Source organism: Amblyraja radiata, chromosome 23 (genome assembly GCF_010909765.2).
Source record: "Amblyraja radiata isolate CabotCenter1 chromosome 23, sAmbRad1.1.pri, whole genome shotgun sequence".
Lineage (NCBI taxonomy): Eukaryota > Metazoa > Chordata > Chondrichthyes > Rajiformes > Rajidae > Amblyraja > Amblyraja radiata.
In genome coordinates this window covers 31,104,097-31,375,864 of record NC_045978.1, presented here as the reverse complement: position 1 = coordinate 31,375,864, position 271,768 = coordinate 31,104,097, and the positions used below count along the sequence as shown (strand labels likewise).

General features: G+C 43.0%; 1 protein-coding gene and 1 long non-coding RNA gene across 4 annotated transcripts; one reads left to right on the top strand and one right to left on the bottom strand.

The window, feature by feature from the left end:
• Positions 1-44,129: 44,129 nt before the first annotated feature.
• Positions 44,130-202,798, bottom strand: slco4a1 (solute carrier organic anion transporter family member 4A1). Of its 3 annotated transcripts, none has more exons than XM_033041956.1 (14): positions 202,733-202,798; positions 110,589-110,748; positions 95,775-95,844; positions 91,207-92,077; positions 78,476-78,566; positions 74,109-74,230; positions 59,331-59,442; positions 54,950-55,104; positions 52,300-52,495; positions 51,508-51,673; positions 48,038-48,210; positions 46,369-46,433; positions 45,846-45,994; positions 44,130-44,927 (listed from the first exon to the last, which is right to left on the bottom strand). In XM_033041956.1, exons 4-14 carry the CDS (start codon positions 91,943-91,945, stop codon positions 44,781-44,783), a joined length of 2,115 nt encoding a protein of 704 aa, XP_032897847.1. In that variant the 5' UTR covers positions 91,946-92,077; positions 95,775-95,844; positions 110,589-110,748; positions 202,733-202,798; the 3' UTR covers positions 44,130-44,780. The 3 variants fall into 3 exon arrangements, with proteins under 3 accessions (XP_032897847.1, XP_032897848.1, XP_032897846.1); XM_033041957.1 differs by lacking the exon at positions 202,733-202,798 and adding an exon at positions 117,991-118,037; XM_033041955.1 differs by lacking the exons at positions 110,589-110,748; positions 202,733-202,798 and having other exon boundaries at positions 95,775-96,061.
• Positions 202,799-229,749: 26,951 nt separating this feature from the next.
• On the top strand, positions 229,750-242,801 carry LOC116986107. The gene is made up of 3 exons (XR_004415416.1): positions 229,750-229,805; positions 239,949-239,951; positions 242,790-242,801. It is a non-coding gene; the product is annotated as an uncharacterized LOC116986107 (long non-coding RNA).
• The last annotated feature ends 28,967 nt before the right edge of the window (positions 242,802-271,768 follow it).

The window sequence follows — 271,768 nt, the reverse complement described above, 5'->3', positions numbered from 1 at the left end:
GGGTGTGTGTCCAGCAGCTTTGGTGGACTCAGCGTATTTATCTATTTATTTATCTATCTATTTATTTACATATTCATTTATTTATTTGTTTGTTTGTTTGTTTGTTTGTTTGATTTAGTTTTATTAGAAGCAATTGTACAAAGATAAAACATTCGGCATCTAAGATTATACAATTATTGTACAGCTTCATTTTTAACCATGTAACTTGAAATTGAAAAAAGAGAAGAAAAAGAGAACAAGAGAGGGAAAAAGTGAGAAGTGAAAGGATAGCTTGAAAAAGCACACAGGAAAGACCTCTAAACTACCAAAATAGTGTGGCCGAAAAAAATAAAGATAAGAAAAGAGAAGTGGAGATATACCTGCCCTTCATCTCCCCCCCCCCCCCCCCCGCCCACCTCACGCAGCCCGGGATCAGATTTAAATTTAGATTTGTGTTGCGCCATGCTATTCTTGTAAGAATTCGGTGAAAGGTGTCCATGTCTTGAGAAATTGATCTGGTTTTTCTGCCAAGACAAGCCTAATGTTTTCCAAATGTAGTGTCTCGGACATGTTTGTAATCCACATCTTCACTGTAGGGACTGTTGTCTGTTTCCAAAATTTAAGTATTTGTTTTTTTGCCGTTATAGTTAAGAAAACGTCTTTGAAATGGTGTTGGCTCAGAACAGGCTTCTGACATACCTAGTGTGATCAATTTTATGTCGGGGTCCAATTTTATTTTAAGTATTTTAGAAAATAAATCAAAAATTCCCCTCCAGAAGTTTTGTAATTTTGTACAGGAAGCAAAGGAATGGGTTATGGTTGCTTCTTGGAGACTCAGCTTATTTATAATTGGAAACTATACCAGTGAACATTTTGCCTCATGTGGGGCGGCACAGTGGCGCAGCGGTAGAGTTGTTGCCTTACAGTGCTTGCTGCGTCAGAGACGCGGGTCGATCCCGACTACGGGTGTCTGTACTGAGTTTGTCCGTTCTCCCCGTGACCGCGTGGGTTTTCTCTGAGATCTTCGGTTTCCTCCCACAAACCAAAGACGTACAGATATGTAGGTAAATTGGCTTGGGGTAAAGTGTAAAATTGTCCCTAGTGTGTTGGATAGTGTTAATGTGCTGGGATCTTTGGTCAGTGCGGGCTCGGTGGGCGAAGGGCCTGTTTCCGGGCTGTATCTCTAAACTAAACTAAACTAAAAGCTAAACTATAAGAGATCAATTAATTCTAAAAAAAATGGGATTCCAATGAACTGCTCGGGGAATATATATGAGCAAATTGAATAAAAATGCAATGGTACGGCATAGGCAGTGACGTAAAGATGATGTATATTAACCTTGTTCTGAGAAAGAATGAAAGAGAATTAGAAAGGTAGAGAGAAAGAAAATCAAGGATATGGTATTGTCTTCACTCTTAATTAAGAAACTCCTTATGCTGCAAAATCTCTTCTGGCTTTGTTCCCTGTTAAATTAGCCAGAGAGCCGTGTGAAACCAACTCCTTTGCTGGCTGTGCTTTCTGGGGAAGGACTCTCATCTGCAATGTCACTGCAGGAAATGGTGGCACCCATTCCTGCCTCTTTCCTTTCTCACCCTCTTACCCCAACCGTGTAACCTTCCTTACCCATTGCTCAACACCCTGCCCCCACTCCGTCTATCTGGGTTACAATTCTTACTTTTCCATTGTCTCAATCTTACAACCTCATCCAGATGAGTACAAAAGACATGTGAAGATTAATTCTTATTAGAAATCAAAATGAATGAGCATTTAACTAAAGAAGATAAAAGTAATAGCACCAAAAAATCCAATTAATGTATATGGAACCGCTGACTAACTTTATATTAAAAGAACACTCATTTGATTAACTTACCAATGGGAGTGTAATTTTTTCTTGTGGTTGAGGTTACAAATAGATAAATTTGGTTACCAGATTAGAGTTATAGAGTCATAGAGTGATACAGCGTGGAAACAGGCCCTTCGGCCCAACTTGCTCACTCCAATCTACATGTCCCAGCTACACTAGTCTCACCTGCCTGAGTTTGGTCCATATTCCTCCAAACCATTCCTATCCCAGTACCTGTCTAACTGTTTCCTAAATGTTGGGATAGTCACTGCCTCAACTACCTCCTCTGGCTGCTTGTTCCACACACCGACTACCTTTTGTTTGAAAAGTTTATCACTCAGATTCCTATTAAATCTTTTCCCCTTCACCTTAAACCTACTGTATGTTCTCTGGTCCTTGATTCGCCTACTCTGGTGACTTTGGGCATCTACCTAATATTTTCCCCTCATCATATTTATAAAATCACCCCCTCCATCCACACCTCCTGCGCTCCATAGAATAGAGTCCCAGCCGACTCAACCTCTCCCTATAGCTCAGACCTTCTAGTCCTGGCAGCATCCTCATATATATTCTCTGTACCCTTTCCAGCTTGACAACATCTTTCCTATAACATGGTGCCCAGAACTCATTGCCCAGAACAGAATTGTTGGCAAAAACATCCATGAATGATTAATATATTCAAATCCTTTGTGAGTAAAATGTCATTGAACTTTATCCCATTTCCAGTGATAACACTTGATAGTTGAAATTAGGTAAAGTTAGGTAACAGTTGAATCTTACGGAGTTCTGTTCTAGACAGAGCATCCTGATGCAAAAGCCAAAGGCATCAATTGTAGAGGGATTGTGATATCGGATTTAGTGAAAAAAGTTCAGCACAGTTTATAGAGACGTATTAGAGTCATTCAGATTGAGTCCAGTTTGGCAATTCAATTCAATTCAACTTTAATGTCATTGCACAAATACTGAGTATTGGTACAACGAAATGCAGTTTTGCGTCAGTCCGTAGTAGTGCAATATAGAAATTAAAAAAAAAAGAGGATACAGAACAATAGAAAATGCAGAATAATTAAACAATGGGGACGGAGGGACCGGAGGAATCTATCGGCGGGACTCTGAGTTCAGCAATGCGACGGTATGATTGTAGAAGCTGTTCCTCATCCTACTGGTACGAGTCATTGGCGTGATTATATCAACTCAAAACTACATTTAACATTCAATAGAATTTTGCTTTGAAAGAACAATCAATGATCCTTGAAGCAGGCTGGTGCACTGGAGTGTTTATGCATCGTATCTTCATTTCTATTTATGAGAGAACTCTTGAAGCTGTCAGTCATGATAAATACAGCATTGAAAATGTGGACCACGCAATGAAATATTTAAAAAGAGACATATTTATCACAAACTTTCTATTTAGCATTTGCAACATGCATCATCGCTGAACAGCCAAACTAGCTTCTGAATTTAAAGTACATTTACAAAGAAAAAAATACCACAGAGAGAAAACCAAACGCTAGAAAGGTTTCTTTATTTTGTGCTTATTGTTTTATAAAGCACACCATCTTAATGCTCATAATATTTTCCAAGTTCACCAATGAACATTGATTCTGGATTTTACTTCGGAGTCATGTGAGTGACTACGTGAAGAACCCCGCCAGGACGCATGCGTGTCATATCGCTACACGCATTGCGAAACGTCAGACGCGGTGGAAGGACGTTCCCCCGCGGCGGCAGTTTAAAAAGCCGCTATTTGCTGGTAAGGTTTTACTCTGCGGTCTTTTTTGTTCTTTTTCCCATCTACAGAAGGGAAATGGAGAAAGCAAAGAAGACGAGGGCTGCGACAAATCTGGTGAGGGAGGACCGCGGAGCAGCGGGCAGCCAGCAAGAGCAGCCGACGGCACTTAGATCACCCGTAGTGGGATCAGCTGTGCCCTGTGTAGCCGCCGCACCGGCCAAATCCACGCGGCCGGGCGGCAAGGTAAAACACAAAACTAACAAGGTCGTGGACTCGGAGGAGTCCGACTTTGAAACAGCGCGGGCGGCCAGCGACCGAGAGCGCTGGACCCGAATGGAACGGTGTATGGAGCATTTGCTCCAACGTGACCGGCTCCGGGAGATAGAGTCAGGTCACTGTGGGCCCTATGACAAACCCACAGCAGTACCTTTTCAAGGGCTGCACAGTGTCTCCACCTCATCGGAGGGGAGCACTGCGGGTCAGTTCTGGGCTGACCTGGAAGAGGGGTCCGCGGAAGAACAGACAAGTGTGCATGGGGTGCGAGAAAATAAGAACTTGCTGGATATGGTGGCAAACTTCATACAGCCAGAACAGACTGGGGAAAATCTGGAGCCAAAGCTTGCTGCCAGTATTGACTATATGTCATTAAACCAGTTACAAGAGCAGGCTGTACTGGACACCACAGGAAGACATATGGCACCGGGCAACTGCATTTCCCTAAATGTCCCAATTATCAACAACTGTATCTGGAAACACATCGGACCAGGGGTCAGAAGTATGGATGTGAAATTACAAAAAGTACAAAAATTGCTGACCGCAGGAATAACGGCATTTGCCCGTACAGTGGACGACAGGAATATGTCCCAGGATCAACAAGATGTGCTGGCACTGTTCTGTAACACCCAGCACGAAATAAACAGCATCAGGAAAAGTGCCATACTGCCGACACTCAACCCAAAATTTGCGGGACTGTGCAAACCTGGGGCCACAAAACCACCCATCCTCCTGTTCGGAGGAAACCTATCGAAGCAGGTAAAAGAGCTTGATGAGGAAGCCAAAACCTTGGGGTTAATAAAAGGAACACCTGCAAAAACCCACTACAGCCAAAGACAGCATCCCTACGCACCCACCAGCAGAACTGGTGAAAGCTCGAAGGCACGGCATTTTAAACATGAGTCTTTTTTAGGCCATGGCCCAGGACGGCCTTCTTGGAAGATGCGGGGAACCCCAACAACAGCACCAACCAACCCGAAAAACCAAGCACCAGCGCAACAACAACGGAAGAACTTCAGGAAGAAGTAATCCTGCCACTGGTAACAATGGAGGTAGGTGGGTCTGGTTCCCTAAATAATATGGAGAGCATGAAGGTTGGTGGGAGACTACACTGGTTTTTGAATGCATGGAGCATGCTAATAACCGATACTTACTTCTTAAGCAGTATCCAGGGATATACAATAGAGTTTATACACGAGTACAGCCCTCCAGTTCAACATAGACCGAACCGAGAGTTCGTGCTCTCTGATAAAGAAAAATCAGAAGCACAAGCTGAACTGGAGCGGCTTTACATAAAAGGTGTAATTGAAATAACTCAACACGAACAATTAGAATTCGTGTCCAATATTTTTACCAAAACCAAAAAAGATGGTGGTTGTCGCATCATCATAGATCTGACAAAATTGAACACATTTGTTCAATACATTCACTTTAAAATGGAAACCTTTGTTACTGCTAAACAATTAATTTCCAAAGGTTACTTCATGGCCAGCATCGATTTAAAAGATGCTTACTATTCAGTACCCATACGAGGTGACCACAGATGTTACTTAAAATTCAACTGGATGAGACAACTGGCAATATAAAGCATTGCCAAATGGTCTATCATCAGCCCCCAGGCTGTTCACAAAAATCTTAAAACCAGCCCTAGCATTTCTACGTAAACGTAAACATATGGTTATGGCATATTTAGATGACATACTCATTGTGGGCATAACTTTGGAATTGGCCATACAAACTGTAACAGCCACAAAACAGTTATTTGAAAAACTGGGATTTATCATCCATCCAGTTAAATCTAAACTAACACCGTCCACTACTATGGACTATTTGGGATTCACCATTGACTCAGTTCACATGACGGTGACACTGCCAAAGGGAAAGGCAAGAGATTTAATAGAGGTTTGCAATAACCTCATTGACATCAGAAACCCATCCATCAGATTGGTAGCAAAAGTAATTGGTAAAATCGTGGCTGCTTTCCCAGCCACACAATTTGGACCTCTACATTACCAAAACTTACAGAGAGCAAAAGTACAAGCTCTAAAAATCAATGCAGGTCACTTTGACAGACCTATGAGACTACCATTCCAAGCCAAAACGGAACTAAAATGGTGGATAGATAACATCTGGCTTTGTTCCAACCCAATCATTGTCAGTAACCCTTCTATGGTACTACAAACCGATGCCAGTGCACTTGGGTGGGGAGCCACCAATACCATCACCAGCTGTGTAGGTAGATGGACAGCACAGGAGGCATCCTTCTTACTCACACTGGGTATAAACTACTTGAAAATGTTGGGTACATTCCATGGCCTAAAGTCATATTGTACTGGATCACAACACCAGCATGTTAGATTACAAATAGACAATACCACTGTGGTAGCATACATCAACCACATAGGTGGCAACAAAACGATATCATGTGACAATCTGGCTAATTCAATTTGGCAATGGTGCATCCAGAGAGATATTTGGATATCAGCCACTTACCTACCAGGGAGACTAAATTTAGTGGCAGACACCAGGTCACGCAAATTTAATGAAAACACCGAATTGATGTTAAACAAAATGGTATTTGCTGACATTACAGCAAAATATGGAACACCGGATATCGATCTATTCGCATCCAGACTAAACAACCAGATACCTAATTATGTTTCATGGGAATCAGATCCTGGGGCAGCAGCAACAGATGCATTTTCGCTGCATTGGGGGAAATTGTTTATTTACGCATTCCCTCCTTTCTGCCTCATCAGTCGGGTATTAAGGAAAATACAACAAGACTGCGTCTGGTATTTTGGTAGTACCCGATTGGCCTACACAACCATGGTTCCCAGTGGTGCAAAACATGGTATTAGAACCATGTATTACCATCCCACATAGACCAGATTTACTACTACATCCCGTGACAGGGGATAGCCATCCATGCCATAAATGCTTGAACCTGTTAATTTGTAGAGTTTAAAAACACCACTTCTACAACTGGGACTAACGGACCGAACACCGAACATCATCTCGGCGGCCCAAAGAGAATCAAGTAAAAAACAATATCTGGTCTACATCAGGAAATGGGAAATGTACTGTCATAAGAACAAAATCACCAACAGAAATATGAACATCCCATCTGTTCTGGAATATCTGGCAGGCCTCCACTATGATGAGGGGCTCAGCTACAGTGCCATCAACAGCGCCAGATGTGCCCTGTCGACTTACCTATGGCAAGGGACAGAGCGTTACATGGTAGGGACTCACCCTCTGGTAACTAAGCTCATGAGGGGAATATTTAATACGAATCCCCCAAAAACCAGGTACTCCCAAATTTGGGATGTAAGCATTGTCCTGAAAGCACTCAGGAACTGGTCTCCAGCATCTACTCTGTCCCTACACAGACTAACTTTAAAAACAGTCATGTTAATGGCATTGGTCACGGCACAGATGGTTCAGTCACTGCACAAACTCAGACTGGGCAACATGACCTCCTCACCTGACGATATTACGTTCCACATATACGAACTAGTAAAACAGAACAGACAGGGATCAGCAGGCCTCAATATCCAATTTAGGTCATACCCTGCAGATGACCGTCTCTGTATAGTTAGACACCTGTCACTATACATGGAGAAAACAAAAATCCTAAGAGGCAATGAGAAGGGACTGCTGATCAGCCATAAACAACCTCACAAAAGAGTGACGGTCCAGACCATCTCGAGATGGCTGAAACAAGTACTGACACAGGCTGGGGTGGATACTAACGTTTTTAAATCTCATTCCACCAGGGATGCAGCTACATCGGCACCAGTACAACTGGATGTGCCCATGGACCAAGTCCTCGAAGCAGCAGGATGGTCAGGGGAAAGAACTTTCCAGTCATTTTACAATAAACGAATGATGAAAACTGGAACATTTGCAGAAATTTTTTTAAATTCTGTAAATTAATTAAACCCATAAAAGGGGTTATAATTCGTGTTAATAAATGTTATGATTTCAATAACGAATCATGTGCAATTATGTTAACACTATTCCTCCCACAGTCAAGGCAGACGTGATGCATGGACTCGTTTCCACGGCATGAAATCAGAGAGCTTTAAAATCTTCACGTAGTCACTCACGTGACTCCGAAGTAAAATAGTAAGATTAAGCGAGAACTTACCAGTTTGAAGTTTGATCTGTATTTTATGAGGAGTTACGATGAGGGATTACGTGCCCTCCGCTCCCACCCTGATCATATACTTAACTGGTACCTCTTCTCTAATCTTACTATGTTTAGTCATTACAGTTATCTGTGATTTCACACCGCTGCTTTGAAGAATAACACGCATGCGTCCTGGCGGGGTTCTTCACGTAATCCCTCATCGTAACTCCTCATAAAATACAGATCAAACTTCAAACTGGTAAGTTCTCGTTTAATCTTACTATTAAATCAAACATTTTCAATAAAGGCTGCATGTTTTTTTTTCATGATTATTTGAATGGGTGTATAAGCAACTGTCTTGTAGTGTTATTTTAGTTGTTCTAAACCTCATTGTCCCTCCAGTGTCCTTTGGTTGTGGATGGGCCAAGGGCTCCTCTAGACCAAGGGTTCCCAACCTGGGGGTAAATTTACCCACAGGGGGTAAAGTTCGCCTACCCAGGGGGTAAATTTGTTGATTCTGGATTTGTACATTTTTTTTCTCATTGACTGACTGTGTTTGGTTCTGGTATACTGGTATCTGTTCATCATTAGTTGTTCATAAATATGTGAAATTACGTTGTTATGTGCTATTAAAGTTGCCAGGGGTAAATGGGATGAAAAAGGTTGGGAACCCCTGCTCTAGACCCTCCTTGGCCGAAGAGGGCACCTAAAGAAGGAGATCATTCTGGATCATACCATTCCTTATACTTACTCCTGTTTGATAATAACAACAACTAAAAGCTTTGGCAATATAATATGACTTTTGTTTCAGCTTCCCAATGATGAGGATCATCTGTTTAAAAGTAAGCAATTTAATTTTTGAGCTGAATTATTGCAGCAGTTGAAATATTGGAGTAGGAATCTGTCTTGGTGCAAAATGTATATATAGTAGTAACTACAAGTTATAATCCACTTTGAAATTCATCGAATCACGGAGTGGTTACAGGATGGAAGGAAGGAAGGCATTCATCCAATATCCATCCCAGGTCTATGTGAGAACAATCCAAGTCATTCCACCTCCACCATCATCTCTCTTTCTTTTAAGTACTTTAAGGTGAGTGGGGAAAGATTTAATAGGATCCTGAGGAGCAACATTTTCACACATAGGGTGGTGGATAAATGGAACGAGCTGCCAGAGGAGGTAGTTGAGGAAAGTACTATACAACATTTAAATAACATTTAGACAGGTGCATGGTAGGAACGATTTAGAGGGATATGGGGCAAACATGGGTAGGTGGGACCAGTATAGATGGGGCATCTTGGTCGGCTGGGCCAAGTTGGGCTGAAGGTCCTATTTCCATGCTGTATGACTCTATGACTACTCATTCACCTCTCGTGTGAATGCTGTGACTTTGAATGCTGTCTCTTTCCCCCCGACAGTGCATTCCAGATGTTAACCACTCAGCTAAAACTCAGCTACTCCAGCACTCTTTGTCTTCTTGAGCTTTACTTTCTTTTATTTTGTTCTAGCTTCAGTTTCTCTATTCTGTCTGAAGTATGCAGTTATAAAAGTTTGTATTTGGTTCACCTGCACCTCTTCCAACCTCATCTATTGCATCCGCTGTTCCAGGTGTCAGTTGCTCTACATCGGTGAGACCAAACACAGGCTTGGCGATCGCTTCGCCCAACACCTCAGCTCAGTTCACAATAACCAACCTGATCTACCAGTGGCTCAGCACTTCAACTCCCCCTCCCATTCTGAATCCGACCTTTCTGTCCTGGGCCTCCTCCATGGCCAGAGTGAGTCCCACCGCAAGTTGGAGGAGCAGCACCTCATATTTTGCTTGGGTAGTTTATACCCCAGCGGTATGAATATTGACTTCTGCAATTCCAGATAGTCCTTGCTTTCTCTCTCCTTCTCCCCCTTCCCAGCTCTCCCACAGTTTACTCTATCTCCGTTTCTTCTTTTTCCCGCCTCCCCCCCACATCAGTCTGAAGAAGAGTCTTGACCCGAAATGTCGCCTATTCCTTTGTTTCTCACCTGCTTAGTTTCTCCAGCATTTTTGTCTACCTTCTATTTATTAACAGGATATGTTTTCATTCTTTGTCTCAGTGAATAATTAAATCTTAAAATGTTGGCACTTTCACTCAACTTCCAAGACGGCTGTTCTGATCTTCACTCTGATATAAACTGAATATATCTTGGAAATTGCATTTCTTTTTAAACACTATTTCTTTTGGTAAATATATGTTAAATGCAACAGTGGTTGATTTTATAATCCATACTTATCTACACTGCATATAAGTTGTGGTTTGCTTATATTCATGAAGGAAATTCAGCTTGGGTATACTTTCTTCAACATGACCTACACATCCAAAGTTTAATAAAGATACCAAATGAAATGAAGCAAAGCTATCCTGACCAATGAGCTGGTAAATTGTATTATCGATGCTGAAACAAGGGAAGAAAACAGATGGTTCAACTTCTTTCATCTCTGCAAATGACATTTTTCAAATAGTGACAAATGTCAGTCGTGACATCTGCCTTTGGCTCTGAGGCAAAGGCTCATTTGTGCCACTGCCGACACTCACACACAAAAGCGTTTCATTGGCTCTTGAGTATCATACGGAAGATAGCAAATTTGCACAAATATTAGTGTTGTTGCATTGCAGTGTTAGAGAAACTGTTAGAGTTTAGTTTGAGAAACAGGCTCTTTGGCCCACTGACTCCATGCCGACCAGCGATCCCCGCACATTAATACTATCCTACACATTAGGGACAATTTTACATTCATACCACGCCAATTAACCTACAATCCTGCACATCTTTGGAGTGTGGTTGGAAACCGGAGATCCTGGAGGAAACCCACGCAGGTCACAGGGAGAATATACAAACTCTGTACAAACAGCACCCATAGTCAGGATCGAACCCAGGTCCCTGGCGCTGGAAGGCAGCAACTCTACCCCTGCGCCACCGTGCCGCCCTGTGTTGCCTGTAGTTTGCACGTTGACTATTTTTTTCTGCTGTGTACTCCAGTTTCCTCCCAAATTCCAATGATGTGGTGGTAGTTAACAAATGACTATAATTTATCCCTCCACGAATGACCAAAGAACATGAGAAGTTCATGGGTGTGTTTGAGAGAGAATAAATTGCAGGGGAGGAAATAAAAGGAGGGAGAAGTGGGACTGAGGATAAAAAAGCAAATCACTGGAAGAGCAGTGGGTCAAACAGCATCTGAGGAAGCAAAAAGGTGTAAGATGGTGTATCATGACTGAGAGAGAAGAGGAAAGAATGTCAGTGTATGGTACAAAAGAGGGGCAGGACACAGGCTGGTAGGTGTTAGGTAGATCAACATGCAGAGGTGATGATTAGTAAAAGGATCTAGATGGGGGTGGGTTAGGAGGGATGGGGAAGGTCAACAAGGGAAGAAGAGAACGAGATAGACTGGCAAGTGTGTGAGGGGAAGAACACATTAAATTTGAAAATTCAATGTTCATGCCATTGCTATCCAAATTACAAATGATATGTCATCCTTCCAATTTGCGTTTGGCTTCATCATAGAAATGGGAAAGGCCGAGGACAGACGGGTCGGGGTGAGGGTGGGAGAGAGGGGTAAAATTACATGTTACCTGAACTTTGAGATGGCCCTTCCACAGAGCACAGGATTGTTCCTGCATGGTCTCAAATACCCTCCTTTTATGCTGCATGCAATATAGATGCCAGCTTTTGGATTTGATGTTAAGGTGGGACTCTGGCAGTTCACGCAGGTGGGTCCCATGCTACGACCATCTTTATTTTTGGACACAATGGCCCAAGTAACTTCCTGGGCGTGCACATCTCTGAAGATCTTTCTTGGTCCGCGAACGCTAATGCAATTATCAAGAAAGCACATCAGCACCTCTACTTCCTGAGAAGATTACGGAGAGTCGGTTTGTCAAGGAGGACTCTCTCTATCTTCTACAGGTGCACAGTAGAGAGCATGCTGACCGGTTGCATCGTGGCTTGGTTTGGCAACTTGAGCGCCCTGGAGAGGAAAAGACTACAAAAAGTAGTAAACACTGCCCAGTCCATCATCGGTTCTGACCTTCCTTCCATCGAGGGGATTTATCGCAGTCGCTGCCTCAAAAAGGCTGGCAGTATCATCAAAGACCCACACCATCCTGGCCACACACTCATCTCCCTGCTACCTTCAGGTAGAAAGTACAGGAGCCTGAAGACTGCAACAACCAGGTTCAGGAATAGCTACTTCCCCACAGCCATCAGGCTATTAAACCTGGCTCGGACAAAACTCTGATCATTAATAACGCATTATCTGTTATTTGCACTATATCAGTCTATTTATTCATGTGTTTATATTTAAATAATAGTATATGGACACACTGATCTGTTTGGTAGTAAATTACACTATGTTCTGTGTGCTGAACCAAAGCAAGAATTTCATTGTCCTATCTGGGACACATGACAATAAACTCACTTGAACTTGAACACTTTATTCATATATTTCAATAAATCCACAATATACTGCCAGTTGGAATATTTTCTATAGTCAGGTTTTCTATTAACTGTGCAGTGACTTTCTATTTTGCCCTGGCACTTCTCTAGGTTTGCACACTGCAGAAAGAAGAATGAACCTGTAATTATATCGAGTGTTCCTGGTCTTGGTATGTCCCTCAGTGTCTGTCAACAGCTGTTGTAACTTGGAAATGTAATTGCTATTGTTACATTGAATGTGACAAGGACAGTGTTCTCGGACATTTTTTAAAATTACAAAATCAATTATCATTTTAATCTGAAATCAGCTATAACTTTATGCACCGCAAGTTTTTGTTTCATCATCTACCATTTTGTTCTCATTTATATCGCCCAGCTGTAAAAACAAGCAAATTATGCATTGAAACATTTTACATTTTATCAAATTGTGCTAACAAAATGCATTTTAGGCCAAAATAAGCCTGTTCGTCTTTCATAGAGCAATCTTTCTACCTACATCTGGAAATTAATTATCTCATTTTCCTTGCAGTGAATAAACCAAGTGTTGGAAATTCCTCCACCCTCTCCGGATGTAAAGAAACAATCAAAACTCCAGATGAATTACACTTGAAGGCGATAAAAAATATCCAGTGAATCTTTCTCTGTTTCAAGAATCATATTGATTGAATAGCCGGATATAAATAAATTCATGCAAATACATATTAATTTCCCTACACTTACTGGAAAGTGAAACATACCTTGACTTTATGTGTGCGCTTGGCATATATCCAATGCATCTTTCTGATAAATGTTTCCAGATTACAAAGGGCATTCTTCTGATTTGTATAACCTACAGTATGTGGCCCACAACTTTTTTATCATTGTCATTTTTATTATTACTGACATTTTGTTCTAATGCATTTTAGAAAGAAAATGTTCAAGATACTCACACAGGAGCCATTTTTTAAAAGATTTCGAGTGGCCGTCAACACTGTTAATGGTTCTCTGGATCTGGGCTGTCAGCCACAATCCACCAGGCTGTTCTGTTCCTCCCCACTGTTTTCATGCATTAACTTAATCATTAATAGCATGATATATACAGGAATTGACATATTTCCTTATGGTTGACCGTGCAGCTTAAATAGACTGCCAACTATTTTAAGATAAAATGCTGCTATGAACTCCATTTAGCTCATCGCTATTAGATAAAAGAGCTTCTTGGAATACAATACAGAATTTAAATAAAATGCCTTTCCAGAATAGTATTACTTACATGCAACATCAGTTTGAGATAATGGATGTTCACTCAATGTATTATTTTTTAAATTTGCACAATATTGAGAAAATTTCATGAATACAAACTCAGTGGAGTTGGTGCCTGGAGCGCAGTCCTTAGAAGAATGGTAGTAAATTTAATTGGACACACAAGAGACTGCAGATGCTATAATTTTGAGCAAAAAACAAACTGCTGCAGGAACTCATCTGATCTTTTCTTCTTCTTCTTCTTCTTCTTCCTCCTCGTGTCCGGCCATCCTCTAAATCACGTCTTTCCGGTCGGTCAGTGACGGTTGACGGTTGACGGTTGCAGAATTGGCTACTTCAGTGTCACTGTGGTACAGTTCCTATCGTCAGCATTGCTCGGGATGCGCCACGTGGAGGCTTCTGCTTGCATCCCACTCAGCTGATCAGGTGGCATCTGAGGACTGAAAAAGGGTTCCAACCAAAAACATTGTCCATTTCCCTCTATAGATACTGCTGATCTGCTGACTTCCTCCAGCAGTTTGATTTTTGTTAGGAGATTAAGCTGATGACTCAAATATCCATTAATTGGGCAGGCAAGACATAGAGTGGCTACTCAAGGTTTTGTCTTTCTGAGAAGGTCACTAGAGTTTAGATAGATCTCATGAGGAATCCTTGTAGATCTATGGTGATCGTTATGGGGCTTTTTCACGGGGCGAGTTGACGCAAGATGTCACCAGAGTGAAGTGGTCGTGGTCCAGCACGAGTCTCGCACGATATAACGGGGGGTAGATAAAGAGTTCCCACGGTACTCGGCATTTCTGTTATTTGTGCGAGTGACTTGTCCGTCTCCCGAGCTTTCGCGTTAAATCTTGAATGAACATCGTGAACTACACGTGACACAAATGATGTAACTTTTTTTTTCACACACTATAAATATCCTCCCTTGGTTGAATTGGCTCATTTGGAGACATGCCTATACTAAATAATTTCGAGTACAGGATGGTGGTTTTTTTCATTGACGCGCTGTCTGCGACTTTTTTACTTTGCAGCTGCAGGGCACAGACAGACTTATAAGAAAAGTTTAAGTTAACTGCAAACACAGCACTTTTACATCAATAGCAATGTATGTTTTTAAATCTTGGATAACATTAAATGGTTCTCCTCTTGATGAACTTATATATCGTTATATAAACTCACATGAGCACTCGGGAAACTCGGCAGCCTTCGTCTCCAGCAGGTTCCTTTTTCTCTCCCTGTTTCTATAATCCTCTCTGGATTTATCGTAGAGAATCTCGTTAAATTGGTACCATTCTACAAGTTCCCCCTCTTGTTCCCTGGTGAAGTTATATGGCCTTACCTTCTGCCATCTTCCCTTTACATAAGCGTCTGTTGAGGCTATTCCTACAACGGCTACTGGGGAGGCAGTCTGAAATCCACCTTGCTCACCCTCTCCCTGCTCCAAGGAGCCCACAGGCAGTGTTATCTGTGGCATCTCCTGTTGCCTCTCCACCTGTCTCTCTTGCTGCGTCTCCTCCTCATTCTCCTGCATGGCAAAAACATCTCTGACACGCTTTACCCCCTTTCTTTGAGATTTTCTGGGAGCCATCTCTGCAAGTGTTCCTGTTAAAAAGATTATCCAACAATGACAATTAGGTGGGACGTCCTCGAAGGACACATGTTCCCTTGTCGATATTGAGACCACCTTTTTTACTCACCTTCTGTCCCCTCTGTCCAGCTTCCGGGTTTACCGTTCGCAGGAGTTCCCACGCGCTATATCTCTAAAATCTGAAGTTAGGTAATGTCTAAAGGAACTGCAGACGCTGGTTAATGCTGGTTAATACGCACAGAAGGACACAAAATGTTGGTGTAACTCAGCAGGTAAGTCAGATCTGGGAAGAAAACCATAAAAAGCTGGAGTAAGTCAGCGGGTCAGGCAGCATCTCTGGAGAAAAAGAATAGGTGGCGATTCGAATCGGAACCCTTCTTCAGACAGCCTAATCGGAATTGAGTCTGAAGATGTGTCTCGTCCCGAAACATCAGCTATTTTTCTCCAGAGATGCTGCTTGATTCGCTGAGTTACTCCAGCTTTTTGTGTCTGTCTTCGGTTTAAACCAGCATGTGCAGTTCACTCCTTACACGGGTCTCTGTACAACATTGATTGGTAGCGTTCCGGACCCTGCTTCGGAAAGGCATCGATCGCTAGTCGGCGAGGACTCCGACCTGTATCTCTCAAAGAAGTACATGTGAAAAATTTCTCACGGACCATAAAAATGCGTAACCTTTCAGTAAAGTCCCTTTTAAAGATTATAGTTATTTTCTTGAATCTCATTAACATAACTCATGAATAAGTTGATGTCCATATGCGGATGCAAATCTTTATTTTTCTTTATTTTTTAAATTCAATCCCACAAAAGACAATTTTTACTCGCCTTCTGTCCCCTCTGTCCAGCTTCCGGGTTCACCGTTCGCAGGAGTTCCCACGGTACCCGCAAGAGTTATTACGGATATCGCACTGGCCACTATGTTCATATAATGTTGCAATGCTCAACCACAAGTGTACAAGTCACTCTTGGAGAAATTCAAACTTTCTTGAATTTTCTCCCGAGTGACCAAGTTACACGATTACCTGCCATTAGCGCTACGGTGGTCCACGGTGGTCCACGAATGCCGTACTGTTATCGCACGAGGTTCCCATGATGTTAAACTCTGGTTAACTCTTGCGTCAAGTCGCCCCGTGAAAAGGCCGCTTTAGTCAAAAGACACACACTTAATTCATTGTTAATGTTAATAACTGAACCATCTTATCACCAACTAGAGAGTGGTCCTAGGTTACCACCTACTTCATTGGAAAACTTCGGACTATCTTTAATCAGACTTTATCTTGCACTACAAGTTACAGTATTCCCTTATTGTGTATCTGTACACTGTGGGTGGCTCAATTGTAATCTTGTATAGTCTTTCCACTGACTGTATAGCATGCACCAAAAAGCTTTTCACTGTACCTCGGTACACGTGACAATAAACTAAACTAAACTAAATGTAAAACAAAATGACTAAGCAATAGATTTTATGGTAATATAGATGAGAGAAAGGGGCATATGGTGACCAATCAAAATTAATGAATTGAAGTGATTCGAGATTTTCTTACCCATCCAGTCTATGCCATTTTGCAAAATGATCTAATTCTCCCAATAATTTTCACAGTAATCTATTCTCCCTACACGCCCAGCAACTTTCCCTGCATTCTATCACTCATCTTCACATTTGTGGTAATTTACAATGGCCAATTAACCTTTCAACCTGCATGCGTTTGAGAAATGGGAGTATCCTGGAGTCCACACAGTCACAGGAAAAACATAGAAATTCCACACAGTTAGTCCAGTGATCAGTAAGGGGTAATTTTTTTACACAAACGATGGTGGGTACATGGAACGTGCTGCTTGACGAGGCAGTTAAGGCAGGTATTATGGTAACATTTAAAACACATCTAGACAGGTACATGGATTGGATAGGTTTGGAGAATATGGGCCTAATGCATGCAGGTGGCACTAGTGTAGATTGGACATGTTGGTCGGCATGAGCAAGTTGGGCCAAAGGGCCAGTTTCCACGCTGGAGACGTGATGCAACAAATCTACTAGTTGTGCTCCCGGGAGGAAACATTCTGAGAAGCAATATCAATGGCGTAGCACAATCTTACAATCTAAGAGGGGATTGGGGAATAGAAACGTTTGGGGCAAACAAAAACAAATTTTTGATGACCTGCTGAGGAGCTTGGTATGTGATCATTGGTTTTATGGCAGCCTTGGTCCAAACATGGATAAGAGAGCTGAGCTCCAGAGGTGAAGTGAGAGCAACTGCCAACAACAAGACAGTATTGAATGGAGTATGGCATCAAGGAGCCAAGGCTAAACTGGAGTCAATGTGAAAACCCTCTGCTGCCTTGAATCATACCTACCGCAAAGGAAGATGGTTGTGGTGGTTGGTGGTCAACCATATCAGCCACAGCTAACTCTGCAGCAGTTCCTCAGGGTATTGTCCAAATAAGCCAAACCATCTTCAAGTCCTTCATCAATTACCTTCCTTCAATCCCATGGTCAGAAATAGCAATGTTCGCTGATGATTGTAAAACGTAGATCTCCATTCACGACTCCTCAGAAAAAGAAGCAGTCTATAACCAAATGCAGCAAGATCAGGCTACACAATTACCAAGCTATGAAGATATCCAACAAGAGAAAATCCATATTCACCCCTGCCATTCAATGACATCACCATCACAAGAATACCACATTATCAATATCCTTGGAGTTATCATTGACCAAAAACTGAAGTGGAGTAGCTATATACAGAATGTGGCTGCAAGAGGAGGTCAGAGGCTAGGAATCTTATGGCAACTAGTTCACTTGCTAATTCATAGATTCATAGGCCATTAAACTACACAGCATGGAAATATGCCCTCAGTCCATGCTGACAAATGTGCCCGACGAAGCTGATCCCATTTGCCTTCCCCTGGCCCATATTACTCTAAACCTTTCCTAATCATGTACCTGTTGAAGTATCTTTTAAATGTCATAACCTTATGACATTTACTCTCCTTTCCCACTTCCTTTGGCTGCTTGTTTCATATATGCACCACCCCACTGTGTGAGAAAGTTGCCCCTCAGGCACCTTTTAAATATTTCCCTTCTCACCTTAAACCTGTGCCCTCTAATTTTTGACTCCTCCACCCTGTGGATGAGATTGCTTCATAATGTTATAAACGTTTTAAGGTCACTCTTCAGTCTCCTATGCTCCAGGAACAAAAGACCCAGCCTATTCATCTACCTCCAGGCCCGGAAATATTCTTGTAAATCTTTGTTTGCACGTGCACTAGCAAGGTGACCAGAACTGTACACAGTGCTCCAAATGTAGTCTTACCAATATAGCTGTTATACTCCTGTACTCACTACCCCAATGAAGGCTAGTGTTCAAACACCTTTTTCACCATTCTACCTACCTGTGTGGCCACCTTCTTTGAACTATGTATCTGCACCGCTAGATCTCTGTTCTACAACACTCCCCAGGGCCCTACCATTTACTGTGTAAGTCCTGCCATGCCATGTCTTACAAAAATGCAACCCTTCACATTTATTTGAATTAAACTCTATCTGCCATTCCTCAGCTTGTTGGCCCAGTTGATCAAGATCCTGTTGTAATCATAGATAATCTTCTTCACTGCCCACTAACTCCCCAAAGCCTGTCCACCATCTACAAGTCTGAGGTCAGGGGTGTGATGGAATACTTTCCACGCCTAGATGAGTGCCGCTTTAACAACACTCCATACGTTCAACACTATACAGGACATACAGTAATAGCCCACTTGCTTGAAACCCATCCACAATTATTCACTCCCTTCACCACCAGTGCACAGTAGCTTGTAACATCTACAAGATGCACTGTAGCAACTCACCAAGATTCCTCAGAGAGCAACTTCCAAACCCATGACCTTTGGTTCTAGGTTCCTGTTAAATTTACATTAGAATGGTATTGTTAATTCTCGATTATTCAACCTGGTCTGGTCTATAGTTAAATCTCCTATATTTTGATATTTGAAAACCAAACACATTCCTTATTAACATTTTACCAATTGTATGTAATTATGTTGATCCACAAAGTATGCCGCAGAGCTTAGTATAACTAGTATAACTCTAAGTTATACTAAGTGTTAACTTAGAGTTGACACATTAAGTTAAAATTTATAAATATTGCTAGTTTATTATATGCATTAAAATACACATTATTAATTATAAATAATATATTTTGCAAATGCAATGTGTTAGTACTTTGAAAATATTGACAACAATCAGGTGCAAGTAATGAGAATTTTAATAACAAAATGGATTTGTTCTGAAAGAAAATCTAATACAAATATCAATATTCAGATATGCTAAATGAACTCAAATTTGCTTTTTAATTTTATTTTTCAGGCATTCCCTGTTCCCACATAAGCAAATGTCAATTGATATGAAATCACAAAAGGAGGTATATGGCAATTTCAGAGTTTTAATTTTGTTCAGCACCTGGTTGGTGTTCCACTGACATTTGATCTCTCGCACAATTTATAGATTTGTAAAATTAGAATTAGAATTAGAATTTCCTTTATTGTCATTCAGACCTTACGGTCTGAACGAAATTTCGTGCCTGCAGTCATACATACAATCATACAATAATAAACAACACTAAACACAAATTAACATCCACCACAGTGAGTCCTCCAAGCACCTCCTCACTGTGGTGGAGGCAAAAATCTTAGGGCTGCAGTCTCTTCCCTCCTCTTCTCCCTCTGCGCTGAGGCGATTCCCCACCGGCGATGGTACAAACAGTCCCGCGGCTCACCGAACCCCGCAAACGGGCCGGCTCAAACACCGCGGCCCGGGGTGGTCGAAGCTGCCGCCCTCCAGTCCAGCGGACGCAGCCGCCGGCCCGCGGCTGAACCCCGGACTCAGGTCACTGCCGCTAGAACGCCGTCCCAGCCACCCGAGCACCGTTCCAGCCCCGAGCCGGATCGCCCTCACGTGAGTGCCGTTCCTCCCTCGAGCTGGGCCGCTCCGACGGGAGCGCCGTACCTCCGTTAAGCTGGGCCGCTCCGACGGGAGCGCCGTTCCACCCTTGGGCTGGGCCACTCCGACGGGAGTGCCGTTCCTCCCTTGGGCTGGGCCACTCTGACGGGAGCGCCATTCCACCCTCGAGCTGGGCCGCTCCGACGGGAGTGCCACAGCCCCTCACGGGACAGTCTCAACCCCTCGCCAGGCCGCCCTCACAGGAGCGTCACAGCCCCTCACGGGAGCGCCGTTCCAGCCCCGAGCCGGTCCGCCCTCACGGGAGCGAGCCCAGGGCGAGTCCTGACTGGCTCTGCCTCCGGAGTCTCGAGGTCGCCAGCTCCGCCATTAGGCATCAGCGCAGATGGAGGCAGAGAAGGGGGATACGACAAAAAAGTCGCATTCCCCCGAAGGGAGAGACAGCAAGCTCTGTTTCAACCCCCCCCCCCCCCCCCCACATAAACACAACCTAAAAACCAAAAACTTAACTAGACAAAACGAAAAAAAACAACACAAAAAAGTAAAAACAAACGGACTGCAGGCGAGCCGCTGCTGCCAGGGCAGCGCCGCCACTTCCGGAGCAACTACAATGGAAAATATTTAGCCCTTAAAGTTGCTTCTCTTGTGAGGGTGAGCTAATAGTCTGGAGCATGTGTTACTGCCTGATGCTATTCAAATCTTAATGCTATGCTAATCCAGTGAATAATTAATATTTTAATATTGATTTGGTATGAAAAAATGGTCAAGTGTTTGGAGATAAATGTAACTTAGCACACCATTAACAATTTGTCATATAGTCACACAGCATAGAAACCGGCCCTTCGGCCCACCATGTTCATGCTGGCATTTCTACCAATCTACATTAATCACATTTGGCCATATTTTCATGCCTTGCCTATGCCTAAATGCGGCAAAGTGGCGCAGCGGTAGAGTTGCTTCCTTATGCCCCTGTCCCACTTAGGAAACCTGAACGGAAACCTCTGGAGACTTTGCGCCCCACCCAAGGTTTCCGTGTGGTTTCCGGAGGTTGCAGGTGGTTGCCGGAGGTTGCAGGTAGTGGAAGCAGGTAGGGAGACTGACAAAAACCTCCGGGAACTGCATGGAAACCTTGGGTGGGGCACAAAGTCTCCAGAGGTTTCCGTTCAGGTTTCCTAAGTGGGACAGGGGCATAACAGCGCTTGCCGCGCCGGAGACCCAGGTTCGATCCCGAATAGGGGTGCCGTCTGTCCGGAGTTTGTATGTTCTCCACTGACCTGCGTGGGTTTTCTCCGAGATCTTCGGTTTCCTTCCACACTCCAAAGATGTACAGGTTTGTAGGTTAATTGGCTTGGTAAATGAAAAAATTGTCCCTAGTGTGTGTAGGATAGTGTTAATGTGCAGGGATCGCTGGTTGATGCAGACCAGCTGTGCCGAAGGGCCTGTTTTCACGCTGTATCTCTGAACTAAACTAAACTAAACTAAAAAATGCATCATAAATGTAGTTATATAATAATCATACAGTTTAGTTTAGTTTATTGTTTATTGTCACATGAACTGAGGTACAGTGAAAAGCTTTTTGTTGCATGCTGACCAGTCAGTGTAAAGACAACACGTGTAGGAGGGAACTGCAGATGCTGGTTTACATCAAAGATAGACAGAAAATGCTGGAGTAACTCAGTGGGACAGGCAGCATCTCTGGATAGAAGGAATGGATAACGTTTCGGGTCTGAAGAAAGGTCTCGACCCGAAACATTACCCATTTCTTCTACCAGAGTTGCTGCCTGTCTTGCTGAGTTATTCCAACAATTTAGTGTAAAGACAATACATGATTACAATCGAGCCATCCACAGAGCACAGATACACGATAAAGGGAATAATGTGAATAATGTTTAGTGCAAGATAAAGTACAGTAAAGTCCGATCAAGATAGTGCGAGGGTCTCCAATTATCGTAACGATTCTACTGCCTCATCTGACTGCATGTTGTGGATATCAACTATTCTCTGTGTAAAAATCGTTCCCCTCAAATCCTCTTTAAAATTCCTTCCTCTCGCCTTATACAAATGTCTTCATGTTTTTGATGCTCCCTCGAGAAAAATAATTTGTAAATCAACCATATCTCTGCCTCTCATGGTTTTATATACTTACATCAGGACATCTCTCAGCCTCCTTTGCTCTGGTGAAAACAAGCCTAGCTTAGCCAATCTCTTCCCATAATTTCCCCACATCAGTGACTTTGTTATTTCAGTGTGCAATGGAAGGTTGTCAATGACTGACATGCAGGGATTCTAGCAAACCATGATGTCTTCCTGAATTTACAGTCGACTTCAGTAATCTAAAGATGTTATCTCCCTCATCTTTGGTTTATGACTGCAATTATACTGTATACATTCTGAGACTGGAACGATAACATCCACCTTTTGCATCTTGAAAATGCATCTTTCATTGGATGAGTTTATACATTTTAAACATTATAATTTATAGCATTCAGAATTATAAATTCAGAAATTTATAACATTCATACATGGTTTCTAACTGGAAGAATAAGCTTTGATGTTTGAGGAACTGTAACCCACTGTCACTATGGCATGAATAATACATGGTGAGAGGAATAGCAGTAACAAATATCTGTTGCAGCCACACAACTCTATTGAGTTGCTTACTAATCAACTTTATTTTTATTGGAAAATTGCTTGCAAGTAGGGGATAATGCAATATGTTTATGCATTAAGAGGCAATAGACTGACAGCTCACAATCATCTCATGATTGCTGATGGACCAAAACGAACTTGGATAAATTAGAAGATAGACACAAAAAGCTGGAATAACTCAGCAGGACAGGCAGCATCTCTGGAGAGAAGGAATGGGTGAAGTTTCGGGTCAAGACCTTCTTCAGGCTACTTATTAGATTCCTTTGATAAGTTAGATAGATGTGCAATGAGGAAAGACAAGATTTCTAGTTTCTGTGGACAAGTGTTGGCAATTAGCACTGACCACAAAGAGAGCTTCTCTCACTCATCCATGATCCCACTGCTTCCGTTTGCATCTTTCTTGGTGCTCATTTCACTACTCATGCGCTACCAGGAACCAATGGTGCCCTTACATAGGCTGAGGACGCAATCATTTAGAAGAATTCTTGTTGCAAATCATGAGGCTTGGGGCCTCCAACCAATGATTATGTTGAATGGTGGAGCAGGTCTGAGGAGCTGTGTGGCCTACTCCTGCTCATGTTTACTTATGTTCATTTAGATCAGTAAATGTACAACAGTTAAATACATTAAACTACTGACAAAATATTAAAATAAAGTGAAATAACTCAGGTACTTTCATAATGTGAAAGGTCCTTCCTTGTGTAATGGTGAGGAGTTGGGTAGTATGTGCAACAAGACCCTCCCCATGATGTGTCAGTGCTCCACTGCAGGAGTCAGTGCTCCACTGTAGGGGGTCAATGTGCCACTGGGTTAGGAGGGAGAGATAGATCAGCCATGGTTGAATGGTGGAGTAGACGATGAGCTGAATGGCCTAATTCTGCTCCAATCACATATGATCTTATGACAGGGGATGTGATCTACCTGGCTCTCCACTCTGCATGACCACTAGGATAATAAGAACAGATACATCAGGCTGTACACAACACCGTCATGCCCTCCAATATCATCATCATACTTATCATCATATGCAGAGAACTGGGTCTCTGCTCATCTCTATGGAATTGGATCCTCAACTTCCTCTTAGACAGACCACAATCAGTATTAAGTGGCAACAGCACTTCCTCCTCGATAACCATCCACACAAGAGTACTTCAAGGCTGTGTGCGTAGACCCTTGCTTTACTCTTTCTATACTCATGACTGTGTAGCCATGCACAGCATATATTTAATATTATGGTTGCCTAGTATTATGGTTATTAATTTACTGTAGTTTTGATTCTTATATATTATCTGTGTGTTATTGCGTTTACAGGCATATTAAGATGCAGTAAATAAGAATGTTGTTGTTGGTACATGACAATTAAACATTCTTGACTATAATTATGGTATTGGCTTACCAGAGTGCATTAGTTTAGTTCAGTTTAGTTTAGAGAAACAAACCCTTCGGCCCACCGAGTCTGTACCAACAAGCGATCCCCGCACATTAACACCATCCTACACACTATGGACAATTTACAATTTATACCAAGCCAATTAACCTACAAACCTGTACGTCTTTGGAGTGTGGGAGGAAACCGAAGATCTCGCAGAAAACCCACTTGATCACATGGAGAATGTACAAACTCTGTACAGATAGGACCTGTAGTCGGGATCGAACCTGGGTCTCCGGTGCTCTAAGCGCTGTAAGGCAGCAACTCTACCGCTGTGCCACCGTGCTGCCCCTCAGATTACTCAGACATTCAGTCTTGCTAAGATAATAAGACCATGACGAATTGATTTCAGATTTTTACTTCTTACCTATTTATTTCTACACTAACCCTGTGCTTCTGCTTTGTGAGCTTAAAGTTCCTTGCACCCACCCCCCAACCCCCACCCCCAACCCCCTCCCCCCAACCCCCTCCCCCCCCCCCCCCCCCCCCAACCCCCTCCCCCCTTTACTGTTATGAGATTTGCCAAGGTTGTCAGGGGAATTGAAGTGTACAACAGGAAGATGGATGAGTGCATGAGGCAGTATCTAAATGAAATCTCTTTCATTCTTTTCATCCTACAGTGAAGCATATTAGATAGATAACATAGTGAAATACATCCTCTTAAATAAGAAGCATTTTCAATCTTATAATTAAATGTGCAGTTTAATTACCTTCTAAAAGGTTAATAAAAAGTACAGAATTTAATGTTATTCTTTTGTACAGGTTTAAAAAAACACCCAATGAAAATGAAAGAACCTTTTTGGTGTCCATGAGACAGTTTACCTTTAAATGTAACTGGTGTTTTAATAATCTTTATGCTTGTTACCTTATTGCCATAGAAACGTGCAGCATTATATTTTGGAGAAATAAAAGTTCATGGTTAAAAAGTACATTGGAAGTCTTAGATTGTTTTTTTTAAGTTTCATGCTTTTGACTTGATTCTTGAAAAATGGAAGAGATTTTCTCGAGGGCACTCGGCAAGTACCTGGAGAAGATTGGGTTTTTTTTGTGGAATTGCATTTACTTTGATCAATGGTCTGACTCACATTGAAGTAATTACAAGACGGGGCATCATAGCTAGTTAACAGCACACACCACATGAAGGGACATGAATGTCTTGTTTGATGGTCTGAGCAATAAACATTGGGTTTAGGTATATTGTTTTTATTTGGTGGTTTATACAAAAGAATTGCAAAATAAATGTGTATAAATTTGAGGCACTAGAGGATTGATTTGGACATCCAGGAAACAGGGAATAAATTTTCATTACTCATTAGATTACATTCAGAAATGACAGCAAATTTCTTGGTGCCTTTAAATTGCTACTCAGCATTGAAATTGCACTGTGCAAGTCAATGCACTTGAGTTTGTATTTGTTAAGCCTTATGAAAATAATGGAAATTGGAGAAGGTAACTGACCTTGTTTCAGTGTCAGTCCCGGTCTCTTAAAGGGGGTTCTTGCTGTCTGAATTATTAGTATTGTTTGAATACCAATGATAACTTCTTTTTGACACAGACTGCTTTAAAGCTTATTAAAGACACAACTATTTTGCAAGACCTCATTTCCCATTGGTATTTTAATTTGAGTTCGATAAAATTAAATTAATTATCAAACATAGAAGTAACAGTGCAGCACAGGAACAGGCCCTCTGGCCGATAATGTCTGTATCGGACATGATGCCAAAACCAAATCTTATCTGCCTGCATATTTATGTTTGTAGGTACACAAAAATGCTGGAGAAACTCAGCGGGTGCAGCAGCATCTATGGAGCGAAGGAGATAGGTGACGTTTCGGGCTGAAACCCTTCTTCAGACTGATGGGGGGTGGGAGGGAGAAGGAAGGAAAAAGGGAGGAGGAGGAGCCCGAGGGCGGGGGGATGGGAGGAGACAGCTCGAGGGTTAAGGAAGGGGAGGAGACAGCAAGGGCTAGCAAAATTGGGAGAATTCAATGTTCATGCCATCCGGACGCAAGCAACCCAGGCGGAATATGAGGTGCTGTTCCGCCAATTTCCGGTGTTGCTCACTCTGGCAATGGAGGAGACCCAGGACTGAGAGGTCGGATTGGGAATGGGAGGGGGAGTTGAAGTGCTGAGCCACCGGGAGTTCAGGTAGGTTATTGCGGACTGAGCGGAGGTGTTCGGCGAAACGATCGCCCAACCTCGGCTTAGTCTCACCGATGTAAATCAGCTGACATCTAGAGCAGCGGATGAGGTTGGAGGAGATACAGGTGAACCTTTGTCGCACCTGGAACGACTGCTTGGGTCCTTGAATGGAGTCGAGGGGGGAGGTGAAGGGACAGGTGTTGCATTTCTTGCGGTTGCAATGGAAAGTGCCCGGGGAGGGGGTGGTACGGGAGGGAAGGGAAGAATTGACAAGGGAGTTGCGGAGGGAGCTTTCTTTGCGGAAGGCAGACATGGGGGGAGATGGGAAGATGTGGCGAGTGGTGGGGTCATGTTGGAGGTGGCGGAAATGGCGGAGGATTATTTGTTGTATTTGCCGGCTGGTGGGGTGAAAGGTGAGGACTAGGGGGACTTTGCCCTTGTTGTGAGTGCGGGGATGGGGAGAGAGAGCAGTGTTGCGGGGTATGAAAGAGACCCTGGTGCGAGCCTCATCTATGGTGGAGGAGGGGAATCCCCGTTCCCTGAAGAGCGAGGACATTTCCGATGCCCTGGTGTGGAATGTCTCATCCTGGGAACAGATGCGGCGTAGGCGGAGGAATTGGGAGTAGGGGATGGAGTCTTTACAGGGGGCAGGGTGGGAAGACGTGTAGTCCAGATAGCCATGTGAGTCAGTGGGTTTGTAGTGTATGTCGGTCAGAAGTCTGTCCCCTGCGATGACAAGGCTGCAGAATTATGTTTTGAGGAGGGACTGGGGTGGCACAGTGGTACAGACAGCAGAGGTGCAGAGGGCCAGAACCTAAGGTTCAATCCTGGCCTTTGATAATGTTTGTGTGGAGTATGCACGCTCTCCCTGTGAGCATGTTGATTTCCTCCCACATCTCAAGATGAAGGAGTTGGTAAGTAAACTGCCCCTCGTGTGTTGGTAACTGGTAGAATTTAGGGGAAGTTGTTGAGAAAGTGGAGAGAATATAAAATGGGATTAATGGAGGATTTGTGTAAAACGAGTGCTTGATGGTTGACATGGACTCTATGGGCTGGAGATCTTATTTCTGTGCAGTGTCTACACCATTTTATTTAGCTTAGTAAGCAATAAATTAATTTAATAGTTGAAATAATTTTCACATTGAAGTAATTTTTCCTCAACCTGGCCCCACTTAAAAAATGTTATAGATTATTGGTTTAAACCAAAGTTGTTTTGATTGGAGCACAAAGAAAATGAGGGAAGATTCAACTGAGGGGACATAAACTATGAAAAAGCTACACAGGGTTGATAGACAGTGCCCTCCATAATGTTTGGGACAAAGACCCATCATTTATTTATTTGCCTCTGTACTCCACAATTTGAGATTTGTAATAGAAAAAAATCACATGTGGTTAAAATGCACATTGTCAGATTTTATTTAAGACCATTTTTTATACATTTTGGTTTCACCATGTAGAAATTACAGCTGTGTTTATACATAGTCCCCTTATTTCATCTCATTTCTATACCCTGACTCGCCCCCATCAGTGATTCGTCCCACAACAGTGGTGTCGTTGGTGAACTTGATGATGGAGGCACGTTTGGGACACGTGGCTTCACAGATGTTTGTAATTGTTCAGGTGTGTTTAATTGCCTCTCCAATGCAGGTGTAAGAGAGCTCTCAGCACCTAGTCTTTCCTCCAATCTTTCCATCACCTATGGAAATTTTTATTGCTGTTTATCAACATGAGGACCAAAGTTGTGCTAATGAAAGTCAAAGGAGCCATTATGAGACTGAGAAACAAGAATAAAACTGTTAGAGACATCAGCCAAACCTAAGGCTTACCAAGATCAATGTTCGGAACATCATTAAGAAGAAAGAGAGCACTGGTGAGCTTACTAATCACAAAGGGACTGGCAGGCCAAGGAAGACCCCCACAGCTGATGACAGCAGAATTTTCTCTATAATAAAGAAAAATCCCCAAACATCTGCCCGACAGATCAGAAACACTCTTCAGGAGTTAGGTGTGGGTTTGTCAATGACCACTGTCTGCAGAAGACTTTGAGAGGTTGATTATGGCGCATATCAACTCCTACCTCGACCCACTGCAGTTTGCTTATCGCTATAACAGATCAACGGTGGATGCGGTCTCACTGGCTCTCCACTCCGCTCTAGACCACTAGGACAACAAAGACTCATATGCCAGGCTGTTATTCATTGACTACAGCTCGGCATTTAACACCATCATCCCCTCCAAGCTGGTTACCAAGCTCTCAGATCTTGGTCTCTGCGCATCCCTCTTCAATTGGATCCTCGACTTCCTCATCCACAGACCACAGTCTGTGCGTATTGGTGGAAATGTGTCATCCTTGATAACAATCAGCACGGGAACACCTCAAGGCTGCGTGCTCAGCCCTCTGCTTTACTCACTCTATACTCATGACTGCGTAGCCGAAATAGTGCGAACTCCATCATCAAGTTCGCCGACGACACCACTGTTGTGGGACGAATCACTGATGGGGACGAGTCAGAGTATAGAAGTGAGATCGACCGTTTGACCAAATGTGCCAGCACAATAACCTGGCTCTCAACACCAGCAAAACCAAGGAACTGATTGGAAGGGGTAGGATAGGGACCCACAATCCTGTTTATATCAACAGGTGGTGGAAAGGGTCAAGAACTTCAAATTCCTGGGCGTGCACATTTCCGAAGATCTGTCCTGGTCCCAGCACACTGATGTAATTATAAAGAAAGCACATCAGCACCTCTACTTCATGAGAAGACTACGGAGAGTCAGTATGTCGAAGAGGACTCTCTCGAACTTCTACAGGTGCACAGTAGAGAGCATGGTGACTGGTTGCATCGTGGCTTGGTTTGGCAACTTGAGCGTCCAGGAGCGGAAAAGGATGCAGAAAGTTGTAACCACTGCCCAGTCCATCACCGGCTCTGACCTCCCCACCATCGAAGGGATCTATTGCAGTCGCTGCCTCAAAGAAGGCAGCCAACATCATCAAGGACCCACACCATCCTGGCCACGCACTCATCTCTCCGCTACCATTGGGCAGAAGGTCCAGGAGCATGAGATCTGTTACATCCAGGTTCAGGAACAGCTGCTTCCCCACAGCCATCAGGCTATTAAACTCACCAACAAACAGACTCTGAACTGTAACAGCCTATTGCACTTTATCTGCTTATTTATGCGTATATTGAACTGAACTGTTCTGTATTTATGCCTACAATATTCTGTTGCCCTGCAGCAAGCAAGAATTTAATTGTCCTATCTGGGACACATGACAATACACTCTCTTGACTTGACTTGAACAGAAATACAGAGGTTACACTGCATGATGCAAACCACTGGTTAGCTGTAAAAATAGGATGGCTAGGTTACAGTTTGCCAAGAAGTACTTAAAAGAGCAACTACAGTCTGGAAAAAGGTCTTATAGACTGATGAAATGAAGATTAAGATATCAGAGTGATGGCAAGAGCAATGTATGGAGGAGAGAAGAAACTTCCCAAGATCCAAAGCATACAACCTCATTTGTGAAACACGGTGGCGGGGGTGTTATGGCCCGTTTTAAATACTAGACATAATTTAAATATTAGAAATACAAAAGTAAATTACAAAATAAAATTAAATAGTAATAAATAGTAATACACATTAATTTGGAAATTAAACCGATATTGAATTAAATTAAAACAAACACAAGCCACTTTGCAATGACTTTTAAATTAAAGTTGGCATCCAATTCAAATGGACCCTCTCTAGATGCAATAGTCATGGGTGGGATGAAGCTGAGGGGCTATGAGGATTGGGGACCTTTCTTGAACTCAGTGTTAAATAACTCCAGTGTTAAACTGTCCGGCAATACATTCCACACTTCCACTCCTCATTGTCCAGGCATGGAAATCTGGAACATCGGTTCTCTGTGGAATCTCTGCCTGGATGCGATCATGATCAAATCCAACATCAATGACCCTCTGGGTACCTGACCACAAAAGTGACACCATATACTGATGTTATGGCAAATAGTACAACATTCCTCCAGTGTGCTCAGCCTGAACAATAAATTGTTATTTCCTAATGTTGGACTCGGATGATTTTTGCATGAAATCTCAAATCAACTTAAGGCCACAGAAAAAAAGATTGTTATTAAGAGTTATCCTCCAACTGCTAGGTTATTTTATTTACATTCAAATTATTTCATTAATTTGTGCAGAAAGTAAACTAGTAAACCTATCCATAATGGGCCTGTCCCACTTAGGCGATTTTTCAGCGGACTGCAACACATCGCAACGCGGGGGCCAGGGGAAGCGGGGGAGCCCTGTCTAAAAACTTCCCATGGTGCAAAGCCAGGGTGATACAGACACACACCGCGATGAACAGGAAGGTTGACGCTATAATTAAGACAGCTAAAGCACAGTGTATGGTAAGTCCTTTAAAAGAGGGGGGGGGGGAGGGGGGAGAGGGAGGGAGAAGGAGAGAGAAGGAGAGAGAAGGAGTAGTGACAACTTTTAAGAAGCCAGAGATACACGGCTGTGAAGTTCGGTGGACATTTAACATTACCGGTCGGTTCCTTGGTTCTGAAAACTACCGGTTGCCTTATTTCCCCCCAATGAGCCAATGAAATTCTCCAGTCAGCACTGGCTCCAACTTACGAGGACCTCCGAGAACCTTCGACTTTCTGGCAACCCACTAGGACGGCCTTGCGACCCACCTATGGCTCGAGAATTCTCCCTAATCTCCATGGCGACTTCATTCTAGTCACGGCTAATTTTTCAACATGATGAAAAATTCTCAGTGACCATAATGAGACCGCGACTAGTTCCCAAAATGTGGGAACTCCTCACGACCATGAAGGCGACTCCCCGGCAACCACCCGCGAACATGAGGCGACCATGTGGCGACTGCAAAGTCTCCTGCAGTCGCCTAAAAAGTCGCCTAAGTGGGACTGGCCCATAAATATATTTTAAAAGCAGAGAGATAATATCCAGCTGTATTTACTAGAGCTTAAGACAATGAGAGGAGATCTCATTCAGAAATGCACAAATTCTTAAAGAGGTTGACAGGCTGGATGTAGGGAGGATGCTTTCTCTGGCTAAGGAGTGTGAGAACAGGGTGCACAGTTTCAGATGAGGAGCAAGTGGTGAATCTCTGGAAACCTTCAGCTCCGAGAACTGTGGGCTCAATTGTAGCGTTTCTTCAAAATACAAATGGATCAATTTCTGGAAATTAAGGGATTCCAAAAAAAATGGTCAGATGTGAAAATATGGCTGTGATGTAGAAGTTCCTCCATGATGTTGATGAATTGTGGATTATTCTTGAGGGGGCCAAATAGCTCACTGCTGCCTCTGTTTCTTATATCATTGCACTGTACAGCACATGCAAACATGAGCTATTTGGCAATAACCAGTGCCACCTGCTGGGCTCTAAGTTGCTCACTTCAAGGTACAGGAACATTCAATGAATAGGTTACTACTGTGTAGGAAATGAAATAAATGTCTTTACAAGATTTAGTTAACCATTGCATTTCTTTGCACCATTAGAACGTTATGCCCTTTTGTAAATGTTACAGTCTTAAATTTTCTGCTTCTAAAATATGCTAATTTTATTCCCCTTCTTATTCTCTGTTCTGCAGGAAACTCTCTTGGGTGCCATGCTCAGTATCGTGCATAATGTTATATGAGCTATTGGCAGCTTACACTGACTTCAAGCCTTCATACCTTTACTACTGTATCTAACCAGGCAGTGCATCTACCAAGGAATCTTGGGGTACATTCAATTAATCACTTTATATACCAAGTTGCTTTACAAAAAATGTGTTCTCAGGGCAGTTTGAGATCAAGAAGGATGTGGTGACGGAGCACTTCAAGAACATTAAGGTGTATAAATCCCCAGGTTATTGAGAGAGGCAAGGGCGGAGATTGCAGGAAACTTGACGAAAATCTTTGTGTCTTCTCTAGCCATAGCCTAGGTCACGGTGGATTGGCGTGTAGCCAAACTTGTTCCTTTGTTTAAGAAGGAAAGGAGGTAAAATCCAGGAACCTATAGGCTGGTGAGCCTCCCTTCAGTGGTTGGGAAAGGATTCTTTGGGGTAGCATTTAATCGCATTTGGAAGAGAATGGGCTAATTATGGACAGTCAGCATGGATTTGCTGCAGAAGTTATGCTTTACAAATGATCAATTTTTTTTGAAGAGGTAATGAAGGTGATCTATGAAGGTAGGGCAGTGGATTAGGACAGTGATTATTAAGGCATAGCTTTTATTAAGGCATTTGTTAAAGCCCCTCATGGTAGGCTGACCCTGAATATGAAAAAGCATTGGATGCATGTTGACTAGGTCGTTTCAATTCAGAACTGGTTTACTTATAGAAGACAAAGGATCGTATGGGTGTTATTCTGGCAGGAGGTCTGTGATCAGTGGAGTTTGGCAGGGATCTGTGCTGGGAACTCTGTTTTTTTGTGATGTAGTGACAGGTGTAAATGTGGAAGAGTTGGTTAATAATGGTGCAATTGTGGACAGTGAGGAAAGTTGTCAAACAGCAGGATATAGTTCAGTTACAGAAATGGATGGAGAAGTGGAAGATGAAGTTTAATCTGAGCAAGTTTAAGCTGTTGCACTTTTGGGAAATTGAATGTAAGGGGAAAGTATACAGTTTATTCCAAGGCCCTTAACAGCATTAATGTACTTGGAATGTAGGTCCATAGCTTCCTGAGAGTGGCTACATGGATAGATAAAGGGCCTGTCCCACTTAGGCATCTTTTTAGGCGAGTGCGGGAGACTCTGAACTTGCCACATGGTCGCCACATGTTCGCTGGTGGTCTCTGGTGAATTTCCTTCATGGTCGCGAGGAGTTCCCGCATTCTGGGAACTAGTCGCGGCCTCAGTATGGTCGCCACAAACTTTTCAAAATATTGAAAGATTTTCTGCGACGAAAAATTGGTTGCCATTGTGAAAAACGATACTTTTGTAGTCGTAGGTGCAGTTGTAGTGGGGTCGCCATGTAGTTATAGGTAGTCGAGCTGGTCGTAGGTAGTTTTAGTTAATTGCCTTTGCTGACCGGGCATTTTCATTGGCTCATTGGGGGGAAAAAAAATTAAGCACCATTTTTCAGAATCAAGGAGAACCGACCGGTAATGTTAAATGCCCGCTAAACTTCACAGCTGTGTATCTCTGGCTTATTAAAAGTTGTCTGGCTTCTTAAAGGTGTCTCCACTCCTTCTCCCCCCCTTCTCCCCACCCTTCTCCCCTCCCCCTCTCCTCTTTTAAAGGACTTACCGTACACTGTGCTAGCCGTCTTAACCTTCCTGTTCATCGCGGTGTGTGTCTGTATCTCCTTGGTTTTGCACTGTGAATTTCAGACAACGCTCCCCTCCCGCTTGCCCTGCCCCCCACCTTTGCAATGTGTTTGTGTGTGTGTGTTCCACTCTGACACTCGCCATTCCAGTTCCCAGTTTTTCAGCGAGTGCCGCAAACTTGACAGTCGCCGGCAGTCCGTTGAAAAATCGCCTAAGTGGGACAGGCCCTTAAGAGTGGTAAATAAAATGCATAGTATGCTTAATTTCATTAGTCAAGGCATTGAGTATAAGAGATGGGAAGTCATGATACAACTTTATACTACTTAGAGTGGCACAGTGGTGCAACAGTAGAGTAGCTGCCTTACAGCACCAGAGATCCGGGTTTGATCCTGACTACGGGTGCTGTATGAATGGAGTTTGTATGTTCTCCCCGTGACTGTGTGGGACTACTCCGAGTGCTCCTGTTACCTTCCACATTCCAAAGATGCACATGTTTGTAGGTTAATTGGCTTCTGTAAAATGTCCCTAGTGTGAAGCATAGAACTAGTGTACAGGTGATCACTAGTTGGCGTGTACTCGGTGGGCCAAACGGTTAGGGTTAGGGTTGGTAATGTCAAAAGACAAAAGGGGTTTAAGATGAAAGAGGCAGAGTTTAATGGGTAAGTGTGAGGTAGGTTTATTTACACAGTGAGTGGTGGGTGCCTGGATTACGCTGCCAGGGGTGGTGGAAGCAGATGTGAAAGTAGCATTTAAGAGGCTTTTGGATTGGCACATGGGTAGCAGGGAATGGCGGGATATGCATCGCAAATTACTCAGAGATTAGTTTAATTTTAGTTTAGAAATACAGCGCGGAAACAGGTCCTTCGGCCCAACGGATCCGCACTGACCAGCGATCCCCACACATTAACACCACCCTACCACACACTAAGGACAATTTTACATTTATAACAAGCCAATTAACCTATAAACCTGTACGTCTTTGGAGTGTGGGAGGAAACCGAAGATCTCGGAGAAAACCCACGCGTTCATGGGGAGAATGTACAAACCCCATACAGACAAGCACCTGCAGTCAGGATTGAACCCGGGTCTCTGGCACTGAAAGGCAGTAGCTCTACAACTAAGCCACTATGCCACCCTCTGTTAATATAATGTTAATGTTTATTGTCCATGCCCAACATGGCATCCTATTCGGCATGGAGATTGCGGGCTGAATGACCCATTCCTGTGCCATGTTCTATAAATTACTGATGTGGGTAAGCGCACAATTTTGCTTGCTTTCTACTTCTTCTTCTTCAATTTATATCCAACTGCATTCACCAGAGTTTAGAAGAATGAATAGTGTTCTCACTGAAATGTAGAGATCTTAGGTTGGGAATTCTCTCCACACCAGGTTGATTGCATTCGTCGAAACAGGGTGGACCACGTGAAGGTTGCAATCTCCAACCCCGGAATTCTCTCTAATGAACTGCTACAAGTTTCTTCTGAATGAGTTAAAACAGATACTTTATTAAATCCCTTCTCACAAATATCCCAAACCAAATAATAATAATAATAATAATAGATGGGATTTATATAGCGCCTTTCTAATACTCAAGGCGCTTTACATCGCATTATTCATCCACTCCTCAGTCACACTCGGTGGTGGTAAGCTACTTCTGTAGCCACAGCTGCCCTGGGGCAGACTGACGGAAGCGTGGCTGCCAATCTGCGCCTACGGCCCCTCCGACCACCACCAATCACTCACACACATTCACACACAGGCAAAGGTGGGTGAAGTGTCTTGCCCAAGGACACAACGACAGTATGCACTCCAAGCGGGATTCGAACTGGCTACCTTCCGGTTGCCAGCCGAACACTTAGCCCATTGTGCCATCTGTCGTCCCTGACTAAGGTCTCCAGTGAAATTCCTTCGGATTCACTTTATTAAAGGTGGGGAAAGGAAGTTTTTATTTCAGTAAGATATTGGACAGTTTTCAATAAGAGGGAGACCTGAACTGTTTAGTGCTAGTCTGGATGTGTTGCCACAGTAACATCATTTCTAAAGTAGTTTGATTCTAACGTACTTGGTGAATACAGAGGTTAATGTAAATGCAAACATTGCACCTATTTTTTAATCAAGATCAAAGTCCATGGAATAAAATCGCATGTGTAGAAAAATGGCCTACTAACAGGAAATTGTAAATCTCCTCTGGATGCTGATACTAGGACAGTTAGGGATTATTCAGGGTTTATCAAACTATGTGGAAGTAGCAGCCATTAATCCAAAACAAGAATTTTCCTGAAAATGTTGAAGGGCTGTGGTGGTCGACCCACTGAGAGGTTTAGACTTGGGAATAACTGTGGGCTCCACCTACCCTGCTCTACTATCATGGGCCAGGGAGGCGGGCCAGAGGAGAGGGAAGAGGGGCCCAAGGGGGCTCTAATGAATAGAGGACACAGAGAACTTGCTTTAATCGCAACCAGGAAACTTAGCAATGCCGCACCAGACATTGAAGGGTAAAGGAGATGAAATGTTCCAGCTGTGGCCTCCAAAGCCATGGTTGGAAGCAGTGGGAGTGAGCCCTGAGATGGATCTACCAAAACAAGTAGAGGCCACAACAAATTCTTAAACTTCCACCCTACTAGCACCCTCCCTGAAAATTTGACTGCTGACCAGAGCTTGAAAAGACAGCATCCAGGTCGGACAAATAGACGGCAGCAGCCCCCATTGCCAGAGGTGGTGACCCGCGGATGTACACAACAACATTGTTAGGAGGCTGGCACTGTGATATGTTGATCGATACAGGATCATTATAGTATTGATAACTGACCTACCCTTACCTACAACAGGGAAGGTTATTTATATAACGCGTGTTGGGGGAAAACCAGTAAAGTCAGAGGGAGGTGAGTCCCAGATACATGAAACAGGAGGAATGCACCTCCCTGTGTATTTCTGTGACTGTCCAAATAGTGAGGTACTATTATAGAGATATACTAAGGGAGTCAGGAGACTAATGACTCAGGAAAGGGAAAACTAACATGGACAGGTCACGAGCAGCAAACATGCACAACCAATAGAGTGCCCATCATAGTCACGGCAGACCTGGTCAGCAGGGACTGGAACCTGGACAGAGTGTATGGGTTACTTTGCCTGCAGTTGCCAGTGGTTTGTGATGGACACAAACTAGACTTGGGGCAGGTAAAGATAGAACCATGTTAAATAGAAGGGGAGCTGCACAAACCCTCAGCAGTGCCCCATGAAAGCTGATGCACCGGCAGCCACCCAGAGTAACTGCAACCAGAAAGTAATCCTGAACTACTATTGGACTATCTTTGGTCAAACCTTGCTGGCTTTACCTTGCACTAAACATTATTCCCTCATCATGTATCTGTACACTGTGAATGGCTCGATTGTAATCGTGTATTGTCTTTCTGCTGGCTGGTTAGCACACAACAAAAACTTTTCACTGTACCTCGGTACATGTGACAGTAAACTAAACTAATCTGGAGAGGAGTTAAAATACTAGGGAATATTAAGAGAGACCTTGTCTACCACCACTCTGCTCTCAGACCTCAGTCTGAAGGCAGCTCTCGACCCGAAACGTCATGCATTCCTTCTCTCCAGAGACACTGCCTGTCCCGCTGAGTTACTCCAGCATTTTGTGTCTATCTTCGGTTTAAACAAGCATCTGCAGGTCCTTCCTACACATTTTCCCCACCTTTGGTGAGCTTACATTATCTCCTGGTTGCTAACCATTTTAATTCCCCTTCCCGTTCCCATGCTGACCTTTCAGGCCTGGTCCCCCTCGTTAGCCAGAGTGAGGCCACGTGCAAACTGTGGGAAAAGCACCTCATATTACGTTTGGGTAACTTACTACTCAACATTATGAACATTAAATTTTCCAGTTTTAAGTATCAGTCCCCTCTCTCTCTTTCCACCCCCCACCTCAGTATGCGTGCATTTCTCCCACAATCCTGCCCCTCTTTCCCCATTCTCCTTCCCTTCCACCTATATCCCATCCTCGAGCTTTACATTTTACTCATCTTCTGTTTATCTGACACTCTTTTGTTTCCTTTTCATCTCTAGCCTTTGTCCACCCATCTGCAATCAATATCCCCCTTCACCTGTATTCACTTTTCAATTGACAGGCTTTGTCATGCCCCCACCTCTTTTCCAGCTTTCTCTCCACTACTACAATCAGTCTGACCAATCCAAAACATGACCTTTTTATTCCTTCCACAGATGGTGCCTGAGTGGCCAAGTTACTCCAGCACCATGCGTTTTACTTAAGGTGCCAGCATCTGCAGTTTCTTTGGTCTTAAGTGTTTTGTTTGCCTTTCCACCAAACTTACTGCAATTGGATTTCAATGTTCTTCTCAGGCACACCTGAGATAAGCAAACAAATGCATGATTCAAATTGAACCAACATGTTGCATCTGTCTTCAGTTCTGGTTCTCAGCCCCTTTCTTTACTCCTTGTACACCCACGACTGTGCATCCATGTACAAATCTAAATTCCATTTTCAAATTAGCATACGACATCAACGTTGTGGACCTGATATCAAATAATGATGAGATGGAGTACAGGAAGTGGATCGAGAACCGCGTGTCCTGCTCTTGAGACAACCTTTCTCTTAATGTCAGCAAGACAAAGGAGATAGTGATCGACTTCAGGAAGCGAAGCGGTACACATACCCCAGTTTGTATTGACCACGCCGAAGTAGGAATTCCTAGGAATTCTGATCTCCCCTCCCATTGGGCAAAGGTATAGAAGTGTGAAAACGCACACCTCCAAATTCAGAGACAGTTTCTTCCCAGCTGTTAGCAGGTAACAGAACAATCCTACCACAACTAGAGAGTAGTGCTGAACTACTATCTACCTCTTTGGTGACCCACTTACTATCGGACTTTACTGGCTTTACCTTGCACTAAACGTAATTCCCTTATCATGAATCTATATACTGTAAATGGCTTGATTGTAATCATGTATTGTCTTTCGGCTGACTGGATAACACGCAACAAAAGCTTTTCACTGTAACTCGGTACACGTGACAATAAACTAAACTAAATCTTGCAAGCCTATCATCAGTCCAGTCACACAATATTGCGAAATATCTACAGTGCCAATCATTCCCCTTGCGTTTTCCCAACTCAATTATATTACACAAGAAATGAAAACACAAAAAATTGAGTGCAACTCAATGAAAGTAACAAATTGCAAATTCAAGTCAACCATTTTCAAACTATTGAATAAGAGACGACTAAAATTTGAAATCATTTTTATTTAAACACGTGCAGAAAGTTTTACATTGACACTTACAAAAAGATTTACAAGTCTCTCCATTTCACTTTAAACATTTCCAATTAAGAAAGGGATGTAAAAATACCCAACTTTATCAGGCAGGTTAAACAGCTTTCCAACAGATGACCACATAATCAATGCACAGCAAATTGTCCACATTTCTGGTTTCAACATGAGATCCAAACTTTACCGGCAAAAATACATAGACAGTGCTTAACAAATTTACAAAATACTTCTCTGGCATGAAGGACCATCCAGATGCTCACATACATCAGTGTGTACAAATACTTCTTTATTTTGCTTGAAATAGCATTAATTGTGCTGTATCTATTTTGTAAAAGCACTTTACTGTCACCTGCTCATATTACTGTAAAGTTATAAATGATGCTATATTGCTATTATAGCTTTTGCAGCTCATAGTAAACAGTTACAGCGAGATGGGTGGGGCTGCAGGCAAAAAGTGACTGTAAAATTCACTAGTGTGCCATGCCCCCATCATTTTGTGCTGTTGAAAAAAGGTCTTGTTTGCTTTGTCAATTGAAGGAAAGCAGCTAAGCCCAGGTCAAGTCTTACGCTTGAGGGGGTTGGTATGGAGGATCATGCATGGATACTTGAGATCAGGGGTCCACTCTAACCCCACAGCATCGATGATGTGGTGAGGTTGAAGTTAACTGGAGTTGGTGGTAAGATCACAATGCAGGATAGAGGGTGGGGCGGAAAAGCTGTCAGGTATTAGATTGCGGGACTCAATGGGTGAGATGGATGAGTTTTGATAGCTTGGGGAGAGGGGAGAGGGGAGGCCAGATAAGTAAATAATAAAATAAGTGTTATATTTAATTCTTCCACGATGTTTCGGGTCTCGACCCGAAACGTCACCTATTCCTTCTCTCCATAGATGCTGAGTTTCTCCACCATTTTTTGTCTACCCAAGATTATTGTACAAGTCATAAAGATATCTGGCAAAAATTCACCAACATTTTATTCAGCAATAAATTCAGTTTAATGGTTGGAGAGGTTATACCAATTCTAGTGTGAATATTCATTCAACAGGATAACACAAATATTTCATTCCGTACTAATTCTGAATATAATATATGCCATGAAATAAATAGTGATACGTTAAACATATTCAGCAATTTCAAATTGTATTGCAATAATTGTCAATATACCAATATCTGTTTTCACAGACCATTTTATTTCCATGCTCTGCATTAAGAATAAAATATCAACCCATAACAAATAACCTTATTTTAAAAAAATAAACCAAAAATGCTTGCAGCAAATATATATATTTTTAAATTGTCTTAATAATCATTTTAATTATATACAGCATACGTGGGTAGTCTCCCAAACACCCTCTTTAGTGTGCCTTTCTGAGGAAAAACTCTTTTTGATAAGCTTCACTAATATGAAACAGAAAGGTTGCAACCTTGTAGCAGCAATGCATATTACAATGGACAAATTTGCTGCTCTGTAAATTCAGCAAAATAGCACAGTGTTGTATGCAAGTTGTATGCAGTTAGAGTAATCAGAGGAATAATATCACTTCACTTGTTCCGACCATATATTACCATAGACCACACTGAGATCAACTGCAATTGTAATCACTATAAGTAATTACAGTTCAATCTCAGATCATAGACTTTATTTCCTACTGCCTATTCCAGGTTCATTCTGACTGGCTATGAATTTAATTATAGCCACCAGAAGAACTCCACATATAACTACTTTCCGATCCTTAAATCTTAAATAATTCACACGAATGTTAAGGATTCTATCTTATGTCAAAACATCTCACTTCATGGAAGTTTATGAAGTAGTCAAGAGGTCAAACACATCCAAGCACTTTTAAACTTTGAGACCACATTGTGCAATTTATATCCCATCATTTAAAATTACAATTGAATTGCTGAGTAATCCAAATGAAGTGCAAGAAATTAATCCACTAGAATTTTTTTGATTAACGGAAGAAGCCACATGTATTGTTATTAAAATCAAGGACTGAAATCTGGCCACCCCAAAGAAGTTTAAATGCTTTAATTACAGATTCAGGCAGTGAACTGTTGTCCCTGGTATTTTGTTCATGTTTCTATGTAAACTGCAATGCTCCATCCTTCCAGAGACATTTGCCTCCTACCTATTCTCAGATTCTGTTCCAAAATGGCATCTTAACAATTTGTTCCTCTGCTCAACCAACTTCACAATATACTCTATACGTTTGTGGTTTATGGATAGTTTTGTGGTTTCAGTGGATTGTTAGACTGATCGTCTGATCTTCTGTTAAACCAATTTGTCCATGGTTGAACTGGGCCAGTTTTGTGCTAAATGTCAAATAAGGAGGGTTTGTCGATTGAAGGTCACATTTTCTTTCAACTAGATGACTGCTGCACGAGAGATTCTTAGAGACCCATCAGATTTGTCTAAATAATTTGAGTAAGATACATAAGATTTACCAAATTGAATACTTCACACAGCAACTTAAGAATCAGAAGCAGAAGCAAATGTGCAGGATTCTGTTCTGGGCCTCCTCCACTGTCAGAGTGAGGCCAAACACAAAATGGAGGAACAACACCTCATATTTCCCTTGGGCAGCTTACAACCCAGCGGTATGAATATTGATTTCTCTAACTTCAAGTAGCTCTTGCTTTTCCTCTCTCTCCATCCCTCCCCCACCCTAGTTCTCCTACTAGTTTCACTGTCCTCCTGATTAATTTTACTGTTTGTATACCTCGTTGTCAACTTCCCCTCAACCAACAATGAACCATTGTACATTTCCTTGATCATCGTCTGGTTTGATGTTCTTTTCACACCTAACATGTTCTTTGTATATTCCTTCCATATCTCGTTCTGAAGAAGGGTCTCGACCGGAAACGTCTTTCTCTCCAGAGATGCTGCCTGCCCCCTGAATTTCTTCAGCATTTTCTGTCTATCTACAGGATTTTTGAGTTTGCTTGTCATTTTATAAAGTAAAAGTTGGTCTTCCACTTCAACTCCACTTTGTTTTTTCTGGGCTGAGAATGACAAAGGCCAGTAACTCCTTGAGTGAGGACATTTCCCATCCGTTCTGTTATAAACAATTAAGGCCATTTTCTGACACTATGACTGAAGCTAGATTCCACAATTGGAGGAAATGCTTAGAAGCTGCTACCCTGTCAATCTGATTAAGAACTTTGGGATACGATTTCTCATTCTTCCAAACTCTAGGGAATAGGATAAGTGTGGCAAGAGATAAAACAACCGTCCTCAGAGGATCCCCCTATTTCATGGAAACATAGATTATATCAAAAACAGCGAAAACGCCTATAAATCTCAACAATTATTGTATTTCAAAAATTCACTCATGTAGAATATGAATATGAATAATCCTGACATTAAACTACTATACATAATTGCAAATGATAAATTCTAACCCTTGCATTGGTAAATAGTGCTTTTAAAAGTTAAATAACAAAATAGAATATAGAAACTATCCTGAAATACCGAATTTTAGTAACTCTAGTAACTCATGGATTTTTTGGTTAGTCTGGGGCAGTTTGATTAAGAGATAAATTCCATCTTAGAGATTGATGACACCTTTAATAAACTAATAATCAATTCCTTATTATATTGCAATATTTAAAAAATTACATCATGGCACAAACCACGTCAGTTGCAAAACTTGTTTCTTTTATTTTGGCAGTCTATTGTCTAGAAATTGGAATTCATTCTTTGTGTTTAGTACTAACGCCCACCCAAACTCTGTGAAAAACTAAACCGAGGGATTTTATTTTTGAAATAAATTTTGTGGCACTTTCCACACTGATTGATGTGCTGAGATGGGGACTGTGCAGTTCCTGTCAAGAATTGCTTGCCAAATTAAGTTACCGCATCTTTCCCATGCTCATCGCTGGAAGGCAGTCAGACTTCAAAGCACTGCTCCTCATGTCCACCCCGTAGCAGCGCAGAAAAGGGCGTGTCTTTCCAAATACAGTGGGGGTGGTGGGGTGAATGCAAAGCTCAATAAATGGCTCCATACCTAATGTGTTCTAATGTCCCGATCAAGTCCCTTGTCCCAAGCTTTTGGGGGACACAGGCTGATTAGTCTGGCAGATCAACGAAGACGCATAGCATAGAATTTCTGCCATTACCGAGGGAACAACATCCGCATGTAATCTGCGATGACAAACAAGGCTGGCACAGAGGGGTGAAACATTGGTTATTTTACACATCTTTACTGAACTGTTGCACATTTGCTCCTTGATATCTTTTGACTGATAGACAAAGGTGGTAGATTGCATCCTTATGCTGAAAATCATGGGAGTGGCAGCCGTGCATATGTTAATTACCTAGTTAATTAGATTCATGTCTTTATGAAATCTGAGGAAGGATTCCGACCCAATAAGTTACTTGTTCCTTTTCTCCAGAGATGCTGCCTGACCTGCTGAGTTGCTCCAGCACTTTGTGTCTATCTTCGATATAAACCAGCATCTGCAGTTCCTTCCTACACTAATATATTTAAGTGCCTGTATCTCAGCATCATTTCAAGGGCAAGGTTTATAAAAAATGTTATCCGTTTTTTATGTCTTTTGATAAAAGAAGAGCAATTAATAATAAATAATGCACAAGGATGTTATTAATCACCTGATAATCAGTGTCAGCTCCCACAGCCACAACTAACATCCTGAATAATTAACCTCCAATTCAACAGTTTCTAAAACAAACACTCAGTGTCCAACATATAGCTGCAGGTTTTCTTTCAAGTATTAATGTGAGCCAAGGGTGTTAATCTGGTACATCACTCTCATAATTATTACTATGGAAGCTAAATATTCCTTCCATGCCCATTGCACCATGCAACAACCATCTCCACCACTAACACCAATTCTGGTCACTTTCAGCTTACAGTCCCACAAATGGTTAGGATGATAAAAAGAAAATAATTGTGCCTTATAAACATGGGCTTCCCATATCATTTTGCTATACTCTTATTTTATTTAAATTGCATTCGAAGTTTGGAATGGATTTTGAATGGATTTAGGATATTTGTGATTTTTTTTCTGGGATGTAGTATTATCAATTGCCAAGTTACAATTGACATTTAGCAAGATTTACTTTCTTTTAGCAACTATATTATTTAGTTCCTCATAGAGAAATTTTCTAAATCTACGCAAACTATTCCACCTGTCCTTTTTGGTCAAGCATGGCCTGTTGTTGGAGTCTCCATGGTTGCACTGCCCCAGGATTGGAGCTAAAGACTTAAGTAATTGGGAATTTATAAAGAAAAGTAAGAAAATCCTAGTCTTATATCAAAAGTGTAAAATGTACCTGTGAATTGCATAATTAAGAATTTGTCAATATTTAAAAGAGCTTTGTAAATAGCTGAAATAAATGACATTACAGCTGCATAGACATCCATCAAAGGCTTAAGCACTGTTGCATAGTTTATGGGTGTGAAAACCATGCCAATCCTCAGTCTCCTGACCCATCCAGTGCAATGGCTAACACTTGCAATGAAGAATCCTTATACGTATATAGGTGTAGTGCTTGCAGGTAAACATCACCACTTATTCACTTTCAATCGTTTCTAATATCATTGTACACTCTGCACAGATTTAATTTATACAATTTTCAATGTTAAAAATTTGTAAATAGTCCCGATGTTCAACAACGTTAAAACTGAAAACGTTGATCATGAAAATAACAAGGTTGATGTTAAAATGTGGCTGGTTAGATGAGTACGGTGAATGACATCCAATAATGTGGAGTGGTAAGAATACAATTTTCATTAAATGCAATGTAAGTGCGAGTTAATTAGAGAGTAATTACTTTTTTAACCGTATTTTGTGAAACACCTTTGTCTAAATTAGAGTCTCCATTGTCCATGGTTGAACTACTGAGTGTTGATCCTGGTGGTTTGTACAGAAAAAAAGCCAGGAGAAAGAATACTAACCCCGCTATCTGTAAAGGAAAAAGCAAAATAACTCTGGTTAATTCAAGCACAAAGGAGCAGCTCTGGTGATACTTTCATAGGTTCTTAAATTATAGGAACGGAATTAGGCCATTCGACACATCAAGTCTATCCCGCCATTCAATCGTGGCTGATCTATCGTTCCCTCTCAACCCTTGTCCTGCTTTCTCCCGCTAACCCTGGACACCCATACAAATCAACAATCTGTCAACCTCTGCCTTAAAAGTACCCAATAACGGCCTCCACAGCCGTCTGTGGGCAATAAATTCCACAGATTCACCACCCTCTGACTAAATAAATTCTCCATCAACTTTCATCCTTTTATTCTGAGGCTATGGTCTCTGGTCCTCGACTCTATAATGGAAACATCCTCTCCACTCTATGTAGGTCTTTCACTATTCGATAAGATTCAATGAGATCCCCCCCTCATCTTTCCAAACTCCATCGAGTACAGGCCCACTACTGTCAAATGCTCATCATATGTTAACCCTATCATTCCTAGAATCATTCTCGTAAACCTTCTCTGGATCCTCTCCAATGCCAGAACATCCTTCCTCAGATATGGGGCCAAAAACTGCTCACAATACTCCAAATGCGGTCTGACCAGTGCCTTATAAAGCCTCAGCCTTGTATCCCTGTTTTTATATTGTAGAAATAAATGCTAGAATTGCATTTGCCTTCCTTACTACTGATTCGATTTGCAAATTAACATTTTAGGACTTCTTCATTTCCACGTCCCACTTGACTAGAGTTTTGACTTAAGTCTTCACATTAGTTGTTTAATCCTCAGCCCGTGTACTCCTGAGCCGTTATATTTTCATTTCCAAAATGACAAAATTAATAAAGTAGCAATGTGTATTATTTCCCCCCCATATTAACCAACAACGCTAATTGTTCTCATATGTTACCTTGTATGTTATTCCTGCAATCAGGAGATATTTGCTCATGGCTGAATTTTGGTAGATATAACAAGAGCCTCTCTCTGTGCATTGATGCTGCCACAACAAGCAGGACATGTCAATAACGGATCCAAACGCAATTGGGCCTGGGATTCCACCTGTGGAAATGCATACAGAGGAAGATTAAAGAGAAATCTGGCAGAGATCACATATAACTTTGGCACTTGATATTGTAGCTCAATATTACATTATCAACATTTGCATTTTATCATTAGTGTTCAAATTAACTACAAATTACAGGTTTATTTTTTACCTGATTAATGTAGAAAGTACTATTCTAGGTACTTTTAATTAATTATTAATTAAGCAATATTTAAGGCCTTTACCAAATATTCAACTAGATAAATACCACCAACGTTGTATTTAGACAGTCTCCAGCTTACATCTTAGTTTTAAGCCACTGGCATGATATCATGTGTGCTGGAGCAACAAATACACAAAAAATAATTTCAAAGCAGATAAGCTACCTTACCTAAAGTACGGACTAAGATCCATTGAATACCGAGTGCAAATGATCGCTGACTATCAGGGACACACCTGAATCAAATGAAAAAAGCATTCCAATTTAGACAGAAATATTGTGGAACTTTTTTAGCCCACAATTAATTTCAATAGCAAATATCAATAAGCTCACTGACCCATTTAGGAATAAATCTACAACTACGAGGTAGTAAATTTTATTTTACTTAAAAAAAATTTGACTGTAAACACACTTTACAATATTCATTTTGAGGTTGTTATAGAGTCACACAGAATGGAAACAGGCCCTTCGATCCAACTTGCTCACTCCAACCAAGATGCCCCATCTACACTGGTCCCAACTGCCTCCATTTGTCCCATATTCCTCTAAACCTTTCCTATCAACATACCTGTACAAATATCTTTTAAATGTTGTGATCGTACCTGCCTCAACTATTTCCTGACAGCTCATTCCATATACCCATCACCCTCTGTGTGAAAAAGTTGCCCCTCAGGTTCCTATTAAATCTTTCCCTTCTCAACTTAAACCTATATCTGCTGGTTCTTGATTCTCCTACTCTTACTAAATGACTATACATTTCCCCTATCTATTCCCCTTATGGTCTTATACAACTGTATAAGATCATCCCTCATCCTCCCAGCCTGAACATGATAATCCAAATGTGGCCTCACCAATGTCGTGTACACTGTAACATAACATCCCAACTTCTATGTTCAATGCTCTGACTGAGAATGCCAATGTGCTGAAAGCCTTCTTGGCCATCCTATCTACAAGTGATACCACTTTCAAGGAACTATGTTCCTCTGTTCCTAAATCCCTCGGCTCTATAATATTCCCCAGAGCCTTGTCATTTGCTGTGAAGGTCCTGCTCTGGTTTGACTTCCCAAAATATACAACACCTCGCACTTATAAGTATTAAACTCCATTAACTATTCCTCAGCCCACCTGGCCAATTGATCAAAATCCTGCTGCAATTTTTGATCAGCCTGGTTTTCACTGTGTTAATGACATGGCCTCTGTCAGATGCTTTTCTTTCCAGTCTTGTCTTTACTTTTTTGTTACCCAGGGAGTTCTGTCTTAAATAACCCTTCCCTTTCCTGGGAATTGCACTGAGACTGTAACTGAAAACTTTCCACTTTAAAGGCCACCAAAGTGTTCAACTACAGATTTGGCTGACAATTTGATTCTAATGCAACATTTCTCTCTACTGACTTCAATGGCACTCAGAGGTAGGATACAATACACTGCTGTTTTTGTACTTCATGATCAGTGTTTCAGACAGGAGATGAATTTCTAGGAAGCCATATCAAGCCATCATTGTTGCTTGCTTATTCCTCATTGCATCTTATTTAAACAGTGAACTAAAGTAAACCTCTGAAAGGTTAGCAACCAACCTCCGTTTAAAAGTAATTCTATCCTATTTACACTGAGCTTGTTATGGCAAGTGCTATGGGGTTTTCCCCTGCCTTAACCACAACAACTAACAAATGGAAATTTACACTTTGATAAAACAGCTTATTTGGCAGAGTTGCCAACCAAACCTCTGGCTTGACAATAATCTTTAAAAATGTTGGTGATTCCCATTTGAGATCAAGAAATTACTTGCATGATCACAATTTGTTTGAAGAGGATGTCAGAATGTGCTGCCACTCTTTCCTACCTGAGAGTTGCTGTTAATGCAGGAATGCTGCTCAAGAACGTGAATAAAATTACAAAAAAGAAGATTGATATGAATAGTGGCAATTGTGTACAGGGCGAATTGCATTTCCCAGATTCTGCATAACTCCGCCTCATCGAATCGTGCTCCATTACACAGAGACAGTTGTGGAAAATCTGGGAATGAAGAAAAATAAATTTAAGATGTTGACAATAACAAATAATGGTGCAATTCAACTATGTGACTGCCTGATTTGAAAGGGAATTTAAATGGAACGTGCATGTCTTCAACTATACTGCACGTCTTAATCCAGTTCTTTATCACACCCCTTTTCAGGTGACCCAATAATTAGTTAGCTAACTCTAAATTTAATTGCAGATACCACATTGTCTAATTCATTAAAACATACTACCATAAGAAAATGTTATTTCATGCATATTTCACTATTAATACCATTATAGTAAGTGTGTGTTAGGGTAACCAAGGCAGAGAAATAAGATGCCGCTGTCCTGTCCATGTGCCTGTACATTCCACCAGCCACCGAGACCACTCTCTCCTACACTCCATGGGCCTCTCTCTCCTAGTAATCTCCCAGTCTCGGGATCACTCGCCTACATGATATCTCCATTCCTCGAGTTCCAAGCCACTTGCCGGATCTGTTTTGGCAACCCGTTCTTTGAATATCCCACGACCCAAAGGAAGGTTGCAAACTCCATGCGCCTCTTGCATGTGGGATCAGTGGACTATTTCTACACAATTTGCTAATCGGGATGTGCTTAGGTATGGCAATACTCTACTAGGCTGTTTATAAGAAAATAATTTCATGCTGTGTTTTCAGGTGACAATAAAGATAAGACCTGTGTTTGCTGGTGACAATAAAAGCACCATTGAAACATCCATGACAAAAACTATCGTTACAACCCAGCTTACAACTCAGCAGTATGAATATTGATTTCTCTAATTTCAAGTAACTCTTGCTTTCCCTCTCTGTGTGTCTAGTTTAGTTTAGAGTTACAGTGCAGAAACTGGCCCTTTAGCCCAGCGAATCCACACCGTCCAGCGATACCCCGCACACTAACATTGTCCTATACACACTAAGGACAATTTATACAATACCAAGCCAATTTACCTACAAACCTGTACGTCTTTGGAGGATGGGAGGAAACTGAGGATCTTGGAGAAAGCCCGTGTGGTCACGGGGAGAACGTACAAACTCCGTATAGACAGCACCTGTAGTTGGTATCCAACCCGGGTCTCCGGTGCTGCAAATGCTGTAAGGCAGCAACTCTACCGCTGTGCCACCATGCCACCACAACGTCTCCCTACCTCCCTAGTTCTCCGACTAGTTCCACACTCTCCTCCTGATTAATTTTACTGTTTTTCTGCTTCATTGCGACCTTCCCCTCATCCAACAATGAAACATTCTACATTTCCTTGATCATCGTCTGCTTTGATCTGTTGTTTTCACACCTTACATTCTCTTTGTGCCCATCCATATCTCCAGTTTCCCTCTCCCCTGACTCAGACTGAAGAAGGGTCTCGACCCGGTAGGTTGCCCATTCCTTCTCTCCAGAGATGCTGCTGGTCCCGCTGAGTTACTCCAGCATTTTGTGTCTACCGTTTTAATCTACTCTGCCTGGAACTGGAGGTACTTCCCATTAATGCTCTCTGCGATGATCTTGGCAGCTCACAATGTATTCACAATGTGATCATTCCTCATGGCTGAATAATCCCAGCAGCAAATTGCACATTTTGATAAAAATGTAGTAACACAAACATTTCCATTGGAACAACTTTATACATTCACGGGGTTTAGTGTGTGAATTTAGATAACCTTCATCAAAATTTGCAGCTGACTTCTAGTGCTGGATGATTTTTTGATGAAAATTAGAGAGACTGATATTCTAGCCTTAAAGAGAAACCAGATGTACACACGCAATTAAGTTATTAAACTTTATAGGTAAGCTAACTTAGAAGGCATAACTTCAAATCAAATAAATCAAGGATGGCACGGTGACATAGTGGTAGAGCTACTACCTACAGCTCCAGAGACTCGGGTTCAATCCTGACTATGGATGCTTGTCTATATTGAGTTTGTACATTCTTCCCGTGAACTGCTTGGGTTTTCTCTGTGATCTTTTGTTTCCTCCCACACTCTAAAGACGTACCGGTTTGTAGGCTTGGTATAAATGTAATTGTCCCTGCTGTACCTTACCTGCACCCCCCCCCCCCCCACCCCGCTTCATACAAGATATGTTGAGAATAGAAAATAGTATTCTGGTGCCAAATGCCCTTTGCTTGGAATTAACAAAAAACAGATGAGCAAAGTTCTTAAATTTTTTCTGGCTTTTTGTCTTCTCCACCGACTCAGACCAGCAATTGTTGGTGCAATATCACCATGGCTATCAGGAGACACTGAAGATAAATGACTCGTGCTACGTCTTGAAAGTAGGGTAGATGTTTCAGCCAAATAAGCCTGCCAACAAATTGATTTGATTACTGGTGAACATCATCCCATCTCACCCTTTCCTCTGTCATCTGCAACTTCATTTATAAGCTTTCCCAGTTATGCCCTCAAATACCAATTGTTTCACTCTCTATGAATATTACCTGACTTGCTGATTATTTCCAACATGTTTCGCTTATATTTCAAGTGTTTTGCCATCCGGGTGTAGCAATTGTTTTGGGATTATGTAAACTCCATTCATCTGATCTGACTATTTTACCAAACAAAATCCTATCAATCTTTCAAAATTTTCAATTGATTCATTCTCAATGATAATGGATGGATGGGATTTTTATATAGCGCCTTTCTAATACTCAAGGCGCTTTACATCGCATTATTCATTCACTCCTCAGTCACACTCGGTGGTGGTAAGCTACTTCTGTAGCCACAGCTGCCCTGGGGCAGACTGACGGAAGCGTGGCTGCCATTCTGCGCCTACGGCCCCTCCGACCACCACCAATCACTCACACACATTCACACACAGGCAAAGGTGGGTGAAGTGTCTTGCCCAAGGACACAACGACAGTATGCACTCCAAGCGGGATTCGAACCGGACACCTTCCGGTCGCCAGCCGAACACTTAGCCCATTGTGCCATCTGTCGTCCCGATGTGAAAATCCCAGTCTTAATATATATTTTTCACAAAAGAATAAGTCCTTCTTCATTTCTCAAACTGCGATAATAGCCATTCGTAGATACTCGGGGCTATTTTTTTTACTCGTGGACATTTTTCAACATGTTGAAAAAACGTCCCTACTTACCTGATGTCCCGAGTTCCTACGCTGGCATTATGAGCCGCTACGAAACATTTATGGACTTCAACGGCCTCGCTACGGACATTCCCTGACATTCCCCGAGTTCGAATCAAGGGGAAATCTCGGGAGAGTTCGTGAGTAACTCGGGAAAGTGGGACAAGGCCTTAAGTTTACCTGCTGATAACGATGAAAATTATGATTGAATAAGTTACCTTTCTGCCATTTGGTGACAGTGTTGAATTAAATTCTGTGCATCCAGCATGACAAGGTGAGTAATACATTAAACCATCTGCTCCACAAACTGGGTTGTACAATTCCATTAAACAGTTACAATCAGCGTTGCAAGTTGCAGTCACATTGATAGCCCCATCATAAACACTGTTAAATAAAAATGCTGCCACATTAATTACGGGTAGTCACATTTTTTTAGTTTACCACATCACTAAAGTATTAAAGGCTGGAAATCAAACAAGTAACTAATTTATACTTTTCCATATTCAATCTTTTAAAATAGTTTCATTGCACTACTTTAATTTTGTATGGGGAACAAAATTGTGATGACATTGCACCCATTCCACAAATGTTATCCCGTGAATGTTAAATCAACAAAATAGCTACAAGAGCGTCTTCTGCTCAGCCACAGAAAATTGCCAGTTGCTATTTGTTCAGTTAAATGATTAGGAAGTTTATTTCTATGAAACCAAACATAGAGTGAAAAATAGGCAGTGTGTGTATAAACAAAATAAAGCAAATGGTGAATAAAGCAGGGAACAAATGACAATTGTTCCGATGGACATGCAACTAATGCTATTTTATCAAGATAAAGCAATTGTGCATCTGCAGGGCTCCTACATATTGGAATCTTAACTTCCGATCTCTGGTTGTTACTTACATGAACCTTGTTAATCATTGGTTATAATAGTTATTCTATTAATCGCAATTAAGATAGGTTTATTACAATTGTAGCGTAAAACTAAATTTGAAAAGTGACTCGTTGCTCATACCTGCCATTGAATGTTGAAGTGATCCCAGCCACAGCCATGTTGGGGCAGTTAATGCTGACAATGAAAATAGCTAACAGGCTCATGAATGCACAAATAATACAAATCTTGATGATTCCCGCACAACGAAGTTTTAATTTATTCACAATGAATCCGCCAAGGAATGTGCCACCTCCTCCCGCTGGAACTACAATGTACCCTAGAATCGAGGAAAGAATAAAGTTGCAAATTCAATAAGTGATAAGGAAATTAATTTGAGGAACACCTTTTACACTGCAACAAATTAAATGTGTTTTGTATGTGCAACCACTTTTGAAATGTATACAGTACCACTGTCTCGCAAACACAGAGGTGATATATCAACCAGATAATCAGTACTTTTAGTGATGGTAGCTAGTGAATAAATCTTGGCCAGAACACGAGAACACCTTTAAAATTTTTATTCATTAGAGATACAGTGTGGAAACAGGGCCTTCGGCCCACCGAGCCCGCGCCGACCCGCGATCACTCTGCACACTAACACTATGCTACACTATTCTACACATTAGGGACAATTTTACCAAAGCCTGTTTACCTACAAACCTGTACATCTTTGGAGTATGGGAGTAAACCAGAGCACCCAGAGAAAACCCACATGGTCACAGAGAGAACATACAAGCTCCGTACAGACAGCACCCGTAGTCAGGATCGAACCTAAGTCTCTGGTGCTGTAAGGCAGCCACTCTACCGCTGTAATGTTTAAGAAAGAACTGCAGATGCTGGAAATTTTTTTGTCTACCGCTGCATAATTTATAAATTGAAGAAATTATAAAACCTTTATGAATTTCAGGATTCATACTAATTTACAGAACTGCACTTAAGTACAAACTAAGATGCAATTACTATTAGTAATCTGTAATGTTACCCAACATGGTAATAAAACTGCTTTATTGGAGATTGGGGAACAACTTTTAATGAGTTGTGTAAACTACAATTTTTTATCAAACCTCTCTAATAGCAGGATGGGAACTTTCACAAGCATCCCACAAACGAAAAAGGCAACTTTGCTGAATATCCCAATGGAAGGAGCAACACTATTTCAGGAGCACCAGCCTAGTGTTTTTGTATTCAACTCTTTGGAGTTTGTTAGGAACCCATAACTCTTCTGAAGAAGAGGAGACAGTGTATTTTTCATTAAGTCAGAATTGATAATCTACTCTCCTGGCATTTGACCATTGAGTCATTGGCATGAAGAATAAAACTCATAATTGCTAAAGAAAAAATATTACCATAAATATTCGTTCTAATCTCAGTTGGGTTACCAACATTTTAGTCAAACAGACCTGAGCATCTCATAGCAAAGAGATTTAGTATTCAAGTATGCCACTAGACTTTGTTCTTTGAATTAACTTCTAAGGCTATCAATTACAAGATGATAGACGGGAAAAGCTGGAGTGACTCAGCGAGCCAGACAGCATCTCTGGAGACAAGGAATATGTGACGTTTTGGGTCGAGGCCTTTCTTCAGACTTATGATTATGAATTCTTCATAATTCTTCAGAGTTATGATAGAGGGGATTTCACTTTCAAACCCAAGTCATTATTAAAACTATAAATCGGTTTGGGATTTGTAGGAGAACTCTGCCAAGCCAGTTTAGAAAATTTAGAACGTTTTAAAACTGCTCATCTTAGACCCAATGCACAACATTGAGAAGGAACCGTACAAGAGCTTGGATGTTTATGATGAGTTCTAGTTCATGAGCAGTGGAAGTTTTAGTTTTAGTTTTAGTTTTACAGATACAGTGCGGAAACAGGCCCTTCGGCCCACCGAGTCCACGCCGACCAGCGATCCCCGCACATTAACACTATCCTACACACACTAGGGACAATTTACACATACACCAAGCCAATTAACCTACATACCTGTGTGTCTTTGGAGTGTGGGAGGAATTTCTACAAAGTAGGCATAGGAGATTTTACAGCACAGCAGTCAAATGGACACACAATGACCTGAAGATGTGGAGTCTTGCATAGAAGACAAAGTGTTGGAGTAACTCAGTGGGCCAGACAGCATCTATGGAGGACATGGATAGGTGACGTTTCAGGTGGGAACTGTGCTTGCTACTGGTCTCTGATGCTGGTGTGTGGTTAACCCGCCCCACCATTATGTTTTGCTATTCATGAAGCAGTTCAAACTCCACTCAGAAAAACTATTTGTCAACATGTTTAAGAAGCAATTTGACAGGTACTGTTCGTGGATAGGATAGATTTAGAAGGATATGGGCAAAACACAGGCAAGTGGGACTAGTGTAGATGGGACATGCTGGTCAGTGTGGGCAAGTTGGGCTGAAGGGCCTGTTAACCACACTGTATGACTCTATAACACTCACTATAAATTGACTAACAAATCTTCAGATCTTCAAAAGGGTCTCGTCCCAAAACATTACCTATTCCTTTTCTCCAGAGATGCTGTCTGACCCACTGGGTTACTCCAGCAATTTGTGTCTATCTTCAGTTTAAACCAGCATCTGCAGTTCCTTCCTATACAATTGACTGACCAGGCTTGTTCAAGGGAATGAAACAAAAACTTCACAACTCTTTGCCTCCTTGGAATTAACAAATACGTTTTATGCAAAGTGAGACCAACAGTTTGGCTTGCGGGATTCGTTTCTTACCAAATAGGGTTGCACCTTGAGAGGCACTCAGACCAAACTGGGCTTCAAGGAACTTGGGTCCAAACGTGGACATGCCGGCTATGAGAGTGGCTTCAGTTGCTCCCGACAGGCAGAGAAAGATGAATGTTGGATTCCTCAGCAACAACATTGCAGACCTGCGATTAAAAACATGCTTGGTCATTCACATGGGTTTTAATGTGTTTGACAGTCAAATTTCCTTATTAATTATTTTCATGCTCTTTTTTCATTCCGTGGAAGGTGTGATGGTGTAATAATTATATTACTAAACTACGAACCGTTCAGAGACCAGAGTTCAATTCACTCCATGGCCGCTGTGGGATTCCCTCAAATTCCCATCTTAAATCTCTCTATCTCCTATTCTCTCCTCCCTCAAGAACTTCCTTAAACTCTACATTTGAGCAGGTTGTTACTTTCCCCCCTCTGGCCTGGTATCAATTGGCTGAATGCTTTCCAATAAACTCATCTGTGATCCTTCTATGCCAAACAGACTAAGAGATTCCTGCTTTGTACATCATGTTCAGCCTCTGGCATTCTTTGTTCTCTTACATATCACTGAAAATAACTCTCATTCTCATAAAATGTCGTTTAAAATTTTGTTTCAGTCGTTGACATTACAGATGCGTGCTTTTGCCACAAGGAATAATATGTGTTCACTTAGAAAAGCAGCTGAAGTGGAATAAACTGTGACTGCTGGTGGGAAGCTCATGTGCTACACGCCCAGATATTACACATCATCCGATGCCTTGAGCTTTTTGAATTATAGAAGAAACTCATTCAAGATGTGAGATTGTGATAACTTGCACCAGGGAATGCATATGGAGTTGTCACTGCCATGTTTTGCAGCACACGAGGCCCAACGTGTGTGATAAAGATCAGGACTTGCATATAGTGTGTGTGGTGAGACATTGGGGGAGGTGATGTTATCATCTATTGGAGGGGGGGGGGGGGGGGGGCTAGGGGGGCTCAGATAAGTAATAAATTGAGGGACATGGGTCAAACTTGGAATCAGAGTGGAGGCAGGGGGGAGACAGGTGTTGGTCATGGTCTATTTGCAACTTAGATGCAGAGTGGCATGGTTGATAGAGTTGCTCTCTCAAAGTGCCCGAGACCTGGGTTCGACCCTGACCTCTGTGTGGAATTTGTAATTTCTCCCTGTGAGTTTGTGGGTTTCCTCTGGGTGCACTAGTTTCCTCCCACATTCCAAACACATGCGGGTTTGTAGGTTACTTGGCCTTTGTAAAATGCCCCTAGTATGTTGGGAGTGGATACAAAAGAGGGATAACAGAACTATTGTGAACGGTTGATCGATGGCGTGAACTCAATGGGCCAAAGGACCTGTTTCCATGCTGTATCTTTCAATTCAACTTAATTCCATTTAATGACTCAGTGTCTTTGGACCTAGAATCATAGTCATGCAGCACAGAAACCGTTGGCCCCCAATGTCCATTCTAACCATTAAATATCGATCTATACTAATCCCATTTAACAGAACTTGATTAGTTTAGAGATACAACGCGGAAACAGGCCCTTCGGCCCACCAGGTCCATGCCGACCAGCGATCCCCTGCACATTAACACCATCCTACACCCACTAGGGGCAAGTTTTTTTTACATTTACCAAGCCAATTACCATACAAACCTGTACGTCTTTGGATTGTGGGAGGAAACAGAGATCTAGGAGAAAACCCATGCAGGTCACAGGGAGAACGTACAAACTCCATACAGACAGCACCCGTAGTCGGGATTGAACCCGGGTCTCCGGCGCTACATCCGCTGTAAGGCAGCAGCTCTACCGCTGCGCCACCATGTGACCACCCTGTAGCCTACAATGCCTTGGTGAATCAAGTGCCCATCCAGATACATTAGAATTGTTGTGAGAATATCTACTTCACTCACCTTCTCAGGCAGTGAGTACCAGATTGAAATCACCCTCTGGGTGAAAACAATTCTTCCTCAGATTTCCCCATTAAACATCTTACACCTCATCTTAAACATATCCCCTCTGGCCTTAGACATCTCTGCCATAGGGGAAATATTTTACTGTCCACCCTCTCTATGAATCTTGTAATTTACCATACTCTTTATCAGGTCTTCCATCAGCCTATTCTACTCCAAGGAAAACAAGCCAAGCCTATCCATTCTGCCCTCATAACTGGAATCTTCCATCCCAGGCAAAACCTTGGTAAATCACCTCAGCACCCTCTCCATTGTAATCAAATTCCTTCCTTTGGTGTAGTTACCAAAACTGCACACAATATTCTAGCTGTGGCCCAACCAAGTTTGACTTGACCTCCCTGCTATGCCCCAGCTAATGAATGCAAGCATCTCAAATGCTTTTTCCACCTGTGCTGCCACCTTCAGGGTTTTAGAAACAAAGCAAATAGGTGCAGGAGTAGGCCATTCGGCCCTTCGGGCTAGCACCGCCATTCAATATGATCATGGCTGATTATCCAGAATCAATACCCTGTTCCTGCTTTATCCCCATATCCCTTGATTCCGTTAGCCCCAAGAGCCATATCTAACTCTCTCTTGAATACATCTAGTGAATTGGCCTCCACTGCCTTCGATGGCAGAGAATTCCACAGATTTGCAACTCTCTGGCTGAAAAAGTTTTTCCTCATCTCAGTCCTAAATGGCCTACCCCTTATTCTTAAACTGTGACCCCTGGTTCTGGACTCCCTCAACATCGGTAATATTTTTCCTGCATCTAGCCTGTCCAATCGCTTAAGAATTTTATATGTTTCTGTAAGATCCTCTCCTGTCCTTCTAAATTCCAGTTAAAATAAGCCCAGTCAATCCATTCTTTCTTCATATGTCAGTCCCGCCATCCCAGGAATTAACCTGGTGAACCTACGCTGCACTCCCTCAATAGCAAGAATGTCCTTCCTCAAATTAGAAGACCAAAACTGGGATTTGGGATTTGTACATCGGGATCCCTTTGTTCTTCAATACTCCCTAGGCCCTTCAATTCATGATAAATGTCCTACCTTATTAGATTCCCAAAAATGCATCAGCTCACACTTAGCAGAATTAAATTCCATCTTCCATTGGTGGCCCTATTTACCAACCAATCAATATTGGGGGACCTCATTGAAACTTACCAAATTGTGAAAGGCCTGGACAGAGTGAATATGGAGAAGATGTTTCCACTCATGGAAGAGTCTAGATCCAGAGGGCATGGCCTCAGAATAAAAGGACGTATATTTAGAAAGGAGATGAGGAATTTCTTTAGTCAGAGGATGGTGAGTCGGTGGAATTCATTGCTACAGACGGCTGTGGAGGCCAAGTTGTTGGTTATTTTTAAGGCGGAGATTAACAGATACTTGATTGGTACGGGTGTCAATGGTTATGGGGAAAAGGCAGGAGAATGGGGTGGAGAGTGAAATATAAATCAGCCATGATAAATGGCGAAGTAGACTAGACGGGCCGAATGGCCTACTTCTGCTCCCATAACTTATGAATGTGAATATTATTCTGCAGCCCAAGATTACCCAAGTAATTACCAACAACACCACTAGTTTTATGTAATTTGCAAATATACAAAGCACACCTCGTACATCCATACCATTAATGTATGCAAAGGACATGAAGCCTCACAGCATAGCACTACTTCAATAGAGATTGTCCATACAAAATGTATGATGAAAAAATGTGGATATATTGTCCAGGCATGTGGTGCAGCTGAAGAGAACCTAGAAGAAAATTTGTAAACTGCAGAACACAAATGATACATCGTGTGCAGGAAGGAACTGCAGGTGCTAGTTTACACCAAAGATAGACACAAAATGCTGGAGTAACTCAATGGGACTAGCAGCATCTCTGGAGAGAAGGGATTGGTGACGTTTGGCCAAGGTCTTCGGTCTGAAGAAGGGTCTTGACCCGAAACATCACCCATTTCTTCTTTCCGGAGACACTGCCTGTCCTGCTGAGTTACTCCACCATTTTGTGTCCATCTTCTATACATGATGCACCTCCAGTTTTCTATTGGGAAATCTTGACAGTAGAAATTAAATTGAGTAAAGCTTCTCACATGGATCGTTCACTCACTTTCACCCACCAACTCCGAAGCTGTGTCTAAGGAAGTATATTTAGGACATAAGGCTCCTGGGCTTTCAGACAATTAAGGGAGAAAAATAAGAGGGATATTGCCATCAAAGATCCCCATCTCAGTTATATAGTGTCACCATCCATTTTGTGAATTGATTGTTAATGATGGCCACGTCTAAAGTGGAATTATCTCCTGATGTACAATTTAGTATGCGGCACATGAGCAGGATCTTTGCTACAAGGAGCTAGACTTAAGTAAGCAGGATAGAGGAAGATGCAAGAAACAGATACTTCATTTCCACGCTGCACATTACCTGGGCAAGTCCCTTAACGTCTTCCCAAAATCTGGCTCCAGTGCAGTCTGCTGGCTCCCATCCTTCAGTTGGTGAGCTTCTGAGACCCTCATGGCCATATACTGTTGGGTGTCTAATTTACAAAAACATTGTTTAGCTGTGGACTTAGCAAGACAAAGTACTACCATTTATCAATCAGAGACGTCATGAACAAACAGTAAGAACACATGTTCATAATCTTTTCTCTTTTGTGCATCTCAAAGTTGTTGCTTTCAATTACGTAATAACCGTGTATTTCATTACAGAATAGCAATGTTTAGAAAGGAAAAAGTCATCTTAGAATTTACACCACAAACACAAGTGATTATTTTGTAATGACCTATTCACTGGTTTCTTTAACCTACATTAAGTTGAGTTTGTTTTGCCGGGGCAATAACTGTTTAAAATGAAGATTAAAAGTTATTATGCAACAGAGAAACACACACAAGGTAATTGGTCTGAAATATTTACTTAGATTTTCTCATCTGATCTGAGTATTTCTGGAATTTTTGTCCATATTGAATCAGAATTCAATCCATCAGAATTTAAGATTGGAGATACCGTACAACTGATATTCTGATACAACTGATATTCGCATTTTGAAACAAGACAATAGATAGGGTTATTGGCTTAAGCCCTACTCCCAACAGCACTGGCAAATGGCGATGCAACTTCCTGTCTCTGACTGCAGGGTTAAATTGTGCTTTTGTAGGAAGGAACTGCAGTTTAAACTGAAGATAGACACAAAAAGCTGGAGTAACTCAGCGGGTCAGAAAGCATCTCTGGAGAAAAGGAATAGGTAATGTTTCAGGTTTAGAACTTCCTCTCGACCTGAAAGGTCACCTATTCCTTATCTTCAGAGATGCTGCCTGACTCGTTAAAGGGCCTGTCCCACTTTGGTGTCATTTGCGCATAATTTATGTGACATCATTTACGCGTCACGACGCACACGTGATGCGCGCATGGTGCGAGGTGACATAGGCAGTGACGCGTGGTTGCGCGCGGCGCCCCGGAATTTTGGGATGTACAAAATCTTCGCGCGCCATCTGCGTGACGTGCAAATGACGCCTAAGTGGGACAGGCCCTTAAGTTGTGCTTGATGGCTTTGCTTCACTTTGTAGTCCTAGTATTATGCTCTGAACAGGTTTGACTTCCACGAGATGGCAGTAGAGTGCACACCATGCATTCAGATCCTCTGGCAAACATGGGCTGTGACTGATCCATATTAAAAGGGGTTTTGTGTGGAAAAATTCAGGACATAATTTACTCGCTGTGAAGCAGTAATGCAAAGAGATCATTGCTACAGGACATGAAAAAGGAAGAATGAAGACTTAAAGTAGGATGTTCAAATCTAACAGTATCGAGTATATCTCAAGCGTTGCTAAGCAAGAATTTAATGCAGGATATTTGTTCCACAAAGCTAAATATTTTATCTTCCTAATAGCTATGGGTATTGTATACTATTGCTTGGTATACTTGGTATCTTTGCATTTCCTCAAAACAATGTAAATTGGACACCAAGGCTCAAAATGACTCCAAAACAAAGCACAATGTAGATTCCTTCCTTAAGAAGTCTCTCTGAAGTATAGTTCATGCTTAATGCTACAAATAATTTCAACATAGGATGCAGGCTTAAGGTGAAGGGGAAAAGATTTAATAGGAATCTGAGGGGTAACCTTTTCACACAAAGGGTGGTGGGTGTATGAAACAAGTTGCCAGAGGAGGTAGTTGAGGCAGGGACTATCCCAATGTTTAAGAAACAGTTAGACAGGTACATGGGTATGACAGGTTCGGATGGATATTGGCCAAACATGGGCAGGTGGGACTAGCGTAGCAGGGACATGTTGGCCGGTGTGGGCAAGTTGAGCTGAAGGGTCTGCTTCCACGCTGTACTACTCTATGACTAACTGTTCTGTCAGCGCAAAGGAAGGGTACAAAAGGCTTCCACGGTGCATTTTTATTGCTTAATGGTCAATCCTCATCCATACCTATCATCGGTCAATGAGCCAATAGCTCAGGGTCCAAGCAATCACCAAATGCTGATAGTAAAATCAAAAATGAGCTGTGAGATACACTGATTAACTGATAAAAAGGAACGGATAAAATGCTGATTCTCAACTTTATCCCAAGAGTCAGGATGCGATAAGCGTGTGTAATGGTCATATGCACTGGGTTCTCTGATAACTTTTATTTCATACGCTGTGGTGGTCCTGTCTTGAGTTAATCGCAAACGTTATAAAAGAGAACCCAGCTTCTGGATTGTAGGTCAGTTTGCGTAAAATAGAAACTATGGGTTAACCAAAATATAGTAGGCCTTTTGGTTCTGTTTTTGCATCAAGAAAATGTAGCATACATAGACAAAGAAGGTGGAAGGATAACAACTTGGTAGGCCAAGTATTACAAGAGAAAGGCTCATAAACATTGTTTCTCACAAACTAAGTTCACTGATTAAAAGAAGTAACATCCATATTTCTGAAGGCAGTGAAAGAACTGAAAAGAGCTGCATTGCTGCTGCCCTCTGCTGGACATATTTAGCAACCACAATCAAGAGTATGTAGAAACACGGAACTGCAGATGGCGGTTTACAAATGAAGGCACTGAGTGCTGGAGTCGCTCAGCAGGTCAGGCAGCATCTCAGGAGAACATGGATAGGCACATTTTCGGGTTGGGACCCTTCTTCAAACTGAGTGAAGTGCCCCGACCTGAAACGTTGTCAATCCGTGTTGTCCTGAGATGCTGCCTAACCTGCTGAGCTACTTCAGCACTCTGTGTCTTCTAAATTCAAAAGTATTCTCAGGGAGAGATCTCAATGCAGGCTTCCTGCTCATTTCACAGTGGTGCAAGATAAATTGTGGCCAAAACAAAATTGAACAAATAAGTATAGAGGAAAAGAATATCCCATTGTGAATGACTTGCAGTTTTCTTTTAGTGTTCAATTGTATTAAGGTCATAAGTGAGTCACCTCTCGTTCCTCAAAAGCTAGGGGATAAAACTATTGGCTGAACCTCATTTGTTTGCAAAATCCAATCTTGCATCTCAGGAATCAGCTTAGTGAACTTTTGCTGCATATCATGCAATGCAGGCATATCTTTCCTTAACTAAGGGATTGTAGAAAACACCCAAGTTTCACCCTCACCAAAGCCCCATAGTAATTCCAGTACCATTGCTTTACTATTAACTCCATACCTTCTGTAATAAAGTAAAAAAATGTACATCAGATACAAAAACTGGGATAAACTTAAAAAGCACATTTGAATTTTCAGCACAGAATTTGGGACCAGTGACCACATTTCGATTAGGTTTAAGATAGTTATGGATAGGGACGGAGAGGGTCCACATGTTAAAATGCTCAACTAGGATAAGGCCAACATTGAGGGGATGAGAGAAGGTCTCGCTCAGGTTGACTGGAGCAGGTTATTAGAGGGGAAAGTAGGATGTTTTTAAAAGTGTACTGATGAAAGCTCAGAATGCGTACGTCCCCGTTAGAGTGAAGGGCAAAGCAAGCAAATGTAAGGAAGCTTGGCTGACGACGGAAATTGAGTCATTTGTCAAAAACAAGAAGGATGCATGGGACAGGTATAGGCAGCTGGGATCAAGTGCATCACTGGAGGAGTTTGGGGAACTAAGGAGTAAACTAAAAAAGGAAATCAGAAGGGCAAAAAGGGGCCAGGAGATACTCTGGCAGGTAACATTAACGACAATCCCAAATGATTTATAAATACATAAGGGGGAAAAGGGTAACTAGAGAGAGAGAGTGGGACAACTCAGGAATAAAAGCGGTCACATCTATGTGGAGCCACAGGAGATGGGCAAGGTGCTAACTTAGTATTTCTCCTCTGTATTTACCGAGGAGAAAGACAGTAGGACGGAGGAAATTGGAGAAGTCACTGGAAGTGGCTTGAGAGCAGTCAGGGTTACTGTTGAAGAAGTACTGAATGTACTGTCGTGTTTGAAGGTAGACAAATCTCCAGGGCCTGATCCGATATATCCGAGGACATTGTGGGAAATTAGAGAGGAAATTGCGGGAGCCCTGGTTGAAATTTACGAATCGTCCTTAAATGCAGGAGAGGTGCCGAAAGACTGGAGGATGACAAATGTTGTACCTCTTTTCAAGAAGGGCTGCAGGGGAAATGCTGGGAACTATAGGCCGGTGAGCTTAACATCTGTAGTTGGTAAGTTACTGGAGAGTAATCTGAGGGATAGGATATACAGGCATTTGGACGAGTAAGGGCTAGTCAGTCTGAAGAAGGGTTTCGGCCCGAAACGTCGCCTATTTCCTTCGCTCCATAGATGCTGCTGCACCCGCTGAGTTTCTCCAGCAATTTTGTGTACCTTCGATCTTCCAGCATCTGCAGTTCCTTCTTGAACACAAGGGCTAGTCAGCATGGTTTTGTATGTGGGAGGTCGTGTCTCACAAATCTGATGAATTTTTTGAAGACATGACCAAAAAGATTGAGGAAGGCAGAGTTGTAGATGTGGTGTACATGGACTTCAGAAAAGTGTTCAACAAGGTTCTGCCTGGTAGGCTGGTCTGGAAGGTTAGATTGCATGGGACCCAATGTGAGATAGCTGAATGGATAGCAAATTGGCTCCATGGAAGGGAGCAGAGGGTAATGGTGGGAGGTTGCTTCTCAGACTGGAGGCCTGTGACTAGTGGTGTGCCTCAGGGTTTGGTGCTGGGCCCGTTACTGTTTGTCATCTCCATCAATGATTTGGATGAGAACATACAGGGCAAGATTAGCAAGTTTGCTGATGATACAAAAGTTAGTGGATTTGCAGATAGTGAAGATGGTTGTGAACGATTGCAGTAGGATCTGGATCGATTGGCCAGGTGGGTGGAGGAATGGTTGATGGAATTTAATAGATATGTGAGGTGTTGCATTTTGGAACATCGGACAAGGGCAGGACCTACACAGTAAATGGTAGGCCTCTGGGTAGTGTTGTCGAGCAGAGGGATCTTGGAGTGCAGGTGCATGGTTCCTTGAAGGTCGAGTCGCAGGTAGATAAGGTGGTCAAAAAGGCTTTTGGCACTTTGGTCAGTCAGAGTATTGAGTAGATAACTTGGGAGGTCATGTTGCAGATTTATAAGACGTTGGTGATACCGCATTTAGAATATTGTGTTCAGTTCTGGGCACCATGTTATAGGAAAGATATTGTCGAGCTTGAAAGGGTTCAGAAAAGATTTACGAGGATGTTGCCAGGATTAGAGGGTGTGAGCTATAGGGAGAGGTTGAATAGGCTGGGTATCTATTCCATGGAGCGCAGGAGGATGAAGGGAGATCTTATAGAGGTAGACAAAAATCATGAGAGGAATAGATCAGGTAGATGCACAGAGTCTTTTGCCCAGAGTAGGGGAATCGAGAACCAGAGGTAAAGGGGAAAATATTTAATAGGAATCCGAGGGGTAACTTTTTCACACAAAGGGTGGTGGGTGTATGGAACAAGCTGCCAGAGGAGGTAGTTGAAGCTGGGACTATTCCATCGTTTAAGAAACAGTTAGACAGGTAAATGGATAGGACTGGTTTGGAGGGATATGGACCAAGCGCAGGCAAGTGGGACTAGTGTGACTCAGACATTGTTGGCCTGTGTGGTCGGGTTGGGCTGAAGGGAATGTTTCCACACTGTGTCACTCTATGACTATGAGATATGATGACACCCTGTGGTCAAAATATTTTACTGCACAGAAGTTTTAAACTATTTTACTTAAAACAGTACAAATACTGTAGATTACAAGAGACTACAGATGCTGGAATCTGGAGCAAAAAAACAAACTGCTGCTTGAACTCAGCAGCATCTGTTTTGGCAAAGAGGTGGTTTACAATAGACAATAGGTGGAGGAATTGGCCATTCGGCCCTTCGAGTCAGCACCGCCATTCAATATGATTATGGCTGATCATGATCATCCCCATCTGTACCCCATTCCTGCCTTCTCCCCATATCCCCTGACTCGGCTATCTTTAAGAGCCCTATCTAGCTCTTGAACGTATCCAGAGAACCGGCCTCCACTGCCCTATGAGGCAGAGAATTCCACACTCACAACTCTGTGTGAAAAAGTGTTTCCTCATCTCCGTTCTAAAAGGCTTACCCCTTATTCTTAAACTGTGGCCCCTGGTTCTGGACTCGCCCAGCATCTGGAACATGTTTCCTGCCTCTGGCATGTCCAAACCCTTTGTAATCTTATGTTTCAATAAGATACCCTCTCATCCTTCAAAATTCCAGAGTATACAAGCCCAGTCGCTCCATTCTCTCAGCATTCGACAGTTCCGCCATCCTGGGAATTAACCTTGTAAACCTACGCTGCAATCCCTCAATAGCAAGAATGTCCTTCCTCAAATTAGGGGTTCAAAACTGCACACAATACTCCAGGTGTGGTCTCACTAGGGCCCTGTACAACTGCAGAAGGACCTCTTTGCTCCTATACTCACGTTTCACATTGAGACCCTGCACCAGATTTATTTTCGACACAAAATATTATTGAGTGCATTTCATTCGGATAAGTTGTCATAACAGAAGGCTATACTGACACCCAGAAACGTTTCAGTTTATTTTATTTGTAAAAGGCAGCTGCTGAAGATCTGCCACATATTTCAGTTTGTGATTGATGAACCTTTTTGTCCGCCACATTTAAACTCAACATCCAAATAATTTCCCAATACAATTCAAATAAAAAATTTAGGATCGTCAAACCAGAATTGACATTTGGTTAAAAATGTCTGATAAAATAAAAATAAAATATCTGGTATTTAATTCAGATAATATATGTTTTAAAATCTAGAGATTAAAACTTGATTCTTGTATATTCTCTTGACTGCTCTCACTCCTCCCCTTCTGCTTCTTGAGTGTTTTATCACTTTTCTCAATTCCTAAAGCCAAGGATTGCTAATGATACATTTTAAGTGCACCAGTAAACCCAGTAGCTTATCCATCAAACAACATCTCAGGGATTTTAAAGCAGGTAACTGCCTTCCATCTCCAGCTCAGGCAGTACCTGTAATTTCCTTATACTTTTGATCATGGATAAAAACTTACAAGATAGCAGCAGAAGTAGGTACTTGGCTCTTGGAGATCACTTTATCCATGCAACACATGATCAGTATAGCTCAATAAGGTCACCCTTAAGCCTCCTACTCTCTAAAGAAAAAAAGTCCCAGTCCATCCAACCTTTCCCTATACCTTAAACCTGCACGACCAGGTAACATATCATAAGGTCATAAGGAATAGGAGTAAGGTCATAAGGAATTAGGCCATTCGGCCCATCAAGTCTACACCGCCATTCAATCATGACTGATCTCTCCCTCCTAACCCCATTCTCCTGCCCTCCCCATAACCTCTGACCCCTGAGATATTGGTGAATCTCTTCTACATCCTTTCCAATTTAATGGCATCCTTCCTATATCTAGGTGACCAGGGCTGCACACAGTACTCCAATTGTGGTCTCTCCAACAACTTGAACAGCTGCATCATGATGTGCCAACTTTTATGCTCAATACCCTTCCCAATGGAGGCAAGCGTTTCTTTACCATACGTCCACCTGACTAACATTTTGAGAGCGAGAAACTTGTATCAGAAACGATTATGTTTAACTTAAAAGGTAAATACAATTGAATGAGAATCAAATTGGCTAACATGGACTGGGCAGATAGATTAGCAGAAAAACCACCAGGCAAGCAGTGGCAGACATTAACGAGGCAATTCATGATCCTCAGAGAACATATCCTAATAAAAAAGAACTGTTCTAAGCGAGGAACCAACACAATTCTCAGGGAGGAACCAACAAAGTTAAAGAAAGTTAAATTAAGCTTAACATAAGTTAAGTATCTGAAGTTAAATCTGAAGAAGGGTCCTGATCTCAAATTTCACCTACATCCTCCAGAGATGCTCCCTGACCTGTTGAGTTACTTCAGCGTCCCCAGTTTCCTGCTGAGTTTCCCCAGCAATTGTGTGCGTCGCCTATTTCCTTCGCTCCATAGATGCTGCTGCACCGGCTGAGTTTCCCCAGCAATTGTGTGTACCTTCGATATTCCAGCATCTGCAGTTCCCTTTTGAACACTTTGTCTACTCCACTGCGATATCTCCTCAAGGTATGCCTACTTTGAAGAAGTTCTCCTCCTCTCTCCGGAGACAGTTTCACAACCTCCTCTCTAACTGCACACCTTCTGTGATCCCCCCTGCCCTCCAACTGTACGACCATACCCTTACCCAGACTCGATACCACAGCCACATCGTGCTGTCTCCTCCCCTTCCTTAACCCTCTAGCTGTCTCCTCCCACCCTCCCATCCGCCCGCCCTCGGGCTCCTCCTCCTCCTCCCCTTTTCCTTCTTTCTTTCCCCACCCCCCATCAGTCTGAAGAAGGGTTTCGGCCCGAAACGTCGCCTATTTCCTTCGCTCCATAGATGCTGCTGCACCCGCTGAGTTTCCCCAGCAATTGTGTGTACCTTCGATATTCCAGCATCTGCAGTTCCCTTTTGAACGAGTTACTTCAGCAATTTGCTTCTCAAAATTAAGTATCAATCTGCCTCTCTCTCTCTCCTTTCCTCTTTCTCTATCTCTTCATTCTTTAAAACACATGTTACCCTCCAATCCATTGGAACAATTTTGATGTTTATGCTATCAGACCATTCACCATCTCCAAAGCCATCACTTTCCAAACTTTGGATTGAACATAATCGGGTGCATGGGTTTTAATAGCTTTCAAACCCACTCATTTCTGGAGTAATTTTCTTTTAGTGAGTACTTATCCCTTTCAATTTGTTGTTCTCACGTGACCCACAGCTCTCTGGTAAATCAGGCAGATATTTGGTATCTTCTTCCAAAAAGAGAGCCTCAAAGTAGTTATTTAAATCCTCTGCCTCTGTCTTATTTCCTATTATAAATTCTCTTGTTTTCATCGGAACTCACATTTTCCTTCAAGCAAAATACAAACTGCTGGATTGACTCAGTTGGCTAGGCAGCATCCAATGCTGGCCAGCTAGCTTTCGATGCTGCTTGACCCAAACAGTTCTTCCAGCAGTTATACTGTTCAAATTCCCCGCATCTGCAGTCTCTCGTGTCTCTACATTTGCCCTTCCTACTTTTCTTCTCTTTATAAACATAGATCGGCACTGACAGTCTGTTTTTTTTAATGTTTCTTCCCACTCTGCACTCATGTACTATTTTGCCTTTCTTTTCAAATCAATTTTGTGGTCCTCCCCCGCTGAGTTATAAAATATGCCTAATCCTCCGTCTCACGGCAGTATCCGGCAGATCTACATGCCTCTTTCTTTAATCTAATATTATCTTTAACCTCTTGTCAGCTATGGATGAATCATTCTTTCTTTTGGGATATTGTGTGTGAAAGGACATTTTGGCTCCTCAGGGCTAATAGATTTCTGGCATTGGAAGTAATCCAGTTGACGTTCACAAACAAGCACTGGCAACAAGGCAGGTCGGACTAGAAATCCTGCCTGGTTTTCATTCCCCTTGCACAGGAGTGATAAAGATAACTGTAATGCTTGAACTGTCCCGGGTCAAATAAGCTGGTAAAAACAAGCAATCCTTTTGTTGTTCAAGAAGGAACTGCAGATGCTGGAAAATCGAAGGTACACAAAAATGCTGGAGAAACTCAGCGGGTGCAGCAGCTTCTATGGAGCGAAGGAAATAGGTGACGTTTCGGGCCAAAACCCTTTTGTTGTTATAGTTTGTCTATTTGTCTATTTAATATTCTACTTAATATGTGAACATTGGGATGGAGAGAGCAAATGTGTCTTTGACATTTCGGGAGAATGAAGGAGGCTGCAGGAAATGGTGGATGTTTCCGAGTCCATCATGGGTATTGACCTCACCACCATCGAATGGATCTACAGGAAGTGTTGGACCATGAACGCAATATCATCAAGGACCTACACACTCTGGGCAAGTTCTCATCTCACTGCTACCATCAGGAAGAAAGTGTGGTAGTCCACTGTTACCTCTAGAACAGCTCCCTCTCATTAACCATGAGTTTCCCGAACCACCCTGCGCAATTCTAACCATACCCCCTACCTCAGCACCAACCGCTACGGAACTTGCGCCACTGTTATTGCTCTTCATACTTTGATTTTGCACAATCCTAGTCTATTTTATTTAGAATAACTGGGCGGCACGGTGGCATAGCGGTAACGCTATTGCCTTACAGTGCCAGAGACCCAGGTTCGATCCTGACTATGGGTGCTGTCTGTACGGAGTTTGTATGTTCTCCCTGTGACCTGCGTAGATTTTCTCCGAGATCTTCGGTTTCCTCCCACACTCTAAAGATGTACAGGTTTGTAGGTTAATTGGCTTTGTACAAAAAGTAAAACCTGTCCCTAGTGTGTGCAGGGTAGTGTTAGTCGTCGGGGATTGCTGGCTTGCACGGACCTGGAGGGCCGAAGGGCATGTTTCCATGCCGTATCTACAAAAAAACTAAACTACTAATTTATTGTATATTTAGTTTTGTTGTTGTTGCATCTAATGTCTGCAAAGCTGCAGCAAGTAAGAATTTGATTGTTATGGTTGCCATCTGGTCCTTATGACAAATAAACACTCTTGAATATTGAGTTAATACAGTGACCTCTATAGTTTGTAGCCCTATCTTCAATTAAATGGTTTTCAGCACCACAATACCACATACTTATTCAAGGACCTTTACCAATGTGAAATGGCAATCTGTTCCCATTGCCCTTTGAGGTGCACAGTTCCAGATCCCTATCATAATTTGGCTGAAAATGTTTTCCCTTAACTCTTGTCAAAATAGCTTACATTATGGATGGACCGTGATTATGGAGATCTCCTCAAAGTTAATTAGATCCTAATCATTCATTCTTCCCAGGCTGCATATAATGTTAAGCACCGATTGAAATTCCCTTTACCTTCCACTGCTCCAAAATCACAGTTTGGTCAATTGTCCTCTCATCCTGACAACAAGCTCATTCATTAGTCTCTCAACTGCTACTGCATACTTCCTGCATGCAGTAACATGAAGGATGTACGGATCGGTGATTGCCTTTTCACATTGGTAAAGGTCCTTGAATAAGTATGTGGTATTGTGGTGCTGAAAACCATTTAATAGATTAGTTCTATGTACCACTAATGTTATGATCTAATTTGCTCAGTGAGTTCTCTCGCTGACATTCCATGTCCAAAAACATGTAGGATGTTTCTGTGCTGTACTGTTCTACATTCCATATTCCATCACCAGGCAGATTATTAATAATGTTGCAATTAATATTTTCCTTCAAAGGTTCAGGGTTCATTGGCTGTTTTAACACTTAGCGATATAGCTTCAAAGTGCATTAAAATTACATCCCAATTGAATCAAGCCAAATGGTGCAAAATGAATTTCAGGGAGTGGCTCTAATTACTTAACCACGGGAGCCCAAGTCCCATTTATCAGCATCCTGATATGGCCTCAGGAGACAATGCAGTTGTGTTTCTATAGATGTTAACCAAGGTGTGGCTTGATAATAGATCCTGTGCTTCTGGTCTCCGCCTTAGGGAATGGTGATATAAGCTCATCTCGCGTGACATTGCAGTGCACATCACATTGTGTTTTGTTTGTGCGTTTCTGAGATGCATGTGCGAGAAGTTCAGACTTGTAAGATTTCATTATCATTAACAATGATACCAAGCCCTTCTGCATTTCCAGTCTTGCTGTTTAGTTTGGTATTTTAGTTTAGGTTAGAGATACAGCGTGGAAAAAGGCCCACCGTGTCTGCGCTGACCAACGATCCCCGTACACTTACGCAATCCTGCACACTAGGGACAATTTACAATTTACAGAAGCCAAATTAACCTACAAATCTGTATGCCTTTGGAGTGTGGGAGGAAACTGGAGCACCCGGGGAAAACCTGCGTGGTCAGGGGGAGAATGCACAAACTCCGTACAAACAGCAGCTGTAGTCATGATCGAACCTGGGGCTCTGGTTCTGCAAGGCAGCAACTCTACTGCAGCACCACCATGCCACCCTCAATTATATTTAGGCCACCTGGAATGATATAAATTTCCTGGACATGTCACAATCTTAGCAAAGTGAACAAGGCCTTAATTCTCTCAGAGTATTTCTTTGCTCTTTAGAACCATTCTACATTGAAACAAAAAAATCAATTGCATGTTGATCATAAAAATCTTAATTATTAATATCTCTGTAACACATTAAAGAACAAATTTGTATTACTCTATATGCAGCAGCATAATTGCACAATGCTTGAGATAACATTAAAAAGGTTCAGTGCAATCTAAGTAAAACACTGAGAAAACATATTGTCAGTTTATTTCTTTTCTTTCAGTTATTGAGGTCTTTAAACTTGCATCTTATATTTTATTATTCCTGAAAACAAATTTTTAAAATATTTATTTTGCCTATCACCTGATTGTCAATTCAAGTTTAGTTTAGTTTGGTTTAGAGGTATAGCATGGAAACAGGCCCTTCAGCCCACCGAATCCATGCTGACCATCGATCACCCATTCAGATTAGTTCTATGTTATCCCATGTTTGCATCGTACACACAAGGGGCACTTTACAGAGGCCAATTAACCTGCAAACCCGCACATCTTTAGGATGTGGGGAGAAACCGGTGCACCCATAGAAAACCCATGTGGACACAGAGAGAACATGCAAACTCCAAACAGGCAGCACCCAAGGTCAGGATTGAATCTGGGTCTGTGACACTGTGAGGCAGCAGCTGTACCATTGCGCCACTGTGTTGCCTTAATCATCTGGAGAAAGGCGATAATAATTGCAGATGTGTCTGTAGGGAGAATATTATAATGTAATAAAATGAAGTTTATTCTCATTACCACAATGTCTCTGCACTGGTGTGGCCTGTAAACCCACGCTGGTGCGCAGTGCTCACCGGTGGATGCGGTGTGGACCATCTACTCCAGAGAAATGAGAAGGCATGTTTTCTTGCAGGGTATATCTTACTGTATTTGTTTACGAAAATACTTCAATCAGTCTGGGGTGAGAATATAATATAAATTATTGATGTGACAAAAATCAATAAAGAGCCTGTCCCACAGACGATTTTTTAGGTGACTGCCGGCGACTCTCATAGTCATAGCAGGTTGCCGAAAAACTGGCGACTGGACCCCCCCCCCCTACGACAATGTCTACGACAAGCTACAACAACCTACCACCTAGTCGACGTCAAGCTGCGGCAAGCTACCGACAACCGGCGACCCATTAGGACGTCCACCTACGACAACCTACGATCACACAGGCGTCAACCGAAGTCAACCTATGTCCACCCGCGACAAGCTACAAACAATGTTCCCTCTAATTTTTAGTAGTTCATGTGCGCAGAAATCTTGCATTGTGCATTTTTTATGTTGTTACAAATGTGTGTGCGCACTGAATTCTTGTGCAAATACGTGACCTCATGGGCTTTTGGTTTAGCAGTTTTTACTATTTCGTTAAGCCATTCAACTTTAAACCAACTTGCAGTTCTTTTGCGCTTCACACCTTTTGCATCCTTTGAATTGGACATGGTGAATCAAAATGTATTTAAATAAAAACTCAATAAGCCAGCTACAGAATTTGAAATGGATCTCCGTAAACTGTACAATAAAGTCAATATGATTATGAGATTTTTACAAATAAGTTTAAATTATATAGTGTATAATACTATAATTATTGATTACTACATTTTAGGTGACATTGTAGTGTCTATGACATACAGACTCTTGAATACTTTTATTTCTACCCCTCCCCCTCTCTCCTCCCCCCTCTCTCCTCCACCTCTCCCCCCTCTCCCTCCGCATCCGGCCCGCAAACGGGTCCAATTAATGATTTCCCTGTCGATGCCAGAGCGGTCTGCAGATGTTCTCGGTTCCAGATCGGGCTGCGGATTTTGAAATTCGGAAAAAAGTCATAGTCGTAGCTGGTCGCCTAAAAAATGGCCACAATCTACGACAGCACCTACGTCTGGAGAAGTCAAGCTATGCTCATTGGTGTCAAACCCACTGTTGCCAAAAATGTTTCAACATGTTGAAAATTTAGTGGTGACCGCAAAGATGCTACGGCTTTTTGCGCGACTGAGGAGATTACTCCCGGTGACCACCGGCGAACATGTGGCGACAAACTTGTCACCTGTAGTTGCCTAAAAAATCGCCTGTGGGACAGGCCCATAACTCATGAGGGAGTTGTATCAAATCCCTTTTAGATGTCCATACAAATAACATGCTTAAACATTATTATCCATCATCTTTCAGCCTTCGTTATATTCACATTTGCTTAGTATTTATCAATAAAGTTAATGAAAAACAAAATTCTGACCTAGATTCTTGACTTTCAAAGTGAATTAATTATGATAAACATTTATAATTATTCTATGTAAACCTCCTTTTGTACTTTAACTGAGGCACTGACCACACAAATAATTACATGGGGGAGTTGTATCAAATACAATTGCCACAAATTATGTGGGAAGGAAATGCAGATGCTGGTTTACACTGAAGATAGACACAAATGGAGTAACTCAGTGGGTCTGGCAGCATCTTTGGGAAAAGGAATAGGTGACATTTCGGGTTGAGCTCCTTCTTCAGGCTGAGAATCAGGTGAGAGGAACACTAGAGGTATGAAAAGGTTCAGAACAAATCAGAACTGGCACGGATTGACCAAAGAAAGGTGGAGCTCACAATGACCCATTTGTTGCTGTGGAAAAAATGATAACAAAGGGATATATGGATGGACAAATTACTTGTGTGGAATTGCACTTAGCTTCTTTATACTAATATCATGGGCAAATGATAATGTGTCCTGTACCTGGAAGTTGTCGAGGGTAACTGAAGATTGGGATAGAGACGAGGAAAGCTGCTGCTCCGGCTCCAAGGAATCCGACCCACCATGCCCCCACCCACAGGGGATTCTCCGGAGTAAGATTAACCCTGTAGTAACCAAAGTCAGCTGTTAGTTTTATTCCATTCACAACATTCTTCAAATGCAAAGTAACCTTTCTATAACAAAATAAATAATGTATGAAAAATTGTAATTTCTCTAAAACCCATAACCGTCAAAATATATGAAGAGATTTCAAATATCTCAGGCAGGCAAAAAAAAAAAAAAGAAGAAATAATGACTTTCATCTACAAAGCACCTTTAATTCCCTGTCTCGATTGCCCCATTGGCTTTACAGACAAGTAAGAATAGTTTTCAGACATTGAAATTGAACACAAGTTTCCACAGCAGCAACATAGCAATGAGCAGTTTATTTAAAGATGTGGTTTTGGGTGAAGAACAAATAGTGGCCAGGATACTGCGAATTACATCCTTGCGGTTCCTCAGTTCAGAGTCACAGCATTGCATGTATTCAGCTGGAGATCAGGAAGCTCTTGGTGTAAAGTCTCAACTGACTATCCTCATCTCTAGGCCTTGCAGCGCCCAACAGTCCTGCAGTGAAGTGTAAACATGTTTTTGTGGGGAAATCCTGAGAACTGGACTTGACCACACAACCTCTGATTTGAGAGGTGAGGATGTGACCATAGTTCACATAGATTAATGTATAAATGCATTTTCACTAACAACTAGATGATAAGCAACATGTAAATGAATATGCAGAGATAAGACACATTGTTGCCAATGAAGAAGATGTCATAATACAGCTGGTTTAAGTGAATTGAAATATAAACGCAATTATAAAATTAGATTTAGCAATGGCAAGAAACAATGTTGTCCACAAATCACTCAAATTCACCATTCTTTCCATGTTTTCACCACATAATTTATAACCATAGGATTTACGAGCAGGAGTAGGCTGTTCAGGCTTGCTTTGGCATTTATTAAGAATATGTCTGATCTAATTATAAGCCCCATCCTTTCCACCCATCCCTGTAACATTTCAATCACTTGCTTATCGAGCGCCTATCTACATCCGGCCTAAAATTATTCACAGACTCTCCTTCCACCGTCCCTTAAGGAAGTGAGTTCCAAATTCTCATGAGCCTACATCTCCGACTTAAATGGTGGCCCCTTATTTTTGAAAAGCGGCTCCTAGATCTAGATAAGAGGAAACATCGTCTCCACATCCACCCCATCACAAATTCTCAGGATTTTGTATCTTTCAATCAAGTCCGTTCTTACTTTTATAAACTGTGAAGAATACAAGCCTTGCGTGTTTGGCGCACCCATTTCTGGTATTAATTGTGTAAGTCTTCTGTGAACTGCTTCCAGTACCTTTACATCCTTCCTTAAATAAGGAGACTAACATATACACCAGATGTGGTTTACCAATACCTTATTTGTTTTAAGTTTAATTTTCTACTATTGTACTCAATTTCCTTGGCATTAAATGACAACATTCTATTAACTTTCCCTACTAGCTGTACCATCTACCTGCCTTTTAGGCATTTAGACACTTAGTTAGATACCCCCTGCATCTCAGATCTCTACATTCCTTCACCATTTGGTAATATGCTTCTTTATCTCAGTCATAATGCACAACTTCACATATTCCACATAAAGCACAATTTCACATTTTCCACAGTATACACCATTTGCATGCTCACTTCATCTGTCTGTATCCATTTGTCGCCTCTTTCTATTCTTTACACACGTTACTTTCCCAACCTTCTTTGTGTCACCCGAAAATTTAGCAACCGTACCTTTGATGCCAAAACATACACGCGGAGATTTGAATTATCTTTTTGTTGTGAACACAAAAACAAAAGCACAGATTATGACCAAATAGTCCTTTGTGTAATTATTGGCTTTACATTCTTACTTCGGGCCAACTGAAGGTCAAATACTGCTCTTTTCCTAAATTATTTTCATATCAATTTCAAGTAATTCTTTTTTAACATCTAATAATCTGTGTTCCAAAAACCACTATTTAGTACGTGGCAAGAATTAATTCATTTTTGAACAAAGAATAGTTCAATACACGAACAGGCCCTTTGACTCATGATATCTGCGCCGAGCTAAATTCCAATTTAAACTGCACATCTGCCTGAACACAGTCTATACTGCTCTATTCCCTGGCTGTTCATGTGTTTGTCTAAATGCCTCACAAACATTGCTTCTGTTGGCAATGTGTATCACGCACGTATCGTTATCGGTATGAAAAATGTACCTGGTAAATGTTTACAAATTTTCCCCCTCTTAAAGCTAAGGCCTCCAGTATTTGACATTGTCATCCTGGGAAAAGGAGTCTGACTATTTTCCCTCGCTATGCCTCTCATAAATATATATATTTCTATCAGCCCCTCACACTATGGAGAAAACAATCCAAGTTTGTCCAACCTCTTCTCATTGCTAATGCTCTCTAATTCAGGCAATAGTCACGATGAAGGCCTAAAATATCGATAGTCCATTCCCCGCCCCCCCCCCCCCCCCCAAATCACAAAATAACTGGTTCCAACCCAGATCGTTGCAGAATGCTACTACTCACAGATTTCCACTCAGAATAACATAACTCCACTGTTTCACTCTGTTTCCTATGGACAAGCCACCTTTTCATCCAACGAACTGTGTGCGCTAATCTTCCAGATTATCCCACCAAGAGGGATGTTGTCTAAAGCTTTACTAAAGTCCACATTACATCATCCACTATCATCCCCTCATTAATGATTTTTGCCACCTACTCCAAAAACTCAATTAAGTTGGAAAGATATGATATCCCCTACATATAACCATGCCGACAGTCCCTAATAAGTCAATGCTTCTCCAGATGTGAGAAGATCCTATCCCAGAGGATCTTCTCCAATAGTTCTCCTACCAATGATGTAGGATTCACTAAAATGCCTTGGGATTCTCTTTAATTCTGCTCACCTAGAACTTTTCACGACCCTTTTAGCTTTCTTGATTCCCTGCTTTCCTGTTGCTTCAGTATGCTTTTTTAAAAGCACTTTTTCTTCAAATGCAATATTTTCTAATTGAGGTATGCTAAACACTTTAGAATTTTTTTTAAACACAGTAGAATCACACAATGTCTTCATGGACTTCCATTTACTCATATTCTTCAAAAGAGATCACTTGCAAAAAATTCAATCAACTTTGCAGACATTGATTGGTTATTGGATAGGTCATATGAGATAGAAAGTGAGAGGGGATAGGAAGGCCATTCAACTTGATGAAGTGTAACAATAGGAATTCCCTTGGGAACTATGTTGGAGCTCCAGCTTTGATCTGTGTAGATCAGTAACTTATCTGAGGAAATTCATGACGTCATGCCAAAATTTACACGTGAGATTAAGTTAATATTTATGATAAAGTTCATAGATGAGAGCAGAATGTAGTAAAGGGTGGATTAAATTTTTGAACGAAAATGGTAGCAGGTGGAGCTCATAACACAGATGTGTTAGTTCAACCACTTTGATCTCAAGAATAAGAATTCAGAACGTAGGAATTTACTCCTGTACTTCACCCTCCCGTGCTTTCAAGTAGAAAGTGGTGTTTATTTTTGACTTATTATGTACTGCACCTTATTATAAGTGAAAGGAAATGGTTTAACAGCTCCAATCTTATCTAAATAAAACTGTGCATGTTGCAAAAGAGTACTGGATTAAGTCAGCAGGTCAGGCAGGCAGAATCTCTGGAGAACATTGACAGGTGACATTTCGAGTCAGGACCTTTCTTCAGGTTGGTCTGTAGAAGGGCCCTGACCTGGAACGTCACCTATCCATGTTTTCCAGAGATGTTGCCTAACCTGCTGAGTTACTCCAGCACTTTGCGTCTTTTTGTGTAAACCAGCATCGGCAATTCCTTGTTTCTACGCATATTTGAAACAGGATATAAAGTGCTGGCGAGCTATGGAACGGAATCATAAGTAATGTTTCAATGAAGTCTAGCAACAACATGAAAAACATCACAGTGAATGAGTCACGGAAAGGAGACTTATGGAACAGAGATCCAATAGAAAAATTAAAAAAAGAACAGGATCAAAACCGCAAAAGTTAGGGACAAAAAATAAAGCTCTGGGTAAATACCTCAGATACTGTTCGGACTGCATGTGTAAGCTAGGCTCCAAGTATTATAAAGATCGTGAGAAATGTGGCTTGTCCTTGGGCTTTTGTGAAACAGATTTATAGCAGTAAAGCAGTTGAACCATGGCTATAGTTATAAAATCAAATTCTCGGGGAAGCTGGATTGCAAGAAAACTCAGGATTACTAGGTAAATCACAAAGGTTGTTACTCACGTGGTGTTTATCTCAGTGTACATTTGGAGGAAATAGCCTCCAAGTAAGTAGCCAGCTGCTGGTCCAACAATAGCTGCTGTGTAGAAAATACCTTGAAATAGAAGCAAAAATGAATTACTTCATAAATTGCACATTACTCGCATAATGCATTAACATATACACTAACATCTGTCAGAGCAGGAGTAATCCACTCAGCTCCGCCATTTAATAGGATCATGGTTGATCCCATTGTAACCTTAACTCTGCTACCCTTGGTAATCTTGCACACCTTTACTTGTCAAGTATTTACGTATCTCTGCTTTAAAAATAGTTGAAGACCCGACTGAGAAAGACATTCGAAGACCCTATGGAAAATACAAATTACCCTTATTAATCTTATATGGCCTTTATTCTCAAACCATGCCTCCATTTCTAGATTCTCCGACATCAAGAAACATCTCCTCCATATTTACCTTGTCAAGACTCCTTAGAATTTGATTTGTTTTAATCAAGTCAGTTCTCACTCTTCTAAATTCCTGGCCTCTCTAAACATTTGTAATATGACAACTTGCAAGTAATTTTAGTGAGTAATCAAATCTACTTCCAAAGTGTTAACGTCTTTCCTTCAAACAAAGAAAAGAGACCAATGCCATACCTAATAATGCTGATGTTGTTTCACCAATGCCATACATTAAAAAAAAGCATAACCTCCCTGTTTTAGCAGCAGCACAGTGGCGCAGCGGTAGAGTTGCTGCCTCGCAGCGCGGGAGACCTGGCTTTGATCCTGACTATGGGTGCTGTCTGTATGCATTTAACACATCCTCTCTGTGACCGTTTGGGTTTTCTCTGGCTATTCTGTTTTCCTCCCTCATTCCAAAGACATGCATATTGTAGGTTAATTGGCTGCTGTAGATTGTCTCTTGTGTGTGTAGGATGGAACTAGAGTACAGGTGATTGCTGGTCGTCATGGGCTAGCCTAAACTAAACGTAACTTCTCAATTTTCCTTACAATTAACGATAACATTAGTGTCACAGAGAATGGAAGGAGTCCGGCTGTGTTCATGCTAATCCTCATGCACCCATCTACACTAATCCCATACCAATACTAATTCTCCCAATTTCAATCAAACCTCTGGCTCTATCACTCTCCCACATACCGGCAGCAAGTTAAGGTTGCCAATTAATCTACAACCCTACAAATGAATTTGGGATGTGTGCTCTTAGATGAATTCCCGCACTCTGGCAACTAGTCGTATGTTGAAAATGTTTCTGCAACCAAAAATTGATCGCCATGGAGAAGATTGATAATCCTGCAGTCGTAGGTGCAGTTGTAGTGGGGTCGCCATGTAGTTACTGGTAGTCGAGGTAGTTGTAGGCAGCTTTAGTTAAGCGCCTTTGCTGACCGATCATTTTTATTGGCTTATTGGGGAATAGGATAACCGATCGGTAATGTTAAATGTCCGCCGAACTTCACAGCTGTGTATCTCTGGCTTATTAAAAGTTGTCTGGCTTCTTAAAAGTTGTCTCCACTCCTTCTCCCCCCTTCTAAAGGACTTACCAAACACTGTGCTAGCCGTCTTAATTACAGCGCCAACCTTCCTGTTCATCACGGTGTGTGTCTGTATCACCTCGGCTTTGTACCGTGTGAATTTCAGACATCGCTCCCCCGCTTGCCCTGGCCCCCCTCGTCTTTGCGATGTGTTTGTGTGTGTGTTCCATTCTGACAATCGCCGTTCTGGCTCCCGGTTTTTCAAGCGACTGCTGGCAACTTGGCAGTCGCCGGCAGTCCGCTGAAAAATCGCCTAAGTGGGACAGGCCCTTAGTGTGGTTTTGCATCAGGCCAGAAGGGTGCTCAGATCAAAAGGTGACAGAAAAGAAACACAATGTTGCAACTGACATGGATGCCAATTTCACTTCCATTGGCAGGTTCCGTGCTGAGCGAATTGAAATAGGAGATGAGGACTTGCTGAGCGAAAGGTAACATAAAGCCTGCTGGATATTTCGGTTGATATATGCGCAGTAGATTCTCGACTATGAATTTCTTTAAAGTAATAGCATCTCTTTTGTTCAAAAGTCTATTTTAAAAATCTGTGATTATTTATTCTTCTTGTCAATATTGTCCCCCATAAACTATTTAAATCTTCTATTGGATGCTGAATACATTTAGCATTGTAATTTATGCATTTTCAGAAGACTATGCTATTTCAAGTTCATTTTACGCATGCATAAATGTATGGTTATGAGAATCACAAATTACACTTATCTTAGGCTCTTATAAATATCATATGTCTTTACTTATGATACAAATGGAGACCATTCGGCCAATTGAGTCTATGAACACTCTCAGAGCAGGACCATCAGTCCATGCTCTGATTCCTACACTTATCGCCTTTGTTTTATCTCTTCCAATAATCCCCATTTAGCTATATTCCATCTACACCACTTTACAATGCCCAACCAACCCACTGGAATTCAGAGGAACCGAAGCACCCAAGCCTAACCTACACAGCCATGAGAAGAACATGCAAACTCCATGCAGACAGCACCCAGTGTCGTGATGAAACCCAAGTCTCTCTATCTAAGCAACAGCAGCACTAACTGCTGCATCACTGCACAGTCTTTACTTTAATCAGGCTTTTATCTACCTGAAATTCTTAGGTTTTTTTCCTTTCTTATACAGTAGGGCATACAACCAATTGTTCAATCGCTTGGTAATCTGAATTCATAGTCCATTATAGGCAAGTGGTCTACAAGTTGCCAGGAGCAGGTATAGGAATTTATGATCCTGCACTCAGAAATGGGAACACCTTAGAATAACATTTTACATTGAAAAAGCTGATTGCATTATAAATTGACTTAAGATTACTTGTTCAACTGTCTTTGAGATCTATGTGAAGTTTCCAAAATTGTGTTGCCTTAATTGCATTACAGGTCAAAAAATCTGAAGGGTCCCGACCGGAAACATTGACTGTCAATATCCCTCCACCGAAGCAGCCTGACCTGCTGGTTTCCTCCAGCAGTTTGTTTTTTTGCGCAGGTTAAAACTTCATTGCTTTATACGGCTTGATATCTATGACGAAAACCAGGAACATGTAGACGGTTTACTGGTTTTATTTCTGTGCCTGTGCTAACTGTAAGGGCATTGCACTTGGCAGGTGGGACACTGGTAATATGTTCTGACCAATGGAGTGCACAGGGGAAGCTAGCCTTCAGTCTCGACCTGAAACGTCACCCACTCCTTCTCTCCAGCAATGGTGCCTGTCCCGCTGAGTTACTCCCACATTTTGTGCCTATTTACAGGGGGAGCTAAGCCAGGATAGTTAAACATCATCTCATTTATTTAGATTGTCTGAAAGCCAAAGAATGATGGATCAAAGCAGCACATCTAGTAAGGCTCCATGGAGAAGAATGTTTCACTCCACATTGCTCGGGAACTTGCTCACACTTAATCCATACTCCTAATTTAGCATGACTGCAAAATGAGATTGGTTCATGTGAATTCTAAACGTCTGGTGCCCTGAGAGTACCTCAGGACGAGAGTATTCAACAAGTACATTTTTGGGGGAGGAATTCAATATTATACGTAACTGAAAATCTCACTGCTCATTAGTTTCTTCCTGAAAGGAAGTTATAAATGTTTTATATGTCACCTATATGCTAGGCACTCCTTTGGCATTAGTTTATCTGCTATACTTAGGTGTCCTAGTCATCCTGATCAAATTACTGTCATCAAGTAGACCATTGGCTCACTTTCACCACAGCTCTGAGAATATCAGCTGACGACATTCTTGAATTTCCTTGAATCTGAAGTGAAATTTATAATGGAACCAAGAGCATCTTCAGGCAATTAAATCTCTTCGTAATTGTGAGATATTTTGTCCCAAAACATATGCAGGCTGCATGTGATATCAAATGTACCATCAGTGGTGCACTGATTGATTACCTGAGCTCCTGCCACGACTCATACTCTGTCCTAATCCTCAGTGATTAGGTTTGAAACAGGTGAGTCTATGAGGCTGGGAGACCATTGGTTGCACTCAAGCGGTGCCTGATGCCTCCCATTCTGAATCCATATAGTTCTGCCAAGGAAAGGTATAAGGAGCATCGGTCTTCCAGGGACTCAGTTCAAAAGAGTTGTTATAATTTAAATACACAATTGCTCAACTCATATTGAAATGTGCTGTAGCATAGTCTGCAGCAGAGTAACGTGGAAGCTTTCAGATTTACGAATTATAATCTTAGACTTTTAGAAAATTACACTATATTCACACGGGCTCCATTGCAGAGGAAGGATGCAAACTTGTCGGTAAGAATTTTCTTAGAATTCTTTTCACTGAATTCACTTCCTTTCAAACAGCAATGGGGAATTTAATCTGCCCATTGTCCTTAATTCGTAGGATGTCATTCTCACCTCTGCCAACTGAAAGTCCATTGACCTTTGGCAACATTTCTCAATTTTTAAGGGGTATATCAACACATCATCAATTGCCTGTGATTAGGCAAGGCATCTCAAAACTGCACTAGGAAATTTTGTCATTTCTGGAGAGAGCCAATGGATTTTTTAATGCTACCATTTGCATCACTATATCTATCTGATTTAATAATACATGACACTAGTATCAGAAGAACTGAAAGTTGCTACATTATCTAGGGCTGATACTATAACCATTATCCTAAAGTTCCTTCTTCTACATTTCTAGATTCGTAAACAAAAATCTTAACACATCATTTTAGAAATGTCAACTGAATTATAAATATAATCTATCTTTAATGATCGCAGCGATGTTGCAAAGTATTGCCAAATGCTTTTCTTGGATTTGACTTGCAAACTGTATGGAGGAGCCAAATTGAAAAGTGGTTTGCGTAGCTGTCAGAGAGATTCTGCGGGAATGGATTTATTTTCAGGAAACTTTAGGAATGTGCTCAGAGTTTTGAAGGTTGTGGCCACAGAAATTGGATGGCTGGAACTAAAGTCAGAGGGACCATAATGAGGGAACCGATAAATTGCCAACTAAAACCAAAGTGCCCCGTGATCCAGTACAGAACTCAACCCTGCAGGTTAGTGCAGATATGAAATTATCCCAAAGCAATCTGAGTACTTCCATGCAATCTGACAGTGCTCACTGACAACCTAGCACATATGACAAAAGGAAATGAATGGATACAAGTCGGCTGTTGTTGGAATTCTGTGCTCCGTGTCCTAGACACATTCTCAATGAGAATAGAACATACTGGCCCTGACCAGTTGTTTCATACTGGCCCTGACCAGTTGGCTATAACCAGTTGTTTCAGCCGAAACCATATAATCATAAAAATGCCCAACACTGAAATACCATCTGCCTCTTATCACCAAGCTAATTTTGGATCCAGGTTGTTAATCTGTCCATAGATCTTCTTAACCGTCCTACATGCGAGACCTTGTCAAAAGCCTTAAGGGCCTGTCCCACTTGGGTGTCATTTGCGCATCACGCAGATGGCGCGCGAAGATTTAGTACATTCCAAAACCCTGGGGCGCTGCGCGCGACTGCGCGTCACTGCCTACGTCACCATGCATGCATCACGTGCACGGTACGACGCGTTCGTCGTGCTTCGTGACGCATAAATGATGTCGTGCATATTACGCGCAAATGACGCCCAAGTGGGACGGGCCTTTTAGTAATGTCCATGTCTACTGCTCTGCCTTTATCAATTTTCTTAGTTAACTCTTTACATCATATTTGTGAGACATGATCTCCTCTGCAGAAGTCATGTGACCTCTCATAATCATTGACTGCTTTCCAAGTGAACACAAATCCTATCCCTCAAAATGTTCCTTCCTGCAACTTACCTGCCACTGACATAAGGTGCACCAAGCTATAGTTTCCAGGCTCAGCCCTACTGCTCACTTTGAACAATGGAACAACATTACCTATCTTCTATTAGCTAACTATCTCTTAATAAAAATGTAATGTTAATTGAAGGTTTCAAAATATGGGTGGAGTAGGCATCTTGATGAGAGGGGAGGGGAGGGGAGGGGAAGAATGGATACACAGGTTGAATACAATGTTCTCAAATAGAGAATAGAGAAATACAGGATGGAAACAGGTCCTTCAGCTCACCAAGTCTGTGTCGACCATCAACCACCTATTTACACGAATCCTACATTAATCCCTAATCACACATTTTTTAATTCTCCTCACATTCCCATCATCTTTCACTGGATTCTACCACTTTCCTATGTAATAGGGACAATTTACAATGACTAATTAGCCCAATAACCCTTACATCTTTAGGATGTGGGCGGATACCACAACAACCAGGAAACCCCATGTGGTCACAGGGAGAACATTCAAAGTCCATATAGATAGGACCCGAAGTCAGATTGAACTGGGGTCTCTGGTGCTATGAGGCCACAGCTCTACTAACTTCACTGCAGGCCACCCCCTTAAGACAGATTTAATATAGATTTATCTATTTATATAGATGTAGAGAAACTGCTTATTATAGATTTGTTTTGTTTTCCTTTTATCACATGCTTTGTTGATTATTTGCATGGCTCTCCCTTAAAGCATATCTAATTTAATGAGGAGAATTAGAAGGTGGTAGTGCATTTTGCTGACGGCAACCAGTGATAACCACCAACCAACCAACCTCCTTCAAATGCCACAACACACATGGCAAAGATTCTCCAGGAGTGCTGCGGAGGAACTCCAGAGTTTGACACAGTGGCAAAGGAGAGTGACTTATTTCCTAGTGCAGAGGTTTGTGACTTGGATGGGTTGGTGGGGCTGTGTGCCTGTTCTCCTTGCCCTTCCAAGTGGTGGATGGATGCGAGCAATGGTGCCAAATCGGCCACCGAGAGTTTCTACAGGCTTGGTAGCTTTATGAAAATCAAACAAAAAAATCTGCAGATCTGAGAATTCTGAAACAGAAAATGTTGGAAATACTCAGCGGCCTCTGTGGAATGAGAAACAAAGTCAATGTAATGACCCATCAAGATCTCCAAGGAGGTCCACAGATGTGTGGAGAGCATGAGTAAGTGCTGGTGAGGCTAAGACTGGAACAGTCATAATCTTACTGAATAGCTCAAGGGGATAATTGTTGCTGTTTCTTATCAGATGGCCCCTCCAACTTTTGGCTTATCAATAGGTTAGGATGTCTGTGATCAACTCCCATGGGAAGGGAGCAATCTATGTTAAAACATTGATTGCTCCTTTAGAGCAATATTAACATTTGCTTGTAGATTTAACAGTATGTCGTCAATGAAAGTTGACCATAATAATCCATTCAGGGGAGATATTAATGTATGTGGGGCATTCTGCGAAAATACAAAAGGACATGTGAGCTTGTTAAACAGGCATATACTGAGAATGGAGCTGAATATGAATCATGCCCCATAGTTCACTGTCTTTACGTTTAGAACAGAAAAATAATGCACATATTTTTGGCCTCAATTTGCAAGATGATGACTGGATATAAACTCATATCCAAACATAGGATAAACTCGCTTGAAATAGGAAAGCTTAGAAAACAAATAGAAACAATATTTAGTGACTGAAATAGTGAATAAACAAATTGCACATGGTTAGAAATAACTAAACAAGTGCAGATGTTATTAGTTGAGAATTCAGATTAAGATGGTGATTATTTAGAAGATTGCCACTTTTAAAGATTATCGTGATGTCTGGTATGGGAAGTAGCTGAACATTGAACAGTAAGCTGTTCACAAGTAGTGCATCCACAGAGGGGATTCTCCAATGTTGCTGTAAAATGGTTTATTCAAACAACGCAGCAAGAGGCATCTGTGTGGACTTGAGGTTATCATGTGATTCCCAATGGGCACATCAGCCTTGAACAGACTTACTTCGGAAGTTGGATGCAAAGAGTGGCAGGTTCAGCAGAATCAGTAGTCACTCATAGGACATAGAATAGTGCAGCACAGAAACGGGCCCTTCAACCCACGATGGTCAGTGCCAAACATGATGTCAGGTTAATCTAATCTCCTCTGCCTGCACCTGACCCATATCTCTATATTCCTGTATATCTATGCACCTATCCAAAAGCCTCTTAAATACCACTATCGCATGTACCTCCACCTGCCTCACTGGTAGCACATTCCAGGCTCCCACTGCTCTTTGTGCGATAAACTGGTCCCTCACACCCGCATTAATCTTTGTTCCACTCACCTTAAAGTGATCCCCTCTCGTCTTTGACATTTCCACTCTGGGTTAAAGGTTCTGACCATCTATACCATCTATGCAGTGGCGGACTGGCCAGGGTGTCAGCTTGCCCGATGGTAAGTGGGCCCCTGATGAAGTGGGCCCCCTATATCAAGTGGGCCCCTGATGAAGTGGGTCCCCGTTGTCTCCTGGCAACCAATATTTTTAGACCCAGTCCGCCACTGCATCTATACCATCTATGCTTCCAGCAGCTTTACATGAAAGATAGCAGACATGCCTTGAAAGAGTCCATAAAGTACATAGAGAGAGGATAATCAAACATCGGAAATGTTGGAAAAGTGAAATTAGAACAGAAACTGCTGGAAACACTCAGCAGGCCAGGCAGAACATTTGAAAAGTGAAACAGAGTGAAACAAAGCACATTTAGTCAGGACTAGAAATGCTGGCTGACCTGCTGACAGCCTCAGTGTTTCTATTTAAGGCCAAAGATAAGGTTGGACATTGACAAGCACCAGAGTCTCAGCATCTACATTTGCTGTTGGCTATATTTGAAACCTATTATAACAGGTTTATATCCGCTGGATACTAAGGAATCAAGCTTTTGTACCAGTTGATAAACTCCCCATCAACTTTGAGTAAATAGAGAAAGGCCTGGATAGCGAATAGAATAGTGAAAGGGCTGGATAGTGTAGATGCAGAGAGGATGTTTCCACCAGAGCAGGAGTCTAGGACCAGAGTGCACAGCCTCAGAATAAAGGAGTTGAGGAGCAATTTCTTTAGTCTGTGGTGAATCTGTGGAATTCATTGCCATGGACAGATGCGATGGTCAAGTCGTTGGGTACTTTAAGTCGGAGATTGACATATTCTTGATTAGTAAGGGTATCAAGGGTTGTGGGGAGAAGACAGGTGAATGGGGTTGAGAGGGAAATATATATCAGCCATGATTGAATGGCAGAGTAAACTCAATGGTTGAAATCCACAGGGATTGTCCCTGATGGCCTGGTTGTCAAGGCGAATGATTACATCAATGCTTGTGGCAATAAGGGCCTTTAGATGGAGTGGGTGGTTCGGTTTGTTGTTACGTGATAATCCACATGAGTAGTTCATCAGATTGCAAACATGGCCATCAAGGGACCCATGGGACCTACAAAAGGGGCACCACTTCAATGCCATGCGTCTTTCACAGCCCACATGAGGGTTCATTCCTCTCATAAAGCGCTGTTGTGCACTTTACATCCGCCAGATGATGGTGAAAAAATGGTGGATATTTCCTGCCAGGTTTCATGCCCCGCACTGCTGGCAACGCAGACATTGTTCCTCCACTGTACTATGTAACCCTTTGTTCTCACGAACATCATCGGAACCATCAGAAACATGAGACTACAGAATAGTAAAGGTCTTCCCCGACCTCTGCATGTGTCCACGTTATGGATGGGATGCATGTGAGCACATTGTTCATTCTTTACCACTGCTAGAGAATGTCTCAGTGGATGACAGATGGAGACGCAGCATTGTTGCCCAACCAAGGAGTGCGACCCTGCATCATATACCTGCTGTTTCTGACTCCACCATCTACTCTTGTTCCATTATTTGGTGCCTGTCAGAAGGAGAAAACCCTCTTCCGTGTAAAAGCCAATTAATCATTAAATGCATAAAGTGACAACATACTCGATTATCCTCACTTTTTCAGTGGCCGAATGGATTGGAGTCTGAGGAAGAGTAGGGCAAGTCTACTATAAGGTGATCTGATGGGATGAGTGTGAGAATGCAGAATGAAGGGATTGGAATAATGTGCATGCCAGAATGAAAGGGAATGAGCCTCTGCATTAATCTTTCCTTACTAGAGGAAGTCATTATACCAGGAGCAGGGAACCGCTGACTAATGTTTGTGGTCACCCCGAACATGCCCGCTCAATCCAACAAGTCAGGAAATATGGCTGTAACATGTTCATGCAGCGATTGGGTTAAAAACATAGACCTAGAAACATAGAAAATAGGTGCAGGAGTAGGCCATTCGGCCCTTCGAGTCAGCACCGCCACTCAATGTGATCATAGTTGATCATCCAGAATCAGTACCCCGTTCCCGCTTTCTCCTCATATCCCTTGATTCCATTAGCCCTAAGAGCCACATCCAACTCTATCTTGAATCGAGGGTTCAAATGCCTCTAAGACAAACTGCATTAACTTCAGTGTTTCCCATGTGTTATCAGACCCTTGCCAAAGCTCCCACCCATAACGTGTTGACATTAAAATTACATGCATACTTCTTCTTCTTGGTTTCTTGGTCCTCCAAAATATTCCAAATGGAATTTAAACTGGAGGTGGTGGAGGGAGGACTTAAGCCAGAAAGGGTTATTGGGAAGAAAGAGCTACTTTAAATTTAGTTGCATCTGCTTGGGTAACTATAGTAGGGTGGAGATTATTCCATGCTTTAATTGTGCGGGGGAAGAACGAATTGCTGTACACATCTGTCTTTGTAGCTGGGATCACAAATTGGATTGAATGCCCTCGTCTGTTCCTAATTGGTTTGGGTTAGGTGTAGGAAATTTCAGCACTTTCCTTATGCCCATTGTTTTATAATGCTTACACCTGAGTGTGCGTTTAAAACGTCAGTGCATGAGATTTGTAGGAAGTATGAGCATGAATTGGCGAAGGCAGATCTGTCATCCACTGAGACATTTCAGGTCCATTTATGGGGTTGTGCCCATGATTAATTTCCGTGCCCATGATTAATTTCCAGGCCCTTGTCTATTTCCAGGTCTACACTTGGACATCTCTAATGTCAAAGTACTGGCCCCAATACATGTCAGCTGTTCATGATGCCTCATGTCAGATTAGAAAATAAAATTGCATAATACACACTAAGTGTTCCGAGCAAATCTTTGTCCTAAAACGATAACCAAAGAATGCTCGAGATAACAGCAAGAACTTTAGTGTTTACTTAAGAGAATTAAACTTTTATGTAATGTGGCACAGCTACAATGTATTTTGCTCCACATGTGACTCCTTACAGGAAGATATAAATTGTTACTACAATCTTGCTTAAGTCTCTATTAAATTACAGATCTAAAAATGGAGAAATAAGATTATTTTTAAATTGACATTTAGGCACCTTTTGGACGGAGTCAAGGATTTAGTTTGTGCAAACAGGTATGTTGGATGATAAATACGTGAACTATTGCTGTAATCTGTACAGTATTATTCACTTTCATTAGTCAAATAATGCAATCACACAAATGAACAATGGAAAAAGGGCATGACTGATTTAAAAAAAACTTAGTATTGGTAATCATTACTAGTCAAATCTCACGTGGCGACATTTCAAGTTGGAAACTTCTTTGGCACTGATGTGTTGGGCCAAAGGGCCTGTTTCCCTGCTATATAACTTTATGACTATGAAATATTGAGAGGCATTGTGAGATGGGAGTGCGATGGAGTTACATATTTAGCTCAAATTATTTCTAATTTTGCTGCAAACAAGGGGAAATAAAAGTACAGGTGTTAATAACTATTGGACAAGAAGATGTATCCAGTGGTGATGAAAGCATTTGGCATTCGTTATTGCAAATGATCCAGAAGAAACTATACAACACAGAATTTCTGAGCCTTGAAATTATATTGGGTTTTATTACTTATTTAAAGTAAGAAACTACATTACTTTTGACTCATTATGGTTGAGTATCTCAATTTGGGTAATAATTTATTTTTAGGAATCTAGTTTAGTTTATAACAAGCACGGAGCAAGGCAGATCTGTGTTTATCCAGTACCACCCAGGTATGCCACAACTACATTGAAGATGATCTAAAATAGATCTTCATTCCCCACGTCAAATGTTTGTTTCCACTGGTACTGCCAAAAATCTACAGCAGTGATATGCCATCGATAAAAGTGCATCCAATTCTAAGGAGATACCCTTTACAATGCCATCAAAAACAGCAATCTGTTTTGACTACAGATTGCTGAATTGTTGAAAGGAACGTGTTCTGACGGGGATTGGCTTGGTACAGCAGATGTGCACTTTGATTTTTACGATACAACTAACAGTACTAACTGCTTTAGAATCTTCCAAACCAAGGTCAGTGTGTTTTTAATATGGTTGTGATGGACTGTTTTCTAGTTAAGTCTAATGGTTCAAATGTGTGCACATCACTTGGAAATCTTCGCAAATATTTGCAACATTAATCTCAAGTTGCATTAGCAACCAAGTGTTCACTGAATCTAAACTTTGGATCTTTATGTGGGTTCTGGTATTTAAAGTTGGAGGTTGATTGTTAAGGTTTCTCTGATTCATAGGAGATAGCCTTCATCTAATTAACAGCATTGTTCCTAATTCCTTTGGGCTTCTCCCACCAGCATAACTTTGTCAGAAATAAGGTGGTGGAAGAATGTCTTTCAATGTTACTGCTAAAGAACAGGGAGAAATTCCCTATGTATTTATCTAATTTTACAGACAGGGATTAGTTTTATTTGATCCCTGACTGAGCAAAGGCATGAGATTTACCAGAATATTTCCTAAGCCCAATTGCCATCGTAACAACAACAGGAAGCCCAGAAGAGTAACACTGTTCATCGCCACCTCTCGATACACTCACCGATGTAAACAGGAGCATGGTTGGACCTGACATTTTCATCGAGATAGGTCACTCCCAGGGTGTACAGTGGTGTTGCCCCAATGCCATGGAGGAACTGTCCAAGCATGAACAGAAACCTGTAGTTGGAGGAACTCGACGAACCTTCCTGACATTGTGTAGACTTTGTGGTGTTGCATAAACCAGACTCCTCTGTTAAATCCACTATATAATGACTGGAAACAAAATGAGGCAAAGAAAACACGAGTGACCCCAAAGCCATGATTAAGACCCCCCAGCCGAGCCACTTTGGCTTGTGACCACTCCCACCAAAGTAGCTGACAAACAGCAGGCAGATGCACGCAGCTATGTCATAAGAGCTGGCAATCATGCCACTGTGGTAGCTGCGTAGATCAAATCTCCGTTCAATTGAAGTGATAACAGTATTTATAAATCCATTAACGATCATTCCTTGGAGAAAGGAAGCACAGCAGAGGAAACCAAGGATTCCTATTGGCGTGTTGCAAACCTGCAGAAATTTGGGCTTGAACAGACCCCAGCCACACACATGTTCAGAATTGCTCGAGTGCGAATTATGTTGGTAGGACTTATTGTATACTTTTGTCCCATTGCACTGTATTTTCTCGTTAATTACTTCAGAATCCGCAGTCTCTACATTATTGGTGCTCAAGCACGGTTCATTTAAATTCAGCAGTTCCTGTCTGGAGCTGAATGAAGCATCTCCGGTTAAATGGCTCGACATTTTTCGTCTTCGTCCAAAGTCAGTTGCAGGATATTTCAATAAATGGAGAAGGAGAATTATCCCTTTCTACTTAGCAGTCCATCATGGAGACTCACTCAATGTCTTCAGCGTTTTAAACAAATTGGTTTCACTCTGCGGAAGAAATATGGCAATTATTATCAACCATGCACATGCTGTAAGTAGAGGCATAGACATGTAAACTCATAATGCAAATTTATTATTGCTTCAACAACATTTTCAAACCATGTTAATACAAATTTCTGTGCTGTACCATAATCCTTAAAAAATATATATTTTATATTGAAATCTATACTTTGCAGTTAACAGATGGAATTTATGAGGGAATGTGCATTTTGGTAGTCCAGTATTGAGAGATCTAGACTAATAAATTAAAAAGGAAATATTACGGCAATAAACTGGTCTCAATAAAATTAGCAATGTGGTCAATCAAAACTGCCTTGCCATGTCCTGATGGAAAAAACGCCTGCCACTGTAACTTGACGTCTTACCAAGACGGCTGATTTAGAAATGCCTTCCTGAAGTTGGGTTGATTCTCCTAGACCGGTGTCTAGAGGAATAGCCCACAGGAGAACGAGGAATAGATAATGGCCCACAGGAGAACAAGGGATGGACAATAAATACTGGCATTGTTGAGGTCATAGCAGCATTCTGAAAATAAAATACAAGTATCCCACCCAAGCACATTTTTTTTTAGGACAGAAGTGAAAGACCGAAATCCAGTTAATAACTTCAATTTAAAATATTATATGCGCTTTACAGATTTGTTACGAAACAGAACATAAGAAAGAGATACTACTTCAGGTGACCCAAAGCTAGTAAAAATGTGAGGATTCAAGCAATGAAATGGAATCAAAGATAGATAGTTGGGGAAGAAGTTTCAATCTCCGATATCTGGGCTCTTGTAGTTATTCTAACGGAGGATGGGCAAAGCACTCTAATTGGCGAAGCATATGGGTCTTTGTGTAAATTTACACCGCTGCACGTCATCATTCAGCCCATCATATCCATGTGGGCTGAAAAAACCCCACTTCAAATTCTCAACTTGTTGTCGTGCAAGTCAATGCCGATTCAGATATCTTTTAGTTTATTTTAAGATACATTGAAAAAACAGGCCCTTTGGCCCAATGAGTCTGCATCGACCAGCCATCCCTGCACATTAACATTATCCTGCGCACACCAGAGACTATTTTACATTTTATACCAAGCCAATTAACCTACAAACCTATACATCTTTGGAGTGTGGGAGGAAACTGAAGATCTCGGACAAAACCAGTGCGGTCAGGGGAGAACATACAAACTCCATACAGATAGTACCCGTAATCAGGATCGTACCTTGGTCTCTGGCGCTGTAAGGCAGCAACTCTACCGCTGCGCCACCATGCCACCCCAAACCAGATGAGGATTTCTTCCTCTGTTTGTACATTGCAAACCATTCTCATCACAATGTTTGAAAAAAAATTGACTTCCCTCCAAGGCTTCTTGTAGGATCTTTAATCTAATCCAGTTTTTGAATCTGGGATACTGATTCTTCCGATCTATTTGGCAAGCCCAATTAAAATCTTATACATCAATTAAATCAAACTTACTCCAATAAAACAACCCCTGCCTGTTCAGACCTTGCCAATAACTAACATTCTCCACTCCCAGTAATATAGTCATGTAGGTGGTTGAAAGCTTCAAGTTCTGAGGAATAAATATCGGCAGCAATTTCTCCTGGACCAGCCACATCGAAGCAATAGACCTTCAGCCCAGAGACATTAGGTTAGACGAACTAGATACCAATGTCTGACTATGGGAGTGTGTAGGGGGCACCTGAAATGAACGGAATTGGGTGTCTGTCCGGTACCGCCCGCTGCGTGTAGACCTGGAGTACCCTCCAAGGGGCCAAAAAATGGGTGCTAAATAGATGAGTGAGGTACCACTTAAATCCACTACCATGGTGTGCTCACTGCCATGCCTATATCAACAACACAAACGGCAGACATTTTTCCCGCTGCAAAAGGCCAGCCAGACCTAAAGGGCCTAAAAAATGGGCTAGCATATAGACGAGCAAGGTACCACTCAAAAATAATGCCAAATGAACAAGTTGAGTTCATAGAGTACAAAATGGGTTACGCCAGACAAATAGTCCGCTGCACGACAGGTACCAGCCCCTTGTTCTGGACTTCCCCAACATCGGGAACAATCTTCCTGCATCTAGCCTGTCCAACCCCTCAAGAATTTTGTAAGTTTCTATAAGATCCCCCCTCAATCTTCTAAATTCTAACGAGTACAAGCCGAGTCTATACAGTCTTTCTTCATATGAAAGTCCTGACATCCCAGGAATCAGTCTGGTGAACCTTCTCTGTACTCCCTCTAGTTCGTCTAACCTAATTTCTCTGGGCTGAAGGTCTACAATGGCCCAAAAATCACACCGACGCCTCTACTTCCTTAGAAGAATTAGAACGTTTGGCATGTCACCAACAACTCTCATCAACCTCTAAAGATGTGCTTAGAAAGCATTTTATAGGGATGCATCCCAGCTTGGTTTGGGAACCATCCAAGCTCGTATGAAATTGCAGAGAGTTGTGGATGTAGGCCGGACAATCACGCAAACCAACCTCCATTGACTTACACGCTGCCTCGGCAAGGCCACCAGCAAAATCAAGGATGAGTCACTTCCTCTTCTCCCCTCTCCCATCAGACGAGGTACAGAAGTTGGAAAATGCATATCTCTAGATTCAAGGACAGTTTCCAGCTGTTCGAGGTGCTTCCAGCTGTTATCAGGCAACCGTTATCGCACCAGCTAGAGTGGTCCTGACCTCCCATCTACCTCATTGAAGACTTTCAAACTACCTTAAATTGGACTTTATTGGATTTTACCTTGCACTAAACATTATACAGATAAAGCAGAGGGTTTCAAAATGAAATCAAGTTCGTAGCTGGAGCACTCATCCAAGATCTGAATGTTAAATGGGTTAAATGAAAGCTGAAAGAAGAAAGATAGTAACAAGGACCTGCTTTATGCACATCTCCCATTAATTTACAAATGGAAGGAAAAATGATGAAATATTGCTTCTTTAGGCAAGATCATGTTGCAACAATCTGTACGGTGCAAAATCAGAACTGGAAAAATGAAAAAGGATTTTTTTCAAATGGATAGTTCTGACCCGAAATGTCACCTATCCATGTTCTCCATGAATGCTGCCTGACCCACTGATTTACTTCAACATCTTGTGCCTATCTTTGGTATAAACCAGCATCTGTCTGTGATCTACCAATGTGATTGTTATCACATCATAGACAATTCCCTGGTCTTTATAGAGTTTTCAAAACACTGAGCAACATAAAGGTTAAATCAGATTGCAGCTGTTGATGATATTGTCAATTTAATTTAAAATATCCAAAAAGAAAAGCTTTCACATTGACTGGAAATTGCAACATAACAATTGTTTCATCACACAAGTTGGGAGTATTTGGAGTATTTCGAACATGCTCCATCATTCAATAAAATCTAATTGTAACCTCAACTCACATTCCCGCCTGCCGACAGTAACTTGCACCACCTTGCCTATTAAAAACATGTCTAAAAATATTCTAAAACTCTTCTTGCATCACCCTTTAAGGGGAGATATTCAAGAACACAACCTTCAGGAGAAAATATTTCACCTGGTTTATGCAAGTCCTTAGACATAAGAGCCTTTCTCTTAAGGCAAGTTGCTCACTACCGATATCAAACTAATATACATTTTAACAAGTTCCAATCTATTTACATACTTTAAAACAAAAATAAGGCAGTCCAGTCAAATTTAACACAAAATGTACTTACCAGGACAGGTACACTTTCTGTGTAAAAATAACTTGAATAGCTGTGGGTTTTCACTGAGGAAATCCTTCACCTGGCGAGACAGCAAAGAGCAATAGGCTATTGATTGTTCAAATACTTTTAAACGCAGTCACCGTAAATACAACAGAGGAATTACTGTGCAAGTTACATAAAGCATCGACATAAATGATATCAGGAAAATCTGTCACTTCGAACTGCCGGATCCTTAAACTTCAAAAATAACTTTCAAAGCAAAGTGCAAAGAAAGGTTCCACGGCTTTATAATAGAGTTGTCATGTACACTGATCAGGTGCAGTAGGTGGAGCTTTCTTCTGTACCTCTGGCATAGCTGAATTCTCATGGGCGTATATTAATGCTGGCAGTCTGCCAAAAGTCCAAACATGTTTATGTATCACCAGCTAGTTGCCTCACCTTGACAACTAAGAAATAAAAATGGCACTCAAACTTGTCTTTAATGTAACTAAAGACAGCTACAGAATAAGAACTAAATACAAACATTTAATTGATCTGGGCTGGGATTTCCTACCTAACTAACGATAGTGGACAGAAAACAGTTCTGGACACCAACAGTCTTATACGATAAAATCAGGAAATGTTCTCACAGCTATTGTGAAGATAGTTAATGTTTCAATTGTCAGAACTCATTAGTATGTTTGGAAATAAATAAAACATTATGCTTCTGTTGACAATTAATCGGTGCAATGGACACTGTTATTTAAAAAGATCTTGTTAATTCGATCAATTAAATAGCATGTTGAGGTTCTGAATAAATTTCAGGAATGAATGGGATAAATAAATGATGAGGATAAGTCGTCAAGACTCCAGGGAAGGGGTGCAACTAGTGAATTACTTTGGGAGAGAGGCAGCATAGACATTATGGATTGAATGGCCCCTTTCTGTACTGTCACCATTCTATGATAGTGGGAATGTCAACATAAACACCATGAACTCTTCACTCTTTTAAGATCACTAAAACCAATGAGTATATTTTTTTGTTTTGATGGCAGGCCATGCATTGTTGCTGCTGCAGGAGTACAATAAATGTGGCCTTCTGAGACGGACAATAATCTGCGTCGCCACTGAAGGCAGAATCTACCCCAATTTCCTTTGCATTAAATTACCCCCTTTTTAAAACATAAAATATTAAACTTTCCCTGTGAAACAAACACTTTTAAAAAGTGAATACTAATCCATTCCATGTTCAGTGTTTGGTTAATGAGCTAACAATGTGTCATAAAATGTTGAGGAACAAGATGAGGCTTTGTAATCCATGTCAGCTAAAAGGAGTAATCAAAATGTAATTCCTTTATAGCTTATGAATTATGATATTTCAACAGCATGTTCAAACATTGTTTTTAACCAGCAAATTTACAAGCTGCCACTTCTATGGTATTAGAATGTCAGAAATTTGAACTATATAAAGACAGAATTAATTCCTTTAATTTAAAAATTAAAAAACAGAAAATACTTTTTAAAATGTCTTTTCAATGGAAAGGAATTGCTGTAGGAGAGAGGTGTATTTCAATTAATTTGCATTTCTTTCAAAATTAAACTTTAAATAATTTTCAATAAAATGTAAATCTCCTGAACTTTACCCAAATCCATTTCTTTCATCACTGGGTTTGGCCCAAATCTAACCTGGAGCAGCTCCGATGAGCTGGAGAATTGCAAGATGTTGTTGCAAGTATTGCAGCTCCCATATGGACTCCAACACGATGCAGTTGGAGGAACAGAGAAGCAGCTTTTCAGTAAGGTCAAGTGCTTATCCACAAGCATTTGAACAATGAGCAAATAAATGAAAGCAATTCTGTGTGCAATTGTCAACATTTCAGGAAAATCCAGGCCCCAGCAAACTACATGCACAGTTAAATGGGCAGTCAGTGAGTCTATTTTCTTCGGGCTTGTTGGTGCAATCTAGCTTTCTACATTTTATTTTCCAAGCAGAAAATAATTAGCCGATAAATAAGTTGTAATTGGCCTTATGTCAGTGTGCACTAAATTTTAATGAATGCCGAATATCATCTTGGCCCTGAGAAATAAATTTAATTTGTTGCGTTTAATTCACTCAAAATATTTCAAACTCCTATGACTTTTAAAAGCTTTATTAAAACATTCATTATATATTTCATTAGTTACCTTAATATATGGTTATCTCAATCTTTATTTCACAAACTATATTGTCTTAATCTATATCATTTTTGTTTATTATATATTCTTTATATGTATTGTTTACAGAACTGTTATGCTGCTGCAAGTAAGAATCTCATTGTTCTGTTGTCGATACATATCACAATTAAACACTCTTGATACTATGCAAAATCAGAAAATTAAAAAAGTCAGTTTTTTTTAAACGTCTTGGCTTGTATCTGGAAGGCTTCAGATAAGAATTCAGTGAGAACTTCACTCGTTCCTATAGGATGGTTAAAGTTGCCTTTCACAAAGTCCCTTGTCTTATTTCCTGGGGGGAGCGGCAGAATCACCGTCCATGTGACGAGGTGCAGTCCTGCAGCAGGAGCCTTCACAGCCAGAGAAGCATGAACATGGAAAGAGTTTGCAGAGATGATATTGCAGGTGTCCTGGCTCCTGTGTGGTTACGAGTACATAATTCAGTCTTTTAAATTCTATCATAGATAAAAGCTCCCCTTATGACTGTGAAGCTTCAATTAAATGTTGAGCGGGTTCTCTGCAAAGTGTTTAAGTGCATTTCCTAGCTCAACACATTGTAATGTAGAGCTTCATGTTGCAGGAAATGTTACTCAGGCTTGGTGTTTGCTATCAGAGCCATAGAGAGGGTAGGATTTTCAAAATAAGCTCATATTTCAGGTTTGGACATGTAAAGCTTTTGATATCTTTGGACAATTTAATGTTTAATAAACGTGCACGCAAACATTCCAATCTGCATGGTAGGTGAGGAAAGACAAATAATTTCAGGATTATTTCAGGATTTCAGAGAAAGAATTCATACTGCATAATATTATTCCTTTGCTTTTTTTTACACAACATTTCAGAATAGTCTCAGGGAATTGAATTTCCACTGCAAAATTAATTTCTGAAGATTTCCCAGCGGAAATATTCCTGCTGAACCCATCATGGAGGAAAGAGCACTTCCCTGAAATCAACCCTGGGATCAGGAAATGAGCAAAATCCAGAAAGGAACACGAGAGTCATATTCTCCCCTTCACAGCTGTGAATATTTTCCACTGTTTCTCTTTAAATATACAGATTATTTCATAGGCAGACTGAGCCAAAGAGGGGTTGCACAACTATTGAAAAGATTTGCAGTTGGTATGGACTAAAGAAATATTTGGAGCTCAAAAGTTTAACCGTGTTCCCGTTAAGCTATGTACTGATTATCAGGTGTCAATACCCCATGGATAGAAAGAAGAACCAAAACTACTGGGATGATTGCAATGTTGGAAGTGTCAAAAGATATAATTGTATTAAATGGGTTTGTGCCAATTCCTACAATTCCCCACAAAAGTTAGGTCTACTGTCCAAAACCAAAGGTAATGTTGTTACATCATTGCATTCTTAGAATAAAGGGGAGGTCATTTACGACCGAGGCGAGAAAAAAAGTTTTCACCCAGAGAGTTGTGAATTTATGGAATTCCCTTCCACACAGGGCAGTGGAGGCCAAGTCACTGGATGGATTTAAGAGAGAGTTAGATAGAGCTCTAGGGGCTAGTGGAGTCAAGGGATATGGGGAGAAGGCAGGCACCGGTTATTGATAGGGGATGATCAGCCATGATCACAATGAATGGCGGTGCTGGCTCGAAGGGCCGAATGGCCTCCTCCTGCACCTATTTTCTATGTTTCTATGTTTCTATTTCAGATTTCAAATACTTGATTTCTACAAGGTTAATAAATTAGCTTTGGATGCAGGCAGAAACGGTGGTATATTCCTGAGGTACAAACAAAATATGCTGGAAATACTCAACAGGTCAGGTAGCATCCAAAGAGAAGGAAAGAGTTATTGGCCTGGATCATTTGCAGAACTGCCTGCTGCAGTGGGTGGAACCACTGGACTGTGCAAAGCTTCAGGATTCCTACACAAAAGGTGAAACCCCCAAGAGTTTGCAAAAGCTGCTCCACGGCTGGTGTTCTGGCTGTACACCACTAATGGACTGCTCATCTTGTCCACCACTACTCTGATTAGTTCTCAGTTATTGTGCTGGGAAACCTGCTCACTGAATGCATGCCAATTTAGATTCCATGCAGACCCATTTAATTTGATTACTCAAAACAGGGTGTGATTTAAGTTAATTGTTGTTAGTTAATTTAAGTGCTTTACGTTTCCGCTATACTTAATTTATAGTAAGGAGACATGGAAGAGCAGGTTGGGGGAGGGGAACAGCAAGCGTCGACCATCTACAAACCACCCTTCTTCCTGCCCCATCAGTCACCACATGAACCATCAGTTCCCACATTGGCTACATCCAACACTACAAGGTTCACAGAACCTGAGACATCCTTAATCCCAAAGGACTACCTAAAGGATGTGAATGGAAAGGTAGGAAGCTACCGCAATGACAGCCCCCAGCTGAACAGCAAGGGCTCGTGCAGTGTGGAGCCTTTGTAGTCTCAAGAGGCAAGTCCTATCCAATAATTAATTTCTGAACATTTCTATTTAGCTGGGAATCCTCTTGCTCAACCTATTGCAAATTCATTCATTTGAATAGAGAAGGCAGGGAGGGGATGAAGGTCAAGTATAATAATTTGAGTTAATTCATTTGCCTTAAGTATATTTATTTTGTAATATAGTTCTGGAATGATGGTACACTATGGTGAAAGCAGTGGCATAATTAGTTAGAAATAGAAAAATAGGTGCAGAAGTAGGCCATTCGGCCTTACGAGTCAGCACTGCCATTCAATATGATCATGGCTGATCATCTAAAATCAGTACCCCGTTCCTGCTCTTTCAGGAGTTAGGAGTTATTAATTTATTTTGTTTCTTATATATTGACTATATGCATTAGATTTACAGACCTGTTAAGTTGCTGCAAGTAAGAACTTCATTGCACCATTGTTAGTGTATATCACAATTAAACGCTCTCGACTCGTGAGGGGTATGATTTGCTTCTTTTAAGGCCTGTCCCCTGTGGGGACCTAATTTACGCTCACCACAAACTCGCAGCATGGTCGACACGTGGTCCTAGGAGGTCACTGTAACTCTCCTTCATGCTCGAGAGAAGTTCCTGCATACTCACGGCCTCAGTTTGGTCGAGGAGAATATTTTACTACGCTGAAGAAAATTGTCCGCAAGTAAAATTTGGTCGGCATGGAAAAAATCTATATTTTAGTCGAGTAGGTCGGCATGTTATTATTAGGTAATCAAAGGCAATTGAAGGTAATCAAAGGTATTCAAAGGTATTCGTAGATAGTGTTAGTATAGTCGAAGGTAGTTGAAGGTGGTCGTCTTCACTCTCCACTATTCGGTGTCCAGTTTTCCCGAGAGCATCGGCGAGTAAATTGTAGATAGTCGAAGATAGTCTTCAACATAGTCGAAGGAGGTTGAAGGAGGTCTTCTACATGGTTGTAAGAGGTCTTCTACATATTCATAGGAGGTTCTCTACATTGTCGAAGGAGGTCGTAGGAGGTGTTCTACTTTGGCGCTACAACAAGACCATGACACTCTCCTAAACTTGCAAATTAGGTCCCCACAGTGGGACAGGCCCTTAGGTTAGAAAGGTCAGGCTTTGCTCATTAGCTGTGAGGTATCCACAGAGTGACCTGTTCAGTAACGTTCAGGCATAGTTGTCCCTCCCTTTATAAGCTCTTGCGGCTCAACACTATTCAATTATCGAAGAAGAATTAACCATTGAAAATCGAGTTTCTTATGTAACCTAATTACACCCTAGACTCATCATTCATTGCTCTATGAGTCAAAAAGAAGGCATTTCTTCGATGTAGAAATAAAAAATAAACAATCTGAGTAGATTGACAACAAACGAACTCCTGAAAGATTTAGGTGTGGCCAAAATATACAAATAGGGAAAAGTAATGGATAACTGGATAGCATATCTAAGCAGAACAAGAGATAAACACTTGAATATTATGCAGCAAGCAGTTATATGGTGCCTTAAGGACTCAAATGCTATTATACATTTTGACCCCATGTCCCAGTGGGGAAGACACATTTAAGTGTGGTGCTCACTATGAGGACTGTTAACTATGACTATCTGTTTTTGCACCCAAAAAATAAACATCCTGAACAAAGCAGGAAGATGATACCGGCCACATTTTCTATTGAAAGTTATTGGATACTCTCATTTTGTGCAGATTTTGACCACCATCTTGCCTGTAAGGCAAGAAAATGTGACGCATGCAATGTCATTGGTAAATTGGATTAGAGAGAATCCCAAGGCTTTTTAGACATACATTAAAAACAAAAGGGTAACTTGATAGAAGGTAGGACTGCTCTAGCATAATGGAGGGAATTTATGCTTGGAGTCAGAGAATGTAAGCGAGGTATGAAATGAGTACTTTGCACCTGTATTCACCAAGGAGAAGGACATGGTAGTCAGGAATATCAATGCAGGGAATACCTTTGCAAGAGTAGTTTAAAATCAAGAAGGAGGTGGTTTGGATGACTTGAAGAGCATTAAGGTGCATTCGTCCTCAGGGCCTGGTGGGATCTGTCCCAGGTTATTGAGAGAGGCAAGGGTGGAGATTGCAGGGTTGTTGGTGAAGAATTGTGTTCCAGATGACTGGAGGGTAGCCAATGTTGTTCCCTTGTTTAAAATGGAAAGTAGAGAAAATCCAAGAAATTATGGGCCCAGAGGCCTCAAGCAAGTAGTAGACATCGTACAGGAGAGGAATCTCCAGGATAGGATTTACTCATATTTGGAGAGAATGGGCTAATTAGGGAGCAGACAAAAGGATTTTCTGCATTGCAGGTCATGTTTTTTTGAGGGGGTGATGAAGGTAATTTATGAGTGTATGGCATGAATGTGTCCACGTGGATCTTAGTAAGTCAATTGATAAAGTCCCTCATGGCAGGCTGATTCAGATGATTAAAAATCATGGGTTCCATGGTGATTTGGATTTAGATTAAGAACTGGCTTATCCATGGGTAATTTTGGAAGGGTGTTATTCCAGCCGGAGGTGTGTAACCAGTGATGTTCCGCAAGGATCTGTACTAAGAGCCCTGTGATATATATAAATTACTTGGCCGAAATGTAGATGGGCTGGCTAGTAATTTTGTTCACAGTGAAGAAGGCTATCAACAGATACTGCAGGATATAGACCCATTACAGGTGTGGGTGGAGAAATAGCAGATGAAGATTTATCCAGGTGAGTGTGAGGTGTTGCAGGTTGGGATGCCAAATGTGAGGGGAAAATGTACAATTAATGACAAGATCATTAGTGGCACCAGTGGGTCCAAATCCATAGTTTCCTGAAAGTGGCAACCCAAGTAGGGAGTAATAAAGAAGGTGTATGCTATGCTTGTCTTCATAGGTTGAGGAATTGAGTACAAGAATCAGGAGGACCCCCCCCCCCCCTCAATAGAAATTACAAAGATTAGAGGGCATAGCTGTAAGTTAAAAGGGGGAAAGTTTAAAGGATACTTGCATGGCAAGTTCTGTTTTACACAGAGAGAGGTAGGAGCCTGGAACGTGTTGCCAGGGATGTTTGTGGTGACAGATACAATTGTGGCTTTTGGAAAGACACGAATATGCAAATGAATGAATATGGAGCACCTGCAGACAGAGGTTAGTTTAATTTGGCATCAGGTTTGGTACAGTCATTGTCTTTATGTTATGCTGTTCTGTTCTGTTCTATTTGTAGCATTGTATTTACAGGAATTTTAACTACAGAGAATTTGATTAACAGTGAGAGATAGAACTATTTGTTGCATGCTACAAAAGATTCCTTGCACTAAGCCAGTAAAACCTGTCTGTAGGTATTTAGCAAGGTCATATTTTCATGTTTGATCTAAACACATACAGAACCCAGGTTACTGTGCATTAAACACATGATAATGATAATCATATGCAAATAATGTTTGCTATGTAAATACTATAGCTTAAAATTATTTTTTAATAGAAGCGTCATCGTAAAAATATTCAACTTATACAACTTAATTTATTTGTATGTTCAATATGTATGTCCATTATATTCAATGTGTTCATTGTATTCAATAATCTGTACATCCATTATATTCAATAATCCATTAGTCCAGCTTTAGACACCCAATTTCAGGGAGTATTGCACATGCAGCAGAATAAATTTACTTCTGTAACAATGAGGATAAACATTTATATGCAGATGATTTAGAGAAACTGAGGATCTTCTTTAACTCTGGGAATGCAATAAAAACAAATAAATCGATCTTTTAAAAGTTAATAATTCTTAAAGATAATGCAAGGTATTTTCCCTGAGATGAATCTGTAAAGAGACATATTTTGGGTTTGTCATCATATATAAAAGGAACAGCAAAGTAGCAGCTAAAGAGATCTTACAAAGACCAGTGATTTAAAAAAAACATAGAATGCTCCAACAGAGCAGAATCTAATATATATTTTGAAAGTTTATTGTAATGTTTGATAGAGTGTACAGTGCTAGAGCAGGGGCACTTTGGAGGGTGTCTCAAGCACAGTGGACAATGTGTCCCTTTAGTGTGCTGCCAACACCATGATATTGGGCAATATCATCTTGCCAGTCACCTCTCAATGATCTTAAGATGCATAATCATGTGGTGCGTTGCAATATTAATATTTAAAATCAGGGAGTCAACTTGATTCCAATCAAAGTCGCGACAATGAGTCAAGCATGTGGGTTACTGATTCCTTCCAGCACATGGTCTAGGCCTGGGCTGACAGGTCAGTCATGTACTGCTGTCTTTGGAGGCTGCCCACTGTCTGCCTGATGGTTAACGATAAAATAAAACTCCTGGCCTTCTGGTCTGAACACGTATAGTTTGTAGCAGCCTGGTGACATAGCTAATGGAGCTGCTGCTTTACAGCTTCAGTGACCCGCTTTCAATTTTGACCCCCAGTGTTGTTTGTACGTTCTCCCTGTGACCGTGTGGGTTTCCTCCAGGGTTTCATCCAAAGACGTGCGGGTTGGTAAGTTAACTGGCCACTCTAAATTGTCCCCCTAGTGTATAAATTAGTGGTAGTATTTTGTGGGGGGTGTTGAGGGGAAATAGAGGTGAAACAAAGTGGTGGTGGACATGGATGCAGTTAGCAGAAGGACTTATTTCTCTGCTGAATATTCAATGATGCTATGTACACTCCTGCCTTTAGAATCTCCTCAAGCTGTGCACTGCCGTTTTTCAAAAATTACAGCAGGGTTTTGCTCAGATAGGTAAGTGAGCTGAGAAATGGCAAAAGGCAATAAGCGAGTTCTGTATTCCGACTCTGCATGCCCAGGTCATAGGTCACTAGCTATGAACAGTCTCGGCAACAGTGCTGCTGCATTGTGTGCAGGCTTGCGTTTCGTCCGTGGTCGGGGTCAGGGTCGGGCTCTGCTCTCCGTCGCTGTGGGTGCTCTTGAGTTGCTACTGGGCCGTCCACATCCCCTCCCCAGTGTTCCGTCCCTGTCTGGAGGTGTCCAGGGTGACCCTGGGCAGGCGGGGCGGCCCCGGACTTGCAGCTGCTGGCTCCAGCTCAGCTCTGCCTGTCCTGCCGGGTTGGCAGGGTAGCCTTCCACCTCCACCCCCTCCCCTCAGTCCGACACCAAGATCCTGCTGAAGTTGGGCAGCCGCCGGCCCTGCTCGAAGACGGGCGACTCGGAGCCGCTGCTGCTGGGGTCGTCCTGGTCGGAGAGAGAGTCCGCGGACAGTCTCCTGCCAGTCATGGGCAGACTGGGCGCGCGCTGGAGCTGCTGGTGCTGTTGGTGATGCTGGCGGCAGCAACAACCTCCTCCCCCTCCCTTGCCCAGCCCCAAACCCAGAGTCTGGGCCAGCTCCAACTCCAGGTTGGTGCTGAAGGCCACCCACAGCGCGGCCCAGTTTAGCGCCGGGCCGGAGGAAGCTGAGCCCAGGCTGTAGCAGGCGAGGTCGGGGCCTTCGCTCCTCCTCGGGGTTATAGATGAAGTGGTAGCGGGGTGGCACTTGTCGCCTGAGTGGGGGGGGGGGGGGGGGGGGGGAATTGAGTATATGGCATATTAAGTCCAACACGTCATTGATGAGGCCACGCCTGGATTGTTGTTATATAGTTTGGTTACCTAGCTACAGGAAAGACGTCATTAAGCTGCAAAGAATGCAAAGAAGATTTACAAGAATGTTGCCAGGACACGTGGGCTTTAATTATATGGAATGTTTGGACTTTCTCAGACTTTATTCATGGAGCTAGAAGACTAAAGGGTGATTTTGTGGTGAATAAAATCATGAGGGGCATGTAAAAGGCAAATGTCCATGGTCTTTTGCCCCAGGAAAGGGGGGTAGAAAACTAGATAGCATGGGTTTAAGGTGCAAGAAAAGGTATAAGGTTTAAGAAAACATGTAAATGAGAAAACAATTAAAAGAGACCAGAGGAGCAATTCCTTCAGACAGAGGGTGGTGCTTATATGGAATGAGCAGCCAGAGAACACCCAGGTTGCAAATGCTACATCGATTGGAAAGGATTAGAGGGATGATGGCAAATGGGACCGGCTGAGATGGGCATCCTGGTCAGCATGGACAAGTTGGGCCAAAGGGCCTTTTAAAGTACTGCATTACACTATGCCTCTTTAATTTGAGCATGTCCCTTTTGCCTCTAAGCTAGGCCCAAAATCACATGAATCAGAAACCTTTCCAAATACCAATCAAGTCAAATGACAATAAAGTATCATACATTCCTCCCTGCACCAGATTGGCTTTGGCTATGCCTCAACTCAGCACAATATATTCCTTCTCAATGCCAACATCACCACTCAATTAAATAAATAATTCAACAAATAAATCATTGTTCCCTCCTGGGGAAAGCAAACACCCCACATTGAAAACCCAGGATTTATTGGCTTGGCAGAAGTGTCCTGCTTGCCCTGATCCTTAGTCTCTTTCTCCTGATCCTCATCTGCAGAAGGCAGATTTCCATCAACCATTTTGGAGGAGGCTGCTTGATGAATCTCAGCTTTAAACTTGACAGAGCACTTCATCACAGAGAACATTGTCCAACAAAGTGTACTCTGGAAGAGAGCAAGGAAAGCAAGAAGCACAGTCTACAAGTTATAATTTTTTTATTACTTTCAAAACAGTTGAAATTATGAACCATTTTCATTTTAAACCTGTAAAAATCCAATCGGTGGGATACAATATCAGCTGATTTAAAAAAAAAACAAGTTCAGGAACCTGTCATTTAAAATTAAAACAGAAAAAAAACCCTGCAAATGCTGCAAAAAATCTCCAGTAAAAGTCTGAAGGCAGTTTTGATGAAAGTTTTTTTTGACCTAAAGTATTAATGTTTTCTTTTTCCCCACAAATGCCAGCAGCATAACCAAGAAGGACAACACCCCAGGCACGCCCTCTTCTCCCCTCTCCCATCAGGCAACAGGTATAGAAGTGTCAAAACGCACACCTCCAGATTCAGGGACAGCTTCTTCTCTGCTGTCATCAGGCAACTGAACCATCCTACCGATAACTAGAGAGCAGTCCTGAGCTACTATCTACTTCATTGGAGACCCTTGGACTATCTTTGATCGTATTTTACTAGACTTGCACTAAACGTCATTCACATTATTCCCTTTTATCATGTATCTATGCACTATGGATGGCTCAATTGTAATCATGTATTGTATTTATGCTGACTGGTTAGCACGCAACAAAAGCTTTTCACTATACCTTTGTACACGCGACAATAAACTATACTCCAATGTTGTCTGTGTGTTACTACCATTTTCTGTTTACATTACTGTTAGTCTCCCTGGCTTGCAGTTTGTGTGTTGTGGTGTTTATTAAACAACCTCGTAAATATGCTTTTTTTCTCTTGGACTGGAAACAGTGAAGGGCACTCAGAACAGCATTCAAGAGTTTTTAAGGCGTAGCACATGAGAGGTATGGCCTTTCAACCTGATAAGCTTGACAAGCCATGATAATTATACCTCTAAATTGACTGGTCATAACAAAAGGACACAGATTCATTTCACAAAACCCATTTCATTCTGGGAGATTAATCTTCTACGAGAGAGGTGATGTGGTGACGTTAATACATAACCAAATTATACGTTCAGTATCTTTAGATAGATTTCCGAAACCCATTTAGCATTTATTAAATTTAAGCATGCCCAATGCCCTTTATTCCAAGACAATGTCCTCTTGGAATTTCTTCCAGTGCCAGAAATTGGAATAGTGTGTTTATTTAAGGAATCTGATGCCAATGAAGCAGGCCCAAAGCCAGTTGAGAAACATTAGGGCTGTAAGGATGTTGGGAAGGGAGTTGATAATGACTTTGTAGGAAAGAACTGCAGATGCAGGTTTAAATCGAAGATAGACACAAAATGTTGGAGTAACTCAGCGGGATAGTCAGTATCTCTGGAGAGAAGGAATGGGTGACGTTTCGGGTCGAGACCCTTCTTCAGATTGAAGAGGTCTTGACAATGACTTTGGTTTGCTTATCTTTCCAGTAAATTTGGAGGGTTTTGCAGAGAAAGTGTTGGCAGTATCTCTCCAATAGTTTGAGGTAACTGCTTGAGTGGTTTGAATCTCGGAACCCTCTGCGAGGGTAGTGACCACAGCAGATGTTGAGTGCTGGGCCCGTTGTTTTATTGCTAATGACTTGGGGCTTGATTTTTGAACTGCACAGACACAGCAAGAAGAGAGCGTGGCCAGGGTGGTGTGGGTCTTTGATGATATTGGCTGCCTTCTTGTGGCAGTACTTCCCGCAGATCCCTTCATTGGTGAGGAGATTGATACCCGTGATGAACTGGGCAATGCCCAGATATTCTGCAGGCACTTTCATTTTTGAATGTTTGAGCCAGTCGAGTTGCTCGCCACTCTATACTTTTAGAAGTTCAAAGGAGTATTTGGTGACATGTTATATTTTCTCAAACTTCTGAGGAAGTTGTGGCATTGGTGAGCTTTCTTTATGATTGCATCAATGTGTTGGGTTTAGTACAGATCATTAGAGATGTGTATGCCCAGCAATTTGAACCTGTTGACTCTCTCCACCGCCATCTCACCACCAAGGGCCCTTGGCCTTCCCTTCCCTGAAGTCAACAATCAGATCCTCAGTCTTGCTAATGTTGAGAGCAAGATTATTGTACTGCTACCATTCAATCAGATTATTAATCTCCCTCCAATACTCTGACTCATTATCTGTCCAACAATAGTGGTAGTTGGTGAATTTAAGGACAGTGTTGGAAGTGTCTCACTATAGAGCCTTGTTTAACTTGTCTCCAGCAGTTTAGATTTCTTCCAAGTTCCTTCATCTGACAGCAGCAGCACAATGGTACGCCTACCCGCCATACACACCCACACTGAAGAAGAGTCTCGACATGAAGCGTCACCCATTTCTTCTCTCCAGAGATGCTGCCTGAGTTATTCCAGTATTTTGTGTCTACCCACCCAATTAAAGTTCTGTAATTGTTTATTATTACAAAAATTCAGTGCAGCCATTTGTTTTATATTGTAATTACTGATGATTATAGGATTTGTGGTTTCAAGTATATTTTCTTAATTTCATAGATTAAACCGCATTTTATGTAATCTGGCTCAGGAAATGTACGTTTAATTTGATATACCCCAAAGTAGTAGTTGAAGCTGATACGTTAGTGGCATATTAGAGTCTTTTGGATGGGCACATGGATATTCAGGGAATGGAAGAATATGGGTTCTGTTCAGGTAGGTAAGAGTTGGTCGTGGCATCATGTTTGGCATAGACGTTGTGGGCTGAAGGGCATATTCCTGTGCTGTACTGTTCTATGTTAAGTGTGCCACTATTACAGATAATCTCATAGATGCACCTCCGAGATTAATAAAGTGTTAGCCATTGAAAAATGTGTTCAGACAATTAATTAATGCCCACTGGCATTGAAAACACTGAAAAACTCCAAAGTCCTTTTAAAGAATTTAACTAAAAGATGGACACGTCACCGGCTGATCAAAGAGCGATCTGCCCAGTCTATCACACAGGCTATAGTATTATGTAAATTTATACAGTAACAGTCGATATAATTTGGCCAATGTATTGGAACGTCTTCTGTATGCAATTTATGAACTATAAAGACTTGGCGCATAAAGATAAACAGACTCTTAAAGGATGCTTGGAGAGATCGGTCTTTTAACAGCGAAAATCTATCCAGCCATGATAGTGGGTGACAATTTTTATTTTCAATCACATCTCAGATGGTGGTAATAAAAGCAAGGAGACTGTGGATTCTAGCCCTTGCATAAATCTTTAAAGACAAAATTAATACTGAGACTGAAGTGCAGAAACATGGTGGAAGTGCTGGGCTCAGATGTGCACTGTTTGAAGGACATTTTCTTGATTCAAGGTGGATGGGAAAGGTTCGATGATACATTATTCCCACCAAAGGAGGGAAGGGAAGTTATCTCTGGTTTCTTGCACAAAACTTTCCTTCATAAAACCTCAGCAATAATTTATCAGAACATAATATTGCCACAGAGAGTAAAATTGGCTCTCATGTTTCCAGTGTTGCAAGCAGTAATAAAAGTACATTTCAGTGTGTGCAAAATAGTTTTGAGAGACAGGTCATAAAAGGCACTTTTACTGTAACTGCAGAAATTTTTATTGCATCATTGTCCTTTTCACCAGTATATTGCAATTAAATTGAAAATATATACAAAACAAATGAATAAAGATCATGAATATAAATGTTGTTTTGGTGAAAACAATAGAAAATGTAAAAAAATACCTACGTTTCTGATCCGCAGTCCAGAGATTTGTGTTGACAACCAGCAGGTTTGTGTTCTGTCCTGACACCCCTAATGAACTCGCATCAGAAGGATGCTGAAATCCAAGGGTTCTTACAGCCAGGATTCCGGAAAATGTCTTCAGTGAATGAGGAGAGAATCCTGAAGGAAAAGGAGAGAAGGAGAAACAGCTTTTACTGGTAGATGGAAACAGTAGTGAGTAAAACACAAAGGGTTGGAGTAACTCAGTAGGTCAGGCAGCGTCCATGAAGGGAATGGACAGGCAATGTTTGGGTCAGGATCTTTTATCAGAGTAATTATGGTAGGGGGAGAGAAAGCTGCAAAAGAGGTGGGGCTGGGATAAAGCGTGGCAAGTGATAGGTGGATACAGGATGGGTGAACAAGGGCTAGAGGTGAAGAGGAGATAAAAGGGTGTCAGATAGAGAGAGACGAAGGAGTCAGTGGGAGGGATATGGGTTGAAAGGGACAGGATAGTGGGAGAAATGGGTGCACAACGGGGAGAGCGAGAGACGTGTGCACATGCAACACACTGGAAAGGGAGGGGAGTGTTATCTCAAATTGGAGAGTTCAATGTTCATTCCGCTGGGTTGCTAATAGATTATGAAGTGCAATGAGTAGGAAGGAACTGCAGATGCTGGTTTACACCTCAGATATAACCATAATGCTGAGTAACTCAGCGGGACAGGCAGCATTTCTGGAAAGGAATTGGTGACGTTTCGCATCGAGACCCTGAAGTCTGAAGAAGGGTCTCGACCTGAAACGTCTCACGTTACTTCTATTTAGAGATGCTGCCTGTCCCGCTGAGTTACTCCAGCATTTTGTATCTATCTGAAGTGCAATGAGCTTGGAGCTTTAGGGGAACACACTGAGAAAACCAGCTTCAGGCTGACAATAAACTTAAAAACTCAATTTGCAATCATTATGACGGTCATCAGAAAATCAGCTAACTTAAAAGAAGAATCACTAACAGTTATTAAATTTAATAATAACAGATGTATTTCTTCAAACTAGGCTGTGCTGATTTACTCAACATCGAGTGGTCTAGATATTATTGCCAAAATAATTCCTCATAATGATGAGTAAGTCTCTGGCAACGAGGGTAAAAACATGATCTTTGCACAAATCAAATTAGATTGATATTAATTACTGACTACATAGATACATAGACAATGGGTGCAGGAGTAAGCCATTCGGCCCTTCGAGCCATTCAATGTGATCATGCCTGATCATCCACAATCAGTACCCCGTTTCTGCCTTTCCCCCATATCCCTTGATTCCACTAGCCCTAAGAGCTCTATCTAACTCTCTTTTGAAAGCATCCAGTGAATCGGCCCTACTGCCTTCTGAGGCAGAGAATTCCACAAATTCACAACTCTCTGGGTGAAAAAGTGTTTCCTCATCTCAGTTCTAAATGGCCTACCCCTTATTCCTAAACTGTGGCCCCTGGTTCTGGACTCCCCCAATATCGGGAACATGTTTCCTGCATCTTGCGTGTCCAATTCCTTAATAATTTTATATATTTCTATAAGAAGCCCTCTCATCCTTCTAAATTCCAGTGAATAGGCGATACTGCTGGGCTGCTAACTTGCAAAAAATCCTGTACTGGATGAATGATGATTGCGACCACCTACCGACCTGGGTACACATGGAAAAGGCGAGTTCACATCTCCCGTTGCGGTCTGTCCTATGCTCTCAACTCCCCCTTCCTATAACATCTGTGGGTGCAGGCCCAATTGCGTCCCTCTCGCTCAAGATATGGAGTCAATTTAGGAAAAACTTCGGTTTACAAGGCCCTTCCATCTTGACCCCACTGCTTAAAAATCACATCTTTAAACCTTCAAGTACAGACTTCGCATTCAAAACCTGGCATAGTAATGGCATCAGTAGTATCAAAAACCTATACAAGGATGGCATTTTTTCGTCTTTTGCGGAGCTTTCGTACAACTATAGCCTCCCAAACTCCCACCTTTTTCGTTTTTTCCCGATTAGGAATTTTGTGAAGAAGCATTTCCCCCATTTCCCAAATCGTCCCCCTGAAACCCTGACCGAATCCATCCTAGCTCTAGATCCCAACCGGAAGAAATGCATCTCTTTTTTGTACAATTTGTTAGGGTCGGTTATATTGAAACCTCATACCTCATTAAAAGCTGCGTGGGAGGGCGAGCTAAATACGAAACTAACAGACCAGCAATGGGACTCTGCCTTGGATTTGATCCATTCTTCCTCCATATGTGCCCGTCATGGCCTAATCCAATGCAAAGTCCTTCACAAAGTCCACTACACAAACGCAAGATTATCTAGAATATACCCCGCTGTTAAAGACACCTGCAACAGATGCAATCAATCCCCTGCCAACCATAGTCATATGTTTTGGTCTTGCCCTAAGCTAGCAACCTTTTGGAGGAGTGCTTTCGACGTGCTAAGCAGAGCCTATGGCCAGACTATTTCTCCAAACCCACTGTCAGCTATTTTTGGTATTTCCCCCAACACCAACCTCTCTGTTGCGTTGAAGCGGGTCCTGGCTTTTACAACCCTGTTAGCCCAGAGACTGATTTTGCTTAACTGGAGACTTACCTGTCCCCCGACACACGCCCGCTGGATCAAGGAGGTGCTCTACAACTTAAAGCTTGAAAAACTTAGGTTCTCTCTCAAAGGCTCTACCAAGACATTCCTAGATACATGGAACCCTTTCCTGGAACTTGTTAACTCTCTTAACTTGTTTCCGGACTCGGAAGAGGACTGAGTGCCCTCTATCACAGCTCTGTCTTATTGCAGCTGCTATCCCCTCAACCCCTTCCCCCCCCTCCCCTCCCTCCCCACAATCTTTTTTATTTATCTATCTATTTATTTATTTATCTATTTATTTATTTATTCATTTATTTTAAATTAATTTTATTTTTTTATTTTTTTTAATCGTATTTGTGTGGATGTGTACGTATGTGAGTGTTGTTTGTCCCCGGGTGGCGAGGGTGGGTAAGGGTAAGGGTAAGGGTTTGAAGGGTCATTTACATACTGTTGTACAATTATGTCCTGATTATCACTGTCTGTTATCATTGTATGTATGCAAATTGCTGTTAAATTTAAAATTCAAATAAAAAGATTTAAACTAAATTCCAGTGAATACAAGCCCAGTCACTCCATTCTTGCATCATATTACAGCCCCGCCATCCACGGAATTAACCTACGCTCCCTCAATAGCAAGAACGTCCTTCCTCAAATTAGGAGACCAAATCTGCACACAATACTCCAAGTGTGGACCCACCAGGGCCCTGTACAACTGCAGAAGGACCTCTTTGTTCCTATACTCAACTCCTCTCATCATGAAGGCCAACATGCCATTAGCTTTCTTCACTGCCTGTTGTACCTGCATGCTTACTTTTAGTGACTGATGCACAAGGATGCCCAGGTCTCGTTGCACTTCTCCTTTTCCTAACCTGACACCATTCAGATAATAATCTGCCTTCCTGTTCTTGCCAGCAAAGAGGATAACCTCACATTTATCCATATTATACAGCATCTACCATGCATCTGCCAGCTCACCCAACCTGCATCCTCACAACATCCTCTTCACAGTTCACGCTGCCACCCAGCTTTGTGTCATCTGCAAATTTGCTAATGTTACTTTTAATTCCTTCATCTAAATCATTAATGCAAATTGTAAATAGCTGTGGACCCAGCACCGAGCCTTGCGGTATCCCATTAGTCACTGCCTGCCATTCTGAAAGGGACCCGTTAATCCCTACTCTTTGTTTCCTGTCTGCCAACCAATTTTCTATCCATGTTAATACCCTACCCCCAATACCATGTGCTCTAATTTTGCCCACTAATCTCCTGTGGGACCTTATCAAAGGCTTTCTGAAAGTCCATGTACCAAACTACATCCACTGGCTCTCCCTTGTCCATTTTACTTGTTACATCCTCAAAAAATTCCAGAAGATTCGTCAAGCATGATTTCACCTTCGTTATTCCATGCTGACTTGGACCGATCCTGTTACTGCTATCCAAATGCACCGCTATTACATCTTTAATAATCGACTCCAGCATCTTCCCCACCACCAATGTCAGGCTAACTGGTCAATAATTCACTGCTTTCTCTCTCCCTCCTTTCTTAAAAAGTGGGATTATATTAGCTACCCCCCAATTCACAGAAACTGATCCAGAATCTATAGAACATTGGAAAATGATCACCAATGAGTCCACGATTTCTAGAGCCACTTCCTTAAATACCCTGGGATGCAGACCATCAGGCTCCAGGGATTTATCAGCCTTCAGTCCCATCAGTCTACCCAACAACTTTTCCTGCCAAATGTGAATTTCCTTCAATTCCTCCTTCATCCTAGATCCTCTGTCCCCAAGTACATCTGGGAGATTGTTGAACAACCAAAGTAATTGTTCAACTTGTCTACCATTTTCTTGTTCCCCATAATAAATTTACCTGTTTCTTTTAAGGGACCCACATTTGACTTAACTAATTTTTCCTCTTCACATACTTAAAGAAGCTTTTACTATCCTCTATATTCTTGGCTAGCTTACCTTCGTACTTCATCTTTTCTCCCCGTATTGCCTTTTTAGTTTTCTGTTGATCTTTAAAATTTTCCCAATCCTCTGGCTTCCCGCTCGTCTTTGCTATGTTATACGTCTTCTCATTCATTTTTATACTGTCCTTGACTTCCCTTGTCAGCCACGGTCTCCTCTTACTCCCCTAAGAATCTGTCTTCCTCTTTGTCCCACAGAGTTTGGAATGGTACTTTACTCAAATTTAAACGATCCTTGCGATATATTTCACTACTTCTTATGAATTTCTCCAGCACAGAAAGATAATTTTATACCAGTTCCATTTCTTAGGTAGCAAACATAGCTATTAGAGTATTTTATAGTCTCATATTTCCCTTTGTTTGCTCTTCTAATCAAGTTTCTTTAAACAATTTGACCTGAACCCATTCATTTATTTCATGATTATTTATATTATTAAATCTCTAGTTAAAAATACAAAAAAGCTGGAGAAACTCAGCAGCATCTATGGAGCGAAGGAAATAGGCAACGTTTTGGGCCGAAACGTTGCCTATTTCCTTCGCTCCATAGATGCTGCTGCACCCGCTGAGTTTCTCCAGCTTTTTTGTGAACCTTCGATTTTCCAGCATCTGCAGTTCCTTCTTAAACATCTCTAGTTAAAAATGTCAGCTCCTGTGAAGGAGTCAGGGTGGAGTCTCAACGCCGCACTCAGTGGGTGACAACATGAAAGTGTTCTCATTGGTTTCAGAAATCTGGGAAACGTTGTGTGGACCAAGTCCAAACCTCCTTTGAATTGGTTGAATGTGACACAGGCCCACAGGGTGAGGCTCAGTGCTCCTCTCATGTTCCTGAGTGACCGCTACTCGGCTGTATGAATTAAACTCTTTCTATTAAAAGGTCTGTCGCAGAATATATAGCTCTGTTCATTACAGTCTAGGCATTTGGTACAATTCACAAAAACTAGGTAACATTGTTTTAATATATTATATTGTAACATCCAAAGTAAGGAAAACACACATTTAGAGATTAACCAGATGATGCTTTCATAGAAACATAGAAATTAGGTGCAGGAGTAGGCCATTCGGCCCTTCGAGCCTGCACCGCCATTCAATATGATCATGACTGATCATCCAACTCAGTATCCTGTACCTGCCTTCTTGAGGAGATCCCCCGCAGCATAATCAAGCTGGCCCAAGGGATGCAAATCAGATGGGTACACTAATTAATTTTACTTCACCTGCCTCTCTCTCAGGGCCCTCTACTGCATACCCCATCTCGGACTGTGATATTCCCAACAGCATCCCACACTTCCATCTATGCACATTCCCAACCTAATCTCCCTGGTACCAACACCCTCCAGTCAGAAGAAGGGTCCCGACCTGAAACGATGCTTGTCCATTCCCCCCCATAATATGTGCCTGTCCCGCTGAGTTACTCCAGCACTTTGTGTTTAACTCAAGATTCCAGCATCTGCAGTTCCCCGTGTCTGCTTCTGAACATCGACACCCTTCCTAGTTTATCTAAGCACACCCGTGATTAATGACTACTCTCCTCCAGTTAGCTCATCCTCCATGGGAGCATGACCACACCTGACCAAGTTATCACCTTAGCACAAATATTCACACCCCAGTACCTGGCTTTACCTGCATCTCACCACTCCCAATCGCCCCTCTGCTGATTTGGCTCGTCAAATTGACCAGCCTATTTGGCTAACAATTTACAAATGAGCAGAGAGCAAAGTAGTGCTCACATTCCTCTCAACACGTAGGAGAATCACAAGACCTAGATCTATTGGACCATCAGATATATCCACAGATAAAGTAAAAATCATAGCAGCAGGATTTTGGAGCTTTGTGCTTAACTTAGAGATAGAGTGTGGAAACAAACCCTTCGGCCCAATTAGTCCAAACCGGCCATCGATCACCCATACACTAGTTCTATGTCCTACACACTATGGGCAATTTTGCAGAAGCCAATTAACCTACAAACCTGCATGTGCTTGGATTGTGGGAGATAACCAGAGCACCCAGAGGAAACCCACGCAGTCACAGGGAGAATGTGCAAACTCTTGTACAGACAGCACCCGAGGTCAGGATCGAACCCGGGTCTCTGGTGCTGTGCCACCATGCCGCCCTTCGGACTTTAAATTTCTCAAGAATTTCAATAAAGTAATAAGACAGCATAAGCTGAGAATAAGTGCAAGGACAAAATTAAAAATCACCATGCAAAGAAAAACCTGGATAAAAAAATAAAGAACACAATGATCCTTTGCAATTGTAAAGCAAGGAATTGCAGATGTAGGAAATCTGAAATGAAATAGAAAATGCTACATCTATGGAAGGAAAAACCAGATTACTATTTCAGGACTGAATTTTCATCAGGTCCCTCTGCACACTTGTTTTGATCTCAGATGTCTATGCTGGATGCACATGGCAACATCTGAATACAAGATGCACAAAACGTTTAGTTCCCTGTAATGTGTAGAAAATGCTCATATAGTTCAGGGAGGGAGCAATATCTTGCAATCCCTTAAACTCACCAAACTTTTCAAAATCAAAATTATACAAGTCTCGCCAAAATCAATAACAGGGCGATATCACAAGATAATAAACACTCAAAACATGAGAGAAATGCCTGTATAAAAACAAAATACTAAACAATACCTAATCTGTGAAAATAGCAACTCTCACACCCTTCACATCTTCACATTATAGCAATTGTTTGATTATACATCTAATTGTTCAGCTAAAATCACAAGAACTGCACAATTGAGTTCAGAATACAGGCAAACATAACAATATCACGTTAAATCAACTTTATTTCTACTACTTCTATTCAGATTATGTATAAAGGGTTGGTGGTGTTACTCACCGAGCCATACAACGAGTAGCTGTAGACTTGCTAAGACATTGCACTCACTTCAGGTTTCTCTCTTCATGGTCTTAAATAGACATGGTTAAGTGCACGTGTTTAGGGAGTAATGTCATTCAAGTATTTGAGTATTTTCCTTCCGTAAACAGTGCCAAGGATTGGCTAATCATTACAAGGTTATTTGGAATCCATCTACGTTAATACACTTCAAAACCAGTTTAATTTGGACACCAAAGCGATTTTCCTTTCCAGTTGTTTATGAAATTGTGATTGAAATTGGGATACTATTCAACACTTTAAAAGAAGCATTTCCTGTCAGAATTGAATGGGCTACAATAGAAAGCTTCCAACACTGGCACATTAATATCCAAAGGTACTGATCTGAATCTGAAAGTACACACGAGCGGGGTCAGCCGGGTGAAAGATCATGAGTGGCATCATGGCTTTACCAATGTAGCTTAAGGGTGACAAAGCGCTGATATATGCCATCTATGAACAGATGTCTCGAGCATAGCAGTATCCTGTGCACACTATTCCAGAATCAGGCTTCCTCTCATCCCCTGGACAGTGGGATGAAACCTCTCCCACTGCCCTGAACTTATTTCACCCACATTATGCCCTTTACAACCACATCTTGCCCTACAAGACCTCTCTCTGTATTTTCACTGCCCCTGCCCACCCTAACTCTACCCACCTTTTTAAAAGGCAAAACAACCACCCATCCTTTCAATCTTTTTCATCAAAATCCTTGAAAGCACCGCGGCTTTCTAATCTCATACAACATAGAGAGTGCAGCACAGAAACAGATCCTTTGGCCCACAATGCCAGTGTTGAATATGACACCAAATTAAACTAATCTCATCTGCCTTCATTTGATCCATTTTCATGTACACAACCAAAAGCCTCTTAAACACCACAATCGTATTTGTTTCCACCACCACCCTAGGCAATGCGTTCCAGGCACCCAACACTCCACGTATTAAAAAAAACTTGTCCTGGACATCTCATTTAAACTTTCCTCATGTGTTCTTAAGCTATACTCGTTTGCCATCTCCATTCTGGGAAAGCCGCTCTAACTGTCTACGTTGTTCATAATAATAATAATAATAATAATAAATTTTATTTATGGGCGCCTTTCAAGAGTCTCAAGGACACCGTACAAAAATTTAGCAAGTAGAGGAAAAACATGTAAGCGGAATGAAATAAATAGTAGAGACATGACTAGTACACAAATTAAAGACAGAATTCAATTCAAAACACAATATGAGGCAATTCAAGCACAGATGAAAAGGGAGGGGGACGTGGGGCTAAGGATAGGCAGAGGTGAAGAGATGGGTCTTGAGGCGGGACTGGTAGATGGTGAGGGACACGGAATTGCGGATCAGTTGGGGGAGGGAGTTCCAGAGCCTGGGAGCTGCCCTGGAGAAGGCTCTGTCCCCAAAACTGCGGAGGTTGGATTTATGGATGGAGAGGAGACCGGCTGATGTGGATCTGAGGGACCGTGAGGGTTGGTAGGGGGAGAGGAGGTCAGTGAGATATGGGGGGGCCAGATGGTGGAGGGCTTTGTATGTGAGAACCAGGATTTTGTAGGTGATCCGGTGGGAGATGGGAAGCCAGTGAAGTTGTTTGAGGACTGGAGTGATGTGATGCCAGGATTTGGTGTGGGTGATGAGTCGGGCGGCTGCGTTCTGGACCAGTTGGAGTCGGTTGATGTAGGTGGAGCTGTAGTAGTCCAGTCGGGAGGAGATGAAGGCATGGATGAGTCTTTCAGCAGCGAGAGGTGTGAGAGAGGGTCTGATTTTGGCGATGTTGCGGAGGTGAAAGAAGGAGGTTTTAATGACATGGCGGATGTGAGGCTCAAGGGAGAGGGTGGAATCAAAGATCACGCCAAGGTTGCGGGCCTGGGGAGATGGGGAGACAGTGGTGCCGTCGATGGTGAGAGTGGGGTTATTGATTTTGTAATACTTCTGTACTACTTCTATCAGGTCTCCTGACAGTTTTCGGTGCTTCAGAGAAAACAATCCACATTTGTCCTAGCTCTCCTTTTAGCTAGTACCCTCTAAAGCAGGCACGATCCTGGTCAATCTCTCCTGCACCCTCACTTAAGACTCCACATCCTTCTTGTAATGGGGGACCAGAATATTCTGGTGTAATCCTTTCTTTGAATCCTTTGTTTGGATGTCTCTGATCAGTATTTCGACCTTTTCTTTAGGCAGAGGGTGGTGAATCTGAGGAATTTATTGCCACCGAAGGCTGTGGATTCCAAGTCAATGGATATTTTTAAGGCAGAGATACTGTAGATAGATTCTTTGTTCTTTCTGGGTGTCTGGGGTTATGGGGAGAAGGCAGGAGATTGGGGTCAGGAGAGAGAGATAGATTAGCCGTGATTGGATGGCGGAGGAGTGTTGATGAGCCAAATGGCCTAATTCTGTCTATGAACTTATGAACTCGTCTGGTTTCTGACCAAAAATGGAGCTTATCCAAGATCCCAACTATAGCAAAGCATCTATGACAGATAATCCATCTTACCCACAACACTTGATGTGATTAACTACAATAGCCTTCTGCCAAGTCGTTATGTTATCTCCTTCTGGGAAAAACTGCGCCCTCCTGGATTTCGTTCACATCCATGACAACGCAACATTCCCTTCTCTTCCTGCTGTTGTTATCTCCCTCGGATATTTTCCTATTGCTGTCTCTCAGTAATCTCCAGCAAACTCAAAAAGACATTTTCAAGCACTTTCTCATCACCTCACGAAAAACTCTTCCGCCTGTATCCTGGCACACACACACAGTCATGCTCATACAGCACCAATCTGCTCCCGCATTTGAACCAGCTTCAGGTTTAGCATCGCCTCAGGTTTTAAATTCTACCACTGTTTTTAATTTCTCCATGTCATGACCCTCTCTATTTCTAATCTTCTCCATCCTATAACCTTCAGATATTTCTCTACCCCACTAGAAACATTCATAATATTCTTATTCAATTTTCAGGTACTTCATGTCGTTGACAAGACCCTCAATTATTGCCCATTCCCAATTGATCTTAATATTCAGTGCCTTTAGTCATTAACTGTATACATTCTCTTTACATTCAACTTTCCAAAGTGCAACACCTAACTCTTGCTCTGGTTAACTCCCATCTGCTATTTCTCCAACCATTTCTGCAGCTGATCTATATCCTGCTGTTCAAAATCTCCAAATTTGGTGTTGTCAGCAAAGACACTCACTAAACCATCTACATTTACATCAAAGTCATTTACAGTATATCTATACATAACTAATACTCTGATCTTGTGCTCTTCCGGTTTGCGTGGTTTTTCTATTTGTGCAAAAATGGTACACGATAGCGCTACAATCTTTTGCCACCTTACTCACTATTCTTCTGTGCTCAAGTGCAACAGGGTTTGTTCCGATCGATGGTATAGTTTAAAAGTAATTAAGGTTTAAAAATCTTTAAAAAACCGTGCATGCGCAGATTGGTCTCCTCTCCTGCCAGTCACCGGAAGAGGTGAGGGAGGGATTGGGGATGGGAGGAGGAATGGGGAAAGATCCTGGGAGGTGAGGAGGGAGAGTGGGGGGATTGAGGGAGAGGAAGGGGTAGGGAGGGAGAGGGGGGAAAGTGGGGGAGATGAGGAGGGAGAGTGGGGGAGGAGGGAGCATAGAGGGTGAAGAAGGGGGAGTGGGGAATAGAGGGCGAGGAGGGCAGTGGGAGGTCAGGCGGGATATTGCGGGGGGGATAGTGGGGGGTAGGGAGGGGAGATGTTATGGAGGGAGGGAGAGAGTGATTGAGGGTAGGGGAAAGGAGAGGTGGGGGAGGGATTGTTGCAGGGGAGGAGGAGAGAGGAAAGAAGAGGGAGGATGAAGAGGAGGGGGAGGGAGTGCTGAGGGATGAGGGGAAATGAACCGCGCCTGCGCATTTAGGGGCTATAGGTGAGTGGTGGAATATTGTGCTGGGGGAACAGATTGCGTTGGGGGAATGGGTGAGTGATGGCATATTGCATTGGGGAACAGGTTGCGTTGGGGGACCAGGCCTCCCGTGTGACTGGGACCCAATGGGTCCCACTTAGTCTAGTATATTATAAACAGCAGAGGTCCCACCACAGATCCATGCAGAACTCCACTGGTCACAAACCTTCAGCCAGAATATCTACCTTCCAACGCATCCCTCTGCCTGCTATGAAGAAGCCAGTTCTGAATGCCTGCCTCTTTGTAGGGTACATTGAGCAATCCCTGTTCCAGGCGTACACTGGCCCTATACCCAAACTCTATCACCGTTACATCGCTGCTACCTCCTGCACCCATGCAGAACTCATGGACTTCATCAATTTCACCAATTTTAATCCTGCACTCAAATTTACTTGGACCATCTCAGACACCTCCCTCCCCTTTATTGATCTCAGTCTCCATCGCAAGAAATAGACTATTTGACTGATGTCTATTACAAACCCACTGACTCCCACAACGATCTCGACTACACTTCTTCCCACCCTGCTTCCTGCAAAGACTCTATCCCCTACTCCCAATTCCTCCGTCTACGCTGCATCTGCATCCAAGATGAGGTGTTCCATATTAGAACAACCGGGATGTCCTCATTCTTTGGGGAATGGGTGTTCCTCTCTCCCATCATAGATGAGGCCCTCACTCGTGTCTCCTCGGTACCACGCAGCTCCGTCCTTGCTCACCCTCCCCCTAGTCGCAACAGAGACAGGGTCCCCTTAGTCCGTACCTTCCACCCCATCAGCCGTCGCATACAACACATAATCCTCCAAAATATCTGTCACCTCCAACGGGATCCCACCACTTGCCACATTTTCCCATCTCCACACCTTTCCGCTTTTCGCAGACACTGTTCCCTCCGCAACTCCCTGGTTAACTCAGACCTACCCACCCAAACCACCCCCTCCCCAGACATCTTCCCCTGCGACCGCAGAAGATGCAACACCTGTCGTTCTATCTCCTCCCTTGACTCTGTCCAGGGACCCCGACAGTCCTTTCAGGTTAGGCAGATGTTCACTTGCACCTCCTCCAACCTCATCTACTGTAATGGTTGTTCATGATATAGACTCTTGTACATCGGCTTGACCAAACGCAGACTGAGAGATTGTTTTGCGGAAAACCTTCACTCAGCCCGCGTGAACCAACCTGATCTCCTGGTTGCTGGACACTAATTCTCCTTCCTTCCCATTCCTACACAGACCTTTCTGTCCTCGGTCTCCTCCATTGTCAGAATGATGCTAAATGTAAATTGGAGGAACAGCATCTCATATTTCGCTTGGACAACTTACAGCCCTGTGGTATGAATATTGATTTCTCTCACTTCAGGTAGCCCTGGCATTCCCTCTCTCTCTATCCCTCCCCCACCCAAGTCACACCAGCTTCTCATTTTCACCCTACAAATAGCTTACAATGGCCTGTTTCCTTTATCATTGTAACTTTTTTGCATATCTTTCATTCATTGTTCTTTATCTCTCCACATCGCCATCTATGTCTCTTGTTTCCCTTATCCCTAACCAGTCTGAAGAAAGGCCTCGACCCGAAATGTCACCCATTCCTTCTCTCCAGAGATGCTGTCTGTCCTGCTGAGTCACTCCGTCTTTTTGGGTCTATCTTTGGTTTAAACCAGCATCTGCAGTTCCTTCTTACACATTCTCCATTCCTTTCTCTGGCTTTACAATTTGCAAATCTTCAATCCTTCTGTCTCACATCTTCTGCTTTAAACTCTGGACTTTGTTCCAACCATCTGGCTATCAAAACCCCCCCCTCACCAGTGTCCACCCATCACCTGCCACGTTTTGCCCTGCCTCTCCAAAGCTATTGGAGTGTCGTAAAAACCTAGCTTTAATGCCTGTCAGGGAAGGAAATCTACTAGGTTTCTTTGGTTTGGTCGATCTGTGACTCCAGACCCACCAAGGCACCTGACTCATAATTGTCTTCTGAACCCGCCCGTGGATCCTACTCAAGATCAAGTAGGGATGGAAAACACATGCTGGCCTTGCCAATAATACCCACATCTGAAAGACTACAAGACAGGATTGGTTCAATGATGCATTAAAATTCTTGGAGGACTGAGAAAGAAAGACCAATTTAGGTCGTCTCTTCGACCGCTCAACGGACAAGGCAAAAAAAATAATTTGCAGTGTTTGAACAAACCGTGGAAAGGCTCTGAACTAATTGAGAACATAGATTAAGGAGGGTGGAGAAATAAACACAAGGATTAAGGGGCAAAGTAGCATGGATGGAAAAGTACTTTCCAGTATTATTTGATTTTCTCATATCCTGAGACAATCAACAGTTTTGGCAACATGGTCAGATTTTGTATTATTTGTTCCAGAAACCTAACTAGGCCAGCCACATAAATGCTGCAGTGACTCACTTGTGTATTGCACAAAGCCTTTTAAATATTAAAATGGCATAAGCTGGTAGTTGAAAGAGCAACAAATAATACAACAAATAACAAATAATCATCCATGCTAGTTGATAGAGCATAGGTCCAACAACAAGATTCTCAACACCAGCCACGGTATAACAACCTGTCTGACTGTCATCCAAACTGGGTGGCACAGTGGCGCAGCGGCAGAGTTGTTGCCTTACAGCGCCAGGGACCCTGGTGCAGTCCTGACCATGGGTGCTGTATGTATGGAGCTTGTACGGTTTTGGTAAAACACACTAATAATAATAATAATAATAATAATAATAATAATAATAATAATAATAATAATAATAATAATAATCATAATAATAGATGTTATTGTCCTTACACAGAGGTACAACGAGATTTGGTATGCAGCTTCCATCCGATGTAATAACTTAATTAACTAAAACTTTAGACATCCAGAGAAACAAGGGAGGGGGGGGGGCACTCAGCAGGGCCGGTTCAGAGCAGCTATAGCTCTGGGGATGAAGCTGTTTCTAAGTCTGGAGGTGCGGGCTTAGAAGGCCTTGTAACGTCTGCCGGAAGTTCGAACAGACTATTGCAAGGGTGTGAGGAGTCTTTGTGAATGCTGACGGCCTTCCAGAGGCACTGAATTGTCCCTAGTGCCAAAGGGCCTGTTTCTGCCCTGTATCTCTAAAGCCTAAGGTAAAGTCTAAAGTCTGAAGCCTAATCTACTTCAAGAATCCACCCACAATATTTGTAGCGTGAGACTGATTCATTTATGAACATCTGACGGAAAATACACCTACGGAAGCTTTAGTGACAGCATTTGTCAAACCCATGACCTCTACCACCAAGTACAACAGCAGGCACCATCGAAACACCACCACTTACAGATTCCTCTTCAAGCTGTCTAATATTGTGCCCTGGAATTATCACTAAACCTTCATTTTTGCCAGATCTAAATCCCAGAGCCTGACTCCACAGCACCTTCAGTAAGGCAGCTCATCACCACTTGGGGAGGGACTGTTAAATGCTGCGAGTGAGAATAACATTTTTCTCATTTTTCAGTTTGCCATTCTTGTAAATGTCCTGACTTATCAGAACTGAAAGTGGAATTGGAACAGATGCATGCAGTGAAAAACAGTGGTGACAGAATTTCTCCACAAAGACTTTCCACCATAACTTCCCTTGAGTCACATCCAAACGATGAGAGAAACAGTGCACAACGCAGCAAAGGACCTTCATTGAAAAACAAGCTAAAAATATAGTCATGCACAAAATCCTTTTTGAACACTTATATTTTCCAAATCAAAGGGAATCTTAACAAGTAACAAAGTGAAGAATATCTGTCAGTTGAAAATTAGTCCAGTATGCTGCTGACAGAATGGTTCAACTGGATTCAGCAGCCCAGAAAGAAAGGAAAAATAACTGAATGGCAATCAGAAAGGGATGTTTTCATTCATCTTCCTGACAGGCAGCATTATCTGGAAACGATACATGCTCATCCTTTCGCAATGCTTCTGTAGAGGGGAAAAGCAACTGAACAAAACTGCCCAAATGATGCAATTTGGAACCTTTAATTCTGCAAATTGCATAACTGAAAGGAAATAATGATGTATGCCAAAAAGTTTTGGCAATTACATATGATGCACAACCACACACAAGCTGCACTTGTAGAATGGAACATTAAAGACCCATTTATCATGAGGAATGTTGCAATAATATTCATCAAAAGTCTGAGTGTGTGCCTCAGCAGTAGATACCTACACCAATATTGTGCTGGGTTAAAAGAGAGGTAAATAAAGTCTTTCTGGAGCAAGTTAATAAAAAAGATCTGTGAAAATGTTGATTGTATAACAAATCAAATCAATAATTCTAGATTGTCAACAAAGAAAATCCAAATGTTCACAATCCTTTATCTCCCGGTACGATGGTCTAAAATTAGAGGGCATAGATTAATGGTGAGAGGGAAAGATTTCAAGGAGATCCTAGCGAGAACATTTTCACACATTGGCTGGTGGATAGGTGGAACAATCTGCCAGAGGAAGCGATAGAGGCGGATGCGATTACAACATTTAAAACTCGCTTGGTCAGGTACATGTATTTGAATGGTTTAGAGGAATATGAACTAAATGCAGGCAAATGGGTCAATCTCAGGTAGACCTTTGTGGATAATGACGAGTTGGTTTGAAGGGCCTGTTTCTGTGCTGTATAACTAGGCGGCATAGTGGCACTGCGGTAGAGTTGCTGCCTTACAGCACCAGAGACCCAGGTTCGATCCTGATTACGGGTGCTATCTGTAAGGAGTTTGTACGTTCTCCCTGTGACCTGTGTGGGTTTTCTCCGGGTGCTCCGTTTTCCTCCCACACTCCAAAGACATACAGGTTTGTACATTTAATTTGCTTGATAAATTTGTAAATTGTCCCTAGCATGTGTAGGATGGTGTTAGTGTGCGGGAATCTCTGGTCAGCGCGGACTCGGTGGGCCGAAGGGTCTGTTTCTGCACTGTACCTCTAAACTAAACTATGACTATGGACATGAAAGCCAGTGTTGAAGGCTATCCTCTTTACAACTTGAAAATTCCAGCTAATATGTCTCCAAACAGGTTGTCAATCCCCAGCAAAGTCTGCTAATAAGTCTGAACCGTAGTTCAACCGAATCATAATTGAATTGAAATGGCCTCAGTTGTCATTCTGACACCTGGGGTTAGTCCCCATAGGACCAAAATTCAAAACGAATATAATAATCGTCAGACTCCTCACATTTTTCCTATAGTTGGCCAATGTTTCTAATTGCTTGTCTTGAGTGGCCAATGGGAAAAAATGGTCATGAATGGATTTACTTACCAATAGAAACCCAAACCCATCTCAGAATAAAGCCGAAATGCCCCACAGGCAATTAGAATAAAACAAATTATAGAGTTATGCCCCTGTCCCACTTAAGAAACCTGAACGGAAACCTCTGGAGACTTTGCGCCCCACCCAAGGTTTCCATGCGGTTCCCGGAGGTTTTTGTCAGTCTTCCTAATGGTTGAAAGTGGTTTCCACTTCTTCTATGTTCCGGCGATTATTTCAAAAAATTATAAACCGGCCGCAACTAAAAATAGGTTGCCGTTTTAAAAATCGGTAATTTTTTAGTCGAAGCCGGTTGCGATGCTAGTTGAAGGTGGTTGCCGGAGGTTGCAAGTAGTGGAAGGTAAGACCTTCCACTACCTGCAACCTCCGGCAACCACCTGCAACCTCCGGCAACCACCTTCAACTTGCATCGCAACTGGCTTCGACTTTAAAATTACAGATTTTTAAAACGGCAACCTATTTTTAGTTGCGGCCGGTTTTTAATTTTTTGGGAACCGCACGGAAGCCTTGGGTGGGGCGCAAAGTCTCAAGAGGTTTCCGTTCAGGTTTCCTAAGTGGGACAGGGGCATTACATATTTGACATTGTTGGACAACAGATTCCCATCACTGAAAGGTTTTTGTGAACAATCTTGTTTGAAACAATCTGTCTGCTTTCATGGTTATTGTACCTTGGTTCCAGGCTACTTATCCTCAGAATTACTCAATTCAGTTCCCTAACTTACATTATATGAATGGCTTCAATATTTTAAGAACCTTGTCCATCAGTATTACGAGAGCTGAATCTGACTTCCTACAGTTGATTTCAATAAATTGACTGTGCGTAACAGATAGAGAATGATTTCACTTGCACCTCCTCCAACCTCGCCTACTGTACATAGGTGAGGCAAAGTTCACTTGTACTCCTACAACCTCATCTACTGTATCCGCTGTTCCAGGTGTGGATTCCTATATCTCGGCGATACCAAGTGCAGGCTCGGTGATTGTTTTGCTGAACACCTCCGCTCAGTCCGCCTAGAACTACACGATCTCCCGGTTGCTAAACACTTTAACTCCCCCTCCCCCTCCCATTCCTATATTGACCTTGCTGCCCTGGGCTTTCTTCGCTGTCAGAGTGAGGCCCAACGCAAATTGGAGGAGCAGCACCACTTATTTCACTTGGGCAGCTTACAGCCCAGCTGTATGAATATTGATCTCTAACTTCAAGTAACCCTTGCTTTCCCTCTTTCTCCATCCCAGCCCCATCCTAGCTCTCCGATCAGTCTGACTTTCCTCCTGATTAAATTGTATCTAAAATTATTTTCGTCGTTGTCATCTTCCCCGAGCTTACAATGACCTATTTTACATTTCCCTTGAACCTCGTCCCCTTTGTTCTCTCGTTTTCACACCTTACCCTTCCATATCTCCATGTCTCCCTCTCCCCGACTCTCAGTCTGAAGAAGGGTCTTGACCCGAAACATCTCCCATTCCTCCTCTCCGGAGATGCTGCCTGTCCTGCTGAATGACTCCATCATTTTGAGTCTATCTTAGGCGTAAACCAGCATCTGCAGTTCCTTCCTACACATAGTGAATGTCTCTCTTGCGGCACTGCTCCCGATCGTAGTGCATCCCATTGAAATCATTGCACTTGCAATGGCACTCTACCAAAACAGTGATCCTGTATAAAAATGGGGACCAAGAAAAGATATTGGGAGTTGGTGGGATATCTTTTCTAAAACAGATCTTGAATTGTCAATTAAATAAACATGGAACTGTTTTTTCCAAAGTTCAGCTTTAAAATTACAACTGCCCCACGATTCACTCTGTTAGTCCATTTTTTGCATTTTATGTACATATCCAGATGTAATTTGACCCAATTCTACTGAACACCTAATTTCTTAATTGAACTCTGGGACTGATTTCAATTTCAATGTATTCATACATTTCAAAAGATAACTGCGGATATTAAGGACCAGCTCAAATTCAAGGTGTTCCATGTGAATTTGCTTTGTTACAAAAGATAAAACATTTCAGTTTGGGAGATCATAACACTGCAGGACCTTCGAACAATTACCGGGAAGTGTCAAAGACTGGGATAGGCTTCACCTAGGCCAATAACAATATCTTCAAAAAGGCAGTAAATAAAGGAGTGAGTAAACAGACTTCTGTTTGTTTCTCAGAGACAGAAAGCTACGTATTCAAGTCCTATTTCAGAGATTTGAGCATAAAATCTAGAATAACATTTTAGTTAAGGCCCTGTCCCACTTTCCCTAGTTACTCACGAACTCTCCCGAGTTTTCCCATTGATTCGAACTCGGGGAATGTCGGGTAATTTCCATAGCGAGTCCGTAGGAGTCCGTAGATGTTTCGTAGCGGCTCGTAATGCCAGCCGCAGGAACTCGGGGCATCAGGTAAGTCGGGACGTTTTTTCAACATGTGGAAAAATGTCCACAAGTTAAAAAAATAGCCCAGAGTACCTACGAATGGCTTTTACCGTAATTCTCCGAGTTCAACTCAAGTGGAAAACTCGGTAGAGTTCATGAGTAACTCGGGAAAGTGGGACAGGGCCTTAAGTCTCTGAAGTCGTCTTCTTCAGAAAGCGGCGCTTAGGTGCAGCTGGTAGAGCTGCTGCCTCACCGCGCCAGAGACCCGAGTTCAATTCTAACCTCGGGTGTTGTCCGTGAGGAGTTTGCACATTCTCCCAGTGGGCTTCTCCCGCATGGGTTTCTTCCAGTGCTCCAGTTTCCACCCACATCCCAAAGATGTGCGGGTTTGTAGGTTAATTGTCCCTCAGTAAATTGCCCCTGGTGTGTAGGGAGTGGATGCGAAAATGGGAATACATAGAATTAGTGTGAAGATTGGTGGTCGGTGGGCCAAAGGGTATGTTTTAATGCTGTATCTCTAAAACAAATTAAAATGAAGTCCCTCAAGATTGAGGATAATTTACTTCCATTCAATTCTGTAAATTGATGAAGACAATGTGGCAACTTCGGCCTTTTCCACAGATGAGGCAGCTCCTTGACAGGGAAGGGTGGATAGTTAGTGAAGCGCTCTGCTTCCTCTGGTGGGCTTCTGCATGTTCCTGGTGTATGAACACAGTAGCATCAGGAACATTTCTACTCCACTTCAAGCAGTCCCATCATCTAGGGATTCCCAGGAGTCAGAGACACAAGATGAAGGGTCTTGGCCTCAAATATTGGCTGTCCGATTCCCTCCATAGATGCTGCCTGACCCACTGAGTTCCTCCATGTTGCCAGAAGTCAGTGGGGACATGGGGTATTTTCAAGAAGGCTTTGTGCACATCCTTCAAGCCTTTCCTTTGTTCACCTCATATTTTTTTCCCCGTAAGTGAACTTGGAATGGAGAACCTATTGCAGGTGTCTGGAGGTGGGCATACAAATGACGTGGCAGGCCCAGGTATAATTAAGACCTCAATGCTAGGGATGTTGGCCTGAGAGAGGATCCTCACATTAGTTTGTTTATCCTTTCAATTAATTTGGAAGATAAAGCGGAGAACGCGTTGGTAATTTGCAAGTACTTGGAGTTGTCCGAGACTTGCATGTCTCAGAGGTATAGAGGGTTTAATGGAGACCAAGACTTAAGTGCCTGATCTGAAGTCTTGATTTTCCCCAATTAACCAAATGTGTGATGAATTTGTAAACGAGGAGATCTTCAAAATATTCCTCACTGCCTCGATCATTATTCCTCCACTTGGTTCTCTGTCAGTTTGGACCTTGGGCTGTAGATGGCTTGACATTACTGAGGAACCCAGGCATGTTATGGCTGCCTCCTCGGCACTTTCCACTCACTACTTGTTATTTGATCGCAGGGCTTTTGCAGGACATCAATCTACAGGTGCCTACAGTGTCCTTCCCCTTCTCTTGAGAAATGGTAGAGCTTCCAATCGAGAAATGCATCATGCCCATAGTTATTTAGCTCTGATCTCTTCGATTATTATCATCAAAGTAGTGCCAGTTCTTCTTGGAAGAGAGCCTTCACATATGCCAATTATGGGGAACTCCATATAAACTGTGGAAACTGCATCTTCTGTAGGTGTGGAGTCAACAGATTGGTTGTGCAGTACTGTTTAGGAAGTGGGAAAAGGGAAACGAGAGATATAGATGATGATGAAGAGAGACAAAGAACAATGAATGAAAGATATGCAAAAAAGTAATGATTAAAAAGAAACAGGCCATTGTTAGCAGTTTGGTGGGTGAAAATAAGAAGCTAGTGCAACTTCTAGGGGTAGAGAGAGAGAGGGATAGAGAGAGAGAGGGAGGGAATGCCAGGATTACTTAGAGAAATCAATATTCATACTTGTGAGCTGCCCAAGCAAAATATGAGATGCTGTTCCTCCAATTTGTGTTTGGCCTCTCTCTGACAATGGAGGAGACCTAGGACAGAATGAGCAGTATGGGAATGGGAAGGGGAATTAAAGTGTTTAACACCTGGGAAATCAAGTGGGTTAGGGTGGACTGAGGGAAGGTGTTCAGCGAAACAATCGCCCAGTCTAAGCCTGGTCTCACCGATGTATAAGAGTCCACATCTTGAACAATGGATACAGTAATTGAGGTTGGAAGAGGTGCAAGTGAATCACTGCCTAACCTGAAAGGACTGTCAGGGTCCCTGGACAGAGTTGAGGGAGGAGGTATAGGGACAGGTGTTGCATCTCCTGCAGTTGCAGGGGAAGGTAGCTGGGCTGGGAGTGGTTTGGGTGGGGAGGGATAATAACCAGGGAGTTGCGGAGGGGAAGGTCTCTGCGGAAGGCGGAAAAAGATGGAAATGGGAAGATGTGACTAGTGTTGGGATTCCGTTGGTGGTGGCGAAAATGTCAGAGAATTATGTGTTGTATGCAATGACTGATGCGGTGAAAGGTCAGGTCTAGGGGGACTATGTCTCGCTTGCAACTAGGGGGATGGGGAGCAAAGGTGCAGCTGCAAGATACTGAGGAGACATGAGTGAGGGCCTCATCTATGATGGGAGAGGGGAACCCCCTCTCATTCACCCGTCTCCCATTCCTTCTCTCTATAGAAGGGTCTTGACCTGAGATGTCACCCATTCCTTCTCTCCAGAGATGCTGCTTGTCTGCTTAGTTGCTCCAGCTTGTTATTTCTATCTTTGGTTTAAACCAACATCGGCAGTTGCTTCCGACGCTATTTAGGAAGAGCTATCTTTGAGAGATCTTTTAGAGATTCAACGATGAATTCCATTGACTTTGATGTTTTGTAGCCAAATGGATGGAGATAAAGGAATAGATTAATTGGTGGTCAGACCAGCAGTCTCAGTACCCTTCATGCTGTGGGTAGTAATCTGGGCTAGTTCAGATTTTATGTCCTGAGGTTTTATGCTTATCCCCTGTTGAATATGCATTGGTTGCGACAAGATCATGCACAGAGCATTTTGTCAGGAGAAGGATCTTTATGGAATTATTCTTCCCTACTTTTCCTAGTCACTGTTTGTTGCAGGGTCATGCCTTTTCTAGCCCTGGTGTTGAGGTGATGCCCGGTTAGCACTGTGCAGCAGCGTGGCACAGCGGTAGAGTTGCTGCCTCACAACACCATAGACCCAGCTTCAATCCTGACTACGGGTGCTGTCTGTACAGAGTTTGTACGTTCTCCATTTGACCACGTGGGGTTTCGCCGGGTGCTCCGGTTTCCTCTCACACTCCAAAGACGTACAGGTTTGCAGGTTTATTGGCTTCTGTAAATAGTAAATTGTCCCTCATGCGTAGGATAGTGCTAGTGTACGGGGTGATTACTGGTCGACACGGACTCGGTGGGCCAGTTTCCATGCTGCATCTCTAAAGTCTAAAGCAATTCATCCTCCTGGGAGAACGGGTGTACGGAGATGCCTTCTGCTATCCTAGGTAGACATGCATCTGCAGTTCTTTCTGCAGATCTCAATACACCAGGTACTTGCTATTCACAGATCCACATTATCATGAAGGTGTTTGTGCACTACAGGGAGGATTGGCAAATATAGCATATTCCTCCTGAGTGCATCTCCTGTTGTGCCTGATGAATCCTGTTTGTCATGTGTATTAAGGAACTACAGATGCTGGTATAAACCAAAGATGAGACACAAAATGCTGGAGTAACTCAGTGGGACAGGCAGCATCTCTGGAGCAAAGGAATGGGTGACGTTTCGGGCCGAGACCCTTCTTCAGACCTGTTTGTCATTTGATGGATTGCATTTGATGGCTTGTGGTGGAAGTTAACATCAATACAAGAGCCACAGCTGGGGTCAGAGTGGGGTCAGGAAATGAGAGTCGAGAACTTACAAGATGAAATGTACGTAGACAGACTTAATGTTATTCCCAGTGGCATTATTGGCATTCACATTTTTTATTATCTCACAGGAAGTCCATGCCCTATTCACTGCACTATGGAAGGGTGTTACCTGATGAAATTTAACATTTCATCTTCCCAAAAACAGATTACAATAAAACCTTTGATATTCTGCTATCCTATTATTCAAAGATTCTGATGTTTAGGGATCTCGCTCAACAGTTTCCTGTGCTTTCCTTAATCTTAGTGGGTTAACTGGAAAATGTATAATGTAACTAATTTGTTTTAAAAGGTATATTAATAGTATGTTGGAGTATTAATATGAATGACATCCAATGAACCAGAATATCAGCCAGTTTGGCCCCAGCAAACCCCTGGCATGCTGGATTAGTGGAGTTTTACTGTAACTGGCTATTTATACTGATGTTTGGGAGATCTCGCTCCAAACAAACTGGTATCATATTTCTACCAGTAAAACAATGACTATGTTTCAAACATATGTTATTGGCTGTAAAGTCGACATGTACATTCTGAAAGCTGAAAAGACCTCACTTTTGCTGCATAAATACCGCTGTATGTTTGGTTTGGAAGTTGTTCAAGAAAATTACTGGCTGACAGTTGGGATTGGAAAGATACTAACTGTAACACACATCTTTGAAAACGGTGATTTGAAGAATTATCAAAATGAATGGGCAATGAAACGAAAGAGGGGAAATGTCTAGCCCCATAAATTTGCACATTACCAATGAAAGTCCCAGATTTTCCGGCTGAGCTTTTTGCCTGTCATATATTGATTGCACTCTGCCACGTACTCCACATGGCATCTAATGCTGAAGCTTGCCAATATCCCCCAGCCCTTACACAGGTGAATTTGCTATTGCATCCCACACATGGTTTGACCTGGAATGGACTTGTAGAGCTATACAGCCTGCATTTGTCCCATATCCCTCTAAATCCTTTTTAACCACATATCTGTCCAAATGTCTTTTGAAAGTCATAGCTCTATCCCCTTCTGCAGCTTCCTCCGGCAACTCATTCCAGAAACGGACGACCTTCTGAGTGAGAAAGTTGGCCCTGAAAATGCCATCTGCAACACCCTATTCACCGGACTCGCACTTTGAACCCACTGATCTGAATGGGGATTTGTAAGTAAAAATGGAGTGCTTGTGTTTCTGTACTTTCAGAAACATTAAAGATGTCAGCCAGCCCAAGTCATAAGGTCATAAGGGATAGGAGTAGAATTAGGCCTTTCAGCCCCTCAAGTCTACTCCACCATTCAATCATGGCTGATCTATCTCTCCCTCCAAACTCCATTCTCCTGCCTTCTCCCCATAACCTCTGACACAAATACTAATCGAGAATCTATCTATCTCTGCCTTAAAAATATCCACTGACTTGGCCTCCACAGCCTCCTGTGGCAAAGAATTCCACAGATTCACCACCCTCTGACTAAAGAAGTGTCGCCTCATCTCCTTCCTAACAGAATGTCCTTGAATTCTGGGACTATGACCTTTGGGCCAACAAGATTAGCCTTCGGAATCCAAGCAGCATTAGAGTCCCAACTCAACAAATTGAACCAATAAAATACAAAGGACACTGAAGTACCCAGGGATAATGGGTAGCAAATCAGCAAAGCAATGGTCTTGACTGTTCCCACACTCATGTCCAATGAATGTACCCTGGGAGTGGATGAATAGGAAACTATTCAACTACAATGACTACTCCAAAACCAAGGTAATTTAAACCTCAGATAGGCACAAAATGCTGGCGGAACTCAGCGGGTCAGACAGTTTCTCTGGAGAAAATGGAAAGTTAATGTTTCAGGTTGGGTCCCTTCTTCAGATTGATTACATAGAAACATAGAAAATAGGTGCAGGAGGAGGCCATTCAGCCCTTCGAGCCAGCACTGCCCTTCATGGTGATCATGGCTGATCGTCCCCAATCAATTACAGGGGGGAAGTGGGGACAAAAACTGGGATAGAAGAGGAGGCTGGACAAATCACCGCCCGGCAGCAGAGGACCTCAGACAAGGGGGTTTCCAGATAGGCAGATTGTTCGATAGAAGCAGGGGAGAGCCCAAAATAAATACATAGTCGCAAACTTTAAAGCCTGTTGAAGGAATTGCTGGAAGGGATGGGGGAAGGGAGGTTGGTGGGGGGAGGGGGGGGGGGAATAAACTATTGCAAGGTCACCTAAGGTTCAGGGAGAGGGAAATGTTTGTAGAAGTTACCTAAGATTGGAGAATTCAAACATTCATACCGTTGGGTTGTAAGCTATCTTAAACCTCAGTAGTCAAATTGTAGAATGCAGATAAAACCTCAGGGTACATGCACACGGAGGTTGAGCTCATGCCATTGTTGACATGTTCATTGCAGTATACACGAGGGTGGGTTGTATAATCAATATCTGCATGATAAACACCTCTACCAATCTTCCCCCAGTCTACAACACGGCCCTTCACGGATAAAGATTTGTCCCACCAGGGGCCAGAACACCCTCGGCTACTGCTACACATTAATAAAAATGTCCCTCGACTACATTTAGGGAAACTGATCACCTAGTTGCGCTTCTGCTCCCTGCCTACAAACAAAAATTGAAGCAGGAGGAACTGGTTTAGAGAGTTGTTAAATGCTGGTCAGCGACATGGATGATATCCTACATGACTGCTTTAGGTCAGTGGACTAGTCCATATTCAGGGATTCTGCAGCTAACATGGATGAGTAGGCCACTGCCGTGACGGACTTCATCAACAAGTGAGTGGAAAACTGTGTGCCGACCTAGTCAATCCGAGTGTTCCCCAACCAGAAACCATGGATGAACCATGAGGTGCATTCACAGGTTAAGGCCAGGTCTGCTGCATACAAGTCAAACTATCCCAAGTGGTACTATGATCTCCACAAAGCCATCAAAGATGCCAAGAGACAATACCGGGAAAAACTTAAGTCCCAGTATAATCACTCAGACACATGCAGAATGTGGCATGATCTGAATACAATAACTGGTTGCAAAGCGAGGTCAGGCAACTGCAGGGATGATAGTGCGATCCTACCTGATAGCTGAATACTTCCAATGCTCACATTGAGCAGAAGGCCAACAGGGCTGTGACACCTGGCCCTTCAGACACAAGTGTGCCTCTTCCTTGGGTCACTATTGCAGAGGTTAGATTGGCCTTCTTGAGGGTGAACCCATGGAAAGCAACTGTGCCCAGATGGAGTTCCAGGCCGTGTCCTTTGTAGCTGTGCAGACCAGCTAGCGGGAGTATTCACAGATATCTTTAATCTCACCCACCTCCATTCTGAGGTACCCACCAAGAAGACCACCTTCATCCCAGTGCTGAAGAAAAGCAAGACCTCATGCCTAAATGACTACCGTCCAGTGGCCTTGACATTCGCCATCATGAAATGCTTTGACAGGATAGTTATGGAACGCATTAAACCCAGTCTACCCAGCGGCCTTGACCCACTGCAGTTCACCTACCACCACAACAGGTCCACGGACAATGCCATCTCCCTGGCCCTTCAGTCATCGCTGGAACACCCGGATTTGAGAGACACCGACATCAGATTCCTATTCATAGACCACAGCTTAGTCTTTGACACCATTAAACCATCCAAACTCATCACCAAACGCACGGGACTTGAGTCAGCACTCACCTCAGCAACTGAATCCTTGACATCCTGACCAACAGAGCCCAATCAGTGAGGATAGGGGACAAATCAGCTCCTACAACAACCCTCACACTGGTGCTCCACAAGGATGCGTTCTCAACCCCCTTCTTTACTCCTTGTACACTCATGACTGTGCAGCCATTACAAATCTAATTCAATTTACAAATTCACGGACAACACCACCATCAGATGATGACGAGACGGAGTACAGGAAGGAGATTGAGAACTTTGTGACCTGGTGTCATCGAGATAACAACCTTTCTCTCAATGTCCGCAAGGCAAAGGAGATAGTGATCAACTTCTGGAAGCGAAGTGGTACACATACCCCAGTTTGTATTGATGGTGGTGAAGTAGAGATGGTCAAAAACATCAAATTCCTAGGAGTCAATATCACCAACAACTTCTTCTGGACCACCCATATTGAAGCAATGGCCAAGTAAGCACATCAACCCTTCTACTTCGTTAGAAGGCTTAGGAAGTTCAGCATGTCCCCAACAACTCTCACCAACTTCTCCAATGTGCCATAGAAAGTTTTTTATCGGGTTGCTTCGTAGCATGGTTTGGGAACAGCTCTATCCAAGACCGTAAGAAATTGCGGAGAATTGTGGATGCAGCCCAGACCATCACACAAACCAACCTCCCTTCCATTGACTCCATTTATACCTCACACTGCCTCAGCAAGGCCACCAGCATAATCAAGGACAAGTCGCACCCCTGCCAATCTCTAAGAGGTATAGAAATGCGAAAACGCACACCTCCAGATTCAGGGACAGTTTCTTCCCAACTTTTATCAGGCAACTGAACCAACCAAACACAACTAGAGAGCTGTCGAACTACTATCAACCTCATTGAAGGCCCACGGACCAACTTTGATCGGACTTTGCTGGCTTGATCTTGCACTATACGTTATTTACTTTCTTCCCTTTATCTGTACACTGTGGATGGCTCGATTATTATGAACATGTATTGTCTTTCTGCTAACTGATTAAAAGCTTTTCACTGTACCTCGGTACATGTGACAATAAACTAAACTCAAACTCAAACTCACAGATCACTTATATCTTGGGACCGATTTTCAGTGTAGACAAGTATTGATGATGCAATTCACCACTGGTTTCAATGCACCAGCGCAGCCTTTGGTTAATTGAAGAAAGGAATGTTTGACAATCAAGTCCCCAGAGTGGACACATGGCTCAAAGTCCACCAGGGCAGCAGTGATCTTTACTCTCCTTAATGCTTCAGATACGCGGACCACCCACAGCAGGCACCCTCAAGGCACTTGAAAAATACCATCTCCGCCGTCTCTACGCAATTTTCTACACCCACTGGAAGGCTAAGCAAATTAACGTGAGCATCCTCTAGGTCTAACTTCCCGAATACAGAGGTCCTATTCACATTCTTTCAGCAGTGCCTTGGTGGGCCATGTCAGTCACTAACCCGACATCAGGCACATGGAACAGGCAATAAATATAAGGTGCTGGAATAACTCAATGGGTCAGGAGGCATCTCTGGGAAAGTTCAAGTTCAAGTGAGTTTATTGTCATGTGTCCCTGATAGGACAATGAAATACTTGCTTTGCTTCAGCACACAGAACATAGTGTAATTTACTACCAAACAGATCAGTGTGTCCATATACCATAATATAAATATATACACACATGAATAAATAAACTGATAAAGTGCAAATAACAGATAATGGGTTATTAATAATCAGAGTTTTGTCTGAGCCAGGTTTAATAGCCTGATGGCTGTGGGGAAGTAGCTATTCCTGAACCTGGTTGTTGCAGTCTTCAGGCTCCTGTACCTTCTACCTGAAGGTAGCAGGGAGATGAGTGTGTGAGGAGTGAAAAAGGACGGATGATGTTTCGGGTCGGGACTGAACAAGGGTCCCAAACTGAAACATCTCCCATCCTTTTTCTCCAGAGATGCTGCCTGACCCGCTGAGTTACTCCAGCACTTTGTGTCTATCTTCAGTATATAACCAGCATCTGCAGTTCCTTTCTGCACCCTCATGAAACAGACACTCTGCTTCAAGCTCTGTCACAAGAAAAGATCATCATGCTGACAGAAGAAAGGATTGAAGGATGAGCTCAAAGCCTCCTGGCAAATAGCTCAGATCGTCATCGACTTCTGAGAGTCCTTAACACTTGACTCTTCAGCGTGGAGAAGCAGCACTTGGGATGGCATAGAAAACTTACAGATCCCTTGCATTGAAAGCACACAGAAAGCCTACGTTAATGGCATAGAGAGATTAGTTTTAGTTTAGTTTAGAGATACAGCGCAGAGCAGGCCCTTCAGCCCACCGAGTCTGCGCTGACCAGTATCCCCTAACATTAACACACACTGGGGACAATTTTACCTTTATATCAAGCCAATTAACCTGTAGCGTTGGAGTGTAACACTACAAACCTGTAGTGTTGGAGTGTGGGAGTACTATGGAGTGTGGGAGGAAACCGAAGATCTCAGAGAAAACCCATGCAGTCACGGGGAGAATGAACAAACTCCGTACTGACAACACCCGTAGTCTGGATCGAACCTGGGACTCTGGCACTGTAAGGCAGCAACTCTACTGCTGCACTGCCACAACGCCCAAGTGTGCTTTACAAACTATCCACCAAATTGTGGAAAAGCCTGCAGTTTCCACATCAGCCTCACCCATCATCTCAGAGGCGACAGAATTGGAGCAAGAAGGATTGCTTAATATTGCTTAACACGACTTTATGGGAACTACTTGACCTATTTTAAATGGCGAGACATTGTTTTGGAACCTAGAGTGTTTTTATTTGAGGAATTAAACAGGAAACTATATATATTAACCACAATATATTCTGAAGTGACAAGGAGGGAAATCAAGGATGTGTTATTTATTAACTAAAAGATAATAAATCCCAGTCATGGAAGTTGAAGCATTTAAGTTTAGTTGAGCTCAGAGATACAGAGCGGAAACAGGCCCTTTGGCCCACCGAGACCGCACTGACCAGCGATCCCCGCACGCTAACACTATCCTACACACACTAGGGTGCCAAGCCAGTTTACCTACATACCTGTACGTCTTTGTAGTGTGGGAGGAAACCGAAGATCTCGGAGAAAACCAACACAGTCATGGGGAGAACGTACAAATTCCATACAGTCAGCACCCGTAGCCGAGATCTCTGGTGCTGCAAGTGCTGTAAAGCAGCAACTCTACCGCTGCACCACTGCGATGATGGTGCTCAGCCAGTTTGCTTGCACAGAGAATTAATGTATCCAACGCTACTTGCAAAGAATTTGAAAGAATAATGAGACAGTGGAGGAGGAGATTTGATATAATTTGGAAAGGTCTGCAATAATGACTGTAGATTGGCTATTGCATGTTAGCCAATCAGAATGCTTAGTAATAATAACTCCGCCTAGTGCATGCTTTATAGTGTAAGAACTCGCCTACTGTCTTCAGTAGCTGCAGTAGACTGAATGTTTGATGTACTGCTTATATGATAATGGAATGAACATTAAAGATGCTTCTACCTTTACCTGTGTGGGAGTCAGGTATTTACATGGTGTCAGAGAACTAGGTCTAACCCTCGTCTGTTAACCGCAATTTATTTTCTTTATCAGTTTTTATTTGTGATTTATTTTCGACGACATGGCCAACTCCTGCCGAAAGCCGAGTCCCCTCATGTCTGACTCTGACATAGCCGAGCGATGGCGAATGTTTGAACGTGATTATGTTCACTACATTCGCATCATTCACCGGAATGACCCTGATGATCTGAAGACATCGTTACTGCTCAATCTAGCGGGTCCAGAAGTAATGATTCGTGTAGACAACTTCGAGTTCGCCCCGGCACTCAATGACGCTAATGGGCAAGTCCTGGTGCCGGCAGAAACTATCGACAACCCGACGGTCCTACTCAGAAAGTTTAGAGAGTTATACGACCTGCCCTCGATCCGCATCCTCGAGAGAACACGGTTCTTCGCCCGACAGCAGCAAGTCGATGAACCTGTCGAACGATTTATCAGCGACTTACGACACATGGCTACACAGTGCCGTTTCGGTGAGTTGACTAACGAATAAGTACGCGACAAGATTGTAGAGAGAATGAGTGACCGCAAGCTAAGAGCAGAACTGCTTCGGAACGCTGAACTAACTTTAGATCAAGTCATTCATTCGTGACGACTGGCAGAGGTCATGGCCCCACTCGCAGATTTCGACCCTGCCAGCCCACAACAGCAACTTAATGTAAATCTTGCCAACTATTCTCCTCGGAGTGTTTTAAACGCGCCTCGCAAAAGTCCTAATGTGCCCGCCACGAGATGCCCCAACTGTAATTATTGCCACTCTAGAGGGCGCCAGTTTTGCGTTGCCCATGGGGAAGTTTGTCACAACTGCAAGAAGCTTACTCACTTTGCTACATGTTGTCGATCTCATGGGAACACTGCTTCAAGGACAAATCTGCACCTGCTTCAACAAGGGCTGTCAGACTGATTCCCAAGAACACGACGATGCTTCCCACAGGAACGATTTTGATAACACAGACAATGACTCAGCCCTTACTATCTATCCTACGCTCCTCAGGCAAACTGCAGGACCCAGCAGTGGCCATGGTGATAAACAACAAGGCCCTGACCGCCAAGGTCGACACGGGTGCAAAGGTCAAAGTAATGTCACTCAGAGAGTTCAACAAGATCAGGAGCACTGAACTGATGAAAAAGGACTCCTTGACCCTACATGCCTACGGGGGGGGGGGGGGGGGGGGGGGGACAATGAAGAATTGTGGGTCTGCATCAACCCCAAAGATTTGAACACAGCAATTAAATGCCCACACTACCCAATGAGAACCACTGAGGACGTGGCGGTGCAAATTGGAAACGCAACGGTGTTCTCGGTCCATGACGCCAAAAGCTCATTCTGGCAAATACCACTGGACCAGGCATCGTCTGCTCTAACAACTTTTGCCACATTTGGCCGTTACAGATCTGTAAGAATGCCCTTTGGCATCAACTCAGCCAGCTAAGTCTTTCAACGCGCAATGGAACAACTGTTCGCAGAATATCCATGTGCCATCATTGCTGACGTCGGCCATGTATTCACTAGCAACGGATTAAAACCTGATCTGATAAAGACTGCAGCCATCAATGAGCTGCCAGTTCCAACCGACGTCACCAGCTTGCACAATTCCTCGGCATGGTTAACTACCTGGGCAAATTAATTCCTAACCTTAGCGAACTTTCTGCCCCCCTGCAACAATTGACCCACAAAGACAATGCATGGTCCTGGTACCCCCAGCACCAAAGAGCCTTCAAGACACTCAAGCTCCAGCTAGCCAGCGCACCAACACTGGCATATTTCAACCTCAACCTGCCAGTCACCGTCACCTGCGATGCATCCCAGTATGGGCTAGGCGCAGCATCCCTACAGACAACTACTGACGGCGATGTGATGCTTGTCTCCTATGCATCACGCACCCTAACGGACACTGAACAACGCTCTGGCCAAATCGGGAAGGAACTGCTCGCCGTCGTATTCACCTGCTCAAAATTTAAAGACTTTATCTTTGGCAAAACCTTCACTGTCGAGACTGACCACCAGCCACTAGTCACCATTCTAAACAAGCCCATCCATGCCACCCCAGCTCGTCTACAACACATGATGATGCTGCTGCAGCGGTTCGACTTCCGCATCGTACACAAGAAAGGTAAAGACATGCACATCGCAGACACGCTCTCCAGGGCCCCGCGCACTACCAGCGAACGTCACCCTATCCTACAGGACGAGTTCTCAATCCTGAAGGTCTCGTTCGTGCCCACTGACCTTCTTCGCCGCCTTGCCGAACACACAGCTGCAGCCAAAACTTCACAACTGCTGTCCTCCGTCATAAGGAACGGATGGCCAAACAAACAGTCCAGCACCCCGTTTGAAATACGACCCTACTTCCTGGTTCGTGACGGACTTGTGCTTCAGGACGGAATATTTGTCAAAGGCCACAAGGCAGTCATCCCCTCCACTCTGCGGAGTGAGTACTACGACGACATCCACGGAGGCCACCCCGGCACAGAAGCCACTCTAAAACGAGCACAGAACAGGGCTCCTACCTGGCAAAATCTGGCATTTACCTGGACCTACTAAACCTGCGAAACATTTCAAGGGCGAGCGTTCTCGGCACGCCCGCCCAACGGCTAATGTCCCGCTAGACGCGTCCACCACTGCCTGTCTCCCAGCAACAGCAGGTCCTCTCTCCCACCGTGATACAAAAGCGAGTGCAGTTTAAACGATACACGCAAAAGCGGTTTTACGACTAGACCAGCAAGCCGCTCAAACCACTTGTACAAGGACAAGTGGTGCGGCTACAAACTGACAAAGGACATACCAAACTGGGACACGTTCATGGCCCCTCAGAGGAACCACGCTCCTACCTGGTCGAAGTGCATGGTGTCCTCTACAGACGCAACCGTCAACACCTCCTTCCTGTGAAGGGATCTCGTCCGGCGCCACCGGGTCCTGATGCCCCACCGCTCGTGTTCTCGCTGACGCTTGTTGCAGCCGTTCCCTCACCTGCCGCGACCAAGTCCACTCACTCCCTGCGTCGGCCTGCCCCTGCGTCTCCCGTTGTAACCGGTACCCCGGGTTCCCCCGTGGCAGTCTCTCCCCACAGGCCCATTGGGTCTCCAGTATTACCAACCCCAGTCCCCATCTTTTCGGAAGGAAAGGGTGATGAGGCAGCCCCCTACCACACGAGGACCGGGCGGGTTAGCAGGCCACCCACTAGATATGGCGATTATGTTTAACCCCACTATATTCCCTCAGCTTATCGTTTAAAGTGCCTTCGTTGTTTTTTTTCATTTCTACAAGAAGAGATGTAGATTGGCTATTGCATGTTAGTCAATCAGAATACTTAGTAATAATAACTCCACCTAGTGCATGTTTTATAGTGTAAGAACTCGCCTACTATCTTCAGTAGCTGCAGTAGACTGAATGTATGATGTACTGCTTATATGATAATGGAATGAACATTAAAGATGCTTATACCTTTACCTGTGTGGGAGTCAGGTATTTACAGTGACTGACCGCTGTCCTGAGATGACTGGGAAAAATTGGTCAACATTCAACTTTCCTCCAGTCAAGAAGGACTAAATTTATGATATTCCTATCAACTAACATTTATTGAAAAAACCTAGCCTCCCAAACAGACTAAAATTAAGAAATATTTGTCATGGAAGATAATTTATTATGTTAAATGCATTCCAAATAGCAATTAGAAGTTATCTCAATTGCAAAGACAGAAAAACATTTAAACAGAAAAATGTTGAGGCATTTAAATGATGTACTGCAGAGTAGAATAAAAAACTAAAATACTGTGTTTTCTTGAAGCAACAGCACATTTTATTTAGTTCCTGGTTTTCACCTAGAAATTAAGCAGTAAGTGACATGTACTGTATTACTTGAAGGGTGGGAAAGAAATATCCACCCAAACCTTGACTGCAGCAGAGATAAAGATCGAGATATCACGTCACCCAGGACTCAGCAGCTGGATGCTCACATCCACGGAAGAATGGGCTGCAACCTTTCTTTAACAGCAATAGTTGTAATATTAAGCAATAGTAATCTCTCCAGAGATGCTGCCTGCCCTGCTGAGTTACTCCAGCATGTTGTGTCAATCTATAGTTTCATCGAATTTTCTGCCAAAAAGCATTGCTGATGCAGAGCCCAAATATTCCCAAAATAGAACTTGAATTGTCACTTGATAAATGATAAATGAGATGGTTTGGCATGAATTTATAGTAAGTAACATATTTATATGATCATGAGTAATCATCCAAAGTCAGTATCCCGTTCCTGCTTTCTCCCCATATCCCTTGATTCCATTGGGCTAACATAATCAAGGGATATGGAGAGAAAGCAGGAATTAGATACTGATTTTGGATGATCATATTGAGGCAGTGCTGGCTCAAAGGGCCGAATGGCCTACTGCACCTATTTTCTATGTTTCTACATTTCTATTTGGAAATCTATACAAACAAATGAAATGCAAATATAAAATCAAAGTTATATTGAACAGATTTTGTATATCCCTTACTTGGCTTACTAAATGCTTAGTATTGTGAAATCTTTGACTCTCCTGACTCAACCATTGCCATTATTAATAGCTCACATGCATGGCCCAGAGAAACCCAATGAAGATATTATTGGTACAATAGTAGCAGCCACCCTAAATCTTTAAGTCCACTTGAGGGCAAAGTAAATGAGATAAAAACACACTTTATATGCTTAATGTTTGACCCCAGAGTCACTGGTGGAAAGTTTGAGTAGAGAGGCTCAATCTCTCACTCAAAGTGGTCCTAACTGTGGAGTTTTACTCTGTCCCTTAATGAATCCCTGGTGAACTTAGTGTCATATTTACTTCTTTGCCAACCAGAAAACTATTTTCAAATCAAGCTGCACTCTTTCACATGACAGGGAATTTATTTAAAAACTCTCTCAACCAACATATTACTTTCCATGCAGCAAAATAAAAAAGACCGGGCACTTATCGAGTGTGTGCACCCCCATTTGTACAACTCTGGCAACACAGTTTTCCGTTAAACAAGATTCACGCGTAACTTCCTTCTACCCAAACACAATTTTGACAGTCTATTTTTTTAAAGCACATATCCAGTTTATAAAGCTTAAACCTACAGCCATTGTAAACTTTAAATCTCCCCACATCAGCAGTTGTTTAAAGTAGATTCTATTTCACAAGAGTTTTGAGCTACAGATGAGAACAACATTCTAAATGATGATTCATTCAGTCAAGGCTATGGCCTTCATTGGCAAGTGGAAGTACAGACAAGATGAAGTGCCCAAAGAAAGTGCTGTGAAAGGGCAGACTACAATGGATTATTCCACCAGGCATAGAACTGACAATGAAAAGAGCTATAATAACTAATTCAACATCAGTGAAGGATGAAAAAAGTACAAAGACATCAGATATCTGACAGGAATCTGTCAGAAACAGTGGATCCATTCAGTACATTTGCCTCAAACTGCCTTTGAAATGTTATGACAAAGCACCATCACTTTAACTTTGCATGCCATTGTTTATGTATCAACTTTCCAGGAAATGATAAAGAGCATTGCGCTGAACTGCATGGTGCCTTGCAAGTTTGCTCATGTTTCACTGACTGTTTGCAAAAGCAATAAATAACTATATATCTCCCGATGTAGATTGTCAATTTGCTGAATTTATCCCATCTACCGCAGGCAGCAATAAGCAGATGATGTTGTTGTGAGTGATGAGGGAGTTATGGCCAGCACATCAGTGATAGCTGGGGCAACTAACAACAGGCATTTTGTAAGTGCAATGTTTATCCACGTCTGAAATAACATCGCTCAAAACTTTCTTTCAAAGTCCCATGCCCTAGGCAGTTTAAGCTCGATAGCTGATGATAGATCAAAATACTGGAAACATGAAATAAAAGTGGACAATGCCTGTGAACTCTTACGGGGCTGTCCCACTGTATGAGCTAATTCAAGAGCTCTCCCGAGTTTAAAAAAAAATCAAACTCGTGGTAAGCACGTAGAATGTATGTTGCGGGTACGTCGGAGCTCGGGACGTCTCTTAACGGCTCGTAACGATAACAGCAGGTACTCGAGAAACGCGGTAAGCTCGTGAAGACTCATGAAGATTTTTCAACATGTTGAAAAATGTCCACGAGAGCCCCGAGTACCTACGAGCGGCCATTACCGTAATTCTCCGAGTTCGAATCTGGGGAAACTCGGGAGAACTCTTGAATTAGCTCGAAGAGTGGGACAGCCCCATTAGCAGGCCAGGCAGCATCTGTGAAAGAAGAAACAGAGATTGCATCCCAGCTTTTGTCAGAACTGAGAGGGACAGAGAACAGTTTAGCATCAAGCCTGGACGGATAAGACAAAGGAGATATCTCTGTCACGAGGAGGCTAGGATTTCCCAGGTGATGGTATAAGGTAGGTCATTGCGGCTGTTAGGGAGGAAGAACTAATTAATTATTCATAAATGTTATGTAATGGGGAGGGTGGGCAATGAAATCAGACAAGGGAAGGTCATAATTCAACATGTATGGCTGCAGGAGATGGCAGTGTGCTGCTGCAGGGAGAAAGACAGCCAATGCGATACCTCATTCTGATACAGAGGAAGGAAGTTACTCAAAGTTGTAGAATTCACTACAAAGTCCGAAAGGCTGCATTGTGCTTCACTGGCACCGTTCTTCAGGCTTATGTTGGGCTATAGGCAGGTCAGATTGAGGCAGAGATGGATTGAGCCAAGGAGGCAAGCAAAAGAAAGTGCAGGTCTCAATGTGAGTGGTCCGTAGAACATGGACAATGGGGTGGAGTAGGTAGGTTTGATTGAGACATCCCAATTAAGATAAAGCAGCTGGGCAGAGAACAAACCTCACAACAACATGGAGGGATAATATCTGGAACACATGAAGAGTATTACGTGTTTGAGAGGTGCAGCTGAGGCCAGGCCCCATCAAGGGGGGCGAAGGGGGAGGGGGACGTGCCATTTGCCATGGCCTCAAGCCTGTCTGCTTCAAAGGGATCTTGATTTGGGGGCCTCTAAAATTGAGGGGCCCTGCTTGATCTTGGTTTGGGGGCCTCTAAAATTGAAATTGGCCTGGGCCTCAGTTCATCTATGAGAGGACCTGGCTGAGGCAGCATTGATATCTTGTCATGCTGCCTGTCCCGCTGAGTTACTCTAGCATTTTGCATCTCTTTTTCATATCTTGTCAAATGTCTAGTTAATTATAACTGATATCATTTCCATTTTAACATAAATTGCGTGGGAAGGAACTGCAGATGCTGGTTTACACCGAAGATAGACTCAAAATACACAAAAAGCTGGAGTAACTCAGCGGGACAGGCAGCATCTCTCGAGACAAGGAATGGGTGACATTTCGGGTCGAGACCCTTCTTCAGACATAAACTTATAAATTATCATTAAAGTGTGATATTCTTAATTAGGCCTTTGGTACTTATTTTCATTTGCTCGCAGTTAAAAACCTAAACTAATTTAACCCTTGTTAAAGTATAGGTAACTGTATATAGCTTCAAATTAAAAAAAAAGATCTGCTGTGTCAAAATGCAATGTCTCATACACAATTAGTACAAACTATTCATGTATGTCTTTACAAAATTGATAATTAAACTCTGGCTTCTGAATCATCTCTGAATTTAAATCACATAGCCATTAATGGCTGTCAAATCTCCTTAAACCTAGTCATTGTTTCCTTCTGTAAGATGCACACCAAAATCTGACTTTTATATAAAGCTTTATCTTCCAGCCTAACTGCATTTGAGTCAATGGAAATTTTATTCCATTCTAGACCAGGTGTGGACCCGTTGGACCCCGTCCCCAAGGCAATATTCCGCCACTGACCCATAGCCCCCAACTGCGCAGGCGCGGCTGAGGGGTTCCCGTTGTGATGCCAGAGATTTCCGTTGTGACGCGAGTTACAGGAACCCTCCTCCAACTGCGCCTCGCCATCCCTTTTCCTACCCCTATCCATCAGGCAAGAGATATCGAAGCATCAAAGCCCGGACTACAAGACTGCTAAACAGCTTCCTACCGCAGGCTGTGAGGCTGCTAAACAGTCACTCTGTACTCACAGTCACTTGATTCTGCGGTTGGCACGGACACTTTAATAACTGGCACTGGCCACTTTAATAACTGGCACTGGCCACTCAAATCAGCTGCCCCGGACATTTCATGATTGGTTTATTGTATTTTAACGTTGTGTTTTACCTGCTTTTAACTATTTATACTGTTCCATCAGGGACTGGATTGTTTTTAGTATTATGTGTGAAATGTTTTAAATTTCATGTGCGATGCTCCGCTATTCCCTGGGAAACGTCTTTTCATTTTGCACTGTACAACTGTTGCTTGCAAGATGACAATAAAGGTTGATTGATTGATTGATTGATTGATAGTTGCAAACTGCCAGCATCTGCCACTGCAGTGTTCAGGTCATTCTTTCTCAAAAAGGATTTTGTAAAGTTGAAAATGTGAAAAACTTGTAAAATATAGCATATAGATAGATAGATTGTCACCACTGAGCACTTTGTCACATTTTGCTAGAAGCTATAATTTGTTGATGGTGTTATTGTAGTAGATATATTTTAAATTCCTTTTTAGGGTTGGCACCATAAAATAAAAACATGTTATGCAACAGATGAAATAACCAAGAAAACACCCATCTAATTGAGGCAGCTCACAGATTTATTAATGTATTCCTTCTGTTTTCAATTCTCAAATGTTAACCGTCAAGGATTTCATGAGTTCCAGTTGTTTTTCTTCTAACCATGTGGTCCAAAATAACAGCCTGGAATGCTGGATATTATTTTCCTACTTTATAATTTTGACTGAGTTTTGAGCTAATAATCCACGTCATTTCTGTTCAGGAAAACTTTGAAGAATTTGATATTCCCATTAGAGGGATTCCAAGCACAGTACATCATCATACAACAAATTACCACACAGTAAGAGACCACATGAAACCAGTCTCTACATTTTCATATTCGGACCTCAAAAGTTATCATAGAGTCATAGTCACTGAGAGGGTTAGCACGGAAACATCATGTCTGGGCTGACTATCCACTATCCATTTATATTGTTCCAATTGTCGCCAAGACAAGGCATTTGCAAAGACTTGACTACATCTTCTGCCACCCTGCCTCTTGCAAGGACACCATCCCTTAATTCCTCTGTCTCCTCCTCATCTGCTCCCAAGGTAATGCTTTCCATTTTAGGACTTCCGAGATGTCCTCTCACTTCAATAAATGGGATTTTCCCACTCCTGTTGAGGACTGATCCCGCTTCAGGTGTCAACTGTTTCCCACTCTTGCGTTCGGCTCTAGATCACACAGAACAAGGATAGAGTTCCCCTAATCACCACCTTTCACCCCATGAGCCTCGGTATTCACACATTTGTCCCATCATCTGCCACTACCGCAGTCACCCTCCACCTTTCCCCTCCTCTTATCTCCTACTGCTCCCATTCCAGAATCTCCCATTTCTCTTTTATCCCTCTTCATTCCCTTTTCAATTCTCTAGGCTTTGTCCCTATCTCCACCCATCTGCTAATTACCCCCCTTGTCCATATCCATCGATCATTTTCTCATTCTGAAGCAGGGTCCCAACCTGAAATGTCCTCTGCAAGTTGGGAGCAATTTACAGGGGCAAATTAAAATACGCATGCTTGAGATGTGGGAGGAAACCGGTGCAACTGAGCAAACCCAGGCAGTCATAGAATCATAGAGTGATACAATGGGGAAACAGGCCGTTCGGCCCAACTTGCCCACACCGACCAAATTGATCATGGGGAACAAGGACATGGCAGACCAATTGAATAACTACTTTGGTTCCATCTTCACTAAGGAAGATATAAATAATCTGCCGGAAATAGCAGGGTCAAATGAGATGGAGGAACTGGTTGAAATCCAGGTTAGCCGGGAAGTGGAGTTAGGTAAATTGAATGGATTAAAGGCCAATACATCCCCAGGGCCAGATAGGCTGCATCCCAGAGTACTTAAGGAAGTAGCCCAGAAATAGTGGATGTATTAGTGATAATTTTTCAAAACTCTTTAGATTCTGGAGTAGTTCCTGAGGATTGGAGGGTTGCTAATGTAACCCCACTTTTTAAAAAGGGAGAGAGAGAGAAAACGGGGAATTACAGACCAGTTAGTCTAACATCGGTAGTGGGGAAACTGCTAGAGTCAGTTATTAAAGATGGGATAGCAGCACATTTGGAAAGTGGTGAAATCATTGGACAAAGTCAGCATGGATTTATGAAAGGTAAATCATGTCTGACGAATCTTATAGAATTTTTCGAGGAGGTAACCAGTAGAGTGGATAAGGGAGAACCAGTGGATGTGATATATCTGGACTTTCAGAAGGCTTTCGACAAGGTCCCACATAAGAGATTAGTATACAAACTTAAAGCACACGGTATTGGGGGTTCAGTATTGATGTGGATAGAGAACTGGCTGGCAAATAGGAAGCAAAGAGTAGGAGTAAACGGGTCCTTTTCAGAATGGCAGGCAGTGACTAGTGGGGTACCGCAAGGCTCAGTGCTGGGACCCCATCTATTTACAATATATATTAATGATTTGGACGAGGGAATTGAATGCAACATCTCCAAGTTTGCGGATGACACAAAGCTGGGGGGCAGTGTTAGCTGTGAGGAGGATGCTAGGAGGCTGCAAGGTGACTTGGATAGGCTGGGTGAGTGGGAAAATGCATGGCAGATGCAGTATAATGTAGATAAATGTGAGGTTATCCACTTTGGTGGCAAAAACAAGAAAGTAGACTATTATCTAAATGGTGGCCGATTAGGAAAAGGGGAGATGCAACGAGACCTGGGTGTCATGGTACACCAGTCATTGAAAGTAGGCATGCAGGTGCAGCAGGCAGTGAAGAAAGTAAATGGTATGTTAGCATTCATAGCAAAAGGATTTGAGTTTAGGAGCAGGGAGGTTCTACTGCAGTTGTACAGGGTCTTGGTGAGACCACACCTGGAGTAATGGGTACAGTTTTGGTCTCCAACTCTGAGGAAAGACATTCTTGCCATAGAGGGAGTACAGAAAAGGTTCACCAGACTGATTCCTGGGATGTCAGGACTTTCATATGAAGAAAGACTGGATAGACTCGGCTTTTACTCGCTAGAATTTAGGAGTTTGAGGGGGGATCTTATAGAAACTTACAAAACTCTTAAGGGGTTGGACAGGCTAGATGCAGGGAGATTGTTCCCGATGATAGGGAAGTCCAGGACAAGGGGTCACAGTTTGAGGGTAGAGGGGAAATCCTTTAGGACCGAGATGTGAAAAACATTTTTCACACAGAGAGTGGTGAATCTCTGGAATTCTCTGCCACAGAAGGTAGTTGAGGCCAGTTCATTGGCTATATTTAAGAGGGAGTTAGATGTGGCCCTTGTGGCTAAAGGGATCAGGGGGTATGGAGAGAAGGCAGGTACAGGATACTGAGTTGGATGATCAGCCATGATCATATTGAATGGCGGTGCAGGCTCGAAGGGCCGAATGGCCTACTCCTGCACCTATTTTCTATGTTTCTGTGTTTCTAACATGTCCCAGCTACACTAGTCCCACCTGCCTGCGCTTGGTCCATATCCGTCCAAACCTGTCCTATCCATGAACCTGTCTAACAGTTTCTTAAACGTTGGGATAGTCCCAGCCTCAATTACCTCTTCTGGCAGCTTGTTCCATCCACCCACCACCCTTTGGGTGAAAAAATTACCCCTCAGATTTCTATTAAATCTTTTCCCCTTCAACTTGAACCTATGTCCTCTTGTCCTCGATTCCCCTACTCTGGTAAGAGACTCTGCATCCACCTGATCTATTCCTCTCATGACTTTATACACCTCTATTAGATTTTATTCATCCTCCTGCGCTCCAAGGAATAGAGACCCAGCCTACTCAACCTCTCCCTGTAGTTCACACCCTCTAGTCCTGGGAACATCCTCGTAAATCTTCTCTGCACCCTTTCAAGCTTGACAATATCTTTCCTATAACATGGTTCCCAGAACTGAACACAATACTCTAAATGCAGTCTCACCAACGTCTTATACAACTGCAACATGACATCCCGACTTCTATACTCAATACTCTGACTGAACGCCAATGTGCGAAAAGCCTTTTTGACCACCTTATCTACCTGCGACACGACCTTCAAGAAATCATGCATCTGCACTCCTTGATCCCTCTGCTCTACAACACTCCCCAGAGGCCTACCATTTACTGTGTAGGTCCTGCCCTAGTTAGACATCCCAAAATGAACACCTTACACTTCTCTGTAATAAATTATATCAACCATTCCTCAGACCACCTGGCCAGTCGATCCAGATCCTGCTGCAATTGTTCACAACCATCTTCACTATCTGCAAAACCACCCACTTTTGTATTATCAGCAAACTTGCTGAACTTGCCCTGTAAGTTCTCATCCAAATCATTGATGTAGATTAGATTGGATTTCCTTTATTGTCATTCAGACCTTTCGGTCTGAACGAAATGCTGTTGCCTGCAGCCATACATGTAATAATAACAACACACAATAAACACAAATTAACATCCACCACAGTGAGTTCACCAAACACCTCCTCACTGTGATGGAGGCAAAAGTCTTAGAGTTACTGTCTCTTCCCTCCTCTTCTCCCTCTGCGCCGAGGCGATACCCCACCGGGCGATGGTATCAGTCCCGCGGTTCAAGCTCCGCGGCCCGGGGGTGGTCGAAGCTGCCGCCCTCCAGTCCAGCGGACGCAGCTGTTGCAACGGGAGCTCCGGAAAACAGGCACCAGCCTTGACCAGCGAGCTCCCGACATTGTCATCCACTGGCCCGCGGCCGAGCCCCGGATCCAGGTCGCCGCCGCCAGAATGCCGCCTCAGCCGCCGGAGCACCGTCTCCGCCCCGCACCGGGCCGCCCACACGGCAGTGTCTCAGCCCCACACCGGGCTTCCCCCACGGGAGCGCCTTCCAGCCGGGAGCCGGTCCGCCCTCACCGGAGCGCCTTCCAGCCGGTAGCCGTACCGCCCGCACGGGAGTGTCTCAGCCCCGCGCCGTCCGCCCTCACCGGAGCGCCGAGTCGTGCCGCTGCCCGGACGTCGCCACAGCTCGAAGACGGCCAGCCTCGCGTTGGTGAGTCCTGGCTGGCTCTACCTCCGGACCCTCGAGGTCGGTCGCAGGTTTGAGGCCGCCAGCTCCGCCATTAGGCCTCAGCTCAGGCGGGGGAAGAGAAGGGGGATACGACAAAAAAGTCGCATTCCCCCGAAGGGAGAGACAGAAAGCCCTGTTTCACCCTCCCCGCACACACATAACACCACCTAATAACCAAAAAATTTACTAAACTAGACAAAAAAAACAACACAAAAAAGTAAAAACAGACAGACTGCAGGCGAGCCGCAGCCGTATCACAGCGCCGCCACTTCCGGATGACAAACAGTAACGGGCCCAGCACCGAACGCTAAGGCACACCACTAGTCACAGGTCTCCGGTCCGAGAAGCAACCTTCCACCATCACCCTCTGCTTCCTTCCATGGAGCCAATTTGCGATCCATTCAGCTATCTCCCCTTGGATCCCATGCGATCTAACCTTCCAGAGCAACCTACCATGCGGAACCTTGTCGAATGCCTTACTGAATTCCATGTACACTACATCTAAAGCATTGTCCTCATCGACCTTTTCGGTCACATCTTCAAAAAAAACAATCAGATTTGTGAGACACAACCTCCCACGTACAAAACCATGCTGACTATACCTAATCAGCCCTTGCCCGTCCAATACCTGTATAACCTGTCCCTCAGAATACTCTCTGGTAACCTTCCAACTACAGATGTTATGCTCACCGGCCTATAGTTCCCAGCATTTTCCCTGCAGCCCTTCTTGAGAAGAGTGCCACCCTCCAGTCTTCTGGCACCTCTCCTGTATTTAAGGACGACTCGTAAATTTCAACCAGGCTCCCACAATTTCCTCTCTGGTTTCCCACAAATGTCCTCGGATATATCTGATCAGGTCATGGAGATTCGTCCACCTTCAGTTGCAGGGCGATCATGTAAACTCCACACAGACAGCACCTAAAGTAGGGATTGAACCAGGTTTCTGGTGCTGTCAGGCGAAACAAAACTATTGGATGCTTCCTAATATTGGAGGAAGCATTATATAATGTTTGGATGTGGTAAATCTGAATTTAAATGGACGATGGGTAGCACCTCAAGAGCCCGTTCGAAATTATTATCCTAGTGAGTTTAGAGTTTGAATGCTATGAGAATTGAAGGGACCTTTATTAATTTTGGTCTAGCAATTTTGTCATAAGGCTTGGAGAGTATTCCCATATTAAAGTATACCCAAAGGCAAGTGTTTTCAGACTCTACAGATTTTCTCAGGTAAACATTAACCTCTGCTGAATAATTTTCAGCTGGTTACTGATAATGCATTCTTCATCACTTCCTCAACACTGAGCTCATATCTCTGTGCAAACCACATTCAGAAATGCTAGATAGTTATTAATGCCAGGGGTGGAAGAGGAAAATTTTATTTATTGTGGCAAAAGACTATTTAATTAGTCAAATACCTTCTATAAAGCATTGGTATTGTTTCAAATACCTTCTATAAAGCATTGGTATTTTTGAAAAGCGGCTTTCATTACAATATACTAATGATGCAAAACATAGGTAAATTATTTGTTATTTATATTAACACTATGTACATTTGCAAATCCTACACAAGAATTTGGGATCACCATACTCCATTCTAATATGGAAGCATAGTCCATAACTTTGTTTTCACTGATAGTCATAGAAACATAGAAAGTAGGTGCAGGAGTAGGCCATTCAGCCCTTCGAGCCTGCATCGCCATTCAATATGATCATGGCTGATCATCCAACTCAGTATCCCATCCCTGCCTTCTCTCCATACCCCCTGATCCCTTTAGACACAAGGGCCACATCTAACTCCCTCTTAAATATAGCCAATGAACTGGCCTCAACTACCTTCTGTGGCAGAGAATTCCAGAGATTCGCCACTCTCTGTGTAAAAAATGATTTTCTCATCTCGGTCCTAAAAGACTTCCCTCTTATCCTTAAACTGTGACCCCTAGTTCTGGACTTCCCCAACATCGGGAATAATCTTCCTGCATCTAGCCTGTCCAACCCCTTAAGAATTTTGTAAGTTTCTATAAGATCCCCCCTCAATCTTCTAAATTCTAGCGTGTACAAGTCATAGAGAGTGATACAGTGTGGAAACAGGTCCTTCGGACCCACTTGCCCACACCGGCCAACATGTCCTAGCTACACTAGTCCCACCTACCTGCGCTGGGTCCATATCCCTCCAAACCTGTCCTATCCATGTGATCTCTACCTATTTCTGGGATATCTGCTTTTGAGTCTTGATCATGTTCAACACCACCATTTTAATGACTGTGAGGAAGAGGGCAGTGTTAATTTAGTGTTGGGATTAACTGAATTAACCAATGCTTCAAATTATTATTAACATTTTAATTATAATTAAATAATTCTTGAAATATTTTGTGTGTCTTTAAAGTTTTGATAGCTGCCCAGCAAGTGGTGGTGATTTTGTCAGATGTCACATAGGCAATGACGAGATAGACTAGTCATATAACTTAGTGACATGCATCAGGACAATAACCTCTCCCTCAATGTCAGTGAGACGAAGGAGTTAGTTATGACTTCAGGAAGCAGGGGGGACTACATGCCCCAATCAGCAGCAATGGTGCAGAAATGGAAATGGCTTAGAGCTTCAAGTTCCTTGGCATTAATGTTACCAATGGTCTGTCATGGGCCAACCACATTGATGTGCCTGCCCAGGTGGCACGCCAATGCTTCTACTGAGTGAGGAAATTTGGCATGTCTCAAATAACTCTTACAAACTTCTACGGGTGCACTATAGAAAACTTACTATCAGGTTGCATCACAGCTTGGTTTGGGAACAGCTCTGCCCAAGGCGGTAAGAAATTGCAGAGGGTTATAGATGTAGCCCAGTCCTTCACACAGATTAGACTTACCACCATTGACTCCATCTACACTTCACTCTGCCTTGGAAATGCAGTCTATATAATTAAATGCAGTCTATATAAATGCAGTCTATATAATTAAAGACTTGTCCCATCCCTGTCATCCCTTCTGCCATCTGGCAGAAGGTACAGAAGCTTGGAATCAGACACCACCAGATGGAGGAACAGCTTCTTCCCCTCTGTTATCAGGCTTCTGAATGGTTCTTCTATAAGCTAGGTTACTCTTTGATTCATCATCATCATTGGTGTGGCGGCGCCTTGTGGCAGCGGCTCGAATGCAGTCCGTCTGTCTTTTCTTTCTTTTTGTCCTGTTAGGTGTATGTTTTCGGTTTTAGTTTTACTTTATTTTTAGCTGTGTATATGTAGGGAGGCGGAGGGGGGGTGGGGAACTTTTTTTATCTCTTCCCTGTACGGGTACCCGACTTTATCCTTGTCGAGTCTCCGTTGTCGTTGTGGCCTAACATCGTGGAGCTGGCGGCCTCCAACCGGAATCGACCTGGGGCTCCAGTCGCAGAGCCTGAGGACTCACCATCGCGGAGCTGGCCGACTTTGGAGCGCGGATCGCTGTGGTGGCGCGTGGCTGCGACCCGACTTCGGAGCTTCAGAGGCTTTGGCTGCAGGCCCTGTGGACGGTAACATTGGGAGCTCACGGGTCCCTGGTGGGAGTTCGTTTTTCGGAGCTCCGGCAATGGCAAACTTCACCCGCCCGAATCGAGGGGTTTAAATCGAACCGGAGCGGGGCCTTACTTCGCCCGGCGCGGCTTAAACGGCCGCAGGACTTACCATCACCCGCCGGGGGCTCTAACATCAAGAGCCTCGATCAGCTTGATGCAGCAGTTTGACTGCTTGACTGCGGGAGAAGAATAAGAACAGAGAACAGGGAAGAGATAAGACTTTTGCCTTCCATCACAGTGAGGAGGTGTTTGGAGATTCACTGTGATGGATGTTTGTGTGGAATTGTGTTAATTGTATGTTTCATATTTTTTGCTGTTATGACTGCAGGAACGAAATCTCGTTTGAACCTTGTATGTTTAAATGACACTAAATGGCATTCTTTTCTATACTATTCTATCATCATCATCGTTTAAAACATCAACGGGCACGGTGCCTTACAATGCCATGTACGACAGTGATCGCAACTTCTACTCAAGTGTGGATGGCCATTGGCTCGCTCGGAGCTCGTCCGCCCTTTGACAGGTCTTGTTTTTGGTCCTGCTGGGGATCCACAGCCACCTCCTCACCTGGAAAACCAGGTGGGGGAGATGGTTTAGTAGCCGTCTATCCCACCATGGAGCAGGTAGCACGGGATTACATGGTACCCATGGCAGTGGGAACTCACCCCCCGACCGGATTCATCCTCTACCCCATTGAGGACATTGGACTTTATTCATGGATCTGATACGCTACAATGCTGAGAATTATATTCTGCACTCTGTATCTATCCCTTCACTCTATCTATTGTACTTGAGTTTTGATAGCATGCAATCCAAAGATTTTCCCTACACCTCGATACATGTGACAATAATAAATCTAAACTTAAAGATTTTGACTTCCATGTTACGGGGAGATTTTCTGCAGCCAAGTGTGGATCTGACATGCAACAAAAACATAGGCAATTTACTATTTTCTGAAAATTATGGTTTTATTCTCCAGGAAACATTTTTTGAAAATAGAGGAAGAAAGTAACAGCACATAAACTCTTCAAAACACTCAATCAAAAAATGTAAGCAAACTCAAATTAATTAAAAAAAGATTGGCTTCCCTTGTTTTTGTGGCACAGAGCATTCTTGCCAAATCCAACCTGGTACAAGGTATAATGAATCCCATGGCAATCCCACCCACCATCCAGAACCCCTCCACTAACCGCACAGATGCTACTCCACCCGTTGACTTCTTCCAGCAGTTTGTTGTTGCTGGTACAAGTCCAGCAGGCAGATCCAAGTCCAGCAGGCAGATCCCCGGGATAACATGGGGGAATCCCCCTAATCATCACCTGCTCCAGGGTTGCACAAGGATCATGGATCAAGAAAGTTTCTGGGAAATCCCCAACGGATCTTAGACAGCAATTATCAGGAAGTTCTAACCCACTCATTAGGCAGCAAAACTGTTTCGGAGCCAAACCACTAAAGTCTCTGAAGGAAAGTTAAATAACACACAATACAATTTCAATCCCAGTTTAATGCCAGTTGTCTAATGCATGAAGTTCTTCCATTAATAACAAAGCATTACATTACATCAGTAATATCTGGGCATTGAAACATTATGGTTATCTTGGAAGAACACACACATACCCACTAGGCACAAGAGACTGGAATTTAGAACAACATAAATCCACTGCGAATGCTGTGGGGGGGAAGATAAATTGTCACATTTTGGATTAAAACCATGCATCAGGACTAACAGTGGAGCAGGAAAGGGGGATTGGTGAGACAGGGTTCAATTGAATCTAAAGTGGGGTGAAAGGATGGAGAAACAAGTAATTGCAGATGCTGCTTTACAAAAACAGATACAAAGTGCCAGGGTGACTCAGCAGGTCAGACAGCATCTCTGCAGAAAAGGAATGTGAAGTTTCGGATCGAGACCCTTCTTCGGATGGGCGAATGAAGCCAGGGAGGGGAAGAGGAGGGGTAAGGAGAGTAGGTGAGTGATTGATGGAGGTAGGCAAGACAAAGAGTGGCAGATGGAGTCAAGTGAGTGGAAGGAAGGGTGATGCTAGAGGGTGGTAAGCAGGAACACGAAGGCTACCAATGCTGGAATCTATTAAGTAAGAAAGGTGATCATGAGAACCTCTAGTGGAGAGATGAAGAGCAGATGGAATCAGAACCAGATGGAAGGTACATCTCTCTTTCACCTCTCACCCAATGGTTCCCATTGCCATCCTCTTAGATTCCAGCACAGGCAGCCTTTGTGCTCCAGCTTATCTTCACCCCACCTCACAATTGGTTGCAATGTCCTCCTTTTTTGCCTGTCTCCATTTACCACCCTCCTGCCTCAGTCTCACAACTCCAGCCCTCCCCCACTGGGCTCCATCTGCCCGTCCTGTCTACTCTATAGGTATATTGTATAAAGAATTAAGATGTTTGTATAAAGATACTGGAATCTTGAGCAAAAAAAAAAAACTGCTGGGGGAACTCAATGGGCAACCGTGGGGCAGACAAAGTTTCAGGTCAGGAGTCTTCTTCAGACTATTGACAGAAGATGTTTTGGGTCTTCAATCTGAAGAAGGATCCCAGCCTAAAACGTCGTCCGTCCATTTCCTGCCAAGGAAGCTGGTTGGCCCACCGAGCAGTTTGATTTTTGTATTATACAAAGAAAGTGGACTTTGATACAGGGCTTAGTGAGATCATTGAAATTGCACAGAAAATCTACATTGATCTATTTGAAATTCCATGACGTAAAAGCACAAAATCAATTTTGGACAGAGCAAGCAGCAGTTTCTTCAATAAAGGGTTATTTCAGCACTGTTAGCTTGTTCATTAATCTTGGCAGTTGACCTTCTGTTCCAGGTTGTCCTATGTGGAAAAAATAATATTTCCCAGCAAAGTTGCAACACCGATCATTTCTAGCCAAAGCAGGAATTTATTCATGCAGGTAGAAAGCCAACTGTCATTGCGCATATATGAGAGGCAGTAAGTCCTTGAGCTCCGAGTATTGTTTTAGTATTTTAGCGTTTTAGTGTGTTTTGTTTAGTATTTTATTTAGTTTAGTTTAGTTTTTGTGAAGGACAAGGACAAGGACTTGGATACAAGTCCTTGTAGCTCAGAGTTTTGTTTAGTGCTTTAGTGCTTTAGTGTGTTTTGTGCGTTGGCTGCTGCTGCTGCTGCTGCTGCTGTGCAGTAATTTTTACACAGCATGTGTAGAGTCGCGTATAGGAGGGATGAACTCTTTATGTGGCGACGGACAATTTACGGAATAAAACACCATATTCCGTCTGAGCTGAAGAAGCCGTTCCGTGGTTGCCGTGCAGGTGCCAGGCTAAGGGCCTGGAGGTGGAGATACAAGCCGTTTCTGCCATCGATCCTTATGGGGAACGTCAACTCATTCCCTAACAAGTGTGAGGAGTTGGAGGCCCTTATGAAGAACCAACGGGACTACCGTGAGTGCAGTCTCATGTGTTTTACCGAGACGTGGCTGACGGACATCATCCCGGATTCCTGTGTGGATCTCCCCGGCTTCACTACGGTACGAGCAGATAGAGACCCGAAGGCGAGTGGGAAGATCAAAGGTGGGGGACTTGCTCTGCTTGTGAACAATAGATGGTGTAATCCAGGTCACATAACTGTGAAAGATAAGATCTGTTGTCGGGATATTGAGCTCCTGGCGGTTGGACTGAGACCTTATTATGTACCGAGGGAGTTCTCCCACATCGTCGCCATTATTGTTTACATTCCTCCTCGAGCGGAGCATGTAGTCGCATGTGACGTCATCCAAGAGACTGTCGCGAGATTACAGACCCGACATCCGGACGTACTCATTGCCTTATCAGGGGACTTCAATCATGTGAACATCAGCCCCCACTTGTCAGGCTTCTCACAGTATGTTGACTGTCCCACAAGGCACAATAAGACACTGGACTTGTGCTATGTCAATGTCAAGGAGGCCTATAGTGTCTTAGCCTTTCCACCGCTTGGCAAATCAGATCACAACCTGGTTTATCTAAGGCCTTCTTACAAACCCTGTGTACTGAGACAGCCTACAATCACCCGGTCTTTCAGAAAGTGGACACCAGATGCCAGTGAATCACTGAGGGCCTGCTTTCAATGCACAGACTGGGACATACTGATGGAGCCACAGGAATTAAACAGCTGTATGGACATCGACAGGATGGCTGGATGCATAACGGACTACATCAACATCTGTAGGGATGTTGTTGTGCCAGTAAGAACTGTTTGTTGCTTTCCCAATAACAAACCTTGGACTACAAGCAACATCAAGAGCCTCCTGAACGAGAAAAAGGAGGCTTTCAAGGTTGGTGATCGGGAAAAAAAATCAAGAGGGTACAGCACCACTTGAAAAGGAGTATGAAGCAGGCAAAAGGGGACTATAAAAGGAAGCTGGAGAAGAAACTGCAGTACAACAACATCAAAGAGGTGTGGAGAGGAATGAAGACCATCACTGGCTTCAAGGAGAAGAGAAGCCAGCCGTCAGGAGACGTGGACAAGGCCAATGAGTTTAACCTGTTCTATAACAGGTTTGATCTGGTATCCCCTCCCACCTCTACAGGTGCAGCCTCTCCCCCACCATCACCTCCACGAGGCAGCCCCCCCAACACCACAGCTGCAGCACCTCCTATGCCGGCATCTCCTCAACTGTTCTTCACGGCCGACGAGGTGAGAGCTGAGCTGAGGAGGTTGCTCCCTGGTAAAGCAGCTGGCCCTGATGGTGTATGTCCCAGGCTACTAAAAGACTGTGCGGCTCAGCTGGCGGAGCCGCTCCAGACCATTTTCAACCTGAGCCTCCAGTCAGGGAGGGTACCAGGTCTGTGGAAAACATCATGTCTCGTGCCGGTTCCCAAAGCAGGGCGGCCGACCGAAATCAACGACTACAGGCCGGTGGCCCTTACATCCCATATCATGAAAACAATGGAGCGGCTACTCATTCGTCTCCTGAGACCACAAGTCCAGCACGCACTCGACCCACTACAGTTTGCATACCAGGAGAACATTGGGGTGGATGACGCAGTCCTCTACATGCTGCACCGGATCTACTCCTTTTTGGACAAACCCAGTGGCTATGTGAGGATTATGTTCTTCGACTTCTCAAGTGCGTTCAACACCATCCAACCCCTGATTCTGAATGAAAAGCTTAAGAAGATGGGGGTGGATTCCACATTTATCTCCTGGATATACGACTATCTGACGGGTCGACCACAGTTTGTCAAGCTGGGGGACAGTGTCTCTGGCACAGTGGTGTGCAATGTTGGAGCCCCACAGGGAACGGTTCTGGCCCCGTTCCTCTTCACCCTGTATACAGCAGACTTTAACTATAAGTCTGACACATGCCACGTACAGAAATATTCAGATGATACAGCGATTGCGGCATGTGTAAGGAACGGGCAGGAGGAGGAATACAGGAACTTGACCAGTTCCTTTTGTGCCTGGAGTGAAGAGAACTGTCTCATCCTGAACACAACTAAGACTAAAGAGATGGTGGTTAACTTTGGCAGGTCCAAGCTCCCCCTTCAGCCGGTCAATGCTGCAGGGGCTGACATTGAGGTGGTGCAGACATATAAATACCTTGGAGTGCACCTCGATAACAAACTGGACTGGTCTGTCAACTCTGACTCCCTCTACAAAAAAGGCCAGAGCAGACTCTTTTTCCTCAGAAGGCTCAAATCCTTCAATGTGTGTAATGATATGCTGCACATGTTTTACAACACTGTGGTTGCGTGTTATTTTCTACGCTGTTGTCTGCTGGGGCAACAGCATTAGTGCAAAAAACAACAAGAAGCTGGACAGACTGGTTAAACGAGCTAGCTCAGTGCTGGAGGGGAGAGTAGACTCTGGGATGGATGTGCTTGAGAGGCGTATGAGGCACAAGGTGCAGGTCATCCTGAAAAACCCCGGGCATTCCCTCCATGTAATTCTGGAGAGTCAAAAGAGCACTCGGAACAACCATATAACCATATAACAATTACAGCACGGAAACAGGCCATCTCGGCCCTACAAGTCCGTGCCGAACAACTTTTTTCCCTTAGTCCCACCTGCCTGCACTCATACCATAACCCTCCATTCCCTTCTCATCCATATGCCTATCCAATTTATTTTTAAATGATACCAACGAACCTGCCGCCACCACTTCCACTAGAAGCTCATTCCACACACCGCTACCACTCTCTGACTCCTCCGGCTCCTCTCCCTGCCCTGTAGAACGGAGCGGTTCAGGAGATCCTTCACCCCTGCAGCCATTAGATTTTATAATTCGGACCGCTAGGCTGTAGGGGGATGCATTTTGCAATTTTTAATTTTTAACTGTTAATTATTGGTCTTTTTAAGTATTTATTGCTCTCAGGTAGTGTCCACATTGTATTCTATGTATTTTCTGTCTGCGTTCGTTTTGTATCTGTGGGTTTGTTGGTTGGGGGCTTCTGGACATCTGAATTTCCCTGAGGGGATCAATAAAGTATTTATTATTATTATTATTATTATTGCAATTTTCTCCCTGGCCATTTGGAAATAAAAATATAATGTCACAATTTTGAGCCTTTCTTGTGCAATTCAGATACACTGTCAATTACTAAATTAACTTGCTGAAGTTGTAGTAGCGAGCCTTGGATCATTCTTCATAATAACCATATAACAATTACACCACGGAAACAGGCCATCTCGGCACTACAAGTCCGTGCCGAACAACTTTTTTCCCTTAGTCCCACCTGCCTGCACACATACCATAACCCTCCATTCCCTTCTCATCCATATGCCTATCCAATTTATTTTTAAATGATACCACCGAACCTGCCTCCACCACTTCCCCTGGAAGCTCATTCCACACCGCTACCACTCTCTGAGTAAAGAAGTTCCCCCTCATGTTACCCCTAAACTTCTGTCCCTTAATTCTGAAGTCATGTCCTCTTGTTTGAATCTTCCCTTTTCTCAAAGGGAAAAGCTGATCCACATCAACTCTGTCTATCCCTCTCATCATTTTAAAGACCTCTATCATGTCCCCCCTTAACCTTCTGCGCTCCAGAGAATAAAGACCTAACTTATTCAACCTTTCTCTGTAACTTAGTTGTTGAAACCCAGGCAACATTCTAGTAAATGTTTTCTGTACTCTCTCTATTTTGTTGACATTCTTCCTATAATTGGGCGACCAAAATTGTACACCATACTCCAGATTTGGTCTCACCAATGCCTTGTACAATTTTAACATTACATCCCAGCTTCTATACTCAATGCTCTGATTTATAAAGGCTAGCATACCAAAAGTTTTCTTTACCACCCTATCTATATGAGATTCCACCTTCAAGGAACTATGCACGGTTATTCCCAGATCCCTCTGTTCAACTGTATTCTTCAATTCCCTACCATTTACTATGTACGTCCTATTTTGATTTGTCCTGCCAAGGTGTAGCACCTCACATTTATCAACATTAAACTCCATCTGCCATCTTTCAGCCCATTCTTCCAAATGGCCCAAATCACTCTGTAGACTTTGGAAATCCTCTTCATTATCCACAACACCCCCTATCTTGGTATCATCTGCATACTTACTAATCCAATTTACCACACCTTCATCCAGATCATTGATGTACATGACAAACAACAAAGGACCCAACACCGATCCCTGAGGCACCCCACTAGTCACCTGCCTCCAACCCGACAAACAACCATCCACCATTACCCTCTGGCTTCTCCCATTCAGCCACTGTTGAATCCATCTTGCTACTCCTGCATTTATACCCAACAGTTGAACGTTCTTAACCAACCTTCCATGAGGAACTTTGTCAAAGGCCTTATTAAAGTCCATATAGACAACATCCACTGCTTTACCCTCGTCAATTTCCCTAGTAACCTCTTCAAAAAATTCAAGAAGATTAGTCAAACATGACCTTCCAGGCACAAATCCATGCTGACTGTTCCTAATCAGACCCTATTTATCCATAATGTACTGTATTTTTGACCTTTCGAGTATGAAGGAACTGCAGATGCTGGTTTAAACCAATGATAGACACAAATTGCTGGAGTAACTCAGCGGGACAGGCAGCATCTCTGGAGAGAAGGAATGGGTGACGTTTTGGGTTGAGACCCTTCTTCAGACCCTTCTTTGATGTTTTATTGTCTACACCTGTCCATTTGTGTCACTGTTTTCAGAGCATTTCTACAATGTCCATTTCCCATTGGTAATGCAACTTTACATTCACAACATTCATGCTGTTTTATCTCATATTGAATGCTTAATTTAATGCTTAATACAGCACTGATGTCTGTCCACTGGGTGGCGATTCGATACAGCCTCGCCTCCAGTCTATCTGCCCTTTTTGTCATTTTTTTGTTATTTTAGTGTGTTTTAAAAGTTTGTGTTAATGTCCTCTGGTTTGTTTTATGTGGGGGGTGGGGGAGGGGGCTAGGGGAAACTTGTTTTCATTCTCTTACCTTGCCGGAGATCCGGATCGCATCTCCGGTTGCTCTGCGGCCTAACATCGTGGAGCTGGAGGACTTGCTCGGGACTGACTTTGAGTCCCACTGCGGGGGATGTGGACTTACCATCGGAGCCGATCCCTTGCCTGGGATCGACGCTCCAACCGCAGCCTGCGGATTTTACCATCGAGACCGACGTCGGGAGCTCCAAAAGCCGCACAACGTTCGACTAGCCCCGACCCGGGGTAGATTGCCCGGCGCGGGGTAGCTGAGATTCCTCCCCGATGCAGGAGCTTGATCGACCCGACGAAGAAGGCCCGCCGCCGGTTACGGGAGTAAGATAATCCCGTCAACGGAAGGTTAGAGGCCCCCGACCACTGGAGGACAAAGAAGGGAGTGATTTAACTTTTTTTCACCTTCCATCACAATGAGAAATGTGGCGAAGTCACTGTGGTGGATGTTCATGTTAAAATGTATTTTGTGTGTTCTGTTGCTTTTTATTAGTATGACTGTATGGCAAATGAAATGTTGCAAAATATACTTGGCTAATAAAATGATTATGATTAGATTCAGGTATAATGTGTAAGATTAACATTTAAAAGCTGATTTTCAAAAAAATTGCCTGTTACAATGCACAGCAAAAATTGAGAGAAACAAAATCATATCTACAAGAAATGATTAATGGGAATCGTGAATAAACATTTGAAATGTATTTAAATATACAATTTTATTATTGTAAAGTTGAATTATCATTAAAATCATTAAAATATTTTATCATATAATCATAGCATTGTACAGCATAGATAAAATTCCCTACACACATTCAGTCTACCATGTCTATGCCAACCATCATGGATATCTCTAATAATCCTACTTGCTGCAATTTTATATCCCTCTTAAATGTTATTACTGTTCCTGCCTCAGCCACCACCTTTGGCAGCTCAGTTCATAATCCAACTACTCCATAAAAAAATGATCTCTCAAATTTCCTCTATACCAGCTTCCTCTTACCTCAAACCTATATCCTGCAATTTTAAGCATCCCTACCACGGAAAACGTGCACTGTCTATGTACCTTCTCTCTGTTTCTCAAAATGTCTATCACGCCAGTGGTAGGGAAGCTATTGGAGAGAATTCTTCGGGACAGGATTTACTCTCACCTGGAAGAGCATGGGTTATTTAGAGACAGTCAGCATGGCTTTGTACATGGCTGGTCATGTCTAATTAACTTGATTGAATTTTTTTGAAGAGGTGACAATGAGGGAAGGGCAATGGATGTTGTCTACATAGAGTTTTCTAAGGCATTCGATAAAGTTCCCCATGGTCTGGTAATCTGGAAGATTAAGATGCACGGGTTTCACAGTGACTGGGTCGTATGAATTTAGAACTGCCTAACTGGTAGAAGACAGAGGGTTGGGGTGGAAGGACAATATACAGGCCGGAGGTCTGTCATCAGTAGAGTTTCTGCAGGGATCTGTGCTGTGTCTTTTGTGAATTATATAAATGACTTGGACATAAACGCAGATGGGTTGGTTAGTAAATTTACAGATAATTTACAGAAATTTACAGGCTGTGTGGAATGAGCTTCCAGTGAAGGTGGTGGAGGCAGGTTCGATTTTATCATTTAAAAATAAATTGGATAGGTATATGGACGGGAAAGGAATGGAGGGTTATGGTCTGAGTGCAGGTAGATGGGACTAGGGGAGAATAAGTGTTCGGCACGGACTAGAAGGGCCGAGATGGCCTGTTTCCATGCTGTAATTGTTATATGGTTATATGGTTATATGACACCAAGATTACTGGGGTCAAGACAAGTCGACAGAGTGGCAAAGAAAGTATATGGTATACTTAGCCTTCATTGGTTGGGGCATTGATTATGAGTCAGGAAACATGATGCAGCTTTATAAGGCTTTGGTTAAGCAGCATTTGGAGTATTGCACGCAGTTTTGTTTGTCTCATTACAGGAAGGATGTTAAGGCTATGCAGAATGTGTAGAGGTGGTTTAGCAGGGAATACCGAGGGCCAATGTGCAGTACTGATCTTTGTATGTTGTTTTTTTTCATCCTCTGTCTCTTTTGCTCCAGGGAGAACAGCCATAGCCTATCCAATCTCTACTAATAACTTAAGCCCTCCAATCCAGGCAATCTTGAGCATCTTCTCTGCACCATTTAGCTTAATTGCAGCTTTCCTGTAGAGTGGTAACCAGAACTTCACACAATACTGCCCCTGTCCCACTTAGGAAACCTGAACGGAAACTCTGGAGACTTTGCGCCCCACCCAAGGTTTCCGTGCGGTTGCCGGAGGTTGCAGGTGGTTGCTGGAGGTTGCAGGTAGTGGAAGCAGGTAGGGAGACTGACAAAAACCTCCAGGAACCTCCGGGAACCGCACGGAAACCTTGGATCGGGCGCAAAGTCTCCAGAGGTTTCTGTTCAGGTTTCCTAAGTGGGACAGGGGTATTAAAGTGCACTCTAACTAATGACACAAGTAAGCAACTCCTATATTCAATGCCTCAGCTGAAGGTGGCAAGCATGCCTTATACCTTCTTCACCATCTCGTATACTTGTATTGTTATAAATAGATAACAAAAGCCATATGGCATGCTTATCTTCATTGTTCAGGGTATTGAGTCTAACAGTCAGGAAGTCATGTTGCAGCTTTCTAAAACTTTGGCAGGCTGCATGGGCACTTTGGTAATCCCGTTACAGGAAGGATGTGAAGAAATTACATTCCAGTGAAGAAATGTCAAATAGTATAACGCATCGCTTGAAAGTGAGAGTGGCGAAGTTAACGGAGATGTGTGGTGCAAGTCTTATTGTTTGCGTTCTCACACAAGCGCACACACACCTGCGCGCACACGCGCTCACGCACACATGCACATGGCCTGGAACGCACTGCCAGGAGTGGTGGTGGAAGCAGATGGCGATTAAGATGCATTTTGATGGGCGCGTGAAGATGCGAGGAATTAATGGATATGGATCAAGTGCAGGGAGAAAGGATTAGCTTAATTTGATATCATATTCAATACGGATATCATGGGCGATGGGATTGTTCGGGTGCTGCACTCTTCTATGTTTTGTGAAATTTAAATCACCATTTTCAGTCAAATAGTTCAGCAGAAAATAAGGTATGTTTCTGCAAGAATCCCGATAAAATAATTCATGCCATAAAATAACAAATACTGCAGATTTTGTGATTCTAACATAAACAGAAAACACTGCATAGATTGGACAGCGTCTGTGAAGTTTGATGACCTTTTAATGCATGTCTGACTGGAACATCTCCTCAGATTCTGCTTTACATGCTGTGTTTCCAGCATTGTTTTTATGTTTAAGATGATGCCCAAGGATTTAATTAACAAATGTACATGGTAACAATGTTTTGAAATAGTTAATTATTGCATCAGATCCGAAGCTACGTTGGCATCAGTTTAGTAGATATCCAGATGTAACGTTATCTCATATTTCCAAATTTTTCTTGTTATTTCACAACTTGCAAATGCACATGCATGGTGCCAAATCTGTCACCATCCGAAAAGAAATGACACTTGGCAGCTTATTCTTGCAGTACAGGTCTTACGTAAGTTACTGGAGACTATTCTGAGGGATAGGATATACACGCATTTGGATGGGCAAGGGCTGATTAGGGAGAGTCAGCATGGTTTTGTATGTGGGAGGTCGTGTCTCACAAATCGGATTGATTTTTTTGAAGACGTGACCAAAAAGGTTGATGAGGGCAGAGCTGTAGATGTTGTGTACATGGACTTCAGTAAGGCGTTCGACAAGGTTCCACATTGTAGGCTGCCCTGGAAGGTTGGATTGCATGGTATCCAAGGAGAGTTAGCTGAATGGATAGCAAATTGGCTCCATAGAAGGAAGCAGAGGGTAATGGTGGAAGGTTGCTTCTCAGACTGGATGCCTGTGACTAATGGTGTGCTTCAGAGTTCGGTACTGGGCCCGTTACTGTTTGTCATCTACATCAATGATTTGGATGGGAACATACAGGGCAAGGTTAGCAAGTTTGCTGATGATACAAAAGTTAGTGGTTTTGCAGAAAGTGAAGATGGTTGTGAATGATTGCAGCAGGACCTGGATCGATTGGCCAGGTGGGCGGAAGAATGGTTGATGCAATTTAATACAGAGAAGTGTGAGGTTTTGCATATTAGGATGTCAAACAAGGGCAGGACCTACACAGTAAATTGTAGGCCACTGGGTACTGTTGTAGAGCAGAGGGATCTAGGAATACAGGTGCATGGTTCCTTGAAGGTCGAGTCGCAGGTAAATAAGGTGGTCAAAAAGGCTTTTGGCACTTTGGCCTTCATCAGCCAGAGTATTGTATAGAAGTTGGGATGTCATGTTGCAGTTGTATAAGTCGTAGCTGAGACCGCATTTAGAATATTATTTTCAGTTCTGGGCACCATGTGATAGAAAAGATATTGTCAAGCTTGAAAGGGTTCAGAAAAGATTTACGAGGATGTTGCCAGGACTTGAGAGTGTGAGCTATAAGGAGAGGTTGAGTAGGCTGGGTCTCTATTCCATGGAGCACAGGAGGATGAGGGGTGCTCTTATAGAGGTAGACAAAATTATGAGAGGAATAGATCAGGTAGATGCACAGAGTATTTTGCCCAGAGTAGGGGAATTGAGGATCAGAGGACATAGGTTCAAGGTGAAGGGGAAAAGATTTAATAGGAATCTGAGGGGTAACCTTTTCACCCAAAGGGTGGTGGGTGTATGGAACAAACTACCTGATGAGGTAGTTGAGGCTGGGACTATCCCATCGTTTAAGAAACAGTTAGACAGGTACATGGATAAGACAGGTTTGGAGGAATATGGGCCAAGCGCAGGCAGGTGGGACTAGTGTGGCTGGGAGATTGTTGGCTGGTGTGGGCGAGTTGGGCCGAGGGGCCTGTTTCCACTCTTTGACTCTACTATTCAATTTACTGAGTTGGAAATCCTGTGCTGGTGAGCTTGAGAGATGGGAAGAGCTCAGTCTATTTGGCCATACTCTGGTGGGAAACAAATCCACCGATATGTAGACTGGCAATGTAAATGAGAAATAACTTTTTTATTTCAAACACAAAATCCTGGAGTACCTCAGAGGGGACAGGCCACATCCCTGGTGATAAGGATTAGGTGATGTTTCGGGTCGAGTCGCTTCAACAGACTCCGAGGACGCAAAATATAATTCACTATCATTTAGTGAAATTCACTAACACTATTAAATTCACTATATAATTCACTAGCACGATCAAAAAAAGTTTGTATAAATTTACGTGAAAATAAAATAAACAAATATACAAACTTTTTCAAACTTCAATTTCTTGAAGCATGCGCAGACGGCTAAGTTTCGTGTTACAGAAAATTGCAATACGAACAATTTTCTAGGATTGCCACATCCCCCCATAAACCACCCTCAAAATGGGTGTGTTTTTTTTACTGTTGTTAGACTATTGTGATGGTTTATCAATACAACAGGATAGTAATAGATCAAGGGTGGGGACGGTAAATGCAGCCTAGCCAGTTTCACACATGTACCATGAAAACATTTCACAAATATAACCATGTACGGGCTACATTATGAAATGTGCTTATTATCCAAATCACTTGGTCCATCCATTTCTCAGTCCATATTTTCAACTCTGACTTCAACCAGGATTATAACATAAATTCTTAATTCACATTCAAGAAATCTTTTAACTTCCTCTTAATTTATTCTGCAGGTCGTGTAGGAATAGAAGAAAGGTAACTTGGTGTGATGAAAGATTAATATTTTTCAAAGTGCCTCAACCTGCTACCGTAGCTCTGAAAAGACTGGACATTTATCAATTTCTATAGAATGCACGATGGAATGCATCCTATAAACATGCATCACAGCCTGGTTTGGCAAGTGCTCTACCCAAGACTGCAAGAAATTGCCGAGAGTTATGGACGCAGCTCAGTCCATCACACAAATCAGCCTTCTCCGCCATTAACTGTCTTTATACTTTACACTTCCTTGGGAAAGCTGCCAGCATAATCAAGGACCACTCATATCCCAGTCATTCCCCCTTCTCCCCTCTCATGTCAGGCAGAAGATACAAAATCTTGAAAGTATTTACCATCAGATTCAAGGATAGTTTCTTCCCCCTCTATTAGATTCTTGATTGCATCTCTCGCAAACTAAGCAATTTATTTTCCAACCCCCAATCCACCTAATTTTTTTTTAAATATCCGCATTGTCTCTGTAGATCTGTATTATGGTATCATATCAGTTCAAAGTGAAGGGAAACAAAAGTGCAGAATACATTGCTAGAACTATAGAGAAAATGGGCATAAGGTCGACATCTTTCAGTGGATATGGATCAGTGAAAGAACATTAGGGATATTATTTATTTATTGTCATGTGTGCATGAGATCCAGATGTATGGTCATGAGATACAGTGAAATACTCATTCGTGATTGTACTCATGATTTTGATTATAATCATGTATGGATGTATTTTATTCACCTGCCTGGCATATAAAGCAAACATATTTCATTATATCGCAGTACACATGACAATAAACCAATACCAGACCTTATGCTCGTGTTTTGTTCACTGAAAGATGATATCAAAGCAGTGGAAAATTAGCAGGTTCAAAAACAGCCTCTGAACTGAAAAAGAAAACTGTAGTCATCAAAAAACAATTCATCCTATGCTGGTGGAGGAATTGTCGTGTATTAAATCTAGGAATGGAATTTTGATAGGCGTAACTATTGTTTCATGAAGAAACACTGTGCTAATTATAAACCGATTGAGACCCAGATTCTCCATGCAAAACTAATGCAACAAATGACAGCACTGCAATAAAGCCAAAAATTGCTGGACGTATTTATGAGATCAAGCAGCATCCCCAAAAACTGGAACCGATTTAACATGTTAGCTTAGTGTTTTTCACAACAGGTAGTGAATTATATGTTATCCTCATTTTTAACTCATCACAATCATTAAATCATCAAATGACTTTACAGTTTATGTTCCTACTGTGTGCACTTCAGCAAAGTATATAATAGATCAGGCTTGAAGAGCAAATCAAGGCACAATTACATCCTTAACAACAAAATTCCGACTTTTGCCTTGGACTCTTGCTTATGTTGCCAGATAACAATCTGGAAATCATGCCATCATTTTGCTACCATGAATACCTAAATATATTTGCAATCTTGTTATATCCATGGACTATCCCAGAGTGGAACATCCTTCCCGACACCACCAGACGTGCACCAACCTTGTCACTCTTCAAGTCACAGCTCGACAACTTGGACATGGATCAGCTCACCAAACTTGCCCACATAAAAATCAAAATAACCCTTTTGCAACCAGTGCCCATGCGCATGTAACCTGCACGACATAGCCCAGCTGTTGGCGGTTGTGCAGTAGCAAGCAGTACCAGAAGCAGAAGTTACTCAGTATTAGCGTAAGCAAATTCGGCTTCTGGATGGCTAAAACATCAGACAGGTTGGAGTGCACAGGTAACTTACTTGAAACAGAAGAATACTCTCTGCCTTGGCTGAAGATGATGGAGAAAAGGAGTTGATCCAAGTTTAAAGAAAAATTCAATGCAAAGTGGTCGCAGGATCTGGTCATCTGCAATGTGCAAAGCATCAGACACAGTTTTCACTACCAACCACCCACCACATTCATTTGCAGCGTTGTGGCACTTTAGTTGGTATCCACTCTATGGTTTGCTCAGAATTTCTCCAATTAGGTTAGACTCCAGCAAAACCTACTCACCAATTAGCCGTTGCCCAAGGAGGAACCACTGATTCAAAGCAAAAGCGGTTATTTTTGTAATGTTACAGTTCACAGAAGACAATTTCTCAGCAGCGTTTATCACATTGGATTTTACATCCAGCCTGTCTGTTATTCAGTAATGTCAGCACTATGTTATGACTGGACTTTGATACCAGTTTAAATCAAATACGTAAAGGATTAAAGATAAAGCAGGGTAGCTAGAAATAATATACATCAATAGCTATTTGCATTTTGGCTTGGTGAGCTGATATATTTCACTGAAATTTGTTTCAGGAATCTACTAGTTAAAAAGTACCATCAGGTAATATGTTTTAAATTACTCGAATAGTACATGCTATATTTAGTACAGAGTTATTCTGAAGAGATGCTGGGTCCCAATAAAAGAACATACTAAATTGTAGCCTATAACCCACTCATTTGCCAAAAGAAATACTCATCAATTGCTTAAAGCTATTAATTATCCTGTCTTAAAAATAGATAACCTTCTAATTTCTTGTATCACGATTCAAAATGGTCATAAATGCTCCTCACATGAACTCTGGCAAACTCATAACAAGGAACACAGAAATGGCAGAAATGAATGTGATTTTCTTGCATTGTTACCTTGCGATTTACATTTTACGAGGATCTTTTAAACCTTCCATCTACATCACGTATGCACAACATGAAGGCCGATAGCTCACCAGATGATGTTTTTCAGGCCTGCCCTGGAGCTACTAACATGGTGGCGAGGGGTGGACTTATTTGAAGGAGGGAAGCTTATTACTGGTCTCCTGGAGATAAGCTGTTTGGTCTCAGTTTTAAGTACCTCAGTTCAGCCTCATACCACAATCTTGCCATATTAGCCCAAATGGTTTCTTAAAGCAAACACAAGCAAAATATATATCTGAGTAAAGGCCAGATCTCCATTAGACTGACTTTAAAGTCATGTATAAGAATGTATGACTAATCTTTAAAAATAGAGTAGGTCATGTGGTGGCATTTCAATGCCTTATTTTCCCAGGCACTGCTGTTTAACTAAGTAAAACATGTTATGTTTATAGTTATAGAGAAGGCAACCCTTTGGCATAACTCATCCATGTTAAAAAAGTCTCTATCTGAGCTAGTCTAATTTGCCAGCGTTTGGCCCATATCCATCTCAACATTTTCTATCCACCTACTTGCCCAAATGTCTTTCAAACATTGCAATTGTAAACACCTCTACATCTTTCTCTGGCACCTCATATACTCACCACCACCATGTGAAATTATGGCCCCTCAGGACCCTTCTAGTTCTTTCCCATCTCTCCTCGAGCCTATACTGTCTGGCTTTAGACTCTTAGCTATTCCTCTTATGATATATACCTCTACGAGTCACCCATCAACCTCCGATGCTCCAAGGAAAAAAATACCAACCCATTGAGCTTCTCTTTGGACAAAGCAGTGGTCAAAGCAGTCTATGAGCCCTTGGCTTCCATGACTTTTGCTTACGTACAAGATGATTCGTCACTCCCTCACAATATTTCTCAGTTGGCAAATCAAGTATGCAGACTTGACTGAGCTTGATGCAGACCAAATTGGAAAGACTGGGGGACGAAGAAGCCAGAAGTGGTAATGAAAGCCATAAGGTCTGGAGAGATGGTTTCAAGTGTGTGACATATGATTTTACTGCCGCAGCATTGAATGTCAAGGTAGAGGCACAGAGAAATAGAATTGATGGGAGTCAGGAAATGTCTGATGAAAATGGGCAATAGATGTTGAGTAAATTCACATGGATCAATTCACATGGAACAACGACTGTTCTTCCTGAGAACATTAAAAAAGACTGGTCTGCCCCAACAGCTGCTGACAACCTTCTACCGCTGCACCACAGAGAGCATATTAATGTATATGGCATCTCTGTGTGGTATCTCAGCTGCACGGAGGCGGAGAGGAGAGCTCTTCAGCGCGTCGTCCACAGAGCGCAGAAGATTATTGGGACACAGCTACCAGCCTTGGAGGGCATCTACCACACACGGTGCCTCAGGAAGGCCGTCCGCATCCATAAGGAATCCTCACACCCTTGTAATGGACTGTTCAAACTACTTCCCTCCGGCAGACGTTACAAGGCCTTCTACGCCCGAACCTCCAGACTCAGGAACAGCTTCATTCCCAGAGCTATAGCGGCTCTGAACCGGCCCTGCTGATTGCCCCCCCCCCACCCCCATGGACTGTCTCCCTCGGATGGTCATGTCGTACATCTGCACTTTAGTCTGTTTGAACTGTTTTGACTATTTTACTGTTGTAATGTTCTTTTTATAAACCATGTTCTCGGGGTATCTAAATCTAAATTTTATTAGTTACTTAAGTTATGACATCGGATGGAAGCTGCATACCAAATCACGTTGCGCTTATGTGCAATGACAATAAAATATATTATTATTATTATTATTATTATACATGGACATGATGCACATGTCATTTCAATAAGCTGTGATTGATAATGAGGTTTTGGATGATCATGATTGTAATTACAGAATGGTTTCCATGATATAATGAGTTTGATGAAGGGTCTCGACCCGAAAACATCACGTATTCCTTTTCTCCAGAGATGCTGCCTGACCCGCTGAGTTACTCCAGTATTTTGTGTTGATCTATGATATAGATTGTAGGCTGTGCACGCCATACGCAAGAAGAAGAAGAAGATATAGATTGTGGGTCAGGAGAGGTAGGAAATCTGAAATAAAGTAGATGATTCACAACCTTCAAGAATAGCTGCTCCATAAGAAATTAGGGTATTTCTGGGGTGACAAGTGGCCCAATTTGTAATTAATGTGATCTCAGGAAATCAAGGCGATTGGTGGATCATTCAACTTAAAACTGATTGTATTCTAACCATAACAACTGTACCCTAACATCTCCTTAAACTTTGCCGCCCCTCACCTTAAAGCTATGCCCTCTATTCTTTGATAATTCCACCCTGGAAGAAAGGTTCTAACTGTCTACTCATATTTTATATGCTTCAATCAGGTTCATGAGAAAACAGTCCAAGTTTGTCTAACCCCTCCTTGTAGCTAATACTCCATAATCCAGATAGCATTTGGCTTGGGGGTTATTAGCTACAAGGAGAATTTCTTCTGCACCCTCTCCAAATGCTCCATGCCTACCTGCAATGGGGCAACCAGAATGATGTGCAATATTCCAAATGCGGCCTAATTCAATTCTTATAGAGCTGCATCATGACTTCCTGACTCTTATAACTCAGTGCCCCCAGGAAAGTTCTTATTCCATCAGTGGATGTATGTGCCACTTTGCTAACTATCTACCGTCAGCCACCTCTTACTGCGCCAATGGGGAAGTTAGTGGTTCCCACATTGGCCTCAACAGTCTCCACAAAATGCACAAAACCAGATGGGAAGCAAGTCATCCATGACCAGGTGTGTTTGCTAAAGAAAGATGGAGGTAGAGCCTCTGCAGGAGTTGTTGATTCACAAGTATAATGTGCACAGGGACCTTATTCTGTCATTTAGACCATTTGCCATGAAGCTCTCAAATGTTTTGTTGATTATGACCCGGCAAAGCTGTTATTACTTCTGTGTTGATGTTACTGTCATTAGTGCCAGAGGCAGGAGACAGCCCTAAATCCTCCCACAGCGGCCTTCATGTGCCCCCATTGCTCCCACGTGTGAGCATCAGACATGTGAGCCACACTCCATCCCACAAGACATGAGACTGTACAACCATGCTATCTTCATCTACGACGGGCCACCACCACATTGATGAAGTTTTGTTACACCAGATATAGTATGAAGATAAGCAACTAATCGCATTAAAGGTCCTCTTTAAAGCCAAAGCAACAAATTGATACAGTTGGACAAAGATGGTTTAGCTGTAATCCACAAAGAGGTAAAAGTCCATTTGTATTTATGTGGTCGCTATTATTATTTTCTTAGACCACAGGATATATTTGGCAAATTCAAGGAAGACATTAAATGGTCTCAGAGTACAGGGAAGGCCTTTATGGTTGGATGCATATTCCAACATTCAGGAGAACCAGGGTGGAATAAACAATCACCATGCTTGGCACCAAAAGTGGGTCAGATTGTGTAATTGCTGGCATCCACAGACTATACACCAGTCATAACTCAACAACGTATTGACAGGGGAAGATGTGGATAGACAGGCACGTTCAGTGGATAGATTTAGAATGTAAGATGACATTGTTACAATATGAAAATGTATGACTTAAACATTCAAAATCGTGGTTCTCTAATGATACTGAGTAATTGCTTCACAACAAAAAGCCTATTCTGAAGCTGTTGTGTGAGGGATACGTGGTAATATATCAGGCTGGAAGCCAGATATTTTGTCTAGTCACTGGGTATATGCAAACAGTGAAAAGATACATTTCACCAGAAACCCTTCTCAGCCTCTGGGCCTAGCTAAATAAACCTTGGCCACAATTACACAAGGATTGGCTGGAGCTAGACAATTTCTCATGTGTGACTAAAACTGGTGTGGTGAAGATGGACACATTATTCAGGAGACATCACCCTGTCTATCGATGAGGTGTCTGTGCAAACTAGGCTGTATCACTTGCAAAGAGTGAGAAAACTGCCAGATCAACTATGTAAATATAGTGAAGAGGTTCACATGTTGTATAAACACTTAGTTTAATATTTAAACAATACAGCTCAACAATTAGTACATGGGAGACTGGTTCAAGTGGTTAGGGCCCCGTGGTATTCAGGGCAAGCTCATAAATTAGTTATAACGTTGATTGAACAATTGGAGAAATAGGGCGATGGTAGGGGGTGATGGTGTTCCACAGGATCAGCCCTGGGACTCTTGGTGTTTGTTATATATGTGAATGATAAGGGTGTGGATGTACGAGGCATGATCAGTCAGGTCGCAAATAGCAAGTAGATTGGCGGAGTTGATGATCGTGTGGAGGGTAGTCTTGGGCTCATGGATGACATTAAAATGGGCTGGGAAATGGCAGATCGAGTTTAATCCTGGTAAATGAGAGGTGATGGATTTTGGGAGTACTAATGAGACTAGGACATAGACCAAGAATGGTAGGGTCCTAGAAAGTACAGAGCAATCGAGAGACCTCAGTGAACAAATTCATTGATATTTGTACATAGCAGTACAGGTGGAGAATGTGGTTAAGAAGGTATATTGGATACTGGCCTTACTTTGTCAGCGTATTGAATATAAGTGTAGGGAGGTTATGCTCCAACTTTATAAAGCATTGGCCCGACCTTAGCCAGAAAACTCTGTGCAGTTCCAGTAACCACACAATAAGAATTATGTGGTCTGGTACTTTAGTTGTAACATGTACTGAGGTGCAGTGAAATTCAGTTTGAATACATTTGAGTACGTATCACTGTACATAAGCACTAAAGGGCCTGTCCCACTGTACGGGGTAATTCAAGAGTTCTCCCGAGTTTCCCCGATTCGAACACGGAGAATTACGGTAACAGCCGTTCGTAGGTACTCGGGGCTCTCGTGGACATTTCTCAGTGCTGAAAAAACTTCACGAGTTACAGCGTTTCCCGAATACCTGCCGTTAGCATTACGAGCCGCTGCGCGACATCCACGAGCTCCGACGTAGTCGCTACGTGCCATCTACGTACTTACCATGAGTTTGATTTTTTTTAAACTCGGGAGAGCTCTTGAATTACCTCGTACAGTGGGGCAGGCCCTTTAGATACATATTAGATAAGCATCTCAGATACAGTTCAAATGCATAGCAGTAGTACCCTAATACAGTATACAGCTTCGCCAGTTTGGCGCCATTTTCAAGTCCCAGTTGTTGTAAGTGCAGGGATCTGGATCTGACCATCAAATCTACCAGAATGTTGTGAAAATTTGATGAGAAGTCTTCAACCTGACACATCAACTCAGTTCCTCTTCCCACAGATGCAGCCTGACTTGCTGAGTTTCCAAGATTTTATTTTTTATTCTTCAGGATGTTGCACGGGGTGAAGCTTATCAGATACGAGGAGAGACTGGGGAAGGGGAGGTTGGGTCAGTTTTCCTTGGAGCTGGGGAGGTTAAGAAAGGACGTTATTGATGTTTCTGAAATTGTGAGTGGTATAGAAAGGGTAGATGGCAGGAAACCATTCCTCATATCTGTGGACAGATTTAAGGCAAGGCGTGAGGATTAAGAATGGAAGGTCAAAGGCCAATCTTGGATTAACATGGATGGGTGCTAACTGGTTGGCATGGATGCGGTGAGCATAATGGCCTGTTTACATGCTCTCTGACACTTTAATCATTAATTTTCTGGGCAGCGCACTGTCTTAATGTTGCAAGTTTTTCCTTTATGTTCAGTGTGTCAAACAAGTTTTAACAAGTAACATGGAAGAGAAGATTATATAGTTTGGTATCAAGCCAACTAAATTAGATACACTTCAATAAAGTTATCTATTTAATTGCCAGTAATGACTGTTGAAAAGGATGCCAAAGTCTACAGTTACAAACCTTGAACACCACACCATGCAGCTTCATCAGTCATATTAGTCATAGTAGGAAAGGAACAGCACAAAAAAACAAGCCATCAGAGCCATGGAGTCGCAACAACCATCTTATAGGCATTTACACTATTCCAACCCAAACCAATTTTTTTCTCCCCACTTACCCCACCAACATCCTCACAGATTCTGCCTCTTATCCATTCCCTAGGGCCAATTAACCGATCAGCCGCACATTTTTGGGCAGTGGTGCACCGCAAGTTGGTAGTAACGCACCTATTCACTAGCGAATATATGTAGATCATTCAAATCAAGACAATGATGGCAGTGCATTGGACATTTCCAGCCTTTAATTTTTTTCCTCCTTACTATTCTGGAATTTCAGATTTCATTTGTTGCCTCCCAATAACACGTCCTCTGGACCTGCCTTTGTCACCGTCTCCCAACTACCTGTACATACATTCATTAATTGTCCTAGAATCATGGGGCATGGGCCTTCTGTTCTCTCTGCTCTTCTCACATTTCTCTGCAACTTGAGACTGGTTTATTTCTAAATTTTCCCAGTTCGGGTAGAGGTCTTTGACTCAAATCACTACCTCTGTGTCTCTCTCGGCACATCTCACAATCTGACTCAAGCTACCTAAATATGCACATTAGTGGCAGTAAAGTTAATCCACTGCGGCTAGCTGCAATAGAAAATTAAGTGAGCATCTGTAACTTGGAAATTGTTTAACAAAATGTACGACCTATCTACTTCTGCAGTGGTCTTAATGGGAGTGCCTGAGAGCATTTGGTCAGAATGGGAGGATGACTCGGAGAGGAATGATTCTGCTAACGTTTGCCTTGAACACCAATAGTAGTTCTTGTTTCTTTGAGGCAGTTAAACATTGATAATTGAGTCATATTTGAGTCATGGAATCATAGCGAGATGCAGGGCGAAACAGGCCCTTTGACTCACTGAGTCTGTACCAACCATCAACCACAAGGAAGAGGTGGAGACAGTGGGCTGTGGGAGAGCTAGTAAGGGGAGGGGAAGGAGCGAGAAGCAAGGACTATCTGAAATTAGAGGTCAATGTTCATACCGCTGGGGTGTAAACTACCAAAGCAAAATATGAGGCTCTGCTCGTCCAATTTGCTGTGGGATTCACTGGCCATGGAGGAGGCCGAGGACAGAAAGATCGGATATGGAATGGGAAGGGGAGTTGAAGTGCTGAGCCACCCGGAGATCGGGTTGGTTAATGTGGACTGTGCGGAGGTGTTGGGCGAAGTCATAGATGCTGCCTCACCCGCCGAGTTTCTCCAGCACTTTAGTCTATCTTCGATTTTTCCAGCATCTGCAATTCTTTCTTAAACTTAAAAGATTGTAATCTTTATTCAAGCTCCGAGTATGGAAAATGTATGCAAAGGAACAAGGCTGAAAAATTAAAATTCACTGTTCAACATTTGTCCAGCATGATTCTGACTATTCTGACTATTCTGACAGATTCTGACTATTCTGACGAGGTACTCTATACCTCGTGACTCTGCTCTCACTCCCCATCCCCCCACTCGTAACAAGGACAGAGTCTCCCTTGTCCTCACCTTCCACCCTACCAGCCGTCAGATACAACAAATAACCCTCCGACATTTTTGCCACCTCCAACGTGATCCCACCACTTACCACATCTTCCCATCTCCTCCCGTCTGCTTTCTGCAGAGACCACTCCCTCCATAACTCCCTGGTCAATTCGTCCCTTGTAGGTTATTTGTAATCAGTCACCCCATCCCAGAAACAACAGTACTTAAAGAAGAACATTTGTTTTACTCATTTACAAGCATGTACCATACATAGTCCGTTGAATCATATACACCAAAATGTTGTGATAATTGCATAAAAGGTATTATTGTCTAAGAAATTTGGTGTGGAATGATAATCCATCTCAGAACTCATTTAGGCAAGTCCCAAGCTATAGATATTTCCCCCCCCCCCCACCCCCAATCCCCCTCGCCCTATCTTCATTGAACCTACCATTTGACCAATCTTTTACTCAGCTGATGTAACGTTTCCTTCCTATCAAAGTCTCTGTGTAGCATCTTTGTCCCTATCTTCAAATTCCCACTTAGAAATAAAATACAACTTTCGACTTAAAAAATTCGCAGCAGGATCGCTATATAAATGCAAATATATGGTATTTTATCCTAGCATCCCCCCCCCCCCCCTTACCACCACACAAGAAGCGTAACTTGAAGCGTTTGCATTTGGAAAAGTTCGATACGGACCAGGAATTCAAATTAATAGCTTGAATCGATTAACAGCAAGCTACGAGGTTAGATTGAAACACCTGTCAGAGGGCTAAGAAACAATCCGGAGTTGACGGCTTATTGTTTTAAGTGAGCATTTTGCAGCGATCTCACCTTATATTCTGGTTAAATATTCTTTCCATGGAAATCTCCTATTTCACTTTGAAATTATATTCATTTATAACCGTTTGTAACATCAGTAATCACCTTAATGTTCGTGCGTTTAGGACCGGGTATGCTTAAAACAATTTATTGTAATGTACTGTATCTTAAAAAAACAAAACGACATCAACCAGGTGTGAAAATTACACTGAATCGAACGATGATTGAAAATGCGTGGGGATCGACTAATCGCGATCCTGCTGCATAATTTTTACGTCGAAATTTGTATTTTATTTCAAAGTGGGAATTTGAAGATAGGGACAGAGATGCTGCACAGAGATTTTAAACTTGGGAGAGCTCTTGGGTGAATTTGCACAGTGGGACAGGGCTTGAGGCAGCATCTATGGAGCGAAGGAAATAGCCAACGTTTCGGGCCGGGTTTGAAGAAGGGTTTCGCCCCGAAACCTTGCATATTTCCTTCGCTCCATAGATGGTGCCTCACCCGCTGAGTTTCACCAACAATTTTGTCTACCGCAAGACGTCAATGATTCCAAGAATTCGAGAGAGCTAGAGAGAGACGAAATTGGGAGCGGGAGAGAGAGCGCACGAGAGAGAGAGGGAGGGAGAGAGCGAAAGAGAGGGAGACACAACATGGGTCGGTAGGTAAATTGAATGACTAACCTGCTGCACACCAAGAAGCTCACAAAGAAGAAGCCCTCAATTATGATGGTGAGTTTAAAAAAATTCTCAATGTGTCATCAATGCATCAAAGGAATGCAGCATCATTAATACTTGTTCAAAACACTATTACATTTACTGAGGAATGTGGATCGATGCATTGATGACACATTGTATAACTACTTGTTAACTACTGGCTGTTAACAAGTGCTACAGTTGTAGTTAACAAATCGTTTGTGTCTGATGGCCGTGCAACGGTTGTTATCCATGTTTGTTTTGTAAAAAAATCCGTATGGCGAATGTTTTAAAAAAATATTTGTATTTCCGTACGAAATACGGAAAATTAACGCAGGGCCCCCCTGAGGCGCGGGGCCCAATTGGGAGAAATCGGTCCAATCGGCTTAAGGCTGGCCCTGCCTACTCCCAATTCCTCCGTCTACACCGCATCTGCACCCAGGATGAAGTGTTCCACACCAGGGCATCGGAGATATCCTCATTCTTCAGTGAACGGGGGTTCCCCTCTTCGACTATAGATGAGGCTGTCACCAGGGTCTCTTCTATACCTCGTGACTCTGGTCTCACTCCCCATCCCCCCACTCGTAACAAGGACAGAGTCTCCCTTGTCCTTACCTTCCACCCTACCAGCCGTCACATACAACAAATAATCCTCTGACATTTTTGCCACCTCCAACCTGATCCCACCACTTGCCACATCTTCCCATTTCCTCCCCTGTCTGCTTTCTGCAGAGACCACTCCCTCCATAACTCCCTGGTCAATTCGTCCCTTCCCACCCGAACCACCCCCTCTCCAGGCACTTTCCCTTGCAACCACAGGAAATGCTACACTTGCCGCTTTACCTCCCCCCTTGACTCCATTCAAGGTCCCAAGCAGTCTTTCCAGGTGCGGCAGAGGTTCACCTACACCTCCTCCAACCTCATCTATTGCATCCACTGCTCTAGATGTCAGCTGCTCTACATCGGTGAGACCAAGCGTAGGCTTGGCGATCGCTTCGTAGGAACACCTCTGCTCGGTTCGCAATAACCAACCTGATCTCCCGGTGGCTCAGCACTTCAACGCCCCCTCCCTTTCCGAATCCAAGCTTTCTGTCCTGGGCCTCCTCCATGGCCACAGTTTACACCCCAGCAGTATGTACATTGACTTCTCTAATTTCAGGTAGTCCCTACTTTCTCACCCCCTTCTCAGCTCTCCCTCAGCCCACTGTCTCTGCCTCTTCATTTATTTTTCCTGCCCCCCCCCCCACCCCACCCCTCCACCCTCACATCAGGCTGAAGAAGGTTTTCGACCCGAAACTTTGCCTATTTCCTTCGCTCCATAGATGCTGCCTCACCCGCTGAGTTTCTCCAGCATTTCTATCTACCTACAGTTCAGATACAATTCATTGGGATGTGCCAAAGTGAGGCACAGCCAAAGAGGAGAGTATAATACTATAAATACAATGCTGCTGCACCCGCTGAGTTTCTCCAGCTTTTTTGTGTACCTACTATAAATACAAGATTTTGTTATTGCACAAACTCTGTCCAGCCTATTCAATTACAACTCCAGGTAACCCATTAGAGTCCCACAAAGAGCGGAAGAACTAGAACATAGATATAGGCCATTTTGCTCGCTATGTCAAACAATGCTTATCAATACTAATCTTACTTGCCTGCATTAATTCTATACTCCCTTGCACATCAGAGTACCTGTCCGTATACCTCTTAGTCATTTTTACTGTTCCTGTTACCTTCAGTTCTGGCAGTTCATTCCCGATATCCACTACTCTTTGCCTCTCAGGACCCCATTAACCATCCTCTCACTCACTTCTAATTTTTGCCCTCTAGATTTCCTCCATCATGGGAAATCGATATGGCAGCTTTCATGCTGTTATGTACCTCTAACATGTCTGCTCCCAGCCTCCTTTCCTTCATGGAAAACAGATCCAGCCTATCAAAAAAAAGACACAAAGTACTGGAGTAACTCAATGGGTCAGGCATGATTTTTGTAAACCAGCAGCTGCAGTTCCATGTATCCAGCCGATCTAATCTCTCCTTATAACTCAAGCACTCCAATCCAGTCAACATTGTGGTGAATCGAACCTGCACCCTCCCTAGTTTAATTACAATGTTCCTATGCTGCAGTGACCATAAATGTACACACTACTCCTTATCCAATTTAAATTTCATCTGCCATTCCTTTGCCCACTGTCGCAGTTTGATCTATTTCCTGATGTAATCTTAGACGACCCTCCTTGTTCACTATACCAGTAATTTTGGTGTCATCCACAAATTTGCAAACCCATATCACCTACATTCCCATCCAAATCATTAATATATATGAGAAACAAGACCTACAAACAGATCCTTACAGTCACAGGCTTCCAATCTGAATAGCAATCCACCACCATCATCCTCTGCCTGCTATCACCAAATCAACTGTATCTAAATGGCTAGTGTACCCTAGATTCCATGTGTTCCAACCTTCCGGACCAGTCTACCATGCCCAATTTCATCAAATGCCTTGTTACATTATACATAGACAGTATCTATCGTCCTGCCCATGGTCACTGCTGCAACAAAACTCAATCAAATTTGAGACACAAATCTGATGGAAAGTTCTTAAAGGTTTTGCACTTACCTCTCATGCTAAATCAAATGAACCTCTGCTGCACTGATATGATTTAATGCTCCAAGGAACATGAAACAAGGTTCCTTCAGGAAACCTTCAAGGAAGGTGACCTCCACAACATGACAAAGCCAAAGTCACGAACATGGATAACATGGATGGGCATCAATAATGCCCAAGAAGAACAAGGTGACGTGCCTCAATGACTATTGACCAGTGGCACTAACGTCTGTGGTAATGAAGTGCTTTGAGAGGTTGATTATGGCGCATATCAACTCTTACCTCGACTAGAACCTCGACCCAATGCAGTTCGCTTATCGCCACAACAGATCAACAGATAGGTGGATGTGATCTCACTGGCTCTCCACTCTGCTCTGGACCACTTGGACAACATAAACTCATATGTCAGGCTGTTCTTAATTGACTACAGCTTGGCGTTTAACACCATCATCCCCTCCAAGCTGGTTACCAAGCTCTCAGATCTGGGTCTCTGCGCATCCCTCTGCAATTGGATCCTTGACTTCCTCATCCACAGACCAGTCTGTCCGTATTGGTGGAAATGTGTCTTCCTCGATAACAATCAGCACGGGAGCACCTCATGGCTGCGTGCTCAGCCCCCTGCTGTACTCACTCTATACTCATGACTGTGTAGCTGGATTTAGTGTGAACTTCATCATCAAGTTCTCCGACGACACCACTGTTGTGGCACGAATCACATAATTCACCAACAGTATTGTATGAAACTTCAGTTTCATCTAAATAAATAAACCATCTAAAATCATAGACACAAAATGCTGGAGTAACAGGCAGCATCTCTGGATAGAAGGAATGGTTGATAGAAACATAGAAAGTAGGTGCGAGAGTAGACCACCAGGTCCGTCGAGCCCGCACCGCCATTCGCTCATGGCTGAACACTAAACAGACACACTTACCCACAAACAGTAGACACAAGACACAGAACACAAGACACTACCCTCCCCTTTATACCGCTATCACCCCTCTCCACCCCAAGAACCGCGTGATCTCCTGGGGGAGGCAAAAAAACGGATAAAAACCCAGGTCCAATTAGGGAAAAAAATCCGGGAAATTCCTCTCCGACCCCAATCCAGGCGATCGACACTTGTCCAGGAGATCACTCAGGTCTTGCTATACTAACCATACCTAGGTCCATATCCCTGCCCTCTCCCCGTAGCCCCTTATCCCCTTGGCAGCTAAAAAACCATCTATTTTAGACTTAAATATATTTAACGTTTCTGCTTCCACTGCTCCCTGGGGCAGTGAATTCCATAAATTAACCACCCTCTGGGTGAAGAAGTTCTTCCTCATCTCAGTTTTAAAAGAGCCCCCCCTTATTCTGCAACTATGTCCCCTAGTTCTAGTTTCCCCGATCATTGGGAACATCCTCGGTGCATCCACCCGATCAAGGCCCCTCACGATCTTATATGTTTCAATGAGATCGCCTCTCATTCTTCTAAACTCCAAAGAGTAGAGTTCCAGCTTACTTAACCTTTCCTCATATGTCAATCCCCTCATTGCAGGAATTAATCTTGTAAACCTTCGCTGCACTGCCTCCAGGGCTAGTACATCCTTTCTTAAGTATGGACCCCAGAACTGTACACAGTATTCCAAATGTGGTCTCACTAATACTGTGTACAGCTGCAGCAAGACCTCCGTGTTTTTATACTCAATCCCCCTAGCAATAAAGGCCAAAACTCCATTGGCCTTCCTGATTGCTTGCTGCACCTGCATACTAACTTTTAGTGATTCATGTACTACTACCCCTAGATCCCTTTGCGTTGCATTACAACGCAGCTCCTCCTCATTTAGAAAATAACTTGCCCTATCATTTTTTTTCCCAAAGTGAATGACTTCACATTTATTAGTATTAAATTTCATCTGCCAAGTGGTTGCCCACTCACCTAGCTTATCTATATCCTTTTGCAGACTCTTCCTATCCTCCTCATCCCCTACTTTTCCTCCCATTTTTGTATCGTCCGCAAATTTTGATATATTACACTTGTTTCCCTCCTCCAAATCATTTATATAAATTGTGAACAACTGGGGTCCCAGCACCGACCCTTGTGGAACCCCGCTAGTTACCGGTTGCCATCCCGAGTATGAACCATTTATCCCCACTCTCTGCTTCCTATTTGTTAGCCAATCCTCTACCCATGCTAATATATTACCCCCAATCCCATAATTTTTTATTTTTAGCAATAGTCTCTTATGTGGCACCTTGTCAAAAGCCTTTTGGAAGTCCAAGTATACCACATCCACCGGTTCCCCTTTATCCACCCGGGTTGTTACTTCCTCAAAGAATTCGAGCAGATTCGTTAAACAGGACTTCCCCTTCACAAAACCATGCTGGTTCTGTCCGATGGAGTCATGTTTATCCAAGTGCCCCGTTAGTGTTTCTTTAATAATTGTCTCTAACATTTTACCCACCACCGATGTTAGACTAACCGGTCTATAGTTACCCGCCTTCTGTTTACTTCCTTTTTTAAATATAGGTGTTACATTGGCCATTTTCCAATCCACTGGGACCGTTCCTGCCTCCAGGGAGTTTTGGAAAATTATCACCAATGCATCCACAATCCCCACCGCTATCTCCCTCAAGACCCTTGGATGTAATCCATCAGGCCCAGGGGATTTATCCTCCTTCAGTCTCATTAATTTCCCTAATACCACCTCCTTGGTGATCTTAATAGTATTTAGCTCCTCCATTCCTACCGCCCCCTGTTTATCCAGCGTTGGAATATTTTTTGTGTCTTCTATGGTGAAGACTGATACAAAATACTCGTTTAATGCCTTTGCCATTTCCATGTTCCCCACCAACAACTCTCCAGTCTCACCCTCTAATGGACCAACGTTCACCTTAGCCACCCTTTTTCTTTTTATATAGCTATAAAAACTCTTACTATTAGTTTTTATGTTGTTCGCTAAATTCCTTTCATAGTCTATTTTCCCCGTCTTAATTAATCTCTTAGTTATTTTTTGCTGACCTTTAAATGCTTCCCAATCCTCTACCCTCCCACTATCTCTGGCTACCTTATATGCCCTTGCCTTCAGCCGAATACTATCCTTTATAGTTTTACTGAGCCATGGCTGACTGTTCTTACCCTTACCCCTTTTTTTCTTCATAGGAATAAATTTTTCTTGAAGGTTATACAGTAGATCCTTAAACGTACACCACTGCTCATGTACCGTCTTATTCTTGAGTCTGCTATCCCAGTCAACTTTGATCAGCTCAGTCCTCATACCTTCATAATCCCCCTTATTTAGACTAAGCACCCTAGCCTGAGTTTCAACCTGCTCCCCTTCTATTTGAATATGGAATTCGACCATATTGTGGTCACTTGTTCCCAACGAGTCCCTAACTATGACATTTTTAATTAATCCTGCTTCATTACACAGGACCAGATCCAAGATTGCCTCCCCCCTTGTCGGTTCTGTGACATACTGTTCTAGGAACCCGTCTCTAATACATTCTATAAACTCTTCCTCTAGTCTACCCTGCCCAGTTTGGTTTGCCCAATTAATATGAAAATTGAAGTCCCCCATGATTACAGCAGTTCCCTTTTTACATGCGTCAACTATTTGCAGATTTATGTTCTGACTAACAGCGTCACAGCTATTTGGAGGTCTATAAATTACACCCACTAGTGTTTTTTTCCCCTTGTTATTCTCTATCTGTACCCAAGCTGTTTCACTATCCTGATCCTTCAACGCAATATCCTTCCTCTCTATTGCCGTTATTCCCTCCCTTATTAAAAGGGCCACCCCGATGTTTCGGGTCGAGGCCCTTCTTTAAGGGCCTGTCCCACCAGCATGCGATTGTATGCGTCTAGTGCGACCAAACGTGGTGGCTTGAGGCGTACGGCCTCGCGGGGCCGGTCCCACTTCCAACCGCGGAGCCGTCTGGAGTTGTGCGGGGCTGGTCCCAACATCATACTCACCAATCAGCTGGGCAGGAGGCGGGCCGACTGAATTTGGACGTCGCACGGCGTCGGGCAGTTACATCATCACGCAACGGCACACCGGGCGGTAACGTCATCGCACAACACCATGCGCTAAGCATACGCCGTCAAGACGCTGCGTACGGCATCAAGACGCTGCGTACGGCGTCGAGACGCTGCGTACGCCCGTCGAGGCTCTGCGTACGGCTTCAATGCGGCTGCGGGCCGACAGGCCATTGCTGCGTGGAATTTTTGGACAGTGTCAGTTTTTCGGAGCCCTGCGCGATGTCGGGACCAGCCCAGCACAACTCCATACAGCTCCGGTGATCGAAGTGGGACCGGCCCCGCGAGGCCGTACGGCTCAAGCGACCACGTTAGGTCGCGCTAGCTGTATACAGTCGCATGCTGGTGGGACAGGCCCTTTCGGCTGTCAGTGGAGAGGGAGAGGGAAATACAGAGATAAGGAATTGTAAGGTGTGAAAACGAGACAAAGGTGATGCAAATCAAGGAAAATGTAGAATAGATCATTGTTAACTAGGAGAAGCTAACAACAAAGCAAACAGAGAAAATGTAAACGATGACAGTCAAACTTGTTGGAGAACTGGGAAGGGGGGAGGGATGGGGAAAGAGGGAAGGCATGGGTTACTTGATGTTTGAGAAGTCAAATATTCATACTGCCGGGGTGTATGCTGCCCAAGCAAAAGATGAGGTGTTGTTCCTCCAATTTGTGCTGGGCCTCACCCTGACAATGGAGGAGGCCAAGGACAGAAAGGTCAATGCGGGAATGGGAGGGAGAGTTAAGTGTTTAGCAACTGGGAGATCAGGTAAGTTTAGGCGGATTGAGCGGAGGTGTTCAGCGAAACGATCGCCAAGCCTATAGGAGTCCACACCTGGAACAGCGGATCCAGTAGATGAGGTTGGAGGAGGTACAAGTGAACCTCTGCCTCACTTGAAAAGACTGTCAGGGTCCTTGGGTACAGGGGTTCCCCACTTCCATCATAGATGAGGCCCTCACTCGGGTCTCCTCAATATCCCATAGCTCCGCTCTTGCTTCCCCCTCCCCCCAGCTGCAACAGGGACAGAGTCCCTCTAGTCTCCCCTTCCCACTCCCACACTGGCCGTTCAGTCCTGGGCCTTCTCCATTATCAGAGTGAGGCCAAGCGCAAATTGGAGGAACAACACCTCTTATTTTGCTTGAGCAACTTACACCCCAGCGGAATTAATATTGACTTTGTCTCCATCTCCCTTGCCTTCCGTCTCTCTCCATCCCTCCCTCTTCCCAGTTTTCTGACTAGTCTGACTGTCCTTGTTTACATTTTATCTGTTTGTTTTGTTGTTCTAGCTACAATGATCTATTCTACATTTTCCTTGAACTCCATCCCCTTTGTTTAGTTTTCACACCTTACACTTCCTTATCTCTGTATCTCCCTGACCCCTGACTCAGTCTGAAGAAGCGTCTCGACCCGAAACATCACCCATTCCTTCTATCCATAGGAGCTGCCTATCCTGCTGTTACTCCAGCATTTTGTGTCTATCTGTAGTTCCTTGTTACTCATCATAATCATTGCCAGTTAAACTCCTGCAGTGAAGCCAATCAATGAATTCCACTGCTGGGAAAAAAATGTTGGATGCAAAGCATTGAGAAAACGTGATGTTTGGGCTTCTTCATTCCACTGTCAGTAAATTCTAACAATGTGGCCTGTCCTAATTGCTACTCTTCAACCACACACTGAAAGTTAGTTATCTTCCATAAAGTAATCGCTTTTGTTTTTAAATTCCATGTGATTATCCCTCTGTAACCAGTTTGATATTATAGCCTGGATTCTGAGTAGCAATGAAGGACGTTGACAACATTAACTGTTGTCCACAATGCTTCCTTTTGCGTTTAAGCGTGGACTTGCTTAGATTCACTACATGCTTCACCAACCGCCCTCAGAGTGCCCACTGGTTTCAAATGATTGACTGAAAAACCCACTGAGACATGAAGGCCACACTCTGACATATAGAACAAGTGAGGCAGGAATGGTAAAAGGCAGAGTCAGAAAGAAAGAGGGGAAATGGGAAAATGGGAGAAGGTTAAGAAAAAGAGGCATGAATAATTAATGTGAATAAAGAGGAAATATAGAGATAAGAGGCATGAAAGAGGGAAAAAGTCTCCAACAGCAATATCTAAATGAATGAGACTCCATATATCATTAGCAAAGAGCTAATAATTAAATACCTACTTGATAAAATGTGTTTATGCTTTAAAGTATTATTTTGAACATTGTCCGACATGGTTTTGGGCTGAATGTAACCAGGTAATGCAACTTTATGTGCCTTTCATGGTGGAGTTACATCTTTGAGGTGCTGATATAATGCACACAATTGAGATTCAAGGTAATACGGTTAATAGCTTCACATCACCATATCTAACTATGCATGAGTGAATACAGACATTGCTGCCCGATTTGCTCTGCGTTAAAGCTGAACGCCATGGCTTCACATTAAAACAGGATCTAGGATCCCATTGCCAACTCTGTGGGCTGACACACAGCTATCAATAAAGACTCTGTTAATATGACACACTCTCTGGACCTGATGAGGCATCAACAATTCATCAACTCAATTGGTTGCAAAATATAGTTTCCTACACAGGCCCCAGCACATCTGCACAGGGTGGAGATTTAAGTAAATCTTTAATTATCCAAATGCTGGCTCAAAAACCCAGAGGAAGTCTGCCAGCAAGTGTAATGACAGCTGGTGTCATTCAGTCACCATTGGGGACATTAACAGCTGAATATTTAGGGAATACAGTGCATTCAGAAAGTATTCAGACCCCTTCACATTTTCCACAATTTGTAACGTTACAGCCTTATTTTAAAATGGATTAATTTCATTTTTCTTATCATCAATCTACACATAATACCCCAGAATGAAGAAATGAAAATAGGTGTTTAGAAACTTTTGCAAAGTAATTAAAAAGAAATAACTGAAAAATCACATTTACATAAGTATTCAGACCCTTTGCTATGACACTCAAAATTGAGCTTAGGTGCATCCTGTTTCCACTGATTATTCTTGAGATGTTTCTACAATGATTGTAGTCCACCAGTGGTAAATTAAATTGATTGTACATGATTTGGAAAGGCACACACCTGTCCATTTAAGGTCCAACAGTTGACAGTGCACGTCAGAGCAAAAACCAAGCCATGAAGACAAAGGAATTGGCCATAGACCTCCGAGACAAGATTGTGTCGAGACACAGATCTGGGGAAGGGTATAAAACAATTTCTGCAGCATTGCAGGTCCCGAAGAGCACAGTGGCCTCTGTCATTCTTAAATGGAAGAAATTTGCAACCACCAGGACTCTTCATACAGCTGGCCACCCGGCCAAACTGAGCAATCGCGGGAGAAGGGCCTTGGTCAGGAAGGTGACCAAGAACCCCATGGTCACCCTGACAGAGCTCCAGAGTTCCTTTGTGGAGATGGGAGAACCTTCCAGAAGGACAACTATATCTGCAGTACCACCAATCAGGCCTTTATGGTAGAGTGACCAGACGGAAGCCATTCCTTAATAAAAGGCACATGACAGCCCGCTTGGAGTTTGCCAAAAGGCACCTAAAGGGCTCTCACAATGAGAACCAAGATTCTCTGATCTGATGAAACCAAGATTGAACACTTGGCCTGAATGTCAAGCGTCACGTCTGGAGGAAACCAGGCACCACTCATCACCTTGCCAATATCATACCTACGGTGAAGCATGGTGGTGGCAGCATCATGCTGTGGGGATGTTTTTCAGCGGCAAGAACTGGGAGAATCGTCAGGATTGAGGGAAGGATGAATGGAGCAAAGTACAGAGATACTTGATAAAAACCTGCTCCAGAGCGTTCTGGACCTCAGATGGGGCAGAGGTTCACCTTCCAACAGGACAACGACCCTCAGCGCACAGCCAAGACAACGCAAGAGTGGCTTCGTGACAAGTCTGTGAATATGCTTGAGTGGCCCATCCAGAGCCCGGACTTGAACCCGATCGAACATCTCTGGACCTGAAAATTGCTCCCCATCAAACCTGAGAGAGCTTGAGAGAATCTGCAGAGAAGAATGGGAGAAATTACCCAAATACAGGTGTGCCAAGCTTGTAGAGTCATACCCAAGAAGACTTGAGGATGTAATCGCTGCCAAAGGTGCCTCAACAAAGTACTGAATAAAGGGTCTGTATACTTATGTAAATGTGATATTTCGGTTATTTCTTTTTAATTACTTTGCAAACATTTATGAATACCTGTTTTCACTTTTTTTATTATGGGATATTGTGTGTAGATTGATGATTAAAAAAATGAATTCAATCCATTTTAGAATAAGGCTGTAACGTAACAAAATGTGGAAAAAGTGAAGGGGTCTGAATACTTTCTGAATGCACTGTATATGACTATCTCCAACAGATTGGCAAGCGGGTGACAAAGAACCTATGTCTCATAACAAATACAGCACTCAACTATTTCCCTAGCCAAGAAACCTGAATGATGGGCTGTGAATAGTATATTTACATTGTGCACGAGAAGCATTCCTTCCTTCCATACTATTTCCTGTTTAATAAATGAAGGGTGTTACCCTACATTCACCAAACTTCATTCACGATGAATCATGTATCTTTATTTGAAATTATTATGAAACGTGCCACTGTGCGAGTCTTAACGTTGGACCGGATCAGCCCAACATGCCAGTTGGTGCTCATTCAGCCAAATGGTTGTCTGAACATGGCCACCAAAGTTCTATTGTACATTAAACAAAAACTTACGCAGTCATTGAACTAACAATAAGCATCTTATATAAGAAAAGTAAGAAACTGGCCAATGATGCACAAAACCTCAAATAATTTTGAGGTTCAATTGATCATCTACAATTTTGTGCCCACCTTGTGCTTCAAATTCTCCTACTACTTTATTGAAATCACCTCTTTTGACTCAATACTGCCTTTGAACAATTTTTCTGAGTTAATAAATAATACAAAATGAGTAACTCTGCGGGTCAGGCAGCATCTCTGGAGATCATGAACAGGTGACGTTTCAGGTCAGGACCCTTCTTCAGACTCCCGACTAGAAATGTCGCCTATCCAGAAATCTCCAGAGATGCTGCTTGACTCACTGAGTTACTCCAGCACTTTGTGTCTTTTCTCATAAATCAGCACCTGCAGTTCCTCGTGTCTATATCTTTATGTGGTGTTCAGTCACCATTTAAAAAAACCTTCAAAACAACTCATAGTGAATGAATTTTGCATACTGAAGATGGAACAGAAGGGACAGACTTATATACTGTTGGCAGTGGGGAATACAGAAGCCATCAGGGAAATCCTGTAGTGGCCCACAATAGCATTTGCTGTGATTCAACCAAACTTGGTGTTGAATGGGTTTATCTGTAATGCACCAGTTACTCTGCACACCTGGCATAATGGTGAGTGTCCCGCTAAAGTGGGTCGGTTTAACCTGTGGAGACATTTGTGGAGCTGGTGAAAGGAAGACTGAAGTCTAGCCTTCAATAGTGTTGAAGTACATCAAGCCTAAAAGGGATCGAGGAAAAAACACTTTCCTTTGGGAAGATCCAGAAGGATAGGGTCTGAGATTAGGAGATGGCAGAAAGAGTTTGAGAGAAGAGGAGAGATTAGGAGATGGCGGAAGAGCAGTGAATTCGGAGAAGAATAAAGAGAGTTGAAAGGAAAGTAACCCAGAGGCTGGACACAAGAACATTTGAGAAGATAGTTTACAAGGTTTGTATAAAGGAGGCTGCAGTGCAACAAGTTGGGGAATCAAAGGGTATGTTAATGGGAACAGGAGGAGAGGTCAAAGGGTGAAAATAATCACTTTGATGTTGCGTCATAGTGTCATAGACACATAGAGTGATACAGCGTGGAAACAGGGCCTTCAGCCCAACTTGCCCACACCAGCCAACTCATCCCATTTACACTAGTCCCACCTCCCTGCGTTTGGCCCATATCCCTCCAAACCCAAACACTTTTGCCAGGGCAGTTGGTGCAAGGTAGAGACAGGTGAAAGGCTTCACTTGAAGCTGCACAAAGCAGAGTCACGGTACAATATAAATGCTCACACAAAGAAAGCTTCTATAAGACATCTACAGTCTACATTGCATCTATAAGACATCTACACAGCTCCCATCTACATTGCAATTAATACTAAATTAAACAAATTATTTAAAAATAAAACTAACATTTTCTCATTTAAGTTCTCTTAGAAGTTATCATTATGAATAATCATCCCAATAAATACAACTAAACTGCTCCATCTGAAATCATAGCTGATCTTATACTGCAACCCATTTACCTGCCCTATCCTGTTGTATCCCAAAATCTACTGAGCCTGGCTCTGCTGAAATCCATGACTGAGACCCACAGCTCTAGGGGCAGTGAATTCCAAGGATTCGTCAACTTTGAAGAACTTTCAGCTCTTATTTTGAGATTGTGACCCCTGGGATTCCACACTGTGGAAAACAGCCTCTTTAAATCTTTACCTATAAAAACTTAAAACTATTTTATAAAATACACAAAGAGATCAGCAGAGATATACTACAATGGAAGGACTGCAATAATTGTTCACCAGATTGATTCCAAAACTGTGCTTAGGTTATCCAATAAGAGATGCAGACTGGGCCTATATTCTCTTTGAAGAGCGAGAGGTGATGTAATTGAAACAGTCAAAATTCGAAAAGGACTTGTAAAAGTAGAGGCAGGATGTTATGTTTTCCAGCTACTGTGTCTAGAATTGGTGGCACAGACTCAAGATGAGGGGTTGACCATTTAGGTGAGATGAGAGAAAAAATCGTCACCAAGCGGTAGTGACTCTTTAAAGTGAGAGTTTGAGTCATGGAGTTATACAGCACAGAAATGGGCCCTTTGTTCCACCACGTCCATGCAAACCCTTTTGCCCATCTACACTGATCCCATTGCCCACATAGAGCCTGTCTAAATGCATCTCAAACTTAGCAACTGTATCTGGTAGTGCATTTTGGATATCGACCGTTCTCTGTGTAAAAAAAACGTACTTGTCATATTCCCTTTACATCTCTCATGCCCGCTTGTTTTGATAACCAGACCAAAGGATTACGATTTTTGACTTTTTACCCAGCCTAAATGAGTGTCAAGATGGCCGCGACGTGTTTGGCTGCCCATCGTCTCCCGGCTGGACGTCCATATGGCCTGCAGTCAATCCTGATCCACAAACGCCAAACACTCCTGGACATCTGAGCTGTTGTCTTGGAGGTATTCATCCAAGGCCCCGGAAAAAGCCTCGGACAAAGTCCCGGACAAAGCTACCTCAACCGTTCGCTCCACGCTCGGCTCCCGGTGGGTGTACGTGCCGTGCCAGGATGCGGAGTAAATACGCGGGCGCCCTGGAAAGGTTGCAGAATCTCTCCCACGCCCGTTCAACATCAGTTTACCTCGCCCAGCGCTGCGAAGTCGGATCTGGTCATCCCTACCGCTCCATCTATCGGCGGTCCCTCGAGTCCAGGTATGCCTCTCTCCGGTCGATCATTCCGGTCCCCGGTCTGTCGGCCCGCGGGCTCCCAGCCAGGCCATGTGTGAAACGCTGCGGCGTGGTCTCCCTGAACCTCCGCCCACTGGCTTGGGAGCCGCTACCGGACAACAACTTACCTGCAGTCCCTGCTAATGTGGCCCTGATCAACGCGAGATCCTTACTGAACAAAACCTTCATCCTCAACGACTTCTTCACCGCACGTGGATTGGACATCTTACTGGTCACAGAAACCTGGCTTAATCCTGGTGAGCTTGCTCCACTCGTGGAACTCTGTCCAGATAACTGTAATTTTTTCAGCTCGCCTAGGCTCTCCGGACGAGGTGAGGGCCTAGCCACTGTGTTTAAGAAACATTTCAACTGCCACCTCCTGAACGCTGATCATTTCTCAAGCTTCGAACATCAACTAATTATAGTCGGTCTAGTCTGTCCACTTTTAATTGTTCTTGTGTATCGCCCACCAAAAATGCATAAGGACTTTATCACACAATTTGCTGATCTTATCTCTAGCTTGTTGCCCAAATTTGACTGGGTCCTGATTCTTGGTGATTTTAACATTCATGTCTGCTGTCCTACTAAGCCTCTTGTGAGTGAATTTATGAACCTGGTTGCGTCCTTCAATCTGACTCTACTTACCACTGGACCCACGCACAAGCTTGGCCACACACTCGACCTGGTGCTATCGCCTGGTCTCCCAATTTGTAATATTGAAATTATTGATGCTTGTCTGTCAGATCATAGCGCAATTATATTTGATCCATCTCTGCCTTTCTCTCCCTCAAAATCCCATCTCCCTGTTCGCTACTGCCGCTACATAAACTCTTCGACTGCCAGTAAGTTCTCTGAGGCTCTCATAGCTGCTCCCGACATCTGCACCATCGAGGCGTCTCCCCTCCATCTCAGCACTGACGACCTCATTTCTTTATTCAATACCACTTGCTCTTCCATCCTGGATTCTGTTGCTCCTCTTAAAATGAAAAAGCCTAAGCCTAAAGGCTGGCCCTGGCTCAATGACACCACCAGAGTCCGAAGAAGAGAGTACAGAAAATCAGAACGGAAGTATAAATCTGAACTTCCTTTGAATTTCTGAGAAACAATCTTCTCAAATACCAGGAAGCAGTAAAGTCTGCGAGAACACAATACTTTTCCGACCTTATTTCCAAAAACGCCCATAACTCCAAGGTCCTATTTAGTACCATTACCTCTGTCATATGTCCTGCCCCCAGTACCAGCTTAGCTGGGTCCCCTGCTAAGTGCGAAGACTTTACTACAATTTTCACCAGCAAAGTTGAGAACATCAGAACGAATATTTCCCCTCCCATCCGTGACCTAGCTGTCTCATTGGTCTGTTCTTCTAAATTAGACTGTTTCCAACCCGTTACTCAACCCTCCCTTGTAAAGCTGGTCCCCACTATGAAACCTGCAACCTGCCCCCTTGACGTTGTCCCCACTGCCCTTCTGAAGGATGTCATTGCAATAGCCGGTCTCAGCATCCTCTCTATTATCAACAGTTCTCAGGCCACTGGCACTGTTCCAACCTGCTTCAAGCACGCGGTAGTCCTGACCCTCCTGAAAAAAACCTAACCTAAACCCCACCTTGCCCAGCAACTACAGACCTATTTCCAAACTGACTTTCCTTTCAAAAGTCCTTGAAAAGGTCATTCTAAACCAACTAATGCTTTACCTACACCAAAATACCATCCTGGAAAGTTTCCAATCAGGTTTCAGGGCCCACCACAGCACAGTCTGCCTTTTTGAAGGTACATAATGACGTACTTCTCACCATTGACTCCGGCGACTGTACAATCCTGCTCCTTCTCGACCCCAGAGCAGCATTTGATACAGTGGACCACACCATCCTAATTGACTGTCTCCGGTACGGGGTTGGTGTTGATGGCACTGCCCTGAGCTGGTTCGTTTCCAACCTCAAAGATAGGAGTTTCTCTACAAACATAGACAACTCTTTCTCTTCCCCAGCTAACCTTTGCTGCGGGGTTCCACAAGGCTCCATCCTAGGCCCCATTCTCTTCTCTCTGTATATGCTCCCCTTAGGCCATGTCATTCAAAGGCACGGCATTTCCTTGAAGAAGGGTTTCGGCCCGAAACTTTGCCTATTTCCTTCGCTCCATAGGTGCTGCTGCACCCGCTGAGTTTCTCCAGCACTTTTGTCTACCTTCGATTTTCCAGCATCTGTAGTTCCTTCTTAAACAGAGAGTTGTTTTTAAATGTGCTATAGAAATAAAATTGACTTGACTATATACCTATCTATCTTCTATACTTCTATCAGGTCCCCCCTCAGCCTCCTTCATTCCAGGGGAAATAAATCGAGCCTGAACAATCTCTCCCCAGAAGTCCTCCCATCCAAGGAACATGACGGAACAGGCCCTTCAGCCCACAATGCTGTCCTGAACATGATACTAAGATAAACTAATCTCAACTGCCTGCACATGACCCATAGCCCTTCATACCTTGCATATCCATGTGCCTATCTAAAAGCCTCTAAAAGTAGGTCAAATGCGCTGATCACATCTGTCTCCACCACCACACTGGCAGTGTGGTCTAGTCACCCCCTGTGTAAAAATTGCCCTGCTCATCTCCATTAAACTTTGCTCCTCTGACCTTAAAGCTATACCCTCCAGTCTTTGATATTTCCGCCCTGGGAAAAAGGTTCTGAGTGCGCACTCAATCTGTGCCTCTCATAATTTTATATACTTCTATTGAGACTGCCGTTAACCACAGGTGTTCCAGACAAAACAATCCAACATCCTGGTTGAATCAAAGAACTACAGATGCTGGTTAATATTGACACCAAGTGCTGTAGTAACTCAGCAGGTCAGGGCAGCGTCTTTGGAGAATGTGGATAGGTGACGTTTGGGTTGAGACCCATATTCAGACCGATTGTAGGAGAGTGGAGAAGGGGAGAAGCAGTGGAAAACGTGGTAGGTAATAGGTTGATACTGGTGAGATATTATTTGAATAGGAAGTTGATTGGAACGAAGGCCAGCGATGAGAACAGAAGGTGTGAGGGTTTTCAAGAGTTAGGGAGGGAGGGGAGGGGGAGGGAGAGAAATAGGTGGGAGTTCTGGTGGGGCACAGGGGAAGGAAGGGGGAGGGGAGCAGTTGGGGTGGTGGGGGTGAGATTGTTAGAGGTTATGTAAAATCGCAAAATTCAATGTTCATACCGTTGGGCTGTAAGCTATCCAAACGGAATATGAGCTGCAGATTCTCCAGTTTGCGTGTGGCCTCACTCTGGCAATGGAGGCAGCTCATTACAGAATAATAATGAATAATGGATGGGATTTATATAGCGCCTTTCTAATACTCAAGGCGCTTTACATCGCATTATTCATTCACTCCTCAGTCACACTCGGTGGTGGTAAGCTACTTCTGTAGCCACAGCTGCCCTGGGGCAGACTGACGGAAGCGTGGCTGCCAATCTGCGCCTACGGCCCCTCCGACCACCACCAATCACTCACACACATGCAAAGGTGGGTGAAGTGTCTTGCCCAAGGACACAACGACAGTATGCACTCCAAGCGGGATTCGAACCGGCTACCTTCCGGTTGCCAGCTGAACACTTAGCCCATTGTGCCATCTGTCATCCCAAAGCTCTGTATGGGAATGGGAAGGAGAATTTAAATGGTTAGCAACTGGAAGAATCAGTAGACCTTGGTGGACCGAGCGCAAATGTTCAGCAAGTGGTCTCCAAGGGTGAATGTCCTCTGTAATCGCTTCAGTACAATCACATGGTTTGGAATTCTTTATCGATGAAACATGTAGAGGGTCAGTCGCTGAAAGTATCCAATGTACAGAGCGATTGTTTTTTTGGGGAAGTGGTCCTGAGGTAAAAGATCAGCCAATAACCTTACGGAATGGCAGAGCACAGTGCAAGAGGCTGATACCCACCATTATGTTGACGATAGACACAAAATGCTGGAGTAACTCAGTGGGTCAGGCAGCATCCCTGGAGAGAAGGAATGGGTGACGTTTTGGGCCGAGACACTTCTTCAGACCTGAAGAAGGGTCTCGACCCGAAACGTCACACACTACTTCTCTCTAGAGGCGCTGGCTGTCCTGCTGAGTTATAGCCCTGTCCCACGATACAAGTTCGTTCCAAGAGCTCTTCCCAGTTTGCCCTGATTCGAACTCGGAGATTTACGGTAATGGCCACTCGTCGGTACTCGGGGCTCTCGTGGACATTTTTCAACATGTTGAAAAATCTTCACGCGTCTTCCCGTGCTTACCTGCCGTTAGCATTGCGATCCGCTAAGAGACGTCCCCGAGCTCCGACGTACCCGCTACGTTAATTCTCCGTGCTTACCACGAGTTTGTTTATTTTTTAACTCAGGAGAGCTCTTGGAATGAACTCGTACGGTGGGACAGGGCTATTACTCCAGCATCTTGTATCTATCTTAGGTGTAAACCAGCATTTCCAGTTCCATCCTACACATTGTTATTATGTTATCTTTTTAGAACACAACTACAGGCACGTTAAAAAAAATCTTGTTAGATGCTGGGCTGCCTGCAAACGAAGGTAGACACAAAGTGCTGGAGTAATTCAGCGTGTCAGGCAGCATTTCTGGAGAAAAAGGATGGGTGACGTTTCGGGTTGGGACTGAAAAAAGGATCCCAACCCAACCTTTTTCTCCAGCAATGCTGCTGACCCACTGAGATACACCAGGGTGTTGTCTTTCTTTGGCATGAACCAGCATCTGCATTTCTATGGTTCTACAAAATAAAGTTAGGGCCACATATCTTGCCTTAAATTGTTTTTTGGGGGAAAGCACCAATATGTATTTTGCACCTGGAATGACGTCAACATGTTCGCGTAAAAACTGTCGGGGAAACTATGAAGAATATTTACTTCCCCCAGTCAGTGACAAGAGAACATGTGACCAGTGTGGCCTTTCACTCGATCTCAGCAATAGGAAGGCAGTGCCTTTAGAAAGCAACGTGCCAGTGCTGGCGGATCTTAGCTTATTAATTTACAAGACATCAGGATCCTGCTACTGATGTGGGAGGCTCTGCCAAGCACCTGTTCGCCGATGTAAGAGGCAGGCGGCAGGTTTGACCTATAGTAACCCCTCTAAACGGTCCTTGTAAAACGCACAAAAACATATTTCAAGATCACTGGATCTTCAGTTCGTATTATATTGGTTTAATTTAATTACATTTTATTTTAAACCAGCATTCTGACACGCAACCCCTTTCGAAATATCACCTTATATCAGCTTACAGCTGTAGCGCCAGGGTACCACGCAACAACATCTATTTGCATGTCTGAAATACCAACTTTCAGCATGCAATCACATTATACTTGAAACACAAGCACAGGCCACAAAGTGAACTTGAATAAACGAGTCCAAAATACACACAAAGGCTGTTGTTATAAGCTGTTATAGGCGGAATAACGCACAAAGGCTGTTATAAGCCTTAAAAGGCTGTTTGTTATAAGCGTAAATCTAACCGTATGCTGCTAATTGAAATGCATAATGCTTATACATGTTGCTTTGAATCTCTCCCGCACGTTTATCTGTCGGGGGAGGCGGTCGGTACAGTAGGATGAACAAGGCGAGCTGCAAAGGTAAAGACACTCACATGTAGGACTATGTGTTCAGCGCTGTCCATGTCCAAGCCCCATTCATGAGGCAGGGAGGGGGTGGGACGCTGGAGGCGATGACTGACAGCCAAACCAGCCAAGGACGACACATCGCTCCATGGGACTATCCTAAAAGACCCAACCAGAGGCCACCCGTTGAATTACACGTCGACTTTGTATCGAGGATGTAGGCCAGCGATTGAAGCTGAGCGCCAATTTTGTACAAATGCCTGTTAGTTATCAAGGGCAATCTTCCATGCGGAGTGAATAAAACCAGAGGATCTTTATATCCTAACAGCAGTACCTCATACTTTGTATGATGGATGCTAGTAGTTTAAGAGGAAAATACATATTATCTGGAGAATCAAGAAGTTCATGTTATGAAATTAATTATGAGAGTCATAGCCATAGAGTGATACAGTGTGGAAACAGGCCCTTCGGCCCAACTTGCCCACACCAGCCAACAATGTCCTAGCTACACTAGTCCCACTTGCCTGCGCTTGGTCCATATCCCTCCAAACCTGTCCATTTGATAAGGTCCCACATAGGAGATGAGTGGGCAAAATTAGGGCACATGGTATTGGGGGTGGAGTGCTGACATGGATAGAGAAGTGGTCAGCAGACAGGAAACAGAGAGTGGGGATTAACGGGTCCCTTTCAGAATGGCAGGCAGTGACTAGTGGGGTACCGCAAGGCTCGGTGCTGGGACCGCAGCTATTTACAATATACATCAATGATTTGGATGAAGGGATTCAAAGTAAGATTAGCAAATTTGCAGATGACACAAAGCTGGGTGGCAGTGTGAACTGTGAGGAGGATGCTATGAGAATGCAGGGTGACTTGGACAGATTGGTGGAGTGGGCAGATGCATGGCAGATGAAGTTTAATGCGGATAAATGTGACGTTATCCACTTTGGTAGCAAAAACAGGAAGGCAGATTACTATCTAACTGGCGTGAAGTTGGGAAAAGGGGAAGTACAACGGGATCTGGGGGTCCTTGTACATCAGTCTATGAAAGTAAGCATGCAGGTACAGCAGGCTGTGAAGAAAGCGAATGGCATGTTAGCCTTTATAAAAAAGAGGAATCGAATATAGGAGCAAAGAGGTCCTCCTGCAGTTGTACAGAGCCCTAGTGAGACCACACCTGGAGTATTGTGTGCAGTTTTGGTCCCCTGATTTGAGGAAGGACATTCTTGTTATTGAGGGAGTGTAGCGTAGGTTTACAAGGTTAATTCCCGGGATGGTGTTTCCTCGTCTCCATTCTAAATGGCTTACTCCAGGCACCCACCAATCTGTGTGTAAAAAAACATGCTCCGCTCATCTTTAAACTTTGCCCCTCTCACCTTAAAACTATATCCTCTAGTATTTGATATTTCCATTCTGGGAAAAGGGTTCTGACTGCCTATCCTATTTATGACTTTCATAATTTGATATTCTTCTATCAGGTCGCTCCTCATTTGCTGAGAGAATGGAGCAGCTGGGCTTGTACACTCAGGAATTTAGAAGGATGAGAGGGCATGTCATTGAAACATATAAGATTGTTAAGGGCTTTGACACGCTAGAGGCAGGAAACATGTTCCCGATGTTGGGGGAGTCCAGAACCAGGGGCCACAGATTAAGAATAAGGAGTAAGCCATTTAGAATGGAGACGAGGAATCACTTTTTCTCATAGAGAGTGGTGAGTCTGTGGAACTCTCTGCCTCAGAGGGCGGTGGAGGTGGGTTCTCTGGATGCTTTCAAGAGAGAGTTAGATAGGGCTCTTAAAAATAGCAGTCAGGGGATATGGGAAGAAGGCAGGAACGGGGTACTGATTGGGGATGATCAGCCATCGGCCCCCTCCTCTTCATCATCTACATCCTCCCCCTTGGTCAGATACTCCACCACTTCAACCTGGACTTCCACTGTTATGCCGATGACACCCAGATCTACCTCGGCACCAAATCCCCACACAACCCCCCCCTTCTCCCATATCAACTCCTGTTTGTCAGCTATAAAAACCTGGATGCAACATAACTTCCTCAAACTCAACAGCGATAAGACAGAATTCCTCCTCATAGGCTCCAAAGCCACACTCAGCAAAATCAATAACCCCACTCTCACCATCGACGGCACCACTGTCTCCCCATCTCTCCAGGCCCGCAACCTTGGTGTGATCTTTGATTCCACCCTCTCCCTTGAGCCTCACATCCGCCATGTCATTAAAACCTCCTTCTTTCATCTCCGTAACATCGCCAAACTCAGACCCTCTCTCACACCTCCCGCTGCTGAAAGACTCATCCATGCCTTCATCTCCTCCCGACTGGACTATTGCAACTCACTTCTCCTTGGTATCAGCTCCACCTACATCAACCGACTCCAACTGGTCCAGAACGCAGCCGCCCGACTCATCACCCACACCAAATCCTGGCATCACATCACTCCAGTCCTCAAACAACTTCACTGGCTTCCCATCTCCCACCGGATCACCTACAAAATCCTGATCGTCACCTACAAAGCCCTCCACCATCTGGCCCCCCCATATCTCACTGACCTCCTCTCCCCCTACCAACCCTCACGGTCCCTCAGATCCACATCAGCCGGTCTCCTCTCCATCCACAAGTCCAACCTCCGCAGTTTTGGGGATAGAGCCTTCTCCAGGGCAGCTCCCAGGCTCTGGAACTCCCTCCCCCAACTGATCCGCAATTCCGTGTCCCTCACCATCTTCCAGTTCCGCCTCAAGACCCATCTCTTCACCTCTGCCTATCCTTAGCCCCACGTCCCCCTCCCTTTTCATCTGTGCATTAATTGCCTCATATTGTGTTTTGAATTGAATTCTGTCTTTACTTTGTGTACTAGTCATGTCTCTACTATTTATTTAATTCCCCTTACATGTTTTTCCTCTGCCTGCTAAATTTTTGTAAGGTGTCCTTGAGACTCTTGAAAGGCGCCCATAAATCAAATTTATTATTATTATTATTATTATTATCACATTGAATGGCGGTGCTGGCTCGAAGGGCCGAATGGCCTACTCCTGCACCTATTGTCTATTGTCTACTGTCTATCCATGTACCTGTCTAACTGTTTCTTAAACAATGGGATAGTCCCAGCCTCAACTACCTCATCTGGCAGTTTGTTCCATACACCACCGTGTATGGAACAAACTGTGTGAAAAAGTTACCCCTCAGATTATTTTCCCCTTCACCTTGAACCAATGTCCTCTGGTCCTTGATTCCCCTACTCTGGGCAAGAGACTGTGCATGTACCCAATCTATTCCTCTCATGATTTTGTGCACCTCTATAAGATTCCACCTCATCCTCCTGCGTTCCATGGAATAGAGACCCAGCCTACTCCACCTCTCCCTACGGCTCAGACTCTCTAGTCCTGATGTCATCCTAGTAAATCTTTAGTTTAAATCTTTTTATTTGAATTTTGAATTTTGAATTTAACAGCAATTTGCATACATACAATGATAACAGACAGTGATAATCAGGACATAATTGTACAATAGTATGTAAACGACCCTCAAAACCCTTACCCTTACCCTTACCCACCCTCGCCACCCGGGAACAAACAACACTCACATACGTACACATCCACACAAATACGATTAAAAAAAAAAAAATTTAAATTTAAAAATAAATAAATAAATAAATAAATAAATAACGATAAAAAAATAAAAATAAAAAATAAATTGTGGGGAGGGGGGGGGGGGGGGGGGGGGGGGAGGGGTTGAGGGGATAGCAGCTGCAATAAGACAGAGCTGTGATAGAGGACACTCAGTCCTCTTCCGAGTCCGGAAACAAGTTAAGAGAGTTAACAAGTTCCAGGAAAGGGTTCCATGTATCTAGGAATGTCTTGGTAGAGCCTTTGAGAGAGAACCTAAGTTTTTCAAGCTTTAAGTTGTAGAGCACCTCCTTGATCCAGCGGGCATGTGTCGGGGGACAGGTAAGTCTCCAGTTAAGCAAAATCAGTCTCCGGGCTAACAGGGTTGTAAAAGCCAGGACCCGCTTCAACGCAACAGAGAGGTTGGTGTTGGGGGGAATACCAAAAATAGCTGACAGTGGGTTTGGAGGAATAGTCTGGCCATAGGCTCTGCTTAGCACGTCGAAAGCACTCCTCCAAAAGGTTGCTAGCTTAGGGCAAGACCAAAACATATGACTATGGTTGGCAGGGGATTGATTGCATCTGTTGCAGGTGTCTTTAACAGCGGGGTATATTCTAGATAATCTTGCGTTTGTGTAGTGGACTTTGTGAAGGACTTTGCATTGGATTAGGCCATGACGGGCACATATGGAGGAAGATTGGATCAAATCCAAGGCAGAGTCCCATTGCTGGTCTGTTAGTTTCGTATTCAGCTCACCCTCCCACGCAGCTTTTAATGAGGTATGAGGTTTCAATATAACCGACCCTAACAAGTTGTACAAAAAAGAGATGCATTTCTTCCGGTTGGGATCTAGAGCTAGGATGGAATCGGTCAGGGTTTCAGGGGGACGATTTGGGAAATGGGGGAATATCTTCTTCACAAAATTCCTAATCTGGAAAAAACGAAAAAGGTGGGAGTTTGGGAGGCTATAGTTGTACGAAAGCTCCGCAAAAGACGAAAAAATACCATCCTTGTATAGGTTTTTGATACTACTGATGCCATTACTATGCCAGGTTTTGAATGCGGAGTCTGCACTTGAAGGATTAAAGATGTGATTTTTAAGCAGTGGGGTCAAGATGGAAGGGCCTTGTAAACCAAAGTTTTTCCTAAATTGACTCCATATCTTGAGCGAGAGGGACGCAATTGGGCCTGCATCCGCAGATGTTATAGAAAGGGGGAGTTGAGAGCATAGGACAGACCGCAACGGGAGATGTGAACTCGCCTTTTCCATGTGTACCCAGGTCGGTAGGTGGTCGCAATCATCATTCATCCAGTACAGGATTTTTTGCAAGTTAGCAGCCCACTAATATCGCCTAAAGTCAGGAAGTGCCAAACCGCCGTCACTCTTAGGAGACTAGTAGCGTCTTTCGAATTCTGGCCGGTTTGCTACCCCATAAAAATTTAGATATTCTCCTTTCTAATTTATCAAAAAAAGATTTAGTGATAAATATAGGAACATGCTGGAAAAGGTACAGGAATTTGGGTAGGACGACCATCTTGACCAGATTTATCCGGGCCGCGAGGGATAACGGTAAGACTGACCAGCGGTCAAAGTCTCTTTCAGCTTTCTCAACCAGAGGCAGGAAGTTTGTGCGGAACATATCAAATATAGGTATTGTGATAAAAACGCCGAGGTAGCGAAATCCGTCCTCCGCCCATTTGAATGAGGTTAAAGAGCGAGGGAGCTGCTTAGCCAATGAGTTAATCGGTAATAATTCACTTTTTTGGTAGTTAAGTTTATAACCAGAGTACACCCCAAACCGTTCTAAAATATTCATAATCACAGGGAGAGAGCTGACTGGATTCGAGATGTACAGGAGCAGGTCATCCGCATACAATGAGACTTTATGAATTGTGTCAAACCGTGTAATACCTTTAAAGCCCTTCTCTGAGCGTAACCAGACCGCCAAGGGTTCTATCGCGACAGCAAACAGAAGTGGTGATAACGGGCAACCCTGCCTGGTACCTCTCCGAAGGGGTAAGTGGGGCGACAGTGTGTCGTTTGTTTGTACTGAGGCCACCGGGGACGAGTATAATAGACTGACCCAATGAATGAAACTATTGCCGAGGCCAAACCTGTCCATCGCCTCGTATAGGTACTTCCACTCGACCCTGTCGAAAGCTTTTTCGGCGTCGAGGGAGACCACTATCTCCGGGGTCTCACTACTTGGTGAATGGATGATGTTAAGGAGACGCCTAGTATAGTGGGAGGACTGTCGGCCTGGCATAAACCCTGTTTGATCTAATGAGATAATAAAGGGCATCACTTGTTGAAGACGGAGCGCAAGGGCTTTAGAGAGGATTTTGAGGTCCACATTCAAGAGTGAAATTGGTCTATAGCTACTACAAAGCAGAGGATCTTTCTCCTTTTTAAGAATTAGGGAGATAGTAGCCAACGACAAGGTGGGCGGTAGGCGACGATGTAAAAAAGCCTCATTGTACATATCTCTCAGGACTGGTGCGAGGAGAGCAGAGAAAGCTTTGTAATATTCTACAGTGAAGCCGTCAGGGCCGGGCGACTTTCCGCTTTGCAGCGATGTGATGGCTGCTTGGACCTCAGTGACAGTTATGGGACCACCCAAGACTTTCGTGGCTTCATCGTCAATTCGGGGAAACATCATACTACGGAACATGTCATCTGCAGTGGGAGGACAATCGGAAGCGTATAGCTCAGCGTAAAATTTAGCAAATGCTTCATTAATTCTAAGAGGATCGGTATGAATCTCCCCTAAGCTGGATCTAATGGCTGGAATTAGCCGTGAAGTCGCCTCGGTTCTGGCCTGATGGGCCAAAAGCTTCCCAGCTTTATCCCCAGATTCAAAAAAGTGTTGCCTAGATTTAAGCAGTCGTAACTTGGCTTTATTGGTAGACATGAGGTCAAAGTCTATTTGTAACCTAAAGCGTTCTTTATAAAAATTAGGGTCTGGGTCAGATGCGTATTTATCATCAATGTCCTTTATTTTTCGTAACAGGTCTGCCATTTGGGACGTCTCGGCTCTTTTCAGGTTGGAGACAAAAGAGATAAGTTGGCCCCTAATATAAGCTTTTGAAGCTTCCCAGAGTATACCTCTTGCTATGTCCGGCGAGTCATTCAGCTCAAAATATAAGGTGATTTGGGAGTGCAGGAATTGCTTGTAGTGAGCCTCTGCTAGTAATGAGGAGTTGAACCTCCACTGTTTAAAGGGGTTAGTTCGTTTACGAAAGTGAAGATCGAGGGAAGTCGCAGCGTGATCTGATATCACGATACTATGATACTCGCTGGATTTAATTTTGGAGAACAGTCTGTTATCTAAGAGGAAGAAGTCTATACGGGTATAGGTATGGTGCACGTGGGAAAAAAATGAAAATAATTTAGTCGTGGGAAATGTATGTCTCCATGGGTCAGTGAGCCCAAGTTGTTTGGTAAAAGCATGCAAAGTCCTACCTGATTTAGTTAAAGTGGAGGCTTTGTTCGAAGATCTGTCCATTATAGGGTCTTGGACCAGATTAAAATCTCCACCCACAATGATGTGGTAATTTTCAATGTTTGGGAGAGATGTAAAAAATTTGGTTACAAATGAGCTGTCATCCCAGTTGGGACCGTAAATACTGGCCAATATGACAGGTGTGTCTTGCAGTTTGCCAGAGACCATGACAAAGCGGCCAGCAGGGTCTTCCACCGTTTTCTGTGGTTCGAACATAACGTTTTTACGAATCAGGATAGCAGTACCCCTAGCCCTATAATTAAATTTTGAATGAAATAAGTGGCTAATCCAGCCTCTCTTAAGCCGTGTTACCTCTCTGTTGCGAAGGTGTGTCTCTTGAATAAAAAATATATCGCCCTTAAGGTATTGCAAGTGGGCCAAGATCTTATCAGTCTTAGTAGGACCCCCCACTCCCCTCACGTTCCACGAGACAAATCTAAGAGTGTCGTTTGTGTTGGCCATATTTAGCTATATTCTAGTAAATCTTTACTGAACCCTTTCAAGGTTGACAATATCTTTCCTATAACATGGTGCCCAGAACTGAACACAATATTCTAAATGCGGTCTCGCCAAAGTCTGATACAACTGCAACATGACTTCCCAACTTCTATACTCAATACTCTGACTGATGAAGGCCAAAAGCCTTTTTGCCCACCTTATCTATCATCGATCTCGACCTTAAAGGAACCATGCACCTGTATTCCTAGATCCCGCAGCTCTACAACACTACCCAGAGGCCTACCATTCACTGTGTATGTTCTGCCCTTGTTTGACGTCCCAAATGCAACACCTCACACTTATCTGTATTAAAATCCATCCTCTGCCCACCTGGCCAATCAATCAAGATCCTGCTGCAATCTTTCATAACCATCTTCACTATCTGCAAAACCACTCACTTTTGTATCATTTTTGCATTAATCTTCAATAATATACCTAGGATTGTAAATGTCCTCCTCAAGCCAGCTGTGTGTTATTCCATCTTGAGCACTGGCTTTAACGGAATGTGATGAACTGCCCAGAAAAGCAATTTTTTTCAACAATAAACTATGTAATCTAATCTAACAAGTTCTACTTTCTGATATTCAGAAAGTTCACGTTTCAATATAAGAAATAGGAGCAGGAAAAGGCTCTTCAGCTCTTTGAGCCTTTGCTGCTGTTCAAAAGGATTACAACACATGTAATCTTGACCTCAATGCTGCATTCCCACTATCTTCCCACACGACTTGAGTCCCTTGCAGTTATAGAACATAGAACCAGACAACACAGGAACGTGATGTCAAGATCAACTCGTATCTGCCAGAACATGCTCCATATCCCTCCATTCACTGTGTATCCATGTGCCTATACAAAATACTCTTTTTGGATAATAACCTCTATCAAATACCAGTATTGTATCTGTCTCCTCCACCATCCCTGGCAGCGCTTTCCAGGCACCCACAAATCTGTGTGTAAAAAAACGTGCTCCGCTCATTTTTAAACTTTGCCCCTCTCACCTTAAAACTATATCCTCCAGTATTTGATATTTCCATCCTGGGGAAAGGGTTCTGACCGTCTATCCTATTTATGTCTTTCATAATTTGATATTCTTCTATCAGGTCGCTCCTCAAACTCCGGCGTTCCGGAGAAAACAATCCGTGTGTGACCGACCTCACCATGTAGCTAATACCTACTATTCCAGGCATCATTCTGGTAAACCTCCTCTGCACCCTTTCCAAAACATCCCTGTCCTTAGTGTAAAGGGGTGAACAGAACTGATCACAATACTCCAAATGTGCCCAGGAAGTGTCACAGCTGGCATCCTGGTGCCATCGCAACAACCTGGAGCTCAATGCTCCCTCTACACCAACGATTGTACCTCCACAGAATCCTCTGTCAAGCTTCTCAAGTTTGCGGACGACACAACTCTCATTGGATTGATCCAGCTTGGGGAGGAATCTGCCTACAGACAGGAAGTGACACAGCTGGCGTCCTGGTGCCATCGCAACAACCTGGAGCTCAATACTCTTAAGACAGTGGAATTGATTGTAGATTTTAGGAGAGCTCCCCCTCCCCTCACCCCCCTAACCATCAACAACACCACAGTCACATCTGTGGAGTCTTTTAAGTTCCTGGGAACAATCATCTCCAATGACCTTAAGTGGGGGCTACCATTGACTCCACAGTCAAAAAGGCACAACAGAGGATGTACTTCCTGCGGCAGCTGAGGAAGCACAATCTGCCACAGGCAATGATGGTCCAATTCTATACGGGCATCTGTCCTCACCTTTTCCACCATGGTCTGGTTTGGCTCAGCCACCAAGCACGACACCCGGAGGCTGCAGCGAATTGTCCGATCAGCTGAGTAGGTTATTGGCTGCAACCTTCCCTCCATTGATGAACTGTACACTGCAAGGGCCAGGAAGCGGGTGGATAAGATCATCTCTGACCCCTCTCACCCTGGTCACAAACTCTTTGAATCACTTCCCTCTGGAAGGCGACTCCGGACTGTCATAGAGCTGCCATAGCCAGACATAAAAACAGCATTTTTCCACGAGTAGTAGCTCTACTCAAGAACCAAAAATTTGTAGCCTCCTTTTGCTCTGGTATTTTATTTAATTCACATGTTTAATCAATAATGTTTTATTATTAATGTTTAATGTTTTATGTATCATTCTTAACTATCACTGTATGTCATGTTGTCACCTGTGGGCGGCTCACCAGGGCAAATTCGTTGTATGTGAATACTTGGCCAATAAAGTATTAAATAATCAATTAATTAATTCATAACCAATGTCCTATAAGGACACTTACACAGTCTGCATTTCCAACAATCTTGTTGCCATCTACAAACTTGCCAACCAACCTATCTACATTAACGTCAGTCATATAAATAAATAAGCAAATAAATAAATAAATAAATGCATACAAACAAATAAATACAAATAAATATTTATGCTTCCACAGTTTTCTGTCGCAGAGATTTCCAAAGAATCAGACCTTCTAAAACTCCTCCTCATCTCAGTAGAAGTGGGAAACTGCTTGGATTTGCTGAAAGTGATTTTAATTGATGTATTTTTCTGCCATTACCACATGACGCCAACTACTCTAAAATCAGAGAATTGTTATTATCAAATGGAGCCCTTTTGCCTTGAGTCTATGCTACAATTCACATCCTTTTAATCTCTAGAGAATATTCGTCCACTCTGTATACTCTTTCATTATACATCTACTATCCAGGTATCAATCTTGTAAATCATGACTACACTTGAGCCATCTCCTATTACTACACTTGAGCCATCTCCTATGCACAAAGACCAGCCCTATACACAATTTTCCACACATGCTCTCATGGGGCCCTAAAACTGTCTCTGCTTTGAAACTCAGATCCATTTACAATAAAGACCAACACACTATTTGCTTGTTGAACATCCATGTGCAAGGACACCCATTGACTTCTGAATGCAAGCACCTTTCAACATCAAACACCTTGTCCGGGAACATTACCATCTGGTTTGGGAATTGCTCTGCCAAGGACAAGAAGGCTCTGCAGAGAGTAGTGCGTTCAGCTGAACGCAATATGGGAACTTCACTTGCCCCCCTGCAGGAACTATACATCAGGAGGTGCAACTCCAGAGCCAACAATATCATGAGAGACCCCTTCTACCCCTGCAACGGACTGTTCCAACTGCTACGGTCAGGCAAACGCCTCCGTTGTCATGCGGTGAGAACAGAGAGGTTGAGAAGGAGTTTCTTCCCAGAGGCCATTCGGACTGTAAACGCCTATCTCACCAGGGACTAACTCTACTGAATGTTTTTCCTTCCATTATTTATTATGTAAAAGGATATGTGTGTTATGATTGTGTTTATAGTTTGTTTGGTTGTTTGGTTGTTTGTCTTTTGCACAAAAGTCCGCGAGCATTGCCACTTTCATTTCACTGCACATCTCGTATGTGTATGTGACAAATAAACTTGACTTGACTTGACATCATAATTTTAAAAAGTATTTTCAATTTTTCAGTCGAGGTAGATGACCTCAGATTTTTTTGTGTTACATTCAATCTGCCATTGCCTTGTCCGTTAACTTAGTCCGTCTTTCCTCTTTGAATTTGTGAATCCTCTTTGAATTCACCTCACAAAGCCAGCTAGCATTGTATAATTACATTACCACATGCATTTGCGTCCTCATTCTAAACATTGAAATTGATTGTGAACTGCTGGGGCTTCAATACTGACCCCCTTTGGTTGAAACATCTGCTTTCAGTCCATTAACCATTTGACTGTTCATTAGTTCCTACAATTATGTGCTCTAATATTGTTTAATAACCACAAGTCTTCTTCTCATGCAACACAAATGCAACTGCAGAAGCAGATTTACAAAATAAAAGACACAAAGTACTGGAGCAACTCAGTAGGTCAGAGAGCATCTCTGGAGAACGAATGGGTGACGGGACCTTTCTTCAGACTGATTGACGTGGGTGAGGGGAGAAAGCTGGAGGAAATATGGGGGGCAGGATACCTGGTAAGAGAAGGATGATGGGCAGAGGGAACCAAGTGAGGATGGTTAATGATGGGGGGGGGGGGGATGGAAAAAATAACTAAAGGAATAGAGAACCGAGGTGGACCGGTAAGACTGGGAAAAGGAACACGAGAGGTTTGGGTTACATGAAAATGGAAAATCCAATGTTCATACCATTGAGATGTAAGCTATCCAAGTACAATATAATGTGTTGTTCTTTTTTATGTTTGGCCTCACCAAAGCAGTTGAGTAGAATTAAGATATGCAGGTTAGTGTGGGACGGGGAATTAGAGTTGAAATATCAGCAGCTAGAAGCTTAAGATGATCACAGGAAACAGAATGCAAAATGGTCACCTATTCTACGTTGGATCTTGTTGATTTAGAGGAAGCCACATCGAAAGCACTGAATGCAATAGACCAGGTTGGTGAAGGTGTGCGCGGATTTCTGCCCCACCTGGAAATGCTGTTTAGATCTTTCGATGATTTTGAGGAAGGAGGTGCAGGGATAGGTGTTTAAACTCCTAAGGATTTGTGGGCAAGTGCCGGGGAATGGGCAGAAGTGAGTGGTGAGGCATGAGCGGACATGGGAGAGGATCCCTGGAGAAAACAGAAAGAGGGGACAGAGGAGAAGATATGACTGGTGGTGGGATTCCGTTGCCGCTAGCAGAAATGGCAAAGGATAATATACTGGATGCAGAGACTAGTGAATTAAAACATTAGGACTTAGGGAACACTATCTCTATTCTGTCTGTGGGGTGTGTGTGTGTGTTTGTGGGGGGAGGTGGGTGGGATGGGAGCAGATGTGTGAGAAATGAGGAAATGCAAGTCAAAGGCTCAACTACAGTAAAGGGAATGCCATATTTCCTGAAAAAGGGGGATATTTCAGGAAAAAACAAATGCTGATTAGCGTTGGAGTAACTCTGTAGGTTCCAGCAGCATCTGGGGAACATTGACAGGTGCATTATGGGTTGGGACCCTTCTTCATATATTCATTTTTTTAAATTTCAGAAATTTAGTTCAGAATTTGTATTATATATAAAACATAAGATCTTTCAGAAGTTCTGGAACAGGAGAGAACAGGCACGTTTTTCAAAATAAAAAGGTTGTAACAAAGGGTTTGGGTTAACAAGAAACGAGGTGCAAAAAAAATTATTTCACTTAAAATTGGCAAGAGTCTGAATTGACAGTAAAGGCAGAATTTCTCACTGCATTTAAAAAAATATTTGGATGTACTTTTGAAGAGCTATAAATTTCAGGGATCTGAGCCAAGAGTTGGGAAGTCAGATTAATTTAAGTTTCCGGCTGCCAATTGTTTCTTTCCATGCCAAACAATTGTACGATTTCTATAATTCTTTGTTCCAGCTTAGGTGGTTATAATGGTTCAATAGTTCTTTTTTGTTACATGTACCGAAGTACAGTGAAATAATGTTTTTGCATACATCCCGTGGCTGTAGAGTTGCTGCCTTACAGCGCTTGCAGCGCCAGAGACCCGGGTTCGATCCCGACTATGGGTGCTGTCTGTCCGGAGTTTGTATGTTGTCCCCGTGAGTTTTCCCCAAGATCTTTGGTTTCCTCCCACACTCCAAAAACGTACAGATATGTAGGTTAATTTGCTTTGTGTATGAGTAAAATGATCACTAGTGTGTGTAGAATAGAGTTAATATGTGGACATCGCTGGTCGATGTGGACTTGGTGGGCCGAAGGGCCTGTTTTCACACTGTATCTCTAAAACTAAAATTAAAACTAAGTTCAGAAAAGTCTATTCATAAACACAATCTAGGTCTGTCGCAGGATGCTGACCATGGTCTGTCATGTGGCACCATGGTGTGCCGCCCGGCACCATGGTCTTGTCTCTTCACACGTGTGGCATAATTATAACTTAGGTGGTATCAACCCAGGCCTGATTATTGTCCAGATCTTGCTGCAAGCGGGTATAGATTGCTGCATTTTCGAAATAAATGGTAAATAATCAGCAAATCTTATGATGGAAGGGATATGAAGCAAGCACTCATGTTGCAATATCCTGCATCCTAACAACAAGAATCAACGCTATCTTCTTTTGAGCGGCATATAGTGAAAGTTTGTGCCTTGTGAAAATGCATTCACAGAGCTCACTTTATCTGATCTCTACTGTTCAACCAGCTCATTATTATTTGCTTACTGCTTGATTTGCTGAATTTAAGTCCTTAAACTGCTGAACTGCTACTTAATCATCATGCTTCTAGGGTATGCTACAATCGTGAGATTCAAAGAATAACGTTATCAAAAGCAATGCAATGATCCTTGAAGATGGTTCAGCAGCATCTTTACTGGGCAGCTGAGCGCAGACAATAAAATCAGCTTCATCAATGTTGACTGAAGGTGAAGAATTAATATTAAAATAGTTGGAATATAAAATAGTTGGAATATATCTAGAAATGGGTCTCAGAGCTGTCTGCTAAAATTCTTTTAACCATTTTGGGAACAATACATTGAATCCGAGGGAAGATTTTCAAAATTATAATATATTTTGGCCTCAAATAATTCTATTCCTCTGAAACGTTTAAAAATATTGAGCTCCACAGAAGCCACTGTCCGGTGAATGGTACAAAGGAAATCAAATGTGAGATCAAGGGTAGCATGTTTACATTCAGAAGAGGAAATCTTTATGTGTATGTAAAACATGTAAATAAATGCAAACACTTTAGCTGAAAAAAACAAATATCAAAGCCAGTATTGAAGGTTCAAACACAAGTTTATTATTTAGAAAATCAAAGGAATTAATTCAATTCCCAGCTGCAGATAATATCAGAGATCACAGACAGGCTGGTTCCTGGTTCAAAGTAATGTTTATTTTCAATACAATACCTGCAAACATTTCCTTATGTCATACAAGCATGTAGCATTTTTTTCATGTTGAAGATGCTGTAGTTTGTTAGTGTCAGGATTTGTATCTTCTAATCATGTCTCTATACACTGACTTTCAAACTATGGACGTCAACAACATTTTTTATTAAACTCGTTACATGTTCAAAGGTTAGCCTAAAATATATCTAATTACTCGTATTTCCAATTTAAAAACATGACATTTGAGATATGCATAACGTAACACTGTAATATCACAACTTTATGTTTCAACACTGTATACCATGTCATGTTTAATCTTTGCAAATACGAACGCCACTGTCCAATTCCTTTATAGGAAGACTTGCACTGAGCGCAACTCCAGTAAAGCAAATGGTGCAGTTAGTTTTTTTTCAATCTTCTTTCATGGGATGAGTGTATCCTGACAAGTGCAGCGATGAACGCCAACCTTTATTAACCTGAGGCGGTGATGGTGAGGCTGTCTCCAGATCTGCCACAATCTGTAAGCTGATAGTTCTGCCGGAAAGTCATACATTATAGAAACAGGCCCTCTGTTAAAGTCTATGAAATCCATTAAGTCCATGCCAACCATCAAGTATCTATCCATACTGATTTCATTTATCTGCACTCGGTCCATAGCCTTCCATTACTTGGTGATTGAACTGCTGATTATTATACTTCTTAAAAGTGGGACTCCCTCCCTCCACTCCCTCAGCTATTGGTAGGGAATTCCAGGATTTTGATCTGGGCAACAGTGAAGCAGGAATTAATTTTTAGGTCCGGTTGGTGTTACACCTGAAGTATTTAGGGTTGATGATGTTTCTATGTGTCTGCCATCCTTGCCCTTCTAGGAATTTAAGCTTTCTTTTTAAACTTTAAACTTTAGAGATACAGCACGGACTCGGGCTCTACAGCCCACTAAGTCCACGTGCCAACCAGCAATTCCCGTACACTAGCACTATCCTACACACGAGGGACAATTTACAATTTTACAGAAGCCAAATAACCTACAAAACCTGTACATCACGGGAGTGTAGGAGGAAACCGGAGCACCCGGAAAAAACCTATGATGTCACAGAACGTGCAAACTCCATACAGTCAGCACCCATAGTCAGCGTTGAACCTGGGTGTCTGGTGTCTGTGGGGTGGGAGGGGAGGGTTCTATAATGTGGATGGCAGTCATTGCAAAACATAGTTTGTAACTTTGTCAGCATCCAAACGTGTCCTGCCTAAGTGAGGTCTGCAGTTTCTTTCTACACATAGAACTTGCTCTCACAGGTACAGGCACTCCCTGATTTATGCAATAGATAATTTACATAAACTCACTTTTATGTAAACAATTCTTTAAGCTCACTGCTGTATTTCTGAGCAATGCACCGTTGCTATTTGCAGTGTTAGATCGGTGCGCAGCAGGTTAAGGAAGGCGGGGTGGATTTTGCCATTACCTGAGCGCTTAATAAAAGTGAGAAACACAAATTTAGCAATGGGAGAATGGCGAGGGCTTCCCATCCACCTCATTGATGTAAAGGTGACGCCCGGGCTCGCTGCTCTTCCATTGGAATAGAGTGGAATGGAATACTTTAATGTCACATTTACGGCGTGATACTGGGCAGTCGAGCGGGAAGGAGGGAGACGGTGGAGAGCGACTCGCTATGGCGGAGAACCACAAGGTGGAAGATGTTGGCGATTCCGGGGGATGAACCGGCAGTGGAGGGGGGGAGCGGTGGTGTAGACAAAGTTGCGGCTGACAGGAAGAAGCGTCAGTGGGCATCTCAGCAGCACAAGACGGGAGAAATCTCCAGGGTGACCGAGTGCATCTTGTTGATGGCGGCGGTCATTAAGCAGTGGTGCAGCATCTCGCTCGCTGCGCTGAAGAAACCGCTGTTTGCCAGTGAGTTGCTGCACTGCCACTTGCTGGCCAACAAACACCTTTGCATTTAAAAAAAATATTAGCCTTGATATTAATATTAGCTGTAGTTTAGTTTAGAGATACAGCATGGAAATAGGCCCTTCGGCCAACCGAGCCCGCGCCGACCAGCGATCCCCATACACTAGCACAATCCTAACACTTGGGACAATTTTTACTATTTTTACTCTAGCCAAGTCTACTAAAATGTGAGTGGTTTTACTGACCTGTCAGTGCCCTTAATGTGGTTTGAAAATATAGTTTGGAAATGCTAAAGCCGTGTTGCCTTTTGTTTGGAAATGCTAAAGCTGTGTTGCCTTTGGTTTGGAAATGCTAAAGCTGTGTTGCCTAATTAAAGTTGCCATGCCTAATTAAAGTTGCCTTGGCTAAATAAAGTTGCCATGCCTAATTAAAGTTGCCTTGCCTTCTATATAATTAAAAGTCTAATTTTGACCACTTCCTGTTTGCGCTTTATATTGATTTTAGAAAAACGCTATCACGTACGGATGTGATTTTTGGCCATCTTATTCAGAGTCCCCCTCCGCTCATCAGGTGCCGAGGATTTTTCCCATCGATTAAAAATAAAAGAGTTATTAGTGTTTAAAAAATGTTGAGATTCTCTCTCCTGTCAATCACGCCATGAAGGCCACGCCCCTCCGGTGGGAGGGGGAGGGACTATAATACCCAGAAATGTGGGCGTGGCTCAGTCTCTGCAAGATGGAGGAGGGAGAGGTCATGACTCGCTATCTTTAGTGGCCTTGCAACCTGCTTGAAATGGTATGAAACTGTACTTGAATTTGGTGACCTTGCACCTGCTTGAAGTGGTAAGAAACTGCACTTGAATTTGGTGGCCTTTGGTGGAATTTGGTGCCCCCCCCCCCACCCACCCCCACTGGCCACCAATATTAGAATTGGTGGAGAGGTGGAATATTGCGTTGGGGGACCAGCCCTCTTGTGTGAACATTACACTGAACATTTTATGCTTTATTTCTTGACTGGATATTCATAAAACAGAAGCACTCTGTGTTATGCAGTAGAGAGAATTGAATATAAATACATTTATTATAGTTTATTTTCATACGAGTCAACACTTAGAAGAAAAATACATTGGAAGTTAACACCATGTCAACGTGTATTATTAAGCTTTTTTAGATTTTAATGTTAGGAAGTCAATATTCATACAGCTGGGTCGTAAGCTGCCAAAGTGAACTATGAGGTGCTGTTCCTCCAATTTGCGTTGGGCCTGACTCTGACAGTGGAGTAGGCCCAGGACAGAGTAGGCCCAGGCACTCTTTGCTACAATGCACCACACAGCTCGCTGACATTGAATTCATCTGAAAATGGTCTATCAGACCCCAAATCTCTTTTACAATTATATATTTAAACAGGTTAAAAAAAATGGTTCACCAGCTACGCTGCCATTCCCAACGGCGAAATATTATGGACTACCCTTCCGGTTCTGATCTGTAATGGTGAATTTTAACCTCAGGCACCATCTACTGAGGTCTGCCCTGAGCATTTATATGAGTACAGTGCATGGTGTTTTGCCTTCCTCAATTCAACTGCAGAGTAAGCAATGGCAGAATCACCACAAGTCTCAGTTGTTTGAGCCACTTGGTTCAATGAAATCAAGGGCCAAAAATGTTTTTTTGGCATTATCCCAATCATCCAGTTTTCCAAACCATTCTCAAAGCTTCTCTAAAACTGCTACTGATAGTTTCTTTGTCAGTAAGATTACATTTAGTATGCACAAGGAAACACAGATTATTTTAGATTTGTTTTACATTAAACTGAAGTTATGCAATGAAAAATGTTTATTGTTTAGAAGGCAAATATCTAGCAACCCATACTGGGTCAGTCATCTTGAAAGTAATCTGGTGGTGAGACAAGTAGCTGCAAAGTAGCTACAAAGTAGTTATTTGTGTAAAGAAATAGGCAACATTTTAATCCTCCTTGTTAAGTGTTTATCATCTTGTTTACAGCTTTTGGCAGGGTGAATTATATGAATATGATGACTATGTCAAACAATGGTATAATTTAGTGGGAGAATTAAGAAATAAATGAGGCTTCTTACCATCCCATCAATTAGGTTCACACCCAAACACTTGGACACATGAAGAATTAAAGGGCATGCATGGGCCATGCAGTATCCACCACAACAGCTCATGCCCACTCAATGACTCCATCTGAAGCTATACCATCTGCTGTGTTCAGCTTTTTCTCCACAAGGATGTAAAATTGGCTGCAGGAATGAATTTGTCCAAGATATTGGCCACATTATCTGAACATGCAGAATGAAAGGATCCAGTTTAGGCCTGAATTTGATGTTTGTTCTTTGACAACAACCTTGGCGATATTATTAATTTCAAGAAAAAAGCGTCTTGGGATTCCAGTGAAGATTATTGACTTATGAATGTTTACTTTGTCCATTGTGCATTTTGCAACAAACATTCTATGATCCAATCCAAACACATGGCACTGTTCACCTACAGTCAATTCACCTGAAAATGATGGTGAACCGCAGAGCTTTTCGTAGTTGAACAATTAACTGTTTAGCAACACTATCATTGGAAGGTTATGAAGGCTATGGAACTGCGTACCTTGCGAGTTTTACATTGCAAACGTCTTGTTGAAACATTGTTACACATTTACATTCTTCACACAGATAAGCCAATGGACCACAAAGAGACCCCACTTCTGTTTTCCAAGCTAATTGAATGTTCTCCGCTTTAAAGAGAATTACCTACCTGCTACTGATGCCGCTGGGATCATTCTGTTCCTGCTGCTCTTTCACACTAGAAAATAACTTGTTTGGAACCACAGATACAGAACAGTCTAGTCACTGACCTGGAACTATGTCCTTGCTTGCCTGCCAATGCAATCTGGCTACAGGGAGTGATGATTTCAGCCTCCACTGGCTGATCAATTGGAACAGGTCATCAGCCTCTGGCACACAATATATGTTGGGACACTGTGTTAGAGCTTCACAAAACAATTGTTGATGTATCACAGTATGTGCAATTCTGTACATTGCACAATAGAAGGATGTGGTTGCACTAGAGAAGATGCAGACAAAATCCATGTTGCTTGAACTGAAGAACATTAGTTATCGGGCGAGGTGAATAGGTTGGGTTCATTTCCCCTGGAGTGAAGAAGGGGTGACCCAATAGAGGTATATAAAATTAAATGAGGCATTATATGAAGCGGATAGTCAGAATACTTTTCCCATGGGAAGGGTATCAAAAAAAGGGCATAGGTTTATGGTGAGAGGAAAGAGTTTTAACAGGGATTTGAGAGAAATACTTTTTACACATAAATTTGTTTAAACACACAATGTCACCACTCAGTAGTGAGATTAAGACTTGGTTGGGGAAAAGTACTCCTTTCTCCAGAATGATCACACAGAAACCAGATGGGTTACAAAATGTATCCAGCATAATAAATGAGTTTGCAATTATGAGTAATTTATCAAATGTACATATGTTTGGTTGAGGTGAACATTAAGTTTGCCTGACAAAGAAGTCAAGACATGTAGAGTTAATTGTCATATGCACAGGTATGATGAGATCCAGACAGGTACAATAAAATCATTCTTACATCAGCATTACATGCACATCGACTCCCAAAACATGAATCATGCTTAAATTATACATACATTCTGCATAAACACTACACGGGCCTCGACACGAAACATTACCCATTCCCTCTCTCCAGAGATGTGCCTGTTCCCGCTGAGTTATTCTAGCATTTTGTGTCTATCTTCGGTAAAATTTAACACCTGCGGTTTGGCACGTTTTACAGTGTGAAGATAAGGATTGCAAAAAAAGCAAGAGATGGGAGCAAAAAATACTGATTAAATTTATTAGAAGAATTTCAAAACGAGCTGGTTTAAAAAAATATATCAACCTCGAGCATATAGAAAAAGATATTTTAAATGTAAGTAGGTGATTGTCTAAAACTGATGTCCTCAAAAAGGAATGAGAAACCTAAACACTGCTGGGACCCTGAACTTGTTGCAAAATACTGATAGTAACCCTGAAAAAAATAGTTATCTGGTACATGTATTGCACAGGTTTTCATTCATTTATGGAATGAAGATAACAAAACTAGCATTTATTTCCCCCCCCCTCTCATGCCAGTTGATAGTCCCAGGGAAGTTGTAGGTAGGAAGGAACTGCAGATGCTGGTTTAAACCAAATATAGACACAAAAAGCTGGAGTAAATCAGCAGGACAGCCAGCATCTCTGGATAGAATCACTCCAGTTTTTAGTGACTCTGGGATGATGATGACTTATGATCCGCTAATGGTTTCAGCTGAGGCTACGGTCACTGATATTAATGACGGAGTTCCAGGATTTATTACCTGCAAAAATGAAGAAACTGTAGCGGGTGGTGGTATACCCATGCACATTCTGCCAGTTTGGGAGCTGCTGTCGAAAGTAGTCTAGGCAAATAATGGCAGAGCATTCTGTAGATGGTGCACACTGCAGCCAGAAGGCACTGGTGACGGAGAATGAATGGGATTCCCATCAAGGGGACTGGTTCAACCTGGATGGTGTTGACCTTCTTGAATGTTGGTGGAGCTGCACTCATCCAACCAACTGGAGAATAGTCTAGAGAAAGGTCTCAACCCGAAACATCACCTATTTGTTTTCACCAGAGATGCTGTCTGACCCACTGAGTTACTCCAGCTCTTTGTGTCTATCTTTGGAAAATAGTCCCCCCTGTTCCTGACATGCTTTGTGGATGATGGAAACACTCCTGAATGTTATGAGGTGACCAGCATTTGCTCGGTTGTTCCAGGTTAAATTTCTGATCAATGTTAATTTCCACGGTGCTGATAGTGGTGTGGGGTGTCAGCGGTATTGCAGCTGATTATCAAGGGGACACTATCATTTGGTTATTGCTTCATATTTCTGCAGTATGAATATCACTTGCCACAGAAGCTGGGGAGGCCGTCAATGGATATTTTTAAGGCAGAGATAGTTAGATTCTTGATTAGCAGGGTATCAGGGGTTAATGGAGGTTAAAGAGGGAAAGATAATTAGCCATGATTGAATGGTGAAGTAGACTTAATGGGCCGAATGGCTTAATTCTGCTCCTATCACTTATGAACATGAACTTATCAGCCCATTCTTATGGGTTATCCAGACCTGTCTGAAGTCAAATGCGGACTGCTTCATTTTCTGGGAAGTTAAATTTGAACTAAGTCATCAATCATCAGAGAACATTTTAAGGTGCAAGGAGCAACATTTAAAGGACAAATGTTTTATACAGAAGTGATGGAAGATATAATCAATGGTGCAATAAAATGGAACTCTCTGGAACATGCTGACAGGGGTGGTGGTGGAGGCAGAAATGGTAACGGGATTTAATAGGCTTTTGGATAGGCACATGGATATGGATCACATGCAGGGAGAGGAAATTAAGTTAACATGGCATCATGTTCAGCACAGAAAATGTGGGCCGAAGGGCCTGATCCTGTGTTGTACGGTTCAATTGTTCTATGTAACTTTTTCCATTTCAGGCCTAATGGTGAAGGCAGTTTGTAAAAAAACACCATTGAAGGTGATTGACATTGTTCTGAGGACATTCTGCAGTGATGGCCTGGGATTGACATAATCGATCTCTCACAGCCACAACTATTTATTTACCTTTCTGTAATGTATGCCTCTGGTCATCTCAGAGTTTCCCATTGATTCTCATTGACTTCAGTTTTACCAGAGCTCCTAGCTCTGGTAAGGAGCCAACATTACTCAGCATTGTATTGTTATCAAGAGGAGCCACTCTCAAATCACTTCAGGATTTCAGCGTTTCGGTCCTTATTTGGACCAAGGTAGCAATGAAGTCCAGAGTTCGGTGGTCCTGGTGAAACCACACATTCAGCATTGAAGAGCAAATTATTGTGAGAGAGTTCCATTTTATTGCACCATTGATTATATCTTCCATCACATGGTTGATAATTGATTGGGTAGCAATTAGCTGATTTAGACTTCTCCTGTCGCTTGCTGTTTGCCAATATTGGGCCTGTTTTGTAATAGTTTGGCTGGAGGCAGAGCTTGTTCTGGAGTGTAATGGGGCTGTCCCACTTAGGCTATTTTTAGGCGGCTGCCAGCGACTGTCATAGGCGTAGCAGGTCGCCGAAAAACTGGCGACTGGACCCCCCTTCGACATAAAATTTGAAATAGCATCATACTTTAACAACAAAACAAAATCGGTCATCCTGGCGACAACCTACGTCATCCTGGCGACAACCTACGACAGCAACTACCTCAGGAAAAGTAAAGCTACACTCATTGGCGTCAAGCCAACCGTCGCCGATTGTCGCCAAAAAGTTTTGAACATTTCAAAATCCAGCGGCGGCCAGAAACAGGGGTGGAAATCACTATCAAATCATGGGGGGGATACAATTTCTTGGTGGGGATGAGTCAGAGTATAGAAGAGAGATCAAGCAACTGTCCATATGGTGCCAGCACAATAACCTGGCCATCAACACCAGCAAAACCAAGGAACTAATTGTGAACTTTGGAAGGAGTAGGAAGGGGACCCACAGTCCCGTTTATATCAACGGGTCGATGGTTGAAAGGGTCAAGAGCTTCAAATTCCTGGGCGTACACATCTCTGAAGATCTTTCCTGGTCCGAGAACACTGATGCAATTATTAAGAAAGCACATCAGCGCGTCCACTTCCTGATAAGAATACGGAGAATCGGTTTGTCAAGGCGGACTCTCTCTAACTTCTACAGGTGCACAGTAGAGAGCATGCTGACCGATTGCATCGTGGCTTGGTTTGGCAACTTGAGTGCCCTGGAGAGGAAAAGATTACAAAAAGTAATAAACACTGCCCAGTCCATCATCGGCTCTGACCTCCCTTCCATCAAGGGGATCTATCATAGTCGCTGCCTCAAAAAGGCTGGCAGCATCATCAAGGACCCACACCATCCTGGCCACACACTCATCTCCCTGCTACCTTCAGGTAGAAGGTATGGGAGCCTGAAGACTGCAACGACCAGGTTCAGGAATAGCTACTTCTCCACAGCCATCAGGCTATTAAACTTGGCTCGGACAAAACTCTGAACATTAATAGGCCATTATCTGTTAATTGCACTTTATCAGTTTATTTATTCATGTGTGTATATATTTATATTATGGTATATGGACACACTGATCTGTTTTGTAGTCAATGCCTACTATGTTCTGTTGTGCTGAAGCAAAGCAAGTATTTCAGTGTTCTATCATGACAATAAACTCACTTGGACTTGGACTTGGTGGCCGCACACGCGTACACACACGTGCATGAGGCTTCGGGTTTGTGGGCCCTGTGAACGGTGACATTGGGAGCTGACCTGGTTGGTGACCAAGTCCGAACTCCAGCAACAGCAGCTTCGTCTGCCCCGAATTGTGGGGCTTGAAACGGCCCATTCGTGGGGCCTTTCATCGCCCGGCGCGGCTTCAAATCGGCCGGCGGTGGTTTCAACATCATGAGCCTCAATCGCCTTGATGCAGCAATTTGACCGCGGGGCGGTGGAAGATCCCGCTGCTGATTTTAATCCGCCCCTCCTCCAATCACCATGCTCTATCCTCAGTCCCACCCCCCCTACTTCCTCCCCTGGCCGACACCTCCCTCCTCCAATCATCGTGCTGAATCATCATGTCCCGCCCCCCCCCCCCCACTCCCTGCTGACCGACGTCTCTCTCGTCCAATCGGCGCCCTCAATCATGTCCCACCCCCACTGATTTTTTTTTCACTGAATTTCAAAATCCAGATTACAATACATGGGGGGGATTGTCCCCCACCTTTCAAAACATGGAGGGGACATGTGTCCCCCCCCCCCCGTCCCCCCAGGATTTCAGCCCATGGCCAGAAAAATGCTATGCCTCTTTGGGCGACTGAGGAGACTACTCACGATCATACAGGAGACACCTGGCGACCATGTGGCGACAGCCGATTCACCTGTAGCTGACTAAAAAAAATCACCTAAGTGGGACAGGGGCATAAGCTTTCAATATTACTGCTGGGATGTTACTTGACCCACAGCCTTTGCAGTACAGTCAGAAATGTTGATATCATGTGAAAGAAGTGATTTGGCTGGAGAATAGCTCAATCTCAGAAATAAACTGAGGTGAATCATTACTGGTTAGTTTTGATTAAAGATAGTTGCAAATATCTTTTTAGTCTTCCTGCATTCGCTGCTGTCATTGAGATTTTTAGTATGTTCTTCTCCTTTTTGTTGTTTTATTACCTGCCATTGTTAAAAACTTGATAGGGCGGCACAGTGGTGCAGCGGTAGAATTGCTGCTTCAAAGGGTCAGAGACATGGGTTTGATCCTGACCGGGAGAATGTCTGTACGGGGTTTGTACTTTCTCCCTATGACTGCGTGAATTTTCTCCGGGTGCTCCGGTTTCCTCCCACATTTTAAAGTAGTGTAGGTTTGTAGGTAAATTGGTTTCTGTAAACTGTTCCTAATGTCTAGGAAAGAACTAGTGAATGGGTGATCATGGGCCTGAAATGCCTGTTTCCACACTGTATCTCTCAACTAAACTAAAATATGGTTAGACTGCAGAGTGGCATGGTTCCTACTATGGTAGAAAGAACAGATAAGCAGAATATTATTAATTGGAAAGAGACTGTATAATCCTTCTGTACAGAGGTATCTGGGTACCCGAAAACAGATAGGCCACATGCAAGTACTGTACAGCAATTGATTAGAATGTCAAAGCTAATATTGGCTTTTATTGTAAGGGGAATAGGTTACATAAGTAGTAGACCGTGGGCCAAGGTGATTTTTCGTTTCATTTTGTGACCCAAATCATGTATCTACCTGTATTTCTCACATATTGTGTAAAAATATTATAGAAATCATACCTGAAACACGCCAAGAACAAAACCTGCACATATTTTTAAAATATGAGAAAAACCTCCAATTTTCCGAGTACAGGTGCACAACCTTTTATCCGAAAGCCTTGGGACCAGACACTTTTCGTAATTCGGAATTTGTCGGCCTTCGGAATGGAATTTTTTTTGCGTAGATTTTAATAGCTGGCTCAGTGGTAGAGTGCTCGGCTCATATCCGCAAGGTCGCGAGTTTGCGCCTTGATCCCGGCAGTTCCTCGGTCGCGAGTTTGAGTCTTCAATGTAGTTTTTTCTTGCAGAATAAACGTCTGTATGAAATGTAGTGTGTTGAATGAATTCCTGAATTTGTAAATGTGACCGCAGCATTGAATCACCTCTCGCACTCATGTCACCCTAGCGGGGCTACATGCCCTTAGGCGGCCAAAGGCGACATTTTCACACTCTTATATCCATGTGCAGCAGAGGCGACGTGCGTTTGGCGCCAAACGTGAGCTTTGGTGAGCGTTGGTGTGCAGACGACATCCTGGAAAAAATGTCCGGTTTCTTCCAGGTAGGCGATATACCCTCCCGGGCAATATACCCTCCACTTCTCTTTTATGAAGGGGATTTAGTTCCCCTTTCTTCCAGGACCGACCGGAGGTTCCGCTGTCACCTCTGCGGGCCACCCTCGGTGAACGCTCACTCAACTTTGTCTTGGAATTCCTACTCTCCCGCGCAATGTACCCTCACCTTCTCTTTTATGAATGGGGATTTAGTTCCCCTTTCTTCCAGGACCGACCGGAGGTTCCGCTGTCACCTCTGCGGGCCGCCCTCGGTGAACGTCCTGTCTCCCTGTCCCTGGGATAGTAGGGGGCGATCAAACAGCACAATACCCCCCTCCCCCTCCAACTCCAGAGGAATCCGCTCCCCGATGGGCCGCTACGGCGACAAGTGGCAGTTCGCCCACAGCCCGAGCTGCGCGACCCCAAGAACAAGACGTACCTTGCACACCATCAGCTTCTGGAGTTGGAGCGGGGCTGGGCTGGAGTTGCTGATCTGGGAACTCCGTGCTTGCAGTGGGCCTGGGGGTCGGTGTCCCGATGAGGGGGCACAGCTCGGGCTGTGGGCGAACTGCCACTTGTCGCCGTAGCGGCCCATCGGGGAGCGGTTTCTGGTGGTCCTGACGTCTCCGGCCAGTTTGCAGTTTTCCTCTGGAGTTGGAACGGGGCTGGGCTGCTGCTGGCTGTGGGTCTCTGGGATCTCCGTGCTTGCAGTGGGCCTGGGGGTCGGTGTCCCGTTGGTCCTGACGTCTCCAGTGACTGGCATCGCCGACGTGAAGACAGTGCAAAGCCCCCGCGCCGGTGCAATGGGCGGGGAGCTGGAGAGGGGAGGGAAGGGGTCACACACATGGCCGGGAAGCAGAGGGGTGTAGGTGGGGTGAAACTGAAGGGAGCGACAATCTGCTGCTGCCTGCCCGCTGAGTTAAAAAGTTCCCACGCTGTGTATCGTGAGTCTACCGTGGGAACTTTTTAACTCAGCGGGCAGGCAGCAGCATATTGTCAATTATTAACCCTCCCGCGCAATATACCCTCACCTTCTCTTTTATGAATGGGGATTTAGTTCCCCTTTCTTCGAGGACCGACCGGAGGTTCCGCTGTCACCTCTGCGGGCCGACCTCGGTGAACGTTTTCAAGGACCTTTCTTCAAGGACCGAAAAAATGGCCGCTATTCGGAGGTTTTCGTTATTTGGATCTTCGGATAAAAGGTTGTGCACCTGTAGTAATTGTCCAATCAAAGCACATTTGCCATTGAGCTTTGCTTCATGTTAGTGAGGCAGCGAGCGAAATTGGCATCATGGCTGCCTCCGAATAACATCAAAACAATAGCAAGGTTTCGAAGGAATAAAGGTAATGCTAACCTTGCTGATAATTTTGTTTTACAACTGATTTATCTTTGTAAAGTTATGATGTGAACTGTTAAATAAAAATGATAAATAAAAATGTAGAGCTAGGGTTAGGATTAGGATTAGGGTTAAGGTTAGTCAGTCGATCGGGCTGTCGGCCGGCCGGTGGGTGCAATGAGGGGTCGGCCGGGCCATTGCTAATGAGCGCTGTTGTTTAATTAATGTTACAAATTAAACAACAGGAGTTGCTGGTGCCAGATTTGAGAGTTTCATGCATTTAAGAGCCAACAGGCTTCACACACGGGGACAGAATCTGGCAACTCAAAAGCGCACAAAATGAGACCACTATATGGAAAGCACATAGCCATTTAAATACCTTCATTAAAAATAAACAGTTGTGATTACAGGCAAAAATGGTTCAAACCTGAGGAGTTGCATTACCAAGCTGAATAATTATTTTTTTTAATAGTTTTGAAGAGCTTGTGGTGGGTGTATGGAACAAGCTGCTGGAAGAGATAGTTGCGGCTGGGACTATCCCAATGTTTAAGAAACAGTTAGACAGGTACATGGATGAAACACTACATCTGGAGGAGATGAGATTCCTCTTAGCAGGCAAAGCAGACCACTTCCAAAAGACGTGGTCTACGGTTTTGGAACAACTACAAGCATAAGGTGCAATAGTAATCAAAAAAATAAATAAATAAATAAATAAATTAAAGGTACCAGGATCTGGCAACGGGGGGTAAAAAAAACCAAAACAACAAAAACAGACTTGGTTGGTAGTCCCCTTTCTGCGGAGTTTTATGTTATAATAGAGCGATTGTTTCTCCTTTCTTTTTCCTTCTTTTCCAGGGTCTACTTTCTTTCTTTACTTCCTTCTCTAACTTCTTTTCTAAGGGGCTTTCTTTTCTCAACACTCTCTTGCACCTTCACGACTCTTTCTTTACTTCCTTTACTTCTATCTTTTTCTTAAAGCTCAAAAAATGAAGCGGTACAAAAAATGTATTAAGACATGTGTTGTGTAGTATTGTAACTTACCGTACTTCTAATTAAAAAAAAAAAAGAAAAAAAAAAGGCAGGTTTGGAGGGATATGAACTAAATGCTGGCAGGTGGGACTAGGGTAGCTGGGACATTGTTGGCTGGTGTGGGCTAGTTGGGCCGAAGGGCCTATTTCCACACTGTATCACTCTATGACTCTAATTACTTATAGTTGTGGAGAAGAATGTTCTCATGGAGAACATGATGACTTTGTTGCAGATCTGATAATACAAAAACCCAGATAAATCATACAAATCACCCAATGACTCAACAGCAGCTGGGTAATTTAATTTGTTAATGAAATAATCTAGTAATTAAATGGTAATTAAACATTCTGGTCATATGACTCTCAAGATCAACATCTATTCTCTGAAAATAGACGCACAGTGCTGGAGTAACTCAATGGGTCAGGGAGCACCTCTGGAGAAAAGGATGGGCGACGTTTTGGGTCGAGACCCTTCTTCAGACTGAACGTAGGGTCCCGACCTGAAATGCCACCCATCCTTTTCTCCAAAGATGATGCCAGACCCGTTGAGTTACTCCAGAACTTTGTGTCTATCTTTGGTATAAACCAACATCTGCAGTTCCTTTCTACACAACTATTCTCTGAAATTCCCCAGTGAGCCATTCAGTTCATAGACAATACGGAATGGAGATTAAGGAATACTCTTCCCAATGATGACCACATCCCATGAAGGAATATAAAATATAAATTGGTTGCGGAGAAGTGGGATTAATGTTGATGGGCAAAAATGTTGGAATCGGATATGAATGGTCTATTTCTATGCTGTAGAACTCTATACATTAATACAAATAAAAGTTGTTACAGTACAGTACATGTATTGGAGCAATCCAAAAGATTTCAGTTATACATGACTGAGTGAGCAGTGAATTTTTTAAAATATCAGGTAGTTATGACAAACCTCAGTGAAATTTATGTTTCCTACAATCTTTTGAACTTGTTAGAGATATAATATTCCAGAACCACTGCCTGCACACAGAACTACCAGAATGCAATTAAAACAATAGAATTGCTAAAGTGAGACATTTCAAAGCTTAAACGATTCCTTTTGCATATAGTTAATTAAAGATGCATCTTAATTTTTATAAAATGAATACCTGAAAATATGAAATCTGCTAAATAGCTAATTGGCTTATGCTGTGTAATAGTGTAGCAGTGGTACAGTATAATTGTTTACAACAATTTTAATTAGGTTAAATTAAAAATGAAATGGCACATAAATCTTAAAAAGTAGCAGGATTTAATGAGAGAATAGACATGTATGATTCTGGAAGACATAACCGGAGATAAAAGTAGGGAAGTGAGAGGTGATCCTCCACAAAACATCTCCGACGCTGCAGAAAAAAAAAAAAAAGTTTGTCCAACCTCTCCTTATAGCTAATACTCTAATTCAGGCAGAATCCTGATGAATGTTTTCTGCACCCTCTCCAAAGCCTCCACATCCTTCCTGTAATGGGGTGACCAGAACAGCACACAATACTCCAAATATAGCCTGACTAAAGTTTGACATGGCAGCAACACCTCCTGACTTTTATACTCAATGCTCCAACCGATCAAGGGAAGTATTATATACTTTCTTTAGCACCAATGTTTCCCACTGTGAGGGAAGGCACCAAAGTTCAGTCCTCTTCCTCTGTTCACCCGTGTTCGGGGCCTATTGAGGCCTCTGCAGTCACCGCTATGGGCCTGATGTTTCAGGCCCTCGAACGGAAGAACACTCTCAGCGGCCCAGAGCCTCCGAATCGGCCGCTTACTACCGGAGACCGTGGCTTCCGAAGTCCACAGGCCGAGCTGGGCAGAGGGAGTTTCAACGCTGCGATCTCGGCGAGAGATCCCAGGGCTCTGCGATGTTAATGTCAGCACCGCCCGTGGCTGGAAAGTCAGCGCCGTCAGTGGCTGGAAACTCCGCAGACCACAGCTCCACGGTGTCAAAGTCGGCAGTCCCAGTACTCCAGAGCTCCAACACGGCTACTCCGGTAAGGCGTTGCTCGCTCCGCGGTGGAATCCAGAGCTGCGCTGCTGCTGCTGCAGCTAAGGCTCTGGCCGGTCTCCGGTAGGAAAGGCTGCGCCAATCCAGGTGGTAGGCCGCGAGGAGGGGGGGTCGAAGATGCGGCTCGGAGAATAGTCACATCCTCGACCAGGAAGTGACTGAGAAAACAGTTTCCCCTTCCCCCCACATAAAAAAGACTAAAAGACCTCCAAAAACAAACTTTAAAACAGACTCAAAATCACAAAAAGAATGAAAGGACAGACAGCTGCAGGCTAGGCAGCCACACTCGATGGTGCCACCACTGGACTTCAAATTCCTAGGCGTGCATATTTCCGAAGATCTCTACTGGTCCCAGAACACTGATGCAATTATAAAGAAAGCACATCAGCGTCTCTACTTCCTGAGACGATTACGGAGAGTCGGTATGTCAAAGAGGACTCTCTCGAACTTCTACATGTGCACAGTAGAGAACCAACTGACTGGTTGCATCGTGACTTGGTTCGGCAACTTGAGCGTCCAGGAGAGGAAAAGAATGCAGAAAGTTGTGACCACTGCCCGGTCCATCATCGGCTCTGACCTCCCCCACCATCGAAGGGATCTATCGCAGTCGCTGCCTCAAAAAGGCTGCCAACATCATCAAGGACCCACATCATCCTGGCCACACACTCATCTCTCCGCTGCCATCAGGTAGAAGGTACAGGAGCCTTAAATCTTGTACATCCAGGTTCAGGAACAGCTTCTTCCCCGCAGCCATCAGGCTATTAAACTCGCCATCAAACAAACTCTGAACTATAACAGCCTATTGCACTTAATCTGTTTATTTATGTGAGTACATACATATGGTCTATGCTATATAGACACACTGAACTGTTCTGTATTTATGCTTACAATACTCTGTTGTGCTGCAGCAAGCAAGAATTTAATTGTCCTATCTGGGAAACATGACAATAAACTCACTTGACTTGACTTTTAGATAGTCCCTGCATTTTCCTTCTTTCCCCTCCCCTTCCCAGCTCTCCCACAGCCCACTATCTCCACCTCTTCATTTCTTCTTTCCACCCCCCCCGCCCCACCCCCACATCAGTCTGAAGAAGGGTCTCGACCCAAAACATCGCCTATTTCCTTCGCTCCATAAATGCTGCTTCACCCGCTGAGTTTCTCCAGCATTTTTGTCTATCTTCAAATAACAATCAATTTTGTGAAATAGGACCTGCTCCACACAAATCCATGATTTTCCCTAATAATGCCATGCTTTTCTGAATATGTGTAAACCCTGTCCCTAAGAATCTTCTCCAACAATATCCCTCCCAGTAAAATAAGGTTTTAGACGGCTTTAGAAGCTGATTTTAAAATGACTCCAGCGCTGAACGAGTCGGGCGATTTAAAAAAAAAAAAAATACACAGAACGCCCGTCGGAACGATTCTTTAGCAAAAGCTTGCACTCCAACCAAATATAATCCAGGACACGGTAGGAAAAAAAACGCGTTTTAACCCCACCCCCCCCCCCCCAAAGGCGCCAAAATCGCGCACACGTTCAGTGGCAGAATTGCAGCGCCGCTGAAGGTAAGTATTGTAACATACCTACCACATGCAAGCAAATAGGACTACCCCAAGATGCCAACTTGGACGGCACGGTCAAGCTGGGCCGAAGGACCTGTTTCCGTGTTGTACAGCACATTGACTAAAGCCTATCTAGTGGGATTGACATGTTTTGTATTTTTACTTTCTAAAGATGCAGTGTATTTTGGTGACTATTGCACACTGCGGACCAGAAGCGCCTTCAATACCCAAATATACCAGATCCACACAAAATCTTATTTTGCGGCAACTGTTTATAATGCTCTCTGCATTATGAAATCCTCGACAGTGAACCCCATGGGCAATCACTACCAAAGTGTCTGCCCACACAGTCAGTACACCTCTCCTACACTTGTCTCCCGTACGAAGTCACCCCAACCCCTCCCACTCCCCCCCACCTTTCCCTCCCAACTCCAGTCCCGTCCCGACCCCCTGGGAAACTGAAGGGAGCGACAATCAACTGCCACAGATACAAATAATGTCTTACACAAGAAAGGGCAGATGCTTGTTGATAAAAAGTGAACAAACAGTGCTGGAGTACCACAAAGACGCAGCAGAATTTTGGAAAGGTCATCCCGTCACCCTTTCCTTCTCTCCAAAGATGCTGCCTGTCCCGCTGAGTTAAAGAGTGCCCACGGCAGACTCACGAGTCACTACGGTAAACTCACGGGCTACTACGTTCTTATAACGAGTTTAAAAGTTTAAAATTTTTACTTCAAGAGTATATTTGGCTCATGGAAATCTTTCATCATGTTGAAAGATTTTCACGAGTTAACAAGTTTCCCGTGTACCTGCCGTTAGCGTTATGAGTAGCTAAGCAACAATGACCATATGCTTCTGCCTATTCATCTGAAGTTAATATTGTAGGTATGTTGCAAAGCCTACCTGAAGGGTCGCTGAAAATCTGTCCCAGCCCGTGTGCGCGATTTTGGCGCTGTTTAGAGGGGGCGGGTTTAAAACGCGATTTTCTCTAGGCTGTTCAAATCGAAGATGTTCAGCCTAGTTAATTATTAACGAAAAATCGCTGAAAGACCCCGTCGCAAAAGCTATTATTAGTTTTAAAGGCCTCGTAAAATAGTTATAGTAGTTTAAAAATCAACCTCTAAACCCGCGAACACCAGCAACCGCAGGGTCTCATAAAGCAGTCAACTGAAGGAAGGCTGTATATTTTTACATTAAAAAGGGCTTCTAAAGATCCCTTTATACAAAGTTTAATATTGCGAGTAGCTCATTTTGGGCGCATTATATCCCGCAGTATTTTTCTGGGCATTTGGGGCACAAATCTACCGCAATGTGAACGTTCTAAACCAGCGCGTTCCACAGGGACCCACTGGAAAGCTGATTTAAATGGGCATTTATTTACAGCAATTAAACACTAAATTCCTTCCATTTGGTCTATAAATTAATGTAAATGAGATTTAAAAATCATGTTTTATTGTGAATTATTTGTGAATATTATTTGGACATTTAGGCTATTTAAAAATGTTAATCATTTATTAAGAAATGGATAGATGTTTAGATCTAGTAATTGAAGTCTGAAATTAGCTACAATTAGGTAACTAACTAATTATATGCTTTAATTTCAGGTCATCCAAGTAAGATTATTTTATATTTGTTTCAGAATGCTTCAATCTATGATAACTGAAAATTTCATTCAGTTCTCTTAATTTTTAAGAAAGTTATGGGCTTTTGACTGTTCACGATCACAGCTTTTTTGTTATGTCCATAGAAAATCAATAGGGAACAAGATGCTCATTTCCCAGTATGAAAATGGCCATAACTTTTTAAATACTTGAGATATGAAAGTGAATTAGGTGTCAAATTAAACTTATGTTTATGCTTTATCTGATGGGATAAATTGCAGACTTGATTTTTAAAATCTCAAAATTTTGTAACATTGCTAAATATTGTTAGAGAGGAAGTTGGTGAAAAGTTATGCGACGGTTACCATTCTTGCTGAAAATCACCACTTTTTTCCGGCAGTAAACTGTTACAAAGGTTTAAAATCAATGTATTGGACTGAAAAAAAATTTTTTGGCGGTTTATTTGAGGAAGATACTATAATTTGAAAGGCTGTGACAAAATTTTGATTTTATATTCTTAAATCAGTTATATTTTACAGTTGTTCATCATAATAATGGGACGGATATGACTGAATGAAATGGGCAACCTGGAAAAAGCAGAGGTTTCCCTGGCCCCCGCCTTTGCGATGTGTTTGTGTGAGTGTTCCATTCTGACACTCGCCGCTCCAGCTCCTGGTTTTTCAGCGAGTGCCGCGAACTTGACGTTCGCTGTCAGTCCGCTGAAAACTCGCCCAAGTGGGACAGGCTCTTAAGGATTTTTGATATACCAACAGATTTTTCAGATGTCTCTAAAGTATAAAGGAGACTGCATAAAGTGTGGCTGCCTTCTACAAAGTAAATTTCTAACATGATATCACCTATTATAATTATCAGATGAAACATCTACCACCTAATAAATTTGCAGTGTTCCTTCCAGTAATTTATACATCCCCATTCTCTAATCTCTGCTCCCATTACCCTGTTACTGATCACAAAATAGAATCTTCCTTCCTCCTGCTTCCAAAATTAAACAGCCCATACTTTGCCCAGGGGTAGCTTAGCTGTTTACTTGTTTCAGGTGGAACTATTCTTTCAATTTGACCTAATCAATTGCTCATTAGGAATCATTTCAAGCTACTTCAAAACCAAAGAAATATCAGTTTTATTTTAGTGGTTTATTTTTTTGTCGGGTGGGGGTTGTTTGTCTGTGTATTTATGCTGGTGATGCCTATTGATTATCTGTATAGTTAGGAGGTGGGGTTCCATTGAACTAAAGGAGGCCATTATGTTGTGATTCTTTCTTATTCTTACATTTCTTTAGTATCTATTAAAGGAATTGTTCCCAAGTTCACGTTATAGGAGTAGAATTAGGCCATTCGGCCCATCAAGTCTACTCCGCCATTCAAAGTCTACTCCGCCATTGGTTGATCTCTGCTTCCTAATCCCATTTTCCTGCCTTCTCCCCATATCCCTTGACACCCGTTCTAATCAAGAATTTGTGCATCCCTCCCTTAAAAATATCTACTGAATTGTGTGTAATTGTGCAATTTTCAGTTGATATGTTGGGTATGTTGGTCAGCATGTACATGTTGGGATGAAGAGTCTCCTTCCATACTCTATGTTGTTTCATGTCAAACATCTTGGGTGCAAGGGTTCTGTAATTGGATCATATTGTCTTTGTTATTCTCCTCTTCCTCCAGTTGAGCGCATTAATAGATGGCACCCCGAGACATGGAATATGGCATAGTTGCATTAATTCTTTGACCTGTGCTCTTGTCGAGTAGAACTTTCTGATTAGAGGGCAGGTTTGGTGAACTTTACACTTCCACTGATCCAGTTTTGCAACTCCGAAAAGATAACAGGGCTAGGCTTTATCAATTCTGCAAATGAAATCTCTGTGGGTTGGCGTACATACTGAACATTCCTGAAACTCTGGAGTCCAAAGTGCTTTGCATCTCAATAGAAATTCCACTGAGCTACAATAGATGTGTATGGAAGGAGGAGGGGATCCCATTACCATGGTGTTTGTGCAAAATGAGAATATGGCATTGACCATGAAAAAGATGGCAAGCAAAAGCTAAGAGTTCATAGCAAATTGGCGGAGGCTTAATAATTGTCAAGGAAGTCTGTAATTTGTAGATTGGAAAATGCTTAATTTAATTAACTCAGAGCATAGCCCACTGAATTTTTAGAATTTTCGGTATGTGAATGAGGAGGGATGTTTGATTTCATTTTCTTCAACTGACCTTTATTATATTGCCTAAATCATCATAACCCAAGCAGTATTTCTGAAAGCTGGGACATAAATACTTCAGATACTGAAACTTTCAGCCTTTTTCAATCAATCTGTTTTAGTGGTTGTATTATATCATAGAGGGCATATTTTCTCTATACGAAGCCCTATAATGGATGATAGAGAAGGTTATTGTGAAATATTATTTTATGAGGGAATACTTTGTGGTTTGCAACACGAGTCATATGCTTGAAGAGAGAAAGGTCAACAAACGACGCCCATATAATGAGCTGGTCGATATGGAGATCAACAGAGACAAGAGGGAATTGAAACAGTAAATGCAAACGAGTCTCAGCCGGTCAGGCAGCATCTGTGGGGAGAGCAAGGAAAAGGTAACTTTAGTTCAATTGCTTTCATCAGAACCTTTAGATAAAAGGTCGCTGATCTGAAACTTTTGCTTGAGTTAACTTTACTTTAGAGATACAGCGCGGAAACAGGCCCTCGACCCACTGAGACTGCACCAACCAGCGATCACCCTTTATACCAGCACAAGGGACAATACCCAATTTTACCAAACCCAATTAACCCACAAAACTGTACGTCTTTGGAGTGCGAGAGGAAACCAGAGCACCCGGAGAAAACCCACGCAGTCACGGGGAGAACATACAAACTGCATACAGACAGTACCAATAATCATGATGAAACCTGGGCCTATGGAGTGTGAGGCAGCAACTCTACCGCTGCACCATCGTGTGGCCCCCTTAATTGAATTGAATTGAATTGAATCCTTTATTTGTCATTCAGACCTTTCGGTCTGAACGAAATGCTGTTGCCTGCAGCCATACATGTAATAATAACAAAACACAATAAACACAAATTAACATCCACCACAGTGAGTTCACCAAACACCTCCTCACTGTGATGGAGGCAAAAGCCTTAGAGTTACTGTCTCTTTCCTCCTCTTCTCCCTCTTCTCCCTCTGTGCCGAGGCGATACCCCACCGGGCGATTTTGCATCAGATACTTCTTGATATGTCGAATAGTTCCAACATTTTCTCTTTTTATTTAAGAAATCTGCATTAGCTTGCTTCTGGGAAGGCCTGAAACTGGATTGAAGGAAAAGTATTGGCAGGAAAAACACTGGATGAAACGTCCCTCATTATGGAGGAAGGGGGAATAAAACCAGCCATTCAGACAACAGTATGAGACATCATTGACAAAATCAGAAGCAAACAACATCAGGCAATGTACCTGTCAATTTATTTTGCACTTCTCAAGTTAAGTCACAAGTCACATTTATTTATTTAGCACATTTAAAAAAACAACTCTCGTTGGCCAAAGTGCTTTACATTTGTTATAAGAATAGTATAAACAAACAAACTACATACATATATACATATAGCCCTCGCTCAGTGGACGTCAGGAAAGGCTTGGGAGTATAGATAAGTTTTTAGTCTTGGCTTAAAGGAGTCGATGGAGGGGGCAGTTCTGATGGGAAGGGGGATGCTGTTCCACAGTCTAGGAGCTGCAACCGCAAAGGCGCGGTCGCCCCTAAGCTTATGCCTAGACCGCGGGATATTCAGCAGCCCCAAGTCGGCCGATCTGAGGGACCTGGAGGTGGAGTGGTGGGTGAGAAGACTTTTAATGTAGGAGGGGGCAAGCCCATTGAGGGCTTTGTAGACATACAGGAGGGTCTTGAAATGTATACGGAACCGCACAGGGAGCCAGTGGAGAGAGGCCAGGGTCGGGGTGATGTGGTCCCTTTTTCGGGTGCTCGTCAGGAGTCTCGCTACGGTGTTTTGGACCAGTTGCAGGCGGGACAGGGAAGATTGGCTGATGCCAGTGTAAAGAGAGTTGCAGTAATCTAGGCGGGAGGAGATAAATGTGTGGATGATCTTTTCGAGGTCATCAAAGTGGAGGAATTGTTTTATTTTAGCTATCGTCCGAAGCTGAAAGAAGCTAGCTTTTACCACGACATTGACTTCTAATACTACTAATTCTAATTTGTGATATATAAATTTCCCAGATCAAAAGTAACCTTGGGTTTCAATCACATACAGGGCTACTCGATTTAATAAAATGTACATTTCGACAGTGAAAGACATGGGGAGGAACAGTGAGCTCTATAGAGTTTTCAGTTCTGCATCGGATATAAAATAACTAATCCTTTTGTATTGGAAGACCCAAATATTTAGAAGGACAATTATGTGTCCAATTAATAAAGAAGTACCCAAGCTAAAAGTGAAGACGCAGCAACAACTTGGGCAGTTCAATTAGGAACGGGCAGGGTCATATAAATAACTATCAAAGAAGTGCAGCCAAAGAACGTTCTCATATAAAGAAGGTTGCTTATTGTAACATTTGCATTATAAAACAGTTCAGTGGGTGGTATTCTTTTCTCTGAGTTAAAAGGTTATGGACTTAAGTCCTACTCCAGAGACTTGAGTAATCTAAGGTAAAGTTCCGCAGATTAAATACTCAGCTGCTGTAAGTACCACATTTAGGTGAGGTGATTCCATTTACTCCCTCATGTGGAATGAGAGATTTCAAAGCATTTTGCATTTTGCATTTTGGGACGTCTAACAAGGGCAGAACCTACACAGTGAATGGTAGGCCTCTGGGGAGTGTTGTAGAGCAGAGGGATCTAGGAGTGCAGGTGCATGGTTCCTTGGAGGTCGAGTCGCAGATAGATAAGGTGGTCAAAAAATAAGTTTTTGGCATTTTGGCCTTCATCAGTATAGAGTATAGAAGTTGGGAGGTCATGTTGCAGTTGTATAAGACATGGGTGAGACTGCATTTAGAATATTGTGAATAGTTCTGGGCACCATGTTATAGGAAAGATATTGTCAAGCTTGAAAGGGTTCAGAGAAGATTTACGAGGATGTTGCCAGGACTAGAGGGTGTGAGCTACAGGGAGAGGTTGAGTCGGCTGGGTCTCTATTCCTTCGAGCGCAGGAGGATGAATAAAATCTAATAGTGTATAAAATCATGAGATGAATAGATCGGGTAGATGCACAGAGTCTCCTGCCCAGTGTAGGGGAATTGAGGACCAGAGGACATAGGTTCAAGGTGAAGGGAAAAAGATTTAATAGGAATCTGAGGGGTAACTTTTTCACACAAAGGGTGGTGGGTGTATGGAGCAAGCTGCCAGATGAGGTAGTTGAGGCTGGGACTATCCCATCGTTTAAGAAACAGTTAGGCAGGTACATGGATAGGACAGGTTTGGAGGCATATGGACCAAGCGAACAAGGTGGAACTCGTGTAGCTGGGACATGTAGGCCGGTTTGTATAGTGTATCTATTAATCATTTTTAATCCTTTCACATGTGAATGTCTATTAATTGGATGAAAAGTTGGTCCGACACGTCTCTGTAGAGAATAGTTGGCAAAATGCTCTTTGCAGGTTACCTTTTTCCCCATCTGCCCAAAAGTCACATGGTGGCACATCTGAACTGCAGCACTGCTGTTCCACTCACCATTGACTGTAGAGATAGGGGTTCAGTCATATTTGGCTTTCGTCAGCCATGGTTTTACACTAGCTGTGGGTTGGGTTGGTTGGTGTGGTACAGCTCTATTTACTTGGATGGGACCACTGACCTGGATTGAAAATAGAAATGCAGGGAAATATTTTTCTTTCATTTTTTTCCGAGATATTCAGAAAAGTTGAAAAAGTTTATAATCGCTACAAGCTATCGAAGCACCATCAAAGGCAAGCCCTCAAGAAGCACGATCACCACTCCCGGATTGCACTGCTTTCTGGAAGCTACAACAGCACCACCTGCGACGGCAGAAGCATCCAGAGCGCTGTGGCCTGCAGGGGGTGCAGGTGAGCCGGCCGAATGCAAGACCCAGTGGACCACAGCCTAGAAGGGGGAGATCGCTGAGCCGACCCACGTTCGTGACCAGGTGGATGGACGATGGACACGATCAGCGAGGGTGGTAGGAAAGGAGAAGGAACTGGGGTTCTTGCCTACCCTGCCCTAGAGGTCATAGAAACATAGAAACATAGAAATTAGGTGCAGGAGTAGGCCATTCGGCCCTTCGAGCCTGCACCGCCATTCAATATGATCATGGCTGATCATCCAACTCAGTATCCCGTACCTGCCTTCTCTCCATACCCTCTGATCCCCTTAGCCACAAGGGCCACATCTAACTCCCTCTTAAATATAGCCAATGAACTGGCCTCGACTACCCTCTGTGGCAGGGAGTTCCAGAGAATCACCACTCTCTGTGTGAAAAAAGTTCTTCTCATCTCGGTTTTAAAGGATTTCCCCCTTATCCTTAAGCTGTGACCCCTTGTCCTGGACTTCCCCAACATCGGGAGCAATCTTCCTGCATCTAGCCTGTCCAACCCCTTAAGAATTTTGTAAGTTTCTGTAAGATCCCCTCTCAATCTCCTAAATTCTAGAGAGTATAAACCAAGTCTATCCAGTCTTTCTTCATAAGACAGTCCTGACATCCCAGGAATCAGTCTGGTGAACCTTCTCTGCACTCCCTCTATGTAGCAATGTTACAAAATTTTGAGATTTTAAAAATCAAGTCTGTAATTTATCCCATCAGATAAAGCATAAAAATAAGTTTAATTTGACACCTAATTCACTTTCATATCTCAAGTATTTAAAAAGTTATGGCCATTTTCATACTCGGAAATGAGCATCTTGTTCCCTATTGATTTTCTATGGACATAACAAAAAAGTTGTGATCGTGAACAGTCAAAAGCCCATAACTTTCTTAAAAATTAAGAGAACTGAATGAAATTTTCAGTTATCATAGATTGAAGCATTCTGAAACAAATATAAAATAATCTTACTTGGATGACCTGAAATTAAAGCATATAATTAGTTAGTTACCTAATTGTAGCTAATTTCAGACTTCAATTACTAGATCTAAACATCTATCCATTTCTTAATAAATTATTAACATTTTTAAATAGCCTAAATGTCCAAATAATATTCACAAATAATTCACAATAAAACATGATTTTTAAATCTCATTTACATTAATTTATAGACCAAATGGAAGGAACGCGAGGTTCTTGGGGTGGAGAGGGGTGATAGCGGTATAAAGGGGAGGGTAGTGTCTTGTGTTCTGTGTCTTGTGTCTACTGTTTGTGGGTAAGTGTGTCTGTTTAGTGTTCAGCCATGAGCGAATGGCGGTGCGGGCTCGACGGACCTGGTGGTCTACTCTCGCACCTACTTTCTATGTTTCTATGTTTCTAATTCAGTGTTCAATTGCTGTAAATAAATGCCCATTTAAATCAGCTTTCCAGTGGGTCCCTGTGGAACGCGCTGGTTTAGAACGTTCACATTGCGGTAGATTTGTGCCCCAAATGCCCAGAAAAATACTGCGCGATATAATGGGCCCAAATTGAGCTACTCGCAATATTAAATTTTGTATAAAGGGATCTTTAGAAGCCCTTTTTAATGTAAAAATATACAACCTAACTTCTGCTATTTGCTTTATGAGACTCTGCGGTTGCTGGCGGTCGCGGGTTTAGAGATTGATTTTTAAACTACTATAACTATTATACGAGGCCTTTAAACCTAATAATAGCTTTTGCGACGGGGTCTTCCAGCGATTTTTCGTTAATAATTAACTAGGCTGAACATCTTCGATTTGAACAGCCTAGAGAAAATCGCGTTTTAAACCCGCCCCCTCTAAACGGCGCCAAAATCGCGCACACACGCAGCGGCAGATTTTCAAAGACGCTTCAGGTAGGCTTTGCAACATACCTACTCTATGGCAATAATGTCCTTCCTCAGATTTGGAGACCAAAACTGTACGCAATACTCCAGGTGTGGTCTCACCAAGACCCTGTACAACTGCAGTAGAACCTCCCTGCTCCTATACTCAAATCCTTTTGCTATGAAAGCTAACATACCATTCGCTTTCTTCACTGCCTGCTGCACCTGCATGCCCACTTTCAATGACTGGTGTACCATGACACCCAGGTCTCGCTGCATCTCCCCTTTTCCTAGTCGGCCACCATTTAGATAATAGTCTGCTTTCCTGTTTTTGCCACCAAAATGGATAACCTCACATTTATCCACATTATACTGCATCTGCCAAACATTTGCCCACTCACCCAGCCTATCCAAGTCACCTTGCAGTCTCCTAGCATCCTCCTCACAGCTAACACTGCCCCCCAGCTTAGTGTCATCCGCAAACTTGGAGATATTGCCTTCAATTCCCTCATCCAGATCATTAATATATATTGTAAATAGCTGGGGTCCCAGCATTGAGCCTTGCGGTACCCCACTAGTCACTGCCTGCCATTGTGAAAAGGACCCGTTTACTCCTACTCTTTGCTTCCTGTTTGCCAGCCAGTTCTCTATCCACATCAATACTGAACCCCCAATGCTGTGTGCTTTAAGTTTGTAAACTAATCTCTTATGGGGGGACCTTGTCGAAAGCCTTCTGGAAGTCCAGATACACCACATCCACTGGTTCTCCCCTATCCACGCTACTAGTTACATCCTCGAAAAATTCTATAAGATTCGTCAGACATGATTTACCTTTTGTAAATCCATGCTGACTTTGTCCAATGATTTCACCACTTTCCAAATGTGCTGCTATCCCATCTTTAATAACTGACTCTAGCAGTTTCCCCACTACCGATGTTAGACTAACTGGTCTGTAATTCCCCGTTTTCTCTCTCCCTCCCTTCTTAAAAAGTGGGGTTACGTTGCTAACACCGCCAATCCTCAGGAACTACTCCAGAATCTAAAGAGTTTTGAAAGATTATTACTAATGCATCCACTATTTCTGGAGCTACTTCCTTAAGTACTCTGGGATGCAGCCTATCTGGCCCTGGGGATTTATCGGCCTTTAATCCATTTAATTTACCCAACACCACTTCCCGGCTAACCTGGATTTCACTCAATTCCTCCAACTCCTTTGACCCGCGGTCCCCTGCTATTTCCGGCAGATTATTTATGTCTTCCTTAGTGAAGACGGAACCAAAGTAGTTATTCAATTGGTCCGCCATATCCTTGTTCCCCATGATCAACTCACCCGTTTCTGACTGCAAGGGACCTACATTTGTTTTAACTAATCTCTTTCTTTTCACATATCTATAAAAACTTTTGCAGTCAGTTTTTATGTTCCCTGCCAGTTTTCTTTCATAATCTATTTTTCCTTTCCTAATTAAGCCCTTTGTCCTCCTCTGCTGGTCTCTGAATTTCTCCCAGTCCTCCGGTATGCTGCTTTTTCTGGCTAATTTGTACGCATCATCCTTCGCTTTGATACTATCCCTGATTTCCCTTGTTATCCACGGATGCACTACCTTCCCTGATTTATTCTTTTGCCAAACTGGGATGAACAATTTTTGTAGTTCATCCATGCAGTCTTTAAATGTCTTCCATTGCATATCCACCGTCAACCCTTTAGAATTAATTGCCAGTCAATCTTGGCCAATTCACGTCTCATACCCTCAAAGTTACCTTTCTTTAAGTTCAGAACCATTGTTTCTGAATTAACAATGTCACTCTCCATCCTAATGAAGAACTCAACCATATTATGGTCACTCTTGCCCAAGGGGGCACGTACAACAAGACTGCTAACTAACCCTTCCTCGTTACTCAATACCCAGTCTAAAATAGCCTGCTCTCTCGTTGGTTCCTCTACATGTTGATTTAGATAACTATCCCGCATACATTCCAAAAAATCCTCTTCCTCAGCACCCCTGCCAATTTGATTCACCCAATCTATATGTAGATTGAAGTCACCCATTATAACGGTTTTGCCTTTGTCGCACGCATTTCTAATTTCCTGTTTGATACCATCTCCAACTTCACTACTACTGTTAGGTGGCCTGTACACAACACCCACCAGAGTTTTCTGCCCCGACTGCTGGAGGTGCCTCCGGGGAACATAGGTGGACAGGCGATGGGAACGTGGGTTTGCTGGTCGATCCACACATCCAAGAATGCAACAGCTGGAGGCCTGCAGCAGACTGGGGCTTACCTGGAATGGGCACAGCTCATAATACTTAGAGCATGGACGGGACTCTGAAAATGGCATCAGAACATGGCACCTGTTGCTAGTGGGATCAGTAATCTATTTCTGTCCAAGTTGCTAATCGGGGATGTTCTTAGGTATGGCAATACTCTACTGGACCGTTTGTCGGAAAATAATGTCATTGTGCATTTCCACTATGCATGTGTGATAATAATAGCACCGTTGTATCATTGTTGCAACAGGACCTGGAGTTAATTAAAAACAAAGAGCACAGATCAGTCTTTAACATGTACACCCTGGGAAAAAGCTTTTGATTGTCTGCCCCACCTATGCTATTCCTAATTCTATATACTTCTAACAGGTCTCCCCTTAACCTCCAGAGAAAACAATTCGAGTTTGTCCGAATTCTAATGCCCTCAAATCTAGGCTACATTCTGGTACCCACTCATAAGCCTTTACATCCTTTCTGCATTGGAGCGACCAGAATTGTACACAATACTCCCGATGCAGCCCAACCAAAGTTTTATAGAGCTGCATCATAACTTTATGACACTTATACTCAATGCCTCAACTATTGAAGGCAAGTATACCAATATGCATTCTTTACCACTCTAGCTACTCGTGTTGTCGCTTTCAGGGAGTTGTGGATTTGTACCCCAAGATCTCTCTGTACATTAAAGCGGTTAAGAGTCGCCTTTAACTGTATACTTTCCCCTTGTATTCGACTCCCAAAATCTCACACTTGCTCGGATTAAACTCCATCTGCCATTTCTTCACCCACATCTGTAACTAATCTTAATTGCCTGGTGTTCTTTGACAGTACTCCTTATTGTCTCTTTTGATGTTATCTGCAAATTTACTAAACAACCCAAGTCACTGATATTGTATTGTATTGTATTGTATTGTATTTTAATGACCACACAGCCAGGCTGGTGGAATTTGTTATCAGTACAGCTCGGTACAGGTTCCAACATTTCATCAAACATTAAACATATAACATAGATATACATACAGACAGACACATTACATAATACATAAGGGCCATGCTTATTCGTATTCCTCACCGTACAGAGTTTAAAATGTTAATTGCAGTGGGAATGAAACTGTTTTTGAAGCGGTTTGTTTTGGAGGCAATTGTCCTGTAACGCCTCCCAGAGGGCAGTAGCTGAAAGGCATAGTGTGCAGGGTGAGTGGGATCAGAGATGATCTTGCGGGCTCTGTGTAGTGTCCGTTTGTGGTAAAGTGATTCAAGGGTTGGTAGGGGTAAGCCAATAATTTTGGATGCTCTGTTGATGATGCGCTGGAATTTCTTCCGGGAGAGTGAGTCGAGACTGCCGAACCAGACTGTGATGGATGAAGTGAGGATGCTTTCGATGATGGCTGTCTAGAAGCGGAGCATGAGATGAGACCTTACTCTGAACTTCCTGAGCTGTTGGAGATGGAAAAGTCTTTGCTGGGCTTTTCCATAGATGTGGTCTGCGTTTGTCCTCCATTTGAGGTTGTTGCTGATGTGGGTTCCAAGGAGTTTGAATGTGTCAGTGATGGAGATGGATTCACCTTTAATGAGCACAGGCGTTTTGGGGGATGGCTGGCGTCTTGTGTCGATGATGAGTTCTTTTGTTTTTGATGAGTTGAGTAAGAGATCATGGTCTGTGTTCACAACAACAACAGAAGTCCCAGCAGAGATCCCTGATAAACACCACAAATCACAGACCTCCAGCAAGAAAAATACCCTTCCACCATTACCCTCGGACATACATGGGTAAATCAGTTCTGAATCCAAACTACCAAGTCACCAGGAATCCCCTGCATCTTAATCTTCTGGATCAGCCTATCATGAGGCAACGTTATCAAATGCCTTACAAAAATCCTTGTGGACAACATAAATCATTTTCATCACCTCCTCAAAGAAAAAAAATGATCTAGTTAATAAGACATACCTGCCATGGACAAAGCCATGCCGGCTATCCCTAATTATCCCATTCTCTTCAAAATGGGAGTAAATCCAATCCCAGTTTTCAATATCTATCTATATTACTAAAAGTCTGTTCTTGACCGGGTTTGGCCATCTGTGCTGCGATTTCCGAGAGAACGCCACCACCTACGGCCGTCATTCCCCATTCTCTCTGCTGCCCCCGCTGGAGGCAGGGGAAGGGACTATAAAACCAGGAAGTGGTGTGCCTCAATTAGTCTCTGCAAGCTGGTGCTCTGTCAATTAGTCTCTGTCACTCTGAATGACACTGAACAAATGTCTACAGCACTGTGAGTACCCTTAATTTGGTTTGAAAATGAAAATATAGTTAGTTTGAAGTAAAAAAGCACTGCCTGCAAATGGTTGTTTGGGTTGAATTAAAAAGGCACTCTCTCTCTCTCTCCCTATCCCTCTCTTTCTCTCTCTCTTCCCCCCTCCTTTCCCACCCCCTCTCCTCTCCCCCCCCCTCCCTCCACCCCTCTCCTCTCTCTCCCTCCCCCCCTCTCCTCCCCCCCCACTCCTCCCCCCCTCTCCTCTCTCCTCTCCCCTCTCCTCTCTCCCCCCTCTCCTCTCCCCCCTCTCTCCCTCTCCTCTTCTTCCTCCCATCCATCCCCTCCCCCACCGCACCTCCCCTAAACCCCCCCTCCCCTCCACACACCCCTACCCCCTTCCCTCCACCCTCCCTCCCCCTTCCTGCTCCCCACCACTGTGAGTACCCTTGATTTGGTTTGAAAATGAAAATATAGTTAGTTTGAAGTAAAAAAGCACTGCCTGCAAATGGTTGTTTGGGTTGAATTAAAAAGGCACTCTCCCTCTCTCTCTCCCTATCCCTCTCTCTTTCTCTCTCTCTGCCCCCCCCCCCCCCCCCCCTCCCCTCCCCCCCTCTCCTCCCCCCTCCTCTCCTCTCTCCCCCTTCCTCTCCCCCCCTCTCCTCTCCCCCCCTCTCCTCTCCCCCCCTCTCCTCTCCCCCCCTCTCCTCTCCCCCCCCTCTCCTCTCCCCCCCTCTCCTTTCTTCTCCCCCCTCTCCCCTCTCTCCTCTCCCCTCTCCCCCTCTCCTCTTCTCCTCTCTTCCCTCTCCCCCGTCCTCCCTCCCCTCTCTCATCTCTCCTCTCCACCCCCCTCTCCGCCCCCTCATCCTCTCGCCCCCTCTCACCCCCCTCTCCTCTCCCCCCCCTCTCCCCACCCCCTCGATCGTGGTCCCCGCCTCTATCCCTCCCCCCCCCTCTCCCCCTCCCTCCCCCACCCGTCTCTCCTCTTCCCCTCCCCCCCTCTCCCCACCCCCTCGCTCTCTTCTCACTCCCCTCCTCCTGATACCTCCCGCCCCCACCCTCTCTCGTCCACTTCTTCCTCCCATCCCTCCCCTCCCCCACCGTCCCCTCCCCCTACGACCCCCCCCTCCCCTCATCCCCGCGCCCCTCCCCCTTCCCTCCAACCCTCCCTCCCCCCTCCCTCCCCCTCCCTCCCCCTTCCTGCTCCCCACCTCTCCCCCTCCCCTCATCCTCACCCCCCTCTCAGCACACCCTCTCTCTCCCCCTCTTCCCCCCTCTCTCTCCCTCTCTCTCTCCCCTCCATTCCCTCCCCTCCACACCCCCTACGCTCTTCCCTCCCCCTCCCTGCTCCCCACCTCTCCCCCTCACCCCCCTCTCAGCACCCACTCTCTCTCCCCCTCACTCTCACCCTCTCTCTCATCCCCTCCTCCCCCACCTTTCCCCCCTCACCCACCCTCCCTCTTACCCTCCTTTCCACCCCCTATCCCTCTTGCCCCTCTCTCTGTGTCTCTGTCTCTCTCTCTGTTTCTGCCCCTTCTCTCTCTGCCCTCACTCTCTACCCCCGCCTGCCCCCCCCCTCTCTAGATGTGACTGCAAGTTGGGGACTATGCGTCAGTAGATACGGTGGTTATGGGGTAAAAGGAGCAAATTAATAATATTAATATAATATCAAGGGGGGTAATTAGCGTGAGTGCGGGGGGGGGGGGGGGGGGTTAGTGTGTGACGCTGCATGCCGCCTCCCCCCCCCACAACCGCACGTTGGGGGAACAGACCCAACGGGTCTGCACTTGGTCTAGTTTTTAATAAATGTATAAAAATTTTAGGGATTTTCTTTAATCCTGCTGGTCATTATCTCATGACCTTTTGGCCCTTCTAAATTGCCTGCTTGAATTATTTTCTGCTTGGTTTATATCCTTGAAAGGCCCTGTATGATTTAATCTTCCTAAACCTTACACATGCTTCCTCTTTCTTTGGAACAAATTTAGAACTTCTTTGGTCACCCAAAGTTCCCTTACCTGAACATCCTTGTTCCTTATTGAACATTCTGGCCCTGAACTCTGATCAGCTGGTCTTTAAACAACTCCCACTTGTCTGCTGGGAGTTCCCAATACCAGGTGCTCCCAATTTATTTTCCTTAGAGCCTGCTTGATAATGTTGTAATCAGCTTTACACCAATTCAGTACTTTCACTCAAGGTCTAGACTTATCCTTATTTGTAACTATCTTAAAGCTTATGGAGCTGTGATCACTGTTCCCCAAAATGCCCTTCCACTGACACTCCAGTCACTTGGCCTGTCTTGTTTATAAATATAAGGTGCTTCACAGATGACAAATGTTCTTAATACAGCAGAGATAAGATTTAGACTAAAGACAAAGTGTCAGTCTCGCTGCCCCCATCCAAATATCTAGGATTGACTTCACTCTCTCCCCATCCCTACTCCAAATGCTGGTCTCGATGTTCTCAACCCCAAAGTCCAGAAATGATTCCATCATCCTTACCCCAACAACACCTGTCTGACCAATGTTCCCCACCTCAATTCCTTGCGCCAGTCTAATCTACTCCCTCACTCTCACACAAAATCCTCTCTGGTGATTGATTTTCAATTGTAAACATGGGGATGAAAATGTACCACCTAATAATCCCTTCCAGGACTGGGCGCAGTGATACTGTGGATGGAAGGATGCCTGTAGGTGTGGGAATTGGTGCACAATATGTGATGAATGTTTCATTTATTCATTTTTCAGGATCAGGGCATCACTGTATGATCAGTTTTGGTGTAGGATTGAATGGTTAGTGAGATGTCAATGGAAGCCAATGAGTACCATAGCAGTCTGGGATTGGATAAAGGAGGGAAGAGACTAGCAAATGGTATTGGCATTGGAGGATTGGAGCAAGACCATGACTTATTCCTGAAGGTACACAAAAAAGCTGGAGAAACTCAGCGGGTGCAGCAGCATCTATGGAGCGAAGGAAATAGGCAACGTTTCGAGCCGAAACGTTGCCTATTTCCTTCGCTCCATAGATGCTGCTGCACCCGCTGAGTTTCTCCAGCTTTTTTGTGTACCTTTGATTTTCAAGCATCTGCAGTTCCTTCTTAAACACTTATTCCTGAAGTTGGGTGGAGACCAGTACTTGATGTAGCAAGATTAGTGAGAGAGACCAGCTCTTGGCATTGGGCTGAGGGCAAGAAATGGTGGAATTGGGAGGTGGGAGGCAGATGAGACAGTACTTGGTATCTGGTAATTTGCAGCAAAGAGGGCACCAGAGATAGACTATAGCCCTGTATGATTTCATCTTCCTAAACCTTACACATGCTTTTGAAACTCAGCCGTGTTATTCCAGCACAACCCTTTAGGAAGTTATAGAGCCGTACTATAGAGCACAGGAACCGGCTGGTCAGCATAACTTGTCCATGACGATAAAACTGTCCCTTCTAGGCTAGACCCTTTTGCGTGCATTTGGTCCATATCCCTATCCATGCACCAGTCCAAATGTCTTTTAAATAGAGAGAGTACAGAGGAGATTTACTAGAATGTTGCCTGGGTTTCAGCAACTAAGTTACAGAGAAAGGTTGAACAAGTTAGGTCTTTATTCTTTGGAGCGCAGAAGGTTAAGGGGGGACTTGATAGAGGTCTTTAAAATGATGAGAGGGATAGACAGAGTTGACGTGGATAAGCTTTTCACACTGAGAGTAGGGGAGATTCAAACAAGAGGACATGACTTGAGAATTAAGGGACAGAAGTTTAGGGGTAACATGAGGGGGAACTTCTTTACTCAGAGAGTGGTAGATGTGTGGAATGAGCTTCCAGTGAAGGTGGTGGAGGCAGGTTCGATTTTATCATTTAAAAATAAATTGGATAGTTATATGGATGGGAAAGGAATGGAGGGTTATGGTCTGAGTGCAGGTAGATGGGACTAGGGGAGAATACGTGTTCGGCACGGACTAGAAGGGCCGAGATGGCCTGTTTCCGTGCTGTCATTTTTATATGGTTATATGGTTATATAAATACTGCTATTGTATCTGACTCAAATAATTCCTCCGACAACTTATTCCATATACTCACCACCCGCTGTGTGAAAAAAATGTCTCTCAAGTTCCTGTTCTATCTTTCCCCTCTCACCTTAAACCTATGAGGCCTAGTACTTTATTCCACTACCCTAGGAAGAAGTCAACATACATCCAAATCATAGTGTGAAATCTGGTGCACTCCTCTACCATTTACACTGGGCTCCTCATAAACCACGGAAACTTTGTGAACAAGCCTAAATAGTTCCTTCTATCCACTTGGTAAATTCTTGCCGTGATGGAGCTGAGATGTAGGATGTTTCTTTTGGTGGTCTGGGTATGCAAACAATGTGTTCTTATGCAAACAATGTGTTCTCTTCATTAGCATCTCTGTACATGAGATAATGTCTAGCAGGGGAAACTGATGTGGTTTGCTTATCCTACCAGGGGATTTTTGAAGATATTGGAATGACGGCTTTGGTGTTATCTCTGCAGTCTTATCTTTGACCAAATGGGGGAAAGTAAGCCTGAAGATCAAGAAGTCCAATGAGGCATAAAACTTGTGCCCAGCTGGCATGCAGTGCTTGCTGTATACAACAACTATCTTTCAAGAGTAGATATGGATCTGTCAGATGTATGCAAGAGCGTTTCCTGAGAGAGTATGTGGAAGTCCAATCCAAGAAGAGAGCAGAATGGACCTCATGTTGATACCAAGCATGGTCAGATAACTGATGTTTTAGTGGAAAAGCATTTTAGGGATAGTTACCACAACTCCATAAATCTTAAGATTGTTTTGAATAGGGATAGGTCTGGACCTTGCAGGAAGGTACTAAATTGATGTAAGGTAAATTACAACGTTATTAGGCAGGAGCTAAGGAGGTTAAGTTGGGAGCAGTTGTTGTTAAGTAAATTCACTTTTGACATGTGGGAATCATTTAAAAGTGGATTAAAGTTCAGTAAGGGCGTGATCCAGTAATGAGGAGGGATAAGGATGGCAAGGTAAAGGATCAGTATCGTTGGATGACCAAAGAGGTTGTAAATTTGTTCAGAGATAAAGCAAGGTTTAAGAAGTGAAATCAGACAGGGCTTTTGAGGAATATAAAGCATGTATGCAAGAATAAAAGTGGATGACTAGAAGGCCACAAGCGACCATGAAATGGCTTTGGCTAGTTACATTAAAAGCAAGATGGTAACTAAGGGGAAGATAGGATCACTCAACGATAAAGAAGTGAATTTGTGCTTGGAGACTGGGGATGTAGGTGAGGTACTAAATGAGTACTTTGCATCTGTTTTCACCAAGAAGATGCACATGAAAGACTGTGCGATCAGTGTGAGAATACCCATATGCAAGAGCAGTTTGAGATTAAGAAGGAGGTGATGTTTGCTCTCTTGAAGAGCATTCAGGTGAATGAATCCATGGGGCCTGATGGGATCTATCCCAGGCTATTAAGAGAGGAGATTGCAGGAACCTTGACGAAGATCTGTAATTACTTTTCAGCCAGCGGCTAGATCCCAGCGCACTGGAGAATAGCCAATGATTTTCCTTTGTTTAAAAAGCAAAGTAGAGAGGACCCAGGGAATTATATGCCAGTGAGTCTCACGTCAGTGGTCGGGAAGGTTTTGGAGAGGATTTTTCAGGTTAAAATTTACTCACATTTGGAAGGGAATGAGTTAACTAGGAATAGTCAGCATGGCTTTGTAAATGGCAGGTTGTGTCTTACTAACTTGATCATGGAGGAGGATGATTGAACTTTATTACCTTCCATCACAGTGAGGAATGTAGATTCCGCTGTAGTGGATGTTTATATTAAATTTTATATATGTGGCTGTGTGTATTGTTGATTTTCACTTAGTATGGCTGTATGGTAACTCAAATATCACTGTACCTTAATTAGTGCATGTGACAATAAATTTGAACTTGAACTCGAACTTGAAGTTTTTGAGGAGGTGATGAAACATATACAATTCTTAAGGGATTAGACAGGCTAGATGCAGGAAAAAGGTTCCCGATGTTGGGGGAGTCCAGAACCAGGGGTCACAATTTAAGAATAAGGGGTAGACCAATTAGGACTGAGATGAGGATAAACTTTTTCACCCAGAGAGTTGTGAATCTGTGGAATTCTCTGCTACGGAAGGCAGTGAAGGCCAATTCACTGGATATTATCAAAAGAGCGTTGGATATAATGTATCTCTTAGGACTAAAGGAATCAAGGGATATGGGGAGAAATCAGGAACGGGGTACTGATTTTTGGATGATCAGCCATGATACTCCTGCACCTATTTTCTATGTTTCTGTTTCCTTTATACGCTTGGTTGATCACCATTTACATTCTATGCCATCCTGTTAAGAATGAGCTAGATCCTTAAACAGGTTGGCACCTATTAACAAGTAACTATTCAGGGCAGGTTCACCTTAGTAGCAGCCAACCATTCATTCCACTTAGTTGATGTACAATAAGATTTTCAATTGCCAACAAAATTAATCTGAACTCACATGCTTGGTGCATGCTATTTTATAATAATATATCATTCCTATTGTTTGCATCAAATCAATAAGCTTTATTTTACATTCACTGCTTTATTATGTTATTCTATTTAAGGAATTACTTCAAGTTACCTTGGATTTGCTCTTTTGTGAGTTTTTCAAACTCTTTGAATTCTCGTCAGCTGCCCAACGTATTAGTCACCATTTTGACATGTACAGTCATGCTTCACATCTGTAGAGGTCAACCTGACTGTGAATATGGGCCCTTTTATTCGCCTCATTGAAATTAACATAATGACCAGGAGTCTCTTTCATCCCCACGTAAAACAAGGATTCCTTCATTTGACACAGAATACAATGTACTGTAATCCCAAGAGTTGACTTCATCGCAAGTGGCCAAGTCCCACGCTGCAAAATGAGTTACGTTGGTAAAAAAGCTGTAAACCATTGTTAACTTGTTATTGAATGCTCACTCTATACTGTGGGAAACCAAATGAACTGGTGAATGGGAGCATTCAGAGGAACAGGTCAAATTCAGCAGAGTTAGCCCTGTGTAACAAAACAACCCGCACACAGGACACCATTACCAAGAAACAGCAGCTTCTTATACATATCACAAGAATTCTCAGGAATTGTGTTGTGGATGCCTTATGAGTAGACAAAACAGAGATGCCACAAATATGATAGGAAAGCTTTTGTTTTGTTACTACAGTGGGTAATGTTGCAAAGAGTGATTTCAAAGTTACCTTAGAATAAAAGCTAAACTTAAAAGAGCCTCGTTCTTATGGAAGCCGTTTGTGGCAAGCCTCTTAATTGTTTACAAGTACAGGTACATTGTGTACAGACATAACTCGGCCCTATTGATGTTTTCCTTAATTTATTTCTGATGTTGGGTCAAACATGTGGTACAAAATCAGTCATGAGAAGATGTATTCATGGGCCATAAATAAATGGAAAATCACTGTATCCAGTGCCCATGAGATGATATCATATGTGTAGGAAGGAACTACAGAAGCTGGTTTACACCGAAGATAGACACTAAATGCTGGAGTAACTCAGCGGGACAGGCAGCATCTCTGGAGAGAAGGAATGGGTGATGTTTTGGGTCAAGACGAAATGTCTGAAGAAGGGTCTCGACCTGAAACATCACCCATTCCTTCTGTCCAGAGTATTGAGGCCAAATATTCCCTCATTGTTGGACTGAAAACTCTCCTAAAGTTAGTTGGAAAGTGTTCTCTCGGTATCTTGCCCAATATTTACCCATACCAATAATCATCAGTGAAAATGTTCTGTTTTCTCTGAACCTGAGACAAGCCATTTCTTCCACCGTTTCCATCTACAGGAAGATGGTTATTTTCACAAGAAACACTTTTTGTGTGTAGGCAGCTCATTAATCAAGGGAATAATCAAGGGAATGACTGACATATGATGAAAGAATGGGTGACTGGCCTTGTATTCTATGGAATTTAGGAGGATGAGAGGGGATCATAGAAACATATAAAATTCTTAAGGCATTGGACAAGCTAGATGCAGGAATTATGTTCCCGATGTTGGGGGAGTCCAGAACCAGGGGTCACAGTTTAAGAATAAGGGGCACGCCATTTAGGACTGAAATGAGGAAAACCTTTTCACCCAAAGAGTTGTGAATCTGTGGAATTCTCTGCCACAGAAGGCAGTGGAGGCCAATTCACTGGATATTTTCAAGAGAGAGTTAGATTTAGCTCTTGGGGCTAATGGAATCAAGGGATATGGGGAAAAAGCAGGATTGGGATACTGATTTTGGATGATCAACCATGATCATATTGAATGGCGGTGCTGGCTCGAAGTGCCAAATGGCCTACTCCTGCACCTATTTTCTATGTTTCTATGAATAGGTGAGATACTATGGACCATCCACACGCTATTCCCATTTCTGTATGTCAACTGTATTTTCTCATTGCTGCTGGTTAGGAAACTGTGGGGTTGTCCTTGAAACCAGAACCCTTTAATGCAGATGTAATAATTGGCATTGATATCGGTTACTATTGTCATATGTAGTGTGATACTGTGAAAATCTGTGTTTGTTGTGCTCTCCAGGCAAATACCATACATGCGTACACCAGGTAATGCAAGAGACAAAATAAACAGAGTGCAGCATGTAATGTTACAATTATAGAGAAAGTGCAGATAAAAATAAATGCAAGGACTGCAACTTGGTTGACTGGAAGATCGGCATTTCATCGTTAGCCCATGAGAGGTCTGCTCAAGAGTCTAATAACAGAGGGGAAGAAGTTGTTCTTGAATCTGGTGGTATGCACTTTCAAGCTTTTGTATCTTCTGCCCAATGGGCGAGGGAATGACCAGGCTGTGAGCGGTCCTTGATTATGTTTTTGTCAAAACAACTGTTTTCCTGAGGCAGCATGAAGTGTAAATGGAGTTGAGGGGGTGAGACTGGTGTGCGTAATGGACTGGGGGTGTGGTCACAACTTTCTGCAACTGCTTGCAGTCATGGGCAGAGCAGATGCCAAACAAATACTTGGATAGGATACTTTATGTGGAGCATCTTTAGAAATTAATAAGAGTTGTGGAAACATGCTGAATTTCCTTAGACTTCTGAGGAAGCTGAAGTGTAAGTGTGCTGTCCTGGCCGTAGCTTCAATTTGGTTGGTCCCCGACACATTGTTGGTGATATTTACATCTAGGAAATTGAAGCTTTCTTCCATCTCCACTCCATCACCATTGATACAAACTGGAGTGCATACTCCACCATCAAACCAAAGCACCCCTCTGCATAACTCTGTCAGGTGAATAAAGCAGGGTTCAGGTTGATCTAGTGTAATGGACATAGACAAATTCTGGAGCTCTCAATCCAATAACATGTTGGAGCACCTTTACCGGAAGGGCTGCAACGGTTAACAAAGGAAGCTTACCATAATCTTCTCTCGGACAAGAAGTACTGAACACTGCCAGCAATGCCCAGATCATAGAGTCATAGAGCTATGCAACACGGAAACAGGCTCTTTGGCCAAACTCATCCATGCCCATCAAGTTGCCTAACCGAACTAGTCTCACTGACCTGTGCCTGGCCCACATTCCTCTAAACCTTTTCTATCCATATATCTGCTCAGGTGTCTTTTAAGTGATGATGCCGCAACTATTCCACTGGGAATTTATTTTCACATACACATCACCATCTGTGTAGGAAAGTGGCTCCTCGCGTCGCTTTTAAATCTTTACCTTCTCATCTTAAACCTATGCACTCGAGTTTAATAATTCCCTTGGGGAAAAGACTGTGACTATTCAACTTGTTTAGCCCTTCATGATTTCCTGTACATCTATAATGTTACCCCTCAGTGTCTTATGGTAGACACAAATGCTGGAGAAACTCAGCGGGTGAGGCAGCATCCATGGAGAGAAGGTATAGGCGACGTTTCGGGTCGAGATCCTTCTTCAGACTGATGTCAGGGGACGGGGCAGGAAAATGAAAGGAAGAGGCGGAGACAGTAGGCATGTGGGAGAGCTGGGAAGGGGAGGGGAAGGAGGGAGAAAGCAAGGACTACTTGAAATTGGAGAAGTCCAATGTTCATACCGCTGGGGTGTAAACTACCCAAGCGAAATATGAGGTGCTGTTCCTCCAATTTGCGCTGGGCCTCACTCTGGCAATGGGGGAGGCCCAGGACAGAAAGGTCAGATTTGGAATGGGAGGGGGAGTTGAAGTGCTGAGTCACCGGGAGATCAGGTTGGTTATTGCGAACTGAGCAGAGGAGTTGGGCGAAGCAATCGCCAAGCCTGCACTTGGTCTCACCGATGTAGAGAAGTTGACACCAGGAACAGTGGATGCAGTAGATGAGGTTGAAGGAGGTGCAGGTGAACTTCTGCCTCACCTGGAAAGACTGCTTGGGTCCTTGGATGGAGTCGAGGGGGGAGGTAAAGCGACAAGTGTAGCATTTCCTGCGGTTGCAGGAGAAAGTACCAGGGGAGGAGGTGGTTTGGGTGGAAAGGGATGAATTGACCAGGGAGTTACGGAGGGAACTGTCTCTGCGGAAATCAGAAAGGGGAGGAGATGAGAAGATGTGGCCAGTGGTCGGATCCCGTTGGAGGTGGTGAAAATGTCGGAGGATTATATGTTGTATGCGACAGCTGGTAGGTGGAAGGTGACGACAAGGGGAACTCTGGCCTTGTTACGAGTGGGGAGATGGGGAGTGAGAGCGGAGCTGCAGGATATAGAGGAGACCCTGGTGAGAGCCTCATCTATAATAGAAGAGGGGAACCCCTGTTCCCTAAAGAGTGAGGACATCTCCAATGCCCTAGTCTGGAACACCTCATTCTGGGTGCAGATGCGGTGTAGTCGGAGGAATTGGGAGTAGGGGATAGAGTCCTTACAGGAAGAAGGGTGGGAAGAAGTGTAGTTCAGATAGCCATGGGAGTCAGTGGGTTTGTAGAAGATGTCGGTCAGTATTCTGTTACCTGCGATGGAGATGGTGAGTTCCTGAAACGGTAGGGAGATGTCGGAAATGGTCCAGGTGAATTTGAGTGCCGGATGGAAGTTAGTGGTGAAATGGATGAAGTCAGTGAGTTCTGCATGTGTGCAGGAGGTAGCACTTTTACATCCCAGCGGTATGAACATTGACGTCCAATTTCAGATAGTCCTTGGTTTCTCCCTCCTTAGAAACATAGAAAATAGGGGCAGGAGTAGGCCATTCGGCCTTTCGAGCCTGCACCGCCATTCAATAGCATCATGGCTGATCATCCAACTCAGTATCCTGTACCTGGCTTCTCTCCATACCCCCTGATCCCTTTAGCCATAAGGGCCACATCTAACTCCCGCTTAAATATAGCCAATGAACTGGCCTCAACTACCTTCTGCGGCAGAGAGTTCCAGAGATTTACCACTCACTGTGTGAAAAATGTCTGAGCTCCATATTGTGAGAAACAAAAAGATTCTACACATGCAATTTAAATAGATGATGCTATAACAAATCTTAGCAGTGAAGAATAAGTAGATAAGGGCATTTATCTTTGGGAAAGACAGTGCTTAATAGTTACTAGAGGATTTAACAGGTCTAGATGCAGTATAATGTGGATAAATGTGAGATCATCCACTTTGGTGGCAAAAACAGGATAGTAGACTATTATCTGAATGGTGGCCGATTAGGAAAAGGGGAGATGCAACGAGACCTGGGTGTCATGGTACACCAGTCATTGAAAGTAGGCATGCAGGTGCAGCAGGCAGTGAAGAAAGCGAATGGTATGTTAGCTTTCATAGCAAAAGGATTTGAGTATAGGAGCGGGGAGGTTCTACTGCAGTTGTACAGGGTCTTGGTGAGACCACACCTGGAGTATTGCATACAGTTTTGGTCTCCTAATCTGAGGAAAGACATTCTTGCCATAGAGGGAGTGCAGAGAAGGTTCACCAGACTGATTCCTGGGATGTCAGGACTTTCATATGAAGAAAGACTGGATAAACTCGGTTTGTACTCGCTAGAATTTAGAAGATTGAAGGGGGATCTTCTAGAAACATACAAAATTCTTAAGGGGTTGGACAGGCTAGATGCAGGAAGATTGTTCCCGATGTTGGGGAAGCCCAGAACAAGGGGCACAGTTTAAGGATAAGGGGGAAATCTTTTAGGACCGAGATGAGAAAAACATTTTTCACACAGAGAGTGGTGAATCTCTGGAATTCTCTGCCACAGAAGGTAGTTGAGGCCAGTTCATTGGCTATATTTAAGAGGGAGAGATGTGGCCCTTGTGGCTAAAGGTATCAGGGGGTATGGAGAGAAGGCAGGTACAGGATACTGAGTTGGATGATCAGCCATGATCATATTGAATGGCGGTGCAGGCTCGAAGGGCCAAATGGCCTACTCCTGCACCTATTTTCTATGTTTCTATGTTTCTATGTTTAGATGCAGAGAAAGTGTTGCTGTTTGTGGAGAACCCAAACTCATGTAGAATAAATATAAAGTAGCCAATTAGCATTTTAACTGATATTTATTACTCTGGAGGTAATGATAATGTGAAGCTCTCGCTGTCACCTCCAATGGTGATGTAAAGCCAAGCTGGCCATCCGCGAGTCACGGCGCCAGACGGTGGAGGGCTCTACCCGAGCCGGCTGCCTGCCCCTTTTCCGGGGATATGTCCGTGCCCGGGTGCGGATGGAAAGGGAATACGCCCTGTCTACGGGCACCCTGAGGGAGTTCCGCGACCGCTGGGCACCGAGGGAGGTTGAATGTATCCTTGACAAGGATTGTAATATAGTTGTTTAGCAGTTGATTAGCATAATTGTTGATCTTGCATTATGGTAGTGTTTTGTTTTATTGTATTGTAAATACAATTTTAATATTTGAATAAATATTTTTGATTAAAAAAAAAAAAAAAAATAAATAAAATGGTGATGTAATTAGGTCCCTGTATTTAAGGGAAGCTAGATTATTTTGTGCTTGCTCATGAGAAGTGACACAGGTGGCTATTCCAGCATTTTATGGCCATCGTTAATTAACATCCAAAAAGTGATGGTAAATTATGTTCTTGGACCATTGGAGTCCAATTGATAAAGGCTTGGATTTCCAAGATTTAGGTCCAGTAATAATAAAGAAAAAGCAAAGCTTTTCCAAGTAGCAATGAGCGACACTTGGATGGACACTGATAGCTCATATCATCAATCCCATGGTCTTTTCCTGTTAAATGAGAAGAGTTGTGGGTTTGGTGATATGTTGAGGTAAGTACAATGGTAGGCATGGTAGAGGGGGAGTAAGATTTGAAAGGTAAATGAAAAATGAAGAAAATAAACAGCAGGTCAGGCAGCATCAGTGGAGAGAGAAACATTGGAAGGATATGTGAGGTAAAGTTAAATGTTAAGCCTTCTCTGGGTTTTCTGAATCCCAAGGCACATGTTGCATTATTTATCTATGTTAGCTTCCTTCTCGAAGCCTTACCAGATGTATCAGTTACTATGTTATTGGGTTGGGGAACTGTCAATCATGTACTTTTGTAATCGATATGTATTATTGGACTGTACAGAGACCACCTCCATGTAGTTCGGCCCCTCAAGGTTCGGGGATCTATAAAAGGTAGCCCCCACGAGGTCCTTTGTCGATCTTCTGGAAGAACACTTGGGACTGTGTGTCCTTTTGGAGTGTCTCTACTTGCAGAAGGCTAGAAGGGCTTGGCCAAGCAGATACACGGATCGAACCCGCGGTGGTTAGGTATCGTATTGGGGAATTTGTGTTTTGTTATCCAAAATAAAGTTTAGTTGCTCAAGTGCTTGATTCAGTATTTTATTGACTGAAACTAGACTGGGGGGGATTTAGAACGAGCTATTTACAATTGGGCTGTGGGGTTTATGTTGATTGGGCACAAATTCATGCCCTTTGAATATCGACATAGGCCAGTTAAAGTTCATGGCTAACAGTGCTGCAATGTCCTATTTCACCTGTTATACGAGATGGAACTTGAGCTCCACATATCATTTACGAAAAAAGGAAAAATAATAGACAATGATATTAGATCATAGCTCACTTTTGCCTTTGCCGTCTTCAAGTGCCTACAGAATACTGCTATTGGACTTTGGCCATTGTGAGGACTTTGAGTTTTCTTTGGAATAATACTTCAAATCTTGAGGCCTAGTGCCTGGTTCTCAAGCTACACAATATTTTCATAGCTTCCCAATCTTTGCCAGCTCTCTACTTAGAACTTGGCAAAAGCAAACAGTGTATGATGTGTGTTAGAAACATTTGCTATATCCTTCATACAACAAATTTCACCATGTCTTTCTGATTCATCATCACTTAGTTTCTAATCTTAACAAATGTCACATTTAATGGTTCAAAGTAACCTTTAATACAACTACACTGGAACAATGCCGAGAGTTATCTGTTCCTTATTTTCTATTTAGCCGTAGGAAATATTGGCAAGAGTTATGGAATTCGTGTAATATACCAAAGGTCAGTTGCAGTAAATGAAATCAACAGATTCCATCCCATTAAGGTACTGAACAGAACAATTCTGGGAACTTCATCAACTATTCTCCTCATGCATTTTCCTCTTGTTACTTAAGCCAATTACACTCTACGCCATTGCATATAGACTTACTTATCCAAACCAACTGACCAGTTCTGTTAACTGTCAGCTGTTGATTGCCGTCTGGTTTTTTATTCTTGGTGCCGAAATATTGTGTAAGAAATAAGATAATCCATCCCCCTCCTTCCTCCTCCCACACCTTAGGAATGCGTTACTCATTGCTTATTATGATGGAATGTACTATATATTGATAAGCTGAGTTATATATTTCAACACTTAACAGTCCCATTTATATAAGATAATAACATTTTACCAAAAAGAGTGCGGTCTAATTTCAGAATGTGATAGACACTCAGCTTTATCTCCACGATCTTTTGAGTCTTCTTCACCATCCATGGAATAATTGCAGATTTGACCTTGACCTCAGCTTCTCTTTGCTGCCTGTCACCCACAATCCCTGATTCCACTACAGTCCGAAGAGCTATCCCAGCCTTGGAAATATATTGTGACAGCCTCTTAATCTCTCTATGTGGAGAACTAGTCTATCATGGGTACGGATCTCCCCACCAAAGGTATATATGGGAGGCACTGCCTCAAAAAGGCAGCCACCATCGACAGAGACCCACACCACACTGGCCATGCTCTCATTTCACTCCTGCCATCAGGAAGAAGGTATAGGAGGCTGAAAACTGTAACATCCAGGTTCAGGAATAGCATTTTCACAACAACCATTAGGATATTAAACGCTACAAACTCCAACTAAACGACAAACTGCTTTAATTGCACAATGGACTTTGGGGTTTGTGTTTGTTCTTGCACCATAAATTTTTAAAAAGTATTGAACTCTTTGTTGTATTTTATAGTATCTACTGAATACTGTGTTTACATACCTGCTGTGCTGCTGCAGGTAAGAATATCATTGTTCCATTTTGGGACATATGACAATGAAACACTCTTGACTCTTGAATATTCACTACCCACTGCAAGACGACATTTCTCCTAATTTTCAAGATAAATGGGTGAAGCCTTATTCTGATTCTTCTGGATTCTAGATTCACCATGGGGGATTATTTGTAAGTGTTATGGTCTTTCTCATGCTGTCTATACCAGAAATGTACAATAGTTTTATGATAGCTTCCATCTATAGAACTGTCCTGTATAATTAGTGAGCATATTCACTCTAGTTTCCAGTTGGCACCAGAACTCTGAATTTGAAGACAGCCTCTGGTGATTTTCCACAGTAACTCTGCTGTCATTCTGATAGACGGCAGGGACACTGATAATGGTGCAGGTACCAGATCTAGGATTGATCTTAGAGTTTGTGCTCCCTTATCTCTAGTTAGTTCTGACCTGCGTTTGAAGGCTTATGTGGGGTTGAAGATATTAGGTCTGTGGGAAGTATTTGAAGTAAATACAGGCTGAGATTGCTTGAATGAAATCGTATTTCAATTTGGTAATGCTGTGGGTGACAATGCAGAGTGGGTCCCAGGCAGTTTGAATGGGGTTGTGGACAGGCTAGGTCACCATCAGAGGGTTGCCTGGGAGAGTAAAGGAGGTGGGAATAGGTTTGGGAAGAAAGTAATCACATTGGCAAAGATATTATTTAATTGAATCACATCTCCTCTATACTTTGACTTATAGAACATCGAATAGCACAGCACCAGAGCATGACAAATGTGCCAATGACTATGCCGAACATGATGCCAAGTTAAACTGATCTTATCCGTCTGTACATGATCCATATTCCTCTTTTTCCTGCACTTCCATGAGCCTGTCTAAAAATCCTCTTAAATGCAACTATCGTATCTGCCTCCACCACAAACCCTGGCAATTCCTTTCCAAGCCCCCACTATATTGTAAAAAAAACCTGCCATCACATCTCCATTAAACTTCCCCCTCTCATTTTATAGCTGTGCCCTCTAGTGTTGGACGTTTCCACCCTGGGAAAAAAGGTTCTGACTGTCTACCCATCTATGCATCTCATAATTGTGTATACGCCTATCAAGTCTTCCCTCAACCTCTGACATTTCAGAGAAAACAATTCAAGTCTATCCAATCTTGTAGCTGAAACCCTCTAATCCAGGCAGCATTCTGGTAAACCTCCTCTAAACCCTCTCTGAAGTCTCCACGTCTTCACTACAATGCGGCAACCCGAACTGCATGCAATACTCCAAATAAATATATGTGATGATATGTATTGAGCATATTTCAATTATTATTATATGTTTAAAATTGACGCTATTAACAGTATATATTTTTAACAATATGATGTTATCGGGCCCGAAAGTATTAGCAGCTGACTTATCGGTATAGATCCTGAGGCCTTTCCTTAATGGTGTGTGTGTTTCTGCAGTGACTTAAACTGCTTGCACATTTATGTGTAGGAAGGAACTGCTGCTAGATGTTGGTTTAAATCGAAGATAGACACAAAAAGCCAGAGTAACTCAGCGGGTCAGGCAGCATCTCTGGAGAAAAGGAACAGACGATATTTCGGGTCGAGACCCTTCTTCAGACACACATTTACCTTGTACTAAACTATCTGCATATAACTGATTTTGAGAGCTGAAGCCAGTCATTCTTCAGTGGTACGACAGGGACCGCTAGTGCCCTCTGGTGACCCATGCCATTTGCTGCACCTCTCTCAAACACATTGCAACAACAGTCTTTGTTAAGTTTTATTCCAAAAATAATAATAATAATTGCTAACAGATTAAAAATACAGGAATTTGGATAAGTAAGTGGACAAAAGCTGCAAATGAACTATAATTGTGAAAATATGAAATTGTCCATTTTGGCAGGAAAAAAGATAAACGAAGCATTATCAAAATGATGGAAACTGGATATCTTATTGTGGGATTTGCAAAAGGCTAGCAGGCAGGCATAGTGAGTAATTATAAAAGCTCAAAAGGACACAAAGTGTTGGAGTAACCCAGCAGGCTAGGCAGCATCTCTGGAGAACAATTGATAGGTGATGTATCAGGCGAAGACCCTACAACCAGACTGAAGGGTCTCGACCCAAAATGTCACCTATCCATGTTCTCCACAGATACTGCCTGACCTGCTGAGGTACTCCAGAACTTTATGTCTATTTGTATATTAAGCAGCATCTGCAGTTCCTTAGTTCTACAATTAGAAAAGCTAACGGAACACCCCCTTTTAATGAAGAAGTCTGAAGAAGGGGTTCGACCCGAAATGTCACCTATTCCTTTTGTCCAGAGATGCTGTCTGACCCGCTGAGTAACACCAGCTTTTCTACCCTTTTTCTCAGGGTGGAAACTTTTTCCCTGGATGGAAATGTCAACAACTATAGGGTATTGCTTAAGGGTGAGAGGGGCAAAGTCTAAAGGAGATGTACAGGGCAAGTTTTTATCTAGAGGATGGCAGGTGCCTGGAACGTGTTGCCAGGGGTGGTAGTGGAGGAAGATATGATAGTGGCATTTAAAGGGCTTTTAAACAGGCACATGGCTATGCAGAGAATCAAAGAATATGGATCATGTGCAGGCATATATGTTTATCTTGTTTGGATGATGTTCGGGATTGTGGACCGAAGGGAGTGTTCCTGTGCTGTACAGTTCTATGTTCCATGTTCTAATATTGGTGTTTACTTCCAGGTAAATTGAGTACAAAGGTAACAAGGTTAAATTACAATTTAACACAAAGTACTTGTGCTATAACTCCAGGATAAGTGCTCAACTAAGAAAACCAAGCCCAAAGCCAAAATATTATCTAACTACATATACTTACAATAAATAACTCCGTATGCAAAAAAAAACCCAGCTACCTACATAATAACTAGCTCTTAAAAAAACGAATCCTGGAGATGCCAGTATACCAATGGGGTTATCAAGTGGGCAGCTTCCGTCGCTGGTGTTTCAATGAGTTAGGTCCACGACACCTTGGGACAGCTCCACAGTTCGTTCAGGCATCCCAGAACAGCCCAACCCTCAACCCCCAACCCAACACCAACCCCCCCCCCCCGCGAGTAAAATGCCCGCGAGTAAAAATAGGAGATCGACAAATTCTCCCGCCCTTCTCCCTCCCTTCTCCTTCTCTTCTTCCTCCCTTCTCCCTTACTTCTCCCTCCCTTCTTCCCCCTCTCTCCCCCCCCCCCCCCTCCTCCACGCTCTCTAAAGGACTTACTGTAACTGTGCCAGCCCATCTTTTACCTTCCTGTTCATCACGGGTGTGAATTTCAGACAGCGCTCCCCCGCTTTCCCTGGCCTTTGCGGTGTGTGTGTGTGTGTGTGTGTGTGTGTGTGTGTGTGTGTGTGTGTGTGTGTGTGTGTGTGTGTGTGTGTGTGTGTGTGTGTGTGTGTGTGTGTGTGTGTGTGTGTGTGTGCGCGGTTTCATCGCTGATGGTCGATCCAGCTCGAGGTTTTTCGGGTGAGTACCCTCGAGCTTGAAGGTCGAAGACAGTCGCTGAATAGTCGCATAAGTGGGACAGGCCCTCTTTCCTTTCTTAAGCCTCATCCACTGTTCTCTCTTATGCATCAGTTACATAAAGCATTTGTTAAACCTTACCTGGAGGTCTATGTACAGTGTTGGTTTCTTTATTTTGTGATAGGTGTGATGAATTGGAATCAGTTTGGGGAATTTGTACTAGATTCATACCTGGGATGGACATTGCAGGAGCAAAGGGAAAAGCCATGTGGAGTTGGTGTTCGAAGTAACAGGCGATTTATTAAAACTGGTGTGCACCAGGTGACCAGTCAAAGATGATATCCTAAGCACGATTTTGGTACATCCTTTACTTTCGCAGCTGACAAGATTTGGAGGAGGTAGTTGAGGCAGGCACTATCGCAACATTTAAGAAGCAATTCAACAGGTACATGGATAAGACAGCTTTGGAGCTGCCTCGGGTAGATTGCCTCAGGTAGATTGCCTCAGGTAGATTGCCTCAGGTAGATGGAAAAAATGAAGGTTATAATTAGATCAGCCATGTTCTTATTAAATGGCAGATCAAGTTCGTGAGACTCAACGCATAATCCTGCTCCTAATTTGCAAGAAAATTATCATATAGTTTAACGATTAATCTCAAGATAAACACAGCAATTAACTCGAGATAAAAAAGTTTAAGGGAAAATAGTCCAAAATGACTTTCCAGATTGATAAAATAGTATTGACACACATCATCTTGAGATTAAAAAGCAGAATGTTTTTGGTCATTCGCAGGATGTGGATGCCACAGGCAAGGAGTGTTTATTGTCCATTTCTAACTGTCCCTTAAATAGCTGGCTTGGCTTTTCAGTCTAGTTAAGGTTCCGCTAAGTTAGTATTTCAGAGGTCAATATAGCATAGATCGGGTCAGCATATCAGATTTCTTTCTTTGAAGGGCATTATTGAATCAATTTAGTTATTAACAAATCCAGTACTGATGCTAGGTTTCCATTACAAGTTTATTTAATTATTTGAATTGAAATTACCCGAGGAGGGATTTGAACTCTTGTTGATAGATCAATCATTGTAGCTTTTAAATATGAATCACAATTTTACAACATGCCATTTAATACTGTATAATTACACTTGCTTTGTGGCATAATTAGCTACTGGCTCAAGGCAGGCTTGGGATTGGATGACAGATTGGGAATGGTGTGATTTTGTTCTGGGTTTGATTTTGGTTGAGTCCATCAAAGCACTCACTTACGCCTGTACACAACTCCCTCTGGCTTCTGTTGTTTGTTTAAATAAGGAGCCTCTGGAGTTGTTACTTACCATGTTCCTCAAAGTGCTGTGGTCAGGATGTATCCCATGGGTGATGATCAGTGTGTCTGTGGTTGTGATGTGCGATTTTTCTCACTGAATGCAGCTTCATGCTAATGTACAGTGTACCTTAAGTACAAGTTAATGTTTGATACTTTGTGTTTCAGACATCAGTGTCCATAAATTCTTGAAAAATTGTTGTCTTGAGTAAAGGAAAATATATTAAAGTTTAAAGATTTTCTATGATTTATTTCAATAAATTACAATGTTACTCTTGTTAGCCCATAACATGATTTTTTTTGCTATACAGTGCATTCAGAAAGTATTCAGACCCCTTCACTTTTCCACATTTTGTTACGTTACAGCCTTATTCTAAAATGGATTAAATTCATTTTTTTTATCAGCAATCTACACACAATAGCCAACAATAAAATAAGTGAAAACAGGTGTTTAGAAATTTTTGCAAAATAATTAAAAATAAATAACTGAAATATCACATTTACATAAGTATTCAGACCCTTTACTCAGTACTTTATTGAGGCACCTTTGGCAGTGATTACAACCTCAAGTCTTCTTGGGTATCACACTACAAGCTTGGCACACCTTTATTTGGGTAATTTATCCCATTCTTCTCTGCAGATCCTCTCAAGCTCTGTCAGGTTGGATGGGGAGTGTTGATGCACAGCTATTTTCAGGTCCCTCCAGAGATGTTCGATTGGGTTCAAGTCCGGGCTCTAGCTGGGCCACTTACGGACATTCACAGACTTGTCACAAAGCCACTCCTGCGTTGTCTTGGAAGGTGAACGTCTGCCCCAGTCCGAGGTCCTGAACGCTCTGGAGCAGGTTTTCATCAAGGATCTCTCTATACTTTGCTCCGTTCATCTTTACCTCGATCCTGACTGGTCTCCCAGTTCCTACCGCTGAAAAACATCCCTACAGCATGATGCTGCCACCACCATGCTTCACCGTAGATATGGTATTGGCCAGGTGATGAGCTGTGCCTGTTTTCCTCCAACAGAGGAACTCTGGAGCTCTGTCAGAGTGACCATCGGGTTCTTGGTCACCTCTCTGAATATGTTAGTAAGTCTCTATCCTAAGGCCCTTCTCCCCCGATTGCTCAGTTTGGCCAGGCTCTATGAAGAGTCCTGGTGGTTTCAAAGTTTTATTTAAGAATGACGGAGGCCACTGTGCTCTTCGGGACCTGCAATGCTCCAAAAAATGTTTTATACCCTTCCCCAGATCTGTGTCTCAACACAATCCTGTCTCGGAGGTCTACAGACAATTCCTTCGTCTTCATGGCTTGTTTTTTGCTCTGACATGCACTGTCAACTGTGGGACCTTATATAGACAGGTGTGTGCCTTTCCAAATCATGTACAATCAATTTAATTTACCACTTGTAGACTCCTATCAAGTTGTAGAAACATCTCAAGGATAATCAATGGAAACACGATGCACCAAAGCTCAATTTTGAGAGTCACTGCAAAGGGTCTGAATACTTATGTAAATGTGATATTTCAGTTATTTATTTTTAATTATTTTGCAATAATTATTAAACACCTGTTTTCGCTTTTATATTATGAGGTATTGTGCGTAGATTGATGATTTAAAAAAATGACTGTAACCAATTTTAGAATAAGGCTGTAATGTACCAAAATGGAAAAAGTGAAGGGGTCTGAATACTTTCTCAATGCACTGTATAATAGCAAATATTATTTATACTTTTATAAAAAGTATCAAAGATAGACACAAACTACTGGAGTAACTGGAGAAAAAGGGTGGGTGATGTTTCGGGTCGGGACCCTTCCTTAGGCTACAGTGATGTTGCCTGATCCGTTAAGTTACTCCAGCACTTGGTGACAATCTTTGGTATAAAGCAGCATCTGCAGTTCTTTGTTTCTATACTTGTGTGTGAATGACTGAAACTTAACATGCAGATCCAACAAAAAAATTAGGAGAGCAAATTGTATGTTGCAAAATATATAAATTCATTTGACTGCAATTATACCTGATGAGACTGCACCTGGAATATCATGTCTGTCCCTCCCCCATCCCCACCCTTGTCTCCCATCAATGGAAGGATATGCTTTTGATTGAAGGAATAGAATGAAGATGAAAATGAAAAAAGGCAGATGCTGGAAATCTGAAATAATAATAGCAAATGGAAAAATCAGCAAGTCTGGCAGTATCTGTGGAAGAGAAACACAGTTACATTTCATATCAAAGACCCTTCAGAGCTGGGAGAAGGGTCCCAAATGATTCCTGACATCCAGACCAATATTCCATGAGGTGAGATTAAGTGTAACAGGGTTTACAGGCTAAATAGATAGACCATGTTTCCCCTGAAGTATCTGCAGCTAGGGATCACGATCTCAAAATAATCAGTCATTCATTCAGGACTGAGATGAGTACCCTGTGGAGACCCTGTACATTACAGTAAACGGCCCTTTGAGCCACAATGTCTGAGCTGAACATAAAGCCAAGATAAACTCCGATCTCATCTGCCTGCACATGATCCACATTCCTAGCATATCAATGTGCCTATCGAAATGCTTTTTAAATGTCACTGTCATATCTGCCTCCACCACAACCCCCGGCAACTCATTCACCCTGGCAATGGGTTTGTAAACACAGCACATACCTGATAATACAATAAACCAACAAAAAAAAGTTCAATTAAAAACACAATGTAATGTAAAAAACAAAGCCCAAATCCCTAATGCAACTCAGGCAGTTCACAGTTCGGAGTTTAGTTGGAGTTCATAATGTGCAAATGCCTGATGTTTGTTGGGTAGAAGCTTCAACATGATATCCATTTTCCTTTACATGTTTTCTCTGTGCAAACAGACCAAGGGTTTTTTAACCATCAATGTGTAATGGTGAGAGGGTGTTAGACCGCGGTCCTTCCCCTAGGGACCTGCAAGACGCTTCAGTGCAATTTTCAACATCGGACAATTAAATGTGCCTGTCAGCAACATTCAGTTGTCAACAGCTTCTTGCTCTGGAAGGATGGCAAGATTCAGTCAGATCCGAGAACATTTTACTTAACATTTTCTCTTCACATATGTGTTACTTGTAAATATACAACGTTGGATGTTGCTTTTGACATTAGACATGCAGCATGGAAACAGGCCCTTCGGCCCACAAAGTCTGCGCTAACC

Coding starts and splice junctions, on each gene's coding strand:
- slco4a1 (XM_033041956.1), bottom strand. CDS start 91,945: ATGTCGAGCCATTTAACCGGAGATGCTTCATTCAGCTCCAGACAGGAA. Junction 55,105..59,330: donor ACGTTAAGGGACTTGCCCAG/GTAATGTGCAGC, acceptor TTTTAATCGCAG/GTCTGCAATGTTGTTGCTGA. Junction 48,211..51,507: donor TGTCACCAAATGGCAGAAAG/GTAACTTATTCA, acceptor CTTCATTCCCAG/ATTTTCCACAACTGTCTCTG.